Source organism: Syngnathus floridae, chromosome 15 (assembly GCF_059516105.1).
Source record: "Syngnathus floridae isolate MCC-2025c chromosome 15, RoL_Sflo_1.0, whole genome shotgun sequence".
Taxonomy (NCBI): domain Eukaryota; kingdom Metazoa; phylum Chordata; class Actinopteri; order Syngnathiformes; family Syngnathidae; genus Syngnathus; species Syngnathus floridae.
Genome location: NC_142427.1, coordinates 5,215,468 through 5,425,741, shown reverse-complemented (window position 1 = coordinate 5,425,741; position 210,274 = coordinate 5,215,468). Strand labels below are relative to the sequence as shown.

Sequence of the window (210,274 nt, the reverse complement as noted above, 5' to 3'; positions counted from 1 at the left end):
ATATATATATATACATATATATATACATATATATATACATATATATATATATATATATATATATATATATATATATATATATATATATATATATATATATAGTGATACCTCGCTACTTCTCGTTTCGTTTATCACGGCTTCACTACATCGCGGATTTTTTTTCCAAATTGAAAAAACATGTAAAAGTCCAAATAAAACTTCTAAATTGAGGAAACGTGTCTAATGTTTAGGACAGTGTAGTATTGCTCCAAATTTTCGTTTACATTCCTTTAGAAGTCCGTTTTTGCGTGTTAGCACGATCGCGAATTAGCATCTTTCCGCTAACTCTTTAGCCTGCCCAGGACTTCTTGTTGGTGACCGTACTTCGCAGATTTCACTTATTGCGGGTGGTTTTTGAACCAATTATCCTCGATAAACGAGGGATTACTGTGTAATGTATTCGTGTAAAAATTGCATAGCTTAGCCCCTTTGATATGGCACGATGGAACGCAGCAATTATTAAGGCTTTCATTTCACTCAGTAAATCCTACTGAAGTGGATTTCCTTTAGTACATAGTTTATGACTGAAAATGATCTTTGGTATGCTTTGTGTGTGCTGGCATAAGTTAAGAATGGCAGGCAAAAGGAGACGTCAGAACAGCCTGTGAACTGCATGGTGTCATTTCCTCAGCGCCTGGAAAGTAAACACGTACTTTTTGGGAGAGGATGTGACTCACTTTCTCTCTCTCTTACTCTCCTCCACTCTCTCTCTTGCTCCCTCTCTCTCTCTCTTTTTCATTGTGTCTGTCTGACTTTCCCTTGTTGACGACATGACCCCAAATAGCGCTTTCCTCCCTTTGGGACCACGGTGCACGTCCACTCCAGACACACTTGACTTTTCCCAAGCATGAAAATCTTGATTGGAGTCATTTGTAGTGAGGTGGGGGCTGTAGACTGTTATGTCATCGAGCGAACCTATTCATGAGTTCTTTCTATTTACAATGAGTGGCTGACAGTTTGGCCATGTAGAATATAGAAAATCAGTGACAATATGTTGCAGGTTATAAACTTGGATTGTCATTTCATTAAATATCCCTGCACAGGTTTAAAAAATAATCCTTGGACTTGTATATACAGGGTAAATCCATACATTTATTATATTATAGGTTGTTGCCTTCCTTTTTATTTGCTAGTTGTCCACACTGGGATTAGGGGTGAACTGGAGCCTATTCCGAGTTTCATTTTTTTTATCCTGAATCTTCCACCTGTGCCAGAATTACTTACCATGGCTGTCATGGTGTAGTTGCAAGGTCAAGCATCTCAGAGACAATGATTTATGACTGTCAAGCAAGGTTTGATATTAACGTGACATAAGGTGTTATTATTAGACACATATTGTTAGACGTGTGACATACAGGGTGCGGTATTATTATTATTTTCTATTTCCAGCAGAAGGAATGGAAGCTTGAAACGCGGCCTGTGGTGCGTTCAAAGCGTGCACGGGAGGTGGGAACGAAACGCAGTCGCTGACGAACCAACTAGAGAAGCACTTTGAGCCTGCTTCACTCCTGCACCGCCTGCCTGGCCTGCTGCCAACCTTTCTCCACGGAGGGCTGGCTCACTTCTTCTCCTCCTCCTCCTCCTCCTCCTCCTCCTCCTCCTCCTCCTCCTCCCTTTTCTTCCCTCCTTCTCCCGGAGCCGCATATGCACTCACGGGAAGCAACAGGCGAAGAAAGAAGAGCTGGGAGAACTTTTTGAGGTGGAACTTCCAACCATGCCAAACCGGTCGTTTTTGCGCATGCATCACCAAAACACACCCGAGGAGTGACATTATTCCTTCCTGAGGAAGGGGAAAAGCCAAAAGGAACATATTTCTTGTCGTCAATCGGCGAACAAAGCGGATCGCCCCCGGCTGGTGGTTTCATGCGTCCGGCTGCGTGAGGGGGGCACCGGAGGATGCCACGATGCCCTCGCTGATCTGCCGCGTGCTTCTCCTGTGGCTCAGCGTGCACAGACTGGCGCGGTGCACGGAACGCTTGTCCACGCGTGAGCGCTTCAAGGTGGTCATCGCACCATTCGTCTGCAAGCGGATCTGCCTGAAGGGTCAGTGCCAGGACCGCTGCGAGCAGGGCAACAACACCACGCTCATAGCGGAGAACGGCCAGGGGGCGGACACGCTCATCGGACAGGGCTTCAGGGTCGGTGAGTAGACAATCACCTCGGATTTGGGGGGGATTGTGTGGGATATAATTAGGATACTGGGATCAACGCCGAGTGGCACTCTGATGACTTCAATTTGGATTTGTTTGTGCATCTGTTCGTTGCATGTCATGGTGTGAAAAAGTTTGAAACCATCGTCGTTGTCGTCACAGGTGAGAGTAGCCACAAATTACACTCAAAGTACAAAGTAGCCATTTAAATACTTAAATCAACTAAAACTAAAGCAATAATGTATTAGAATTTCTCTGATAAGTACAGTTTATTCTAAAAGTTACTTAATTTATTGTAATTGAGTTCATGTTGGGCAAGAGACACTAATATGGCTTCTGAGGGCTTTTACCAATGATTAGACATTGTGATTTCTGAGGAATGTTGTAGAAGTGATCATTCATTTGGTCATTTGCAAAAATTTTGAGTGTTACATATTGACATTTCCCATTTTGTGGTAATTATTGTCAGAAATCATTACCATGACCCCATTTTCTGAATAGATGACCTTGATTAATTGTGAAATATATTTTAAGGCAATTTGAGAAAAAATATTTTAGGAGTATGTATGAAACTCACATTAATCAGTCTCCAAGAAGTAGCTCAGTAACAAGATTGGTGACCTCTGCCCTCATTTTAGTGTTAAAGCCCACTATATAAAAGGACCGATGAACAATAGTTCCAAGTTTTCATGAAAACATTAAGTACCTGTAGGGAAATATGCTGTTTGACTTTGCTATTTTGTTCTAAGACCCTGCATTAAGTATTGATGTCCTGGCAAGAGTAACTGCACAGTTTTAGCAAACGTATTAAAGACCTTGCTCATGATTTACATTAGCTAGTTTTAAAACTGGGCCCTGGCGGTCTGTGAACCATAGCTTGGGGGCAGGGAGGTCCGCAAAGTAATCAGCAATAAATTATGTCTTATCATATAAAATGATGGAGACCGGCGCACCAATAAAACAAACATAATAAACCAATTACTCCTCCCTATGGGGAGGACAGTCCAACAAACATTTTGCACTCTAACCAATAAAGGAAGTACTCAGTCGTGATTCTTGGGCTTTGAACTGCTTTTGAGTACTCATTCTGAGTTCTTCTATAGAACCAATGTCTAGCTAATGGTCTTGAGTAGCACCAAATGAGATCTAAATGTTTCCTGGATGCTAAACAAGTGTGTGAGTATCATCCAGCGTAATTCAGCACTACAAATTTGGAAAGTCAACATTATTAAAATTAGTTCAATGTACTTGTAAAAATATCTGCCGGTAAAAATATCAATTATAGTCATTAATAAAAAGTAAAATATCACCATTGAAAAGTAAATAATGTTATTAGTGTAATGCTAAAACCTACTGTGGTTCCTTTAATAGACAAATGTTCTTTTGTTTGAGAGATTTAATTAAACCAGGACAAAATGGCTCTCAAAAGCCGAAGGTGATTAACATAATAATTACACAACCCAGTTCATTACCTGAAATGAATAACATGTAATGTAAGAGGTGTATCAAAAACTATTTTACCCTACAATGGTTGCGATTAGCGGTGGTGTAGAAAAACACTCCATTCATACTGACAAGGGTTTTCTGATAGTTTTAGCGACATTGCAAGATTTCATTTTATTTGGACTGAAAATACTTCATCCATATCTTAAATCAGCTTAGATGTTAAACTCAGTATGCGTGTACCCTTCAAAAAGCCTCACAAATATCTTACACTCGTTTTCTGACTTTTAGACCCAATTGATAAAAGCTATTGGGTGGTGAAATGAGGTGGAGTTCCCGCCACTGCACCCTGCCTCCCTGGAAAATGTTCTCATATCACACTTAAATTACTGAGCGCCAAGCCTCATTACATGGCACATAAATGTGCTCTTAGATCTATACTTTCCCCCCCAGTCAGTGGAGCAGCGTCTGGTTGGCGTAAGTCTTTCTCCGCTCCATCACATCAAATGTGGCCAGACGTGGAGCCTGACTGTCTACTTTACTTGTTCAGCCCACAATTGACTTTAGTCATGACTGTACGCATAGAACATGATCCCCCTCCTCTCTAAAAAGGAAGTCCCTCTGATTGGTCATCTCAGAATGTTCTGTAGATCAGATAAAGGAAATTACCCCAAAAAAATAGTGGCTGGTGAAGTTGAGCCATAAATGATAATCACGGTCCAAGGTAGCAGCTGTTAACCATCATTCACGTTGCTCTTTTATTCCGACATGGTAATAAAATATAGTCTAATATCGTAGTAAAATAAATACAAGTTTGACATAGTGAGTGACAATTGAAATTACCCTGAGAATTTGTATCTATGTGCTATAAAAAAAAAAAAAATCTTGTCTCCATCTGTGGAAGTCATTAGTGAGTGAACTTTTCGTGTTTCCATGACTGTTGGAAATTAAACCTCTTTGAGTCCCTTTCAAAGAAGCAGTGTGGATTCAGTGTCATGTTACAGACACATGAAAGATAATTTTTCCCCCTTGAAGTCTCATTTCATTCAGAGTCAAAAGTTCATAATTGTTATTATTTTTTTGTTTTCTCCCCTTTGCCCTCACATAAATCATGTCGCGACCCTTCAGCGTGTTTTGTATTCATAACAAGCCGTAAAACTCGCAGTTGCTTTAGTAATAACATGCTACTTACACTCAAAATAGATCAGTCTGGTACTGTCAGATAAGCTTCAAAATCTTTATTTGGTTTTTATTGCTTCATATGTAGATTTATATTTACGCCATATAAAGTTATATGGATTTTTTTTGCTTTTTAATAGGAGCTTCAATGTTGTTGTTTTTTAACATTGACTGCTATTTCAAAAATAATACTGCAACCACGACCATGCAACTTTTGGAATTCTGGCCAGAAAACGCATCCATGGTTTAACCAGACCTCAACAAAATCGCTCCAACAAATGTCTGAAAAACAGCCAAATCCCAGTTGTAATGGGGTGTGCACACTTGCGCAACCACAATATCTTGTTTTTTTTAGTATTCTACACTTTATACTGTAGGTCACATGAATGGTGGAAAGAGTTCTAAATGATTTGCTTTGGTCACTTTTGTTTTTTAAATCACACTTTCAAACAGGGATGTATAGACTTTTTATATCAGCTGCAGTACATTCCAGTCATCTTCTAATCATGATTCTTGTCTCGATACTGACACTACTCATGATGCTGTTTTGTTTTTTTTTGAGACTTTCCCATGTATGCAGTACAGCACATGCACGCATGCAAAGAGCAAGGGTTCATCCCTCAGCCATTTTTACATTCAGCTCAACAATTCCTTTATTCTTTTTCCAGAGAACAATTTGATTTACTAGCCTGTTATGGCTTTTAACCTGCAGACAAGTCTTACAGGCAAGCATGTCACTGTGCAGCAGACTTGTACATCCCCTCTGCGGGTCCTCTCCTCCAATTTGTTGGTGTCACATTTTGGAGCTTCTGTGTCAAATAATTCAGGCATTACATTTTGAATTCCTGGAATAACTGGTGACTCAGACACATTTGTTCCGGAACGATGGAAGGTGCTCTGCAAAGCACCTGCGTCCTGGGATTGATCATCCCAAAAAAAAGAGTGGAAAAAGAATTCTTGGGCTGTTAGGGCAGCCTACGAAGCATTTGGCTTCATACGACACACGAGATGCGTGTTGTTCTGCGCGAGCCCTGGAATGTGTGCGAGAGTGGACGAGTGGAAATTTCTCTCCCCTGTGTTAAATCGGCCACAGCTATAACGGCAACAATATGAAGACTTTTCCATATTTGTGACATGAGCTCATCCTGACCAAACCACTTTGAGTTTGTTCATGTGGACAAATACCCACGCAGGCAGCGTTAGACAAAGATGACTTGGGCTGATTAATTTAGGGAATGGCCATTAGTTCAGCCTTTAGTCATGTACAGTAAGTTATAAAAAATCCTCCCCTAGTGGCCGTGATCACCGTTTGCCACCCCATAGCGCTGCCCTTGCATGTGACTGACTCAGCTTTGTGTACCCCAACGATTTTATTTTATGTTTGGCTGACCAAGTATGCAACTTTCATTGGCTTAAGCTTGTTGGCCTGTGACCACCCTACTTTGGTTCCTTTTTCTTCAGCTTGATGTTGCCCATCTATAGCATAGAACTTCTCTACCAAGAGCTTGTCCGAATGTTTTTATTAGCTCAGAGTCATCCAATCCATCATCCATTCTTCATTTTTTAATCTAATTGCATAGCCCTGCATTTTCATTATAGTGTGTGGATGTTGACCTGTTATATCACAGTCTGTGCCGCTCTTGCTGAAAGTGGACCTCATCAGTCATCACCATTAGTAGAAATGGCTATTCTGGGAGTTCCCATGTGGTTCTCTATTTTGAGTGAATGACAGTAGTAGCCTGCGGTTTGTTTTGCTTACCCCCCAACACAGGTCAGAGGTCCATGAGAGTTTGAAAATCAAGACAAGTTCAGTTGAATATTGTGGATTTTGCTGCCCGCCTATTTAGAGTGGGTCGGTTTATTTTACCTCCAAGCCACCCCGTGTGCTCCACTCTTTCGTTTGGTTTGGGAAAGGCACCCACGCACACTCATGGTGGAGTAAAAACATGTTTGGGTGGGAGGATCACACGCATTCATTCAGTACTTTCTTTTGATGCGGCCTGCATTTTCTGTCATGTGTGCCTGGAGGATCAGCAATGTGTCACAATATTCTTTTCCGTGATGTCATTTTCAGTCGACAGTAAGGTAGATAAGAAAGCCACGTTGAGACTAAAACAACTGACTTGAGTGTGTTGTCCATCTGACAATACACTCACTCAATTGAAATATTCACTGTTACACAAGGAGACCACCCCTGCAAGTCATTTTAAATCAAATTCCTCCTTGTCATCCCTTTTTGCAAAAAGAAACCGAGAAAAAGCCAGTCGCTTGCTTGGGCTATGAAGCATTGCAGTAAAATAATGTTTGGAAAACAAAAGCAGCAATTAGGGTTGTTTTTTGGGAACGTCACAAGGGCACAGTGTGCATGTTTGCACGAGCGAGTGTGCTCGGCGTTCAGACGCTGTTTACCGACCTGTAGCTCAAACAAACAGCCTTCTTCACCATCTTTAACACTCGCCTCCCATTTACCCGGCCGAGGGGGAGAATGGCAGCAGTTATTTAAAGCCGCTCGGAGGAATGCGAACGCCCGGGACTGCCGCCATCGCGCGGGACCCTGTAGCTGTAGCGATTAGCCAGGGTAAACAGAATAACATGACTTTTGCCAGAGCTGCCGCCGTGGTCTTATACTGGGCTACATTCACAAACCTTGACATTGACACTCTAACCATTACTGACTGTTATCTTACTGACGAGAGAATTATGAGCATTTCCAGTTTACAGAGAAGACAGAGAGTGGTCCACCCCCCAAGGCCGATACCGATTATTAGTAGTCAGTGTGACTGGTGACATTTGGAGCCAATATTACGTACAAAACAATGACATCAGCGGCCAGTGTTCTAGAACCTGGTCATAAGAGGTTCTGAGGACCGGTTCCATTGTCACCGTCGGGCCTCGAAAAAGTGTCATGGAAACGGGACCAGTAAGCGTGGGGTAGAACTGATGCAATGTAAAGGGGGCATTTGTGACTTACGAATCTGCTGCAATATTTGTCGTTTTGTGCAGAGGATAAAGAATATATGCATGCAAGTAAATTTTTATTGTTGCTTTGTTTTTTTTTACAGCACTGTTTGTGTTCAAATATTCATTCCTTCAAGCATTGCCACATTGATACTATTCATTAGCCTGTTCATCCCGATTTTACAAAGTAAATGCAAATTTCATTCTCTTTGTTTTGTTTTGATTATAGAAACCTTTACCAGTTTAGTTCGTTTTTATTCTGTGATGGTTGTTTGCAATATGTAATTTGTGTAAGTGTTATATATATACACCTGCGACAGCAAAGCCATTCCCAGATAAACCAGACTAAGTACAGAGAGCAACAGTAAGTGGCTGCAAACCAACTAAAGACTGTAGACGGATGATATGATGACAGCTTTGTCTCATGCAAAAGTGCTAGTTTAACAGCTTGGGACAGATGCTCGGAGCTTTGTGAGAGGGTAGATACCGAGCAGTGGCATTGCTCTCCAACAAAGAGTTAGCTTAGCCTAGCATTATGACTGCAAACACAGAAAAACAGTCGATCCCTCGTTGAGCACTTTTAAAGCTCATTAGTGCTATATCTGTTCTGTTTCATTCATCCAGGGGTTATGTGCCAAACTATTTCCTCCGGAGGGACAGCCTCAGTGCATAATTCACTTGTGTGTGTGTGGACAAAAATAGACAGCTGTTTTCTACTGTCACACTTTGACCATAACAGTTTAGACAACTGGTATTAGGGTCATATTTTTCCCGAGTTTGTCTGGAAGCACTAGTTCACCGTGCTGTCATAACATTCAAACACATTTTTGTGTTCTGGAATGCAAGTAAATTATGTGACATCTTTTAAAAAAGATGTGATGTGCAACTTTTTTGTTTTGGTAAAACAGTACATACATAGAATGAATGGATTATAATTGTATTTTAGCATGGAAATATATTTATATATGGCAGCACAGTGTATTAGTGGTTCGCACGTTTGCTTTGCAGTTAAGAGGTTCCAAGTTTGAATTTTCTCAGTACTATTAGTGACATATTTTTGGCGTGTGTGAATTGTGAAAGCTTAGATACATATTTGATTGACTGTCACGCACACAATGTTAAGATGCTATGCAGCAGTGATTTAGATTTTGAAATCAAATTGTGAAATGATTCTATCTTTTGATTTACTGTCATGCTTTACCGTAAATGCGGCTGTGTGTTTTAAGTCAGCATGTGCGCAGTGCGCCAGATAGTTGTGGGCCAAAAATATGAAAACGACACCAGTGGAAACACGCACAGACAAAATGTACGCATGTGTGTGCTGCCATGAGCAAAAGTGTGCAATGTAGTCCAGAAAGAGAAACAGTGTCTATATTTAATCTGTGGGTGGGTTGGTTGGTTCAGACAGACCCGTGAATCACAGAGAAAGTGACTCAATTGGCGCCATTATTATTTTACAGTCTGATTCCTTTGTTTGGGGGCGCGGCTAGTGGTTGTTTGTGGCCCAGTCGAGGGTGTCGAGGGGGCGCATCGTCTGTTTGCTGCTGTATGTGCAACTTTTGTGCGCATGTGTTTTTGTGGTGTGTAATTTGTTGTTTTTGTGTGGGAAGGGCGCGGCTGTGGCTGCATGGAACGACGCTGTAGGGGATGGTGTGTGCGTGTGTGTGTGGGGGGGAGTGCGTTATGATGATGCGTCATCCACAGACACCATCGGGTGGGTGGTCGCGTCATAGGGCACTCTAAGGGCAATCCTTGCTTTCTTTTTCCTATCCTTTCCTTCCTTACATTTTCATACACTTTCTACACTTTTTCTCTCGTTTTCCTCTTCTTACTTTACTTCTATCCTGTCTTTCTCACTTTCTTCCATTTACTCTTTCTTCTCCTCCCTCTTTTTGTTCTTCCTCACTCCCTGCCTGTCTTGCCGCCCTCTTTGCACCCTTCCTCTATCACTTTTCTTCTTTTCTTTCCCTCTTATCCCTTCCAAACTTCCTCCTCTCTCTTTCCTTCTCTTCTGATTTTTCTGCCTTTCCCACTTTCTTCCATATCTGTACTTTTTCATTTTTTACCCTCTTACCCGCTTCCTTCATTTTCCATACACCCTTTCTCCCATTTCTTTTTCCCATTCTTTGCTTCGGTCTTTCCTTCCGTCATCCATTCCTTTCTTCCAGCAGCCCACCCATCGCATATTTTTTTTTCATACCAAAAATCTTATGTTCATTTCCATGCATGTCCATGCTTTCTGTTTTATGTCTGGAATGCGAATGCGTTTTTTTTTAAATAGAAGCGACAGGTCATCACAAGCTCTAGATATCACGTTATTTTCTTCCCCAGGTATCTGCTTACTTTATTCCCTCACTCTACCACATGCTCAATACGTCATTTTTCCTATGGCACTTTATCTCTTCACCACACTGCTGTGAAGCGTTCAATGCTAGCGTTTTCCCTATATAAAGCACAAAAGCAAAACGTTTTCTGTCAGGCCAGTGAAAATCCTACATTTCCTCTCTGCCAAAGCATGACAACACTTTTAATGGCTTAACCAAAACCACATGCACAACAACGACACAGAAGTATGAAGGTGGAGATCTTGTAATCTCTTTCCATTGTCAAGGCTTTGTGGGGAATGAAATAATTGCTGTATGGTCCCACTTTCATGCCATCCAAACAACCCTCGTCTCGCCTCCCCCATCTCACACAATCGCACCGTCGTATAGCTCAAAGGAGTACTGTGTTCGATTTTTAATAACACCCCGTCTCAGGAATGTGTTGGATCCTTTGAGACAAAGGCGTGGTACATGCACGGAACGCCTTTCTCGCAGACTGAAAGAAGTTAACTGATGAGTTAATGAGCAAGGGAGGATCGTAATTTATGTGCCGATAAAGGGAAGCTCTTCTGTAGCTGTGAACAACATTAGCAGGCTAGGCTGTGTGTTATGTAGCTAACTGCCTCCATTTCATTGGCAGACAAACTTATTTTAAAAAAGTCACCAGAAAGCCTTAGCACACCATAATATAAAGTGGAGAACCACTTGATAAGATGTAAATCATAAAGGATAATAATAAACGTGTCAGTACTGCAGCCTCGAAGAACTCAAAGACAAAATCCAATTAGCACTGTAATACAGACAAGATGTGCAACTTGGAAATGTTTTTTTTTGCTTAATGAAGCTGCTGAGCTGTGTTTTAATGATTTACAGTATTAAAACCACAAGTGGTTGCTACTGTAGAAATTGACTGAAAAGAAAAAAAAGTCTTCACACCCCTGTCCAAATGGTTATTTTGTTATGAAATTCTGAGATTAAAAGACATCATTTCAAATGTTTTCCACCATTTAAGTGACCTTACAGTCCTCAATTCCCTCCACCTTGTTAAGTGCCTCAATTCACTGGTTGTGAAAATTGTCCAAATGTTAATAACGGGTTAATTGAAAACTCTAAAAAACATGAATTCAAAGCTCCCAATCACTTATAGACCCCCCCCCAACCCCAACCCCTGACTTCAGTAATACTACCCTGAACTGCTGGATAACCTCTCCTCTACCTCCCTTGGAGTTTCATTAACGTGACACTGATCCTGGCTGTGCTACCTCAGAAAAGTCCCCCTCTGTTCTGCTCTTTGTTTGCAGTCAGCTCCACTCTTCCTGAGTCCAGTCTCTGTGGCTTTGAGTGGGATCATGTGACATTGTGTAACACTTGAGAGAGAAAAAGAGGTTCTTTGGCTTGCGTCTGCATCTGTTATCGTAATTTTCCTCCCCCGCGTCTTTCCCAGTTCCCAACTCAGATGAAAAGTGTAGCCGCAAGGCCCGCAACCTGATTGCAGAGTGCTTATGTCAGAGGATGTCTGGTAAAGACGACGTCTGAGTGTGTGCTGCTCACCTACTTGCTGTCATGTCCGAGCTGCATGTCGCTGCCTGCTCGGCGGTTCTGCACTGTCACCTTGTGTTAGTGAGGGTGCAGTGGAATTTTCCTAAGAAAATGTTTGCCAGTTTTCATACCAGGTACATTGCAGTTTTTCGTGTCATTTTTTTAATGGTACTTTGTCTTCCAATGGCAATGTAATGAACCTTTGTGATTTATTATGAAACATCACAGCTAACCCTTCCCCTGAATAAACACCCATTACTTTATTCTGTTCAGTAAAGAAGTGAAAATTTATTTCACAACTCTCTAATAATTTTTCAACATTTTCTTCCCATGAAACCTTTCCACCATGCTGCTTCACATTTTTTTGATTGAGCCCCTTTCAGATTTGTTGCCTTTTGTCTTTCTGGTTCTGAGGATGTCCCTGCTGTGTTAAAAATGATGAAGGCCCATAATTACCCCGCAGTCCAGACTCACTGGCAGTGTGCCCCTAATTGTTTCCATGTGGATGCTTTCGCCTTTGTCTTCTTTGTTCTTTGAATGCAATTTGTAACCAGTGAAAAGAAAACACTCGTTAGTACACGTGTAGTGGTGAGTAGCTGCAAAACGGAAAATGCCAAAAGCTCTTCTCTGTTTCTCCCTTTTTCAGCAGATTAAATGTACAAAATGGAGACTCAAAAGTTGCATAGATTGCTGGCTAAGCCATGGACTTCTTTTTCTCATACATTCTCGATTGGGATAGGCTACCCCCATCAAGACTGTTAAACACATCAATGACATCACCTTCTGTTATCCTGCCAAGAGTCCGCTTCTGATTGGCTGTATAGACCCGAATGCGTGTACAATGTGCATGAAAAACGACATTGGACAACTTGTTTTTACAGTCCTATTACTAATATAGTTTTACATGGTTGATGTCTAAAATATTGTCTCCTCTCAATGTGTTCCCACAGTTGTGTGTCCCCTCACGTGCTTGAATGGTGGCGTGTGCAGCTCCAGGAAACACTGCCTGTGCCCGCCGGGCTTTACGGGCCGACTGTGCCAGTTTCCTCTGCGACTCACTCAGCGAGTTGAGGCAGCGCGGGGTAACAAACAACCCGTCTATCCCATGTCCTTAAAGCCCGACGGACAGAAAGTGGTGGAGCAAGCGAGCCTGGGACGAACCCAGTTGACGCAGTCGCACTCTGTTTTCTCCATACCGTTCGCACAGCCGGGCCACCACTCCTCTGAAGGTACCAGCAGAGGTGGTCAAGTTGGCCGCATTTGCTTAACAGGAACTGAGAAATAAATATTTCTTTTGTTTTCAGTGCAGATAAACGTGCGCGTTCACCACGCACCAGACACATCTGTGGTCATTCAGCCTGTGGACCAAGCAGATGGCAAAACTCCCCAGAAGACGGGGCCTCGCCCTCCGTCCACGCGACACAAGCCAAAAGGGCGTTGCTTCCAGGAGACCACGCCCAAGCAAGCCGTGAGTTGAGTCAATGACTCCAGAGACAGCGACGGCGTTCCTAATAGTTTGTCTCATTGCTTCAGTGCAACAGCACCCCGCTTCCTGTTCTGACCAACCAGGAGGACTGCTGTGGCAGCGTGGGAAACTCATGGGGACAAAACAAGTGTTATCAATGCCCCAAACTGCCAAGTAAGCTTTTGAAAAAATTACATTTGATAAACCCACCTTTAGCTTGGATGTGAGCCTTTCAGGCCACCGCTTTGAAGCGATTTATGACTCTGTAACTTCACCCATCCTCGCTGCCAAGTTATTGGTGGAGAAGTGGTTCAAGATAAACATATACGTACATAGTTGTTTAATTTTACATCTTCTTTTACACTTGGTGAGTGGGCACGCATTTCAGAAAGTTGCAGAAGTCCATTTTCTCTTTTCGAGTCGGCACTCGCTGGCAGCAAACGGCACCTGCACAGTCTAATGAGCTCCATATCCAAAAGTCTGTTTTTAACAATGTGTTTATTCCTTTGAGACTAGTTTGCCCTTCTCGTGCACTGTAGTTAAATAAGGTAGCCAAATCAAAACATGTGTCTTGGATGTGTCCAGTGAGCGCAAAAGAATTTTGTATAAATAAATAATGCAAGCAACCGATTTTTTGATAAAATTGTGCCAAATGTTTGGTTTAGGTACATTTCAAAATTAATATGATGGTTGTTTGTTGCTTAGCAGTTCCTACTATGTGTGCAAAAAGAAAAAGTCTGTATACAATCCATCTCCTTATCTTCATCTTGTGTGTTCCTGGGAACAAATTATTTATCCAGCCAAGAAATGTCAGGCATCCCCGGCAAGTTGCACCTTCCAACTTTGAAAAATGGATTTGATACCGCCACACATGAAATTTAGGGAGGAAAGAGCCGATTGAGTTTTAGGCATGACACAAGCAGACTGAGAGAGAAAAGGAGAATGTGGAAAAAAAGTCTCTCGTACATCCCCATGTTCCAATAGGCCTGCCCAGTGCAGGACTGTCATCACATCGCCCAAGGTTGAATTTCAAGAAAATGTTGGCTCCACATTCTTTCCACTCAACTATTATTCCAGCTCTCGGCACTGAGTCACACAATACGGCCTTTGACAAAACCCGATACTGTACGTCTGGTTAGAATTTAAACTACAGCCCTCTTTGTTCCATCCATATTCATGTTTCTTTTTATTTTTACACTCTGATACACAATGATCTTGCTTTTTAGTTGACATTGAAAATATTTCACTTCAGTCCACCCGTAGCGCTCTAAAACTGCTACTTATTTTTTTACTGCATCATATTCAGCTGGGTTAGAAACTCGCGGCGAATGAGACTAATACATTGTTAAACTTTGAAGCCACATTCAAATTGTGTTCATTGTATTGCGAGATTGGATTTACTGTGCAAAAGGGCTCATAAAAACTATCATTAGAGAAGCAAAAGACTAACAAAGCAGTTTGTTTAGCTGTAAAATGTGGCCAGAAATCTTTCACTGGCTTTGACAACTGCAATTTCTCAGACCTCATAACGACGCGGTGCCAAAAATACACTCTGGCGCTAAAATGAAGCTTTTTTTATGTTCTTTACCGTTTACACTCAAATTTGGAACATTTTATTGGGGGTACTTTGATTATTTTGGGAAATTGACTTAATTGCTGTCTCGGCGCAAAGCAATATGTTTTTATGCTCCCTTTTTATGTATAGACTCAACAAAGAGGTGTTAATGAGTCAGTAAAAGGTTTATTCTTGAAAGGTTCGATGTTTCTACACGTGTGCTTTGCTATGTCCTCAGATGCTTCTGTCAAGCAGACAATTGTCGAAGATTACGGATCCACCTGCCCGCAAGGCTATAAAAGATACAACAGCACACACTGTCAAGGTAACGCTGACTGGAAGTGACTGAATTTTATGCTTGTTTCATTGCAGACAGCTCCATGCCATGATGCAGAACCTGCCTTAAAATAAATATAAGGTCTTTGGGTTTTGACTCAGCATGAGGCTCAACATTACTTTTGTTGTGTTTACTGTTTTTATGGTGTGATTTTTCCTTTCGACTGTATATCTAAATACCATGTCCATATTTTTACTCCCACGCGGCGTGGCCTTGAAGATATCAACGAGTGCTCCATGCAGGGTATCTGTCAGAATGGAGATTGTTTGAACACTCTGGGGAGCTTCAAATGTTCATGCAAAGCCGGTTTTGTCCTAGAGAGGAACCAATGTGTTGGTGAGTTCATATCCCGCTAAAAACATTCAAACACCCGTCCTTCAGTCGTCGTGGAAGATAAAAATGTTGCGCTTTGCTCCTCCAGTCGAGTTGGCTCAGTGCTTCCTGATGGTGACGGACGGCAGGGGTTGCCAGCATGCCCTGCCCAGCCAACATACCAAAGACATGTGCTGCTGCTCGGTGGGCAAAGCCTGGGGGCGCAACTGTGAACGCTGTCCGCAGGTGGGCACAGGTGAGGACGCCAGCCTACTTATAAACATGCATTTTATTTCAATAGAATATAAAATTTTTCTTTTGACTTTTATTCACTCAGTGGCCTTCAGTAATATCTGCCCTGCCGGCAAAGGCTATGTTCTCCACAAAACTATAGAAACCGTGGCCTTCCCACCAATCCCCTACCCTCGCAAGCCTGAGAAGGAAGGTAAACAAAGTCTCCCCTTACCAACATGGGTACCTGCCAGTGCAATTTCAAAGTCTAATATTTTTTGTTGTTGTTCTCATCCAGAGACGACAACAACTGCTGTGCAGCAGGCTCCAACAGCCGCTCACAGTCCTCGTGTTCCCGGTAAACAGTTCTACTGCACACACTTTTCAAAACAAGTCGTTAAGCACAAAAGTGTTTTATTTGTTACATTTATTTTGATGTGTTTTACCGGCAGTCGTCAAACCCACCCCTCCGACAATCATCCGAATGACCCCAGGCAATGACCCCTTTGAAACCCAAACTAAAGTCTCACGTGAGTTTCCCCGCTTGTCCTAAAGCTAAACAGAAAAACATTAGGATGACGTTTAGGCCGCACAAAGGAGAAGCTTAACTCTACTAATACATTTATTTATGTTAACATATTAGTTGTTTACAAGGCTAGGTACTGTTGATATTCTCTGTTTTGTTTTAAAATTATGTTGGCTCAACTGTACTACAATGATAATGTGCCTTTTCGCTCTAAAACCGTTTCCCAAACTTCACAATATTAATAAAATACCTCAGTACCATGACACGCTTAACATACATGTTCACTTAAACAGCCACCATTTTTATTAACACAAAAACTGCCATGTTTGTTTGTTTTTGTTGGCAACTGGTCCCAAACCCAAGTTTGAGCAAGGCTGCTAATGGAATGTTGCTAATTCCCCTTTCAGTCTTTTCTGCTTTCTAAGCTTTATTTGTCCTACTTGTGCTTCTTTATGGACAATTTCAACACACTAGTTGGAATTCAGTCCATATCTACTTTCCAGTGATAAAACAATGAGAATTTTTTTACACTGGACGTGTATACACTCACCTGTCACTTTATTTGTGTCCACGCTGGCTCGCTTTAATGATTTGAGAAACTTTAGCCATAGTACTCTGGGTGAGAACGAAGACGAGCTTACAGATGACAGAAAACTCAGCATTTTTTGAGAATTTGACGTTAAGGAATGAGAAAGCACAGGTGGATCTCTGGTTTATTAATTATTCAGGGTCCTTCTCCATCATCATATCCCGCTCTGAATGAAATTAGTGAAGCTGACACATTATAGTCATAACAGTCCAATAAATAGCCTTTTGATCATGAATCAAATTGCCCTCCTAGAGTACGACAAAGTGCTCACTAATAAGGTGCCCCGTGAGTGTATATGCCTGAATCTCCAGTCGCAGATGCTGGCCCACTAGTATGTTGTGTGTTCCCTCCCTGAAGCAGAGACAGATGAATGTAGGCTAAGCAGGAACATTTGTGGCCACGGAGAATGTGAGAACAGCCCCGACGGCCACATCTGTCACTGTCATCCCGGCTACCGTCTCAGCCCGCAGAGGAACATCTGTGAGGGTAAGAGACGATGGCGGTTGAAGGAGGTGCGCACCTTGGACCTTTTTGGGATGCTCCCGTCGCAGGAAACATGCATGCATGTCCCTTTGCTTCTAGCAGAGTGTGGCCTGTTACTTTTTTTTCAAGCTGCATTTTCTCATGACTTAATGAATGGGTGCTGCTTTGAATATTTCATGAAGGGTACACACTGCATAATAGACTGAGACCCAGAACAAGAGCTGCCTGCATAAAATGTTTTACAGAAAAAAGAGATTTTGAGTCACACCACATTAAGTATTTATTTTACCTCTACTATCCAGCCGAATTTGATTTTATAAGTAAGCGTCTTTTTTTAGTTTTAAAAGAATATCAATATTTTTTTTCTTTAACTGTGGTTAAATAAGAGTCATGGGGAGATTGATGACTTGCTCGAGAGCACGTCCACAGTAATCAAAATGTAATTTGTTATTTGTTATTGTCCTCAAAACTACACTACTCCCATTCCAAAGCCTAACAGATTAGTTACTGCCACCTTGGTAGAGTTCTGAGAATGTTCTCATTCAGTTTTAATGAGAAGCCACACATTAAATTTCATGCCAATGTGCTGCATATCCAAAATCAGACAACGCCAAACCAAAATTAATCTGGATACTAAACCAGATTAAAATGTAATATGAGAAATCCATGACAGTGGTAAATCCTGCCTAATCTCATCAAATCATTTTGTGATTTTTTTTTATGGAGTGCTGTGGTTGTTAATTGCTGTTTGTTTGCAAAGGCAGAATTTTTTATACATGCTTTGTCCTTGCGTGGGTGCACTCATTGTCATAATATGCGGCCATTGCTCCTTCCTGTCCAGATGATAATGAATGTGAGTCGGAGCCTTGCGGTCAGGGCAGAGGCTTTTGCATCAACACAGACGGCAGCTACAAATGCCACTGTCGCCAAGGCTACAAACACATGGTGCACCACGGCAGGCTCAAGTGTGTCGGTAAGTCAGCCTGAGTTATGATGACCGCGTATATATTTTTTTGTCAGGTCATGAATTTGCTTTTGTGTGTTGGCAGATGTGAATGAGTGCTCCAAGCGGGACATCTGTGGATCTGGAGGCCAGTGTGTTAACTTACCCGGGTCTTATAAATGTGAATGTCACAGTGGCTTTAAGAGCAGGTCACACCGTCATCCTGTATGTGAAGGTAAAAAGAAAAAAAAGCAATCATTATCTGTGTGTCAATGTACTTTTTTATATAAAACAAAATTGGAATTTCTTCCAGACATAAATGAGTGTTTAAATCCTGACACTTGTCCGAATGAGCAATGTGACAACACGCCCGGCTCGTATGAGTGTGTCCCTTGTTTGCCGGGTCACGAGGCCCGCTCTGGCATCTGCTATGGTCAGTACAAAATGAGACAACTCAATTCTAGAAACAAAATACATTTTTATTTGGAGTGTTAATTAACAGCTGATTTTAATGTGTGTTTACCAGATATAAACGAGTGTCAGAAACCTGGAATCTGTCCAAACGGGAGATGTGAAAACCTTCCCGGAACTTACCGCTGCCTCTGCAATGAGGGCTTCCTCCCCTCTATTGACAGCAAGGGCTGCAGTGGTGAGTCTTTTGAGGGATGCGGACCACTTGCCGTTTCTCTAATGTTGCTTTCTTGAGTCCAAAACTTACTTTATTCTTTTATTTTACTTACTTTCATTTAAATTTCTATCTCACAAAATCTGGACATGCCATGTTTTACGTCGGTGGGCCTCTTTTGAGAGACGGTGGCATTGCAAGAATTTACATTGATGCAATGTGTATAATAGAAGAAAACTTGATGACACTCGTACCCTGCTCTTCTTATGGCACGCAGATATCGACGAGTGTGAGGATGTCAGGCTGTGTGCGTACGGCCGCTGCATCAACACTGAAGGATCCTTCCAGTGTCAATGCTACCCAGGCTACCAGCGTACGCAGGAAGGCAGCCACTGCGAAGGCATGAATTATTCACCTTTTTTTTTTTTTTTTTTTTACGTTGGCATGCTTTATATAGTGTACATAAAATTTCATCATTTACTTTGCTTAGCTCAGTTCCTCCAGACATGATTTACCTCACCCTGTCGTTGTCCCTCCAGATATCAATGAGTGTGAGAGGCCGTCAAACTGTCAAAGGGGACGCTGTATCAACAGTATGGGCTCGTACACCTGCGAGTGCCAGAAGGGTTACACGCTGGTGGGAGGGCGGCGATGCCAAGGTCAGTCTGCTCTAATGATTGCTTTATCGCTCATCATGAGATATTAAGGCAAGAGCTGGACACAGTCCCATCCTTAAATGTGATGCGTCATTGTTTTATGTAATTTCCCAAACCATGAGTCTGCCCTGTGTTTTCTTACTTTAATCTACCAAGACATTCTTTGGGCTGGTGTTTAGATTGGAATCATAGCGTCTCACCACGTGGTGTTTTCTTTTCAGACATTGACGAATGCGCAGCCGACTGGAGTCTTTGCCAGCCTTACGGCTCTTGCGAAAATAGGCCCGGCTCGTATGTGTGCGTCTGCCATCACGGCTACGTCCTCTCAGAGGACAAACACAGCTGCGAGGGTAAGCTTCCTCTCATTCCTCCTGCATTTCTTGATGACGAGCTTCCACCAGGCCGGAACATTTGATTCCTCCCAGTCCCAGACTCAGGATCAGCTCACGTCAGACCAATTATAGAGAACTGTACTCCCTTTTAAGGACTGAAAACTGAAATTCCCACAGTAATTGTGTGTGTGGATGTGAAGCTGAAATGACTAAAAAATAAATCAGTGGTTGTACTGGCTAATACAGCAAAAGTGCAATCATGACATCATTGTCATGCCATTGATTTTTTTTTTCCAGCATTATGCTAACCTTTCATAATGCCCACCCCCTCCCCATCTCGCTCTTGCAGCACCCCAGATGGTCGCAGATGAGAAGAAGGAGTGCTACCTGAACTTGGATGACACCGTGTTCTGCGACAGCGTCCTGGCCACAAACGTCACCAAGCAGGAGTGCTGCTGCTCCATTGGCGTGGGATGGGGAGACCACTGCGAGATCTACCCATGTCCTGTTTCTCACTCAGGTACAAGTAAAGCATTCATGTCTTTCCTTCAAAAGTCATTTAACAGATATGTCGTCTTATCCACCCAGCCGAATTCCACTTCCTGTGTCCTCACGGGCAGGGTCTCTATTATGACGAAGGAATCATGTATAGCCGGCCTGCCTACCAGGGTAAATATTATGTCATCACTGTTGCAGTTTTGTTATTTATCTGTATTGCTATCTGGCTAACGACATCAATTCTCTGATTAATTGTCACTTATGTGACTTGTACATCCTTCCTCTCAAAGATATCGACGAGTGTTTACTATTTTCCGATGAAATCTGCAAGAAGGGTCGCTGTCAGAACACGCAGCCAGGATATGAGTGCTACTGTCAGCAAGGCTTTTACTATGACGGCAACCTTCTCGAATGCATTGGTAAGTGACCAACGTATCATTCCTGCCAAGCGGTACAAGGTGTGAGTCAATCGGCTCTCCAAAGTTTAAATGCAAATCTATTGTGCTTAAATGGGAAAATATTCTTCCTCAGATGTGAATGAATGCCATGACGAGTCTCTATGCAGAAATGGCCATTGCGTCAACACCGAAGGCTCCTTCTACTGCAACTGTAAGCAACCGTGGACCCCGGACGCCAATAAAAAGAAATGTATCATCGCAGCCGTGGCTGGTGAGTAAGCGGAAATCGTCTCCCAAAGACCATCACCCATCAGCGTGATGATGTGTGTTTTTATTTGTGCAGATGTGAACGAGTGCGAGGACCCGGCCAACTGCAAGAACGGTCTCTGTGTGGACACTCCGGGGTCTTACTACTGCATCTGCTCCCCGCCTTGGACCCTGGCTATCGACCGCAACCGTTGCGTGACTCCTGAGGAACAGGCCGGCAAGTGCACACTCTCCTTAGCATCAATTGGTGTTTGCCAGTCGTCAACACTTTATGCAAGAGGTGGATCTAACAAATCTGCCTTTCTGAAGATAATGTTCAATTTTGACTGACTCAAATTGTACGTTATGCAATACAGTATTCCTGCTCTAAATTCTGCCAGTGGTGTTTATGCAGTTGAAAGAGCGAGCGGCTGTGGAGCAGACGGGATAACTGCTATTTAATGCAGGACTGTTTTGCCACATTGCTCAACTCAACTGTATTTGTGTCCGCCACTTTGCCAATGATAGCTTTCCCCGAACAGATGTTCATTCTGTAACCAGTGTCTGTGGTGCTCTTTCCAGATGTGAATGAGTGCCAGGATCCCTCGTATTGTAAGAACGGGAGGTGTGAGAACACGCCCGGCTCCTTTCACTGTTTTTGTGACCCTCCTCGCACATTCAGTGCGGCGCTCAAACAGTGTGTCTATGACGGTGGGTATAATCAGTACATTGGATAGTTTTTAGAAATTTCTTTTAAGAATTGGCACCACGGTGCTCCGAGTAATTTCTCCATATTTAGAAGAATTTTTGTTCTCAGTGTTATTTATTTCTGTTACATTACAATGCTTAAATATTGTTTTCTTTACACAGATCGCACTGCAGCCCACAAAGACGTGTGTTTCCTGCAGGTGGATGAGGGTTTGATCTGCAGCGATCCCAGGAGCGTCATGCTGGTGACCTACTCGGAGTGCTGCTGCCACTACGGCCGCGGCTGGGGTCCCGAGTGCAACACTTGCCCACCGAGGCATTCGGGTGAGTAAAAGTCAGCTTCATGCTCTCATATTGCTTACAGTTTTCCTCAAGGTCTTGTTTATACGCAGAGATGTTCAACCATTTGTGCGAGATGCACCTGGAGACCGAGTCAGACGGGGAGCAGGACATCCTGACAGTTTTTGCTAACTACAATCCAGGTTGAATCTTACCTCCAACATGTTTTACTTCAAATGTGTTACCTGTTTGCACCGGCGCTTTTATGTATGTTCCATGTTTTTAACGACATACCCATGTTGTCAGGTGACAGTTCAGAAGAGGATTCAGACGAATGCAGTTGTGCTAATGGCCAATGTGTGCGCTCCTATCTGGGCACCATGTGTGAATGTAATCCAGGATTTAGGTTGGACCACTCGCACACCCACTGTATAGGTTTGTACTTTTAGCACATTGATCTTTTTTTTTTTCCCTCTCTAATAATTTTAAATATGGGGTTGGATGAATTTGGGCTGTGGTACAACACTATTTATTAGCTTTTAGCATCCACCCTGTGATGTCAACTCAGGCTAAATTTGTGTTTCACTTTGTTCCATGCTGCGTTGGACTTAACATAAACGATTGCTGAAAAGTTTGATTCAATGTTTCTTTCTGCTTTTTGTTTTTTTACCCTCACCAGATATTGACGAGTGTGCAGAACCAGGCATTCGCGGTAGTCCGTGCGAGAACGCTCGCTGTGTGAACACTGTGGGCTCATACAAGTGCTACTGCCAACATGGCTTTGTGGCCACACGCAGGCCAAACAAATGCGTCCGTCGTAGAACTCAATAACCCCTTGACTTGTCCGTCTTATTTATCCAAACACAATACATATATGCAATACACACTCAAGCACTGTGCAAATGCTGTACATACACCTCAGCCATGTAATATCAATAATACATGTCAGCTCCTTTATTGCCCCTTTTAAAAACAAACAAAAACAAGTTTTGAGGAGAAATATTTTCGTAATTAATTATTGCAGTTATGATTTTGTTTTTTATTTTATTTTTTTTTACTTGATGTTTTCTACTCAATCCCATTTGATATTTGTACATTGTTTGAAGGCTAGTGCTGTCCCTTTTGAAATCCGCATTCATCAATATTTAATTCTAAATTGCCCTACTTTGTGTTATTCCAACACAGATTGTTGATTGTGTTATTGTACAGTTTGTGGATTGAGCGTTGTTGTAAAACTTGTGTTGATGTAAAATATGAGAGACCTGAAGTTTTTTGTATAATTTGACATGTGCACCTACGTAGACTTTAAGCTAGAAATAAAAACCATGCACTTAGCAATGAATGGTGGGAGTGTTTGCCAACTGTAGCTGATTTTGGAAAAACGAGAATGTTTTGCTGCATTGAACCATTTTGAAAACGTCTTAAGGATTTAATAATAAAAAATATTTCAACCGATTTGCGCATTTGACATGTTTCTTTGCTTGATGCTGCTCAGAATTTGCGCTCAGGAAGTTCACACCGCTATGGCGCCACCAGCCCCTCACTGTCCTGGTTTCATTCTGTCAGATCATTATGTAATTTAAATCTGGAACAGCAGGGTGACCTTCAGCAACTAGTTTAGGCACATAAGAAAGCGGTCATGACGGAAAGAAATTGGAGTCTGAGCAACAATTACAACAGAAATAGCTTAGCTGCTCTTGTGAGGTGACTCAAAAGGTGTTGAGAGGATATTAATACATTTTAGTGGGTCACACTGCCCGGAGAGTAAACCTCTGATTGCTCTGCACTGCTTCTGCTGAACCTAAGTAGGTGATCTGCGGGTTTGGTGGAAGTTGGGGCGGGGGGTAGACAGCAATGCCTTTCTGAAATGACCTGTCTCTTTCCATCAGTCCTACGCTTAACCACAAACTTCATGTTTAAAGCAAGTGCAAAGCCATTTCATTGTCTTGGCTACAGGGGAAAAATGGGGGCGGGCAAGTAGCCAATGTACTTTGAAATTACTATGCAAACAACCTCACCTATTTTAAAAAAAATTATGTTGAAAACTAAAACCGCCACAAACCATATACCCTCTTCCTACCCTAATCAACCGTTAGCATTTGTTGTTGAACCAATCCTCCGTTATTTGCTGATAAACTCACCTATTTGTGGTTTTGCGCTTTTTCTATAATGCTTTAGGATGCCACAAGATGGCGGCAAGGCCATGTCCACAAAGGAATAAGTCTCAAGGAAGTACAGATTAGAGAAATTGGCTTTGATTGTCAGGAAGAAGCTTGGGTTGTCAATGAAAGTTGCACATTATTGAAAGGGACTTCAAATTAAAGCCTGATGGTAATGAAACACAGTAAGCAAATGTTCAGGGTGAATTCTTTTCTGAGTGATAGCAATTTGCTTCTTACATTAGATACCCTTTTTCAAATTACAGTATGATTTAGTTTTTATTGCAGGTTGAATTTTTCTGTGCTCCTAGCAGTGAAGTCTCTCAAGTACCTCTCGTTATTCTTAAAGGGCAGTACAGAGCCCCTCCTTTACCTCTCCTTGACTGGAGTCATATGATTCAGCTTTAAGATTGGAAATATCATTCCCACATTTCACTAGGAAAAAATAAGAGCACAGATCATTTCCAAGCATGTGTGAGCACAGTCACGCCAACTTTGCCAAATGCATGCCAGCCATCCCCGGTTGCTGCACGCACCAAAGATGACCCCCACCCGTCCGGGTCCCATCTATAGAGATCAGACAGAGGGGGGTTTAGCTCAAACTGCTGCAATCTGCAGAAAGTACTGTGCTGGACACACTCTGGCAGCCAGTGGCAGACTTATATTCTGCACTCAGCTCTTTCCCTTTGTCACAGTGGATTGGGGATGAGCTCCCTGCATGGAGTGTGGGTCTGGGGCTAGGGGTGTAAACATGCTGGGTGTGTGCTAAAAATGTTGACACATATTTACAAAGACTCATTAATGTGATTGGAGGCACTTTTATACTCTAACACAGAACTAGACAATTTTCAGTTCATTGTATTGCTATATGTTATGAGCTAGGATAAATCACCCCCAACAAAACTTTTTCATGACCACAAATTGCTTGTAATGAATGGGAGGCTATTTTCCCAACTGCTCGGCCCTCCCAAGGAGACCCAACATCCCATAAAGTCCTCCCCACTACCACTTTGTTGGTTTAGCAAAACCCACATGCGCACATGTACCCACCCTCTCCAGTGCAGATGGAGCACACAGACCCAAAAATAGGTGCTCCGAGTTGCTCTCTCTACATGTTAGAAAGCCACTGATAATGGCGTCTTGGGATTTAAGAGTATTCCAGGACTGACTTTTGATGCATGGTTGGAGAGAAAGAAAAGCATGCACGCAGGAAAAGCATCCACATATACACATTCACTCTGTCACTGAGTGGGGAAATGAACCCAAAATGATTGGTGTCAGGTAAACTACTACACCATGACTGACTACAATTATGAACATTTCTAAATCATTCGCCTAATTAATCACGTTTATTGGCCAGTATGTAAAAGCACAAGGAATTTATTCACCAGTTGGAGCTACACTATTATGATAACAAGCAACTATAACAAAAATAATATTTTAGATATAACACGTAAGTAGAGAGACGCATCAAAGCAATACAAAAGAATATGGGATCAGCTTTTAGCACCAGGGACAGCACCAAATTGTGCTTTAATGTTTCCGTTCAATCGCAGTGCAGAAAGAACATCGAATGTGTGCACGCTGCTTCGCATGTGACCAGGAAGGGTCAGCAAGCACCCACCCACACTCGCCCCCCACGCACACGCCGAACGACCACCAACAGCAGCACCTCGGCCGCTTTTTCTTTCTTCCAGCCGCTGTACGGGAGCGCAGGCAGCGGGAGCGCAAGCGAGGTTCGACCCGGGAGCAGCGTCGGATGCTCGGCTACGAGCTGCTGCGGATATCCGCCTCGTACCTGCCTCTCATCAGTTATGCCCCCTGGGCGGACCGATTTCATGTGTTTCAGCTAGATTCCGAAAAGGCCAATTTTGGGGGTTGCCTTTATAACACGGCGAATTGATAGCAAGCGCGCAGCAGATTTTTTTTTCCGCGATGATGCAGATGTAACGGGGGGACATTATTGGCGTCTTTTGGGATTTTATTTTTAACCCATTGTTGTTGTTTTTTAACCATTAGCGCTCGAATTTGCAGAGTGGCACACGCCGATTGAACGCGAAACACGTTTTGATATCGGCTTTGAATTCCATCTTTACGCAATAGGGTACAATTAATACGCACAGCAAAGCAGAAGACAAAACAATAGGTAAGCATTTTCCCCTAATTTTTCATCTTTTACTGGCTTTCTGTCTAACCCACTAATAACAAAGCTAATGAGAGAGGAGTGTGATATCATTCAGGTGACTGCTGTTAGCCCACAGCCGCTATTAGCATCCCATGCCAACAGATAGCTTATCGTCGCCAATATGTGTTTATTTTGCACGATGACAAAAGTAATGTTTTGCACACTGGGGCTCATCTGTTGCTCAAATGCCATCTGCTTAGCCGAGGAGTTCGTCTGTGTGTAAGTAGGAGCCATCAATCAGGACGTCTGTCTCTTTTGCCTTTGTTTGAATCCATGTCAAAGCCTGCCACATAACATGCTGCGTTCACGTCCACACTTTCGAACTGTAGCAGGAGCCCGGTAAGCTACGTTTACCTACGAGTTAGCTTGTCTCATTATTTATATCTTCATTTTTTTGGTCTTTATTTTACCCAGTGTCGGGCTTTCTTAAGAGTATATTATGATAGGACAGATGCATGCTGCCTGCATGCATGGCATAAACACCAGGAACGCATCAGCTATAAGATGAATTGGCTACTGATTATTTTTAAGTGCAGTATTTTCTAAACTTTATCGAGTACGTTTTACTTTGGAAATAATCTCATGGCACACCGCCAATCAAAAATGTGACAAAAGTAAACACTGCATAATTCTATACATTCTACCAGCTAATATAAAAGCATTGATTGTGCATATTCCAACCAACTTAATTTGTGATATATCATATGCAATGTCAAAGCCGTTTTAAATCATCTTGGTTGCTCAATATGCATGTGTATTGATGACTTTTGATTGCCTTTCTTGCCCAAACCCTTGCGGTGTCCACACAAGAGAGTTGTCTTTATGATTGTGGTTTTCAATACATTTCCCCATACACACATGAGAACTTGTCTGCGCTTTTAGGCAAGCTAGTAAAATTAAAGACAGTCAATTATGTGGTGTGAATAGAAAACTTGTGTTTGTGTGGAGTTTTTTTTAAATTGCCTTGTCCCTTTTTCATCCTGAGTTGCTATCTACTCCTTTTGCATACAAAATACTGTCGCATATGGGAAATGTTTACACTTGTGTCTCCATTTCTCTGTATTGCTTATGAGTCATGTTACAGCCGCTGGCATGCTTGCTTTTATGGTTTGATTTCACACATTATTTTTACAATTTTACTACATTTCCCATCATGCCCATTTCCAGTAAGAATTGAAGAAGGCCACTAGAGGGCCACATGTCCAATTTTCCACTCATGACAGTAAATCAATGCTAACTGAAGGAATTCGTCTCAAGGCAGATTTAGTTATCTGATGGTAGACAACCACATGTACTGTGGTAAATAATTTACAGTGACCCGTTGGATATGTGGCCGAAATGGTGTGTACTGTACTACAAAATAATGTCGTAATAAAAAATTCATGGACATTTCTTGGGTCTGCCGATGGAAAATTTGGTTCCTCTCTAGGACCCTGCAGTTTTCTCCAGTGTATTGAGGTAGCGTCAATATTGTAGACGATGTAAGCAATACTTGAAGTGAGCGTTAAAAGTTGATATATTTAATTTGGTCACACAATTGGTTACTCATTATATCGCTGTTAACATTTGATGCACCCAGTAGAAAGGGAATTGTTTGTCCATTCGTGAGCGGTCCAGTTCTCTTTTCTGGAATATGTTTGAAGTGACATCAGTTTATGATCAGTGAGGATTTGAATTCTGGTTTGAAATGGTTTGACTTAATAGATCCTTATTTGGGTCTTGAGCTGAATAGGTTTTGGCATATGACCATTGCCCTCACAATGCCACTTTTGTCACATTCCCTTTTGTGCCGCATGATTGAATTGACGCAAAAGAGAAACGAATGATGTTTTCCCATTATTGTGTATACAAAGGTGGTTTGCTGAATCCAAGTGATATGTCCGTGTCTGCGTGCGGAGGGCACGGTGGCTTGACTGTTTGATGAATGTGATGCTACAGGTCCACAAAAGAGCCTGCTGTCCTATTCAGCAATGCATTTAGACCGGGATCAGCAGCCTGCGGAGGGGCCTCTGATGCTTACATGCCGCTGGCCGCTTCATGGCTACAAACAGGAAAGGGCCCAACAACTGTCCCAGCTCTCTGCTGACTCTTTCATTATATGAGGCCATTTGTTGGCACAGGCTTTTTACTTATAGCGCTACTTTTATTGTGTGTGCAGGGAGAGTAGAAATGCGTTGAAACTCTCCATGTAGTTCATTTCAATGAGATATGAAGTTTAGTGTTGCTTTCTGTTCCATTGTTGTATTGAGCAGAAACTGACAGTCAAAGTATTGATGGAGCTCATCCAACCATTGCTGATGTCATCTTGTTGTTCATCAGACCACAAACTAGTTGAGACTGAATCAATCGGACTTAGGCGTGTATTCCCTGTTTGCCTCATTTGCGTCACAATGAATCACAAACTAGTTTCACTCACTTGGCAGGTTCATCGATTAAGCAGTTTATTTCAAAAAGTAAACACAGTGTTATCATGCAAGACATACGCACGCCTGACAGTGGGAAAGTGCTTTGGAATTTCAAAACTTTTATCCTTGAAGTTGTACCATTCAAGTGGTTAAAAAAATGTGTGTGACAATCATAATGTGATTAAAAAGAACCTGATATTGGGTTATACAAACGTTGACTTTTGAAATGCAATTGGCTTGTTTCCCACACGCACTACACTGCCCTGGCATTGAATGGGATTTTATTTTGCGTTTGTGTCTACAGTACTGTACTCCAATGTTGGACTGTGGTTGTGTAGCTGGCTGATGTACACAGACCATGCAATGCCCCGCAGGCGACTGATTTGAGGCTCAATTTCTCATTGATTAACGTAGTCGCATTGACAAACAGTCCAGCTGGGTGAGGAGAATGGGCTCACAGAGGAGGAGGAGGAGCGGTAGGGGGTGGGGGTGACAAAGATGGGAGTCGGAGAGGATGGCTCTGCTCGGCGGCGTTCGCCTTGCACCGCTGCACAATAGGCTGACACGCGTCTGTCAGGTCAGAGGATGAGGTTTAGCCCTGAGGCCCCGCAGGGTGGCCCACTTCCCCTTTTGTTTAAGTACCCCATTCGCACTTAATGCACCGGATGAGTACAGCATGAAATAAGACATTAATATTTGTCTATTGCATATGATCACACTGATTTGTGTTGTTATTTTATTTATTTTGTTTATGTGTGTCGATTATGCCTCAAGGAGATTTGCTTTTGTGGAACCCTTTTTATTCAACATCTGTTCGTCACCATCCATTCCTTTATTGGGACAGAGCTGTATTGTTGTGGACTGTGCATCTGATACCTCCTGGAGGTTATTTTGGAAATATTGTCCTCAAGAGGTTCCTGCCTGGTTACCCATAACAACAGATGTAGTTGTTAATACTACTCTTGTTCTCGTGTGCACTGTTGGAGCCTTGTGTGTCCAAGTACTGAACCGGCCCACATTGTTCCAAATCCTACTCCACTTCTCCAGTGCAGTATATGGTTTCATGCTGAGTGGGTGGATTGACTGTGGATTTTTCCAGGCAGTGTGTGGTAGTAGTGATTGTGACGCTTGTGGTAAGCATAGTAGGTCGTCCCATTTGTGTGTGCGTGTGTGTGTGTGGGAGGATGAGCAATAGGTTGTATCATAGTAGGTCAGGGGGATTGTTTGTCTGATCCATTGAGGAGAGATTAACACGGACACTGAACAACCCTTCATACTTGTTCCCAGAACAGGAGTGCCCTGCCCCTCGGTCCGACTGCCTTCAACTCGTTGCCCTTTCAAGACCCCCACCTTCCCTTAACCACACCCACAGACACATTTTCATGGACTCTGAACATGTCTGAGATAATCACCTTTTGAAATCTGGGCAATTTCGCAGGGCTGTTGTGGCTCAAGTTTGTCAAACTTGAATTTATTGCTTTCTTGTTATTCATATTAATGATGCTTGTCCAATTGCGCTCTTTATTAATTATGTATTTGTGACCCAGGGTTTAATGGGAGTAATGAAATGGTGCATTTTCGGAACCTTAATGCATCCTACGTCGTAGAATGTGATGTGAAATGTTGAGGGGGGTAATGTGGAGGCCGTGTTCTGTCTTCTTCACTAATCCCTGCTTTTAGTTCCTATTCCCAGCCACTACTTAATCTCCAGCTAATAAGATTTTAGAGCTTTTCTTTGATTTTATATGTATGTATATAGCAGGTTATATATATATATATATATATGTATGTATGTATGTATGTATGTATGTATGTATGTATGTATGTATGTATGTATGTATGTATGTATGTATGTATGTATGTATGTATGTATGTATGTATGTATGTATGTATGTATGTGTATGTATGTATCTGTTATAGCGCTCTATATATTGTAGCTATATTGTGTGCAGCTAATTTTTATCGAGGGGGTGGAGTCTGTGGGCTTCTGTCGCTAGAACACAGGCACTATATAAAAATGAGCTGCTGTTTGTATGCCTCATGCTATTAGACAACAAATCAAAGGATGATGGATCATCTTCTTCCATCCTGCTTTGTTAGAGATAACTTATCTCTATATCTCTATTTTGTTTTCCGTCACGCAACAAACTGTTATTATTGAATTGACCTGTAATGGACATTAATCTGAGCAATGCTCTTAAATAGTGGGGTTTAATCCTTCACAGATTTCCAAATGGGTATTAATACACCAAGGGTGGCATTTGGGTGTGCATACTTCTTTTTTGTCTAATTCTATTAAGCGGCTGATGTCAAATTTATGCATTGAGTGAAAGTCCGTTGGCTTTTTCAACAAAGTTACACAAATATTGTGTAATTTTGATTTATCATAAAGACAACAAAGACACAGTGGCTTCTGACTCAAAAATCAAATGCCTAGTCTCATTGCATAAGCTCTGGCAGTAGGTTGTACCGGCAAAGCTCCAATGTGATGTGGAATATAAAGCTGTGCAGCTGTCATCTTTTATACAATAGCCCCCACTTCCCGAGTGTGCGCTGACTTAGTCTTGTCTGACTTTAGGTTGGATGAATTTTCCTCTCGCCTGGACGCCCGGACACCATGAGCACCATCTCGCCCACAGACTTTGACAGCTTGGAGATCCAACAGCAGTACAATGACATCAACAACCGCTGGGACCTGGCGGCAGAGACCGAATGGGACAACGAAAATAGTTCGGCGCGCCTCTTTGAGCGCTCGCGCATCAAAGCTCTTGCAGGTACCAATTTAATGAGTCTGAATTTAGTGTGTAAGACGAAAGTCGAACAGTCACTTTGGGACGGGGGTGGGTGGGGGGGGGGGGGATGTCAATAAGGACTTGCTGGGTGGCTTACACTTTCTTCAAACACTGACCTTATCTTTGTCGCCATCACAGTCTAGCGCTAGCATGCAATCCATCTTGAACTAATAGTCTTTGATTGGGTTGCAGATTACATGACGTTTATCATCCACATTTGCTTTGACTCAATTGTGATCCGGAGTGTACCCTTAGTTAAGGCTGATGGGATCACTTGGGTTGCAAAGTCTGGCTCTCAGTGGCTCCAGCTTTGAGACGCATGAAGATGCTATTTGAAATAAAATACAAAAAAATCACTTGGGCCGTTTATTTAAATGAGACCAGCATTTTAGTGAAGCGTTTCATAAGTGTCCCAACTAGTTTAGTTGCTTTTTCAGCTAAACGTGCACAGACACAAGTCATTGTACTGGGACTGACTGCTTTTGTATTTGAACATTAGAAATGTTTGGCATAAAGCTACAAAGAACGGGAATGACGCTGAAGGAAACTATCAAAGGCTACTAGTAATCGGAACAAATCCAATTAGGTACTAACACAATTCCGTGTGGTCCAAGAGATGCAATTTTGTCATTATAGGGCATGACAGAAATAGATACAAAAGAGGGCCATGTTAGAGAGAGACCTGCACTTCCAATACACTACATTGTAATAGATAGAGAGACCTGCACTTCCAATACACCACATAGTAATAGAGAAATAATGTTGAGTCTCAAAGGTATCACAATTAAAATACCTAGTTGCAGAAACTAACCTTTAAATTATTGTTCAGAACGCATATCATGCATATAGAATTCTGAGTTTTGAGGTTCCCCAAGCTTGATGTGTTCAACATGCAGTATTGAGGAAAACCCAGCAGAGGGGAGCAAGGAAGACCCAGAATTCATGTCAAATAAGACTTTTAATATGACTGTCGAAAAACAAGGACATTTCTTCCCTCAGAGCCCATCAAACACAACATCCATCTCATGACGTGACGCCAAGGCATTATATCATAGCTGGCGTGTTATTAGAGGAAGCTAGAGGGCTCTTCTACTCAGCTTTTTTGTCACCTGCCTGAATCATGACACCAAAACAGTGTGCAGTCTAACGTGAATACTTGTGATAGCATCTCGGTGGGACAAGTACAGGCTCGATGTACACATTCTTTGACATGCCGCGGTAAATATTCCCCCCGGGCCAAGGGTCCCGCCTGCCTTTTGCAACTTACAAGACTTGCATCCTGTGTACACTTGGCACGTTTTTGTCTCACATTCAGACCTGTGGATCCTTTCCTGTTGAATAGCTTTTATGTCTTAATGGATGAGACCGCTGTTTCATGGAGTAGCTCATTCATTCCTGCCTTCTATCTGCACCCATTGTGTGTCCGTCCATTCACCAGACCACTGCAATCGTGAATTATTAGTTTTCTCATGCCTCCTGCCAGTGCTTGAACATACAGCTTTCTCTTTTCTCTGTTCATTGCTTTTATCAGGAAGAAGCATGTTCTGGTTGAATCTCATTAGTCTCTTCCCCGCCGCCACCCCACCATAAACACGCCGTCACATAAGACCCGTGGCAGTTCATTTCCTAATGAGAGCAAACCAGATGCTCCTTGCTCATCAGGACATGGATAATAAAAAAAACAAACAGTCCCTTTTAACTTTGCCCCCTGACCAGACCAAAGGCTGCTAAATTCAAAAAGGCCATGACCCAAAGTCCTCGTGCTCTTTATAAACGTGTGTAATTCTTTGCACATGTAGGCGCATCGTTCCTTATTGTTTCTTCTAGTCATCATAGTCATACAGAGCTGACAGTTATAATTGTGCTTTGAGTCCCAAAGAGTAAATGACAGTGCTGTGAAAATGGAAGCAGACATACAATGAGCTATTTCTGTATTTGTCTTTATCTAGCAGAACATCAAATGATTTCATTACGCTTGATCTGTAATTGTTTTAGCAAGATAAAACTCGTCCACTTTAAACCTTGCTTAATAGGTTTCCTGAAAGGAAGGCATCATTTAATATTAGGACAGGAAAGAACTTGCCAAGGGGCGAGCCCTCAACAACTTCCTCCATGTCTCAAGTGTTTTTATCATGTATCACTGCATTGTCCTGAGGAACACACAAAAAAAGGAAGAATAAATGTTATCTTAGAAAAGAGGAAGGAGGGAAGTGCAGCTATACGCCAGATAACACACTTGAGCGTTTGTGCCTTCTTGGCAGACCCCACGTCTATGTTCCACGGAATTAAGGTGGCCATGACCCATCTCTATGTTCCACGGAATTAAGGTGGCCATGAGTAATCTGCCTCCGGTTACACGGTGCAAAGCGCTCGTAATGGTTTAGTCCGCCTCAGCACCTCCCCCTTCTAGTCTTGTACCCGCCATTCTTTGGAAGCTCCTCCCTTAGAAGCACACCTTATGCAAATGAGACGAGGAGGGCACAGCAGGCTTTGTTTACACAGCAATCCGACCACAGCCTGTTAGCCTTTCCTACAGTGCACTGCTCCAGCAAATGTGAAGAGGACTTTGTTGGGAGGAACGGTTGGTCAGGTCAGTGTTCCTTTTCTGGAACCACAAGAGATTGCAATCTTTTTTTTCACCTCCACATGAGTGTGAAATGATTCACAGGAGGAGGTAAAACAGAGACTATATTGTTCTAGAGATTTTTATTTTTTCTAAAGTCAAGACACCCCCCTTGCGTTTTCATTGGACAAGGTCGGATTCCAACTTTTTGCCTTAACTGATTCAACACATGAGGATTTAGAGGAAATTATAAACCAAGACCTTGTGGATATCCTAACGGTTGATCTTCTTTAGCCGTTGAAAGGATTTGATGCAGTCTTAAAGTGGCAAGGTTTTCCTTTTGCCGTGATATGCAGGAGAGCTCACATTTATAGTGTATCGAAGAGGAATTGTTTTGGAGGGAAAGCCATCGAAAAGGCCATGGAATGGGAGCACAGAGACAGAGAGCCCTGCTTGTCTCCTGCAGCATTTGTCAATCAGGTGCAATACTCAAATATCCTGGAAGGAAGATTTAAACAGCTGCAAGGTGAGAAAAGTCTTTACAACCTGCTAATTTGAGAACTGCTTTTTATTTTCATTTAATTTATTTTTCTAAATCATGGATTTGTGCCAATACACACACATTAAGCTTCTGCTCAGTGTCTAAAGCAGGGCGGGCGGCAGTGTGGCACCTGATTACTAGGCCACCTGTCCTGAGCTTATTACAATGCATGACTCTGTCTATGCCGTGAACACACATTGAAAAGCACTGACCAAAAAAGGTTTCAGTTTTCTATATATTAAGGAGCATTGTTTTACACTTTGAATGGATTTAGAACGGGCTGTACTTGGATGCGTAACTGTACATACCCACGCCACAGTCACACGTCTTATGAGTAACTCTTACTTGTATTTCCTGTTTGACTGCACTTAAGGCTCATTCTTGTGTCACTCCTTCAGCCGTGTGAATTCATGATATGGAATAGATTTGTAGATGTACATAGTTTAGTGTCTGAGCCGCCAGCTCTGTTATTTTGGACATGCAAGTTTCCTAATGTTTCAAGCCTTGGATTGAAATGTGTTTTTAGAAATCGTGTATTAGTCGTTGGTGGTTAAATGTGACTACAGTGGTCAAGTAGATGATGAAACCATTTGAGCAAAGTGTTAAACTAATATTATGTCTTGATAACGTGATGCTGTAAAAAGCAAATTTCCCAATTTCAAAATAATGTAACCCAAGTACACAACTCGACTAAGTCAAAAGCACACACAGCAAGCGCTGACCCCATGGCCCATAATAATTGAATGATAAACCAAGTAACTGATTAACTACAGTTAAAGTAGATAACTGTAACGAAAGCGTGAGCCACATAGTTAAATTTATGTCTTAAGAAAAAATATTTGTCTATGCGCACTCACACTTTTTCCCCCCAGTAAAGAAGTGAGATATCATGCTAATTTGAATTGAAACATTTTCTCATTCTTTTTCAGAAATTACCGTATGCGCATTATGTGGTCAGTACTTTGTAAAAGTACAAAATTAGACTTTTATTTGAACATTTAGTGAGGCTTGTCAGTGTAATCAGTGTCAAAATGTTGTTTTTGTTCTACTTCCATATACCCACTGAGTTAACTTTCCTTGGACTTTTGAACTCGTGCATAGTGAGGCCTAAATTCCTTCTCAGCATGGTTATGTTTTAAAAAACATGAAATGGCAGCTCATAACCCACACAAAATAAATAAAATTTCCCCCAACTCTGTGAACGGAATGAGACCACACAGCTTCCTTTTGGATTCACATTCTTCTAATAAATGTGCCTAAGCTCACATATTGTATTTTACAGTATTTGTTTGTCCACCATGCACCACTTTGTTTAACGTAAAGTTTTAAACCTCGTCGTTCACTGCTGAGTGTTGCAACTTCATATATGCTCTTACTCAAGTGGCCTGCAGCTGTATCTAAGAGTCACGTTACCTTTGTGAGAGAGTTCAGCAGCAGTAGAAACTGACACAAGCACACAAATACAAATTCCCTCCTTTTGTTTGTACAGTTAGACCAACATTGACAGTTTGCTCATGGAAGTATGTCACGGGAGAGTGTCCATTTTGGAGGCTGAGGGACAATTACTGTCTTGTTGACTGGTCGCTCGTGTTTTTTTGGTCCAAATGTTGTGGCTTTCGAGTTCCCTGTTTCTGCCTGCTCTCCCATGGGATTCGGCCTTGGCCGATCTCTTCCCCCACCCTCCCATGTATGCTTTATCAACTGCAGCTGCAGATGGCAATGAAGCATGACCTGAATGGTACATTGATGCCATGACTTGACAAAGGAAGGAAGGTGTATGCTTCTATAACCGATATCTCGGTGTTATTGGCCTGTGAGCCTCTTCGCAGTTCATAAACAGGAAACGTGTTGCATGTACTTCAAACGGTTGTAAGTGGGGGGGGAAAAGAAGAGTACATACAACACCTCATGTTGCAAGGTGGCAGTTTTACCACAAGCCTACTTTTAGTGGCGGGGTAGAGCGAAGGCTCTTCCGCTTTCATAGTGAGGCCAAGATGCAGCCTTGTGCTACTTTGCAGTTTGCACCCACATTTGCAGTTTCATTTACACACCAATGATTAGCTTGGTGTTAATTGTGTCTCCTGAGACATACGGTGTGGTGTAAATATTCACAAAATCCAGCCCTGGTTTTGTTGTTGTGACAGTTACAGTTAGGTGGATGACATCAAAATCTCGCTTGCCAGAAATCACAACTCGAAGTGTCATTTTTCATGCGGGCTATAAATTTGTGAGGGTTGAGGTTTAGGCTAGTGTTTATCCTTTGGTCATTAAAATAACACGTATCTGGTTTTCCTCAAATAACTAAGCTGAAATGTAAGACAAAAGTCATACTCCCACAGATTTCCTGGTTCCTCCACCATAATCATCTGAGAGAATGACCAAGCATTGAAGCAGATGAAAGCAGACATTTGTTTACCCATTCTTTCTGAGGACATGGTGACCACAAGCAATCATTATGCAAGTTCAGGGTGAGGCGGGATGTCAGAAGTTTATGGGGTCAAGGGTGTTTCATCCCAATACTGACAGAAATCACGATTAGTGAGGGAAAAAGACTTAACAAGGAGAAAAAAAACAAAATATTCATCAGAACTCTTTGATGAGCTAGTTGTGATAGCTAATTGCTTGTTTGACTATATCAGTCTGATAGACTGTCCTCTACTTTCACATCATGTGAAATGCTGCTTACCATGATGAGCTATTTTTAGACAGGGTCACTTTTTACCCTCGGTGACGACACGGACCTAAAGTTGCAGTGTCATGCATCGCAGTAGCGCAATACTCGATTCGGTGTCCGTGTATAAAGCTCCTTTTCAATTGTGAGAATTCAAAGAATGCTTCTTTTTCTCATTTTCCCCCTCACATATGCTGAAGTTTATCTTCTCTTGGGCAACCAGTCAGTAGTTTATCATTGAATGGGGAATACAGTCATGGACTGGCTGCTTGTGTTTGGCCACAACACAAAGGTTTGGCAGAATTTGAACAAGATAGATGCTGAGAAGTGAAGCAGTAAATCTTTGCTCACTGCCACATGTAAGTGTATGGTTGTGCGTGCTTTCAAATGCAATATTTCAGATTTGATGTATTCTGTGGAATATAGCAATGCATTTTTTGGTCCAGAAGAACCTGCACAAGGTTTGTACTCTTCTACCAAAGCAGCTAGTGATGAGCTGTTCAGTTGCCTTGTCATTAGGGAGGGCTACTGTGGCAGCACGTCGTCTGCAAGACTGCTGTCCACTGGTCCGCTGTCTGCACTTCAATGGCAGAGTTCTGTCACAACATGACCCAGCCTATTGAGGAATGTTACCTACTTCAATGTATTCTCATAATATTCCACTTCTTCACTTCCTTGAGCATTCAGGCAACTTTTTGTAAATACATAATTGTACGTACATAAGTAAGGAAAATTTTAAGACAAACCAAGAAAATAAAAGCAAATAAAAAAATAAAATAGCATTTTTAGAAATGTGCTGATAGGATTAAAAAATATATAGTTTGAGGAATTAAAGAGTCCATACTGTTTGACATAGACATCATTTTGCCTCGTGACTACCTCTGACGTTCTAGCAACGACAAACAGCTGCATTCCGTCTCTGTGTGTCACGTCAATAAAAATGACCAAAGTGTGATGTGGCCTTGCGTTTTCACATCGAACCACAAAATGTCAGCGGAGTGCCCAGTTAGTGATTCTTAATAGCAGGCTGAGTTTTCTAAATAGAGGTGTGTCATGTAACAATAAGGGTGTGCCATGGAACACAACAATACTGCCCTTTTGAATTACATTCATTTGCTTCTGCAAAGCTGTGGGAAATTCCATCCTCTTCTGCCTCGCCATTTATTTTACTGGAGTTGATGAGGCTTTTAAATGGTATAACAATCTTACCTCGTAATAGGCTATATCAAAGGAAATGCCACAAAATCTTTTACATTTGCTTTCTCCATTAAGCTGTTGTTTTCTTCTTAGCGGAGCCATTTACAGAACATTTGTAAAAATAATTCGTTGTTTCTTTCTTTTCCTGTAAGTGCTGAACAGGCCTTAAGAGTTCTAAGTGGTGACACTGAGTATTTGAAATGACTACAGACTGATTAATCAGTCATTCAGGGGATAACCGCGATGGCCATCTGCAGTCAGACGATAAAGTGTTAGCAAGATGTTGCATTAGAAATTAGCCACAACCTAGAATAGATTTGTGTGAAAACTTTCAATAAAGATGCTAAAGGAGTTTTTTTTAACTATTACCATTACTTCACTTTGAAAACGTGAAAGAGCTCAAAGAGGAAGCACTTTCATTCAACCTGCAATAGTTCAAGTGCTTCAATATTGCTCCACTTTAGCAAGCATGTGTGAAATTTTAAAATCACTTTTTTTTTTTTTTGCCCTCTAAATTGTCGCTGGAGCGGTTCATTACACAACTATCGTCTTATGTTTCCTCATGTTCAGTGAACTTTACCCTATTGGACTTTTTTTTTGAGAAACTTGCAGCGTGGCAAATTTCATGTGACTTTGCAATACTCAGTATGTTTACTTTGAATGGTCATGCATACAAATAAATGCAATATTTTTATTGTTTTAATGACACTGTGCCATACTAGAATAGCATTTTTAAAAGGAAGGGAGCGCTAATGTCCTAGAAATGAGGCCACCTTGTTAGCTGGTAGACAAGGATTAGACTCTTGATTAGAACCCTGCTCCATATGTCTACTTGAAACATTCAAAACATTCCTCCCTTCTTGTGATTCCTTTCCAGATGAGCGTGAAGCGGTACAGAAGAAGACCTTTACCAAATGGGTGAACTCTCACTTAGGCCGAGTGACTTGTCGCATCGGTGACCTGTACACGGACCTGCGTGACGGGCGCATGCTTATCCGCCTGCTGGAAGTACTCTCAGGAGAACAGCTGGTCAGTATCTCAAAAAAAAAAAAATCAATCTCTGTCCCCCCCTGGCACCAAAAGTGATAAGGAAGGACAGATCATGTGCTTCATTTAATCATTTTTATGTGTGACTTTATTTCTCTCCTGGCATTTACAACCTGGATCTTTTTTGCCTCTGTCGCTTAACAGCCAAAGCCCACTAAAGGACGCATGCGTATCCACTGCTTAGAAAATGTCGATAAAGCGCTGCAATTCCTCAAAGAACAAAAGGTCCATCTAGAAAACATGGGATCACATGATATTGTTGATGGGAATCACCGTCTTACCCTGGGGCTCATCTGGACCATAATTCTTCGCTTCCAGGTAAGGTCAACAATCCCCATTGCCAAAATGCCAAATTCTATCTCGTGCTACGTTGGCACCATTCTAAATTAACAATTGATGTGGTCACAGATTCAGGACATCAGTGTGGAGACTGAGGACAACAAAGAGAAGAAATCGGCAAAAGATGCCCTTCTCCTGTGGTGCCAAATGAAAACCGCCGGGTGAGAAATCAGATGGCGAGAACAGTCATCATCTGTCTCGAATGTTAAGCCATTTACACTACTATGCTGCTGGATGTGTCATGTTAATGATTTATCACGTCTGTCCTGGCCTCTGCAGCTATCCCAATGTCAACATCCACAACTTCACTACCAGCTGGCGGGATGGTCTAGCGTTCAATGCCATCGTACACAAACACAGGTCATTGACTTCTCCTTGTACTCATGCTACTTACTACATTGGTATGTGCAGTGAAACTACCCGTTGTGCGCCCTTTGCATTTTGGGGAGGGGGTATTATAACTTGTTGCAGTGCCATCACACTCCTCAGAGGGGTTTTTATTCAGGTCTTCTCAGTCTGTAGGATGGCAAAAGATAAAAATAAAAGTGGGCGTGAGATGACCTAGATCACAGAAATAATAACCTACTTATTTGATATGTAGAGCCATTCTCGGTAAGTCAATTTCACATCCAGTACGTAATAGAGTTGTTCGAATCGCTTGCTAAGATATCAGTACATTTGTGACAGGCTGAAAACTAAAACTCTGTAATGATACAGTGGTTAAATGTTATTGAAATTTGCTCGCAGTCACTGAAGCATACCTACAGTATATGAAAAAACACTGGCACTACAATTAACATAACTGTTCAAAATATAGAGGAGAGGAGGCAGCATATGATTGAATTGTATGAGTCGTCGCCTCCTTCAATTGGTTATTTTCAATTTCTTGGTTTATCATCAGAGACTAATCGTTTTTTTAATACATTGTAAATTTTATTTCAAGGTCTAATTCTCTGTAGCATAAAAGGTGATGACACATTTCAATCGTCTCTTCCACCCTGCAGTTTGTTGCTATTAAAATAATAATTGTTTCCTGGCCTCTCCAGACCCGACCTGATTGAGTTTGACACCCTGAAAAGGTCCAACGCTCACTACAATCTCCAAAATGCTTTCAATGTGGCCGAAAAGGAGCTGGGCCTTACTAAGCTACTGGACCCAGAAGGTGAGTGATTAAATCCACTACAAACACACAAAGCCTTATGTAATGTGCGTTTCTACTGAACCACTAATTCCGTGGCGGGATTGATGGATTACCAGGCTCAATTATAGTGGAGATGGCGCAACATCACGGCAGTGTCCTCTGACAATCTACTTCAAAATATGAACTCATAACTCTATCTCCCCCCAGATGTTAATGTTGATCAGCCAGATGAAAAGTCCATCATTACCTATGTGGCGACCTACTACCATTACTTCTCAAAGATGAAAGCGCTAGCAGTGGAGGGAAAACGTATTGGCAAGGTTAGCTGCCCTCTCAATTCATTTAACGTTCATACATTTAAATGACTGAAAAGATATATCCAGTCGTATCCATGTAGTTGCCATTTGCTCGGCCAGTTGTTTTAATCCTTCAAGCCTTCTTGCAGGTTCTTGACTATGCCATTGAGGCTGATCAGCTGATCGACAAGTATGAGACCTTGGCTTCAGAGCTGCTGGAGTGGATTGAGCAGACAATCGTGACACTGAATGATCGGCAGCTAGCTAACTCACTCAACGCTGTGCAGAATCAGCTCCAGGCTTTTAATTCTTACCGTACTGTGGAGAAACCACCCAAGTGAGTAACGGAGAATATCTGGTTCTTGGTCTTTAGTACGTTTTTAACACATTGTTTGTCACTACAGATTCACGGAGAAAGGTAACTTGGAGGTCCTGCTCTTTACCATCCAGAGCAAGATGAGAGCAAACAATCAGAAAGTTTACACGCCCAGGGAGGGAAAACTCATCTCTGACATCAATAAGGTATTGCATGCGTTCATTAGTCTTTGTAGTAGTAGTTAGTGTATTGTGTTTACAATTCTTGTATGCGTAGGCATGGGAGCGACTTGAAAAGGCGGAGCATGAACGTGAGTTGGCACTCAGAAATGAACTCATCCGCCAAGAAAAGCTGGAAATGCTTGCAGCACGTTTTGACCGCAAAGCTGCTATGCGGGAAACATGGCTAAGTGAGAATCAGCGGCTGGTGTCTCAGGTAATTCTTTGCAATTTTTCTAGAGCCGCATTAGAAACACATTAGACGGGAAATGGAATTTGATTCATTTTGTTTCATTTTCAGGACAATTTTGGAACTGACTTGGGAGCGGTGGAAGCTGCCACCCGTAAACACGAGGCAATCGAGACGGACATTGGTGCGTATTGGGAGCGCGTGGCTGCCGTTGAGGCTGTTGCCAAAGAGCTGGAGGTTGAAGGATACCATGATGTGCGACGCGTGCTCGCAAGAAGGGACAATGTGCTTCGTCTCTGGGAATACCTCAAGGAGCTCATCGCTGCACGCAGAGAACGGCTGAATGCTCATCGAGACCTACAGAGGTTGTTTGAAGAGATGCGTTACATCATGGACTGGATGGCCGACATGAAGGTACTGATGTGTTTCATACGCTAATTTACCGCGAGTAATTAGCAGTTACACGCTCCTCACTTTGGTAGTTTTGTACCATTGATTGTTTTGTGTGTGTGTAGAGTCGTTTGCAGTCCCAAGACAGTGGCAAACATTTACATGATGTTTTGGACCTACTTCAGAAGCATACTCTCGTCGAAGCTGATATTTCAGCTCAGGCTGAGAGAATCAAAGCAGTGCAGGGAGCTGCAAAACGCTTCACTTCTCATGACCAGGGTGAGGTTAAAATCATTAATTTCACATTCTGTACATTGAGACTATTTTACACTATATTTATAATTGTGTGTTCTTTCCCTTTTAATTACCAGCCTACACACCGTGTGAGCCAGGGCTAGTCAGTGAAAAAGTCGACCTGCTGGGCCAAGCCTATGAGGAACTCGGGCGGCTTGCCGGACAGCGCAGAGAACGCCTGGAGGACTCTCGTCGTCTTTGGCAATTTCTGTGGGACTTGGGAGAGGAAGCAGCCTGGATCAGAGAGCAAGAGCAGATCCTGACCAGCGGGGAGTGCGGCCGCGACCTTACTTCTGCCCTTCACCTGCTCAGTAAACACGAGGCTTTCAGGGATGAGATGGCAGCACGCTACGGCCCGCTGGGTAACAGCATTGCTGCAGGGGAAGCTTTGGTGAACGAGGGACACTTTGGAGCCCCAGAGGTCAGAGAGAATATTAAAGACATTCGTGCGCAGTGGACACATCTGGAAGAGGTGGGTGGCCATCAATGTTCTTTAAATGTACTTAACAAGTATGCCCCAGCAAAACTCAATTAGATTTCTTGTTCTTTTTCACAGACGACAAAACTGAGAGAACAGAAGCTTAAAGACTCAGTGGCCTTGCATCAGTTCCTAACAGATGCCAATGACATGGATGCTTGGCTCATGGAAACTCTAAGACAGGTGTCTAGTCAGGATGTGGGCCATGACGAGTTCTCCACCCAAACACTCGCTCGCAAGCAGAGGGAAGTCGAGGAGGAGATTAAGAGCCACGAACCCCTCATTGAATCCCTGCATGAGCAGAACCAAGCACTGCCGCAATCTTATGCTAAGTTCCCAGAGGTGTGCTTAGTTTGTTTTCCATGCATTCCAAATGATGTAATCTTTTCTGTAGTACTGAATTAACAATTTATTGTCGATTTAGGTGGAGGGCCGGCTCCCTGCTATTGAGGAGCGCTATAATGAGCTACAATCCCTGTCAGTGTCTCGGCGTCAGGCCCTGGAAGGTGCTTTAGCACTTTATCGTATGTTCAGTGAGGCGGGTGCCTGCCAACTTTGGGTGGAAGAAAAAGAGAAGTGGTTACATGGCATGGAGATCCCGACCAAACTCGAAGACTTGGAAGTGGTGCAGCAGAGGTCAGTGTCAAAAACAACAATGAGAACTATTACAGCATTTATTAGTCTCGCAAAGTAATTGAAATAAAACACAGCAATTATACAATCTGATGGATTTCCTTTGCATTATGCGCAAGGTACAGCTTGGAATGCAATGGCGGGCCGTGCAACTGGTACTTGAGTCTTAAAGATTATAACACTGCAATTTCAGAATCCATCAATACTATACAAAAACACAATATAAACAATACAGAGCTGTGCCGCAAACATCATCTGGAGCAGTTTAGAATCAATATTAATCTAATAACATGACAAAAACATGAAAAAAAAATCGATTAAATGCATCATAACTCACCGGAGCTGCTGATTATTAGATTGTTAGATGTGTTTCCTTGTTGAACTTGCTTTGCTCTGACCTGTCAATCAAAGAATGGAAAAATGCTGACACCGTTTTATGCTAGCTGGCCCTTTTTAATTAAACTTTGATTGGTTAAAAACACAATCCCACAGCGCCGATATAATTTTTAAAGGCCAGCTTTAGTGATCCTGAATGTACGAATTTAGTACAGTCAATGAATTGAGTTGTCTTGTGTCTTTAGGTTTGACACACTAGAACCAGAAATGAACAACATAGGGACCAGTGTCACCGATGTGAACCGGGTGGCTGAGCAGCTGCTGACTTCAGACAACTGCAACAAAGACCAAATCCATCAGACACGTGATCATCTGAACAATAGGTTAGAAATGACACACGATGCCCCTAATGACCCAGGCACAAAGCAACACAACATAAATAATTACCATCGCTATCATCCCTAGGTGGAAAGGATTCCAGAAACTGGCTGGTCAAAAGAAACAAGGCCTGGAGTCAGCCCTCAATATCCAAAATTACCACTTGGAATGTAATGAGATCCAAAGTTGGATGAAAGAAAAGACCAAAGTGATAGAATCTACTCAGAGCTTGGGAAATGATCTGACTGGAGTGATGGCGCTACAGCGCAAACTCACCGGCATGGAGAGAGACCTCGAAGCTATCCAGGTATGTAGTGACCTCACTCTTGGAATGTGGAACCATGAAGGAGTTAAAAAGTCTTGTTTGTGTCCTTTCAGGGGAAGTTAAATGACCTGAAAGAGGAGGCCAAAAAACTGGCTAAAGAGCATCCAGATCAAGCAGGGGAGATTCAAGATCGCCTGGCAGGGATACAGCAAGTGTGGGAGGAGTTGAACTCCACCATGAAACGGCGTGAAGAGTCTCTGGGTGAGGCCAGTAAGCTGCAGGGCTTCCTCAGGGATCTTGATGACTTCCAGTCGTGGCTATCCCGCACCCAGACAGCCGTGGCCTCGGAGGACATTCCCACCTCTCTGGTTGAGGCTGAGAGTTTGCTAGCCCAGCACGAGAATATCAAAAATGAGGTGGATAACTATAAGGATGACTATGAGAAGATGCGAGTGGTCGGTGAGGAGGTGACCCAAGGTCAAACGGATGCCCAGCACATGTTCTTGGCCCAAAGACTCCAGGCGTTGGATACCGGCTGGCATGAGCTGCGTCAAATGTGGGAGAACCGGCACAGTCTTTTGGCCCAAGCATTCGACTTCCAGACCTTCTTGAGGGATGCAAAGCAGGCGGAGGCCTTCCTCAATAGCCAGGTTAGAAAAAAACTGCAAAACCAAGGCTTCTTCCTATGACCACAATAGTTCTAAAAATATACAGTCTGAGCTAGCTTTGAGCAAATACTAGACTGCCGGTTGGTGTTCTGAGCGGAGAATCACAATGTTGCAGTCATGAATGAGTAACAAAAGACATGTTAAACGTAGATAATTAGCCAGTTGAACCCAGACAGGAAAAAAAGCATTCCTTTCTAAAATGATGTCTGTAATATGTCTCGGCGTCACTGTATTTTCTGTTAAAGTGCTTGTCAAGAAAGAGCAGAATTAGATTACAGTTCATACAGAACATTCCTTTCCTCTCTTTGTAGGAGTACGTATTATCCCACACAGAGATGCCGGCAAGTCTCCAAGGAGCGGACGAGGCCATTAAAAAATATGAAGATTTCCTCACCACCACAGAGGCCAGCGAGGAGAAGATAACGGGTGTTGTGGAGGCGGGAAGGCGCCTTATTAACGATGGCAACGCAAACTCTGATAAGATCCAAGAGAAAGTGGATTCTATTCAGGAAAGGTTGGCGCATATTTCAAACAGGTCATTTTTCGTTCGTGAAGACATCACCATTTAATGATCTCGCTGTCTTTGACCAGGCATCTCAAGAACAAGAACACCGCCAATGAATTGCTGGCAAAACTTAAGGATAATCGTGAACTGCAGCACTTCCTCCAAGATGGACAGGAGGTATGGATATAGCACATTTGTAGAAATAACCCAAATGAGAACATTGTTGCTTAATATCCTTTGTCTATTGTTTAGCTCACATTATGGATTAATGAGAAGATGCTGACGGCTCAGGACATGTCCTATGATGAGGCTCGAAATCTTCACAGCAAGTGGCAAAAACACCAGGCCTTCATGGCAGAGCTGGCCTCTAACAAAGACTGGCTGGACAAAATCGATAAGGTGTGAATGTAAAATTGCACCCAGAGATGAAATCAAGAATCATTTTCATGCTTGTCACTTTGTCTCATATCAGGAGGGCCAGGCTCTTGTGGCAGAGAAGCCAGAGTTGAAACCTGTTGTTCAGCAAACCCTGGAGGACCTTCAGCGTCAGTGGGAGGAGTTAGAGAGCACCACCCGCACCAAAGCCCAGTGCTTGTTTGATGCTAATCGGGCAGAGCTGTTTACACAAAGCTGCTGTGCTCTGGATGGCTGGGTGAAGAACCTTGACGGTCAACTCCATAGTGACGATTATGGCAAGGATTTGACCAGTGTCAACATCCTGCTCAAGAAGCATCAGGTAGACCACGCTACTGATGCCTTGGTAGTGACAAATAATACTGATTGTCTCACACTCTGTTTTGTGCCTGTGTAGATGCTGGAGCACCAGATGGAGGTCAGGGAGAAGGAGGTGCAGTCTCTGCAATCTCAAGCCTTGGCTTTGTCTCAGGAAGATGCTGGAATTTCTGAGGTGGACGGTCAACAAAGGCGCGTGACTGACAGTTTTTCCAGTCTTCGGGAGCCTCTTAGACTGAGGAGACAGCGGCTACTTGCCTCCAAAGAGGCACATCAGTTCAATAGAGACCTAGAAGATGAAATAGTGAGTTTAATTTTTATATATTGGATTAAAAAAAAAGTCTATTAACAGGATTTCAAAGTCACTTGGTGTTTCGACTGAAGATAGTTTGTGTAAAATCATTGGTGTTATTTCTAGCCTGTTAGCAGGAACGTTGCATCAGTAAACATATTTGTTCACGTTTGTTAATTTTTAAGAGTGCGAAAAATAAAAAATAAATATTCTTCATTCATAATTGACCAGAATGTCATTCCTATAGTTGTGGGTGAAAGAACGGATGCCCTTGGCAACTTCCACAGAGCATGGAAAAGATCTTCCTACAGTGCAGCTACTTATCAAGAAGAACCAGGTATTGTGACGTCAACCTTTAGCATCTGAAATAGGATGAATCATGTATTCATCTATAACTCAGGAAAGATTTTTTCTGACCGTGACCGATCCGAACAGCAGCTACACAAACCGATCTTGTCTTTTTTTTCTGATTCAGACACTGCAAAAGGAAATCCAAGGACATCAACCCCGCATTGATGACATCCATAAGCGAGGAAAGACTCAAAGCCAGGTTGACACAGAGCGACAGTCTGTTCTAGAGGAGCGCCTTGTTGAGCTGAAAGAGCTTTGGGACCAGCTGATTGGCGAGACCGACAAACGCCACGCTCGTCTGGTGGAGGCCAATCGAGCGCAGCAGTTCTACGCCGATGCGGCGGAGGCAGAGGCCTGGATGGGAGAGCAGGAATTGCACATGATGTCAGAAGAGAAGGCAAAGGTGAGACAAAACAAATCGGGCAGACTTCATTGAAAATGCATGTAACTGTTTGCCTCTCAGGATGAGCAGAGTGCTCTAGTGATGGTGAAAAAGCACCAGACTCTGGAACAAGCACTCGAAGACTATGCCCAGACCATTCACCAGTTAGCCAACAGCAGCCGGTTAATGGTTACCAGCGAACACCCAGAGAGGTTAGACAATGCATCGACTGTTGTCTCACACCTGTTTATGAGCAAAGTACACTCCAAACGACTGATTGGCATGCCTTGTGTTTCAATTTGACAGTGACAGAATCACATTACGACAAGCACAAGTTGACAAGTTGTACGCTGGGTTGAAAGACCTGGCGGAGGAGCGCCGCGGGAGGCTTCAGGAAAGACTTCGTCTGACCCAATTAAAGCGGGAGGTGGATGATTTGGAACAGTGGATCGCAGAAAGGGAGATGGTTGCTGGCTCGCATGAACTAGGACAGGACTATGAGCATGTCACTGTACGTTTTATTCCACCGCCGGCGTGTCCTGATGATGGTGCTATCCTATGGAAAATGTAACTGAAATTATTTTTACTTCCCACAGATGTTGAGGGACAAGTTCCGTGAGTTTGCCCGCGACACTAGCACAATTGGCCAAGAGCGCGTGGACGGCGTAAACGGACTGGCAGACGACCTCATTGAGTCCGGTCACCCGGAGAACGCCAGCGTGGCCGAGTGGAAGGACGGCCTAAACGAGGCCTGGGCCGACCTGCTGGAGTTGATTGACACACGCACGCAGATGTTAGCAGCCTCCTATGAGCTGCACCGCTTCCATCAGGATGCCATGGAAGTTCTTGGCCGCGTTAAGGAGAAGCGAGAGGCGCTGCCGTCTGACCTTGGCCGGGATCTGAACACTGTCCAGCATCTACACAGACAGCACAATACTTTTGAAAATGACATTCAGGCCCTCAGCGGACAGGTGACCTGACCTGCTGATAAAAGGCTTTGTGAGTGGAAGACTGACTTTCTCCATTTTGTCTTTTTACCCCAAGGTGAACCAGGTGCAAGATGATGCCGCGCGGCTGCAGAAGGCCTACGCCGGAGAGAAAGCTGATGACATTAACCAGAGTGAACATGCCGTAAGCTCCGCCTGGGAAGGTCTTCTTAAGGCCGGAGAATCCCGTAGGGTGCTCCTCCTTGACACCGTGGAAAAGTTTCGCTTCTTCAACATGGTGCGAGACCTCATGCTCTGGATGGATGGGGTCAACCTGCAGATCGATGCGCATGACAGCCCCAGGTTAGTACATAATGAGTTTCTTATTATAGCTGCTCGTACCTGACTTTGTATTCTCTTGTTGCAGGGATGTCTCTTCCGCAGGCCTGGTCATTGCAAATCATCAAGACATCAAGTCGGAGATTGAGACCCGAGCAGACAGCTTCACAGCTTGTTTTGACATGGGGAACACACTCATCAACAATAACCATTACGCCACAGATGAGGTCATTTTCTCATGCTGTGATTCACTCTTTACAATAAACATTATGACCATGTCGTTGCTCATCACATCTTCATTTTCAGATCCGGGAAAAGCTCGCTCAGTTACAAGAAAAGAGAGACAAAATCAACAAAAAGTGGCAGGACAAGATGGATTATTTACAAATTAGTATGTGACCTCATCTTATTTTTTTACTGCTGGCGATATTTGCTTCCATTGCACAAAGTGAAACTACATTTCTCTCCTTGGCTTGCCTTTTAGTGCTCGAGGTATTGCAGTTTGGACGTGACGCCTACGTCGCCGAGTCTTGGTTGGCCGGGCAAGAACCTCTCGTGCGGACAGCAGACCTCGGCTCCAACGTCGATGAGGTGGAAAGTCTAATAAAGCGCCACGAGGCCTTTGAGAAACTCGCCGCTTCCTGGGAGGAGCGTTTTGTCCAGTTGGAGAAACTTACCACAGTGAGTAGACTAAATTCAAATAATGTTGTGACGTAAGGTTTAACTCCTCAGTCTTGAGGGCTTCATTTTAGAAATGGTAACTGAGTGGGTGTTTTTCAGCTGGAGGAGCAGGATATTCAGAGGAGGCGAGAGGAAGAGGAGAGGGCGCGACGGCCCCCCACCCCAGCGCCGGTGGAGGAAGTGGTGCAATCTGAGGCAGAAAGTCAAGTGCATGACTCAGCTGCCAGGTAAAAAGCAAAGGTTGATTTGTATCAAACATAAAGCCGCGGGTACACAATGTCAACATTATGTTTGCTAATGAGCCTTATCACTCACTTTATCAAACACAGAACCAGTCTGGACCAGACCACACTGAATCAGTCGGTGTCTGTGAACGGAGTACACAGTGACAATGACACGTCACAGGTGAGAGCTTGCCTTTGGTAATTCACATTCAGTTTTGAAAAGAAATAATCGTTAAAAGCAATCAGAAATATACCCTCACATTGTGAATCAAATCATTTCTTGTCAGTAATGCCTGTTTCATTTGCATTCCAGAAAAGGCCTAGATTCTAAGTGTGTCATTCAAACATTGTATAACTGTACTGTCTGCTTTGTCTGACTTATCAGCAATGTCGCGACATTGTTATAAATGCATGGTGGCACGTACATCGTCATCATCATTATCTATGTTTAGATTCCACAATGACTGCTTGTCAAATGTCTACGAATGAGACTACTCGGGAAGACAGCATTGTTTTGTTAGTAAAGACACACTGGTATAATTTTTAACAATGTCCTGTTGCGTTTTTACCAGCAGTCGCTATCGCTATCATTGTCAGTGGGATCAAAATCAGAGGCTAAGCGCGTGTGTAAACCAAAGCAGCCGCAGCGTGTGAGTACCAAGACTTGGTTAGCTTTGTAGCCTCCACTCAGCTCCTGGTCAACCGCAGTGCCATCGCTCTGTCATAAGCATCGCTTTATCATTTTGTCATGGCCTCATGTTTGGCAACTGCACTCCAAGGCATGATTCACATTCATAGATCAAGTGTACATTTGCTCTTATGTATGTGCTCATACTGACCAGGAAACGAGTGAAGGTATATGTGGTGCGATGTATTTATTTGATATGTAGCTTGTTCTAGTCCCTTACCTGTATATTCCAGTTACCTTAGCTACCTCCCCCTTATCAGCATAGGGGTACTATCTATATTTTCGGGCTGTGTAATTTCTGAAGTATTTATGACAGGTGTGGCATGTAGGTTTCCAGGAAGTGTGGCTGTCGTGTAATTGTATGTCTCAAGTGCACATAAATGTACAGTTAAACACACATGCAGTGCTGCCATAATGTGTCATTATACGGACCTGCTGAACCGACTTAATGATGATATACGTGAAGCGACTGTCATTCAAGCTTTCCATGTCAGCCTGTGAAAAGCTGCTTTGCCCCCACCAACATTCCGCTTATCCACCCCCCACTTCCGCTCAATGTTCCGCTCTGAACCACAGGGCTCAGAATCGGAAAACGGACCAGGTCGAGACAGCGGCTTGGCGTCCTCGCGCCTCGACCCGTCAGCCACGTTACCGGGCCGAGGTGGAGCAGACGCTGACCCAGACACCATGGAGGGCATACTTTGTCGAAAACAAGAAATGGAGTCGCACAGTAAAAAGGCTGCTACCAGGTAACAACCATGTACACCAAAATAAACAATGCATTTTTTGGGTGTGTTCATTTACACACTTCCAATTACTTTTGTGTCATCTCACAGGTCATGGCAGAATGTATACTGCGTCTTAAGAAAAGGAAGTCTGGGTTTCTATAAAGATGGCAAGAGTGCTGCGAATGGGATTCCATACCACGGAGAGGTCCCCATCAGCCTTGGAGAGGCTGTTTGTGAGATCGCACATGACTATAAGAAGAGGAAACATGTATTCAAGCTCCGGTGAGTGGTTTACCTCACTTTTGACTTATTACTGTATTTCCTAATTGAATGGATGGATGGTGCAAAAACAATTGAGCTGCATTTAAAAAAAAAATCGTAAATGAACCACCCTTTAGTGTCAGAGTGAACTGACCTTGAGAACGGTGTGCGCTTTCAGGCTAGGAGATGGAAAAGAGTTCCTATTCCAAGCAAAGGATGAGGTGATATACAATAGAGTTTCTAAATATCTTGTATGTATTTGTGCTGTGAATTGGTTGATTACAAATGTCTTTTGTCCACCTCAAGAATGAAATGAGCGCCTGGATCCGCTCCATCATCAGTTCCATTCCATCGGGCTCAGGAGACTCGCCCGGAGGTCCACGGGTTCTCAGCCGCGCCATGACCATGCCCCCAATGTCCCCCATCTCGCCCGGCTCAGGCGATACCGGAGCCGTGGCCATGCGCAACAAAGATGGCAAAGATAAGGATCGGGAGAAAAGGTTCAGCTTCTTTGGCAAGAAAAAATAAGAACTTTTGTCCAAAAAAATTTCTGATGGAAGCAACCCACTAACTGAAGGAGGCAGACGTACAAGTCCCAAACTACACATGGTCTCAGTGCAGCCCAGAGGCGCACTGTATTTCGACAGCTACAGAAAATGTACTCTTTTCTTTCCTCTGGTTTTATCTGTCGCTTTGTTTTTGATTTACCAGTATTTCCCAACCAAGTGCATCATAATCACAGAAGCCCCATGTTCATAGAAACAGCACACGTTCATAATTAATACAACCAATGTTGTTTGAGGAGGTCCACTAATTCAGTTCTCTTGCATTGTGTGTGCTGTTTTCCTGCCATGTGACCCCCTCCCCCCCTGAAAGCTCTTCTCTTTTAGAGAGCAATTGTCTCAGACCCTTTTTTCTGCTTTATGAGCTTGATGTTATTAACCTGACCAATATTAATGCTGTTCTGATTATTATTTATCTTTTGTTATTGCTGGTTTGAAGAAAACTAATTGACTTGATTATCCATGTTGTGGAGAGAAACTAAAGTAAAACTAGTTGAGACTATTGGCTTTATCCTTGTATGTATTATAATAATTTCTTTTAGGAATGACAGTACGTGAGTTTTTTTTTAATAAAGCACATTTAATTTTAGCAGTCTGCAGTAAGTGAACACACATTAAATTGGGACATTTATATATTTAATAAGCAGTTTGATTTTTTTTGTATTGCTAAATTTGCCCTAATTGATTATCATTGGAGTGACATTTTCTGCTTGATTTTTTTTTTGTCTGTACAAAGCAGAGAAAATTAGTTTTTCTAGTGTGTGTGTGTGTACGTGTGTGTGCGTGCGTGTGCGCATGTGGATGTGAGTTGTGATGTGGAGTTTGCACGTCAATATTACTCATTAAATAACAGCCTGATGGATGCTACTTTTTGGTATTCAAATGCAGATGAGAATAGAACACAACTACAAAATATTACTGGGATTCTTTTCTGGCGATTTTTTTTGGTTACTTCTGTTTTTGTATACTGACATGACCAAGGAGTTGTTTTTTTTCATTCATCTCTCTGATATTCTGGGGCTGTTAGTAGATAATAAGCTGAAGCACATTTGGTGTGGCAGAAATGGACAGATGGCAGCACGTGTCCAGTCACAGTTGGCATGGCTGCTGTGGATTTGATGTAGGGAAGCAGAATATACACTTTGTGCTGCCAGAGTGCCGCCGTACTTGAAACGATACCCCGGACCCCTGTTCACAAACCTACCTATACCCTTCATTCAAACCCTTTCCAAAATAAGCTTTCACACTTGAGATAAGAATGTGATCTAATTCGGGTACGGACTATATATGTTGGCCGAATGTGATAAAAACATCAAGGTCCTGTTAAGTAGGGACACGTTTTAAATCCTCAAATGATATTTGTGCTTTGTGGCATGATTATACTGTAGGTTATCTTTGTGTATCACCATTAACCCATCTGTGTGGATTTATGCTGAGAACGTGATCGCTTCATTATCAGGGTGGAAGAACAATATAAGTAATTGGCATCTATAATCTCTAGAAATAAGATAGCTTAATGGAAAAAAGACATTAGACATTCCATTAGAATCTTCCAATTACTGTACATGTCCAACGGTATTCTGTGAGGTGGTAGAGCAGTTTTCTATTAATACATATTGATAATTATTGTCACTTTCATCCAGGTGTCAATTTGCCTTTTCTCACTGCCAAAATTCAAAGAGAGATAACAATACTGAACTGGAATGTTTGGGTTATGTTACACTTGATTTGATAATCGTAATCCGTTACATGCTGATCACAATGAGACTGACAGAGGGAGATGTAAGCCTACATAATGGTTGCACTGGTTTGAACTGTAATGCTTGGCCTTATTTTGTAGTTCCAAATGATTGTGGAACCAGTACAACCATTGCTCTAATCCGAGTACAGGGTGACCAAACGTCCACTTTGGTCGACAGTCTAAGGAAGCCAAGATACGAAGGTTAATAATGCATAAACAAGTGACCATTGGCACTGTTAGTTACATTGAGCACAATGATTCAAATGTCACAGTGGATGAGTCCTTAGGTCAAAGGTCTTAACATTTGAATGTATATGAATTGGGCCAAATTGGTCATCGAAGCAAAAAAAAAAAAAAAAAGCATAAGTGCTCTCTCTTCCACCCTCACATGAACACTGTACTGCATGCTTGAAGCGTGTGCAAACTCTTCAGAGGACAAGAACGAAAAGTTGGTAGGCTACGAGAGCACTCGGGAAAATAAAAGTTCTGAATGAAGAACAAGAGCACTGAAAAAGGGTTATTTTTTTGTTGAAAGAGGCAGGGTAATCGCAGACTGGTTGGAACTGTTTTTTTTTTTTCATCCAGTGGTTTGTCTTGCAGCATTGGATAAAACTTTCATTTTCTCTTTACTTTAGACAATGTTTTCTGTAGTTGTTAATAACACAACTATTATTAATTGCTATTATGATCATTATGGCTACTGTTGTTACTATTACTACTGCTGTTACTAATGCAACTTGTTGCAAAAAAGTGTAATTGCTGTCCATTTTCAGGTACGTGTCTGTAATAGCAGACTCTTCCACATGGTGTCAGTGTGCCGTGGAGCATTTTCATTACAATTCCAGAAATGTTTGTTGACTTCTGTATCTACAGCTACAACATTAGGAAGAATAAAATCTGGTTTAATCAAAGATGTGCTGTTTTTTGGGGAGTTAATTATGAACTCGGATATTCCTCATGAATTACTGGGGGAAAGAAACAGCAAAGTTTAACAATTTGTCCCGACGATTGCCTGTTTGTCCCAGACAACCTCTGCACGCTCGTGCCGCAGTGGGCGCACGACTTCCACCTCGCCTGCCACCACGAAATCGCCCGAACCCAGTTCTTGGTGGAGTAAGGAGCCAAGAACCTGCGACCTGAACCGAGGCTCAAAAGCAAGCGCCAAACCCATGTCAACGCTGACGTTTGAAAATTTCCACTCTCTCTCTCTCTCTCTCTCTCTCTCTCTCTCTCTCTCTCTCTCTCTCTCTCTCTCTCTCTCTCTCTCTCTCTCTCTATCTATCTATCTATCTTTATAGAGCACTTCTGGACATTCAAAAACGCTTTACAAAACATACATTATTCATGCCCGCCAAGCAGCGATACCTGTGTTGCACCATATATGCAGCATTACGACTGATTTAGAAATGATACGTTAAAAAGCAAAGCATTATGTGACGTATATTGCGTCTACTGCGACAATCTGCGTTTCTCATTTGAATCGTCATGTATCAAATGTTTTCATTCATCTTTCAATGTCAGTGATATATTAACGGGGAAAACAATTGCTCTTCCACTAGATGTAAGACACTCCAATTAAACTGTATCTGTCCACCTTGGCTCAATCACAAACCTCAACTTTTACGTGTGGTGTCCCCGCGATAAACGGGGGTCCACTTACTCAAATGACGTCACGTATGACAAAAGCCTCTGCAATGACTAAAGATGGCCACTAGACGGTACTAAGTGCCTCCCTGCCTGTTCCGCGTGCGGGGGCGGAAGTTTCCCAGCAGCCTCTTTGGCCGCACTGAAGCAAGATGGCAGCTGTTGTCGAGAATGTTGTCAAACTGTAAGTGTTTCACTTTCCCACACATTTCTCTCGCTTTTAGGCGACAAAAGTTGCGGCCAAAGTACGACGAGCATTTCATTATTAGACTGCCAGCCCCGTTGCTGGATAGCACGAACAAGATTGCAACTTGGACGCTTGAAGGTTACCAAACGCTGTCGAGCGTCGAGTGTTCAGTTGATCTCGTCCAGTTAGCAAGCACGCATTTGACGTTTTCAATGTGTCGACTCACTGTGATACAGCAAATATAATATGCTACGATATGTGTGCATTTGTGGCAGTGACCGAAATGGTTTTTATGGTTATTTTGAAGCCTGCAACGCTATTTTGACAGCTAGCTAACGTCGTTTGGTTCCACACACGCAAGGTGTCTGTCACGCTAATTGGCTAAAGTTAGCCAAAGTTGGCGATTGGGGGGAACTGATTGAGTAAAAGTTTAAAATTGCATTAAATACTCCTCATCATGTCATCCATTCAAAGTATTATCGCACGAGTTCGGTCTGAACTGCAGTTTTTAAGGACTCGATTTTCTGCGTCGTCACTCAGTTGTGCTCGAAGTTGATGTTTTACGGCAGGTGCGTTAGGGAGTTCTGATGCCATGGAAACACCAAGCTGTCTTTGAACTCGGTGTCACCTAAACTTTCCTCCAACCCGTTTAAAGTTTAAGTAATGTATTTAACGAGCACATATTGTAGTTGTATAAATGTCAACGGCAAAAATAGTGATCACTTTGCAATGGATTGATCCCCGTAAGTACGGTTCTAATTCACAAATTCAGTTTTTTTGTGGGACTATTTGCAGATTTTTTCGTGTGCTTTTTCTGGACTGCTCTTCTGAGTTGGGACTCTTTTGTCACTTGTTGAAATTGTTGCACAATAAATGTTACGTACTTGGCACTACTTAAATGTATGCCATTATGTATTGCAGTTGTGAATAAAACGTGTTATTTTAATCAATTATTGTTCAAAACCCCAAACGTTTCTTGAGCATGGCATAAATTTCATTCATATTTAATTTTCCCCCCACATATCATTATTGACATTTTAACAAAACTGTGCTTTTGCACACTTTTCACTTGAATGTAGCCTGGGGTCTCAGTGCGAACACCAAGGGGCGCTATGTAAGAGTACTCGCTGTACAGGATGAATAACATTCAGTTGGGTGGCAAAACGTTTGAATATTGAGGTAAAGTCCATTTAATTTCTTTCAAAAAGTGAAACATTTTATTTGTCTCAGGTCTGATGATTTATGGCAGCAATGATCAACATAATGCACCCCCTCTAACTACCAATATGTAATCTCATGGTAAAGGGAGACACTTGGCTGCTTCGACTTCTGAAGTTGAAATTCCACAGCAATAATGTTTTTGTTTTTTGTGTCAGCAGGTTGGGTGAACAATACTACAGAGATGCCATGGAGCAATGCCATAACTACAACGCTCGTCTGTGCGCGGAGAGGAGTGTGCGCATGCCCTTCCTCGACTCCCAGACCGGCGTGGCTCAGAGCAACTGCTACATTTGGATGGAGAAGAGGCACAGGGGGCCTGGTAGGAATCAGCGGTTTTCTGCCTCTCGCCACACGATATTAGAAAGGCCCTGTACTGATGATAGAAGAGTTGTAAGTGTAAAGAAGCATACAAGATGAGGTTTCATAGAAGTTGTGTTGTTCTTCAGGCAGGGCTCCGGGGCAGCTCTACACTTACCCTTCCAGGAGGTGGAGGAAGAAGAGAAGATCTCATCCCCCCGAGGACCCTCGGCTAGTTTTCCCCTCGGCCAAGTCAGGTATTTTGCAGTGGGATGCTCTTAAAGAATACTCAAATCGACTATATATATCAACCTATTGCGTTTGACTGCGCAGAGATCGATTTTGGACCGAAGAAAGACGCACTCTTGTCTGACGGTAGCAGCCTGGAGGCCTTGCTAAAGGGCGACTCTCTGGAGAAACGCACACCCGTCGATCCCCGAGCATCTGAGGAAGATTCCAACACCAGCGACTACTCCGTCGGCCTGAACCCTGCCACACGCATCAGAAAGGTTCTTCTCCACGCATACTTGTGATACTCCAAACAAAGGGTGTGCAAACTTTTGTGCTCAAGGGCTGTCGCTATATTTCAGTTCACCTTACGCGGTTGTGCGAATACATTCACACTGTGTTTAAAAAGTGGGTTAGTTTTAATGTGACTACAGACAGTTGGAGGGTTATTTTAAGGATTAAATTAGAAAATAACTGATCACAGTTCCTATAAATGGGTGTGTACATTTGTGCAACCACATTATCTCAGTTTGTTTTAAAAAAAGGTGTTTGGATTAAGGTTGAGATTATAGGTTGAAAATAGTCTAAAAACTTTGAAGAAAATTTACCATGGTCTCAGTTTGTTTTGACTTAATTATGAACAAAAATCATCATTAACATTATTCATTAGAAATAAAATAGTTAAATATAAAATATTTCCTTTTTTTTTTTTTTTTTTTTTAAATCATTTTGTTTTATGTACAAGTGAGTTCACCAATTATTTAGTGCGAAATGAATAAAAATAAAATCCTGTTCTGACACACCCTCACCCGCGTGTGCCTGCCCACCCCAGAAAATCCTGGAACCCGATGACTTCCTAGATGACCTGGATGATGAGGACTACGAGGAAGACACGCCCAAGAGAAGAGGCAAAGGCAAAGGGAAGGTAAAAGATTGCTTGGGACAAAACACACTCAAACCATTTGTATAAAGGAGATGTCAGTTTTGAGATTGTGCATATATGTGTGCACGCGTGTTCAGGGTCGCGGCGTGGGCAGCAGCAGCAAGAAGAAGCTGGACTCTGCGGCGTTGGAGGAACGTGACAAGCCATACGTGTGCGACAGTGAGTGACGCCGCCCGTCCGCGACTTTGTCTCCCCCTCCTCCATCTTGTCTCTGCTCCCTGTAATCCCGTCAGCTAGCCAAGCTACTGTAGGCTTCATCTACTTCTTCATGTGTCTTATGTTTCTACTGGAGGGCAGTCACATTCTTCTGAGTGTCTGTCTGTGCTTTCTTGTCTCCTCCCCTCTCTTTCAGACGCTATCAAACAAAAGCATATTTCCAAACCTTCTGAAAAAGGTACATCAGCTTCCTTCTTACGTCGATTGCATGTCATGTCCTGGTGTGCTACTTGTGCTTTGTCGTCCACACTCTTCAGTTTGACTCACGTTTTTTGTGGCTCGCGACCTAATTCAGAGGGCACTGCCAGTGATTTGTCATCTTCACACTATATGGACGTTGTGCTTTGTTTTGTGCTTCATGAACCTCGTAGATAGAAGCTTGTGATTTTTTTTCTCTGTACGTGCTTCATCCTTTGTCTTTTCACTCCCCGCTGTGCACCATTTGATCGTTTTAAGACCTGGGAAAAAAAGGATCTGGTATGTTTCATCCTCTTGTGTGGTTAAACTATTCTATATCTATTTATAAATTTAATATTCTTATTATTTTTAAGTTTTTATGTGTCTCTAGTTATTTTTTCACTTAATATTTTAAGCGAAGCAACCTTTTGATAATAGTTTTAGATAATTTTGAAATACCTTTTTAAGTGATGATAATGAAAATAAAATTTAACCATTTGCCCCTAAAAGTTTTTCATGAAATGTTTGTATTTCCTTTTTTTTTTCAGTAATTGATCACAAAGTAATTTTGGAAGATATTTCTAGTAAATACATATAGATATTTATAGTTTCTCTTTGTCTAGTGAAATACCGCCACCTAGTGGCATGTAATTGGTATTGCTGGAAAGTGGTTATGTTTGAGTGTACTTTACATTTACCCTAACCCTACATTTACGAGGCCTAATAACTAGTCACCTTTTTAATTGACATACTGCAATTTGCACAGTACTACCACCTAATGGCATTTAATTGGTATTGCTGGAAAGTGGTTGTGTTTGAGTGTACTATTTACATTACCATCTTCTTGATGAAGTAATTTGTGAATATGAAGATATTTAATTGCTTGTGGTTGCTCATATTGTACTCCATGTGTAAAAAATGAAAAAGGTTGTCGGTGAAACATTGTCAAGAGCACTTTCCAGCCTATGTGGTGGTCACGCATGTCGTTGTCATTTTCGGTGTTCCGGCGTCAGTCTGCGGCAAGCGCTACAAGAACCGCCCGGGCCTGAGCTACCACTACACGCACTCGCATTTGGCCGACGAGGAGGGCGAAGAGACGGAGGAGATGGAGGCCAGCGAGCCACCGCTGTCGGAGACTCCCAAAAGTAAGCGCTCTACGCTGGTTTGGCTTGCTTCAATGTTGTAGGTGGCGCTGTTGTACTTGAGCTTGTCTCATGTCTGGATCAGCCCCAAAGAGAGGTCCGGATGGGCTGGCCTTGCCCAACAAGTACTGCGACTTCTGCTTGGGAGACTCCAAAACCAACCACAAGACGGGCCAGTCCGAAGAGCTGGTGTCCTGCTCTGACTGCGGCCGCTCAGGTTGGGAATGGCACACTGGTCCCCTCCTCCACACACTCGCTCAAATGTGCTAAAAGAAGTGTGGTGGGTTCAGGCCACCCATCCTGCCTGCAGTTCACCCCCATCATGATGGCCGCCGTCAAGACGTATCGCTGGCAGTGCATCGAATGCAAGTGCTGTAACATGTGCGGCACCTCCGAGAATGACGTGAGTTCACCCGCCTTTAATGACGGATGGATGACGAAAGATTTAAAAATGCTTTTGATAGATTTGGTTTCTATTTTATCTTCAAGGACCAACTGCTCTTCTGCGACGACTGTGATCGAGGTTACCACATGTACTGTCTCAAGCCGCCCATGGCGGAACCCCCAGAGGGTACGTGTACAGGGTTCTTATGTGTTCACCACTTGCCACTGACCACAAGTCTGTGTGTGTATGCCATCAGGGAGCTGGAGTTGTCACCTGTGTGTGGACCTCCTGAAAGACAAAGCGTCCATCTACCAGAAGCAGGACGCCCCGCCTTCGTGATGGCCGCTCCTTCTGCACACACTTCTGCCGGCCTACTGCACTGATGTCGCGCGAGTGTGTCCAGAGGGAGGCTGTGATTGGTCCAAAGGGAAGTACGCGCTACCACGCTGGCCTCATGTCTTCACACGTGACTCTTACGCTCTCCCATTTTTCGTTCCGCGAGACCTTCAAGTGGAACTTCACTCAAATCTAGTAGCATGCCGTGCGAACCGTAGCTTTTTGACAATTTCTATATTTCTAAAGTTGATTTCAGTACACTCGGAGTACAATTTGAATTTGTTTAGATTTCAGCGCACACACAGGCTAAAAATAGATTACATGACAAGCTTACTCAAATGGCCCCAAAGACTTTGAGACTGCAGGGAGGGCGTCACATCTCAAGTGAAACATTGCTCAAGAGCAAATATGCTACTCTTGAATATTTTTTTTAATGAACCTCAACTGCTAAGGATATTTATTAGCAAATATGATGATATACGCTAAAGTAGGGCTGCACAATATATTGAAAAAATAATAACATGCAATAAATTGTACGCTTTTATCTGAATTTGACCACTCAGATGCAAACTTAAGAGTTAGGGCTAGTGTTAGGGTTACAATTATTCAGCTAAGAATACATTATTGAGATTGCTTCTTTTGCTGCTTGGAAAAAATCGTTCTTTCAATAGATGATAAAAATGTAATTTCCTTAGGTACAGTGCTGTTTTAGGCCACCGCAAGCTTTGTCCTCGTGAGCCTTTTTAAGTTCTTAATATGACATGCAAAGCCTTGCCTTTTTAAAAAATATATATATAAAATTTTCAATGTGAGTTAATAATTTCCCAATATTCTGCAACTCTACACCACAGTCCTTGTGGCGAGCAATTGCAAATGTTTTCAAAGGCAGCGACTATTGCTTTCATATCGTTAGTGGGGTCATGGCTCAGGTAGTAGAGCGGGTCATGTGTTCTTAAATTTTAGTTAAATCGGCTTGGGCAAACCCATTGGGTGATTTGGCATGGAATAACCCAGTAATGATCACTTTTAATTGATTTATTAATTTTCTGAATAGTGTTATGCTCATGTCTATTGCCTACCTCTGTCATTTCCAACATGTCTTTAGAGCCTTTTGTACACATTAAAAAAATCCTCCCACCAAAGTAAAGTGGTCTTCCTTGCTGTGTTGTTGCAGTTTATGCCCTTTTTTTTTTTTTGCTATTTTGCAGTGCCACTTGTATTTTTTTAGTCTTCATCTGTTGCTATATAGCAGTTGGATGAGACCGTTGGATGAGATGGTAAAATCACTGTATGCATCTTTTCTTTGGCTGACTGATGGAATATTCCTATTATACTTTTGTTACTGTAATTTACAAGTTTTGTTTTAAAGAAAGCCCTGTAAATGGTCATTTTTTTTATGAAAACAAAAAGCCTTACTATACATGGTCATTTTTTTTATGAAAAGAAAAAGCCTTTGGTATTTTTCTCTTTGTTAAAACAAGAAGCCTTACTATCATGTTTTAAATTTTATTTAAAAACTTACCATAAAAAATTAAAGCCTTACTACAATTGTAGTAGTAGTCTTAGTTTTGTGCTTGCAGTACTTGTAATTGTAGTACTTGTAGTAATAGTACTTTTAATACTATAGTTGTACTTGTAGGTGATGTAGTACTTGTAGTAATAGTATTACTTGTAGTAATAGTACTTTTAATACTATAGTAGTACTTGTAGGTGGTGTAGTACTTGTAGTAGTAGTTTGCGCCTTCAAATCAGATCCAAAGAAATATTGTCGCATTATTTTATTGCACTCATAACAGTCTAGATCAATGCCTAATAGAAAAATTACCCCATCACATTTGAATAAACTTAACATTGCCTAAACATTCAATATTTGCTTTCCTTTTTATTTCAGTCTCAAGAGTTCTGTTCACAAAAATTTTAAATCTAAAATATTTTCAGATCATTGAACATATCAATGAATTTAAAATATTCTACACACTGAAACATGCATTAGTCTTCCGTTTAATTTCTAAAAACACAACAAAACTACTTGGACCTTCATTGCTTCAAATTTAAGTCAATGATTTAACACTTAAAAAAAACTTTTGGCAAGGAATTAAGCAGAATAATGATACACCCATCTAAAAACCAAATCACTTCAGTGGAACATTTAAGACTCAGATTTAATGTCCTTTTGTACCAAAATAAGACGGGTTAAGAGGGTTAGGTTTAGGGTAACCTATTCCTATACCTATACTTATCAGATTGCTTATTTATATTATATTTTATTTTATGAATGAATAAGCAGCAGGATAAAGCAACAATACTTATGCATGAAGTACCGGTGAATGTTTGTGCTTAATAATTCAAATATTCCACCAAAGTGAATTCATTGGATTCGACTCATACCTCATTCCTCGTACCTCAGTGTGACTATTTAAACTAACTTAAACTCATCAGAGCTGGTGACAGGCATTAAATATATAATTGTCTATTCATAACACCTCTAATAGGCCAATCACATGACATTCATAATTAAATTGTACAAATACTTGCTGAAAATGTGCCTTTTCATCAAATAGCCTCATAGATTGCTGCTTCATTATGTAACTAACACACTCAAATATAGACGAGAATGAACAATAAATACTGCTTCCTTTTTTGGATGGATGAGGAACAACCACGGCGGTACTTTTAAACACTAACTAAGAAATCCAAGTAACGAAAAGTGCTGCTGTTAAAAGACTCAAGTGTGTTAGGAAAGCAAACCTTTCTTTTGGCTTGAGTAAAAAGGCTGAATGAGGTGGGGGTGCCGTGCCACTTAACTTCACATGTGCCCAAAGAGGATGGAGCAGAGCAGGAAGATGGCGTAAAGGAACAACAAGCCCACACCGAGGCGACGATCCAGCCGCCAGTGGTTTAGATGAACGCTCGTCACCTGCAGGCAAACACCATGCATGATAGGACTAGTTTTGCTTGCTTCATGATATTAAAGTGGGAGTGCAAGCTAAAACAAGTGTGTGGACGTACGGTGAGGAACACAGATGCCAGCAGCAGGATGACAGAATACACCAGTCCTTTGTTATTGATGGGCACCTGTGGGAGGACGAGACGACGAGCTTGAGTGGCCGACAAGACACAACAAAAGAAAAAGCACTAATGCGAGCCTACGAATGAGCCGTGGTCCACCACCAAAGTGCGGAGAGCCCACGGGAAGCCCAAACCCAGCAAGATGTCAAAGATGTTGCTGCCGATGGAGTTGGACACGGCCATGTCCCCCATGCCTGGAGTGTCGACAGAAAAGATGTCAAGAGTCCATGAAACAACAGGGGACGCCAAACACTAACATTAATTTGTATTGGATCAAATTGGAATGTGGATTGATTGCTTTATTACAAATATGAAAACATTTGACACAAATGTATACTTTTATTTGACCCACCTTGTCGTGCAACTATGAGGCTGGCCATGCAGTCGGGCACGCTGGTCCCTGCTGCTAGGAAGGTGATGCCCATGATGTAGTCCGGGATGTCTAAGGTGAAGCTCACAATGGTGACCTGTTTGACATATGAGAACAGCCACATCACATGATGTCGTTATTTATAGTGATGATGATGTGACAATTAGCCGCATCCTGGTCCTTACCATCCACACCATGAGGTAGGAGAAGACAGCGATCCACAGTGTGGAGGCCACAAAGGTGACCATAAACCAGCGATGCCAGCGTGGTACGATGCAGTTGGGCACCGTGCAGTAGAGCAGCAGGCCCAGTGGCCACGTGATGACCCACTTGACTCTGGCCGAGCAGCCGTCTGATACACACGTGCACACATATCATCCGATCCCACGGCCAGCCATCACGCTTCCTGTTCTGATCCCTAACCCTACCCCTCACCTGGGAAGCGCAAGGGGTGAAACACGCCGTCGTCATCTTCATCTGCCCCCAGCTTGTCTCCGGACTCTACGTGTCCTACGCCGCCACCGTTCTCCAAACTGCAGGAGCCCGCCCTCTTCAGGCTGTTGGCGGCGGAGGCCCCTCGGGACCCGAGACCGGCCCCGCTGCATCGCGGGCTCTTGGAGCCCCGGATGAGCCTCTGTCTCTGGCAAGAGGGACGAGAATATAGAGTGGTCAGCTCATCACGGGAACACTAATAATCATTTCTGTGCAGTGGAGAAAGAATGTATGACTGAGCCGTGGTAATGTGGGCATGTGTGTTTGTTACCTCGCTGATGAGCACACGACCAGCCATGGAGAGTCTGGTGCGAGGGGAAAAGTGTGGCGTGATCATGATGCGCAGGCCGGCGTCAGAAAAGGACAGCTTGTGAGGGCTAACTATGAGCAGCTCGTCCACCATGATGACTGGGGTGCTCTCCTGATTATGGACTTGGGCTAAAAGCACACAAAAGAAACTGACTTTGCCTTTATAGTTTATACAATGATATTGATAAACATTTTGCTATGAATACACAAGAAGTGCAGCCATGTTCAAAACCTTTATTTAGGGGGGCCATGGCGGTGTGACCTGCCGAGGTGTCATCTGCCATTTTCTCCTCCCTGCGATCCTCCGATGCCACGCAACATGGCCTGGTGTGCCGCAACTGTTGCGTCACAAATGTCAGAAGGCGAGTGTTGAACCTGCCAATGCACAAATACGACGCAAATGAGAACGTCATTGCATTGTGGGTGAATTAGAGAAGGGGGTGTGGCCTCTCACTTCATGATGATGATGTAGATCACATACATGGTCATGAGGAGCAAAGACTCCCACCTGCAAAGCAAACATCATTGGTATGATATTACCAGAATAACGACCAAGTATTTGTTTCACTCACGCCTAATGATTTTGAAATTGAGAATATGTATTGTGTGTATGTGAATATACGTGGCCTGTGATTGGTGGACTAATGTCAGCGCAGAAATGTTCCAGCTCTCCCGCAGCCTCATTGTGAACAAGTGCAAAAGACGCATTTTGCAGGTGGGCCCAATGTGGGTGATGTAATCAGACTGTGCCGGCAGATGCGCTTTGGTGCACCACCACAAAGTACAATCTGATTGAATCACACCCATTTTTAAGCATGTCTGGGGATTACAGAATTCTGCTAACCCAAACTCTCTGCAAAAAATAAAAAACATTTTCACCATGTGTGCGGCGCGTAAAAGATAAACACCACTAAAACAACCTCAACAGTAAACATGAGCTTTCTAACAGTGTCAAATTAAATAAAATTTATTCATAAATTTTGTGGCCCTTCTAAACAACCGTTTGAAACTTTTTCTCATTAAGTCCACTGCCTTTTGTAAAATACAATTGTGCTCCTATAAAATACAGCGAGACGACCTTCAGCAAGAACATTGGCATTCGGTGAAAAGTCAGCCTTGTATATCACCTGGGCTTCCATTAAGTTTAGGGATAAATCAGTGGCACTTCCATTAAAGCACGTCACACCTCTGCGAGACAGAATGGAAGAACGAAGCAAACTGTCAATATTTGCTGGTTGGTTGTCTTTGGGTGGGTTCCAATCACCAAGATTGATGTTTCACTCAGTGTGGGTCTGATTGACACGCTCGTCCTCACAAGTGACAGCTCATTAGCATGGGCAAGTGCATGTCCCTGAAGAGTATTTTTCAAAAAAATCAAAACAAAGGTCTACTCACCAGACGACCACAGCATCATAAATGACCTTGAAGACAGAGATAATTATAAACACAAGGAAGAAATTTAGGCGAGTGCCTGGCCCTAACGTTAAAGAACTCACCCCGATGAGCGCCAGCACGGACAGGATGTAGTAGGAGGAGTCTCTAAACAAAGACCACCATGTGAGCTTCACCGTCTGCGGAATGACACATGATGGTCACGGGTCGCCGCGACCTCACAAAAATTTTCACCACGACGTCGTTTGACCTGGCCCGCAAAGATGCCACTCAGGCCGATGATGACCAGGATGTTGAAGACGGCTGAGCCTACGATGGTGCCCACGCCGACGTCGCCTTTAGTGATGAAGACACCTGATGATGACAATCACATGCACCACTCAGCACTCAGCGTTGAGGAAGGAGTGAAGTGATTCTTATTTGAAATTTGGAAATTTGTCACCAATGAGCGATGTGAAGAGCTCCGGAGCAGAACTTCCTGCTGCCATGAACGTCGCCCCGGCAACATCCTCGCTCAGTTGTAAATTCTGAGCAGGGGGGGAGAATCAGAACATTTGAAAAGAACTAAATGATACACCAAGTAAAGTAGGCCATCTCACCTCCGATATTTTCTCAAGTGAAGGAACAAAATAGTCATCGCAGACGATGGCCAGAGCGTAGAACATGTAGATGGCCTGAAAGGATACACAAGCGCTTTTGATGAGAAGAATCAAAACACACAACCATCACATGATACTCACACAGAGAACATGCAACAAGACGGCTCCATTCTTTCTCTGCTCCTTGTTGAAGATGTCTTTTGGAAACTCGTGGATGGCTGCAACGCACAGGCAAACTCAATTTAAGAAGTGTTCATATGTAGCGTCATAGTGAATGCAACAACAACTGTTTGGCATTTAACAGCGGCGTGAGGACGTGACGTCACCCGTCTTAGAGCAAGGCTACATTGACAGATTAAAAAAAAAAAAAAAGGGCTGGGAGGGGGTGTTTATCATTTACTGTACCATTCAAAATCCTCCAAGATTTTCACACACATTCTCTACGGAGCCTATTTTGTCTTTGATATGCAGCGAAGCATCATACAGGAAGTGAAAGAAGCAGCTGTTTCCTGTGTGTCCTCAAATGCAAAAAAAAAATTTGGATAATGACAACTCTGCTTCCCCATCCAACCTGACAAAGAGTCTCCAGAGATACAGTGCTCCAGCACCAATTTACAACTCTGGTCTGAGCTAGCTGAATTTAAACTACCAGGGGCATGGAAGGGGGGGGGGGTGCAAAGGGAGAGAGGGGGGGGGGGTGAGGCAGGCTAAAAATAGCTGCAAACCCACAGAGACTTTGCAAGCACACAATAAGGAAAGCAATTGAGACATCTTTTGTGATGTAAGATATGAGAAGTGATCTGTGGCAGTGTGTGTGTGTGTGGGGGGGGGGGGGGCTCCCCCCTCCCTCTACAGGATGAGACATTTGGCCATGTAGAGTTAGAAAATGTAAATGTTTGCACAGTTGTGTTTAGACGTTGCCGCTTGTGCTGCCGGAGCCTATTTTTAATTGTTTGTACACAAGTGACAGAAGGTTGGTGTGTTTTCATAGAACTTGGGAAGAGGGGGATATATATACATATATTTTGCTTTAGTGACAGCTGATGCGCTAATACATGGAGGTTTGCAAACTGTCATGTATCACATATGAAGATCATCTGTGTTGTTCTTCTCACTCATTAAGTACACTGGAAGCCATTCAGGCTGCTTTGAGTCATGAGATGCACTCTCAGGTATTACTGTCACTCCAAACACAAACATGCAGCTCTCATGGACCCTTTTGAGGAGTTGCTCTGATGAAGGCAGTTGCCATGGCAATGTTCTCCCAGGGGGATTTTTTTTTCCTTTTTTTTTTGATGGGTGGCAGTAGGAAGCCAAAGGCAAGGGGGAGGGAAGTGGGTATGTGTCTTTCCCATGGTTAGAGTTTATGAAAAATGAAGAAGGGGGGGAGAGAAAGAAGTGACAGCAGCTCGGGATTGCAATGTCTAAAAATATTTATTTTTCCTTTAGAAACTCTCAGGAGAGGTCTGAGAGAGAACGGCGAGAGAATGACAGAAAACGGACACAAACTAATGATGTTGTGTTTGCGCTAAACCTAAGAGTGAGTGTTACCTTGAGTGGAGGCGTGATGCACGTCATGCCATGTTACTTTGACAACACGTGTATCCACACCACTCATGGCGAGAGCATCTTTGGGCTTGATGTCTTTTTACTGCGAAGCAACAGATGGCAACTCCAAGAGCAAACACTTGGGCTCCTTTCCAAAAGTATTACAACAGTGAGGCCATTTTCTGTATTCAGACCTTGAAAACGAATCCATTTTGTGTTGTCTGATTATGAAGGAACTCCTTAGCAGTTTGATCCCGTCTTTCTTAGACATTTTTTTTTTTTAAACACTTCCCAGGTGTCTTAAAACTTCCTCTCTGGGATGTGATGGCCGAAGCGTCCAGTCAATCTATCGACCAGTGCCACGCATCGTGCATTTTTCATTAGGAATAAAAAAAAAAGAATATTTTATCCCTGGTGTGTAATGTAAATTCAATTATGCATTTGGTCTTTGATTTCGCCTTCCTTTGAGGTGGCTTGAATACAACAAAGATGAGAAGGGAGACAGGCCAATCTCACCTTTAAACCACAACATGAAAACAAACAATACAGTTGATATTAAAAAAGGGTCTACACACTTTGTTCAAATGTGAGGTTTTTCTGATATAAAAATGAAACTGAGATTCCTTATTTTCCCCCCAAAAATGTCATGATCTTGTTTTAGTATGAAACAAAAACAATCTTTGATATGACTGCCACTTTAATAAACAACCGCAACTAGACTTGATGACAGACTCATTAGAAGCCGTTTGCTTCATTTCCAGAATTTGGATTCATTGCCACCCTCTACTTAGGGCCTATTTTAGTTCAGCGCACTCATCTGGGCTTCGGAACTTAGCATTTAGTTGCCTAGCAACGAACTCGGCGGCGGCGGCTCGTCGGCTGGCGTCAGATCACGCTGTCTGCCAACTTGTCAATTGGAGGACAGATGAAAAGATGAGACGGTAGCGCCTGGGGCAGGACATCAACACGCAATCCCCAAGATGATAGCCCACCGGCTACGGCCGCTGGCTTTTTAATCACGACCACATCGTGTATTATGTAATGGCTGCCGAGCCTCCCGCTGGTCAAGACGGTGGCTAGCTGGACCCACTCTGTCTTAAGGGAGATAAAAGAGCGATTGCAAGCCTGGAAAGATTCTTTGTGTCCTCATGGGATGCAATTAGGTATAATACGGAAAATATAATTGCTGACTGGTGCAAATCATCCCATCAAGCAACATTAAGAATGAACACATCGATTATCGGACTCCACAAAGAAACAAGCCGCACGAAATTGTAATAAGTTGAAAATCATCCATGCATGCGTCTTAATTATGTGCCCCCCAGGTTATGGCGTACACACACCAAAGGGGTATTTATAGCAAAAGCAGGATATTAGCATAATTTCATTTGCATACATTCATCGGAGTGAGCCGTAATAATGAAGCCGCAAAGCACACAATAGAAGACGTGAGTGGCAACTGGATATTACTCGGGCTGTCAGAGTGTGAATATGAGAAAATGAGGGAGTTGCGCTCTTATCTTGCCATTCATTGCGTGACCAGGAAACTTCATATGCGACCTTGACCGAGTGCTGCTAAACTCCAAAAGCAGGCAAATACCTCCCTTTACATTCCTTGAAAACTAAAAATTCAGGAGAATGACAGCAATCTATGTTTTCACATCATTTTCTCTCCTTTGTTATGGTTCTGATTTTTTTAAATAAGTACAGATCCCTATAAATGTGGTTCGCTAGTTGACCCTGGCTTGCCCTGAACTACTAATCAGAAGATGCAAAATTGCTAACATTAATGTAGGACAGCTCACTAGATTTCCATGGTGCCTAATATACTTTAAGTTGTATCAGCCATCGCTGTTGATTCTCATAATAATCTGATTGCGCACACACACACACACACACACACACACACACACACACACACACACACACACACACACACACACACACACACACACACACACACAAACACACACACACACACACACACACACATCAACTGGAAGCAGTTGCAATGATGAAGCTCTTTAAACTCTAATGGACAGAAATTGATGCCGAGTGTTAGAGTGACTGACCTGCTCGGTGTTCAGCCTCAGTCTGGTTGCCGGGCATCTGCATGAGGCGGCGTGTCCATCGCAACGTGTTGCCTTCCACGCCTAGACCAGACCCAGAAGTCTCGGCTGCAGAAACAACACAAAGTTATCGAGTGAGCTTTATCCCCCATTTTCTGGCAAGAGTAACAATTTTGTGGCACCATTTTATGCTAGTTTGCTCTAAAAACAATTGCTGATATTTATTCCGATGGGATGTTGAGCAGGAAGACCATGAGAGGCAGTAGTGAGCTCAGCAGCGGTCAGCTGTCCTCAATCATCATGTGAAGTGAGATCTTTATAGCATGTATTTTAACCCTCTGTTCCATTCCTCCACAGCTTATCTGTGGAGCGGCTGCCGTTATTGCGCCGTTACCGGGGCAACAGTCGAGGAACACACCTCCAGACAAACACAACAGATAATATTTTTCATTATCTCTCCCACAGGAATGAAATATACTCTGAGCTCTTTCCACAAATGGCCTGAGACGAGAGTGGGACAGTATTGTTTTTAAGACATGTGTTTTGTGGCAGTGGTCTTTGTACCTTGCACTTCAATGAGCACGTTTTGACAAGAGGTTCGGCGAGGAGGCTTTCATATTGCGGCTTCACGAGGAGCCCGGCTTGTGTGAAATTGGGTTTCTGCCACCATTTTCACACAAGAGCCTCGGCATCTCAACAACTTTATTTATAGGGCACTTTAAAACAAGCATCGCTGCTTGCAAAGTGTTGAACAATTAGTCAATAGCAAGGACAGGAAAAACCATAAGATTAAAAAGGATGCCGAGTGTTGTGTTTTTCTTACACCACTGCAAATGCAAAGTCATTAGAAAATCATTACATAATGGGGGAGGAGAGTTACAGGCTATTATTTTATGACATAATGACAGCTCCCATAATTGCTACTTGTGCCAAGAGTGGAGGTTAAGAATTAAACGTGAAAGAATGAACAACAAATTTAAAAAGTAAACAAATAGCTTTTTTGCAGGACAACTATCCCAAAACTTCAACAACAATAAAAAAAAAAAAAAACTATTAGAGTACACATCAACTCAATAACTCAACATACAGTATTTCAAACGTGAAATTCCAACACTGCTCCTCCAAGCAACTGTTGCCTGTCTCAGAAGCACAAAGACAACATCTGATGCTGTCAATCACATTGCGGACTGAATATCACCACTAAATATCTGCCATTGTCAAGCATAGGAAGCCTATTAAAGGTTATAGTTTTATGATTTAAGCCATGTATTACAATATGTATAGTCGCTTACTAGCTAATACATATCATTGAAGCTAGATTCATATTTACTTACAAAAGAGTCATGTTAATGTAATAACATACCCAAAATGTCCACACAATCATCGCAAAAAATCCTACATGACGTGCTGCAATTCATATTCAGTAAGGCCAAGCTGAATTATTAGCATTAGCAAATGCAGTTTGTCGTGTTTTCAAGATGGTTCGGGTTTCCCCTGTTGGCAGGTCACAGTGACACTTTTTTATTTTTTTTAATAACATTACTAATGTCACTACATTTTGCAGACTCGCAGCTGAAAGAGCACATCCATAAATGGTGCTCCATGAAGAGCTACTTGCGATGCTCAAAGTGTTACATTGTCCAGGTGTGGCAAAAGGAGCTTGGCTGTCAACCTTACAAACAATAGATCACATGATTTGTGCAGCGCTTTAAAGCAGAGCAGCCTTTGAGGGCCACAAGTAAAAATCCTCCGCAGGTCACACATGCTCATAATTCTGACGGGAAGTGTAAATACTCATGACATGACTATTTGTTCAGGCAAGATTGGGATGAAATCAAAATGACAGAAAATTAAAGTCTGCGTCACTGACAGGAAGACAAGAGTTATTATATTCTTACAGTTTTGCAAAGAATAGTTGTCACCTAAAATGTAGGATTGGATACCCGATGGATGTAATCTTCAATGATTGGATTTGGGCATGCCAAAAGGATCTTATGTAATCATCCAGCAGAATTTAAATTCCAAAAGCACTTTTCATGCACTAAAAATTAAACTGATTTTTTTTTTTAATGGCACATGAGCCGAATCGTTCACTCTCTATTGGATAATTAACTATGCTGTATTTTCATTCCATTTCAACTGGAAGACTGTGATGCATGCATCTGCCTTAACAAATATTGTTGCTCCATTTTCTCCCAATATGTTTTTTGCCCCATAGTTTCCATTTTTTGGTATGATGCAGTGCATTTCTGGCCCCACTATTAAAAACGTTCATTTATAATCATAATAATAATTTTAATCATGATAATGCATCAAGTTTCATCTTCTATACCGCATATTTTACCTCGAGTTTCCACATCGCTTGTATAAAGAATTTTACTGTCATTAAAAAAAAAAAAATCATAAACATATTGCCTGTTCAAATTCAAATACGGTTGTTGATGAGCATATTGAAATGAGTTTGCAAGCATTTCTTTCAACTCACCCGGTGCGCGGATGACCTGGGCGAGCCACAAGACGGAGAGCAGCCCGACTCCGCAGCAGCAGAACCGCTGGAAGGGCCGCCGGTGCCTCGCTGCTCTCATTCCTCTGCTGGCCGCATGCCCACAAACATCTGTTGCGCCCTTTTTAAAATACTTTCTCGGAACAAACCACGACCAAACAGCAACACCACTATTACTACTACTGCTACCACCACCACCACCACCACTACTGCACTTTTTACTGTACTGCCAACTACCTCCCGCAGAGAGCGTGGAAAAAAAATATTATAATAATCAGGAAACGCTCCCACTTTGGTTTTCCAGCCCTCTGCACTCAGCGAACTGGACTGACAAGCCGCTACGGTGCCACAAAGCTGCGACCAGCTCGGAGTGTGTCACGGCGTAGTGGCGCGGTTGCTTGCGTTCACGTGAGCAGACTGAAAGGTCGACAGCAGCCCCCACAGTGAGGGGCAGCAACAGGAGGCGACATGCTGGGAGAACCCCCTTTTGCCTCCGCCTCCTCCTTTTGCACCTCTCTTTAATGACCACGAGATGGCGATAAAACTCCCTGATAGGGAACGGGACGAGCCCGCAAATAGTGCACAATAGTCACAGTAAAATGCATCGATCACGCACAAAGCCCTCTTGTGGTAAAATAGCGAGATGCAACCTGAACAACAAGGCATTGACCCCATTATCAGTTCAGATATTGAAAACAGTATCATTGAGCCCAATCTTCCTGTTGAGAGAAAGTGAATTTGCTGTACGCGGAGAAGTGAAATATTATATACAAATCTAAACAGTGTGTCTGTGTCTGTATTTATTGTGGACTCAAACTGCTCTTGGGCCCCTGTGCTGTTGTGTGAGACACAGTTGGAGCTTCAAGTGAAGGCTCAGTGGTATGCTTCAACCCCAAATAAAGACATAGGCCGACACATTGTTGTCATCATAAGTCTTCCCAATGTCAGTGCAGAGAGGGGAGAACATTCTTCTTGGGCTGTTGTTTAAGAAAAGAGTTACATGAGGAAAGACTAAGGAAACGCAATGTTTTATATGGCGGTGTCTTGCTGTATTGTGAACATGACAGCAGCTTAAGTTACTTCTTATTGTGTCTTTAAAAATCAATGGATTTATTTTTAAACACAATACCCGTAATTGAGCATTGAGAAAAAAATAGGACATTCAACCTGATTGCAATGCATCATCAATTAAGCACCCATTTCCACTTTAATTCAGGTTTACAAATCCTACAGTTGTCTGATTGCTTCACTTACAACATTTTGTTGTGAAGCCTCAGCAACCCCCACGCATCATCATCAGAATCATCTCAAATCTGTTTTGCTCACACATCAGATCAGATGTTAAGATTTTCATCTGCAACCAAAACCTCAAGTCAGTGCAAGCATGGGACAAAGAAATGAGAAAAGTGAGCTGGCTAAACATACATGAAATTTTCAGGTAGGCACAAAGTCAGAGAACTCGTACTTTGACCGTCCTTGCTCGTTAAGGCGTACCTAATATTGTTTAAGACCTTGTGAAAGCTAGAATATGAGCTTTACAGATATGATTTGATCACTGCTGGCTTCCTACGATAATACAAAGTCACATTTCAAACCAAGCACGCCTTGCCCCTCTCTGCTTGTTCACATTTTGCTTCCGATCAGCTTCCCTCAAGTTTCAACTGCGACAATAAAATCCACATTTGCATGATTAATAAGTTACATTTTGACGCACACACATACACATACGGAGGGGAAGTTTGGATGTTGCTTGGCACATTCTCATGCTTCACCGACCTCTCACAATCTAAACAACAATACGAGACACAGTTCTTCTCACACCGATAGTTCAGTCCAGAGGCTTCAGCATGTCCACAAGATCTGTATAACAGGAGCTGTACAAAGCATCCTCACATACGGATAATCATTATTAGATTCATCATTAAATCTCTATATACTGTATCTTAATATGCTGGTACCAGGTATTCACAGTGACTCTAAAATAAAATTACAAGAGAAAACTTTGTACACCAAACAAGGGCATTGAGAGTCTAAGTAAATGTTGGAAACGTAATTGATAAAAGGATCTTGATTCTGAGCTGCCTGGGCGTTAGTTGGCACTGAGGAAAACCAGTCAGTCTCTTTTTTTTAAACACATCATGTTGGCGGTGGGCCCACATAAACAAAAAAAAAAAAAGTGAGGTAAGATAGAGCACAAGCAGAAAAAATCAAATCCAATATGTGCCTCTGTCCAGTGCTGATTTTACCCAAAAAGTGCAAAGAATCTAGAAAGAAAAAAAAAAAAAAAAAGAAGTTTGGAAGATTTCCTCTCACTGCTACCACTTAAAGGCCAGCCAGCAGTCACAAACCATTGTATTCTAGTTTGATATTTGTTTCATTGACACAAAATCTATCAAAGCTGCCGTTTGGTGCGCCGAGGCCAGTAGGAGGAGAACTTCTACAGTATGGCTGCTACAATATTAAGTGAGGTTCGAGGAAAACAAGTTGTGGAAGGAAGCTGTTCTTTCCTGCCATTGTGTGTCTTCAAGGGAGGCTGACCCCCTTTTTCAGGCTCATCTTATTTGTCCTCATATGTGCAGGTTTCCCTCTTTTTAATTACTCAAGGGATTATTAGCAGCATCCCTTTCTAAAACTTGAGTACAGTACTACTAAGAAGCAAGAGATTGGCATTCTAGAGGGGCCTTCAATTGGCCCCCTTTTCCTCAGATTTTTTAAACACACCTTCCACACTATAATGTAACACTACTCATCACATTTAACACACGCTACACGCACACACAGTGTACATGTGATTCTATAAGCTGTCTGTGTACACTTTTGGTCAATTTTCAGATAAACATGCTCTCAGTCGTAACTTCAAATGGAAGTGCTGATCAGCCCAGCTAGTCAAGTATTTGAAGCAAAGTACAGTAAGAGATGCGCACACGCACCCACACATAAAGAGATCTCTCGGGCATAGCAGAATAACAGCAGCCAGAAGTACACACTTGCAAGGGAATGTCATTACTTTTCAGAGTCCATTTGCATACACCTTCACCAGCAGGCAAGTCCAGTCGGAGGATGTGGACGTGCGTCAGGGGGACGGATCAGATCACACGCACATCGTTCTGCTGATTGTTGTTTGCCGCAGGAGCATTTAGAGGAGGCGGTGTGCGCTAACTGGGTTTGTTGACGTTGCACAGCAGCTCGGTGACTTTGATGAGGCGTGCTACCGTGCTCTGCGACTCCTCCTGCAGCCGCTGGTTGTTCTGCCGCAGGCTCTGCACTTCGGCCTGCAGCACCGCCTTGTCCTCCTTCTCCTGAAAGACACGGGCACACAAACAAAAACAAAAGGCCAACTCTCAGATCGCTGCGTGTGGCAGGAACAAAAAGGGGGAGGGAGGTGGAGGGAGGGTGGGGATGGGGGTTGTGGTCAAATGTGTGTCAGTGAATGACAGCTTGAAATATGAGGCATTGCAGATTACAAGCTATAAAATTACAATTCTCAAACAAATAATACCCAACCACCTAATAATAATACTAATAATAATAATAATAATAATAATAATAATAATAATAATAATAATAATAATAATATAATAATAATAATAATAATAATGCATCAGATCAATGGTTTCGAAAGTCACCCATAAAATGAGTCACAATTGAAAAGAGTCACAGTTGCTGTCCCAGTCAAGAGCTTTTATAAATAACTTTTCATATAAATTATAGGGAGGAATAAAAGTTTTGTACACACACATCGAGTAGACACAAATTCTGTACAGTATTGACAATTCTCAATGCAAGGCAACTTTGTGTTCAAAGTATTTTCGTCAAGCAGCGTTTTGCTGCAAGAAAAAAAGTCCACAATAAACTTTCTGGCGCAGCACATACAATTTTCCACACAATTTTCTACATGCACATAACATGGACTACGTTCAACCAAGTGTAAAAGCAAAACTACTGATTACAGCCTTCAGTGGTATTTAAATAACAACAGGAGTGGCAGCAGATTCACCCAAGCGTAGAACATTTGACAGTACTAGTGAAAAAAAAAACAGTGTTTGAATTTCATCTCTGCACTGAGTTGGCTGCCTCTATAGTAAAGGTAGTTGCATTGCTGGGAGGCCTTGAACATGTAAACAAGACACAAAATCACCTAGCACAACGTTTGTTCCCACCTGCTGAATCTCCTGTGCAATTCAGTGGAAATGCTAAAAGAGCCAAGATGAAAATCAAAGCACCTTTTGCAGGTCATCCTGCAGCTTCTTCAGCATGGCCTCCAGTTGTGACACTTTCTCCTCAAGGTAGCCTGGAGAGTCACTGCAGCACACAAGAGCAGTGACACAAGTCATACATTTGCTTATGTAACATGGGCTCATCGTTGGGTAAACATGGGTTCATCGTTGGGTACATGCTAGCTGCATGCTGTGAGTGCTTTAGGACTAACGCTTTGTCGCCCTCTTTTGGTAATAATACATAGTTACAAATCCCTTTTATGTAGACTGGTCAGTTATTTGTGGATTTTTGCTTTTTGAGGCAGGGCTTGCATGGTCCCCCTGGATCTTTATGGAGATAAGATATTAGGACAGCATTTGTTGCACAGCAACCGTGACCCACCTTTCCTTTGTGTTGAACTTGCCATCCGTGTCAGCTCCCGATTGGTCTCCAGCTTTACGATCTGTGACAAGAGAAAGATTAAATCATATCACACTTACTGAAACAGCATCCAGTGAGCTGTTTTCTCAGCAAAATTGATTTTTGTATTTTTTATTTTAGTAGGTCTTTACAGGTTGTATGTCTTCCATTTGCCATTCCCTTATTTTTTTTAACGACCATAACCACAAATCAGTGAAGACGGGTATGCCATTAGCTTCCCTCCTGATGATTATTTGACATTCACATCATTGCACGGTTAAATAGCTGCTCACCCTCGCGTGACAGCGCCTCCAGGATGCTGCGGCAGGCTGTGGCCAGGTCAGCGATGGACTGCCACTCTTCTTCGGTGGAATCCGTCGTCTCGGAGAGAACTGAGAGCAAGATTTTAAGATGAGTGCAGCCGCAGTGTGAAATACTTTTTAATATAATGCATCTGGGGCAGGAGAACACTGCGACAGCACTTTGCAGACACTCTCATTTTGGATTGAAAGTTTTTTGGGGAAAAAAGGTCGCCACGAGGTGGTGCTGTTGTGTTAAGGCTGATTGGATTTAGCTGAACTGCTTGATGCTTCTGCAGATGTTTTAGTCTAGACTGCATGTAGGGCAATTCTTTTTTTGCTCGTGTAAATGGGAAATGAGGACTTTGATAATCAAGTACAGACGTGAGAATGATTATTTAGGGTATCGCCATTATAGCTGGCCAAAAACAATCCTAATTGCCATAATTGATAAGGTACCTTGTGATCCGACAGAAGGCAAACTAATCCATTGGTTTTATTGATGGCCTCCTCACATATGATCATAAATCTGCGGAGTGGGTGTCCAGTCATGGCTGTTAAATGGTGAGGTTGATAGTCTCAGAGGAGGCACAGCAGATGGCATTAGGAGTGTCTTGTACTAAAACTCCACCCCTCCCACCACCCATCTGTCCCCCTTTTCATCACAGCCCTGGCAGGGGGTGGCAGCAGAGCAAGGGGTGATATTAGATTAGCGGAAAAAGGGGGCAGGATGGATGGATGGAAGGAAGGATGGGCGGAAGGACAAAGGGGATGCAGTGGGGAGCAGAGGGACGATCATGAAAAGAGCGGTTTAACACAGAAAGGATATGGGGGGAGGAAAAGGCATTTGAAGCACAAATCAAGCAGAGATGATTTTGAATTGTTTCATTGGAGCAGCTTTGTTCAACAATGTTTTTTTAAAATGTTTGCAGAAAATATATATTTTTTAAATACAGCTGTCTGATGAATTTGTGCATATGTGCCTAATGTTGTGCCCAATGAGTGTGTATGTGGCTTCCATTAATCAGCTTTGCAAGTCTTACTCTTAGTGATGGAGTTGTGAAGACTTAAGGCTCGTGAGTTCCTCTCAGCTCGGTCCACGCATGACAACCTCGAGGAGGACAGAGACGATTCGCTCGCTGAAGCTTTCTCATCACCAAAGTCGCCAATGAACTGGGAGGCAAAGAGAGATTTAAAAGGCGAGCACCGGTATTGAACAGAATCTAAATCATGCCCTTGCGTGTTGCTACATCACCTGCTCGTCCTCCAGGGCAAATTTGGGCTTGGCTGCCAGTATTAGATCGGGCGTGTTATCTATCAGCTCGCCGACATTTTCGTAGATGTGGCGGTTCTCTTTCAAGGCCACGTTGTCATAAATGTGTCTGTAAGAAAGATGAAGACGGCATGAGAGGGAGAAAAACAAAAACAAAGCAAATCTGCTGTTAAATCTTGGTGACATTTATATCCACTGCAGATGTCAAAGCTCAAGAGAATTCAAACCACTCAAACAAGTAATCCGCAGGATTGCATTCTGTGTGCTGTTCTTATCTAACACACCGCAAAGCACTTGTTTGTCTCACTAACTCACCCCTCGGATGTTTGGCTGTAGGATGAATGCCTCTCTAAAGAGAAGCTGCGTGTGAGCTGCGAGCACTCCTGCTCCTGAGTGGACGTTTGGTCCTGCAGGGAGGTGGCCCGTAACAAGGGCAGGCTTGGTGGCACTAGGAGTGAGTCCGGGTCATCTCTCTCACTTTGCCCTTGATGCTCTTCTGCCCCGTCGCCTTCCACCTGGACCTCGGCTGCGTCCGCCTCATTAACGCTATCCTCCTTAGGCTGCTTGTCCCCGTCTTCCTCTTTTATCTCCCGCTCATCAAGCACCCAGGCCTCACCGGAATGGTCCTCGCCAGGCTTACACTCAGCATCCTTGATGGCTTTCTGGTACAGCTCAGAGAAGCTCCTAAAGAACATTAAGAAATCGAATCAGAGTTTCTCCTACTTAATATATTACATTCCCTGTTCACTCAGCAGCTTCTCCCACCTGCGGGGTTTCCCGTTCTCGTCTGGCGGGATGACGGTGATGTGGATCTTGTGCGCCGTGCGGAGCAGCCTGCTCCTCTCTTCCGTGCTGAGGTGGACCAGGGAGTGGCCGCATAGGCGCACCACGCGAGCCCACAGCTGCAGCCCGCCGCTCTCGGCATAGCAGAACCGCTGCAGCTCTGTCACAAATCCCTCCTCGTTCATCAGAAAGCCAGGCTGGCCCACGCCGTCACGGAGCGGGGTGACCTCCAGGGCCTCACACCCCCGAGTAACCAACTGCAGATGAGGGGAGGATGAAGACTTAAATGCATGGCCAAAAGCGGTTTATAGACCGAAATGATGATTAAAAGTTAAGACTAATGGTCATTATGACACTGTAGAAATTGCCCAACGGTGTGAATGTGAGTGTGACTCTGCATATATGTGCCCTTGCCCAAAGTCAGCCGGGATGGGCTCAAGCTCATCTGTCACTCTGTGCAGGATTAGCAGCAACAAGAGGAATGGAAGGATGACGATGATTAAGATTTTTTTTTCATCGCTTCAATGCTACTTGAAAGACAGTAAAGGGAAAATATGGAAGCCGGTTGCAAGAAACTGGTGGCCTTGAGAAAAGACACTAAAGTTCCAATAAGTTTTGTGTGGGACATACAGTACAAACTCCACTCCACTAACTATAGTGAGGCACACAGGTGGAGCTAAGATATTTTTTCCTTGGAGGGGCCATGGTGGTGGTGGGAGGGGCAAGGATATCTCAGTGGGTTCACAAAAACAACAAAAAAAACCTCATTCTTCATAAAACGTTGATAAAGAGATGTATAGCCAAAAGTCAATGATCTGGTCTCCTATCTCTGCCACCAGTGAGTCATCAAAGGTCAATTTCAAAGATTCAATTGAGTCACCATTCCTTGTCCGATAAAGTGTTACAGAAGTAATGAATGACAAGGTAATGATCACCCACCTCCAGTCTCTGCACCACCTCTTTTAAATCCTCAGTCTGGCTCTCCATCACGCTAATGGACACGGACTCGCCGCGCTCATAGAAGATGTCCAAGCATGGCCCGCCATCTTTTGTTTGGACCATTGCTTTCCATCCGATGACGTCCCTGCAGGAGCAGTTAAACACCACCCTGCGCGTGCACCTCTCGATGAGCACCACCGACTCGGCCGAGATGCCCAGCAGACAGGGCAGCTTGTACTCTGCCGCCTCGCCCTCCTCCCCGCTGTCCACCATGACAGCCCACACCAGCGCCCCGGCACTGTGCAGCTCCGCCCCTTTGGCGCCCTTCAACTTGTCTTTGCGCTTGCCTCCCAGGGAGAGCAGCGGGAACTTAGTGGAGGAGTCGATAGGCGTTGTGGTCACATAGTTCTCAGCTAAGTCCTTCAGGTATTCTTGTCGTGTGCGGGTGGCCATGGAGCGGAACTTTTCAGACTTTTCTGCGGCGTTCTCAGCATTGACTGCCTTGGCCAGGAGGAAGTCTCGGAAGGCTGGCGAGCGAGGGAAGAGAGCGCCCTTGGGGAAGAGCGGCCCAAATAATGGCATGTCTTTAGAGCGTGTCACAGCCACCCTGAGAGGGAAAGAGAAAAAGACGATTGACAGATTAAGACAGGTAGCGTTTCGTATTTGTCTTGTTTGCCTTTGAGAAGTTTGAGAGCGCACCTCCTCAGGTTTACAAATGTGAAAGTGGGCTTGACATGGTTTTGCAACACAGACGCATTCAAGGCATCGCCGCAAACCTGTAATAGGTGTTGTCCGTGCAGGCCTCGTGAACTTGAACGATAATGAAGACGTGTTGGAAGTGGGAGCGGATGGATTTTGGCGTGAAGGGCAACGCGCCCGGCTCCTGGAACACAATGGTTACAATGTCGTTGCCGATGTGGCGCTTCCTCAGCAACTACAAAATGATGGAAAGTGGAATTGTTAGACAAACACACCACACATACATTGAGTCACCAATCACTTTGACTTTTTAAGGCAACTTCAAATCGAGAGCTAAAATTTACAATTGTCACCCCAACAGCTACAAATAGATCGCAATACATTTACAGTACTTGCAACTCCCCATAAATACACTTGCACAATCAAATATGATTTTATGCAGAAACTGAATTAAACATAAAAAATGATTATGAGACCAATGGTTGACGCTGTCAGTGAAGTATTAATTGACAGACAAAGATCATTTTTGTGCTTGTAGTTTGCATTGATGTATTTTTGGAGTAACTAGCAGTGTTGGCGTGTTAATTTTACCTGTTGAGTGTTGTTGGCTGTGTAGGGAAGCATGGTGGACACATGGAACATAATCTCATAGTCCTGGTAGCGTGTGTACAGCGAATGAGTCCCCGTCGAGTCAGCTGTAAAAGAAAACAGGAACATGTCATGCAACGAAGTCGCAACATTATGTCTTTTCAGCCACGTGCAATTGCGAACCCGCAGTGACAGCTATTTTGCAAAAAGGAGTCAAATGATGAGTTCAGTGATCTCAGGCTTACACGGCTATACGTCCTGAAACAAAACGTGAGTGTGGTGAGCGTTTTCACTCACTCTTGTTGTCCAGCTGAGCTCGGTATTTCTCCCAGCCCTTCAGTCGCACACGATCACCCAGCAGATCCAGAAACTCCTCAAATGCCGGACCGGAGCTCTCGTTGTTGTACATGTCCTCCTCGGAGCTCTGACCACCTCGGCAGTACATAATGCCGACCTTTCGCTGAAAATTTAGCTAGACAAAATAAAAAAGAGAGAAAGGTTCGTGATAAACATGGTTATTGTTTTTTTTTTTTGCAAAGAATGTCATCTTTTTGTTGAGTGTGAATCAAATAAGTTCAAGAAACCAAGAGCTCTGATTCCAAATAGTAGTGGGGGTCCTTAGCTGGCACTTACCCCCTGTTCATCCAGCTTGAGCAAGGTATCACGGACCTTGGGGGAGTTTGATGCCAAGCGAAGGCAGTGCAGGTTGAGTTCGGGCATGATGAACTCCAGCAGCCGCTTGGGAGACAAACCTCGAGGGGTCGTGTGACGGGCGGCTGAGGGAACAGACTCTTCCAAGATGGAGCCTCGCAGTGTCTTCATCTGAGGAAAGGATTCAATCCAGGACAAAAGTTCAATCAATGGGGTCTCTGCACATTGAGCACAAAAGAGTTTGATGTTGACCTCTGTGGTGCGAAAGATGATTCTGTAGTTGTACTGAGCTCCACTGGTGCCTTCCTTTTCCTCTCTGCGGAAACTGATGGCCACTGGCCCGAGACGATCATCCATTCCAAAGAAATTCTGATGTTCTGGAATAAGAATACACACATTCAGTGGTATGCACTTACTGGCCACAACATTGAAGTTTCTTACCTTTCATGTAGAAATATTTGCGATAATAATGTGCCCCCAGATCTGCGTGTTCGATGAAATAGTTGCTTTTGCCCTGCTGCTGGATGTGACTTTCCCTGGGCTCCTCCAGGACTGACGCCGCATCGTTGGGGGTTCGCGGGCTCAGCCATAGCCCCCGTCTGGCCTGGGATCGGCCCAGGCCCAGACCCAAGCCCACCTGCTCCTCTCCGCCCGTCTCATTCCGAAAGTGGGGGCAGCTGAGGAGCAGCTCGTTGTCGTTGCCGTCCCCTTCATCCAGCAGCAGCGACTGCTCGGGGTCATCCATGCCGCCGTTGCCCACGCCGCCCAGTGCAGGGGAGGAGGGCGTGCCCTGGGAGAGGGGCCGCATCTGGGAGGCAGCAGAGGCCCCTGAGGTGATATTCTTTTTGCGTCCAATGCTGTCTCTGTTGGTGGCTGCCTCTGTGAGGTCAAAGAGGATGCTCTGAACATCATAGTGGGCAAAGTTCCTCACCCAAGCACCACCCCCGATGATATCATAAGCACCTGGCTGAGGGATTTGAGGGGGCACAGGTTTGGACTTCTTACTGAGACCTTCAGGCTTGGGCGGCTTTGCGGGTTTTGGGGAGTCCCCCGTGACAGAAGACAACCCTCGGAAGAAGCCGTCAGGTTCCGGCGGGTTGCCTTGGAGTCCTAAAAGCAGGAAGGGGTCTTTAAAGCGGAGGGCATTTGGGCTAAGGGGCCCTTGGTTTGCAGTTCCTGCATCCTGGACTTGAGTCTGTCTCTCCAGTGAGGAGAGACTGCCATATTCCCTGTGTAGCAGCGCCCCAGAGTCTCCCTGAGCTCCCACGCCCACCTTCTCGCCAACTGCCCGAGTAGCTTTGCCTCCAGCCTTCCCTCCAGAGTCCAAGTCCCCTAAAGTCACATCGCTGTTGCTCCTCTGCATGATGTGGCCCCGGCCCACCGCACGAAGGGTCAGGCCCGCCCGACTTGGGGTCAGGTTGTCTCCATCTGACCCATCTCCCTCCCTCCTGGGTGGCCACTCCACTACGCCCGCCTCCCGTTTTGGATCAAAATTGACGGCCGCAACAGGTGGCCGCACGTTCTGGCGCCGGAACTTGCGTACAAAAAGGTCGTCGGATTGCATGTTGCCAGGGAAATGACCTCCAACCCAATGATGTGATCACCAATATGAACCAGATGTGAAGTGTGAACCTCTACTCAGCGAACATTACTGTAAGTCCCGCTTCAAATCACTTGAAATGGTCTCAACTGTACACGCAGAGTGTGAATGATGAAGCAATGCGAATGTAGTAGAGGTTCAACCGGGTGATCGGCAGGGAGTTTTGGGAGTGATCCGGGAGTTGCAAGCTGCCGCTTCCTGCGGACTGAGGTGGACCATCACTGTGGCCTGATTCTTCTTCCTCTTCGACAAGGCCCTGTCTGCACCCCCAACATGGTATTTTTCAGCACCTACAAAAAAACAAACATTTTCAATATATTTCATCATTTAAGTCTGGATGTGTTTGATTGTGTTGTTTTGCTCTTGCAGTTCAATTTTTAAAACTCTAGCAAAGTATCTCTAAATAGCTCCATGAGCCTCAGTACAACCAGCCCATGAAAGCACAGCCACAATAGACAGTCTTAGTAGTGGGTGGGGCGGGGGTGTCTTCCTGACTCACTGGCAACATACAATAGAAGGACACTGTCTTTCACATTTGCTCTCACAAAAACAGACTGCTACTTTTGTAATTATTTACAACTATGCATTTAAAGGAATAATAATTCAATTGTGATAAATAAGTTGTCTTTTGAAGTCCTAAGATAATGGGTAGATAAGATAATTTTTTTTGTCTCTCGTGTCTGACGTCAATTGCCTAAGGCTGAAATCTGTCGCTGCTGTTGGTAGCGTGAGGCTTCTTCCTGTCAAGCTTTTTCACATGCATCTCAGCTCTTGCTCTTGCATCCTGAAGAGCAGGTGCAGTGGCATGCGAAGAAGAGTTCAAAGAACACACGCCACAGTGGTCTACACTCTGCTCTCTTGTCTGCTTCCTGTCCTAGTTCAAATGAATACAGAGGAAGCTTTACATTTTGCAAAGAGGCGTTTACAAACAACAAAATACAGAAGTTGTGTAACGTGTCACAATGGGCGGTTTGAGCCGCACGGCAAGATATGCTAATGCACCCACTGCCAGAATTTTCATGCATGCTACTAATGAGAAAACTGAGCAGGAAGTGTTGCTGACTGCACATTGTGTGCCTGGTCCATGTGGTCTGTTGATTCACATCGTCTGACTCAGCATTCGGGCAGCCGCAGCTTTGTGTCGTGTGACTTTTGAGTGGTTAGTAACGTCGGCGTGGGACACTTGCGCCATGTGATTGTCTGGTGACCAGTTCAGGGTATATTTTGCTGAGATAGACTTAGCTATAGAAAGTCCAAAACACAGGTCGGATGGCTACTTACGCAAGTTGTGACAGAGCATGTGTGACACAGAATGACAATGGGCCAAATAGTAGATTTTGGCACAAGCAAAAGTAGTAGCGTCATAATCACCAAGTGAGGTCAGTGGTGCAAAATCTATTTGAGCTGACGAGCATGTCAAACATCAATTTGACTGCTCGTAACTGTCACATTCTTCATGTTGTTCCAACAACTAAAACTGGTGCAGCTACCCCCCTACACACACACAACATTGAAGCTGTCTTTGACACAGAACATATGCCAACGTTTTTAAGACCCCCCAACTCATCCCTTAAATCAGCGCTTGTTTCCATGACAACCTGTCCCATGCCAGGTCTAAATGTGGTATGCTGTCCAACAGGACTTGGTGATTATGCCACATCACCCTCACTGTTTGAAATGAGCCCTCTGTTTATTCAGATGACCAAAACAGATGAACCTTTCTCCTTTAGCAAAGAAAGAATAAAAATTCCAAATTTAAGCTGAATGCTTTAACACCTACAGTACATGACAGTAATAAATGCATATCCCACCTTATTTTTTTATTCAGATGAATTATCAAAGCAAGATGGCCACACTCTTACATTCATTTATCCAGGGTAGTGTTTTGGGGTTTTTTTTCTCAAAAGCACAACATCACCTTTTTAACCTTTATGGACAAGCATGTGACACATGAAGTTCAATGTCAAGAGGAACTGTACAGTGTACTTCTTTTCTATATTCATGTATGATCTTCTGAAAGAAGTTTTGCAATTTAAATTGTTTATTATAAAAGAACAATCGTACACTGAGAAAAATATCATTGAAGATGAATACTCAGCCTAATGTTTCCCTAGATATTACCCAGTGAGCAGTGCAGCATGAGTCAGTCTGGCTTTAACCAATATAAACGGATCAATGAATGATAGCAGGAACGGCTGAGTGGCAATAAAAAATAACTTAAGGACATTATGGGAATAAACAGTAAATGCATTTTGAAAGGCTCTCAATACTACAAGCTACAAGTGGTGCCTGCTTAGGCTGCTTCTGAGAACGATGTATGGAATGTGGCTATAACTACAATTACCACTGATGTTATTGTTTTTATGACGCAAACTAATAATTAGAGATTGCACTTTCCAGCCTGGGAAGAAATTCTTGCAGCTGATGTGCTCATTAGCGAACAGCACTATATACGTATAGTGATGATCGATTATAATAGCAGCGCACTCACGTTAGCTCGTCTCAGTCAGAGTGGTGGATGACCCCTCACACCATCAGAGCCACGAGTCTACAGCCAGATCAACATGAAGTCAACTCAATGCTTTTAAATAAACCAGAGGAGGAAGTGCACGAAAGAATGGTCAACTTCTTGATTCTGCCGCTTTAATCGGTTCACCTGCGCACTAAAGCGTGATCTAATACAAGAGGATAAAGATGACAACACCATCAGGATGCCTCAGTTGATGAAAAGTTATCTTTTTGCTCTCTGACAAACTCTTGAGAATATTTCATCCAAGATAGCAATGTCAATAACAGATGCACGTAGTGAAAAGAGACAGACCATGCATGCTGTTTTGGGGAAGTCATTGTCACTTGACATATTTTGCACACTGCAAACGTCCTGTGAAACAGGAAGAGATGACTGACATTTGAACCCAGAGAGGATGAGTGTCGTCATCATTTGTACTTAACGCTCGCACGACTTTAGCAGAGGGTCGTCGGGATGATTGTGCCGCGATCTAATCAGTTTCTCTGTGAATTCTTAGCATTCTTAACCACTTGACCAAAAGTTCAATGTCGGAGGTGTTCACGGTAGTAAAAAGCTGCCTCATCAGTTCGTGAGTCTAAAATAAGAGATTGATTGCTGGAAATGTAAAACCAACGCTCTTTATTGATCCAATGCAACACTCTTACATTAGATCCAGTTGCACCTCTGCATTGCCGCTCAACCTTTTCACACTGGCTGGCTCTGCTGGTGATGCTTTCAGATAAAGTAAAAGTGTATTAATGGGATGGTCTGATGGTCTAATTCAGTCCAAAGCTCCACCCCCACCACCCATCCCCTCCCTTCACAAGCCCCACCCTGTCCGAGTCACACTGCGGACAGTGAACTGGACTCCTTCCAAAAGCTGTTAAGTCGATTGCACTGCACTACTCTCGCATTTTTTCTGTTATGCCTTGGACAGGAAAGTATTTCAGCTGCTTTGGCCTGACAGTTTGCAAGGTTCAGTCTAAATAAGACACATGAACTCATCCAACCCACTGCACCTGAGAGTGAAAGATTTGAAAATATGACCAAATGATTTACTAAGCCAACCCCTAATCCTGGTGTCTCTTCTCATTTTTGATATGTTGGTGGAATCCAGAAACATGCAACACTGATAAAGGTGAAGACACTGGATTTTAGAAGCCTGTCATCTGCTATCCTCCAGAAACCAGGAAGTAACCTGCTGACTAAGAAACAAATGGATGAAGAAATATCAATATGATGCTTTTCATGACACTTTTGTTATCAAGGTCCTGCTGTCTATTTGATTTATAGTTAGTAAATTATTTATATCTCAAATAACTAAAACTATGGTGCCTAAGACTTGCAGGCAAGTACAGATTTTTACAAAATCTTGACATCTCATCAAATAAAAATGAAATGTAAACAATGTCTAATATATACGTCAATGTTATGGTGATACATGTGATTGGTTTCTAAGTTAGGGATTTGGAGAGGAACTAATTATTTTTTTAACTTGGGTCTTCAGCTGAAAGGTTTGGGAAACTGCATTACAGTAAATGCCTCATGCTTAAACTGACTAGAAGTTCATTTTTACATGAGACTTTCAGTAAGCTCTGGTGGAGTTTCAGTTCTGCCTGGCTAGAATTTGTTTGGGGTCGGGGTGACGTAAAGTGACAACTTCAATGAAAAAAAAACATGTCTCTCTGTCTGTCTGTGGATTTAAAAAAAGGATTTCAAAGCAAACGGAACTATAATCTAATGATATTTGCACAACAATGTGCATCGACATGATCGGCCAACCACTTGCATCAGCTAACATACAGTAGAAGGAAGCAAAGAAAAAGAAGCTCTTTCTATGGTACTGTGGATATTAATAACCAAGTTCCTCTTTAGAAAAAAAAAATCCAAGCTGAAAGCGGTGTTGAGTAAAAGCTATTGTTCCCATCGTGGCCTTCGCGCCGCATGCACTTCTATTGTTTGATATGTATTTGCCATGACATTAACATGGCGCTACCACTTCCTGTATGTTTCCAAATAAACTTTGTGGCAATTGTGTTATTTGGAATTTGGTGGGGAATGGCGTGATGTGATCAACTAGTGTAGCGACTAAATAGTGGCCATGGATGTTGTGCGCTGTCCTCATGGTGACAGAAAGGGCAGCTGTCCCTCTGTTGTGTGTGCCTGCGTGCGTGCGTGCGTGCGTGCGTGCGTGCGTGTGTGTGTGTGTGTGTGTGTGTGTGTGTTGGGGGCGTAGCTGATGAGCAAAAAAATGATGGAAAGAAACTCAGCCTTCATGACTACATCTATTATTCTGATTTTGAACGCTTCTGTTCTACTCATCATGCAGAGGAAAAGCACGACTAACACTTCGAGCGGAAAACACACCGAACGCCCGCCTTTGCTCCTTGTTTATACTCAAAAATGACAAGCCAGTTTTCATCTTCAAGTACTCACTCGTATGAGGAAATCAAGTTGTTTACTCTCTGTGAGTGTTGGGACTGACTGAATGTTTCATCATTAACTGATAAGTTGTTTTCACCTCCAAAAGGGGAAATTGGAGACTTCTTGTCCATTATGACAGCAGAGGGCTCAAATTGCTGTCATTATTTGAAGACACTGAATTCTTTGCCTCTGTGACTCTTTTGTTGACTTTCACAGGCAGTTCTTTTTTTCAGCCCTTGCCACAGAAATAGTGTAGCGCTGGACACAATATGCCCTCTAAAACTCAAATTACAACAAAATGAAGTCCATCGAGGAAATAGCACACTGCCATGACAAATTGAGTACCAAAACAGGATACTTAAGCAAATACTACTAAAGTGTCATCATTGCTTTTCTGTCCAAGACAAATCATTAACAATAAAACTGTAATATTCTGTCCTAATTTGCCCTTTATTAAAATAATTATCTAGGTGCAGAATGGATTTAGTGCAAACGCACACAATTAAGAGTCTTCCCAGAGGCTTAATCTTCGCTAACTGTGCACCTTCTGACCTAGATATAGCACTAGTTTGAATGCTAACAATGGTGCTGCGCAAAACGGCTTATTTTTCAATACACAGTTTAGGATTGGTTTGAAATGAATTGGAGTGCAAAGGAGATGCCCCTCCTTTGCTAACGGTGACACGTTTGTTTGGTGCAGCCAGACGGTGCAGCAGTGAAATGCATCTGCTCCAGCTGCTTTGTAAGTGACATCCTTTTGCACGGGAGAGAGGCAAGCGACTGCCTAATAGAGGCCCCCGCCCGTGCAATCTATTATTCTTACAAAAATGTATTTTTACATTGGTCTCTGGGCAGGATGTTTTGTGCCCTTTAGATTCAGCAGCTATTTGCAGGTGGTGATGTGCTCGCTTTCAATGGCTCTGAAAGGCCTTGAGTGCACTTCTCCTGTGTAATGGCAACTTGAACAATGAGAAGGACTGCCACCGCACGGCCTAATGCTCTAATGTGTGTACGCGGGACTATATCGAGAGGGACTTTGTGACGACAGACAATGGGCGGCTCTAGGAGACTTTTTCCAAAAATACTGAGGTTAAGAGGTATTTACATCAGCGTAAACACACTGCTTCCACGTGTTACATGTGCACATGTGATGCAAAACAAGAGGTGAATTAAAAAGGTTGCCTTTATGAAGGCCATAATGCTGCCACACACACACACACACACACACGCACACACGCACGCACGCACGCACGCACGCACACACACACACACACACACACACACACACACAGCTTCTGAATAAAACCGAATCTCCCCCTTGAGTTGCTCGTGCTTTCCCTTCTATTGCGTTTCTGTGCAACATTGCTGATTAATGACCGCAAACTATTTGTGCTGTTTTAGTAGTCACGGTGCTAATAGTACCAACCATTAGAGCAGAAGTTTATTTCCCCTGAGTGTGACTCACTTTTACTGCACATTGCTGCTGCCGCTGCTCATCACAGAGCACACCAATATTTGCAAAGAGCAAACAATAATGGATAGGGAAGATTGTTGGCAAAACTTCAAATAACACTCGACAGGGGCCTTAAGGGAATTTTGACACTCAAATGAAGTGCGCGGTTGGCCTCTAACAGTTTTGTAACTTCTTGAGAAGTGGCCATCTAGTGAGTAAAGTATGAAAATACGTCGTTAATTAACATGTTTATATTCAGGAAATAGCCAGGCACAGTTCAGTTATATTGAACTTTTTTAAACACAAAGCATTTGCATTTAATTTTAAGAAGCCTTTGTTTAAAAGCTTTCATTTAGGTACAATTTCTATTTCACGTTTATATGCAAAATGTTTACTGAATCATTATTTTGATTATCTGTTTTTAATTTGCCTAAACACTGTGTTGCTTTTCACACTTAAAAAGTTGACTGTTCGAAGTTTTGTCTGCCTGTTTGTGGTAGCTATAATTGGAAATCTCAATATGGGTCAAACAACTGCACTTCTCTCACGAGAATTTACCAACTTGCTGGGTAAAACAACCGCACGGTTAAGTCAGTTTTCCGGTAAAGTTGACTTTAGTTAGTCACTGTATGTTTTGTAAAAATTCCGATTTCTACTGGCCTGAATACAAAATCATACAAGAATACAGATTGCAATCAAAACCTACTAGACAAAAAAGGAAGTTGAAACCAATGATGCAAACCAAAAGAAAATGTAACTTGGAGTTAAAAAAGAAACTCATCGAATTCAAGTAACGCATACAACTGTTACAGTTCATCAACTCCACATCAGTGGGTTCTCAGCAACGTTATGTCAGTGCAAGCTTTGCATTACTCATGCTGATATCATTTACACCTTTAGTGAGTCCTTCTATCATCTCGGGGTAAAACAGCATTTTGTGGCTTAAAGCGTTCATGTCAACCACAATGAATAGCATGTAGCGCGGGGGGTGGGGGGGAGTGCGGCTCAATGTAAATTAAATGCCCCGTCCTTTGAGTGGCCTGGCTTATGTAAGTGACTGCTTCTGCTGCTGCTGCTGTTGTGTCTCTATTACTGCATGCTAGGTCCTCCATCCCTGCATCTTTCCTCCCTACAGCATCTATCCAAAAGCCCCGGGTCTTGCGCTCTCGCTCACACACATACACACTAGCCCCATCCGAAATTACAGAGTGCAGGAGGGTGGTGGTGATTGGGGCTGGGGGGGCTGACTGACTCCAGCATCCCTTATTCTCTGTGCCACCTTGAAAACAACACCCCAATTCATTTCACCGTCATTGTCTCTGCACGTCACGTGCAATGATATCACCACATCACCTTTCATGCGCACAAAAGCTTGCAAACCAAACGTGGCAACGTATTTTTTTTGTTCTTGTCTTTGGAAATTAGGATTAGCAGCCAAATCCTACTGCTTTTTTGTCCATGCATGTTCAGTTCATCTTGTCTGGCTGCCTCCCTCCATCCCCGCCTGCATCCACTCCTTGACTGTGTCATAGTGGGGGGCTTTTTTTAAGACAATTGGGGCCTCACAATAGAGAGACAGGGGAGATGGGGGTAGGTGGGGGAGGAGGAGGGCCAGTGATGAAATGCGACAAAGGTGGCTAACTGGGTTGAATCCCTCACTGCTGTGCAGTAATGACACACAAGGTGGCTTTCAGGGGGTGGGGGGCATCTTAGCTCACTCCAACGACAGTTAACACTACAAATGGAGGGACAAAAGATGTGATGACACGAGGTATTATTTCATCCCCCTCTTTGCCGGCTGAATTGTGTGCATGCCTCCACACACTCTACTTGTGTATGCACTTCCAAACGTTACGGTCAGAAAGAAGACAGGGCCGAAGCTGGACGTTGAGGAAAGAAAGGAAACCGTCTTACCTCCAACATTTCAGCTCCGCTCCACCCGGTCTCGTTTCATCCTCTTCCTCTCGGCCGACTCCCTCCCCTTCTCTCCCCATGGCAGCATTTTTCTGCTATCTATCTCCACGCTGGGGCTCGCTCACCTCCTTCACTTGGCTTAGTTCCTCCTGTCTCTTGCTCTCTTCCTCTGTCTGAAAATAAAAAAAGAGCAAACAATCATACACACTTCCCAATGTGTCTGTTTTCTGTTCGCTAAGTCAAGAGGCAGGTTGATGTCTGCTGTCTTCCTCCCACCCTCTCTCTCTCTCGCTTGTGCTCCATTCACATCACACTGAAGCCAACCCCCTCTTTCTCCTCCTCCTCTCTCTCTCTCTCTCACACACACACACACACGCATACACATGCACAAACACACTGCTTAGCCCCAGTCTCCTCCCCCCTCCTGGTCTCCTTGACAGAGCGAGGCAGCAGTGGTCAGCTGGAGCCCCCCAAAAAAATAAAAGAGCTCATAAACGGAAATTTGTGATTGGTGAGATATGAAAGGACTAAGTGATGTCACATTAATGTGACAACATGCACACGCACAGAGGTGACACGATGATGTAATGTTGTCACATCCTGCAGTCAGTAAAGCTTTTTTTTTTTTTTTTTTAAGTTGCGTATTTATGCAGCAATTCATTATGACACTTAACCAACATTTTACTTATATCTTCATTGCCTTCTCAAGAATTTGTTCGGAGTCCATGCTTGTTCATTTGCTGGCAGGATTACTCCAAACTTACACAAAACCTTGAAGACCGTGTTAAATTTAAGAGGGACTTTTTTTCCTTAACAAGAATCTTTAGCTTTTTTAGTCACTATCATATATTTTATATATCTTCCTAACAAAATGGTGGCATCAGGTGGGGATTTATGAAGGTGCTGATCTGTGCGCACAAGGGCCCATTTGCGTTTTCTCTGACATTTCTGGACAGACTAGATAAAGGCTCAAAATGGGGCAGAGTTGAGAATAGGGTGCATGTGTGTGTGAGAAAGAGACTGTTTGTTTGGAGCTCAGCTACCTCTGTGTACTCCTCAAACGTAGCGGCTGACATCATTGCAAACAATCAACCTGCTTATGGACAATTAGTGGACTGTACCCGGACCGGACAATGCGTTTTCTTGGCATCCATATTTGTAGCTGCATCTTCCTAAAAAAATAAAACAACATTAATAATCACACCTGTTAAGTTTGAAATAAACATTAAATATTATTCCATTGAGGAGGAGGGGGGGATACAGTGTCCCACACCCTCCTCTCCTTTAATTACTGTACGCAGTCCCACCGGTCAGACCATATGGTTGTTGTGGGCTAGCAGGTCAACAGCGCTGGTCAACTCTGAGCAGCGTGGGGGTTAAAGGAGTTTGGGGGCAGGGAGGGGAGTGTGTGGGAGGCCGTGTTGTCGGTGCAGTGAGTGTCATGAGCAGATAAGAACCATTTTAAAAAATAAAAACAGGCATGTGTTGATAGGAGCCAAAAAGTGCAAAACCATTCATGCCAAAGTATGGGTAAGAAATGCCAGGTTATGGTTACTAAAAAGTGAGCCCAAGATGAATAAATCATTGCAATTTTTATCACACTTAATGTGATCTGCACAACTCAACAGAATAATGTGATTGCACAAGTGTGTCTATGACTGCGATTGTGTTCAGAGTTAAACAATCACATTGAAACTTGGGCCCTTAGTTAAGGTGAAGGCAATTGTATGAACTGTTCCAAATCGCTGCGAGGAAAAATCGTTTTCCCTCAGCAACCTTAAATAATGGCAGGTGTGTGCTGAGTCCCATCCAACAAGAGTTTGAACATGATCGGTTGAGTCAGAGCAGTCACATCCTTATTATTGTGTGAGCGCCCCTGTGCAAACGTATTATCCCAGTTATTGATTTTTTTTCCCCTTCCAGTCTCAAAAACTATTTCAATTGAGTTATACAGCTTGTAGGTCACAATAATGGGGAAAAGGTCTGAAATGAATTACAACATCTTGGTCTAATCTTTTATCTCAAAACCCTGACAGACCCCGTCTTTGTATTTCAATTCAGTTCTTGTATTGGAGTTTATTAGATTGTGTAAATCTTAAAATAAGGCTTCAACTGAGTGTTTTTCCTGACAAGAGTTTTGGGCATGGTTTTACATAAAATGCCTAATACTAATCCTGGACGGACCCCAAGAGAAGCATAATATAATCCTGCAGCTGTCATAAATGAAAGACAGAATGCATTTACTAGATAAAATGAGTAGCGTTTGCTGAGGCCCAATATAAGCACTAAAGATGTTGCATGAGACGTCACGCGAGCCTCAGCCTTTCAAGGGCATTCTTGTTTAAGTGACATTTCGAGGAATAAATCTATCTAACAATAAACAACACGAGTAATTTGATTGCACACAAGCCATTTGGTGAACACGAATTCATCCGAGGCCGTATAAAAATTAGACGGAATTTGAAACTTAAATGATGAGTTACGTGACTTTTACCTGCTCGCTTTTGAATTTGATTCCAATGTTCCACTAAAATGTCACGGAAGACACATTTTGTATTGTTTGGACTTTGGCAAATACTTAAACACGGAATATTAAATGCAATACCGCTGGCTGGTGATAATTACGCAAATAGTGACGGGTAAGTCAACGCTATGATACTGCCCTCTGCTGGTCAATTGTCAGACTGCGATCACAAACGTGACAGATTCTATTTATTCTGGCACAAATATCACGCAAAATCACATTTTAAACCGTTCAAATGACGCTTGCTTTCATTTCTTCTTTCACACATAACCAATTGAAAACATCCGTCAAAAATAAGTGACTAAGTTTAAAATGGCAAAATACCTTATTTCTTAAAAAACATACTTTCCACTCGTTTCTATCAAACAACTGTGTTCCACGTGGATATACGGACAAACTCAACACCTTTTCCCACACGTACTAATATCTTATGACATATCTTCTCCTATTGTGCTGTTACTTTACGGCATGTAAAAAAAAAATTAGACAACGGCACACAAAATGTACATTAATCTTTAACAGTTCAAGATGGCTTGTATGATAGGTACAATCAATTCTGGTATGGAGTCACAAAACATGGAAGCAGTTTATCTTACTGTAAATTGAAAATGGATGATGACAATGGTTTAAGATGGATTTCACCAGCATTAGGGATGCATAAAAGATTGTTTTATCATTGTTGAAATATGATCTACCGACTATACACGCAATTTAAAATTCTGAAATCTTAATCCGAATTAAATCTAAAGTGTTAGTATAGTATTTCTGAGGAGTTTGATAACTCAGCTCATGAAATGAGTAACAGATTTCAACAGCCACCACAAGAGGGGCAATTGAGGGACATCAGGATTATCACTAAAATACATGAACATCAATTTTAAAACGTTTGCCAGGAGGATGCTTACTACACAACATAAGGTGTGGACACGACTTCGGCCCTGAACACATGGTGTAAAGTTCTAAAAGGTTCCAGGAGTTCTGGCACATGAACTCTGGAAACGGTAATGTGTGACACACAATAATACTACTGTACTTTCAACAAATGAACTTCAGGGAAAAGATGGATATTCAATTGATTAAAACATTTCCGTTGGGGGGGGGGTCCTACTATACTTAGAAGAAATCCGCTTCAGAGGGTTAGAACTTTTTGTTCAAATATGGCCCCACAAGAGATGTTGAGCATGTTTTAATTTGATGTACCCTATTCACCACCTTTCATAAATTGCACAGTTTTGTATGAAGTTGATCATGTACCCAGCAGGGGGAGTGTTGTAGGTTTTGCTGATGTCATTGTTCAAGAGTTCCAATATACAGTATTGAACAGATATTCACAATAAAAGCTTATGCAGTTTTTTTTTTTTTTTTAAAACTCCTGGGTTGGGAGGGGCGTCTGTATTGCAAAACCATTGTGATGCCAGCTTCATGCCTGCTGTCCAAATGATCCGAGGAGACTTCACCACTTGCCCCTCTTGCTCCAGTCCTTGGGCGTGAAATGAAGACATTTTGGATCTATGCGTGTGTGTCTCTTCTGCATGGCTCTTTCATGTCCATCTACAATGTCTTCTGACAGAGTCAGGATGTACTGGCCCTTCATTAGAAGAAACATAAATATGAAAAATTAGTCACTTTTTAGTCTGGAAGGGGGGACAAAGTCTTGCATCATGCGACAGATAGAATACTGAGTGAGATCAAGTATTCACAAAAGGCCCATGTTATCAAATATTGTTTGATTTGAAATATTTGTGGGATTACACCTTCACATTTTCAGAAAGCCAAAATTAAATCATAGTGATTGCTTCTTAAGTTGTAAGAAGAATAAAATCAGAAAATGTTTCCTGTGTGTTGTGAATCTAGTAACCTTTTACCTGGTACTTAGGGCAAATGGGATGCTCACTCACCTTATAATAGTTGATCAGGTTGAGGTACTGCAGTGTTGAAATGACATCTTCTTTCTTGACACTTGTGATCTCACTGATCTCACTGAGGGAAAATAAAAAAACACAAAAAAGAGGCAGTTGTGAAACTGTCCTTGACAATCAAAATGTTGACCAAATTCCAACGCTCATATACTTGATAGTGATCTGTGGCCTCTCGCCATTATCCGGTTTAAGGTCCATGAGAATCTCTAGAATGGTCTGCGACCAGTAGGAGCGATAAGACAACAGCCCGAGGTCCGAGAGGGGTTTCTCCGGCGTGCCCGTCTTTCCTTCAACCTTGGACAATTCGTAACCTGTAGGCCAGATGATGAGGTAAGGTTTTGGAGAACGTGCCAAACAAGCTCAAAGTACACTCACTAAACTCGATGAGAAGCTTCCCGTAACCTCGCCGCTGGTAAGGAGGCAACGTCAGGATACAAGCCACATTATAATCCTCAGTTGACTCCTTCTCCTGGGGAGGGAGGGGGACAGCTTATTAGAAGCGTATCCAGGTCGTTACAAGCTGACTGCACTTGTACAGTACCTTTGAGAAGTATCCCACTATGTGGAAGCCTTTGGAGTCATATTCTGTCATTACATAGAAGAGGAAAGGGTCCGTGTCATAGTACAGGGTTTTGTGGTCCAGGAAACACTTAGCAAGTAAACACAGGTTCTGGGAATAATTCTAAAAAAGAGACAGATGTATTTAATCAGAAATGTGAAAAACAGAAATAGAGTTGAAGGGCAAAACATTGAATGTGCAAACTAACTTTGTTTTTTCTGCCATCAATCTCAAAGAATGAGATAGTGCCTTTGCGGTAGATCTCATTACCCGGAGGATGTCTGAGGTTACATTTTGTCAAATGTCTCTGGAGACACTTGAGACTTTTGAGGTACTTGAGGCAGAATTCACAGAGGTAGAGAATGGGTAGCGACGTCAGTTCCTGCGGGTACGGGGAGAAGTACCACGGCTTCAGCCTGTGACGACCCAGTTCTATACACTCGATGTTTTTCATTCGGGTGACGATGTCGTCGTGGCTGCGGTCCGACACCAGACTGCCTGTCATGCGGGGTGCGGTCGGGATGCCATCAGAACTGTCCTGTGAATCCTAGGGACAAAAAAGATGATTTTTAGCATATCTGGTTTCAGGGATTTTGGTCCCAAAAATAAAAAGCTGACTCATCAAATGAAATACTGATGTTGGAATTTCTTTGAGCAACATGTAGAATCACAGTGGTTGTACATGTTCAGGGGACAGCATCATTTGGCAGCAACACACAAATTTCAAATACAGGAAATCAAACAGACCTCTGGTGGTGGTAGAAAGACACTGGCACTTTGAGGCTTGTTATACTGCAAAACCTTTATCATCTAGCAGAGAGAGAGACAAAAAAAAAAACGGGCTTTTGGAAACTAGAGGGGAATGTATTGATTTGTATTTTACACTTGCAACACTTTGGTTACTGGGTCGGATGGAAGTCAGTTTGTCAATCCAAAAGAATGTGTTATCAGGAGCAGGTCTGCATCCCGGATGAGGTGAGTGTGGATTGTTACTGGAAACTTCAGCGGACATGTTGGCATGAGGCTCGATTTAGGCAAGCTCCCAGGGTTTACCACCATACCATTTCACTTTGAAAATCTTGTTTTAGAGAATGATTACTATCAGAATGACCGTTAGTTCCATCATGAAAGTCAAAAACATAATTCAAGCAAAGACCAACATTTTTTTGGTAACAATGAGGTATACAAGAAGAACTCGTTTTTCAAAGTTTTACTTAGTATTTTCCCCTAATAACTTTTTGTGGAGGAATAGTTTTTAATTTTAGTCAAGTGTTCTAAACACTACAGCAATTTTGGGCTACTCTACCTGCCTGTATACGGATATACATGGTGAAAAAATATTCATATAGGCGCTAAGTGCGACCAAATTCTCAAGCATTTATAATTTGAATCATTTAAGTACAACTTTCAATCACTATTATCTTAAGTCATTACTAAAAGCAGCATTTTTTGTTTTCACAGGATTTGTGTAAAGCCATGTACAGAGAAACAGTTTAAACAAAAAAATAAAATCAAAATAAATAAACATCGGTCACCGTTTCACTAATACTTGCAAGGCATGCATAAAAAAAAATAATAAACAAGTGCATTTACGATAACACCTAGTTAAACTTAAAGACAACCAATGTGTGTGCAAAATGTCAGTGAACTATGAAAATGTAATCACAATCAAATTCCATACCTCGTCAGTGGGTCCACAATTAGCTTTCCGCTTCCTGCCGGGCTGAGAGGTGATGAGCCTTCGAGCGGTGCCATTCTTCAGAAATAACAAAGGTGTTATGCAAATTAAGATTGTATTAAAAAGACTTTCACAAAATGTGGACTGATCATTACTGTCGTGAGGGAGGAAATCTGGTCATGGTCTTCTCGGGTCTTGAAGGTGTTCGTCTCCCTCGCGGCGGGGTATACAGCTGCTGGAGACGCCTCGGTTGAAGTTGGCAGAGAGGGCACCGGGGGGGCTGGTGGAACCTGTGGTACCAGGGGGACCGGCTCCACTTTCCTCTTCTGCGATGAACAAGAGTTGTTACCACAGTCGGCTTCATTCGTGATCTACTGCGATGTGTGTTTAGGCAAACAGCCAGTGATTCAATGAGACCGTTGGCCCGTTTTAGGTGTACAACCTGCAGCTTACGTGAGCTGAGAATGAGTCGGACTCTAGGCCACAGCTTATTCAATCAGTAGTTTTGGTTATCTTTCGATTAAATGGAAATTGCACCTTATTTAAATCTGGTATTAAGAGCCGATAAAAACACGTCCCACCGGGTTAACATCAGGAATAAACAAGGGCTTTTGCTCTTTGGGTAATGGGTAAATTCAAGTTGTACCGGAGTGGGGAGAGTTTTGCCTCTGGAAGGAGCTGTGGCAGATTGTAGGTTGAGATCTAGACTCTTCCTCTGAATTGAACAGAAAGGAAGAGAAGCAGGTGGGGTTAACTGACATTTGTAAGGGCCGTGAGGTCATTACTCAGATGGACTGTGTACACAAAGTCCAACTGAGAGCTCTGTCTTCAAAAAAATAATTGGCTCTCCAAGGAGAAGGCCTCGTGAGATAGACATTTTATTCCTAAAATTGTAGTATTACAGGAACAGTCCATATTTCACGCCAAATAATTTAATTATACTTGAACATTAAATGCAATTTAACTGGACTGGTGAATTATTCGAGTGCCACAAGAGGGAGACTACGTAACACCAATGGTATGTGTGCCACTGTTTTGAGACTCACTGAACTTCATGACATTCCTTTAAAATCTGAATGGCCTAAATTTGAACATTGCTAAAAATATTGATGTGAAATATTTTCAGTTCTTTTTAGTGACAATTATTGTTCAATTCATGGAAAGATATCTACTCACCACTTCTCGTTCCGGTGAACTTGGGCGGGAGCCTGAAAGACCATTCTTGGTTGGAGTTTTTGCTTCCTTTTTTGGGAACTGGAGCTTTTTCATGTCCAGCCTATCTGATGTGACCCACTCATCCAGACGTTTGTTGACTTTCAACAAACATTTTATACAATTTAGCCATCTTAGTGGTTTTGGACAACAACAAAGATGTAGCAAACTATACTCACAGTCAATGTAGTGAACATAATAGAGTTTTCTTCCAGAGACTTCCTTCACACTTAAAATCTCAGCCAATGCTAGACAATAAAAAAGAAATTCAATTTAAAAAAAAAACATTCAATGAGTGAGTGTCATCTCGACAAATAAAGCGCAGTTTTTTAACAAATTAATCTAGTTAAAAAGGGTGTATTCTTTTTTTTTTGTTGGGGTGACATTCTGATAGACATTTTGTGGGGGGATACCACTGTTGTTATGCACATTGTTCTGTGTAAATTAATCCACTGACTGGATGGTACGAGTGTCAACAGGACAGTATTGCTAAAATTGATAGATATTAAAAATGTAAATATTATACTCTAGTTAAAAAAGTTAATACGAAATACCACCACAAACGTACAGACCAAACGACACATGATATCAACTTCTGTCAATTATAATATTCTAATCGTATGCAATTACCAATACTACCTTGCCAGGAGTCAGGTCTTCTTTTCTTTTTTTAAACAGAAAGGCTGTTAGAGTTAGCTAATTGAAACATAAGCTTGTTTATTATGTGCCGACTGTGTAGGGGTCATTACAGGTTTGTAACAACGGCCGGGGTGTCTTATAAACAACTGAGGTTAGCTAGTTAGCATTAGCTCGTTTAGCATTTAGAAAAACAAGCGAACAATGCTTACGCCACTCGTCTTCGTGTTCCTGGTTCTTACGGAGAACGGGAAGGCGGCAGCCCTCAACAATTTCAACCTGTCGGGGAAAATGGGTTTATTTACCTTTGGAAAGTGAGTGACGACTGAAAAATAACAGTACATCACTAGGATACCTACCGATGATCCGCTGTCAGCCATTTTCGTCATCTTTGCGAGCTGCAGCGGGGTGTTGTGGGAAAATGCCGGCCTACGTCAAGGTAACTAAACCAATCAGAAAATACTGCGACGGTATATGCGGTAAGCGGAAGTCGGTAAACGAAACAGGAAATGACATTCATGTGTCAAAAAGTGCCAAAATAAACTAATCAAATCAGTAATTTATTTTATGGGACACATCCACCAATGTTTAACTCCCGTGAGTAAAACAACTGACAATTTGCAAGCAATGGCAAAGGTTATAAATGATCTTTATTATAAGCATTAGAACAGATTTTAGGATACAGACCAACAATGTTTTTGAATGAAAATAATCTTACAAGAAATGATACACAAATAATATCAGACAAAAATCGGTCCACACAAATTTGTACATAATGATAACCGTAGACAAATAAATCACCTTTGACAAGGAGTTTGGTAACTTCAGTTCTAGCATGATAAAAAAATGTGTCAAGACTGACTTGAACATGCATTTATATGCTGCATCCCTTCAACTTGCCTCGTCCCTGAATACTGCTATGATACATGATGTGACTCAATTGGTGGATCGAACCAAGTACTTAGGACAATTTTAAAATTTAGTTTGTCGAGCCAGTTATTGTAGGAATTGTTTGGATTTTCAAAGATTGTAGAAATGCATTTTCTGTGGTTAGTAAACAAATGAGGCACCATAACCTTTTTAAAAAGTATATCCTGATAAATACATAATTTGAAATCGTAAAAGAAACATCCTTTTTTTCATTTTTGTTTGTCTTCAACCACAGAGGCAAACATTCCCACTCTGGTTAATGACTTCAAACCACGTGCTTTGTTCCTGTGTTAATTAACTTTTTTCTCTACCCAGCAGACATTGTTTTTTTTTTTTTAATATCTTGCAGAGTCAGCAACCATCTATGCTTTTTGATGTAATTTGAGGATGCTGAAAACACTGTATCTGTTGTGTTGGCAATAAATTGACTCCTTTCCTGCCACAATTTCCTGCACTTGAGAGGCAATTATGTTGACATGATCTGGCATAAAAGCAATACCTTCCCCGTGGCATTAACATAATTTAAAGTAGCATTGGCATTATATTTGAATTGTATCATTTCTGCTTTTACCATTGTAAAGCATCCATTAACATGCACATTAAAATGCCTTTTACTGAGCAGTCACCACAAAAATAAATGTACATTTTCCTTAATGAGATGTGTCATTTAGAGTAGTTATTGCACACAATGCCATTGGCAATAAATTAAAGCTCTTAAATAAAGTTTATGTTATAAAACATACAAGAGACGTTAGTTAGATGGGATGTTGGATTATCAAATGTTACAATGTTTTCTATTGCTATTACTAACACAACCAGGCCCCCGCTACTGTATATTTTACCAAAGTTCCAGAAAGGGAGTTACAATTCTTATCATACCTTCTAAATGAACCACCATGTACAAAACAATGCACTTCACTTGCTATAGTCATATTCAACAGTCAAAACCATCTTCTCCCTTCATAAGTTTCACCCGAAAATAACATGTAGTATTATTGTTTTACAACTATGATTTTATCATAATAATACTGTAATTGTATATCATTGCCTCCTTTCATTGATTGTGTCTCACATGGTTATCTTTTCACTCCTTCATTTCTCATTCACAGCAGCAACCCATCTTGGGTTTATCTTATTTCTTAGGTTATGGTTTCCCCAAGATGCATACACTTACTAGATGGGGGTCATAATTTTATCATGAAATTTCAGGTCCTTCAGTGTGCAGGAAACATTCTGTTGTACTCTCCAAACAGCACTCATTAAACTTTAAGCTATAAAAAATAAAATATAATACAAATAAATAAGATTTTAAAACATATACTGAAAAGTGCATTGTACTTGTATTTTTTTCACAGCATAACATATCCACTGTACAATCGTTGATTATATGCCTACATTATTTTATACATTATATTTAGGATTACTAAGTAGCATAGATTGAATAAGAAATATTTCATAGCAAGTCTACAGGAAAATAGTTGCATTGCCCTGAAACAAAGATGCATGTTTGTGTGTATGTATGTGTGTGCGTGCGTCCATGTGTGGCTGAGAGACAGACAAACAGACAGACAGACCAACATGTACAGTGATATAAGTTGTATGCGCAAACATCCAGCATTGAAGCAGACAAAGCTTGTATCATTCTAGTTCAGAGGCACACAATCAGCCCAGCCAGCATTTCAAGTAACGAGCATTGTTTTGGAAAATGCACATCAGTCAGACATCAGCAATTCTGAATGATGGAGACAAGAAAAGATAATTCCATCATGGAAGGAGGGGGAGGCCAAACAATCATACAAGTACTTGGACGGATTGCTTCAGACAGAAGAGTAACAGCGATTAGACAGGCGTCTTTTTTTTGTTGTTGTTATTTCTCCCCTCACCCACCCTTAGCTCAGCTACAGCACTTTTCTTAAGTGCAGCCAGTTAAGTTCTGATAGCCCTCTGTATCAGGATGGAAGCAGCAATCATGCCTGTTTTGTCCAAGGTTGTCTGCATGCTTCCTGGATGCCTCCCTGATACAAATAAAGAGGTCTTATCCTGGCAGCAAATGAGTAAGACTCACTGATGACATCTTTACAAATCCTTCATCCTCAGTCTTATTCATGGTGCGCGCCATAAGGCCTGTGAAAATGATCCATCATGGGGTAGGAAAGTCATTCTGTGGCAGTTGGTATGTTACATTTGCATCCCTAAAAAGGAGACACTGAACTCAGGGAAAGTGGGAGCTGACAAAAGGTCCTGGCACTTGAAGTTTCCACTTTCCCTGCTCACAACAGGAATGTATTTTTCTTGAAATATGGGTGTTTCAATTAAACACCAATCATTGGATTTCCTGTGAATCTAGGATTTCTATCTAGGCATTGAGAGACAAAAAGTAACTGATGCGCCACTCTCCTTGGAAACAAGTACACATTCCAGATTCTTAGTTGAATTAAACATGCTTTCTGTTTCTTTTGCCATGGTTCATATGTATAGTGAAGATGAGCAGTCAGTCCTGTGATGGCAATCATAGAAGGAATCCAAGTTGGAGGACAACGAATGAGGGGACGGCGTGAGGAAACATCCATGTACAACAAGCAGTTTTACAGGTAACTGATATCAACGAGTCGATCCCCTCAACGCTCAGACTTGACTTTGTACCGCAGGACAAAGTAAGTGGCCAGTCTGAGAACAACGAAGAAAACCCCCAACACCATGAAGTCTACATAGAGCTTTGCATCCTCCACATCCAGCAGCTGCAGGACCTCCTCTGGCTTTTGAAATTTACACACAAGACCCGGACATTCAAGCTCAGTGCGGTTCATCCCGTAGATGGAGAGTATCACTCCCTCAAAGCCATACCTGGAAGTGGCAAAACATCATAAGCACAGGTGGCTTTGACCTAATGAAAAAAATCAGAACATACCTGACATAAGATACGTAGGAGCTCCACTGCAGGTACTTGGGAATGGTGTCAAAATTTACAAAGAAGCCAGAAAACAGTAGCACAGGTATGGCTGTGACTGGACCGACAAATGTTGCTACCTATGGAGAAAAATGACATAGCATTTGCTGGGAGGAAAAGAATGTCCTTCTAAGTAAGTGGCCCTTACCTGCAGAGACGTGGATGCAGCGCCAATAAGCAGCCCCAGCGACTGGGCTACAAGGGCTGTGGATGTCGACAAGGCCACGAAGAGCAGGTAGCGACCAGCCTCAGCTGGCTGCTCAGTCATCCAGTACACAATACTGCAGTACATGATTGGACAAATCACCTACGGAGGAGAAAAATTATGCATTGTTATTCTTGTGGTCCCCGCCTACTATCAGCACAAAATGATACGATACTGTTACCACAATACAAATTGGAAGTTACTATGAAAACCATTTGTTTGTTTGTCTGACATCTTATTCCGGACAGTTCAAAGTAACCATTGAGTGCCAAATCTATGAAACATTACCTGGAATGGTACATCCGCCACTGTTTTTGCCAAATAGTAAGCCTTCAGGCTATACCAGTAGTTGAGGTGTTCCCTTATAAAAACAGGCATTTCCAGAGGAACTGTGGAAGCAAAACATCAATAAGTGACTTGGAATAAAGCAGCAAGTCAATTATTCCAGGCCATCTTACAGGTTAGAACGGTGGGCATGAGGGCAGCAAACATGAGAAAGAGCATCGAGAAGAAGAGGAAACCCGTGTTGTTGAAGACTTTACTGGCGTCGTTTCCAATTTTGAGATAAAGTAGACCGATCAGCACGCCGATACACAGATGGGACATCACTCTGAGGTGGGTCAGCACCTAAAAAAACATCACAAATGCACATGCATGTCAATATACTCTCGGTACTAAGTTTCTGGATTGTTTACTCTGTTTGTTCTTCAGCCAACAAAAAGCTCATTGAGTGAAAGTCTTACATTGACACATTATTGAACTCAAAACAAGTTTTACCGTGTCCCGGCATATTGTAATGAAGGTTCTTTTGAAGAGGATGCAGAACTGCGTGAAAGTACTGGTGGCAAAGCTACGTTTCTCAAGGGTCCCCGTGTCCTGTGAAGAGAAAAACGTACAAACATCAGGAAAATAAAATAATCGATTTCCCCACAAAAAAAACAGGTTCCACTCATGCAGTTATCAGATAATTAGAAAGAAAACAATACTTTTGTTTATAGTCAGCACTATTGGCTAATGTATTATATACTAACACTCATTAGTCATATGCATGGGAGACCAAAACAGGCATTTAAGAGCTCACGTTGCATATTTTATGTACATTTGTAGAATTAATTGGTTAATAAACACTCCTAAATCGCATCTGATTAAAATGCTCTCCTTATAATTGGAAGTAAATGTTGTGTACTCTTCTCATAGTTTCCATTGTGTGGTGTACATATCAGAATCCCTTACACTGTAGCACTGAGAGGGACAGGATGAGTCACTCTGGTCTCTTGAGTTCTTCTTGCCCTCCTCGGAGCACAGTCCACCCTGAACCGCTTCAAACAGCACCGGGTTCAAGTCTCCGTACTCTCCTGATGCCACCTCGATGACTGGCAGGGGAGAAGACGAGCACCTTATAGAAGGCTTCAAAGATGCCCACGCATCAAGTAGTAAACAAGGAGACTTTGAACTCACTAAAATCTGCAGGATTGTGATATGTTGGACAGTGGAGGCCCAGGTTCTTCAGATAAGGGATGAGGTAAGGGACTGTACCCTTGTAGATGCATTGACCTTGACTGAGAATGTACAACTAGAAGAAAAGATACAACAGCGCTTTCATACATTGGTAACTGAATTATACTCACAGGCATTAGTTCCAAAGTAGTAATTGAATCAAAAATAGAATATCATAACAGGACATCATTGAGCTGTATATGTTAAGAAATGAATAAAACAGATAAAACAAGACGCCCGGGGAATAACTCTCCTGCTCTCTCTGTCAGATACTGACTCAGGCTTATCTTTGCAGAAATGAAACAATGCAAGCATTCAGGTTACCTTATCAAACATCTCAAAGAGCTTTGCACTGGGCTGATGAATGGTACAGATGATTGTTCGCCCTCCCTGAGCCAGAGACTTCATGAGGGAAACCACCTGGAAGCATGACGCGCTGTCCAGTCCACTAGATGTGACACAAGAAAAAAGCACAGGCTTAAATCCGGAATTGTGCAGAGATGATGCAGACGAGAAGAGACATTATGTTGTACCTGGTAGGCTCATCAAAGAACATGACAGGAGGGTTGTTGACTAGCTCGAGGGCAATGGCCAGTCTTTTGCATTGACCACCCGAAAGAGAGTTGGTTCGCGTTTGAGCACAGTCCAGAAGGCCCAGAGCTGTCAGAATCTCATGGACCTGAAACACAAGCAACATGCTCATAGCCGTCCACCCAACTAACCGTCAACATATATACTCAGACTTACCAGTTCCTTTTTGACCTGCATGCTCTCATTGAGTTTCAGATTGGCAGAGACCTACAGGAAAGAGAAACCAGATCCATCCATCTTCTCTAGCGCTCATACACCGATCACAAGGTATCAAAATAAAAACTAGCAGAGGTCACCTCACCATCATGGCCTCCCTGGTCGTAAGGTGCGGCAGTAGCATATCATCCTGCATGATGTAGCAGGACATCTTCCGGAAGGTCCGCAAGTCCCTCGGGCGGCCATTCACCAGGATTTGGCCCTTCATGCCTGTCTCCCTGCATTCAAACACAAACTATGAGTAGTACCAGACAGTGCAAATGTAACACTTGACGTCTCACCTGTAACCTGCCAGGATATTCATGAGGGTGGACTTCCCGGCTCCGGAGGGTCCCATGATACCAATCAGCTCTCTGCTGTTAAACCTTCCAGACAGACACTTGAGGAGGGCTTTGTAACCTAATGGAGAGAAAAACAACCAATTCATATTTCTGCATCTCGTCTCAGTGCTGTTCAAATAAATGGTCATCAAAACACTTTCAATTACTCAAATGTGAATGGATACTTTTTACAATTAAAATTGCTTGTAACTGTCAACATGGAAATGTGTGTAATATGTTTTTAGATAGAAATTTGCATAATGTATGTTTTTACATAGTTACGACATGCCACAGGCAGTGAAGCAATTCCACACTGTAATTGAATTCAAGCTCTTTCGTTTCATGCTTACAAAGATGCAGGCCACTAACAAGCAAAAGCCAAAGGCTGCTTTTATTGCAGCATTTTTAATGGCTATGCGGAATAATGACACAAAGGACATTATGTAATAAATGACTTAAAAAAATGTCATAAACTCTGAAATGAAGCCATAATGGAAAGTTAGAAAGGTTCACTTGATCCCTGTTGTGAGGGAAAAACATTTCTCCGTTTCGATGTGCTGCATACTGACGATCCAGACTTCTGCTGAAGCTCGTGCATAATAATGCTTTTATCTGTGTGACACTGCAGGGACGGACATCTTTATCACCATGTCTCACTCAGCCATATGGCAGCAAGAGCGGCTCAATGTCCGCTACTGACACACATACGCATATAAGAAACATTCAAAGTCAAATATATTTGCACACGATTTGATTTAAACCTATTTATGTTTTGATAGTTTGTAATGGCGCAGAATTGCACTGCATCATATGTATAGTGCAGTGCTTTGAATATTTTATCCCTTTCTCAAATCAAGCAATTAGTTGATGATAATGGCAGCTCACATACATCACGTAAGCCTGATTTCAGTTTTCTTAGAGGAGCATGACTCTTTGGCTGACTCGTGAGATAACATTTATATTCCATGCCATTATTCCCAGCAGGGCAAAGGCACTGCTTTATCATTATCAGATATTTTCTTAGCAAATTGAAAGGGAGAATGAATTATGAATTAAGCAGCATTAATCAAGCGAGTTGCTATAGTCTAGCCCCAGAAAAATCCCGGAAGATGCTGTCTAAGATGCATGTAAATCAAAGATGTCCTCAAAAGGTCATTCTTTTCAAACTCAGAGTGATTCACTTACTGATCTACCACTTCCACAACTGAAGGCATGTTTCGCGTATTTCCTCCCCCACGGTCAAAGCATTGATGGTCATTATTGACATGTAAGCAAGTTGTTTCAACTTAAAAAAGAACAAATGACTTTCCTTGCCAAGCATGGCAGCCTGACAGCAGCACTTCAGCTCTTTTACTGCCCCACCAATAAAGGAGAGAACACAACATTAATCCACAGAGCGGGATGATCATCATCCATAGCGCTTTCTGTGTACGGCCCATTTGCCACAGTCATCTCTAGAATAACTCATAAGCGGTGTCACCGAGATAAAGACTCATGGCGTTTATGGCTTCTGACATCACGGGCCTTTTGTGCTTCTGTGCAGCAATTGGAGCCTAGCTCTGAAAGACTTTGCTTAATTAGGAATAACAGGCACTTCCTGTTCACACATCTTCCGTATGATGAGCCGAGGAGCCCGTAGGGGCAACGCAAGCAAGTGCACAAAGTGCAGAGCCGTTTTGATGAGCCAAGGAAAAACAGTATTGACTTCTGCTCAATATTTCCTGTCTGATCCTCTCTGCTTTCGCAAGACCACCCCATAATAAATACTCTACATGGGACAACACACTTACAATTACAGCCACTGCCTGAAATGAATAATGTCTGGCCCCTCTTAAGCATACATGAACGCACCCGCCTTGTTAAACCCACAGAGGACGTAACAAGTTCAGAGAGGGTAGATTAGTCGGTAAGTCACGCTGACCTAACGTTGGACATCCTTTCATCATTAATAAGGGCCAGTGTGTTTCAATGCTGTTCATATTTCATGAGCGGATCAATCATGTCTGACTCACTGACAACGCAGGAAAAAGAGATGCAAACAGTGTGACGATCTGTGAGCGTCAATTATTTACTATGGCTGAACTTTGCTGAGCACTGCAAAGGCATACGTGTGTATGTGTGTGCGTGTGCGTGTGTGTGTGTGTGTGTGTGCGTGCATGCGTGTGTGTGTATGTGTGCATGTGTAAGAGAGAGACTACACAACTAGGCAAGAAATAACGAAGAAAAGAAATCTTCCAATTGTGACAGTTCCTTAAAAGCCTCGCTGCGAATGTGTGCACCGAAGCTTCTGATCACCGTCCATCATTTTTAAAAGGGGTGCAGTACTGTACCTCTCCTCCTCCACCAGGGACCCTCACGGATGGTGTACGACAACTCATTAAATTCCAAGTCCACAGCAGAGCGACGTGGGAGGTGGGAGAATCGCTGGGCCTCAGTGATGTGATTCTCCACTTTCTTCAGGTGCGTGAGCAGGGGCGCCTCCGGGGGTGCCCCGCTGTGGAGTTTGGTCTCCTCCATGGGGATACTGACGGAAACCTGCTCCGTCTTTTCAGCCATGCTGAAAAAAAACCACAGATAAATGACACATTTGAGTTAATAAAGTCAAATTTCTACACTGACATCTCGCGAGACAAAGAATAGATTTTAAACTCTTGCTCAGCTCTGAATGGATAATAAAGATAATAATGTGGCTGTTGAGTGCAGTGATATGGATGGTTGAAGTATTATATTGCGCGGTCACAAAAAGTAGACCCTTGGGTGCTGATGTACCCTTGACAGTTGACTTACATAGCTTCAGAGTTATCTTTTTGCCCCTGGAAAAGATTGTAGTGGAGTCGACCGGTGCTGTCGAATGATAAGACACGTTAATTTGGATAGTACCTTGAGGGTTGAAAATATGTCTGCACTGCTCTATTTCTGGCAGTGCAATTGGAAGGGTGTTTCTAATTTCACTCTTTTGCTTCTTACATAAGATAAAAGTCCAGAAACATCACAGTATGCTGCTGTGTAATTATAGAATTAATAACAAAATAATATTTTAAAAAATGGGCCTGGTTTTATTCATAATAGCAGGTCTTGTTTTCTAGTTGTCTAGTATACTGGAATCCTTTGGCAGATCTGTTAAATGAACATTCGCAAAAACGAGTCACCTTGTCAAATGATGCGATTCCTGACAATTACCTTAACTCGCTGCTTGAAGGCATGATTGCGAAGGTTAAAAGCTGATGTCTGGTTTCAGTTTTGCTTATTTAAACGGCCATCTGTAAAATCTGGCAATACATATGCTGGAAAACATTTGAACTCAAAACATTCTGCCTTCAGATATCTTTGGAGCCTTTCCCAGCATAGCATATATTTAATTTTACCCATCCCTGTGTCATGGTAGTCCACCTTAATGTGTTGCTCAAGCAGAAAGGTGCGGTGTTTAAATCTCTTCCAGAATTGCACATCATCGGCCAAACCTGTGTGTTCATATGATCAGTATGTGCAAACATGCAGTGCAGTCTTGTGCAATAAAATATGCTCACATGAAGAACCTTGACCATGGCTCTTCTATTGATCACCATGCCATTAGTGAATTTCCATTACCAGGCTACATATAGGCCCTGTAAAACTGACTTTAATGGCCTCTTGCTCAGATGAAGGCCTGCCTGTTGTGTCATCCTGTGTGGCGCCCACAGCTGAGCCACATGCAAGTCTACTATGTATATGTAAGGATGAAATATGCTTATTATTCATTATCCATCCATCCATGCATCCATCTTTTTTGCTCTGTTTATCTGTGAGCTGGAGCCCATCCCAGCTGACTTAGGGCCAGAAGCAGAGTACACCCTGATTGGTTGCCAGCCAAATTTAGGGCAAACCATTCACACTCACATTCACAATTATTTGGGGTTTCAATTGTTTTAAGCATGGTTTTAGAATGTAGGGGAAAGCCAGAGTACCACCAAGAATGGGGAGAACTTAAAATTCAGATAGGCCTGTGCCTGGATTCGAACACCAGTTTAACTGTGGGGCGGATGTGCTAACCACTATTCCACCGTGCTGCCGCTTGTTATTTAATGATTAGCTGTTCTGCGTGGATAAATAAAAGCAGCTATAAACTGTAATCTGACAAGAATCAAAATGCCCTATAGCTGAAAATCCATTGTGGCATACTAATCATGAATGTTTTATGAATGTTTACATTACGGTCACATCAGTTAAAAGTAGACATTCCTTTACATTGCTGTATTATGCACTTACTTAGTGTTGTGTGTTGAAACGAGCAAGTAAGACGCCTGTTTTCGCTCCCTGGGTGGGATAGCAACAGTCCACAGGAGATCCCTTCAGAAAAAAAACAACACAATCCCAGCACATCAGAAGCGCCAACAAATACTCCCAGCCGGCGCGTTGATGGAGAGTCCAGGGCAAAAACAATCCAGTTGGTTTGCGGGTGCAAAAATAGCACGGCTGTTTCTCGTCAAAAGATCTCCCGGGGTGCGGCAGCCGCTCATGGTGTCATCATCATCCCGCATCCTCTGCACAGGCAACTCCCGAGATTAAAATCATGTCCGGCGTCAAACTACGACCGTACCCCACTGAGATAACCTTTATCTTTTATCTTATCCATCCACTGTGAGCCTGCATCCCAAATTTCGTTTGATGTTGCTGGAGGAGGATGAGAGGATGGTTGAAAAACCTCCACTTGGCTTCTCGGACGGAACTAAAGTGCTGCAACAGTAGCTCGACGTGCGGACGTCGGACGGTCAGTCGGTCGGTGATCTCGTATGAGTGGGGTGCGCACGCCGGTCTGGGAGGTTGCAGGGCGTTGCTGCTGGAGAAGGAAAAAGGAGAAGAATAAAACGCAAAAATAATTGCTCAGTTTTCTGCTTATTCCATCCAGCATGTGTGCATTCACTGCATGCACACTTACGCGTAGACTAACAATTACATCATTCAAGGTAAGATCCTGAATTAAAAAAAAAAAACAATTCACCACCACGACGATTTCATTCCCCTAATCAAAATGTAAATTACGTTTGAATATACAAGCAAAGGTGCGTAAACAGTGAGGGTAAACAGTGAAGAATATTTGCGTGCTCCACTGTCTCTTTAACGCCCGCACCTGCGCAGCTGCCCGGTGCTGATGCTGCAGTGGCCGGGTTATTTTCGGTAAATCAGCCGGGGTTACTCGCGTTCAAGTGGGCCCAACATGTCTTACATCACCCCAAGGGAGGCCATCAATTCCGTTTTGAGCCAATCACACCTGACACTTTTTCAGAGCCGTTTAACAGGAGCCCTTCATATCCATCTCATGTGAGCAATTTAATTTTACAAGTGTCAAACTCAAGGCCCAAGGGCCAGATCTGGTGGCCACATCATTTCATGTGGCCCGCTAAAGCAAATCATTTGTGCTCATTTCAAGTTTATTGCTAAAATCCATAGCAAAATTACATGCCATCTTCATTCGTCGTAACGCTGAGCTATTGTAAGCTTCTTTATTGTTACCAAACCTTTTTTTTTTTTTTTTTGATAAATGAATGAACAACCTATTTTGGTCTTCAAAGGAGTACTCCAGATTGCATGACATATTTGCCCTGTGGAAATAAGGATTGCCTTTGTTCACCTGCCTTTGTAATAATCCACTCATACAAAGGCAAGTGATTTATAATGAAAATGACATTCTGCTGTAAAGATAGAGAGCAAACACTTTTACAACTCAACAAAGAATGTATTTGTAAAGCTATGTGCTGACTGAATAACGTAAGGTATTAGCTGTCCAGGTGAGGGCCATATAAATACAATAGACGTGAGAGGGAAGGGAACAGTCATACAAGATGGCTTCAACAAGACTGGCACTCCTCTCCATGGGCCTGCTGCTATTTTCTGTTCAAGAGATGCTCCCTGTCAAAGGTAATTATTTTGCATTCATTGAAAATAAGCAGATAACAATTGGCTTTCTGATAAGTATTTTCATGTGTGAATCTCTATAATGCAATATTTATCTATTTAAAAATAACATTGTACATTAAAATAACATTGATTCACTTGTGTTGTGGAACTTGCTATGCAGGACAGGCCTCAGTTGCCATCAGACTGTCTGTGGAGAACGATCTGTCTAACTTGACCCCTGAGACCTATTTGACGTCCGTGGTGGAAGGAGGGGTGCTGCTGGGGGCTTTGAGGAGAATACAGGAGATGCAGCCTCACTTCAGGTAACAACTTGCATGTGTTGATCTCAGCTGGTTTTCTTTCAAAGTCTAGCTTATGCGTTGCATCCACTAGTTTCACCCTGAAGGAAGACCCAAACTACGGCCTGTTTCTGGAGAGTGTGAATGGCGTAGCTGGAAGTGAAAAGGAGCAAACTTACTGGGAGATTCTGTCAGAAAACTCAGGGGAATACACACGCTTGGATGTGGGTGAGTTTCCTCTCCAGAGTAAATCACATCTGAGGGAGACTTAATGAGCTGTAATGAGACATGGGGATTTTGGTTTGCATCCACTCATTGCTTTGGGACACCCTTTTGTGTAATGGTTCTGCTGTAATAAATTATGAACAGTATTAGGTCCAAATAAACAATCCAATTTCCATCAGACATTATTCCTTTATAATACAACAGGTAAAAGTTACATTTTAAAGGATGTCAAAGGTTTCACACCGCATCCATTCACATTGTTCCAAAGATGAACTAAGACTCAAAATATGAAGGAGTGGATTGCTTTATTGATATAAAATGGACACAACTGCCCGTCAAAATTCACACTCCTACCACAAAAGACAAAAAACAGATCATCTTTTTTGTTTTAATAAACCACTTTTCAAGGTAACTGGAAAACCAATGTGAAATTAACTGTGCAGTAAAAATGTGCCCCCCCCCCTCTAACCATGTTTCTTTCGTGTGTTTTCACAGGAATTGGCTGCTACACACCAGCAGAAAATGAACACATAGTGCTGAGGTTCAGGAGTTGGGCCATCATCTGAATCATTTGTGACAGTGTCAACTGATAACTTCTTTTTGATTTAATGCAGAAGGTGATGTAAGGTTTAGAAAAATACAATGGTTAACATTGGTAATGAAGTATCCAAATGCGCCTTACTAATCAGACCCTAAAATATTAATAAAATACAGCAAAAAAAAATAAACATTTTGCAAGACATTTTTTTGCATACCTTTCTACAGTGATGTGTTTAAAGAAACAAACTATCCAACAACATTGTCTGTGTTAAACGTGCCCTGTGAGCTACTCACAGTGGTGCTCCTCCCTTTTGCAATGAGATTAAGGGTTCAGATCCCCGAGGGACAGATGGACGACGCAGTGGAGCCACTAATCCACACAGTTCCATTCCTCTTGTGTGTTTAACTTACAATAAACTACGCACTAAAGTGTACATAAACACTAATGTAGACTGTAAATATCATCAAGTCTGATTCTTGGATCAATAATAAGCTTTTAGAAAAGCTGATACCATCTTTTGGAATGTGTTGAGGAATCCAAAGATTGGCCCGGTCCAATTAATATAGATATAGGCATAATAAAGATATCAAGATTAACTCAATTAATGTTACTTGCGTTAACTTAATAGCTCAGTTACACCAGATGAACAATCTGCTGTCCTTCTGTTCTGCAGGGGATGTCTCCTGTTACTTTATTTAGCCTACAGATACTGAAAACACAGAAAAGAGATGGGTCATACACACTGTGGGAATCTCCTTTAAAGAGAACCTACAGAGTGACTAATGCTAAAGGAAAAGCACAGAAGTAACAATCAGAGTATATTTGACTTGTAAAGTGACTCTTAGATAAATTGCACAATAACTAATCCTCATCACAACCACAGTATTGATGATAATGGTTGTAGCTGTAGACCCTGAAGCAACAATTACAGGGGAGAATTGATGAATTTTGTAGTATGTTAAGGCCCCAAAGCTACTTACGGCATGATAAAGCACAGTCACAGATGCAAGGGATACACTGAGAGAAGAAACGCTTCCAGCCGGTCTCCTTCTTCTTGCAGTTGTGTATCTGAGTGCAGCCGAGTTTGGGAGGACCCGAGTAGCTTTTATATTCACAGGTAGCGTTGCAGGTTCCATTGAGTTCCCTCTCACTGATTTCAATGGAGCCCTTTTTGCACATTCCTACAAATAAGATTGAGGGAGGACAATTATAAGAGGGAGAAACAGTCCTGCAGTGTTTTAATACCATAGTGTTTACATACTGAGGCAGAAAGGTTTCGGCGTCCATAGGCCATTAGATTGGCAAGTCCGGGTGTCGTTTCCCACTAGCATGAAGCCAGGAAGACAGGAGTACCTCAGTACAGATCCCACCCACCAGTCATCTCCATCCACCATTCCATTAAAATCCACATCTGGCTTCCCGCAGTTCACTATCATCAAATGTACAAGCATAAGACCAAGCTACATACTAATTAGGACTCAAGTGTCCTTTTATTCTCGCATTACCTCTGCACAGAGACTTGTAACCCAGCCAGCAGCAGCTTGAGTCGCCACAGGGATCTTGCTTGAGTTCATGGTGGCGCGCCTTGCAGCCCGGCAGACAAAGTGGGGCAGTCCCTGACCAGTAGAGGTCACCTAGGAAATCTGGTCGGCCAATCCATTCGGTGTCACCTACTGGAAACACTTTGGTTACTTTTTTTTTTTTTAAATAACATCTATGGCAGTGACAGGTGACTAGATAAAATTGTAGAAGATCTGTACGTGACTGTCTTTCTTCAACTCCTGCAAATATGCTGCATTAGTTAGCTAGCTGTGCAGGGCTAGATTTCACAAACATATCATAGATTTCAATCATATCATTGACTCAGAACATGGGTCATGGAGTCATTCCAGAATGAGGACATTCTTCATTCTCCCAAAGAAATTGAAATAATCCATGCAAAACAATACAGAAAATCACACTCGGGTGAATGATACTGCACGAAGACAAAATGTAACTTCAAGCAGACAAGAGTTCATCAAAAAGAGTTCCCGTCATGAACTCAGCTTTATCAGGAAAGTAAACAGAGCAGCAGAATTGATCTTACCACTAACTTCTACCTCTTCGATCCATTCAGACACCTGAGAAGTTGCACTCTGCAAGGATGTAAAAAACAGCAGCAGCAGCAGGGGATGAAACCTCATTGCTTTTCCGCTCCTTTGCAACAATTCTGGCAAACCCTGCAGATTTGGGAAGTCAGTCGAGTCATGATGTTCAGTAAGGAGTCAATCCATTACGGTCCTTACACATTAGCTGAGACAGGAGAGCTGAGTGAAGAGGATGGGAGTAACACACTTAAGCTTCTGTGTGTAGCCTAATCTTTTAAACATGCAATACCTCTAATGTTGTGTTTCGGGGGCAAGCAGCGGAATAATTAAAATCTTTTATTTCATTTTTTTTTTTGCATTTGAACGCACCAAACATAATGAAATTCTAAAAATAGCTTACCTGTATGAGGTCTAAAATGTTTCCCTCATCACTGACAGGTTCGGGTTAACGACGAGCTGCAATACAGCAAACGTGTCGCCAGGGGACGCAGTAAACCCTGCACAATACAACAAACGCACTCTACGCAATGTTTAACTACCAGTCAGGGGTCACCATTTACCAGAGTAATACTGATATTGAAGTGCTGCACTTGCCTGACTTCAGTCAGCCGGGGTGGGCTTCATTTCCTTGCAACCCTGAATGGAATAAGCAGTTAAAAAATACAAATGGATAATGAAGAACAAGCATTTCACAGTACCATTTTTAAAACTGCAATTTAATTTAAGTTTTGTGTATAGTAGATAAACACGATAATGTGGTAGGCATAACCTATCGCATCGTAGTGTGGATGCCATTTTCTTGATCCATCTTGTTCCAGAAAATTAACAAACACCAATGTGACGATGCTCTATGGGAGGTAGGACGCATTGGATGAATGAATTCAAGTTATAATTCCATATAAATACAGACAATCTAGTTGTCTACAATGTTGACAAACAAGACAGAAGCGGCGAATTGCCTAATATAGACTTGTCATTCTGATGGGAAACTGATTCAGAAGCGGCGAATTGCCTAATATAGACTTGTCATTTTGATGGGAAACGGATTCAACTCTACAATCACATCTTACCAGTTACATTCAGTTGAGCTAGAAACAGAATGTGTACAGAAGTGCCTTGAGTCATCATTCTTCCAAAATCATCACAATCTGTCTGCATGTCATGTTCTTGAGGTATACATATCCTGATACTGATGTAATTGGGTTAAGATTAGAACAGTGCTGCTGCTCAGTCACTTTTTGCACGTTTTACAATTTCAGCAGATCGTGAAATTCGTCTCAATATCAAGTGTGTTATGGGTTGAGCAAAATTAAGATTTCCAAAGGAAATTACAGGGTTCATGTGAAAATAAATGTGTATAGTATAGTCCAAAGAAGATTTATTGGCATTTCTTTTTCGTCCTGCACCAACAGTAGTTGCCCAAATCAAGGCAGAATAGTTTACATCATTCAGTGGATATGTTACCACATGTAACAGGGTATTAATACAGTTAGACTGAAGAAAACATTTAAAATCACCACACTGCTCATATGGAACATGGCATTTAGAGAACATTATCGCCAGTGTTAGACACAGTAGTCAAATATTTGAAAAATATATGTTCATCAAATAAACCAGTATACCTAATAATTGTATAAATTATTATTAAAAGTAACAAGCATTTTTTTTAATGTAACGTTACCAAAGTTGAAGCAAGGTTGGTTTAATGTCTTTTTGTGATATGTGTAATCTACTTTGCCTGATCCAAATTTGTGGTCAGACTATGCTAACATTGCAACTATTTGGCTACGCAATGGCACAAGGTTAGCTTCTGAGGAATTTCCTGAAGGTTCATTACTCAGTAATGTCTGTCTTTCATCTATCGACATGAACACTAATCACTCAGGCAAACTGTACTGAGTTCATTAGTCACCAAAAAAAATGTTCCAGAACACACAAAAGAAATGTACAAGTGCAACTGACATATAAATACTGATCAGCGCCAGATATTAAAGCTCTAAAATCCAAACAAGCCAAGCCTTTTTTCATGATTACATTTGACACTTGGATAAAGATGAAGCAGTTTGATAGCACTTTGAGGGGTATTTTCATAAATATGAAAACTGATACAAAAAATATTTTGGCTTAATTTTTATGCATATTTAGACAAAGCATTTCATAAATAGGCATTTCTTTAAAATTAGGGGTTTTTTTTGTTGTTTTTTTTAGCAGCAAATACGATTGTAACCAACTTGATAAAATTGCACATTGTACCATAGGCAACTATCATCTTATGATGAGACACAATTTTCACCAATCCATTACATTAAAGGCAATTTTAGTTCATGATTGAGGACTAAGTAATCAATGCTTATATAAAGAACAAATGGAGTGTTTTCTTTTTCTGGAAATGTGAGCCACTAAAATGGAAAAAATATATATGCCAGCTTGTTTGTTCAGTTCATCAACACTGTGCTAAAATGAATGATGATGCTACAAGAAGATCAGAAGTGATCATTGATTAGCTTCAGCACTGGATACTGTCATGGCTGGAAACAGCGGGATCCTCTCGATAGGCTGGCATGGAATGATACATTATTGGAGGTAGCAGGCCAATAGTACTGCAATCCATTAAATTTGAAAAGTCATCAACCACATTTGATGCGGTGAGGTGCTGAGCATTGTACATTCTATTTTTATTTCCCTTTCCTCGTTCATGCTACTGTGTTCTTTCTTAAATATTACCCTGGCTCCTTATGAGAAAAGAAAAACAACTCCTGGTTTTTCTTTAACCTCATAAAAAAAAAACTCATTGAGAATTCCTTGGAACCTGTGAGTCGTAGCCTAACGACTCACCATTTTCAACTTCCGGCTTGAAAGTGTTATCTGCGCAGTTGGTAGAATTTACGCAATTCTTCCCAAAAGAACAAAGAAAGGATGGTGTGAGGACCAATCCGGAAATAGGAGGCTCCCAAACCTTTGTAGAGTCCCGTTAGCCCCTCCTTTTTCAGTGTCTTTGAAAAGCAGTCAGTAAACCCTTTATAAAGCAGCCCCTAAAAGGATGAAGAAAAAAAAGGAATATATAATTTTGATTCAATGTGATTATTTGTACCCATTTTCCTGTTACTAATTTCAATTTTGTAAGTGTCAGATAAATACGACAACAAGAATTTGTAAATGCTGATGGCAGGTTGTGGAGAAATGTTGTTTTGAGTTGGATGGAGGATTTTAAGGGGCTTGGAGAGCTCACTGTGTTTTTTTTTTCGTTTTTTTTTAATTCTCCAAAATGGCACCCTAGCCACTTGAATAAATAAATAAATAGCCGAAGGAACATGCCTCCAGCTCAGCAGCAATTTAGAATCCCCCCTTTGAACTCCTACTCTCTGCCACTTTTTCTGTTTACATTATGAAGCTTAGGCAGCCAACATACAAACACAAGCTCCTCTTCTTTTACGAACGCACTCATTTTGCCCTGAGCGTATTCACAATTCACACACGGCCAACAACCTCACCTTGCCCTGCGGATCCACAGGTTGGTTGTAAAGCCTCGTGCTCACCACATCAAAAGGAGTCATGGCGAGCACCACCACCACGCTGCTGATCATGCCGGCACTCAGGGCCACCAACCAGCTGTTCTTTGGAAACACCTTAGAGGAAGAAGAAACAAAGTTCTGAACTATCTCTATAGAGATGATGATTTTCATTTTCCAGCATGATCTGGCACGTGCCCACAGTGCCAAAATCACCAGTAAATGGTGTACTGATCATGGCATTACTGTCCTCGATTGGCCTGCCAATTCTCCTGACCTGAACCCCATAGAGAATTTGTGGGGTATTGTGAAGAAGAAGCTGAAAGACACCAGACTTAACAATGGAAATGAGCTAAAGGCCGCTATTGAAGCATCCTGGGCATCCATAACACCTCAGCAATGCCACAGGCTGACTGCCTCCATGCCACACCGCAATGATGCAGTAATCCGTGCAAAAGAATTCCCAACCAAGTACTGAGTGCATTAATGGACATTTTCAAATGTTTGATTTTGTTTTGCTGTTATAAATCTTTTTTTTTTTTAACTTGGTCTGAGGAAATATTCTAATATTTTGATAGGATTTTTGAGTTTTCTTAAGCTGTAAGCCATAATCAGCAATATTAAAATAATAAAAGGCTTGCAATATTTCAGTTGACTTGTAATGAATCCAGAATGTATGACACTTGTTTTTTTAATTGCATTACAGAAAATAAAGAACTTTATCACAATATTCTAATTTTCTGAGACAGTCCTGTATGCTCACTCATCCCCATACACAGACATGGTTTCCCTGTCTTCTACTCTTTCTGTTTGGAAAATTGCAGCAGCATTAAAACTATTTGACACGCATTTGTGCTCTAAAACAAAAGAACGGTGCTTACTTAACAGAAACAAAGGGCGTGAGGAGGAAACAGATCTGACTAGTTAAACCAGCTCAGTGAGAGAGGAAAAGGAAACTGTTGTGATGACACTGGGCACTTATATATTGGGGGTCTTTTTTAAAGCAGCAGTTACATTTACGGCCTGGAAACTGGCGTTACTGTTATGTAAGCTCTGTGTTTCGAGCCGAGGGGGCCACGGAATGGTGTCATGTTTCTGTTCCAGAAGGTTGTGCCGCCTGTAGCTTTGTCCGTGTTACAATAACTGCTTCGACTGAACTCTTTGACGACAGTTAATGATTTTTGTTTGAGCGTACTTCCGCACGCAAACCTACAAACTTTGTAATGTTTGTACATTTGAAATGCCAAAACGGTCTAGGATTGCCTTATTATGTATAAACACGTGGGCCTGTACAAAGTGTTCACACTTAGCAAAAAGCAGTCATGTTCAAACCTGAAGATCAACCACCAGCTCTTTAGCAGAGGAGAAGGTGGACAGTTGAGATGCTGACCCCACGCTGACCCTCGGGATGGAAGCGCTTGCACCCCTCCACAGTCCTTGAATGCCGTGTTTCTTATAGATCGTCACCAGGGCATGGGACATTCCCTTTTGGAAGAAGAACAGAAACATCAGGACATCAATATTGTTATTCGTAACCGATTGCAATAATCCAGTGATTCTCAACCTTTATGGAGCCGGGGCACATATTTGGTTTGGTAGTGGGCTATGAGATTTTTGTAATCGGAAGATAGTTGTGTGAAGGCGATGGCCTTCACACATATGTTATTCTACACCATTCTCTATTATTGTGTGAAGGCGATGGCCTTCACACATATGTTATTCTACACCATTCTCTATTATTATTGTGTGAAGGCGATGGCCTTCACACATATGTTATTCTACACCATTCTCTATTATTGTGTGAAGGCGATGGCCTTCACACATATGTTATTCTACACCATTCTCTATTATTATTATTATTATTGTGTGAAGGCGATGGCCTTCACACATATGTTATTCTACACCATTCTCTATTATTATTATTATTATTGTGTGAAGGCGATGGCCTTCACACATATGTTATTCTACACCATTCTCTATTATTATTATTATTATTATTATTATTATTATATTTTATTCTCCACACTTTTTTGTCCCGCTTCTTCTTCCACATAATTCATCCGATTCACTCCGTTCCACTTTTGACGTATTCCAAATATTCACGAGATGAGCGCTTCCATTTTTCTCGTTCCGAAAATTTTCCGATTTCGCAAAATTCGCGAATTTACGACAAATTTTTCCCCATTCATTCTCAATGGCAGATTCGACATTTCACATTTACGTCATTCCCCTTTTAAATTCACCTCATTCAGCACATTCAAACCACATTCAGAATGATTCTCGACATTCCCAAAATTCCCAAATTCAAAAATTTCACGTTTTCACGTTAAAAATTTCGACAAAATTTCACAAAATTTCGTTTTTCACCTCTAATTTCTACATTCTTTGACCGATTCAACCCATTCCAACTTTCAACTGTTCATCTTTTGCCTACCTATTCCACACCTTCCCACTTACCAAAATTTCCCAAAATTTTATTTTGAAATTCACACCAAATTCTACAAAATTTAGTTTTTTCACTCTAAATTCTACATTTTTCAACCGATTCAACCCATTCCAACTTTATTCACTTTGGTCACTTCATCCTTACCATATTCACCCCTTCACCCCTACTTCCACTATGCTTACACAATTCAACCCTTGACCCCCACTTCCAGTGTGGCGGCCATCTTGGATTGACCCTGAAGTGCTCCCAATGAACCTAGAATGAACCGGAAGTGCCCCAATTCGAACCGGAAGTGACCTTAGGTAAACAGGAAGTGACCTCAGGTAAACCGGAAGTGACCCCAAATCAAACCGGAAGTGACCCAAATCAAACCGGAAGTGACCCCAAATGAACCGGAAGTGACCCCAGGTAAACCGGAAGTGACCCAAAATCAAACCGGAAGTGACCTTTTTAAACCGGAAGTGACCTTTTTAAACCGGAAGTGACCCCAAATAAACCGGAAGTGACCTCAGCTAGACCGGAAGTGCCTCTTATCAAACCGGAAGTGACCCAAATAGACCGGAAGTGACCCAAATCAAACCGGAAGTGACCCCAAATGAACCGGAAGTGACCTCAAGTAAACCGGAAGTGACCCCAAATCAAACCGGAAGTGACCTTTTTAAACCGGAAGTGACCTTTTTAAACCGGAAGTGACCCCAAATAAACCGGAAGTGACCTCAGCTAGACCGGAAGTGCCTCTTATCAAACCGGAAGTGACCCAAATAGACCGGAAGTGACCCAAATCAAACCGGAAGTGACCTTATTTCAACATTAACTGCCCTAAATAGCTACATTAGGTGCTAACTTTTGCATTTATTGTCCGATTGAACCCGTTTCAACATTTTAACCCCAAAAGTGAACCTCCTGAAGCCGTTTTTTATCGTTTTGTTCCAAATTTCAAAAAATTTTGGTGCAATTGTTTTTTCTTTTAATTCCCACTCATTCTCTATGGGGATTCAAGATTTTCTCTAACTTCTACATTATTTAACCGTTTCAACCCGTTCCAACTTTCAACTGTTCATCTTTTGGCTACCCATTCCACAACCTCCCACTTACCAAAAATTCCAAACTTTCAAATTTGAAATTCAACCAAATTCTCTAAAATTTAGTATTACACTTCTATTTTCCACATTTCTCAAGAAATTCAACTCATTTCAACATCATTCGGCATCATTCCCCAAGAAGTGATTCAAAGTATTCGCCTTCACACGCAATTTCTCCAGAAATTGCATTTTCTAGTTATTATATTTTATTCTCCACACTTTTTTGTCCCGCTTCTTCTTCCACATAATTCATCCGATTCACTCCGTTCCACTTTTCACATATTCCAAATATTCACGAGATGAGCGCTTCCATTTTTCTCGTTCCGAAAATTTTCCGATTTCGCAAAATTCGCGAATTTACGACAAATTTTTCCCCATTCATTCTCAATGGCAGATTCGACATTTCACATTTACGTGATTCCCCTTTTAAATTCACCTCATTCAGCACATTCAAACCACATTCGGAATGATTCTCGACATTCCCAAAATTCCCAAATTCAAAAATTTCACGTTTTCACGTTAAAAATTTCGACAAAATTTCACAAAATTCCGTTTTTCACCTCTAATTTCTACAATTTTTGACCGATTCAACCCATTCCAACTTTCAACTGTTCATCTTTTTCCTACCTATTCCACACCTTCCCACTTACAAAAATTTCCAAATTTTTTATTTTGAAATTCACACCAAATTCTACAAAATTTCGTTTTTCTACTCTAATTTCTACATTTTTCAACCGATTCAACCCATTCCAACTTTATTCACTTTGGTTACCTCATCCTTACCGTATTCACCCCCTTCACCCCCACTTCCACTATGCTTACACAATTCAACCCTTGACCCCCACTTCCAGTGTGAAGGCCATCTTGGATTGACCCTGAAGTGCTCCCAATGAACCTAGAATGAACCGGAAGTGACCCAAATCAAACCGGAAGTGACCCCAAATGAACCGGAAGTGACCTCAGGTAAACCGGAAGTGACCCCAAAACAAACCGGAAGTGACCTTTTTAAACCGGAAGTGACCTTTTTAAACCGGAAGTGACCCCAAATAAACCGGAAGTGACCTCAGCTAGACCGGAAGTGCCTCTTATCAAACCGGAAGTGACCCAAATAGACCGGAAGTGACCCAAATGAAACCGGAAGTGACCTTATTTCAACATTAACTGCCCTAAATAGCTACATTAGGCGCTAACTTTTGCATTTATTGTCCGATTGAACCCGTTTCAACATTTTGACCCCAAAAGTGAACCTCCTGAAGCCGTTTTTTTTCGTTTTGTTCCAAATTTCAAAAAATTTTGGCGCAATTGCTTTTTCTTTTAATTCCCACTCATTCTCTATGGGGATTCAAGATTTGCTCTAACTTCTACATTATTTAACCGTTTCAACCCGTTCCAACTTTCAACTGTTCATCTTTTGCCTACCTATTCCACAACCTCCCACTTACCAAAAATTCCAAACTTTCAAATTTGAAATTCAACCAAATTCTCCAAAATTTAGTATTACACTTCTATTTTCCACATTTCTCAAGAAATTCAACTCATTTCAACATCATTCGGCATCATTCCCCAAGAAGTGATTCAAAGTATTCGCCTTCACACGCAATTTCTCCAGAAATTGCATTTTCTAGTTATTATTATTATTCTTCTATTTTATTCCCGCCACTTTTTTGTCCCGCTTCTTCTTCCACATAATTCATCCGATTCACTCCGTTCCACTTTTGACGTATTCCAAATATTCACGAGATGAGCGCTTCCATTTTTCTCGTTCCGAAAATTTTCCGATTTCGCAAAATTCGCGAATTTACGACAAATTTTTCCCCATTCATTCTCAATGGCAGATTCGACATTTCACATTTACGTCATTCCCCTTTTAAATTCACCTCATTCAGCACATTCAAACCACATTCGGAATGATTCTCGACATTCCCAAAATTCCCAAATTCAAAAATTTCACGTTTTCTCGTTAAACATTCCGACAAAATTTCACGAAATTTCGTTTTTCACCTCTAATTTCTACATTTTTCGACCGATTCAACCCGTTCCAACTTTCAACTGTTCATCTTTTGCCTACCTATTCCACAACTTCCCACTTACAAAAAAATTCCAAATTTTCAAATTTGAAATTCAACCAAATTCTTCGTAATTTCGTTTTTCTACTCTAATTTCTACATTTTTCAACCGATTCAACCCATTCCAACTTTCAACTGTTCATCTTTTGCCTGCCTATTCCACAACTTCTCACCTATCAAAAATTCCAAAATTTCAAATTTGAAATTCAACCAAATTCTCCAAAATTTCGTTTTTCTACTCTAACTTCTACGTTTTTCAACCGATTCAACCCATTCCAACTTTCAACTGTTCATCTTTTGCCTACCTATTCCACACCTTCCCACTTACCAAAATTTCCAAATTTTCAATTTTGAAATTCAACCAAATTCTACAAAATTTGGTTTTTCTACTCTAATTTCTACATTTTTCAACCGATTCAACCCATTCCAACTTTATTCACTTTGGTCACCTCATCCTTACCATATTCACCCCCTTCACCCCCACTTCCACTATGCTTACAAAATTCAACCCTTGACCCCCACTTCCAGTGTGGCGGCCATCTTGGATTGACCCTGAAGTGCTCCCAATGAACCTAGAATGAACCGGAAGTGCCCCAAATCGAACCGGAAGTGACCTTAGGTAAACAGGAAGTGACCTCAGGTAAACCGGAAGTGACCCCAAATCAAACCGGAAGTGACCTTTTTAAACCGGAAGTGACCTTTTTAAACCGGAAGTGACCCCAAATAAACCGGAAGTGACCTCAGCTAGACCGGAAGTGCCTCTAATCAAACCGGAAGTGACCCAAAACAAACCGGAAGTGACCCCAAATGAACCGGAAGTGACCTCAAGTAAACCGGAAGTGACCCCAAATCAAACCGGAAGTGACCTTTTTAAACCGGAAGTGACCTTTTTAAACCGGAAGTGACCCCAAATAAACCGGAAGTGACCTCAGCTAGACCGGAAGTGCCTCTTATCAAACCGGAAGTGACCCAAATAGACCGGAAGTGACCCAAATCAAACCGGAAGTGACCTTATTTCAACATTAACTGCCCTAAATAGCTACATTAGGCGCTAACTTTTGCATTTATTGTCCGATTGAACCCGTTTCAACATTTTAACCCCAAAAGTGAACCTCCTGAAGCCGTTTTTTATCGTTTTGTTCCAAATTTCAAAAAATTTGGGCGCAATTGTTTTTTCTTTTAATTCCCACTCATTCTCTATGGGGATTCAAGATTTGCTCTAACTTCTACATTATTTAACCGTTTCAACCCGTTCCAACTTTCAACTGTTCATCTTTTGCCTACCTATTCCACAATCTCCCACTTACCAAAAATTCCAAACTTTCAAATTTGAAATTCAACCATATTCACCAAAATTCTGTCGTACATTTCTATTTTCCACATTTCTCAAGAAATTCAACTAATTTCAACATCATTCGGCATCATTCCCCAAGAAGTGATTCAAAGTATTCGCCTTCACACGCAATTTCTCCAGAAATTGCATTTTCTAGTTATTATTATTATTATTATATTTTATTCTCCACACTTTTTTGTCCCGCTTCTTCTTCCACATAATTCATCCGATTCACTCCGTTCCACTTTTGACGTATTCCAAATATTCACGAGATGAGCGCTTCCATTTTTCTCGTTCCGAAAATTTTCCGATTTCGCAAAATTCGCGAATTTACGACAAATTTTTCCCCATTCATTCTCAATGGCAGATTCGACATTTCACATTTACGTCATTCCCCTTTTAAATTCACCTCATTCAGCACATTCAAACCACATTCGGAATGATTCTCGACATTCCCAAAATTCCCAAATTCAAAAATTTCACGTTTTCACGTTAAAAATTTCGACAAAATTTCACAAAATTTGGTTTTTCACCTCTAATTTCTACATTCTTTGACCGATTCAACCCATTCCAACTTTCAACTGTTCATCTTTTGCCTACCTATTCCACACCTTCCCACTTACCAAAATTTCCCAAAATTTTATTTTGAAATTCACACCAAATTCTACAAAATTTAGTTTTTTCACTCTAAATTCTACATTTTTCAACCGATTCAACCCATTCCAACTTTATTCACTTTGGTCACTTCATCCTTACCATATTCACCCCTTCACCCCCACTTCCACTATGCTTACACAATTCAACCCTTGACCCCCACTTCCAGTGTGGCGGCCATCTTGGATTGACCCTGAAGTGCTCCCAATGAACCTAGAATGAACCGGAAGTGCCCCAATTCGAACCGGAAGTGACCTTAGGTAAACAGGAAGTGACCTCAGGTAAACCGGAAGTGACCCCAAATCAAACCGGAAGTGACCCAAATCAAACCGGAAGTGACCCCAAATGAACCGGAAGTGACCCCAGGTAAACCGGAAGTGACCCAAAATCAAACCGGAAGTGACCTTTTTAAACCGGAAGTGACCTTTTTAAACCGGAAGTGACCCCAAATAAACCGGAAGTGACCTCAGCTAGACCGGAAGTGCCTCTTATCAAACCGGAAGTGACCCAAATAGACCGGAAGTGACCCAAATCCAACCGGAAGTGACCCCAAATGAACCGGAAGTGACCTCAAGTAAACCGGAAGTGACCCCAAATCAAACCGGCAGTGACCTTTTTAAACCGGAAGTGACCTTTTTAAACCGGAAGTGACCCCAAATAAACCGGAAGTGACCTCAGCTAGACCGGAAGTGCCTCTTATCAAACCGGAAGTGACCCAAATAGACCGGAAGTGACCCAAATCAAACCGGAAGTGACCTTATTTCAACATTAACTGCCCTAAATAGCTACATTAGGCGCTAACTTTTGCATTTATTGTCCGATTGAACCCGTTTCAACATTTTAACCCCAAAAGTGAACCCCCTGAAGCCGTTTTTTATCGTTTTGTTCCAAATTTCAAAAAATGTTGGCGCAATTGTTTTTTCTTTTAATTCCCACTCATTCTCTATGGGGATTCAAGATTTGCTCTAACTTCTACATTATTTAACCGTTTCAACCCGTTCCAACTTTCAACTGTTCATCTTTTGCCTACCTATTCCAAAATCTCCCACTTACCAAAAATTCCAAACTTTCAAATTTGAAATTCAACCAAATTCACTAAAATTTTGTATTACACTTCTATTTTCCACATTTCTCAAGAAATTCAACTAATTTCAACATCATTCGGCATCATTCCCCAAGAAGTGATTCAAAGTATTCGCCTTCACACGCAATTTCTCCAGAAATTGCATTTTCTAGTTATTATTATTATTATATTTTATTCTCCACACTTTTTTGTCCCGCTTCTTCTTCCACATAATTCATCCGATTCACTCCGTTCCACTTTTGACGTATTCCAAATATTCACGAGATGAGCGCTTCCATTTTTCTCGTTCCGAAAATTTTCCGATTTCGCAAAATTCGCGAATTTACGACAAATTTTTCCCCATTCATTCTCAATGGCAGATTCGACATTTCACATTTATGTCATTCCCCTTTTAAATTCACCTCATTCAGCACATTCAAACCACATTCGGAATGATTCTCGACATTCCCAAAATTCCCAAATTAAAAAATTTCACGTTTTCACGTTAAAAATTCCGATAAAATTTCACGAAATTTCGTTTTTCACCTCTAATTTCTACATTTTTCGACCGATTCAACCCGTTCCAACTTCCAACTGTTCATCTTTTGCCTACCTATTCCACAACTTCCCACTTACAAAAAAATTCCAAATTTTCAAATTTGAAATTCAACCAAATTCTTCGTAATTTCGTTTTTCTACTCTAATTTCTACATTTTTCAACCGATTCAACCCATTCCAACTTTCAACTGTTCATCTTTTGCCTGCCTATTCCACAACTTCTCACCTACCAAAAATTCCAAAATTTCAAATTTGAAATTCAACCAAATTCTCCAAAATTTCGTTTTTCTACTCTAACTTCTACGTTTTTCAACCGATTCAACCCATTCCAACTTTCAACTGTTCATCTTTTGCCTACCTATTCCACACCTTCCCACTTACCAAAATTTCCAAATTTTCAATTTTGAAATTCAACCAAATTCTACAAAATTTGGTTTTTCTACTCTAATTTCTACATTTTTCAACCGATTCAACCCATTCCAACTTTATTCACTTTGGTCACCTCATCCTTACCATATTCACCCCCTTCACCCCCACTTCCACTATGCTTACAAAATTCAACCCTTGACCCCCACTTCCAGTGTGGCGGCCATCTTGGATTGACCCTGAAGTGCTCCCAATGAACCTAGAATGAACCGGAAGAGCCCCAAATCGAACCGGAAGTGACCTTAGGTAAACAGGAAGTGACCTCAGGTAAACCGGAAGTGACCCCAAATCAAACCGGAAGTGACCTTTTTAAACCGGAAGTGACCTTTTTAAACCGGAAGTGACCCCAAATAAACCGGAAGTGACCTCAGCTAGACCGGAAGTGCCTCTAATCAAACCGGAAGTGACCCAAATAGACCGGAAGTGACCCAAATCAAACCGGAAGTGACCTTATTTCAACATTAACTGCCCTAAATAGCTACATTAGGCGCTAACTTTTGCATTTATTGTCCGATTGAACCCGTTTCAACATTTTAACCCCAAAAGTGAACCTCCTGAAGCCGTTTTTAATCGTTGTGTTCCAAATTTCAAAAAAATGTTGGCGCAATTGTTTTTTTTTTTAATTCCCACTCATTCTCTATTGGGATTCAAGATTTGCTCTAACTTCTACATTATTTAACCGTTTCAACCCGTTCCAACTTTCAACTGTTCATCCTTTGCCTACCTATTCCACAACCTCCCACTTACCAAAAATTCCAAACTTTCAAATTTGAAATTCAACCAAATTCTCCAAAATTTTGTATTACACTTCTATTTTCCACATTTCTCAAGAAATTCAACTAATTTCAACATCATTCGGCATCATTCCCCAAGAAGTGATTCAAAGTCTTCGCCTTCACACGCAATTTCTCCAGAAATTGCATTTTCTAGTTATTATTATTCTTCTATTTTATTCCCGCCACTTTTTTGTCCCGCTTCTTCTTCCACATAATTCATCCGATTCACTCCGTTCCACTTTTGACGTATTCCAAATATTCACGAGATGAGCGCTTCCATTTTTCTCGTTCCGAAAATTTTCCGATTTCGCAAAATTCGCGAATTTACGACAAATTTTTCCCCATTCATTCTCAATGGCAGATTCGACATTTCACATTTACGTCATTCCCCTTTTAAATTCACCTCATTCAGCACATTCAAACCACATTCGGAATGATTCTCGACATTCCCAAAATTCCCAATTTCAAAAATTTCACGTTTTCACGTTAAAAATTCCGACAAAATTTCACGAAATTTCGTTTTTCACCTCTAATTTCTCCATTTTTCGACCGATTCAACCCGTTCCAACTTCCAACTGTTCATCTTTTGCCTACCTATTCCACAACTTCCCACTTACAAAAAAATTCCAAATTTTCAAATTTGAAATTCAACCAAATTCTTCGTAATTTCGTTTTTCTACTCTAATTTCTACATTTTTCAACCGATTCAACCCATTCCAACTTTCAACTGTTCATCTTTTGCCTGCCTATTCCACAACTTCTCACATACCAAATATTCAAAATTTTCAAATTTGAAATTCAACCAAATTCTCCAAAATTTCGTTTTTCTACTCTAACTTCTACATTTTTCAACCGATTCAACTCATTCCAACTTTCAACTGTTCATCTTTTGCCAACCTATTCCACAACTTCCCATTTGCCAGAAATTCCAAATTTGAAATTCAACCAAATTTTTCTAAATTTCGTTTTTCTACTCTAATTTCTACATTTTTCAACCGATTCTAACCATTCCAACTTTCAACTGTTCATCTTTTGCCTACCTATTCCACAACGTCCCACTTACCCAAAATTCCAAATTTGAAACTCAACCAAATTCTCCAAAATTTCATTTTTCTACTCTCATTTCTACATTGTTCAACCGATTCAACCCATTCCAACTTTCAACTGTTCATCTTTTGCCTACCTATTCCACAACTTCCCGTTTACCAAAAATTCCAAATTTGAAATTCAACCAAATTTTTCAAAATTTCGATTTTCTACTCTAATTTCTACATTTTTCAACCAATTCTACCCATTCCAACTTTCAACTGTTCATCTTTTGCCTACCTATTCCACAACTTCCCACTGATCAAAAATTCCAAATTTGAAATTCAACCAAATTCTCAAAATTTTCGTTTTTCTACTCTAATTTCTACATTTTTCAACTTATTCAACTCATTCCAACTTTCAACTGTTCATCTTTTGCCAACCTATTCCACAACTTCCCATTTGCCAAAAATTCCAAATTTGAAATTCAACCAAATTTTTCTAAATTTCGTTTTTCTACTCTAATTTCTACATTTTTCAACCGATTCTACCAATTCCAAGTTTCAACTGTTCATCTTTTTTCTACCTATTCCACAACTTTCCACTTACCAAAAATTCCAAACTTTCAAATTTGAAATTCAACCAAATTCTCCAAAATTTAGTCTTACACTTCTATTTTCCACATTTCTCAAGAAATTCAACTCTTTTCAACATCATTCGGCATCATTCCCCAAGAAGTGATTCAAAGTCTTCGCCTTCACACGCAATTTCTCCAGAAATTGCATTTTCTAGTTATTATTATTATTCTTCTATTTTATTCCCGCCACTTTTTTGTCCCGCTTCTTCTTCCACATAATTCATCCGATTCACTCCGTTCCACTTTTGACGTATTCCAAATATTCACGAGATGAGCGCTTCCATTTTTCTCGTTCCGAAAGTTTTCCGATTTCGCAAAATTCGCGAATTTACGACAAATTTTTCCCCATTCATTCTCAATGGCAGATTCGACATTTCACATTTACGTCATTCCCCTTTTAAATTCACCTCATTCAGCACATTCAAACCACATTCGGAATGATTCTCGACATTCCCAAAATTCCCAAATTCAAAAATTTCACGTTTTCACGTTAAAAATTTCGACAAAATTTCACAAAATTTGGTTTTTCACCTCTAATTTCTACATTCTTTGACCGATTCAACCCATTCCAACTTTCAACTGTTCATCTTTTGCCTATCTATTCCACACCTTCCCACTTACCAAAATTTCCCAAAATTTTATTTTGAAATTCACACCAAATTCTACAAAATTTCGTTTTTTCACTCTAAATTCTACATTTTTCAACCGATTCAACCCATTCCAACTTTATTCACTTTGGTCACTTCATCCTTACCATATTCACCCCTTCACCCCCACTTCCACTATGCTTACACAATTCAACCCTTGACCCCCACTTCCAGTGTGGCGGCCATCTTGGATTGACCCTGATGTGCTCCCAATGAACCTAGAATGAACCGGAAGTGCCCCAATTCGAACCGGAAGTGACCTTAGGTAAACAGGAAGTGACCTCAGGTAAACCGGAAGTGACCCCAAATCAAACCGGAAGTGACCCAAATCAAACCGGAAGTGACCCCAAATGAACCGGAAGTGACCCCAGGTAAACCGGAAGTGACCCTAAATCAAACCGGAAGTGACCTTTTTAAACCGGAAGTGACCTTTTTAAACCGGAAGTGACCCCAAATAAACCGGAAGTGACCTCAGCTAGACCGGAAGTGCCTCTTATCAAACCGGAAGTGACCCAAATAGACCGGAAGTGACCCAAATCAAACCGGAAGTGACCTTTTTAAACCTGAAGTGACCCCAAATCAAACCAGAAGTGACCTTTTTAAACCGGAAGTGACCCCAAATAAACCGGAAGTGACCTTAGCTAGACCGGAAGTGCCTCTAATCAAACCGGAAGTGACCCAAATAGACCGGAAGTGACCCAAATCAAACCGGAAGTGACCTTTTTAAACCGGAAGTGACCCCAAATCAAACCGGAAGTGACCTTTTTAAACCGGAAGTGACCTTTTTAAACCGGAAGTGACCTGAGCTCGACCGGAAGTGCCTTTAATCAAACCGGAAGTGACCCAAATAGACCGGAAGGGACCTTATTTCAACATTAACTGCCCTAAATAGCTACATTAGGCGCTAACTTTTGCATTTTTTGTCCGAATGAACCCGTTTCAACATTTTAACCCCAAAAGTGAACCTCCTGAAGCCGTTTTTTATCGTTTTGTTCCAAATTTCAAAAATTTTTGGCGCAATTGTTTTTTCTTTTAATTCCCACTCATTCTCTATGGGGATTCAAGAATTGGTCTAACTTCTACATTATTTAACCGTTTCAACCCGTTCCAACTTTCAACTGTTCATCTTTTGCCTACCTATTCCACAATCTCCCACTTACCAAAAATTCCAAACTTTCAAATTTGAAATTCAACCAAATTCACCAAAATTCTGTAGTACACTTCTATTTTCCACATTTCTCAAGAAATTCAACTAATTTCAACATCATTCGGCATCATTCCCCAAGAAGTGATTCAAAGTATTCGCCTTCACACGCAATTTCTCCAGAAATTGCATTTTCTAGTTATTGTGTGAAGGCGATGGCCTTCACACATATGTTATTCTACACCATTCTCTATTATTATTATTATTCTTCTTCTATTTTATTCCCGCCACTTTTTTGTCCCGCTTCTTCTTCCACATAATTCATCCGATTCACTCCGTTCCACTTTTGACGTATTCCAAATATTCACGAGATGAGCGCTTCCATTTTTCTCGTTCCGAAAATTTTCCGATTTCGCAAAATTCGCGAATTTACGACAAATTTTTCCCCATTCATTCTCAATGGCAGATTCGACATTTCACATTTACGTCATTCCCCTTTTAAATTCACCTCATTCAGCACATTCAAACCACATTCGGAATGATTCTCGACATTCCCAAAATTCCCAAATTCAAAAATTTCACGTTTTCACGTTAAAAATTTCGACAAAATTTCACGAAATTTCGTTTTTCACCTCTAATTTCTACATTCTTTGACCGATTCAACCCATTCCAACTTTCAACTGTTCATCTTTTGCCTACCTATTCCACACCTTCCCACTTACCACAATTTCCCAAAATTTTATTTTGAAATTCACACCAAATTCTACAAAATTTAGTTTTTTCACTCTAAATTCTACATTTTTCAACCGATTCAACCCATTCCAACTTTATTCACTTTGGTCACTTCATCCTTACCATATTCACCCCTTCACCCCCACTTCCACTATGCTTACACAATTCAACCCTTGACCCCCACTTCCAGTGTGGCGGCCATCTTGGATTGACCCTGAAGTGCTCCCAATGAACCTAGAATGAACCGGAAGTGCCCCAATTCGAACCGGAAGTGACCTTAGGTAAACAGGAAGTGACCTCAGGTAAACCGGAAGTGACCCCAAATCAAACCGGAAGTGACCTTTTTAAACCGGAAGTGACCTTTTTAAACCGGAAGTGACCCCAAATAAACCGGAAGTGACCTCAGCTAGACCGGAAGTGCCTCTAATCAAACCGGAAGTGACCCAAATAGACCGGAAGTGACCCAAATCAAACCGGAAGTGACCCCAAATGAACCGGAAGTGACCCCAAATCAAACCGGAAGTGACCTTTTTAAACCGGAAGTGACCTTTTTAAACCGGAAGTGACCCCAAATAAACCGGAAGTGACCTCAGCTAGACCGGAAGTGCCTCTTATCAAACCGGAAGTGACCCTAATAGACCGGAAGTGACCCAAATCAAACCGGAAGTGACCTTATTTCAACATTAACTGCCCTAAATAGCTACATTAGGCGCTAACTTTTGCATTTATTGTCCGATTGAACCCGTTTCAACATTTTAACCCCAAAAGTGAACCTCCTGAAGCCGTTTTTTATCGTTTTGTTCCAAATTTCAAAAAATTTTGGCGCAATTGTTTTTTCTTTTAATTCCCACTCATTCTCTATGGGGATTCAAGATTTGCTCTAACTTCTACATTATTTAACCGTTTCAACCCGTTCCAACTTTCAACTGTTCATCTTTTGCCTACCTATTCCACAATCTCCCACTTACCAAAAATTCCAAACTTTCAAATTTGAAATTCAACCAAATTCACCAAAATTTTGTATTACACTTCTATTTTCCACATTTCTCAAGAAATTCAACTAATTTCAACATCATTCGGCATCATTCCCCAAGAAGTGATTCAAAGTATTCGCCTTCACACGCAATTTCTCCAGAAATTGCATTTTCTAGTTATTATTATTATATTTTATTCTCCACACTTTTTTGTCCCGCTTCTTCTTCCACATAATTCATCCGATTCACTCCGTTCCACTTTTGATGTATTCCAAATATTCACGAGATGAGCGCTTCCATTTTTCTCGTTCCGAAAATTTTCCGATTTCGCAAAATTCGCGAATTTACGACAAATTTTTCCCCATTCATTCTTAATGGCAGATTCGACATTTCACATTTACGTCATTCCACTTTTAAATTCACCTGATTCAGCACATTCAAGCCACATTCGGAATGATTCTCAACATTCCCAAAATTGCCAAATTCAAAAATTTCACGTTTTCACGTTAAAATTTTCGACAAAATTTCACGAAATTTCGTTTTTCACCTCTAGTTTCTACATTTTTCAACCGATTCAACCCATTCCAATTTTCAACTGTTCATCTTTTGCCTGCCTATTCCACAACTTCTCACCTACCAAAAATTCCAAAATTTCAAATTTGAAATTCAACCAAATTCTCCAAAATTTCGTTTTTCTACTCTAACTTCTACGTTTTTCAACCGATTTAACCCATTCCAACTTTAAACTTTTCATCTTTTTTCTACCTATTCCACAACTTCCAACTTACAAAAAATTCCAAATTTTCAAATTTGAAATTCAACCAAATTCTCCAAAATTTCGTTTTTCTACTCTAATTTCTACATTTTTCAACCGATTCAACTCATTCCAACTTTCAACTGTTCATCTTATCCTACCTATTCCACAACCTCCCATTTACCAAAAATTCTAAATTTGAAATTCAACCAAATTTTTCAAAATTTCGTTTTTCTACTCTAATTTCTACATTTTTCAACCGATTCTACCCATACCAACTTTCAACTGTTCATCTTTTGCCTACCTATTCCACAACTTCCCACTTATCAAAAATTCCAAATTTGAAGTTCAACCAAATTCTCCAAAATTTCGTTTTTCTAATCTAATTTCTACATTGTTCAACCGATTCAACCCATTCCAACTTTCAACTCTTCATCTTTTGCCTACCTATTCCACAACTTCCCACTCACCAAAAATTCCAGATTTGAAATTCAACCAAATTCTCCAACATTTTGTTTTTCTACTCTAATTTCTACATTGTTCAACCAATTCAACCCATTCCAACTTTCAACTCTTCATCTTTTGCCTACCTATTCCACAACTTCCGACTTACCAAAAATTCCAAATTTGAAATTCAAACAAATTTTTCAAAATTTTGTTTTTCTAGTCTAATTTCTACATTTTTCAACCGATTCTACCCATTCCAACTTTCAACTCTTCATCTTTAGCCTAACTATTCCACAACTTCCCACTTACCAAAAATTCCAAATTTGAAATTCAACCAAATTCTCCAACATTTTTTTTCTACTCTAATTTCTACATTGTTCAACCGATTCAACCCATTCCAACTTTCAACTGTTCATCTTTTGCCTACCTATTCTACAACTTCCAACTTACCAAAAATTCCAAATTTGAAATTCAACCAAATTCTCCAAAATTTCGTTTTCTACTCTCATTTCTACATTTCTCTACCGATTCAACCCATTCCAACTTTCAAGTATTCATATTTTGCCTACCTATTCCACAACTTCCCTTTACAAAAAATTCCAAATTTTCAAATTTGAAATTCAACCAAATTCTCCAAAAATTTGTTTTTCTACTCTAATTTCTACATTTTTCAACCGATTCAACCCATTCCAACTTTCAACTCTTCATCTTTTTCCTACCTATTCCCCAAATTCCCACTTACCATAAATTCCACATTTTCAGATTCGAAATTCAACCAAATCCTCCAAAATTCCACCAAATTCTCCAAAATTCCGTTTTTCACCTCTGTTTTCTACATTTCTCAAGTAATTCAACTCATTTCAACATCATTCGGCATCATTCCCCAAGAAGTGAGTCAAAGTCTTCGCCTTCACACGCAATTTCTCCAGAAATTGCATTTTCTAGTTATTATTATTATTATATTTTATTCTCCACACTTTTTTGTCCCGCTTCTTCTTCCACATTCTTCATCCGATTCACTCCGTTCCACTTTTGACGTATTCCAAATATTCACGAGATGAGCGCTTCCATTTTTCTCGTTCCGAAAATTTTCCGATTTCGCAAAATTCGCGAATTTACGACAAATTTTTCCCCATTCATTCTCAATGGCAGATTCGACATTTCACATTTACGTCATTCCCCTTTTAAATTCACCTCATTCAGCACATTCAAACCACATTCGGAATGATTCTCGACATTCCCAAAATTCCCAAATTCAAAAATTTCACGTTTTCACGTTAAAAATTCCGACAAAATTTAACGAAATTTCGTTTTTCACCTCTAATTTCTACATTTTTCGACCGATTCAACCCATTCCAACTTCCAACTGTTCATCTTTTGCCTACCTATTCCACAACTTCCCACTTACAAAAAAATTCCAAATTTTCAAATTTGAAATTCAACCAAATTCTTCGTAATTTCCTTTTTCTACTCTAATTTCTACATTTTTCAACCGATTCAACCCATTCCAACTTTCAACTGTTCATCTTTTGCCTGCCTATTCCACAACTTCTCACATACCAAATATTCAAAATTTTCCAAATTTGAAATTCAACCAAATTCTCCAAAATTTCGTTTTTCTACTCTAACTTCTACATTTTTCAACCGATTCAACTCATTCCAACTTTCAACTGTTCATCTTTTGCCAACCTATTCCACAACTTCCCATTTGCCAAAAATTCCAAATTTGAAATTCAACCAAATTTTTCGTAATTTCGTTTTTCTACTCTAATTTCTACATTTTTCAACCGATTCTACTCATTCCAACTTTCAAGTGTTCATCTTTTGCCTACCTATTCCACAACGTCCCACTTACCAAAAATTCCAAATTTGAAATTCAACCAAATTCTCCAAAATTTCATTTTTCTACTCTAATTTCTACATTGTTCAACCGATTCAACCCATTCCAACTTTCAACTGTTCATCTTTTGCCTACCTATTCCACAACTTCCCGTTTACCAAAAATTCCAAATTTGAAATTCAACCAAATTTTTCTAAATTTCGTTTTTCTACTCTAATTTCTACATTTTTCAACCGATTCTAACCATTCCAACTTTCAACTGTTCATCTTTTGCCTACCTATTCCACAACGTCCCACTTACCAAAAATTCCAAATTTGAAATTCAACCAAATTTTCAAAAATTTCATTTTTCTACTCTCATTTCTACATTGTTCAACCGATTCAACCCATTCCAACTTTCAACTGTTCATCTTTTGCCTACCTATTCCACAACTTCCCGTTTACCAAAAATTCCAAATTTGAAATTCAACCAAATTTTTCAAAATTTCGTTTTTCTACTCTAATTTCTACATTTTTCAACCAATTCTACCCATTCCAACTTTCAACTGTTCATCTTTTGCCTACCTATTCCACGACTTCCCACTGATCAAAAATTCCAAATTTGAAATTCAACCAAATTCTCCAAATTTTCGTTTTTCTACTCTAATTTCTACATTTTTCAACTTATTCAATTCATTCCAACTTTCAACTGTTCATCTTTTGCCAACCTATTCCACAACTTCCCATTTGCCAATAATTCCAAATTTGAAATTCAACCAAATTTTTCTAAATTTCGTTTTTCTACTCTAATTTCTACATTTTTCAACCGATTCTACCCATTCCAACTTTCAACTGTTCATCTTTTTTCTACCTATTCCACAACTTTCCACTTACCAAAAATTCCAAACTTTCAAATTTTAAATTCAACCAAATTCTCCAAAATTTAGTATTACACTTCTATTTTCCACATTTCTCAAGAAATTCAACTCATTTCAACATCATTCGGCATCATTCCCCAAGAAGTGATTCAAAGTCTTCGCCTTCACACGCAATTTCTCCAGAAATTGCATTTTCTAGTTGTGTGAAGGCGATGGCCTTCACACATATGTTATTCTACACCATTCTCTATTATTATTATTATTATTATTATTATTGTGTGAAGGCGATGGCCTTCATTATTATTATATTTTATTCTCCACACTTTTTTGTCCCGCTTCTTCTTCCACATAATTCATCCGATTCACTCCGTTCCACTTTTGACGTATTCCAAATATTCACGAGATGAGCGCTTCCATTTTTCTCGTTCCGAAAATTTTCCGATTTCGCAAAATTCGCGAATTTACGACAAATTTTTCCCCATTCATTCTCAATGGCAGATTCGACATTTCACATTTACGTCATTCCCCTTTTAAATTCACCTCATTCAGCACATTCAAACCACATTCGGAATGATTCTCGACATTCCCAAAATTCCCAAATTCAAAAATTTCACGTTTTCACGTTAAAAATTTCGACAAAATTTCACAAAATTTGGTTTTTCACCTCTAATTTCTACATTCTTTGACCGATTCAACCCATTCCAACTTTCAACTGTTCATCTTTTGCCTACCTATTCCACACCTTCCCACTTACCAAAATTTCCCAAAATTTTATTTTGAAATTCACACCAAATTCTACAAAATTTAGTTTTTTCACTCTAAATTCTACATTTTTCAACCGATTCAACCCATTCCAACTTTATTCACTTTGGTCACTTCATCCTTACCATATTCACCCCTTCACCCCCACTTCCACTATGCTTACACAATTCAACCCTTGACCCCCACTTCCAGTGTGGCGGCCATCTTGGATTGACCCTGAAGTGCTCCCAATGAACCTAGAATGAACCGGAAGTGCCCCAATTCGAACCGGAAGTGACCTTAGGTAAACAGGAAGTGACCTCAGGTAAACCGGAAGTGACCCCAAATCAAACCGGAAGTGACCCAAATCAAACCGGAAGTGACCCCAAATGAACCGGAAGTGACCCCAGGTAAACCGGAAGTGACCCAAAATCAAACCGGAAGTGACCTTTTTAAACCGGAAGTGACCTTTTTAAACCGGAAGTGACCCCAAATAAACCGGAAGTGACCTCAGCTAGACCGGAAGTGCCTCTTATCAAACCGGAAGTGACCCAAATAGACCGGAAGTGACCCAAATCCAACCGGAAGTGACCCCAAATGAACCGGAAGTGACCTCAAGTAAACCGGAAGTGACCCCAAATCAAACCGGCAGTGACCTTTTTAAACCGGAAGTGACCTTTTTAAACCGGAAGTGACCCCAAATAAACCGGAAGTGACCTCAGCTAGACCGGAAGTGCCTCTTATCAAACCGGAAGTGACCCAAATAGACCGGAAGTGACCCAAATCAAACCGGAAGTGACCTTATTTCAACATTAACTGCCCTAAATAGCTACATTAGGCGCTAACTTTTGCATTTATTGTCCGATTGAACCCGTTTCAACATTTTAACCCCAAAAGTGAACCCCCTGAAGCCGTTTTTTATCGTTTTGTTCCAAATTTCAAAAAATGTTGGCGCAATTGTTTTTTCTTTTAATTCCCACTCATTCTCTATGGGGATTCAAGATTTGCTCTAACTTCTACATTATTTAACCGTTTCAACCCGTTCCAACTTTCAACTGTTCATCTTTTGCCTACCTATTCCAAAATCTCCCACTTACCAAAAATTCCAAACTTTCAAATTTGAAATTCAACCAAATTCACTAAAATTTTGTATTACACTTCTATTTTCCACATTTCTCAAGAAATTCAACTAATTTCAACATCATTCGGCATCATTCCCCAAGAAGTGATTCAAAGTATTCGCCTTCACACGCAATTTCTCCAGAAATTGCATTTTCTAGTTATTATTATTCTTCTATTTTATTCCCGCCACTTTTTTGTCCCGCTTCTTCTTCCACATAATTCATCCGATTCACTCCGTTCCACTTTTGACGTATTCCAAATATTCACGAGATGAGCGCTTCCATTTTTCTCGTTCCGAAAATTTTCCGATTTCGCAAAATTCGCGAATTTACGACAAATTTTTCCCCATTCATTCTCAATGGCAGATTCGACATTTCACATTTACGTCATTCCCCTTTTAAATTCACCTCATTCAGCACATTCAAACCACATTCGGAATGATTCTCGACATTCCCAAAATTCCCAAATTCAAAAATTTCACGTTTTCACGTTAAAAATTTCGACAAAATTTCACAAAATTTGGTTTTTCACCTCTAATTTCTACATTCTTTGACCGATTCAACCCATTCCAACTTTCAACTGTTCATCTTTTGCCTACCTATTCCACACCTTCCCACTTACCAAAATTTCCCAAAATTTTATTTTGAAATTCACACCAAATTCTACAAAATTTCGTTTTTTCACTCTAAATTCTACATTTTTCAACCGATTCAACCCATTCCAACTTTATTCACTTTGGTCACTTCATCCTTACCATATTCACCCCTTCACCCCCACTTCCACTATGCTTACACAATTCAACCCTTGACCCCCACTTCCAGTGTGGTGGCCATCTTGGATTGACCCTGAAGTGCTCCCAATGAACCTAGAATGAACCGGAAGTGCCCCAATTCGAACAGGAAGTGACCTTAGGTAAACAGGAAGTGACCTCAGGTAAACCGGAAGTGACCCCAAATCAAACCGGAAGTGACCCAAATCAAACCGGAAGTGACCCCAAATGAACCGGAAGTGACCCCAGGTAAACCGGAAGTGACCCTAAATCAAACCGGAAGTGACCTTTTTAAACCGGAAGTGACCTTTTTAAACCGGAAGTGACCCCAAATAAACCGGAAGTGACCACAGCTAGACCGGAAGTGCCTCTTATCAAACCGGAAGTGACCCAAATAGACCGGAAGTGACCCAAATCAAACCGGAAGTGACCCCAAATGAACCGGAAGTGACCTCAAGTAAACCGGAAGTGACCCCAAATCAAACCGGAAGTGACCTTTTTAAACCGGAAGTGACCTTTTTAAACCGGAAGTGACCCCAAATAAACCGGAAGTGACCTCAGCTAGACCGGAAGTGCCTCTTATCAAACCGGAAGTTACCCAAATAGACCGGAAGTGACCCAAATCAAACCGGAAGTGACCTTATTTCAACATTAACTGCCCTAAATAGCTACATTAGGCGCTAACTTTTGCATTTATTGTCCGATTGAACCCGTTTCAACATTTTAACCCCAAAAGTGAACCTCCTGAAGCCGTTTTTTATCGTTTTGTTCCAAATTTCAAAAAATTTTGGCGCAATTGTTTTTTCTTTTAATTCCCACTCATTCTCTATGGGGATTCAAGATTTGCTCTAACTTCTACATTATTTAACCGTTTCAACCCGTTCCAACTTTCAACTGTTCATCTTTTGCCTACCTATTCCACAATCTCCCACTTACCAAAAATTCCAAACTTTCAAATTTGAAATTCAACCAAATTCACCAAAATTCTGTATTACACTTCTATTTTCCACATTTCTCAAGAAATTCAACTAATTTCAACATCATTCGGCATCATTCCCCAAGAAGTGATTCAAAGTATTCGCCTTCACACGCAATTTCTCCAGAAATTGCATTTTCTAGTTACTATTAATGTGGTGCAGCACCCTGGGTGGGAATCGCTGGATTGATTAACAGTTTACGTGCTACCTGGTGTTTGTACTGGTGTCCCACAGCAATGGAGGCAGTTGACTGACTCTGCAAATGAGTCTTTACCTGTCAGTAAAACCACATATGAGAACACAGTAAACCCCTACGACAGCAAAAAACAAATTATTTGATGATAGAACCGTCTTTAAAAAATAATTGCCATTCTGTTTTGACAGTATTAGCCTTAAAAATAAATGCAGTTGATTTGGAAGCAATTATGTGCAGATAGATGCATAAGGTGAAGACTCTCCTTAACTGCTAATAACCCAAGTTAAACTTTGCTCCGCCTTACAATTACGTCAACATAGTACTTCTTAGACACCCATATCAAGTTTGAAATTTTGAACTAAAAATAACAAAAACTTGTTTGGTATTATACATATAATATTCATAGGTTTGTACACACATCAAGAGGGGCTACTGACCAAATACACAGGGCTGCCCATCACAGCTCCAGCCACCCCCGCTGTAGCTCCAGCTATGATGGTCTTAGGTGCACTGACTCTTCCATCTGTGTGGATGTAGCCAGAGGTCTCGATGATCGCGTACGAACCGAGCCGGACCCCGTTCATAAAAAACTGATACCATAGTCCGGGCACGAGGCCTTTCTGTAAGCCAGCCAGTCCGTCCACTTTTGCTATGGTATAGAAAGCGTGAAAGACATTACGGTAATAAACCTGATAGGTGCCCCGACTTTTGAGTTCCCCTTGCAGCTGCATGCGAGTCTTGACCACTTCTAACGGGTTGGTTATAAGACACGCTCCACACGCCGCCGTTCCACTAAGGAGAAAGTCCATTATTAGACACCGGCGTGGGGTTCCGACGAAGTTTTTTGCGTCTACTTTACTGAACCCGATTGCCCTTCATCCCGGCCAGGGGGCTCTCCTCCCCTTCCATAGTGAGGAAGCGTTATTTGCTTATACGCATGCGCGAGACAGACGCACCAATCGCCATCACCGAGAGAAAGATTGCTTCATGAACGACTGGTTAAATCGGAATTCTGAGAGACGAAAACGTTATCTTTTTGTCATAACCTGACATTTAAACAGTGGTGTGTAGACTTCTTACATCAACTGTACCAAAGTGTGACAAGTATAGGTAAAGCAAATGTCTGAGGGTTAATGGTGGTATGACATGGGTTGAGTTTCAGAACACCTTTACATTTAATCTGCTGAAGGTGATTTAAACTCAGCCGCTTGTGGAGGCTTGGCAATTTGTCAACTGTGCTTGTGCCAGAGTCACAGGATTTGAAAACACAATTTGTAATTTTACAGATTATTTCAAGGGCTACTTCACTTTCAAGGCGCTGCATATTTCCACGTGTAATGTCAATATCAATATTCAACTGTAATGTCAAATTTAGACCACTACAAATCACTTGCAAGAATGTTATCATAGAAAGATGCTTTCTCTGGAAGTGTTTGCTTGGAATGGTTATTAACACCCAGTTAGTTGATAACTTAGAAAAAGAAAACCCATATTCTACTAGTTACACTAATAGCTTCTGTCAAGTGGCCCCACGTATAATCCTGGCCACCAAAGGAAGCACCAAACTGGATTTCAGGCGCACACAAAAGCTCCACCCAAAGTGTCTTTCATTCACTACACTGTGTGAGGGGGCGAGGAGACAGTCTTCATAGTGGAGATGCTCAAGACCACCTATACATGTTAATGGAGGACCAAGCAGCAGCAAAAATAATATTGAATTGGTCATCGGTTGAGACTGCAGCAGAAAGTTAAGGTAGGTGCTACTCAATATTCATCAAAATGGACGTCAAATATTGAAGGGAATAAATGGACTGTCAGCATTGCTATTAAGATGTAATATATATTTAAAAATCTTGTATTACACATAAAACATATTTTCACATTATTATTATTATTATGATTGATTTAAACTGCAATTTAGATGCGCAAGTATTCTTGACGGCGGCCGTCAAGAATTTGAATGCAAAAATTCTCACTTTTGCATCATTAAGTCAATGAACTGAATTGCCATCAATTCCTCTCAGGAATAAATTTTTATATTTTTTTATTTTGGGGGTTAATGCCCAAAATACTTTCCTTTGGTTCCTGAGAGGAATTGAGGGTAATTAAAATAAATACACAGACATTGGTATTGAATGGACGATGGGATTAGATTTGTTTAAAAAGAATGTGGGTTAATTACCGCTGAGGCCAATCATCTGTAAATCGCAAGTATCAAAAGTCAGTGTTAATTGGATTATGTAGAAAGAGGGTGGCACTTGCACTATCAATTGAAACAAGTGTTCCAGGTCAAGAGGTTTACACCCAGGAAGTCTTAATTAAACAATCCACTTTTCTTGTCCCATTTAGTTTTTTCACCTTGTTAGTATTTGAACAGCAGGGTGCAGCACAGGACAAGACGCTGTTTCCTCTGATGTACAATTGAAAGAGAGCCAAAGCATGAGAACAATATGCCTTCACAGAGATAACATTCCTCATTAGTTAATGGGGGTTATCGTGGTTGGATTTTAAAGTGGAGGAAAATTGTACTGCTTGACCAAATGTTTAATCACAGTGACATGCGAGTTTACTGTAATTGGGTTGGCTTTCTTATCCTTTTTACATGTTGCAGGCAAAAGTTGAGCGAGCATGGACATCGGTGGATTGGAGACGGTGGTGGCCAACTCGGCCTACGTGTCAGCACGAGGAAGTGTGGATGGTGCGGCGGCGGCCAACCTGAGAGACAAAAAGTTGCGGGCCAGGCTGAAACTGCCACACATCAGAGAATGCGAACACATGAAAGCGTCCGTGGGCAAAACCTTCGACATCATGTGCGTCAAAGAACCCATCGGCAAGCGGCTTTTTCAGCAGTTTCTGGAGAGCGATGCCACCCACAAAACCGCGGCAGAGCTTTGGAAGGACATTGAAGACTACGTCATTTGTCAGGAGAAGGACAGAGTTCAGAAGGCCCAAAGAATGGTCAATAAATACTACGAGTCGACATCCAAGACTTTCTGCAGCTTCCTGGAGGAGAAGGCTGTCACCCGGGTGAAGGAAGACTTCAAAAACGTCCACGGTGACTTATTTAAAGAGAGCGAGAAACAGCTCCTCAAACACCTGGAGGCAAAGGCCATGGCGGGCTTCAAGCAAAGCATGTACTTCCTGCGTTACGTTCAGTTCAAGACGTTGGAAAGCCAGCCCGTTGACGAGGAGTGGTTCATGGACTTCAGGGTCCTTGGAAAGGGAGGATTCGGAGAAGTCTACGCTTGTCAGGCTAAGGCCACCGGTAAAATGTACGCGAATAAAAAGCTGGATAAAAAGAGGCTCAAGAAACGCAAAGGCTACGAGGTAAAGTGCCAAAGTTAACAGGAAATCCATTCTAAGTTGTGAGTTTAGCGGGTTAGTCTTTACTATTACAGCTGAGTGAAAAGAAGCTTGTGAAAAACCCTGCAAAGAAGCTCAGCGTAGTGCACTGAAGGATTATGGGAAACACTGCCCAAAAAAAAAAAACAATACTAATTTTCCTCATTCTTATCCATATTTAGGGTGCGATTGTGGAGAAGCGCATCCTAGCCAAAGTCCACAGTCGCTTCATTGTGTCGCTGGCTTACGCTTTCCAGACCAAGACTGACCTCTGCTTAGTTATGACCATCATGAATGGTGGGGATCTCAGGTGCTTTATGCACACACACACAGTTGGAACCCGTGTGCCCAAACTCTATACTTTACTTGGAGGCATAGGAGCAGCCCCCCAATACACTTACTCCAATGTCTGCTAATTAGTTCAAGTATAGATAAACCTTAAAGCTAAAATACACACTAGGCCGTCAGGTGCGTCACGCTTTAAGTCAGACAGTAAGAGTACTTAAGAGGCTCAAGAAGTCTTTAGAGCAATTTTCATTTTGTTAACTCCAAAGATGCATAAAGTTCTCCCTCCTTCTTCCTCAGGTTTCATATGTACAACGTGGATGAAAAAAATCCTGGCTTCAATGAGAAAAGAGCTTCTTTCTACACGGCACAGATCATCTGTGGCCTGGAGCACCTTCACCAGCACAGGATCGTCTACAGAGACCTGAAGCCAGAGAATGTGCTGCTCGATGATGCAGGTCAGATCTTAGGAGTAAAGAACAACATGGAGACTTTCAATAGACACATATATGGTCCTGATGTAATCAATGCATCTCATCACTCAGGACACGTCCGGCTATCAGATTTGGGCTTGGCTGTGGAACTTCCACCAGGAAAAGACAAAACATCTGGTTATGCAGGAACTCCCGGTAAGTGACAAAAAGTCTTTCTCAAAGTGCATTTCGGTGAGTAGTCACTAGATGATCTCATGAAATCTTTTCAAAGGTTTCATGGCTCCAGAGCTACTCCAGAAAAAGGAATATGACTACACAGTGGATTATTTCACTCTGGGGGTGACTCTGTTTGAGATGATCGCAGCTAAAGGACCTTTCAGAATACGAGGAGAGAAGGTCGAGAACACAGCCAAGAGGTCTCTCCCACTATGTGAATACATTTGCTAATTGCACCCTTTCTTCAGGTGGAGAATGACGAGGTGGCTCGCAGAATTCTGAACGATCCGGTTCCATACACTCCCAACTTTAGCAAAGAATGCAAAGCTATTTGTGAAGGCTTGTTGGAAAAGGATCCTGTGAAACGCCTCGGGTTCAAAAACAACGAGTGCGCTGAGCTCAAGAGCCAACCCTTCTTTAAGGAGATCAATTGGGGCCGTCTTGAGGCTGGTGAGGCCTTCAAAAACAATCAGTCAAGTATGCACCCAAACCAGAATTAATAAATACATTATTTTTTTCTCATTTTCACCAAGGTATGCTGCCTCCACCATTTGTCCCTGACCCCAGGATGGTCTACGCCAAAGATATCGACGACGTAGGTGCCTTTAGCACCATTAAAGGTGTGGTCATGGATAACAAGGATACAGAGTTCTTTGCCGACTTTGCCTCGGGCAACGTTCCGATCCCGTGGCAGGAGGAGATGATCGAGACGGGTGTGTTTGGAGAGATGAATATCTGGGGTGAGAATGGAAAACTCCCTAATGACCTCGACCCAAACTATGTGGAAGCCAAAGGCGGAGGATGTGTGATTCTTTAAAGTAGAATGAGTTTATTGATTTATTTTTGCTAAATAAGACTGTCAAAATAGTAAAAACTTCTGTCGGTGTGAAGTGGTGCAATTTTACACCACTGTTTGAGAGCTTCAACAAAAAAATGCTGACAAATGATTACTGTCTTAGTCGAGTTTTTTAAAATTCAACTCCTGTTGCAGCTCTCATGAAACTGTGCAGTGTACCCAATAAAATGTCCCGGAAGCATACAACTGTAGTATTAAATATAGTACATTAATCTTTAGCTATAGTGAAACTGTGTATATATATATATATATATATATTATTGTGGTATATATATATATATACCACAATAATACAACATTGTTAAAAAAGAAAAAACCTAATGAGCATGAACTTGTAATTTTATTGTTGCATGTGTGGCCTCTGTTAGCTTCATAAATATAATGCATATCAACTAAGGTACTGTAAATGTTCTTTGCATATGTCATAGCTAGAAGCACAATGAATAAAATTTTGCTGAGCATACATATGTGTCCCTCTCCACTGTTCAGGGAACGTGCAAGGCTAGAAGAGAACACAGGTCACATGGAAATCTGATCCAGCCCGCCATTAACATATTGCCTTTACTTTCAGTATGTGCAGTCTGATATCTTCTATTGTGAGCAATTCTGCACAAACGAGTGATATATTGCCTGACTTCAACCGACTGAATGCTGCAAAGGATGCATGCATTAGTGATCTTCAAATCACGTTTATGCACACCTGACGGAGGGACAAAAAGCAGCAGTCATGGTGATGAATCACCTCATCGAAACTCGTCGCATAGTCAAATAATGACTGTTCTAACGCATACACACTATTTAAATATAATTTGGCAACCCAACGTGAGCCTTTCGCATACTTGTCACACACAGCCGTCAGCCAAGTGACGGGGATGTGTTCAAAAAAAGGAACAGATACGTTTTTGAACGCCCAAAAAAAAACAAAAAAAAGTTTCAAGGCCACTTCTCCATTGAGCAGCGGGGTCAACGGGGACACGAGGGAACGCTTATTTCAGAAGATGAAGGGAAGGGCAAGAAAATAAAATATTAACAGAAATATGATTATGATTTAAAGCCTGAATGTCTGCTCAATATGGTAGATATACGGCGGAACTTTGAACTTTCCCGCAGATTACTTGACAACAGTAGAAAAATAGATAAGATAAGATAAGATAAAACTAAAACCATAAAAAGAAACAGACACATTTTAATGTTTATAATATCGCATGACACCCCAAACTATCCTCTAAAATATCTCTTCCTTTTGCGCAATTCCACATTCTGATTCATTATAAATAAAAATAAATTAATATTTTTGTGGTACTGGCCAATTTCTTTTAATGGACATCAGTATAGTACAGTACGTCCACGAACTATTTGGAAAAGGACAGACATCATTGTTGAATCCATAAGCTCCAGTAGAAAAAAAATTATTTACCTAGCCAACAATTTCAATGCATCTTTTGTGTTTTATATTTGTTAATGCTTAACTGGTGCTAAGATAGACACTTTGCCTGACACAGGTTTCAATGTATACTCTGCCCTCTATTCACCCCACTTAATTTATTAATATTTGCTCATGGAACTTGAAATAACCTCTTGAAAATCCCAAGCTACCAATTGTCCAAAGAGGGAGGGAGACAAGATCATGGTTATGATGAAAATCCAAATAAATTCACAGAGATTAAAATATTTCCAAAATCCTCACATTTCACTTGGGCTGACTTCATTTATCAATGAATAAGGCAGCGTTTTTTTGTTAAAAATTTTTGACTATAATACATTTGATTCAGTCATTCATATCACTGAAGTCATATAAAATGATCCTAAATATCTCGTCAATTAGGTTTAATAAAATGCTAATACAACATATAAAGTGCCTCTAAAGGCAGATCTAGACTGCAGAATCTAAAGACGGCCAAAGAATCCCAGTAAATTTCACAAGTAGTTACATAACATAAAGCAGTGTAATGTATTTGACAAAATTTCACCTCTGCAAGATCAAAAGGTGTGTGTGTGTGTGTGTGTGTGTGTGCGCGTGTTGGGGGGGAGTTCCTTGTATGCTTACATTTCTACAGTAACGTGCCACGCACGTGAAATGTAATCAATTTTGGGCGGGAATAGCAGACATATCATGTAACTACAGCCAACAAATCAATGTTCAAATTAGTCCCAGTATGTTTGAGTGCATGAGGAAAAAAAACCTGCGTGCACTTCAAAATGTACATTAGATACAGAAGTTGCCATTAGAGCTCCTTAGAAGGCAAAACCTCCTCTAGTTACCTAGAGAACATTACTTGCGGAGAACATTACTTGCAAAATGAGGGACATTGTTGAAATTACAGCACTTGTACTTGGTTTTCTAGGCTGGATCATGGTTTTTATATCATTAGAACACCAGTATTGGAAAGAATCCACCACAGATGGTAGTGTAATTACAACCTCAGCAATATATGAGAACTTGTGGATGTCTTGCGCGAGTGATTCTACTGGGGTTTATGACTGCCGAGAATTTCCATCCCTTTTTGCCCTACCTGGTAAGTAAAGTTTTTATATATTAAAAACAAAAATGTTGTTAAAAAATATACTGATGGCTTTTCACGCGCTCAGGCTTCAACATTACATTTGCATGTAAAGTAATGATGATTCAGCTGTAGGTTAAAGCTGAGTGTGCATTTTCTTTATACCTCATTAGAACTGCTTGATATTGCAAAAAAAGAAATGTAGTTAGTTTACGATATGATTTAGTATAATGTATTTGATGATGTAAATTGGTATCAAGACAATACTTGGAATATTTTAACTTTGCAAAAGAAAAGCAACTTCACTTTGATTGAGCTACAGTATAATGGTAATTTCAATTTTCTTCCAAATGACAAAACTAATCTGAATTGAAATTAAATTCTTTATTTTCACTGGACAGTGATTGTTATTTTTTTAATGTACAGTAAATGACAGATTTTTTTTTGACATTACTGAATTCTGTATTTAGTTTTTACTGCACATAACTTCAACAAATCATCTGTAATGAACTTTCGTCCAAAACATTTTTAAAAACTTCTATTTTAAATCGTATTATAAATATCTTAATTTTGTCCAATCTTATGATCTCATATGATTTAATATGAAGAAATTGGGATTCTTTTTTTTAATTCACGATGGGAAAACAATTCCGTTAATCAGTTTCTGTAAGTGGCACACAATCAGTTCTAAATAGCTAATATTACTGGTTCATAAGCAAAATGTATTGAAACTCTAAAAAAACCCTTTGGATTATTTAAATACACTTTTATTTTTGAAAAGACAATCAAGCAATTTCATATTTTAATTTTCACATTAAAACGTATATGTCAAGTCAGATCATCATCAAATTTCACATGTAAAATATGACATTATCTCCTCCAAACCATATATACACAAATTTCAAACCTTTAACATGTCTGCAGGATGCGAGTAAACATTTAAACCAGAAAAAATGCCTCCCCCCCCCTTTTTTTTTTTTTTAAGCAAATGGTTTTTATCAGTGGGTAGTTTTTTTTGTTTTTTTTTATCAGTGGGTGGGAACGTGTTGATGCGCCCACACCCCTCACGACCAATGACGTTCCACATCATCCCTGCGGGCATTGGAGCCCAACTGGGACTTGGATCCCATCAGTACTGACAGAGATTTATTGACAGTGTTCAAAGAGCTTGTCAGAAGGTGACAAATGGCTCTGAGTCTATAGATGTTAGACGCCGGGTGTCGAGGTTCAACCTCACTTCCCTTGAGTTGGGTAAACAAGTGCACTTTTGAAAAAGGTTCAACAGATCTAATAGAAATCATAAGAGGGCAGTTTGGGATTAATCATTAATAAGGAGGTTTCTGTGGCACACTGAGAACGCTGGGCCAGAGGAAAAACAACACGTTTATTCTTGAAGATAGTTTAGCCAGGCGAGATTGGTAAGAAGCTTTTCTGGAAAGCTCTAAGACAGGCTGGATCAAGCACGATAGAGTTATGAATCCCGTAGTGGAAGCGTTTGCTTTCTTCCTGGGTTTTCTGGGATGGCTGATGGCCGGGGTCGCCCTTCCCAATCGATACTGGAGAGTGTCAACGGTGGACGGTAACGTGATCACCACGTCCACCATCTATGAGAATCTCTGGATGTCCTGCGCCACTGACTCGATAGGAGTTCACAACTGCCGCGATTTTCCTTCGTTGCTCGCACTAAGCGGTATGTGTTCAAAACTTTTAATGTGTCGACTACTCCATTGGGTTAAGGGAAAAAATATATCTATTTGTAGAAAGTTGTACAGAGCCAGAGCAGCCATAAAAAAGGGCCAACACATTGAGAATTTGGTTCTTGTTTTCAGCTTTGATCAGATTTCTTGAGTTGTTTTTTAGCATTGACCATAGCGGCATCTGCGTGTCAGAATGATATCACTCTGCGGGTGATGCTCTTTAGTTAACAGCAGGTAATATAAGATGGGCAGTATAAAAAAATACAACAGTAAAGGACAATCAAGAGCAAGAATAACCTCAGTAAAAAAATAAAATAAAACATAAAATGGTTTCAACCTCTAGGTCATAACCTTCAGACTGGACATGGAAAACCATGTGGTCACAAGATAATATTATTTACATGAATGGCAATTGTATGGTTTCCTTAAGTGGGATACTAATGGATGGTTGGGGGAATAAAAGAATGCTTTTTTTTTCATTTTACTATGCTGATATTTTGTAGCATTTCATTTTTTTTTTTTAGTTTCATGTTTGGAATAAATGATCCTAGAGGGGATGCACATCATGTTTAGTACTTAGTTTTTCTTTATAAGTAGGCAAAACATTGTCATATATTAAAGATTCATTTTGTAAATAATTCGATGCACAGAAAAATGATGTCACTTTTATATCAAATGTGGAGGCTGCTATTCGATAACTAAGGAACAATATAGAGCAGTCCTGAAATTACTTATTTGTTGAAATTGGCACTTGGTGAAAGTATTATTGTGATTTGTTTTGCTGTGTGTGTGTTGTCTTACCAATAAACTCATCATTCGTGTTTGTGTGCAGGGTACATCCAAGCATCTCGAGCACTGATGATTGCTTCCATTGTGTTCGGGACGTTTGGGCTGGTGGGAACTCTGGTTGGAATGCAGTGCTCCAAAATTGGAGGCGAAAACTACATTCTGAAGGGGAGGATTGCCACAATTGGAGGGGTGTTCTTCTTACTACAGGGTAAGAACAAAAACATTTATGAACTTCAATGGTGCATAACAGAGCAGAAAGGCCAACATTTGAAACAAATCCTACACCTCCACTTCCTATATTCTGTCTTTAAAAAATAGAGTGATATTACAGAAATTGAGATTTGAAAAAAATGCATTGATCAAAACAAACCATGTTTTCCTATTACAGTGCCCCACCCCTCCACAAAATGAAGTGCAAATAGGTCAAGTGGCTTTGGCATAATCATGGGGGAAAAGCAACTCCTCAGATTCCACAACAAGCTCACGAAGTCAATGTTACATAGATTTTAATTCTTTCCATAGCACAAATGAACCTTTTCACTCTTACCTCCAACACCCGAAAAGCTAACATGTCAGGTACTCTAATCTATGTACAGGAGACAAGCTATCTTAAACCTGGTCAAGAGTTATCATGAGTTGTTTGCCTGTACAGTGTAAAGGCATAGACATCGCATGCAATCAGCTAATGTTGCCCCAACTTAGTTGTGCCATTAAAGGGACAGTGTATAGATAAAAAATTTCATTGCACATTCATTTTAAAACATTCACTATTACTTTCCACATTATGCAAAAAAATATCACATCAACATCTTTTTTTTTTTATACGTAAAATCGTAGGTCTGGTAATTTGTTGTTTTCCCTTTGTGTTAAAAAAAAATAAATACTTACAGCATGTTGTGGACTTTTCTAGGGATGTGCACCATGATCGCTATATCTTGGTATGCAGCCAACATCACACAGGAATTCTTTGACCAGTTCTACCCAGGGACAAAGTAAGAGTGCATACTTGATTGATTTTGAAGTTTAACAAGACACAAATCAAATAATTTTGTGCAATTTCACTGTGACACAGGTACGAGATCGGAGAAGGTTTGTACATCGGCTGGTCGTCGGCCATACTTGCCCTGTGCGGAGGTGGCTGTCTGATGTTTTCGTGCAGTTGTAAGGAGCCAGGTGAAAAAGTGTATGTATCAAAGCTAACGTTTTCCATGAGTAGAAGTTGACGTCGTGTTTAACCACATCTTTTGATTCTTAGGCCTTACCCATACCAGCCGTCCTCCAGGGGACGTGTGCTGTCCACTACATCTCGATCCGCCCCCAGCAACTATGGAAGAAATGCATATGTGTGACAAGTTACTTAGATGAAACAATTATTGAAATGCAGTCAAATTGTTTTTTTTTCTTTACTCATTTGAACTACTCGTAATGTTGATGCACAGTGATCCACCCACCACAATACATATGAGGACGGTAGTAGAGCAGTAAAGATAACAGTATCTTTAGAGCAATGAAGGCATGATCAGTGTGCATGGCTACTGTGTGTGTCAGGACCTACATGGGAAATAAAAATCACAAAGTGAAAGCAAGTCATGATTAAGAGTTTATTAGAACAACTAATTATTTTTATACGCAGTTGAAAAATGGGAGCTAATCAATTGTTGGGTAATTAAATACGCTGACTCAAAATTTAGATGTTAAGACTACTGTACTGTTAAAAATAAATACCGTGCCCCAAAAAAACATTGAAGTCACTGTGAATTTGATGTACATTTATGGAAATATTTATATTTGTGACATTTATGACTTATGGAAATAAACACTTTTGCTTCAGTAATTTTTGCTTTGTATACAAATAAAAAATTGCAGTAATGCTGACGAGAAAGTGATTTTTATTGTTGGCAGCAAATGAGTCTGTGTGGCTCACCTCAGCAGGTCTATTTGGTGATGACGCTCCCTGTGGGAAAATCGTGAAATCACAACTGGGATTGTTTGAAAAATAATAGTCAATACCGTATTACTTTTTACTGTTAAAGTGGAGAAGTGGAGCTGGACTATCTGATTTTCATTATTATATTATTTATATTACTTACCAACCACCAAGATCATTGTGGTTCAGTTCTGTTTAATAAACCAGTTTAATACTAAAATATAATTAGTCATTCCTTTTCCAAAATACTAATATATTTTTAAAATAATTAAGGATAGTATTATGTCTTATGTCAAATAAGGTATTTACATCAATTTCTATACTGTAGAAAAAAAATCATTTCTAAGGATGTAATGTGATGCTTGATTCCTTTCTGACTGACCAGATCATTTCGTCTTATTAAAACCATTAAGTGATATTACCTTGAAATTCCCCACTCTGGTTCAGTGCATTACCCACTTATGCATTTGTTTTTTTATTTTTATAACTGATGGTCACGATTTTTTTTAACCACTTCAGATATATTAGAGAAAATAGGAGACAAAAACATATTTAAAGAAGAGAACATTTATTCCAATTTTGAAATGTGTTTACCAAAATGAAATGAAACTCAAAAATTTACATTTCTGTAACATGGGCGTCACATCCAAGGTAGGGGAATCCCTTCTAATTCTTTCGGCTATCATTTCCCAAATCATCCAAGCTTTGTCCATCAAAACGTATTAAGTGCCAGCCTTCCTGCACAGTGAGATCCTGAGCTCCTCTAGTAGCATAGAAGTCTCGTGATGGAGTATTCCATTCCAACACGTTCAATTGCAAGCGTGCACAATGGTTTTCTTTAGCCACCTTTCACAAATATGACTTGTTTTAGTTGGACCATGAAGGTGGAGCTTTACGTAGTTAGTCTACGGCAATCTTACCTTAGCAACGGTGCTCATTAAACATTTTCCTATGCCAATTCCTGTCAAAGACATCAATAAACTCATGAGGAAGAAAATATGTTTGTTCTGAAATAGACTCTCAATATAAAAAGGTGCTGTTATGTTAAGCTGTACAATGGCTTGTCTTAGTCATGCGTACTGCCCTGCAACAGTAGCCTGCAAAAGTGTACACCCCTTGAGCTTTTGACATTTATTTTCACATTACAAACACAAATGTATTTTATCTGTATTTTATGTGATCGATCAACATAAATAGGCGTGCGATTATTAATCGGAAAAAAATGGTTCAAAAGTCTAGTTGAATGTGAATAATTATCCCAGTGGATACGTTCAACCTTGAAGCACAGAAATAGATTCCTCCTCCATTTCTGACGGTGTGGTTAATATTTATTCCAACTGTGAAACTTTGACTTACCTCGGAATTCAGGCATCACATACAAATCCTCCAAATGCATTGCCCGTCCCTTCCATGTGCTGTATGTGTAAAAGTAAAGGCCGTATCCGACGATGGTGAATCCTGGCGAAAAATTAACACTGCTTTCATTGTAACAGAAAGACAGAAAATACCGCGCTTAAAATTGCAAGGCTGAAATTGACATGCAACAATGATAGAACAGAAAAAAATGACATTATGAATGTTTAAATTCAATTCAACATGCACAATCCACACAGGAGGCCTACCAACATATTTGATGTTTTTTTGTTTTGTTTAAACCAGCTCCAAAATACCAGAATATTTTGAGTATTGGAACAAATAGCCCAGCAATAATGTATTTCTTCACACACAAAAAATGCAACCCAGTGGACAAATTAAAATGCTTCGTTGAAATATTAACATCAGTGGGACACACCAACTAACGTACATTTTACCTTCTCTAGATTTGTTCTCTTCTGGTACCTCGGCGACAACACATTCAAATAAGGGATTCTGGCAGAAACCATCATGCTCAAGTTCTAAATGAAACAAAAAGAAAAAAAAAGCATGGTTCACCTGAAACGTGCACATCTAGACATGTATCGATAGAGAAAAAATAGCAATGACAATTGTAAAACAGGATGCACACATTTGTGCAAGAGGGCTGTCAGAGATGAGCTACTAGAGTTGACAGGCCTGTTCTCCTATTTGGCAGCAAAGAACATGTAATGTATGTGGAAATAAAAGAGGCCAGGCAAGTACTAACTTATATGGTACTGCATTTCTTCTCATCTATTTGTGTATTTTCTTTGGAAATCTACCCTCTGTTCCTCACAGAAAAACTCATCTACTTGCTGTTTTGAAAAAATATATGGCTTTGACAATTTATTGCGGCATCAAGGAAGTATGTCAAAGAGACTTCTAATTAAAAAAAAAGTATGTCAAAGAGACTTCTAATTAAAAAAAATATATTTTTGGGTGGGTTTCAATAATTCAATATCAGTTATTTATGGCAGGGTTTGGTCCCGATTGGTAAACGATATTGACTTGCTCAAGTGTCACTTCCCAGTCAACAGATGGGAAATCTTGGATAATCATTACATAATGTATATTATATTAATGTATATTATATCTGATAATTGCTCACTAAGATCGAAAGTGGGGTAAAACTGTTGAAATTCATGCCACATGTTTTACAACCCGCATCAAAGCAAACCATTAGAAGGGGCAGAAAATTTTGGTCTAAGAGGGTAAAGTCTAAGGAGCCTTTGCCTTGACTAAACATCTCAACCATAGCAATACTTGAAAATAACGTCATTGTGATTTAATCAACTTGAGTTTACTGTTGTGAAATCATTACCTTTGCATGATATCTTGACTTGATCAGTCATCTTTTCATACAAAGCCAACTCCTGGGAAAAAAAAAAAACGTTGCGGCATTTATATGCACCTGCTTCGTTACTTTGTAGCCAATTCTTTGAAACTTCCACTGAGCTCTCAGCAAAAGTCAACATGCAACACTCACCAATATCATTCTTGATATGTCTTTGCAGTCTTCTTTAGTCGCAGCACGGATGTTGAAGTTCATGTTTGAGGCTGCGGTTCACGACTTTACACGTACGGCTTGGCCGGCTCAATTGAAATTAATTCGCTTCATTATGTTCCGATTTATAAAAACAGGAAGCAGCAGAACTGTATACGTGTATTTTGTCTCCCTTCAAAATAAAACGTAAAGTGGCTGCTTTTTTGGTCGAGTGTTTCTGGTGACGTTAAGAAAATAATAGTTTACATTCGACGTAATTTTACCGTTTTTTCCCCGTGTTGTTTAAATACAATCCAACAGGAAGACGTTCATGTGCATTACCTGCAAGGTCTTTTTTGATATTTATAATCAAAACTTGGATGGAATGAGCGTGCATGTTTTTTTCTTCAATAATAATATTCAGCAAAACATAGATAGGCACACAAGTATGTATTACACACTAGTTTTTAGGGTGTTCATATTTGTTTAGTACATTAATATACATCTATAATGACAATTTTGAAATGCCAGAGGTGAGCCCACAAAAAAATGCCACCATGTTATCCTTCTGTGTGTGTAGTGGAGAATCTTCTGGAACTCGTTTGTTTACTTTGTAGCATGACAACCATTGTATGCGCATGTAGCCAAAAACAAATACAAATATTTACACAACATTGCCTTCTCCCGAAACAAACTTTCTAATTTGTTGGGTTTCATTTGCCAGATGGTCCAAGCTTTGTCCATCAAAATGTACCAAGTGCCAGCCTTCCTTGACAGTGAGATCCTGAGCTCCTCTTGCAGTATAAAAATCGAGAGAGTGAGTGTTCCAATTCAACACGATCAAGTGCAACCGCGCACACTGCTTCTCTTTGGCCACCTGCACAAACATCACGAGGCTTAAAAGTGTTTCGCCTTTTCCGCAAAGTACAACACAGCCAACAAAGAAATAAGTTGGCTTTGTTGCCCTCATAAATTGCCAATGTTTGGATTTGTCAACATTCTAGCATTCTTACCTTAGCAATATTGCTCAGTAAACTTTTTCCAATGCCAAATCCTGATGAAGACATCAACAAACTCATGAGGCAGAAAATATTCCAGTCTGGAACTCAAAGCAACTCAAAAAAGGCACACTATAGTACAGAACAGCATAGTTTTGATCTAGAACAAGCATACATTGAAAGTAAATTATGGGGTAATGTATATGAGATAAACACAAATTAGAATAGACATATTTTTGATGTACTGAAAATGCCAAAACACATTTTACCTCTGAATTCCGGCATCACATATAAATCCTCCAAATACATGGACCGCCCCTTCCATGTGCAGTAGATGTAAAAGTAAAGGGCATAACCAACAATTGTGAATCCTAAACCAAAATAAAGAGATCATTAAAGACAGCTCCATGAAATAATCAACAGTGATATTGTGGTTGCACAAGTGTGCACACCCTCTTATGACTGGTGTGTGGAGGTGTTCAAGGCTCGAATTGACAGACATATTTTAGCAAGTGGTGAAAATGAAAGCTGAACAAACAGTAAAAGAGACAGGTAGGCCACAGGTTTGCAAATATTTTACCTTCTTTAGATTTATTCTCATCTGCTACCTCTGCAACAAGACACTCAAACAAGGGATTCTGGCTGAAACCGTCACGTTGGAGTTCTATGGTTAAAAAAAAAAATCAAAACAATTCACCGATGTACCAGGGACGAGGAAGATAATTGTAAAAATATAATTGAACATTTTGTAGAAAAGGATTTTGTGGAGAGTTTGCAGTGGCTTTGCAACACTATTGGAGGATTGCAATTTGTTCACTGAAATACATTACCATCGCATGACAGCTTCACCTGATCCGACATCTTGTCATGGACTGCCAAGTCCTGAAAGATAATTGAATTAAAATTTTGGTTCCACAAGTTACAGTGCCAAGCACGATAGGGTTTAATTCATTTTGTATGCATGTATGTCAAAATAGCTTACCATTATCAATCTTGATATGTCTTTGCAGTCTCCTTTGGTAGCGACACGTATCTTAACGTCCATATTTGCCAGTTGCGACACGTATTTAATCAATAAGTAACTTCCGTCCGACAAAAGCTCAACGTATATCCGTACGATAGCTTTTCGAAACAATACATTTGTGTGGGTAAACAGTAGCGTCCTCTGGCGCTTTTTGAATGTATTACACCCAAAAAGCCATTGCAGCAGACGGCTCGAGTGCAACAGTAACCTGAAAAGTATTTCAATTTTATTTTTTTTATACATATACATATATGTATATACACAAGGAGGAAATTACATTAAATTGCCCTTTCTTCCATTTTCCAAAAAGTCTAAATTATTTAGACTTTGTGCATCAAAACGTAGCCTGTGCCAATCATCCCTGACCGTTATGTCCTCAGCTCCTTTGGCAGCATAGAAGGATCGGGAACTAATGTTTTGGCCGAGCACGTTCAACTCCAACTGCACACATTGTTTTTCTCTCGCCACCTGCAAAATTAAAACATTATTCCATTAGAACAATATATATATATATTTTTTTTTATATAGACAAATGAAAATGGGTACCTTAGCAAGTGTGCTCAGCAATTTTTTTCCAATGCCAAGTCCTGGAGAAAAAAATGGAGAACTGAATTTTTAAATAATATTTAATACCTAAAAGCAGTGATTCCAAACGTCCCAGCTTCAGTATACATACTTTTTGTGACATTGGTGGTGTGCCCTGAGAGTTTGATAATTTTAATAATACAAAATCATTCAATGACTCATTGAAGGAAGAATTACAGCACTCAATATGTTTTACCTCTGAATTCTGGCATCACGTACAAATCCTCCAAATAAACTGTGCGTCCCTTCCATGTACTGTATGAGTAAAAGTAAAGTGCAAGACCAACGGTTCTAAATCCTAAGGGGACATAAACAGAAACATCACAAAATACGATAAGCTTCGACACGTCCTCAGCTATTTGCTGAATATTTTAACAAATTGCTGTTCTTGTGCTTGGGACAAATAAACAAATGTGTTATTTTGCCTTCAATATGTGGCTTCAGCATACCAAAGAACTATGTTGAAGTGGGATGAGGGCATTCAGTTTGACATACGTAGGGCTTGGTGTGATCCCCTGTGAATAGCAAAGGAAACATTTTACCTTCTTTAGATTTATTTTCCTCTGGTACTTCAGCCACAAGGGATTCAAACCAGGGATTCTGACTGAAAGCATCCCGCTCCAGTTCTACAGGGAAAAGTAGTGCTGCAGTTATAGCATTAATCATACACAAAATAAATCACTAAACACTTCACTAGGCACAGCCACACAATCAATTAAGATGAAATAAAAGAGCTTTACAGACTAAAGTCATTTTTTAAAGAGGACAAAAACTTATATACAAAGCACAGACCTTACTCGAAAACAATTAGGTGCTAAGTTTGGTTATTGTGCATATCAGCAAATCTGCAAGCCTGTTATTGCGGCTTGCCGTACTGTAATACCGAGGCAGGTCAAAACGGATCTTATCTTTGGTTAATGATTAAGCAGTTTATTAGCAGAATATGCACTTCTGAATAAAACATTGACACTACTTTTAATTTTATTGCGAGGTGTTCTTGAGAATAAATGATATTCATTTATGTGAAGACACAAAAAGTTAAATTCAATGAGGCGGCACTTGATTTCGCTAAATCTCTGCCAGTTTACATTTTCAAATGATCACTTCTTAGAGAATATTCCATTAGTGGGGAACTATTTTTCGAACCAGTGGCATAACTGGGGTTTAATGTTGACTTCAATAAGAAGCATGTTTTCTGTACTCCTTTAGACATTTGCAAAGTCTGGTGCTGCAAGATTCACACCTTGCATTCTTTGTAGCCATTTGAGCGAACGATTCCTTCATGCTGATTTGAATAATTGTTTATATGAAGTACTCTTGAGAGAATGCTCCCATGAGTCACATTTAAGCTTTCTAAATTGTCAAGCAAGGTGGATTAGAAAAGAGCATACCTTCGTAAGTCACCATCATATGGTTGAGCATGTTTTCATGAATTGCCAAATCCTGGAATAAGGAGCGCATAAAAGTTTCACCACACATTTTTTGTCTATGAAGCCATCAGACTTACCCTGAGCAGTCGCCATATGTCATTACAGTCTGCTTTTGTTGCAGGTCGAATAGCAAAGTTCATTTTTGCAGCAGTCAACTTGTTCTACTGGATCAACTGCACCGACGCGAATTATGCAGCATAAATCGCACAAGTGGTTACTGCCTACAGCAGTTGTGTGCAACCTTCAAATTAAGAGCTTCAGTGAATCTGTTATCTTTTAAAGATGCTCAAAGATGTTTCTCTTTTTTTTTTTTAACTCATCTGACCTTCACAATCACAAAGACATTTTTGGACAAAAATTCACTGCTCTGTAGAAATACAAATACAAAGTGAAATTTATTTTTGGGTAAAAAAAAAAGAGAGAGAGAGCATGAACTCAATTTGAATAGTTGAGGAAACACTGTGACAGATTGCCACTTGTTGGGCATTAACATATTTACAATTTACGATTAAACAACTGCTTCTGCACCATTCTGGAGTTTTCAGTATATAGTCCTTGAATGCGGGTCAAATCTCTTGTGAAAAATGTCAGTGTGGCGACTGCGTGCTGGCACCGGGAGACTCTGATCGGTCCGACTTCCCCGTCGGTTCTAGTGTGGTTGAGATGGGTGTTGGGATCACAGAGCTCTTACTGTCCATGGAAGAGGTGGACGAGGGAAGCGATACCACAATGTACTTCTGCATGGGTCGTGAACCAGCCAACGCAGGTCCACTTCCCGGTTCTAGTTTTACCAAGGGCTGCAAGGTTGAAGTAGCGCTGGGTACGGTGCTTGTAACCGTCGAAGCCGACTGGGAGGAGTTGATGGTGATTACCTGCTGGGGGGCAATCACAGATATGAATGAATGCATGTATGCGGTATCAGCTGAGTCGCTGCCTTCGCTGGTGATTGCTGCTGAACTGAAACGTACCTGCTGAGTTGAGGCGGACCCTGCGCTAGTTCCCATGACAATATACTTAGTGGCGGGTGGTGATGGCTGGGATGGGGTCCCTGGTCTTGGCGACATCAGGGCGAGGGAGCTTGGAACCTTAATGATGCTCGGAGTGCGAGACACCGTTGATCCACTGAGTCCACTTTGTGAGACTGAGAGGGTCGGACGAGGCTGGGAGACAAAAACAGTCGCTGCTTTGTATACCGACTCATCGAATTTCCAATCATATTGTGTGGAAATGTGTGTTGGAAGGACAATGAAAGTTACTTTAATCATTATGTGCCGCACAAGCATGGAACAAACACTCAAAACGTGGTATTGTTATCAAGCGTGAGCGTACCTGAGTAATTGTTAACGTGGTTCTGTTGACTTGCTGGGCTTGCATTGCAGCTTGGGTCCGAGCCTTCATTACATGGGAGCACAGCATGGGTGCGAGGTAACCATAGTCAATCCGATATTGTTCTACGCTGTCAGGTGGAGGTCGAATCTTGGCAATGACACTGGCACAGTGTTTCTTGGGATGCAGACAACATTTTCAATTAGATACAAACATGGGCAGTCATGAAAAGATTATCATTAGGATTATTCTTCTTAAATAAATTACCAGCAGGAGACTTTGAACATGGTCGGCTCCAATCTTATCAATGTTTGAGATCACTGGTCCTTCCATCACTGCTTTGATGCGAGCGCCCTCTACAGTAAGCCGAGGAAGGATCAACGTCTTTATCACCTGCGGGGATAAAAGTTGAAGGGCTGTGCTGATGTAACAACGTTGAGGGAACCACACTAGGTACCCAACCGGAAACTTACATCAGGACCCAGTTCGGCGAGTCCGGCGATGCAGCCGTACCGCGTCGTCCACTGGGTTTTGTCATCCAACCAACTCTAATAAGACAAATCGAGTCAAACAAAAATGTTAGAGTTTCAAAAGTGTTTCTTTGCACTTATGATTAAAAGGCACTTTTCAAGAAAGCGGAAGCGTGTGTGTGGGGGGTCACCTTAGTAAAGGTCTTGGTGATGCGAGACTGGATGTTGTTGGTAGTGGTGCTGAAGGTTTTGCAGCTCTGTGCCATAAGGCGAGCAGCAAAGTCCCGTAAAGCCCAGTGGTTGTCAACGTCTGGTCTCAAGCACAACTGCTTGCTCACGATACACGTCACCACGGCCGGGATGAGCTCGTGCAGCTACAGACCAGAAGAAAATGGACACGAAATGATATCAACTACTAACATTAGACATCCCAACCAATGATAAAACTTGGTTTCTTTTACTGACATATTTCTCCAGGTATAAAGTGGGGTTGTCCATCAGTGCTTTCACCATCCGCATGAGGTAAATCAGCAGAGCCAGGTTGTTTTGCACCACGTTAACACGAACCTATCAGAAAGCGAGCATTTATGAGTGAACAGTCTTGAAAATTCATGTGACAAGTTTTTTTTTTTTCTATAGAGATGCTCACCCCTTCTGAAATAAAGGTGCTGAATCTTGGTAGCATCTGATACAGCCCTGGATCAGTGGCAATGCTTTGCAAGGCTTCCTGAATGGCAACGAGAGCAAATAAATCAGGACAAGGGGAAAAAAAAAAATCACACCAAACTAAATTATTTTTCTGCATAAAATGTGCCGAATGGGTGTTCATCATGCATTCTATAAAAAAATTATTTTGGTCAAGATGAATGAATATACACACAGCTCTCTTGGCTTCACAGGATCCGACACATGCTTCAGTGATCTCCTTGTAGTAGAGCTGCTGTTCCACAGAAAGCTCATGTGTGCTGCGAGGTTTCAACCGTATGGGACCCTTCTCTTTTCCTGAAATACACAGAGTCAGGATCAATTAGAAAATGTTTGGTTGCAAGGACTTAACAGCTATTTATGAGAGAAGAATTAAATGAATGTTACATTTGAATATAAAAACTAGATAGTGACCTTTACCATCAGTAGCCGTTGCTCCCTGATTTTTGCCTGGAATGTTACCATCGTCCTCCTGACCAGGTTTGACAACTTTGAGGGGTTCTGTGGATTCAGCCTTTTGTTGTTCTTTTGGTGCTACAAAAAAGAGCATTCAGATTAAGTCATTATCTTTTCCCATCTTTTTTTTTTTTTTAAATTGCGTTAAGTTTTAAGACAGTCTAACCTGGTGGTGGATTTTCTGGAATAGAAGGTTGAATCCCCTCAATACTTAACCAGTGGGCTGGAAAGAAGCATAGCAACATGAGAAGACTGAGAAGCCATGCAAGTTGTAAAAAAAAGACATTCAGCTAAAATAGTACATGTACCTTTAAGAGACACATCCAGCGGAACTCTGGGGAGGGGTGTGTTAATAATATCACTAAGGTCCACTTCCTTCTCCTCATAGAAATGAAGCTCTCTTCCACCACCACTTGCGAAACGAAAAGGGATAAACTCTTGCGACTGGAATCCATACAGGGGCTATTTGTAGAAAACAATCAAACAAAACAAAAAACCACACTGTAGATCCAAACAAATGAATGCAATTGTTTCATTTAATAAGTACGTTCTCCCTTACCTCCACATTTTTAAGTTTGAGGGCATTATCAATGTCACTGGTGGTTAGCTTACGTCTCTTTCCGTGATGCATGAATTTAAGAGCATCCTTTAGAGTGCGAGAGGGGTAACAGACATTAGGTGAGCAAATCCATTGCAGCAAAAAGCTATATAATAGTGATAGAAACTTTCATTTTTTTCTCCCACAGATCTCTGTGGTGTACCTGTGTAATTTCTTTAATTCTGTAGCTGACTTCTTCACTTAGGGCTGTACAGCTGTCCTCCTGTAATTGTCCCACTCCCATGGACTCCGCCATCGCCTTCATGGACTCTGTTGGCAGGACTACAGAGCACTGCTTCTGACGCCTTTCCTCCGCCATCACTAACATAACACACAGGTAAATCAATACAATGCAACGATTCATGATTCAGGAAGCATGCAAAATGAAAAGTTAACAAAAATACTGAGAGGAGGTCGAACTCCAACGTCTCATTATGAGTTAAGGAACTTGATCGTAAGTGAGTGGGTGAGGTAAGAGAGCAAAATATAATCCGTGATGTCAGGGCAAAAGAAGGCGGGTAAATCGCTCTGACGAAAAAAAAAAACTTTCAATGAACTTCACGCACATCAACTCTGTAATTCAAACAGCACAACTAAAAATAATAAATAAAAATAAGATATCTCGTTTGTATATAGCGTTCATTGTGAAGCTGTAGTAGGCTTGAGTATGCAGTTGTGTGTTAGCCTTGAAGCTAACTGACTTAGCTTTAGTGGACGTTTTTCACTTTACCTGCAGAAAACGTTCTCCTTTCGGTGGGTAGGGGATAACTTACACTAATATGAACACTCAGTGTTGAAATATGCAACGAGACATGTTTCGCAAAGCTAAGCAATCGCTGATGTACTCCATTCTCAATACAAATAACTAAGCAAATCGCAGAAAGCAACAGGACCCTCCATTCTTGATGGAACGCTTGTGTTCCGTCGCCATTTTGAGTCAACTTCCGGTTGTGTTATCACGGGACGACGGCATAGAATGAACTGTGTCCAAGACGTGTTTTAATAATATGTGAAATTACTTGTATTCATGTATTTGATAAATATGTATTTATATTTGGGAGCTACAAATCTAGTCGAATACTTTTATGTGCACTAAAACGTAGCCAACGTTTGTCTCGGAACCTATACCACCATTTGAGTTTACGGGGAACTGTTTCGCTGATACAACAAAGACGCATGTTAGGCTCGAGGAAGGGCATATTTTGACGTAATCATGTTCAGATTCTTATCCCGCACATTGCATGCGGCTCAAAAATCATCAGTGAATATATCTGGGTCGCGCATTTCGTTAATAGAATGTGACACGGCTACACTATTAGTTTGGAGGTGAGTTGCTTTTTGCTACTGCATCTTTATTGAGGGCACTGTTTACCAATATAATTTCATAAATACTACAAGTTTGACGTATTGATCCTTCAATGCATATACATTACTACTTACTGATGAATGCAGCCTGTGACTTGTTACTTTTGACATCACAATGGTTTTCTTTTCTCATAGGGTGTCCAGTGTTTGTACGGCCAAATACCTAAACACAAGCTCGGTCAAATTATGTGACAATGCACACAATTCCAATAAAACAGATAAAGAGCCTGATCCCACAGAAACGGTGAGTGAACAACCAACACAAGATTCCACTGAAGTCAACAAACAGGATGAACAAAATCTTGGAGACAATATTAAGAAGGGTGCCGCTAAGGGAAACGAAGCTTCGCCTGTTGCAGCCAAGAGCGGAAAGGAGAATCTTCTTGAACTTCTCGGAGCTATGAAGGTGGATGTCACTAGCAAAAGAAGGCTTAAAAATGTGAAAGTTAAGCAAGGTGTCTCCCATCCTAAGTCCACCCCAGCCACTATGGAGAGCACCATTAGCATGTTTCAAAAAGCTTCAGATGAGGCTTCAGCCCAGACGTAAGTTTTTTTCCCATCATTTTCTAAACAGCTAATTATTTTGGCTGTCCTGTTCACGGCAGCAACAATGCAGTGTTTTTTAACATTTCTGTCTTTTCTTTTCTTTTCTTTTCTTTTAGTCAGACACTGAATCCAGAACTGCTTGCAGCCGCTTCAGCTGCTGCTTCCACATTTCCTAACCCCGTTCAGGCAGAGTCTGAACTGCTCAAGCAACTGAGACAGCATGAGTCCATCACCGAGGCTCACAAGAAGGGTGACGTGAACAACCTGGGGTACATTAGCGTCAATTATGTCATCAAATTAGAACCTGACACTCACCAACCACCACATTATTTTGCAGTTGTACACTTGTTTGATATTAACCCAAGGATCTTTGGATTTTTTAGAGTGCTTATAGCTGACATGAAAGTGGGAAAGAAATCCAGTCGACAGAATGCTTGGCCAGCCAATCAGATTCGGTTTGATGACGATGGGCGGGGCTACGCACACGATCGAGGAATCACTGCAGAGCTGGACAGCGTTCGTAAGAAGTAAGTTGTTTGATATGTGACCATTGTTGTTGTCAGGTAATGCTGAAATGTTAATGTTTATTTATTTTTAGGAAGAACCTGTTCACCGGTAGAAGACTCAACATCTTCTCATCCACTTCTGATGAAGACAGAGTAGATGCAACATTTGGTGATTACTTAAACGCACTCGTGGACAGGGAGAACATGCAAGCCGGGTTTGAGTTGAACATGCCTTACTCGATTTTACTCCCAATTTTCACACTAAGCTGCTTTTTAGCTCGACCAACCCTGTGGGATGCCGACTTTGTCAACCAGCTGGCTTCTTCTGTGAACCAAATGCCCCGAAATGCCTTTGAGGAGATGATTCAGTGGACCAAAGAAGGGAAACTGTGGCACTACCCAATTGACAATGAAGCAGGTGAGTTCATAACAGCTGTAACTATGTAGAGGAAACAATGAATGACCGTGGTCGTTCCTTTCATCAGGCCTCGAGGAGGAAGCCAGCGTTCCTTTCCATGAACATGTCTTCCTGGAGAAACACCTGGAGGAGGGCTTCCCCAGGCAGGGGCCAGTGCGACATTTCATGGAGCTTGTGGTGACCGGTTTGTCCAGAAACCCTTATCTGACCGTCCAAGAGAAGAAGGAGCACATTTCCTGGTTCAGAGACTACTTTAATCAAAAACAGGACGTCCTCAAAGAGGCGGAGGTTTACCTAAATTAGATTTGGACATTTTTATGTCATTTCAACATCTCTGAAACAATAAGAAATGACCCTTTTTAGAAAGGACAAGATTGTGTGCAGAAGATCAAATAATGTAAAGGAGCATATATGGAATACATTCAATCCACAAGCCTCATTTGTTTTTATTGGAAATTTCCCCATGCGAAAAGAGGTAGAATGCATATTAGTGAAAACAAACAATCTAAAAGTGTATCACAGACAGGAAGCCTGTCAAGTAATGTACTCTGAGCAACATTCAAATAAGTTGTTTTCAGCATCATTAAAATAACATCATTAATGGATGTTTGCTCATTATTTGTGGATGGGATGAATTGGTTGAACATCAGTGTTTAAGGGGCTGTTGAGAACCGTCTGTCAGTTTGATTGATGACGTTTTTCTTGGCAGTTAAATAGGTTTATGTTGGCATGGAGCATCCTCAGCTCGTTTACACTACATGTTTTTATAGAGCTTCAACTGTGTGTCCTTTACGAGGAAGTGCTTTTCAAGTTAAAAACATGCAGAATGCTGTTTCATAGTGGTCATTCTCTGCTTTACTTATTAAGCTTACTCAAGGAAGAGCTTGACATTTGAAAACACTCCTGTTTCCACATTTCGTTCACTTTTCCTTAAACATGTCCATAGGTGCCAGGGTGAAGTGTTGGCAACCTAATTGCGAGGGAAATAAGACTGTTTACACACTTGGGCCTACATGCAGACAATAATGTTTAGTATGAATCTAAAAAGTGCGCAAGAGCTACTGTGCGCTGGTTTATTTAATATGTACCACAAGGGGGCAGCACATATAGAGACAATCATTGATGATGATGATTGATGATAGAACTTTATTCATATCACAGTGGGGAGATTTACTTGTCACATCAGCGTACAAGAGTGCAAGAATACAAGTGCCAAATTCAAAAAAGGATAAATAACAGACAAGGACAAAGACAAGTGCCACAAGTAGCGGGAGAGACAAAACACAATTTTATCAGGCGCCACGCATTCACCTTTACACAGTCATGAATATGAATTGATCTCACGCCACCTGCAAGCCAAGCGAATGAACTGCTACAGGGATGGATAAAATATTCAGTACATCATATTTCTATTGCTAATATCATAAAGCCTATATGTCCATTCACAGCCCTTATAACACATTTTTAAAACTTTGTAATTTGGATATCAACCACTTTACTGTGATTCAAACAGTTATATTCATGCACTTTCCATTTTTGGGATTCATTTGAGTCTTTTTGCAATAATTATTGCATTCAATTTCATCAATATTACAATATGCTTTCCTGGCAGACACAACAAAGGTGAAAAATTTATGAATTGTTATCAATGTCTGTCTGGAGCTGTCTCATAAGAGGAAGATAGTCACATTGTAGAGGTGTATGTTGAGCCTGGAGTAGTTGTCCTCTGGCATCCAGTGATATTAAGACCTGGGAATTACAAAAATACAATCAGACATAATTTGCAGTGATGATAAAAATAACGCTATGACGAGAGTGCATTCCTTTCCTTACCTGTCGCAATGCATCCTGCTGGATGTACAAACTCAAAGTTGCAATGGCGGCTTCTCTCACTACATTGTGGGAATCGGTGCATGCGGCTCTCAGAAGTAGTCTGGACACGCTTTCTTGCAGCAGCTCGGAGATGGCGCCTTGAACATGTAGCAGGTTTCCCAGAGCTGCGCAGGCATGGTGACGAGTGTGGGCATTCGGGTCAGAGGTCAGTGACGCCAGTGCGGCTCCCGTCATCCTGGCTTCTTCCAGCCATGGTCTCATCTCATCATCACCTGGCTTGTCTATATTCTCCCTGCTTGAACCCCTGTGTGCTTCATTGTCTTTCATTATTAGCCGCCTTCCTGCGTTAGATGCAACTTTCACTGCAATATAACCTAACCATTTGCCAACTGACAAGCAAGCCACCTGCCGCACATGCACATTAGAGTCCTCGAGAAGGTCTATCATGCTTTTAAAAATGATAACGCTTAAATTGGGCAATTTGGGTGACCTGAATGGGTATAAATTTCCCAAAACTTTGCATGTGGCGGCCTTGATTGGGTCATAAGCATGAGTGAGCGCCTGCAGTAACACGGATGATTCAATGTGAAGCTGGAGGTGACCAGAGTGAGGGCAAAAACGGCCGAGGAGGTATAACAGGGAGAGGAGCTCTACAGCAGAGTCCCCGAGCTCATCTCGCTGAAGCAAATCAGAGAGCAAAGAACTTGCAGTTCTGGGCGGTGTCTGCTGGCCCGACGGACTGAGCGCCGGTGCAGAGAAAAATCCACGAGCAGCTTTACCAAGGTGGAAAACAAAGCGTTGACGGTCGCGCAGCAACAAGCGGCGCAGAAGTGACAGTGGCAGCTCCACTAATGAAACAGGAAGCGTTTGAATCACCTACCAAAATATAAAACAACACACATCAAAATAAGCAGATAAAAAAGAATACTAAAAATAACAGGGAGAAATATCCAAAATAATGAGATGTCTGATATGAGTATTTTGCAAATATCATCCTTCGTTGCGCCACTGAATTATGATTATTTCGTACCGAAACAAAATGAACGTTGACATAGATTATATCTCCTGTGACAAAATCCTAAATTCACATTACTATTATTTCTTGTTGTTGTGTTAACATCAGGATGCACTAACCTCCAGAAGCCCTTTAACCACACCGCAGCTGTCATACAAGTGCAATATTCTAGAACTGGTGCATGAATTCAAGTCCAAAGCAAATGGAAGGCACAGGAAGTGGCAGCTCAACTCGATGAAGCTCTCCCCACTCAAACCCTCCTCCAACGGACCTGAATGGCCCTCTGCAAATATACTATTGGGGGGGGGGTTAGTTTTAGTGTTGCTCTACGATGGTAAAAATGAAACATTTTGAAGACATCTGAAGGAATCATCAACACCAACCATTCAGAGCTCAGCAGCCAGCCAAGAGTGTATACAAATTTTGAGTTGTTCTCAGTAAACAGGGAAATATACCAATATGGATCCTTGGAGAAGACCAATAATGAGACAGACATAAGAAAATGCAGACCTGGAAAAAAAAACATGGAAAATGATGAGTATTTCCAGAGATAAGAGATTTACTTCATTAATTGTGTGTGTTTACCATTTGCTGAACACAAATCCATGTCTGGCTTGGTCTTTGCCAGCGCAGTGCCAATCCCTTCCCAAAGGTGATTTAGTATGAGTGCATCCCAACATAAAGAAGCATCATCATGCTGTGAGGGATATTCAAAATGATTTGGGATGGTGCTCAGTGGGGCCGAGTTCCATTTAGTCATTTGTGACTATTTGCCGAGATGGCATATGAGAACGTTCACACTCTAGAATTACTGACCTCATCCACCGTGTGGAAGAGCAAGGCGAGGAGGCCGTCACAGAGTCCTCGACCTGGCGGGAGTGGAACTTGGAGCTGTTGAAGTAGAACATTTTTCTGTTCAAAAAATCCTAAATTCATTGAAATTAAAACTTTCTCACATTGTTTACCTGACGTGAACCACTGACAAGTTCTTTCAGCAAGGAAAGCAGCCTTTTCACATCAGCTTGAACAGCAATGTCATGCTGGCTCAACACAGATAAAATATCTGCAGCCAGAGGCTTATGGAGGAAAGGCAATCATGTGATCAAATAATAAAGGATAACCATCTTTTTACTCATTGAGTACTCACGGCTAAGGGATTGAGTTCCTCTTGGTTAAGGATGGTCATAAAAGGCTTGATGAATCGTTCGGGTCTACATGCACAAATATTCAATGAGTTAATGTGCAGTGGTTATAAAAATCTTTTAAAGTAGGTGACCCATTTGAATAGGGGTGTGTAGACTTTCTATATCAACTGTAAACCACAGAAGGAAAATGGATGATCAAACCTATTTTCTGCTTTTAAGCTGTCATAGTTTTTGTCCCAGAAGATCAGCAGCACAACAATCATTTCTCCAAGTGTTGGCAGACTCCACGGTTGCTGTGCGGTAAAATTTTGGATCTTATGACATTTTTATCAGAATACAAACTCGTCATTTACAGAATATCTTTTTAACTTCCACCTCAGTGAGACGCGAGTTTTCCACAAAGTCGTGAACTATGTCAATGAGAAGACTTGGCAGTCCAAGTTCACTGCCTATGTGGTTCCTTATGGCAAGGTCAGAGGTCAGAATCAGGTTCTCTAGGACCTTGAGCGGAAGGTGAATGGACCGAATGTCTTTCAGCACACCATCATCTAGCTAAACAGAGAACCAAGACTAAAATTAATGTGATTACATGAAATTAATTTCATGTTCAGTTGAAAACTGCACCAAATTACCTGCTGCTTAAATGCTAAAATTGTGGATTTCACTTTAACAATAACAATGCGGTAGTTTAATGGGTCTTGCGTTTTTCCGCTTGGATCGGATTCCTCAACAAGCTTCAACCAAAAATCCTCACTGTCAGCTGCCTGAAAAAACAAGTTTCCACCCATAGGTGTTAGTTTCATGTCACTCAGGTCTTTTCTATAAGCAAAGATACAAACTGATATAAATTAATTGGCCTTACTATGGAACTTGACATATGTGCAGTGACTTCAGGTTTGTTCTTGAGTGTCCTTTGGTTTAGTCGTGGCCCGACTTCTATGGAGGGGAACTCACGTTCGTAGTCCTGACTGATTGGACCCCTGAAGAAACAGTAAGTACAGTACACAATCTAGTATACCAAAATCTTGTGTAACATACAACAGTTCACAAAGACCTTTTTTGCAGGGTGCCAGTATGAGTCCTTGGAAATGCACTTGAAGGGGCTTTAAAAGATGACTGAATTGAGGCTACAGAGGTGTCACCAGGGGACGCTACTGTCAACACAGAATTGGTCTCTTCACTTTGCAGTTCATCCATCATATTCTGTAAAAGAATACAAATAGTTTCATTGTTGTTTTTAAATGGTTAAAATAACGTACTTACTTGGGCACTGTCAGATGGTTTCTTTGCGTTACTTTTGCTCCTCTGCTCTTTGACCTTTCTCAATATTTTGCTCTCTCCAGAGTTTAGTGACGTCTTTTCTGCCATTTGTTTCAGTTTCAGTGCCAGCATATCTGGGTCAGGCGTGACTGTCAGTGGACTGAAAACACCTGTGTCTGGAATCACTGCCAACACATCACTATATTAAGTACCCGTATTAAGGACAATATACTGCGTTAAAACAGCACGTCACCTAGAACACCATCAGCAACAAAAGGATGATGGAGGAGCTCTGGCCATGACAGTCGCTTCTGAGGGTCTTTCGTCAACAAACCTTTCAGAAAACTCTGGAGGGTGAAAGTATATCAATACACAATATAAATTGATATGATAACTAAAGCTGCAGTTGTTTTGTACCATGCATGTGCTGCTCATAGTGTCTGGCCATTTGATGGGGTCTTTCACAATGAGCTGCACCAGATGGAAAATAGAATTGGTGTAGAATGGAGGAACCCCTGTGAGGAGTTCATAAAGGATGCAGCCCAGGGACCAGAGGTCAGCGGTGTGGTCATAAGGCTTCTCTGCAACTAACTCAGGGGACATATAAAGTGGTGTTCCCTTGATAGAAGTCAGCACCATGGTGGAGACACTCATTGCCCGAGCAAACCTAATAAAAACATTGCATCACATTTATTTTATGCAGATTACATATAGTCACATGTCATTGTGTTGATAAGCTTACGTACCCAAAGTCACATAATTTCACCACACCGTTTTTATCAAAGAGGATATTTTGTGGCTTCATGTCTCGATGCAGGATACGGCGGGAGTGCAAATAATACAACGCTGACACGAGCTGGCAGGCAATCTCACAAACCTTAAAAATATAAGAAATAAAAAAACATAAAATATGAAATTGTCGTACTACATTCATGTCGGATGATGCTCGTACCTGACTTTCTGGTAAACTGCCATCATCTTCAATAATCTGGAACAACTGACCCTCTGCATACTCGGTCACAACAACAACCTATTAGAACGGGTAAATTATCAGTTGAAGTAGTTGAAGCAGTCTTCTATACCAGTCGCGTGCAGGAGGAATGGCAATTAAATGCTGTTCCACTAGATGGCAGAAGGTTGACTGTGAATCCACCTGTTGCCATTCTTAGGGCAGAATAACAGTTTGGGGTTCACTCATCAGGTTCACATTTCACACTATGTAAATTTGTGAGTAACGTGAGACAAGATCATCCTTGTTTCAGCATTGATATACGATTTTTCAATAGTTAAATACAGTACGGCTCAAAGAATGGAAAACTTGCGCTGGTAGAGTAAGAACACACCTCTGTTTCAGTTTCAAAGCTGTCATAAAATTTCACAATGTTTGGATGCTGAAGGTTACTCATTATTTCAATTTCCTTCTTAAGACTTTGCAGTTCTTTGTTTGAGCGACCCATCTTTGGCATGAACTTGAGAGCCACGACCTGGACACGGATGGAAAAAAAAGTTCGTTATTTTTGTGGAAAAAATAGTTTGCAAATAAAAAATTTCGAAAGCAACTTACTTGACCCGTAAATTTCTTCATCCCTTTGTGAACGCGACCAAACGAGCCCTCTCCCACCAGTTCTAAAACGTGATACGAATTCATATTTTGCAGATGGGCTTGAGCAGATGTTGATCACATGTTAACGTGAATGAAATTATTCAGCATATTAAAAAATGGAATACAGTATACACGATTGGCTGAAATTGACGTCTTAGCGCGGCTGCAGTTTTGTATGTTTGACAGGATCATTACAACTTGGGGACGCTGAATTTGGAAAACAAAATCCTGGTGTAAAGGTCCAGCTGCCGAGTTACAAAAGCTCCAATATACAATTTAAAATAGAATTGTCTTTGATAATTAACATAGAAAATTCTTTGCGATTGTCATTTCTTGGTTTAATTTGAAATTAGGTTTAATTTGATATTTCTTTTACGTTTGAAGGTGAGAAATAAAATCAGGCTTTTTAATGGACAGCTGTTAAATTGGGTCCCTAGCCTAGCAACAGAACACGCGTTCCTAGCAACAGGCTCCAACTGTAAACATGTCTGACAGATGTTTTTCGTCTAAATTTTCTTGGATCAAAAATAAAATATTATAAAAATCAAATCATTATAAAAATTACCCGTCTTTTTATGCCCCCGTTGGTGATATATTTAAGCTTGTCTTTGAAAATATCTAGTCTGTCATTAGAACAATGCATTTGTATAACATAACTATAGGTCGTATTTCAAATGCAAGTCTTTTGAAAATCATGGGATACAAGTGTGGGTTAAATAGAGTTTGTTACGGTTACATGGTATGCTAGAATAGGGGTGTTCAACTGGTTTTGTCCAAGGGACCACCATTATAACCAAGAAGCAACTCGGGTATCACTGCTATGGTGGAATATTTTATTTTACACTAACTATACAGGTTATTTATTTACATTTGCATGTCTATTTTGAGAATCACAGCTACAATTGACATAACTTGTATGGTAAATGATTCACAAAATTAGCTGGAAAACAAATCTCCGCCTGTTACGCGGATGACCGGGGGTAAATCAAGTGTAAATTGACTTGAGGATTGGACCCACCACCTTCAAAGTTGAAATCTATTACCCTATAACCAAGCCACGCCCTTTGTAATTTTGCTTGGGGGGAGGTGGGGCCTGTTCTTCACTTGGTGAAAATCCAAGAAGACACATAAAAAGTAAATTGATGCTGCCGTGAATGACGAAGCCAGGCCCTACTTGGAGAAAAATATAAATATAAAATGCCTCGGTCAAGGACACTGACATGATCATCAGGTTTGAGGATTACCACTAAAGGGCGGCAGACCACTGTTAGACAATAGCTGTGTTAGTGGACTGTAGTACTTTTAATATCCACTAAATGTCGCAAATTTATCATGTCTGTAAAGGAATACTAACTCAGCACGGACATGCACATGCAGGGGAAACATCCATGCCATCCTTACTGCTTCTCATCATCAAATTAAGTTAGAACATTTTGGATAACACTTTTCATTGACTCAGTACGAGAGATTGAGCCAAGCCGATATAAAAAGTCATGTTTTGCACACATCCTTACAGTGCCATTTTGTTAAAAGTACCAAGCTTTTCCAATTAAAATTAAATAATTTATGACAACCTGGGATTTCTCTCAATTAACTTTCAGTTGTCTGATGAGAGGAAGATAGTCACAATCACAAGGTGCATGCTGTGACGCCCGAAGAAGTTCCTTTTCAGCATTTAGGGACAGCAGAACCTTGACATAAGACAGAAAGGACACATGTATGGACCAACATGCATACATCATGAATATGGTCTACAAAATTCAAGCGATAAGTAGGCAACAATTAACAGGATTGACTTGTGCTGTTCATTTCTTACCTCGAGCATTGAGTCCTGATGTGTGTACAAAATTAAAGTTGCAATGGCATTTTCTCTCACTGCCTTGTGGGAATCTGTGCAGGCGGCTCTCAGAAGTAATCTGGACACTCTCTCTTCAAGCAGCTCGGGTATGGCGCCTTGAACATGCAGCAGGTTTCCCAGAGCTGCACAAGCGTAGAGACGAGTGCGAGCATCAGGGTCAGAGGTCAGTGATGCAAGAGTGGCACCCGTCATTCTCGTTTTTTCAAGCCACATCCTCATATCGCGACGATCCAACACATTCTCTGCTATCCCAATGGCTGTCTCTCGGCTTGAACCCTTGTTTTCATCACTGTCTTCTTTTAACCAGTCCATATTGTTGCCGACATTTCCACTGGGCCTTTCTACTTTCAACTTTGCCTGCACTGCAATATGACCCAACCATTTGCCAACTGACAAGCAAGCCGCCTGCCTCACCTGCACATTAGAATCCTCGAGAAGGTCAATCATGCTTTTGAATATGTCCGGATGTAAATTGTGCATATTGGGGGACTTGAATGGATACAACATTCCCAAAGTCTTGCATGTGGCGGCCTTGATCGGTCCGTAAGAGTGATTGAGCGCCTGGAGCAGCACGGACGATTCAAGGTAAAGCTGAATGTGACTCGAATTGGAGCAAAAACAAGTGATGAGGTATAACACAGAAAGGAGTTCTACAGCAGAGTCCCCGAGCTCATCATGCTGCAGCAAATCAGAGAGTAAAGAGCTGGCGGTTCTGGTCGATGTCTGCTGACCCAACGGAGTGAGCGCCGGTGCAGAGAAAAAGCCGCGAGCAGCTTTACTGAGGCGGGAAACAGAGTGCTGACGGTCACATAGCAACAAGCGACGTAGAAGTGACAGTGGCAGATCCACTAATGAAACAGGAAGAGTTTCAATCACCTGGCAAAATAGAAAACAGATGTCAAAATCATCATCAAACAGAAAACTACAAATCGGATGTTCTTTGCCAATTAAAAAGACATGTCTGTGCCTCGTGATCCCTCTGTCATCTCTAAATGTTTGCTGTGCCAGGAGTCCAAAAATAAGAGTGTTTACCTGCAGAAGCCCTTTCGCAACACCGCAGCTATCATACAACTGCAATATCCTGGAACTGGTGTGTGAAGTCAGGTCCAAAGCAAATGGAAGGCAAAGGAAGTGGCAGCTCAACTCAATAAAGTTCTCGTGTTGAAGACCCTCTTCAAGTTTCACTGGACTGCCTTCAGCAAACCAAGGACGACTAGAAAAAAACAGACTCATTGCAATGATTTATATTCGAACTTGAAATGCAAAAATAAAATAATCAACACAAACCATTCAGGGCTCAGCAGCCAAACAAGAGTATAAATAAATGTTGACTTGCTCTTAGAATAGAGAGAAATATATGAATATGGATCATTGCAAAAGACCATCAAGGTGGCACACATGAGGAAGTAAAGTCCTGAAAAAATAAAACACAAACAGGTAAGTGCGCTGTGAATCTTTTTCAACTAATCATGTTTTCTACCATTTGTTGAACAAAAGTCCATTTCTGGCGTTGTCCAAACTAACGATGTTCCAGTCCTTTTCCAAAGACGATAAAATGTATGTGGATCCAAACATGAAAATCCACATCCATGCTGTTGGAGTGATTCAAAACAAGCATAGTTAAGAGCCACTGATGTTTGACAACCACTCCAAATGTCATCTACACGAGCACTTTTTGTTGGCTGACCTCAGAGAGTGTGTGCACAAGTAAATACAGAAGACCGTCACAGAGCCCCCTGTCCGACAGGAATGCAAATTGGAGCTTTTGAGGTGGCGAACATAGACAAACATGTAACAAACAAAATGTCAACTAATATACAGATTTCACATTACCTCCGAAAAACAGATCACTTACTTGATGTGATCCAGATACGTGCTCTTTCAGCAAGAAGCCGAGCATGTCCACATCAACATTGACAGCAACCCCGTGTCGAGCAAAGAGGGACAAAACGGAGGCCGATAGAGGCTATAGGAGAACAAAGTCAATAGTCAACTAGCCAGTTAAGTCACTTAAGTGGCCCAAAAAAAACTTTTTGTATTTGAGAAACAAATATGACCTAAATAATATTCTGTCATTCTCAGAGGCCTTATGACGTATTCATACAGAATCTGCATCTGATACTTACAACTAAAGGACTGAGGTTAGCTTGATGAAGAATTGTCACAAAGGGCTTGATCAAGTCTTCAGCTCTACAGGTAGACAATGAGTTTCAATGATCCGGGACTGCTACCTCGACATAAACAACACCATTGTGAAGAAAAATGAATGCTCAACCTATTTTCTTCCTTCAGCCAATCATTGTTCCTGTCCCAGTAGAGCAACAGCACCGCAATCATTTCTCCAAGTGTTTGGAGACTCCACGGCTGCTGCTCGGTAAAAGGTTCAACAAAAGGTTCCATGATAGTATTCGGACATTCTTATATTGGATGTTACTGACTGAATATTTCTAATGACCACCTCAATGAAGTGTGAGTTCGCAACACAATCATGAATCAAATCGAAGAGGAGACATGGCAGTCCAAGTTCACTGTTAATGTGGTTCCTCAGGGCAAGGTCGGAGGTCAGAATCAGGTTGTGCAGGACCTTCAGTGGGTAGCCAATGTGGCACGTGTTTTTTAGGACACCATCACGCAACTTAGCAGAGAAAACAAAATGAAATGAGTGTAATTGTATCAATTACGTCATTTAAAAACAGCACTTAATTACCTCTTGCTTCAACACTAAAATGGCGGATCTCAGTTTGGAAATAATGGTACTGTAGTTGAGCTCTTCTTGGTTTTGTTGGCTTGGATCTGACTCCTCAAGAAGCTTCTCCCAGAATTCCTCACTGTCAGCTGCCTGGAAGTATGAAAAATGCATTTTCAGTGATCTACCATGAAGTTATGAGCAGTGCTGGCGAATAATTTCATGTATTACTGTGGAACGTTTGCGTGTCCTTGTCTGTAGTCGTGGCCCAACCTCTACTGAGGGAAACTCTCGTTCATAGTCCCGACTGATGGGACCCCTGCAGAAATCATACACACACCAAAAATGACCAATGTAGAGCTGGAAAAAAAACAAAAAAACAATAGCTAATGCTAGCTCCACTAGTGTAGCAAATGCTAGCTCCGCCAGTGAGGTTTAGTTACTTGAGCCAAACCTGTCTGATTGACTTGATGTAGTCTCAATTTGGTTGGTTTGATCAAAACTTGGAGGTGCAAAGGTTGAATTATGTAAGGCGATATCAACAGGGGCGGATGAATCCAAAAGTTGCATTACTGCCGCTCCGCAATCTCCTTCAGATTCTACTCCATCCCTCTTTTCCTGTTAGACAGATCATCCTTTTTGTAAATTCACATTTCATCTTTTTCTGGAATGTGTTGCTTTAAAATATGTATCTGGTTCACATTAGCGCTACCAACCACTTTCTTCATGTTGCTTTTGTTTCTTTGCTCTCGAAGCTTTCGAAATATTCTCCTCTCTCCATTGTCTGTTGACGTCTTTTCTGCCATTTGTTTCAGTTTCCGCGCCAACATGTCTGGGTCAAGTGTGGCTGTTAGAGGACTAAAAATAGCTTCGTCTGGAATCACTGCCAACACACCGCTGTGTTAGTACCACACAAATGCCAGGCTAATTTGCAATTTTTTTATGTTGTCACCTTTAACACCATTAGCAACAAAAGGATGATGCAGTAGCTCTGGCCATGACAGTCGCATCTGTGGGTCTTTGATTAACAAACCTTTCATGAAACTCTGGAAGAAAAATACAATTATTTCAATTTGCATTTTGCGTTGACATAATTAATAACACTACAGCTGCGTTGTACTTTGCACGCGCTGCTCATATTGTCTGGCCACTGGATGGGGTCGCTCACGATGAGCTGTCCTAATTGGAAGATGGAATCGGCACGAAACGGTGGAATTCCTGTGTGGATTTCATAAAGAATGCAGCCTAGAGCCCAGAGGTCGGCTGTGTGGTCATAAGGCTTTTCCGCCACCAACTCGGGGGACATGTACAGTGGCGTTCCCATGATTGAAGTCACCACCATGGTGGAGATGCTCATTGCCCGAGCAAACCTAGTCAAGAAATCGTGACATCATTTTAATTGTAACGTCTCATAAGAAGAATGGAAGTCAAATCATATACGTACCCAAAGTCGCACAGTTTCACCACACCGTTTTTATCAAAGAGGATATTTTGTGGTTTCATGTCTCGATGGAGAATACGGCGGGAGTGCAAATAATACAGAGCTGACACTAGTTGGCAGGCAATCTCACAAACCTTGGGGAAAGCAAAATGATGAAAGGTAATTCCGTCATCTGGAATAGGGGCATGATTATGTGTGGCACTCTATTACCTGGCTTTCTGGTAAGCTCCCATCAGCTTCAATGATCTGGAATAACTGACCCTCAGCATACTCGGTCACAACAATGACCTGTGAAAAGCAGGAAGCAGCTTTTGTGTAGTAAACATGTTTAGGGTGTGTGAGAGAAACGTACCTCGGTTTCAGTTTCAAAGCTGTCAAAAAGCTTCACAATGTTAGGATGCTGAAGGTTACTCATAATATCGATTTCCTTCTTTAAACTCTGCAGCTCTTTATTGGAACGTCCCATCTTTGGAATGAACTTCAGAGCTACTACCTGACGGGTACGCAGACAAAGAGAGGACTAAACCAGGGTGAATCATTCCAGTTACCTATACTACAATAAATCAACTTACTTGGCCTGTAAATTTTTTCATTCCTTTGTGAACTCGGCCAAAGGAACCCTGCCCCACTTGTGCCAAAACATGGTAGGAATCCATCTTAGTTATGTTGCTAGACTGGGAAGTGAGACATAGACAAGTAAGTGGAGTCAAAGGGCCTACATCACAAAGGCGACTCTCTTTTCTGTTTGCCATTGATATGTCGCAATGCCATTCAGCATCAAAGCCACATATATTTTATTTTTAGAGAACATCACTAACAATGCAATGCTTGCCAAGATAGTTTTGGCCAATGAAACCTTTATAGCCATTATGTCATTCGACCTTGTTCCACTTGAGAAATGTACAATATTTGCACTTAGACAGAACAAGTTCCTCTGGAGGAGTTCTTCAACTGACCACTAGAGGTCAGACGACAGCTTTTGAAATAGTTCAAGAAATAACCCATGATGGCGTTTGAGCCAGTGCTTGTTGGTTTAGAATTGGTGAATTAAATATAAAGTTGGAAACATTCTTGAGGTAAATATGCCAAACAAACAACCGTCACAACATGAGGAATAGCTGCACTTGCATCAGAGCTGTGTCAATGACTTTGTCATTACAAAGATCTCTGTGTGTCAAAAAGGTATGAGTAGTAGCCAATAATAGCCAATTTATAAGTCCACTTTTTGACATTTCAGCGCGTTAGCACAATGACTGTTTATTGTGGCGCATATTTCCAATAGTTTTACATCTAGTTCTTGAAAAAAAAAGGTTAAATTCGTTATGGAAAGCCGTTTGAGGATTTCTTCATAAACTTTTTCTAATTCAAGTTCAACATCTTAAGCTCCACTCCTTGTCATACTCACGAGAATGGAGGACTAGAATGTTTATAGCACTGGACTGGATCCTCTAGTCTAGTGACTCAGCCCTGTCCACGACAATAGACTAGAAGAGCACGTTGCATCCAATGAGTGTCTCCTCCAGCGGACTGCCCCCTCCAAAAGTGAGATAGAGTTTCCATCATTTCACACAAGACGAAAATGCATAAAGTGCACTGAAGGCAGCAGTGGAGCGAGCACACAGGTGCAGGCCGGGAATGGGTCAGGATCAGGAGGAATTTACACTCTTGTAGAAAGACGCCTGCACATTGGATATGCTCTCCCTGAGCTTTTGGTCCTTGCATTCCAAGTTGAATGCAAACATCGTCATGTTTGTCAGAACAACGTGTCTGCTCCACGTCGTGGTATCGCTATCCAGACTGGTTCGCTGCATGGAAAGTGAACTTTGCTTCCCGTTCATCCTGGACACGCAACAGCAGTATAATGACAACGACGTGGATGCGCTCCACGGCAAATGTGTGCTAAGAATTCAAGCTTTCCACCAGGAATTAGTGGTGGATTTACGGCAAGATTCCAACTTCATTGGCCCATATGTGTCCAGCCAAGACGCACCGTGGCTCTCCGGTACGGACGTCACCATTGAGCTGAGTCACTGTTTTTACTCCGGCTATGTGAACGCTGACCGGTTTTCGTATGCAGCCTTAAGCCTGTGTAAGGGCGTGCAAGGTGCATTTGGCTACCAAGGCTGGGAGTATTTTATCAGCCCGGTGCGTAACGCCACCGCGAGCGCAAGCGGTGCGCACGTCATCCGGCGCAGAAACAGCGGCAACCTGAAGCCGAATTCCACTTCCAGGTGCGCAGTCAACAGTGACATAAGTCATCACGTCGCGCAGATGTTGGGGAAATACAAGACCGTTGAAGATAACAATGCGACTGAAACCATGCTAAGGGGCACGGGGAGAAGCAAACGCTTTGCGTCGGTTCCCAGGTACGTGGAGACGCTGGTGGTGGCGGACCAGACCATGGCTGAGTTCCACGGAAACGACCTCAAACATTACCTCTTGACACTCATGTCAGTGGCGGCCAGGCTCTACAAGCATCCGAGTATCCTCAACTCCATCAACATAGTCGTCGTGAAGATTTTGGTTATATCCGATGTGGACAAAGGACCCAAAGTGTCCGGGAACGCAGCTCTGACGCTCCGGAATTTTTGCACTTGGCAAAAAAAGATGAATAAGAACAGCGACAAGCATGCAGAATATTGGGACACAGCGATCCTCTTCACAAGACAGGTAAAATTGATTACATGGAGGTGGGCTACATTTCAATAAATTGCACTTATATGTCAAGACAAAAAAAATCTCGTTTGCAATAGCTCGTATCTTGAAAATTTCCTCAGTCAAGGCACTTGCACCTCAAGGCACCACTGTAATGGTACCTTCTGCCATCTAGTGGAGGCACGTTTAATTGTTCTACCTGTTACTATACATGGTTGGCATTGCTGATCAAAGATACATTACCTACTGTAAATAAGTAATTTGTCCAAGTCCATAAAGCAATGCACACAATACATGGCTGGATTTGTTTGGTGTTAATGAAGTGAAAGCCTTGACCTCAATTCCACCAATCTTTGAGCCCACATGGCCTCATAATGTAACTTTGAATCTGGTTTGGAGGCCAGAATTAGGAATACATGACACATGATCTACAAATGCACCTGTAACTTCACCAAGGCAGAGCATGAGCACCCTCTGGGGTGCCCCTGTTGGTAGTTTCTCATAGCCGTTCCCATTTCTCCTGCTCCAGCTGTGACCCCCCCTCCCCCCCAACTTGCCTGCTCCTAATTAAACAGGGACCTAACGGGAAAGACAGGAGGAGGAGGTATAATCTAGGTTGTTCACATTTGTTACGTCACATGGAGTTTATGCCCCACCTGCTCAATCCTAGTCAGAAACCTCCACTTCCTCCCAGCTGTAAGTCAGACCACATCATGTAAGCAGATCCGTATTCATTCACTTCATACTTCCTGTCTGCTTAAAGAGTTGAATTACTGGCTGTGTGCATTTTCCACCACAATACTTTAGGTACCATCGGTCTCACTTCCGGCAAATAGCAAAAAGCCAGGTGGCTTTTGAGGCATGGAAACACTGACATGTTTCTTCTCAAATATAACTTGCAAATTGTATTTACGTTGCGGCAATACACCAAAAAGGCAAAATGAGATGACAGATGTGGGAAGTAGGTCATTGCGGAGAATCAACCCTTAGCCCCCTTTTTGATTCTTGCCTCTATTTTCTTTTCTCACTAATGACCAAACCATCTCATGAACACATCTGGAGTTAATTTGCACCGCCGAATAATTTCGGTTTAGTTCTTTATTTGCAAAAAATTTGTTCTAGCATAAAATGTCATGAAGGTGTACATAAGCTATGTATGCAACAGCTGCCCCGAGCCTTTTTTTTTTTCTCCTTAGAGAGTGTATGCAAAGCAAGAAGGAGTAGGCAGCCGGGCGGTACTGTGTGGTTAACGTTGTCGACTTGTCCTGTGATTAGGAGGCTCAGTCAAGTGCTCCGAATGGATCCTCGCTAAGATTAGACTTTGGAATAGTGTGGTGACAGAAAAAGGCCATTTGGAAACTGCTCTTGCAAGAAAATGCAATGATTGGAGACCAGTGCCATGACGTCACATGGGACCATGTGCTCCTAACGCTAGTCAGTCTCATTTAACAGCAGAGGGAGAGAGAAAGTTTGCTCTTCTGACAGGACAAGAAACAAATATTGAGGGAAACAGACGGGGTTTAAACAAACCGTCTTGAGTAGAAAAACATCTTTGGGATTGCAAACAAACAATCTGTTGTAAATATCTTCCACACTTTTGGGCCAGTTCGCTTGTTGCCAGGGAGTTTTCCATCAATCATATGGACGATTGACAAAAGTCTCGAGACACATTTCTTAATCAATAACAACGAAGGATTCTTTCACAGAGTTTTGTGTGGAATAATTTAACTTTTGGATTGAAGTAGAACAGAGATTGCGAGCCAGGCCCCCTCTCGGGTCCAACATTAGTCACCCCTGACCTCAGACATCTGGATGAATGGACAAAAATTTCCAGAGACACATTCTGAAATCTTGTAGAAAGCCTTCCCAGAAAAGTGCAAACTGCTGTAACTGCAAAGGGGCCCGACTTTCTCAATACTTTTTGCTCCTATTTTCACATTTTCCAAGGAGTCCCAATAACTACGCTAAGTGCATAAAATGGCGGAAAAATAATTTGAATCATATTTTATATTTGTTATTTGAATGTTTGATTGTCCAGGACTTGTGTGGGGCTTCCACATGCGACACCCTTGGAATGGCCGATGTTGGCACCATGTGCGACCCAAAGAGGAGCTGCTCCGTGATCGAAGATGATGGTTTGCCTTCGGCCTTCACCACAGCTCACGAGCTCGGTGAGCCATACCAGCTTAATGAATCACACATTAGCCGGCGTGCCACCAGGGAATTGGGGCTTGCTGAAAAAAAACCATCATCACCAATGAAAAATGTATCATTTGACAATCAGGGCGGGACTGGCCATTTAGAATACAGGACAGATGCCCAGTGGGCATAAGTCAAAATGCTAGAGACAATTTTTGGTGCCAGTCCAAGCACACATACACTGGCAAAATAAACAAAGTCAAAGACAACATGTGTCATCGGGTTCCCTCTCTGCAGGACACGTCTTCAACATGCCGCATGACAACGTGAAGGCCTGTGAGGACGTGTTTGGCAAGCTGCAGGACAACCACATGATGTCTCCCACGCTCATTCAGATCAATCGCACCAGCCCGTGGTCACCCTGCAGCGCTGCCATCATCACCGAGTTTCTGGACAGTGGACACGGTGAGTTTCTATGCGCGCTGCTCTCCAAACACTTTGGATTGATGTGAAACCAACAGTGGAAATGATCACAAGCTGTTTTAATGGCCCTTCAGGCAGTGAAATATTTGAATGATGATCACATTCATAAAACACATGTTCCTTACGAATGACTATTCTGTTCACAGTAGCATTGCCAGTGAAGGACATTTGCTGTTTTTTTTTCTCCTCATCTGTACAATCATTTCAGTTAAATACACGGCTTAGTGTTTGCATTCATGCATTCTTTCGAAGAGCAAAAATGGACCCAGACTGTTCTCCAACATCCCAGACCACAGAGCTCGGCCTCGGAGTGATGCTAAAGCTTTATTTTAAAAACTGCTCCACATCTGTCCCAAATTAGTGGCTTTGTTTGGAGGAGCGTCACCACAGTGGTTTGGAGAGCGCAGCTTTAACCAGCCTGTGTTTCCCATACAGGTTGAGTAGACACTTTTGATTCATGCTCTGACAACTGGAGAGCAAGAACCAGTCAGGATTGCATTGGGTTTCTTCAGAATGACCCTTTTCTCCACATTTTTGACACTAAGTCTAATAATGTTGTAACACGGCTTCTTGGTGCCATCGCTCATAAATCTTCACTGACAGAGCAGCCTGGAGATTGAAGACACGCCACGGCATGTTTGAGACAGTTTACACATGCCGTGCTGCGGCCATGATTATTTTCAGGACAACCTCAGACATTGATTTGGGCAATGCGCTTTGGAAGATGATGAAAACATTTTTTCAAATGATTTAAATTTGCAGTGTAATAGGAGGAAGCAATTTAACATTCGCTGCTCCATTTGTGGCCTTTTCAAAAGGACAATTTCCCTGCTAACATCCTAAGCTATACAATTTGATGCATTTTGGTAAATTCCTTCCGCAGGCAGGAGTGATTAAAAACTTTCTACAGGAATCTCTTTTCAATTGATAATAACCTTTAATTTTTTCCAAACACCTGCTGGTCCAACTCTTCCTATTATTATCTAGTTCCTGGAAAGGTGCCTGAGTGTCCTTTCTTGAAACTGCAGCTCAGCTTAATTTGACTTGTATCACTAAATGGAACATTTAAAGCTATTAAAAACCAATTGGAAAGTTTGGGAAGTATACTTACACTGTAATTAATTTAATTTCAGCGTGAGGGGAGAAATTTCCGACAAGAGCTTACAGATGAAGGGTCGGGGTGGGGTTCTGTGTGGTATTTCTCATAGTACATTGCTGCAAGCCACCCACCACCAATTCATGATTGGTCTCGAGTAACTTCTCACGGAATTGTGTCCATTTGGTGGAATAAAACGTTTGTTGTTCAAGTCAAGAACTGATGATGAGAATTTTTTCCAGGGGAGTGTTTGTTGGACCAGCCCCATAAACCATTAGGCCTGCCCAACGTGCTTCCTGGAGCATCGTACCTCCTGGAGCGTCAGTGCGAGCTTGCCTTTGGTGAAGGTTCCAAGCCCTGTCCCTTCATGCAGCCGCCGTGCGTCCGCCTGTGGTGCACAGGCAAGTCCAATGGCCAGTTGGTGTGCATGACTCGCCACTTCCCCTGGGCGGATGGCACCCACTGCGGAGAGGGCAAAGTTTGTGACCGAGGCATCTGCTCTCCCATAGAAGAGCAAACTTTAAAGGTAAGGGTTAAGAAACTTCAGGGACAAGAGGACTGACTCAGACAAACAAATTCCAATGTGTGTATTTTCTAGGTGGATGGTCGATGGGGCAAGTGGGGTACGTTTGGTTCCTGCTCACGCACGTGCGGAGGTGGCGTTCAACTGGCCAAAAGGGAGTGCAACAACCCCCTTCCCTCAAATGGGGGCAAGTACTGCCAAGGGGTTCGGGTCAAGTACCGCTCCTGCAGCCTGAACCACTGCCCTGCTACAGGTTTCAATTGCTCAAAAACTACATCAAGTTTCCTCCTTAAGAGGGTTCCAGTTCCTCATCTTGTTTGCGCCATCTCTCGTCTCTGTGCAGGCAAGACTTACCGCGAAGAGCAGTGTGAATCCAGAGGCCGCAGTTTCAGCAGCAACCATATTGCCCCTTCTGTGGTGTGGGTGCCCAAGTATTCTGGAGTGAGTGTCGAAGACAGGTGTAAACTCATCTGCAGGGCCAATGGAACTGGCTACTTCTACGCTATGGCACAGAAGGTAAGAAGCTATATATTCATTACAAGGAAGGAAGGAAGGAAGGTCACACAAATACCACAATAAATGTGTCTCCCTTCAAACATTCTTCTTCGGGGGGCAAGAGGCTCCGCAAAGCAAAACAAAACAAAGATTTACAAACTGGAGGTAGTTAAATGGGAAAGGAATCCTGGAAAAAAAGTCTGAAAATAATAAATCAAAATCTTATAATAACAAATAAAGTCAATTATTTGGCCTGGCATCTGGGGCAAGCATATTTCAAGGGAGGCCCCGTCCATCACCGCCGCTAGTATGATTCCAACTTGTTTCATAAATCCAACCAAAAAAAAAACACAATTTATTCTTTTAGACATTTAGACAAGATTTTGAATTTTCATGAATCCATCCTATCCAATCAGATCAACAGGCATCTAAGCTTGACGAGCAGCCAGTGTCTCTTGCTGGGACCAGATGGGAGGGAAGTGAAGTGAAAACCATAAGAATCTTAAACCAGGACATGCCACACTTTGCTCCAACACAGTAGTCGTAACCGCATTATCGAATCTCTACACTTACTACATGCCAAACCTACAAGTTAACAGCTGTGTTATTTCCTTTTCCTTGCACTATTACATTTCAAATGGTTTCCTTTTTTTGCTTTATTGAATGTTGAATGTCTTTTTAGGGCCTGCTTCCTTTTAGTCTGTTCATCTCTTTACTGAAAAGATTTTCACGATTACATTACATTACATTACATTATCTAATGGCAGGCTGTCATCCCTTTCAACTTTGGCTTTTAAGATTTACATTTCCACGTTTTCAAATAGGATTGTCAAAACTCATGAGTGTATATTTCTTTTCATCACTCCACACGCCTTGTAACGTTACCGCATCAAGATAAGTATAAGGATGTGAACAATGTGGCCGAAAATGATTTCATTTGTGAGCAATGTGAATTCATGTGAGCCTCTGAGGGAAAACAGCAATGCATGGGACGATGGAGAGGAATGGAGGGGGGTTTATCTCCCTGAGATAATATGGGTGTGGAGTGAGTGTGAGCAGCCGTGAGAGAAAGTTCACACTACATCATACTGAGTTAAGAGGACATGAACACTCAGGGGACATGTAGCACTCAATCATAGAGCAGCTGCATGCGTGTTCGAAACATCTGAACCGAATATCATTTTACGCCACATCCTGTTCCACGACTTTGTGGAAATACACTCATCTCAGCTTTTAGAAATGATTGCCATATAATAATAACACCTAAAAATATAATCACGCCATGTAGAAAGTGAAATAGCGCATTTTGGGTGCTGCGTTTAATGAGCGGTCTCCTCTGACTTGCACACCACAGGTTGTGGATGGAACCCCGTGTTCCCCGGACTCTACGGGAGTGTGCGTTCAAGGAAAATGCATTAAGGCTGGGTGTGATGGAAAAATTGGATCAACCAAGAAGTTTAACAAATGTGGAATCTGCGGCGGTGACAACAAGAACTGCAAGAAGGTCTCAGGACTCTTCACCAAGCCTATGTGAGTACAGTAATCCCTCAGTTGGACAAATTTGCCGATTGGGTGGGTGGGCCTATGGGGGTCTATAGACCATATGGCCAGCTATTTACCTGTTCAGAATGATCCTTTTTGCTCTTTGCATACTGTAGAAACCCATAAAAAAGATTGTTGAGGAATCTCCAAGATAACTCTGTCTGTGTGGTGTTATGCAGGCATGGCTACAACTTTGTGGTGATGTTGCCAGTGGGCGCAACCAACATCGACATCCGTCAACGCGGTTACCAAGGAATGTTGGGTGACGACAACTACTTGGCGGTGAAGAACAGCGAGGGTCATTATCTTCTGAATGGCGACTACGTGGTGTCAGCCGGCGAGAGGGACATCATTGTTAAGGGCACTCTGCTGCGCTACAGCGGCACCACTGGGCTCTCAGAGACCCTCCAGTCTGTAAATACCCTGAGGGAGACACTCACTGTGGAAGTCTTGTGCGCGGGCAATTTAACGCCCCCTCGCATACGCTACTCCTTCTACATAGCCCGGCAGAGCAACAAAGAGGACAAGACTCAGAAGAAGGAGGAGCGAGTGAAATCCCACAACAGCGTTCTGGCTGATGACAGCGTGAAGGAGACTCTAAAGAAAGCTTACAGCAAAGAGGAGCCCCTCCTGGTGAAATGGACAGCGGCTAACTGGGACGAGTGCTCGGTTAGCTGCGGCAATGGTTTCCAAAGGCGGATGGTGCAATGTTTGAGGACGGACGGCAAGCCGGGAATGAACTGTGATCCTTCCAAAAGACCCTCGGCCACCAGAGCTTGCGGAGACCCGTGTCCAGGGTGGTACGCCGGCCAGTGGTCCTCGTGTTCCGTAACTTGCGGGAAAGGCTTTAAGAGACGACCACTGCACTGCAAAGCCCAAATGGGACACTTGCTTCCCAGGGACCACTGCAGTGGCTTACGCAAACCTCAGGAGCTGGACTTCTGTAAACTCAAGCCTTGCTAGAGACTTGAAAAGCTTGAGTATGACTGAACTTGATTCAACAGCTCTTTTCCACACACTCTCTCCTGCATCACGAGACACTTGCACAGAAGAGCCCAAATAGATGGTATTATGCATTTTCCCCACCATTTAAAGCAAACCACCTGAATCCTCTTCTGACAGCACAATAACATTGTACAACGTTACTATGAAGCTAACTATAAAAGGTTCTATTATTGTAGAGTTCAATTATTTAAGAGTTGACATATGTTAGTAAGCAATTTATCTCACGTATGAGTCTGAAACGCATTTAGTGTCACATTTAAAAAAAAAAAAAAGGTATTTTTAAGACAATTGTGTAGCCTGCCAGGTGCATGAAAACAATGACAACAAAAAACATTTTCATTATCCAAATTAATCCTTTAGTATAACAAATCCCAAATCACAATCGGATGTCTTTCTTCCTTTTCTAATCGGTAAGGGAGCTGTATTAATTAAATGACGCCACTTTTTCCACCCTGTCATCTTCCAGAGAAAGCCACAAACAATACTAAATACCTGTGCTGTAGAAATAATTTTTTTCCCCAATTTCGTCACCGTCAGTCACTGCCAAAGATACCGCACCACTTTCTGTGCACTCACAGTTAAATCTTGTCAATCGATTATATTCTTGTTATATTTGCGAAAAGGGCCCACTATGTCTTATACAACATCCTGCCACAGGATGGATACTTTTATAGTCAGGCTTTGATTTTCTATTTTTTATTATTAATTTAGCAACTTTTGCACTTTGTACAGCAAAAGAAACAGATGACTTATATGGGCTGTACTGTATACTATGTATACATTTATTCAGCTCTGTGCAAAATTTCATGTAAATACTTTAAAATCCTTTTCCCTTTTTTTACACACAACTGAAATGTCTGAATATATTTATTCCAAATAAAGCCTTGAATGAAAAGTTTAAAAGTTTTCCATGTTTATTTACATGACTAATTACGCTGGTTCTGTAAACCAGTTAAAGATGAATGAGAAATTCTAAAAGTGTCATTTCTCACAGATGCTCTTATTCAGCCTCTCAGGACGCTTTTTTCCCCCCTTAAATAACATTTTTGAGAGAAGTGTAGATACATCACTATAAAGGCTCAATAGTCTGACCTACATAAGAGCAGATGAAGGAGAACCTGGAGGGCAGCCAATGGACATATTTGTTTGTTCCCCCAATGGTCTCTTGCCCGACCGAGTTCACGCTCAGATCTTGCTGCAGGTTTGATGACATTAATTGTATAGGACAACTTATACCAAAAAATAAATAAATCAAATACTCCCAGCAAAGTTTTGAATTTGGAACTGTGTAAACCTCTAATTACAATGAGAACCAATAGTCGAGTTTACAATACACTCACTAGAAATTTCCCAAGGTACACTTGTACGTTGTAACGACATCTAATTCTAAGTCTGCCATGACATTCGGTTGACCAAAAAATTTCAAAAATAATTCTTCCACGTAGGTAGAAAATTACGAAACAGAGAAACTGGCACATGGAAGACTGGTATTGATTTAATTCACTTCAATGTGGTCCCTATAGCTTTCTTCCTGAGCAGACTGATCCTTGTAAACATCAAACTCATATGAACCAGGTGAAGATGAACACTTCTAAGAGCTTCTAATTAGACTGAGTGAATAAAACCATGACATAACAGATGTGGCGTCTGCCTGTGTGTTGTCTGTCTGTGTGATCAGCAGCAGATGTGCCTTTGCAGATAGCGTTGATCGGAATGCTCGTCTTACCGCAGTCACCATCTCAATGAGTTGCTTTGTGGCGTGACGGTAAATGGGTTCATGGAAACGTCCACTCAGGAGTATCACCACTAATGTGTTGACGTCAGCATTATTTTCACAAACAATAGAAGTGACACATTCACAGCTGACCTCCATGTAGTGCCAACTATTCAAATGATTCAATCACCATTGGCGGAGTTGGGGCAGAAAAAATTCCTAGCTTTGTCATGTCAGTCACAGTTTAACCTCACAGTTGATCTTAACCAAGTTGCCCTGGCATTTTTTACCATAGCATTTGGGAGAAGCAATGAATGATATTGCACTATCCAGAATAAGCTAACATTACCGTGTGTGTTTATCTTTTGTCATCTCTTAATCTTTATCCTAAAAAACTACAATGAAGCAGCACTCTACAAAAATTAAACAACAAAAAAACACCTGCCTCGTCATGCTTAATGTAAAAGTTAATATTTCATATCTATTCACAGTTCAGCTAGTGTCACAAAACTTCAGTCAATGTTAAACTGTCCTTAATATGAACTTAATAAGGTTAAAGATGTATAGCAGCTCAAATCACCCATCAAAGGCAACAATCTAAGACAGCGGTTACTGTATTTTTCGGAGATAAAAAGAACAACAATTCCAGATGTTTGCGTTTGAGAAAAATACTGACTGGATGTCATCCAAATCATTTTTACAGAAAACCAATAATAAGACACAATGAAAGTTTCCTAATCAAAAACAGCAAGTCAACGGCACATGAAACCATTTCATGTGTCAGCTGATATTTTGATCTGCTTAAGTGCATGTTACACCGTTTATTCATAGCTCACATTAAAGCACATCATACAGCAGAAGAAAAATTCAATCTGACAAGCAAATGTTGTGATTTTAAGGAGGGTTTTGACAAATGACGTACAAGTAGAACTACAGCACTAAAAAGAAGGACATGATGCTCTGTAGATGTTTGAACTCAAAGCTGTCCTCACAGGTGGGGCCATGACCACCTATAAAGTTCTTTTTTTATTTTATTTAAGCATCGTAGTGTGCATGTGCTAAGTTTGAAGTCTGTTTGAACACTTCCCTTTTATCATTCACAACACAAGCCTAAAAAAATAGACGGAAGTAATTTGCCACAAACCGTTTTGCTGTGATTATAATAATAATCAAAAGACAAGACCTCGAGATGACTTCTTTCTCATAATCTCACTCATTAATGTTTTGGGTGGGCCGGTGTCTGCAGATGATTTTTTTAATCCCGCTTCGGCTTTTCCAAAATGAGCCTGAAAATAATCCGGAGCTAATTTTCTTTTATGATATTTAGTCAGATTTTGTACAAAAAAAGTAGTCCAAATAACAGGAGGAGGTTATGTCATTTGTCATTTTCTACTTAGTTACTTAGTTTGTTGGTACCCAGGAAAGAATATGCCGTAACCATTTATTTCAGTCTGCTCATATTGAGGCTGAGATGGAACTTTGGTAGAATCACATTGCTTTGAGCTGCTACTTTAATACCTACAGTATTATAATCCAAGAATTTATGAGGCCCATTCCGACCTTGAGTGCCATTCAAATTCAATAATGTATTTTTTGAAAATAATGTGACCTAACTTCTTAACTGCTTTGAATTCTGGGGGAAAACATACAGTCAGCATTTTATGCAACGTGATGTTCATTCTGCTTGAAAAATAGCTCAGTTCAAACGTAATCTAAAACATCACTTGCCGCCGCCAGCTAAATTCTCATGAAAATTTATTTTCAAGAAGCACATCTGAGGAGGCAGACGTGCAAAACGTGATTGTGGAAGTAATACGGAGCAAACGTTTTTGCACTGTCGTAAGATGCTGTCTGACAGATGCTGCTAATTTCCACAGGCGTTTCGAGGGCAAATACATCTTTTTCCTCCAACGTGACGTCAAAGTTCCTGGCAGAGTCAAATAATCTGCTCAATTTCAAAACGCCACCTATGCCTTTAAAAATTGGCCCAGCAAAGTCTTGCTGCTTGAGATTAGAACGCGTTTGGATTTTGGCCACCTGGCGCTGTTTCTCAACAGAGTGAGTTCATGTCTTATAGGTCAAGCACCTTAAAAGGGAGCAGTGGGACGATGAAGTCATTTGCTGATGCTTTTGACTGAAACGTTTTGACTGTACAGTCACACTACAGCCATTCAATTGTACTTGATTAATTGATGGCCCGAGACAACGTGGTGCTACAAACACAACTTTGCAGTGCCTACGCGGGCAGACATCCAATAATAAATTGTGATTTATGAACAAGAGCGAAGGATGGTATGATCCCACTCATCTAGACCTGCTGGAAAATGCATCTAATGTGGTCTTGCTCTTTGAAAGGTCACACACACTTCACGATGTGCTACGTTCTGTTTGCTAATTTCAACGGGTGCATCACGCTCAAATGATAAACAAAGCACTGATGTTACGTTCATCAAATGCAGTGCCGTGCATTTACTATCTCGACCTTCAGGTGACTTGATTTACCTCTTGACCACTATGAGGCTGCAATTATACAAACCTATACGACACAAAAAATACAATCGACAATTATGCAAACCTATACGACACAAAAAATACAATCAAACAGCACGCACGCAGCTGGAGACAACAATATTGAGCTAACAGAAGGAACTTGAAACAAAGCTAACGAAAACACATTATACGCATACGAATGCTGATTAATAAATGTATTTACAGATTGCTAAAGACAGTTTTGGGTTGTTGAACCATGCAGGTTCTAACCAACCAATCAGATGACGGAAAAATGCTGATGTTATTGTTGGCCCAGTGAGGCTGATTCCAAAAGCCCTGGACAGATTAGATAGAAATGGCAGCACAGCGAGGAGGCCGGAATCTGATTGGACAAAAGAAACAAAAAATCTAATATCCACATACACATACTGAAAGGAGTGCAGCCAAGAAAAACTTTGATACAATGAGTAGAATAAACTGTTGGGATTAAATGAATACTACATGTAGCCAATATTTGAGGGTATGTTGGAAATGTAGGTCAGAAGGTGGAATGTGAAGAAAAGACTTTTAGCTATAGTAGCAGCTTGCACTCTTCTGGGAAGACTCTGTGTTACTGATAGAGGTACGTGATAGCTCATGACCCCTGATTGAGTTCAATGGGTCACTCATGGTTACATGCAAGTCCTTCCACACTAAATCCAGCCATGCCTTTATGGACCAACAACAAAAAGGAGTTTCAAAAGTTATTCCCACCAACCTGGAAGCATACAATTGATAAATCGATAATATTAACAGAGGAACAACAAGGTCTTTTCAAGAAGTGTGTCTGGATATTTTTGTCGCTACGTTGTTTGGCCAACATGGCCTCTAACACAAACATGGCATGAGAAGATGTTTTCATCAGGTCACCCTGCCGAGAAGCAAGGGAGAAGAGCGAAATGGAGCAAAGCAAAAGCAAAGTGGATGCAAAAAGCTCTCAAAACAATGTGAAACAAAAGTGGAGCCTAATGCTTCCTGTTGGCGTCCAAATGTCAGCATGGGGGGGAACTGGAATTCACATCACAAAAGGAGCAGCGGTCATTAATCGTGCTTGTGGATAAATTTGAAAATATCTCTCTCAAGTTTTGCCAAAGTGTACGGCCGGTGTCTTCCTGTTTCTAATTTCTTGCTTCGATTCAGCGTATATGGAGTCATAGTATTGTCACAAAGCATCACAACTATACTTTCATGTCTACCGCTTCCAATAAAGATGAAAACATTCCATTGAAAAAACGATCACTTGATGCAATTATTCTAATTGGATATTAGAGATTTTCTTTTCCATTGCCAAAGTGGAATTACTTGTTGAGGAAAGCAAAGCAGACAGTGAGCTTGATAAATGATTCTCAGGTGTCTGTGGGTGCTTTAAGGCTGTATCTCTCTTGGTACATGTCGTCCCTGGGGTCTGCCTCCGATTGTGAAACTCCAAAACTGTCACGAGTAATGATTGAGACGACCCCGATGAATAATGTCTGTTTTTCTAAATGGGACCGACAACAGCGTCATGGCTCACAGCCAAAGGTGCTCGGGGCAAACCGCAAAGAAGCAACAAAGGCCCATTTCTGTGAAAAGGAATTTCCAACAAGACATGTATTTGTCATGTATTTAAGAGTAGAGTAAGTTCCTGGAGAGAAGCGATAAGATTTTCTATTTCCTCTTAGCATTCTAAAAATGCGGGATCCCTTTCAGAAAAGAATGAAAATAAGAGAAGCGGACATGCTGATGGTGGTCCTGACCAAGACTAACAATAAATTATCATAAATGACAGGATTGGAATGAAGTAAATTTCTGTGCTATCCAAACCATGCATATGAAACAAAAAGTTGAATGACAACAGGGAGCATTTTGGTTTATAGATGTGTGACAGTTGGAAAACAGAAACTGTAGAAAAGTTATATCGCTGGTGTCACAGTTTGAATCCCCCCGCCTCACACACACACACACACGCACACGCACACGCACACGCACACGCACGCACGCACGCACACACACACACACACACACACACACACACACACACACACACACACACACACACACACACACACACACACACACACACACACACACACACACACACACACACACACACACACACACACACACACAAATCTATACTATTCATCTTAGCAGTGTGTTCAAGTGTGGTTCCACTTTGAAGAGGAAAGAAATCTGCACATCCTGACAGTAAATGCTCTCAAGATGCTCACATAACAACAATGGAGCGATTCACCATTCAGCACTTTCAGAACTTACCAACTGATTTTTGTTCATTTGTCAGACTCTCCTGCAGGCTGATGAGGATGCCGTGCCGTCGACGGAGGTTACGAGAGCGCAGCCGGCTGCCGCTAGGCCTTTTGCAAAAAGCGCTTGGGCTGCCAAATGTAAAGAATGAGAGTGTAACTCATCCGTCTGCTTTACAGATGGCCGCGCTTCAACCTGAGCTGACCTCCTTTGAATTCACAAATGTAACCTAAATGAGTGCATACATCAAGAAAATGAGCCGCGCTGACTTTGACAAGAACGAGAAAGTCAGTCGCTCACCGAATTAAGAGCCAATCAAAACTGAGGATTTTATTTTTTTGGCCATGCATTCAGAATACAAAAATATTTAATGATATATAAAAAAAAACAAGAAACCAGATGTTGCCAGTTGGCAGAAGAACATCTTTGCCATACGACGTATCATCATATTCATTGTTGCAATTTATTTTGTTTTGAACTTTTAAGTTGCTCTTTACGGTCCTCGAAAAGACGTGTTTAATACGCTAACATCTGCTCATTAGCACCAATGAGGCATTGGTGTTAATGTTTCGGCTATGTGGTCATAAAGCCAAGTCTAGCGCTGATAATTGCACAAAAATAAACATCAATGAAGTTTATCGAATGCACGGAAACATGTTTCATTTCAGTAGAAACATTTTTTTTCAAGAATTTCCCCCCACTCCCATTCTTATAGCTCTTATGCTGCAAGTATTTCCACTCCCCTGAGGCAACATTGTTTACTGATGAAAAACTGCTGCTTCTTCAACATAGCAAGAAAAGTCCTCGCCCACAAATCACCTCTGGTGACTCACAGGAGGGGGGAAGGGGCGGGGAGGGGGTTCTTTGCATTGGTGCCTGGAACATCCGTCAAAAGATGTTAGCTGTAGACATCCTAAATGATACGGGACAGCACTTTGTTTGTGTTGTCGTTGACGTCACAGCTCAAGGCGTTTTGCGCCAACCTGCTTATTTTGACCTTCACTCCGGGACGCCTAATTACTATGATGGACTTCAATTTGATCCAGAGTCACAATATGACACTTTCGCTCCGCTTTGAACCAAAATAGATGACATCTTTGTTTTGTTTTCAGTCCCAGTACAGGCAGCTATTAACAAGAGACAGCCTTTGTGCGCAAGGATGTAGCACATTATGACTGACAGAAACAAGAGCGTCACATTGTTTTGGTTTGAGGCTAAGGTGGTTGAAGACCCCCCCAACCTCCTTTTTTTTTTTTTTGGAACCCGCACCAATTTGAGCTGAAGTCTGCTTTACGTCCCCACATGAATATGTCTACTTTATAAACATGCTCTCTCTTTTTGGTGACCCCGCTTGCTCAAACCACACTCAAAGAAGGTCTGATTTCTATCAATATTGATCAACCCAGGACGGCTGTGACCAATCAATCTCTGGACACATTTCTCTTTCAAAACATTTCAGACAGAAAGCACACAACCTTTTCACCCCTTTAAAAGAGCACCTCTGGAAGCATTCCACTTCTGATTCAGTTTTCAAACTGCGTATTAACATGGTGAAAACTGCTGAAATGATTTATTTGTAAAATAGACCAAGGAGGAAATAATATATTTCACCCCACCATTTGTTGTTGTTTTTTGTTAACACTGTCCAAAATGTGCGCGTCATGCACAAATCACAAGAATAAAAACTATTTCCAAGTGGCCTCAAGAGGGTGTTAGTTTGTACTCGCTCACTTTGCAGTTCTTTGCTTCTGCACGTAAAGTGTTTGGTTGTCATCAGTGAAAAAATAAAAAGTAGATTGTAGAAAAAAAAACACGCACCAAGAAGAACCAAACATTTTTAGGCATGTCTGAAAAGTTCCAGGACTGTCATATTGCTTTCTAGTGGTGAATATTCAGTGAGATTGCAAAGATAATCTTTGTCAGCTTATATTTTAGCTGATATTGCATACACGTGTGTTCTCGTGAAAAGGGAAGAAAAGAAAAGAACAGCCGAAAATCTGTCTGTGTTCGTCTGGCAACGAAGCGATGAGTAACAACATGCTTCAAGACGAGCTGTTTAGTCTCACAGGAGAAGGTATTCTCCAAAGGGGCCAAATTATGAAATGATTACAAAACTAAATCACTGAATTGCCTTATCAGCGCTGTCAAAAATAATAATTTATTTTTCTTGGCAGGGAATGAGACTCTGAAGCCAAATGCCGATTGCAAAACTGTTCATAAGATTATTTATTGCCGTTAACAGATTGTGAGACGTCGGGACTGTCATTAGAAATTCCTTATGGTTTGGAGCTGCTTTTCCCCCCGAATATTTTGTCTCGATAAATTCCTCTGGGGGGGAAGGGGTCTGATGGTAAAAAACAAACAATGGTGGAGGTCTTTCAATATGTGCTGCTTTGTTTCAAAGTATTAAGTATGATTGATGTTGGTGTTGTAACTTGGGGGAGTGGGAATGGTCCCTGGAGTCAAGGTCTTGACACAGTGAGCTTTTTTTTTTTTTTTTTTTTGTGGATTGGGGGGGGGGGGGAGTTGTTGAACTAAACGCCTTGGAAGACTTTGAATTCTGACAACAACATTCCAGCTACAAGGTCTGGCTTGCCATAAACGACCAGCCTGCGCCAAAGTGGCCAATGGTTTCAGGGCATTAGCACAAAAAAAAATGCAGATGATACACATTTATCATCATGTGGTAGGTTTAATAAAGACAGTTGGCAGTGTTTGCAATGTTACACAATAATTAATTATCTCAACAAAACTTTTGTATTTGGTGAACTCATTCCTCATTCATGTTTTCTAATGATTGCTTTTGAAACCAGTCGGCCACGACAGTGATGTATGACGTCAGTTGCATTTCTACACCTTTTCTTACTTGTTTAAATAGAATTGTCGTTTTCGTGTTTAGGCACATGACATCTTTTTGACTGTTTCACCCCCCTGCTAAAACAAGAGCACGTGTAAGTTTTGTGTGAGCATGCGAATCAAATTTAAAGGCTCAATAATAATAGTAAAATGTTTTATTATTGTGGTTGTTATCTGCACTGGTGTGGAACTGTCAAGCAGCTGTTCCTAATATTTTTGTTCTCACTATAGCAGCACGCTAACTGAGCTAACCAAAGAATTTACACATCTCACATTATACTGCAGTACTGTTCTAATACATCACTGCAAATTGAAACCACAAAAATAATAACAATATCATATTCAGATACTTGTGTTTTAAGTCGATGTGTGTGTTTAGGGCTTTTAAAAATTTGAACTTTAGGGAAACAATTGACATTCCATTGTGATCCATTCATTAAGTGCAATTGCACAACATTGACGATACTTTTTGTTTTTCTGTCAACGCCAGATTGTCATTCCATTGTTCCACGCATTTCCCTGTGTGTATTTGCAGATGTGCTTGACTGTACAACTCTTATCAGATTTCTTTGACTTCACAAGTCACAATTCAAAACAGATGGCTTCTTTGAAAATCAAAATAAAGAAAGTACCGCACAGGACTTTTAATGCATCTCTGCTGAGCCAGTGGAACTATTGTCATTGTACTTTTAACATGACCAAATATCCACACGCTTATCAAGTGCACACATGTCTTGGGGGGGGCAAGGATGGGGGTTCATATCTTTTGTGTCCTTCACTCAACGCCCATTGACCCACAGGCTACGCCTGGCTGGCTGCCAGAGGCGTCACTCAGAGTTCATACAAAACGGATGCGGATGTCTTCATTAAAGCTGTCACAGCAGCTCAGAGGCCTTTCAGCGCACAGCCGTCTTCGCATCATCCCAGTGCAGGTGTGGTTTGGGACTGAGCCAATGTGCCAGATTACCAGATCACATAAGTGCTGGAGTTCATGTCAACAGAGGACACAGAGTGCTTCATTCTAAGCCTTCAATTTCCATACGAGTCAAAAAAGCCCAAAAAAAACCTGGATAAATCCTTTTCGTGACATAAAATGGCCTATATCATGTTTTTTCTTTTTCTATACCGCCCAGCACTAACTCAGACCGATGAATTCCTAGAGAACTTTGCAGCAAACGGGCCCTTTTATTGCTTCTCCGGGTTGCACATGAGACTACAGAGAACATGTTACATTCCTCATTCAGTGCCACGGCGCCGTGTTGTGTTCGAGGCAAAACACGGTCACAGACTTCAGCTTGGTAACAACATGGCGGGAAGGCTGTTTGGATGCTGCAGACTAAATCAACAATATGATATTTTATCATTTAAAACATATTCTTCAAGTTAAACAGCATACAATACATAGTGGTGTATTGACTTTTGCAAAAATGGATCAAATAGATTTAAATAAAAATAAATGTTGGTGTTCATTTAAGGAAGCATCAGGTAATGCACAATGACTGAATTGTCACCAATGTTAGCACTTTTTAATCTTTTACACTTGTGTTGCAATTGCGTAAAAAAAGAGAAAGAAATAGCGCGAGAGAGAGAGAGAGAGAGAGAGAGGAAGAAAAAGCCAATCAAAGATTAAAATGTCATTACGCTTCCTTTCAATGATGACAGGAGCGTTTAGGATGAAAGAGAGCAAACTGAAGTGGTTAAAGTGGGTGAAATAAAAATCAAATTTCTCTTGGTTAAACACAAAGCGTTCCTGGTTATTTTTACAAAAAAAAAAGTGGGTCATTTGGGAAGTGACTCATTGTGAGATGAGTCCTACAACAAAAAATCCAATGAAACCCACAACAGCAGTGAAACAGGAATTATTTTTCTTTTTCTTTGAGTGTTTTGGCTGATGTCTGCACATCTACATCACATAATTATCATCTTGGATGGGATCCCCTTTTTTTTTGTCTGATTTTGTTTTGTGTTTTTCAGTAGTGATTGATCGTTTGGAAAGGTAGCGCAAGCAAAAGCACCAAATGTATTTAGACACCTGAGCAGGATGTTTGGATGTGTGGGGCTTTACTTTTACATGCACTGAAACAAATGAGTCATAAACAGATTGATTGGGTCTTCCAATGTTAGTCTTCAGTCCGTTGAGATTAAATGGAGTCATAGCGGGGTGGATAAGAGCGATGATGTTTTTGTACTCAATATTCTTCCTCATTGGCTAACTGTCTATTTTGGCGTCAAGCCTGGAAGCCATCATCAATGGTTCAATGTCAACTATTTGTCAGAAAAAAAAACCCTAATCAAACTTAATCATTTCCATACAGCACGTAGTATTTCCGTCACAGCACCAAAATGCGAAAACGAGTAATATCAGTTGTAAATGATGTGCCATTGTTTTCCAGATCAAATATTTACTGTTGGTTCCTCCAAGGAACAGGTGGCTGATGTTTGTTTCATAAGGTCAGAGCTCATAACAAACTAAACATTTATCAGTTCAGACTACGCTAAGGACAACTGCTGCACTCAGTCCACTCGGCAGACGAGACTTGTTTGTTCGAAAAAGGAAAATAAGTTTGAAGGCCATGTGACTAGTGTTACTGTTAGAATAAATCAACATTTTACTATGAGTGTGCTAATGAAATGATGAAACGTTGTACAGTTGCGTGTGTGCTAGTCTGAGCTCGAAACAACAGCTTGGGTCCAGAAGGCCCTAGTGACACTCACGGTGCCAACTCACCAATAACACACACCAATAACACACACGCACACACACAAACACAAACACACACATGCACACAAACACACACGCACGCACAAACACACACGCACACACACACACTCGCTCAGCTGTGAGGACTGGCCTGACATCACCCCACCAATCTCCCTGTGACTCATTCAAAGAAAATCCTAATTTCCCTTCTTGTTCTCCAAGGCTCAAATGGTCTATTACGTATATCTTGCTGTTGCCCTCAGTCAAGTGTGGCGCAACACCAGTGTTCAAATCGGACAGCAGTCGAACATAAACATTCAAACCCTCCATCTTGGAAAATGACAAAATAGAAAATCCATCATGCATCTGCCCTAATTAACGAACCAAGAAGTAATCAATGCAGTGTGTAACATGCGCGCAACAACTACAAGCGTGAAAGTCATTAGCTCACAACACGCAAAACATTTCCACATGTAAAGACGCATTCCCACTAAATGGTACAAAATGTACATCTGGCTGTGAAGTTTCATGGTAGGGGCAGTAAACCGTAATAGCAAACGTAAAAAACCCACTCAGAACTCAGCACCACCTGTCACCTCCCACTTCATTCTCCCAAATAAACAAATGAACGATTATGCACCACAACGGCGTCAGATGGAAAGTGCCGACACACGACAGTAACAATCAATTGACCAAAACCAGAAAACTAAAAAAAAAAAAAAAAAATAGAATTTATCTTGTGTTTTCTTTAGTTGAGATGGAACATAGTGTGGTTGCAGGTGCAGCGCTGTTACTTGTCCTATCATTTGTTTTTTACCTTTGCACAAACCTCCAATTAAGTCTAATAAAGTTATAACTTCCACCTGTGATCTGCGTGCACACTTTCTTTATTCCATGTGATGGTTTCAATGACAGTTATACACTCTTAAGTATTTGGGAAGTTTCACTCTCCACCTCGTATTTCTCTCCAGGTGTGTAGCCACAGACTTGCCTTGAGGCGATCATTTAAAAGTTTCTTAAGTGTGCACACACGTGGTTCATAATGTCTTACTATTGCACGCAAAAACTCGTGCAGGGTCGGCAAGCCCCACATGAAGAAACGACCTTCCTGCTTCTAGTACTAAAATAAACAAAATCAACCCTGAACGCTTATTTATATTAATTGACAAGGATGAAAACAAAGGCCATTTTTGCTATAATTGGGTTTATAAAATTTAGGTTTGTTGTCACTTTTTTTGTTGTTGTTTTAAATCATTCAAGTTTGTATTTGACGAAAATATCTTTTCAATTTTAATTTAAATTTTGTTGGTTTTCAATAACCTTGGAATGTATTAATCAAATGAATGAATGAATGTTTCATTTTATTATTTCAATTTTTGCAGCAGAATTTAATTTGCTTAATTTAATTTTACTAAATGTAAGTAAGTACTAATGTGTTGGCTCCTGTTATTGTTTGCGATTTGACATTCCAATATTTTTGAGTCGAGACAGCTCAAGTAAATGAAGTTTTTCAAGAGACGCTAACAAAATATGAGGGGCTGATTTTGTTGTTTTGCCCAGTAGTAAATTCTTTGACCTCTTTTTGCTGGCATTTAATCTGTGCACCCGCTGATTTAGATTATGCAACACTGCAAGAAGAGAACCTTAAATGTAAGACACATGGAATTGGCAAAACTACAGAGGTATCTTGTCTTCATCTGCCATGTAAAAATATTGCAGTGCACATGTTAATACTTTTTGTAAGTTATCAGCATTACACAAAAGTTGGAAGCGTTAGCTTTTGTTTCATCTCGATGTTGGCCAAACCAATTTTAATGCTGTGGTCTAAAACGTTTCTTAAGTGTTTCATGGTGAAAATAAGAACAATACGAAATTGGTCTGAATCTTTGAGCAATGCTTTTTGCACAATATTTATCAAATTAGACATTAAATCTTCATTATCAACACGGCTGTTACGCTCTGGGAGGAGAGTGATGATCGCGTGAGGTATCAACGCTTGCTGTACAATTCCAAAGGCATGTGCAAAACGGAATCTGTGTATGCCTTTACTTGTGCATTTATATTCTAACGCTATGAGTTGTATAGCATTACATAAGGTGTCGCTTGCTGTACAATTCCAAAGGCATGTGCAAAACGGAATCTGTGTATGCCTTTACTTGTGCATTTATATTCTAACGCTATGAGTTGTATAGCATTACATAAGGTGTCACTCAATGTGTCAACTTGCTGTTCACATGCAATTAAAGTTTCTAGATTTTGCCCCAAGACACTGTGGAACCACCTCTGAAAGATCCAAAGATGCAAAACACTTTTTTTCCATACTGTGTAGAGAAGACATATTGTGCATCCTCATCCAGAATGCAAATGAATGGCACAACTGGCAAATTTTGAGGAAATCTTTAGGGAAAAATAAAAAAATATATACAATTTTATCTTCATTTACTATTCTGTGTTGCTCAATCTAAGCAGCAGGAACAAAAAAAAAAAAAGGGACGCGCATGATTGCAAACTGGCTCCACTCGCAGATGATGACAGCAATAAATAGCAGTAATCAACTTTTCAGTAGGTAACATCATAAAGTGACAAGTGAACTATTTTTTTTATTTGTTATGGAGTAAAACCAAGCATTGTACTCAACGACCTCAGCGTCTGTTCACAATGTTTTGGCCCAAACAGAGCTGTACGTGCAGACGGACAGATATTCACCTTCTAAATAATCCCACTAGATGACATAAACAACTTCCTGCGCAGGGAGACCAGCAGCAGCTGCAATCAGTGTAGTTAAACTAGTTAGTTTACTTAAGTTGGAGTGGGAGGTAATTCTGTCAGTAAAGCAAGACCAAAAAGCAAACAGGAAGGAACATCCCCCATTCAGATACTGGACATTGCCAATCTACAACAGGGTTTGCACTTAACAAGAAAAATAGTTCTGAGATTGGCCCATAGCAATGAGCAAACAATGCCAATGCTCTTAACACTGCAACGGGAATGTGCCAGGAATTCCCCACTCAGGGCTCCTCACTAGCTCTTGCTGCTAATTGGAAGGCCCCGAGAGATGGCCAATGTTGGACTGTACTCCAAGATTCTCTATAATTCTGAGTCACATAATTACTCCCACATCAGCTCCTTGTCAGTTTGATGTAAATGGAAAGTGTGTCAATATATTGCAGTTGGCTTTCATTCCAACCAAAAGTCACATAAGCTCTGGCGTCTTGAAGCAACGCTTTAGTACAGCCGACAATTTATGCTTCAACCTATGTGCTGAAAATAAATACTTTTTCATTGTGTACATACCAGAGCTGTCAAATTCAGGTCCAGTGAATAGAAACCTTGCCACAGTTTGGCTTTAGCTACGGGTGCATGAGCTTGTTTACCTGTCGTGTGGGATTTCTCAACGTGAGTATTTAGCGTTTACCGATGAGGTGGAACCTCGTCTGTTTTTGGCTTTATCTGCCGAGGTCTCATCTTAAACTGGATTTTGGGTGAAAATGGATAGACTTAAGCCAAAAGCTGAATATATCCAAAGGTGAATTGAGTGAGCCAAGCAAATATGGAAACAATATGCAGCACGTGTTCTGTGTCAGTCCATACAAACGTCTCACTTTCATATCATTTTGCTGAAAATAAATCACTTGATCCTTCTATTTGACAACAATATGCAGCACAACATTGATGCCAGTTTTCCCTCCGAACGCAACCGCGGCCATGCGTGTCATTTCTTGGTCAGCAACTATGTGTAAAATGTGTTGTCAATCTCTTTTGGGAGAGAGTCAGTCAAGTTGGCAGGGGGAGGCTGCACACAACATGCACACGGCAATGTGCGGGCCAGTCTATGACATAGTGTTGATGCGCTGGCTAGCAACAGAACTCAAACTAAATGTTGTTTTCGAGTATGGTTTAGACAGCTCCACGTGTCATTTTGCAACCAGGATTTATATTTTTCTGCGCAGAGGTTAAAATGAGGAATATTCATAAAGTGGACATCACCTAGAATCTTTGGAATGGTCTCCATGTATTTGTACATCTGCCTTAATTTGAGATGTTATATCATCTGGCATGAATTAGAAGCCCTACCATTGTAAATGTAACATTTTCTGACTTAAAATAGATTTGTTTAATAGAAAGGTAAACCTCACATCAGACGCTAGCCTTGTAAAGTCTCCACGTGTAGGAGAGGAGCTTATTCATTTCCATTTCTTCTCAGCTCAAAGTATAGAGTTCTGAAGAAATGACTTGAAAACTGGAATGACGGGATCAATAAACCAGCAAGCCTGTTTCCATTAACTCAGAACCCTGGTGATGAAGAGCGCTTTATTTTGCTATTTATGAAGAAATAAATGACACAATAGTAATCTTTGGACTCAACAGAGCTCCATGTAAGGACATTTTATCTTGTGGGGAAGCAGATTGAAAGCACCTGGTTGTAAGTGCACCAGACAGACATTCTCCAGGCAGTTGTTGGATAATATTTCCACAGCCGCTTGTTCAATGGCGGAGCAAGAGGGGGGGGGGCTGTGGGGGCACTGCACCCCCTGAAATATGCTTGGACCCCCCCCAGGTACCAGGCCAGATAATCAACAGTGGATATTGTCACATTTGCTTGTCACACACCTTTCACAAGTGTGTGCATACAGGAGTTATGAATCATGGAAATATACATTTGCCTGCTTTGCATGCACATGTCCTCCACACAAGTCCAAAAAGTGTCCCAGAGTAGCACAGGCAGGAAGTCTGCTCCTAAATTCGAAAGCACGACGAGTCCCAGCATTAAGTGTTCCGTCTTTGCAGTGACAGAGGACTCGTAAAACAACATCCAGCAGCGCGCGTTACTAAAGTTCTTTTCAAAAAGCAGCACTTTCCGGCAGTGCACGCCCATTCACGTGCCAGATGACACTGGGAGCACAAGCGCAATATTTTGATTCATTTTTACAACAACTTGAAGCAGTACAGGATTTATCTTCTGTTTGGAATGACTGAGGGAAGTTTGTCATAAAACTCGGGCTTTTTAAACATATCACACACAGGTTCCACCAAAAGGATTTTTATAGCACCAGAGGCCTGTCAGGAAACTGGCACTGTACTGTAATAATATCATGATTTACTCTATCAGGGGTACATTACAAAATTTGTTTGCACGGGACAGCTGCTCTTTAAGCATGGATGGGCCTCGTAGTTGAAAGAAAAAAGAAAAGTATAAAGAATGAGAACGAAAGCCTTCCTTACATGGAAGAACGTGAGCTGAACACCCAGATTGCATCATCACTGGCATTACAACACATAAAACCTGAAGGCTGCCATTTTATATTATACTGCCGTTCTTTTATTTAGCCGTGGTGTAAATCTTGACGATTTATGAAAGGCTTTTTAATCGAGCGTATAAAAAAAAGATTATCAAACTAATTAAAAACAGTTGTGTTCGAAATTCGTCACACTTTTGAATTGGCCTACAGGGAAAATTATTTACAATATTAAAGTGAGCAGGCAGGGATGGATAATTCCTTGTGTGTTGGGTCACTTACTCACCACATTCGCCAAAAAGTTTGCCGCATCGTTCTTTAAACTATTGGACAAAATGTTTCTGTAGACTTCTGAGACGAAATCTCTGCAGCCATCATTTGTTACTTTCATGAAGATTAATGAGGTCATCTCAGAAGACGGCATGTGAGGGAATTTGGTAAAGCTTCAGCTTTGTCTCATCAATCCACAAAACGTTGTCCCAGAATTTTTCAGGCTCGTGTCCGGGCGAGCTCTTCCAGTTCCTATCAGTAACGAGTGCTTTGCATTTTCTTTCGTCACTACACAAATCGTTCTTCTGGTCAGTCCAAACGATTCTATTGGTTATTGCTGGAATTGAGTTTCCATCTTCTCTTCACCTCGTAAAACCCAAATCAGAAATGTCACATTCCATATTGTTTTGCCTGTTGTTCCCCGTTTCATGGCACTGGTGTCTTGCCAGTTAATCTCTTGACTCATGTTGTGTAGCTCAGCCATGTTTTTCAGACCCCGAAGCGTCGACCTCAGTGTTCTTGGAGGCTGACTCGCAGCCCAGCTGTAATGGAGTCACATCACAGCGGCACATTTCCAAAGCTTGGCAGTAAAAAGAGCCATCAAAGCACAAAACACACACACACACACACACACACACACACACGCACACACAAACACGAGTTCCAGCAAGAGCTCCAGCATCTCTGATAAACCCCAACTGGCTTTTTGCCTTCCAGCTTTCACCCCTGGAAAGCAAAACCAAATGTTCTGAGGGGACAGAACATTTTGGACGAAAGACATCTTTGTGGGATGATTCAACTGCGTCTCATTTTTCTAACCTGGCAGCAATAATCCGCCTTGCTGCACGTCAAAATCAGTAAGTAACACATCCATCAAGATCGAGGTACCAGCAACCTTACTAGATCAATTTCTGCTGAACTAAATGACTGCTACACTTTGCATTGGAACG

At 41.4% G+C, this 210,274-nt stretch overlaps 20 protein-coding genes and 1 long non-coding RNA gene across 57 annotated transcripts; 8 read left to right on the top strand and 13 right to left on the bottom strand.

Moving 5' to 3' along the window:
• The first annotated feature begins 1,659 nt into the window (after window positions 1–1,659).
• On the top strand, window positions 1,660–23,270 carry ltbp3 (latent transforming growth factor beta binding protein 3). 3 transcript variants are annotated; one of them, XM_088397853.1, is made up of 28 exons: window positions 1,660–2,181; window positions 12,583–12,861; window positions 12,937–13,100; window positions 13,166–13,271; window positions 14,891–14,977; window positions 15,209–15,325; window positions 15,411–15,557; window positions 15,639–15,746; window positions 15,831–15,890; window positions 15,985–16,062; window positions 17,008–17,133; window positions 17,972–18,103; window positions 18,180–18,308; window positions 18,387–18,506; window positions 18,600–18,722; window positions 18,976–19,098; window positions 19,238–19,357; window positions 19,576–19,704; window positions 20,036–20,206; window positions 20,275–20,355; window positions 20,475–20,603; window positions 20,716–20,853; window positions 20,926–21,066; window positions 21,411–21,539; window positions 21,699–21,860; window positions 21,929–22,018; window positions 22,122–22,250; window positions 22,495–23,270. In XM_088397853.1, the coding sequence occupies exons 1-28, from the start codon at window positions 1,944–1,946 to the stop codon at window positions 22,644–22,646; spliced, it is 3,708 nt and encodes a 1,235-aa protein (XP_088253979.1). In that variant the 5' UTR covers window positions 1,660–1,943; the 3' UTR covers window positions 22,647–23,270. The 3 variants fall into 3 exon arrangements, with proteins under 3 accessions (XP_088253979.1, XP_088253978.1, XP_088253980.1); XM_088397852.1 differs by having other exon boundaries at window positions 17,005–17,133; XM_088397854.1 differs by lacking the exon at window positions 17,008–17,133.
• Window positions 23,271–25,669: 2,399 nt separating this feature from the next.
• sptbn2 (spectrin, beta, non-erythrocytic 2) lies at window positions 25,670–54,641 on the top strand. Of its 5 annotated transcripts, none has more exons than XM_088398234.1 (40): window positions 25,670–26,120; window positions 31,143–31,338; window positions 39,206–39,357; window positions 39,520–39,693; window positions 39,784–39,875; window positions 39,994–40,074; window positions 40,761–40,876; window positions 41,063–41,175; window positions 41,301–41,488; window positions 41,556–41,673; window positions 41,744–41,902; window positions 41,987–42,289; window positions 42,391–42,544; window positions 42,637–43,031; window positions 43,116–43,379; window positions 43,462–43,673; window positions 44,252–44,389; window positions 44,472–44,691; window positions 44,763–45,299; window positions 45,629–45,831; window positions 45,909–45,999; window positions 46,075–46,221; window positions 46,295–46,558; window positions 46,634–46,858; window positions 47,094–47,183; window positions 47,322–47,600; window positions 47,661–47,791; window positions 47,886–48,090; window positions 48,176–48,550; window positions 48,624–48,868; window positions 48,933–49,071; window positions 49,151–49,235; window positions 49,329–49,525; window positions 49,625–49,752; window positions 49,855–49,930; window positions 50,325–50,399; window positions 51,014–51,186; window positions 51,274–51,447; window positions 51,605–51,647; window positions 51,733–54,641. In XM_088398234.1, exons 2-40 carry the CDS (start codon window positions 31,182–31,184, stop codon window positions 51,952–51,954), a joined length of 7,140 nt encoding a protein of 2,379 aa, XP_088254360.1. In that variant the 5' UTR covers window positions 25,670–26,120; window positions 31,143–31,181; the 3' UTR covers window positions 51,955–54,641. The 5 variants fall into 5 exon arrangements, with proteins under 5 accessions (XP_088254360.1, XP_088254358.1, XP_088254359.1 ...); XM_088398232.1 differs by having other exon boundaries at window positions 50,322–50,399; XM_088398233.1 differs by lacking the exon at window positions 25,670–26,120 and adding an exon at window positions 26,249–26,378 and having other exon boundaries at window positions 50,322–50,399.
• Window positions 54,642–55,400: 759 nt separating this feature from the next.
• Window positions 55,401–61,653, top strand: dpf2 (double PHD fingers 2). Of its 4 annotated transcripts, none has more exons than XM_088398931.1 (12): window positions 55,401–55,558; window positions 56,941–57,101; window positions 57,229–57,336; window positions 57,413–57,588; window positions 58,140–58,232; window positions 58,328–58,409; window positions 58,603–58,644; window positions 59,657–59,788; window positions 59,871–60,002; window positions 60,076–60,188; window positions 60,275–60,356; window positions 60,427–61,653. In XM_088398931.1, the coding sequence occupies exons 1-12, from the start codon at window positions 55,527–55,529 to the stop codon at window positions 60,507–60,509; spliced, it is 1,236 nt and encodes a 411-aa protein (XP_088255057.1). In that variant the 5' UTR covers window positions 55,401–55,526; the 3' UTR covers window positions 60,510–61,653. The 4 variants fall into 4 exon arrangements, with proteins under 4 accessions (XP_088255057.1, XP_088255059.1, XP_088255056.1 ...); XM_088398930.1 differs by having other exon boundaries at window positions 55,460–55,558; window positions 56,938–57,101; XM_088398933.1 differs by lacking the exon at window positions 58,603–58,644 and having other exon boundaries at window positions 55,402–55,558.
• Window positions 61,654–62,269: 616 nt separating this feature from the next.
• On the bottom strand, window positions 62,270–73,316 carry LOC148386024 (sodium/potassium/calcium exchanger 3). The gene is made up of 17 exons (XM_088398929.1): window positions 72,840–73,316; window positions 70,358–70,462; window positions 66,879–66,955; window positions 66,738–66,812; window positions 66,581–66,665; window positions 66,389–66,492; window positions 66,243–66,317; window positions 66,142–66,167; window positions 65,201–65,254; window positions 64,979–65,121; window positions 64,709–64,875; window positions 64,381–64,585; window positions 64,131–64,297; window positions 63,928–64,042; window positions 63,657–63,769; window positions 63,516–63,581; window positions 62,270–63,423 (listed from the first exon to the last, which is right to left on the bottom strand). Exons 1-17 carry the CDS (start codon window positions 72,937–72,939, stop codon window positions 63,313–63,315), a joined length of 1,788 nt encoding a protein of 595 aa, XP_088255055.1. The 5' UTR covers window positions 72,940–73,316; the 3' UTR covers window positions 62,270–63,312.
• Window positions 73,317–74,028: 712 nt separating this feature from the next.
• Window positions 74,029–93,072, bottom strand: sipa1 (signal-induced proliferation-associated 1). Of its 8 annotated transcripts, none has more exons than XM_088398699.1 (17): window positions 93,004–93,072; window positions 92,607–92,779; window positions 83,148–84,596; window positions 82,959–83,083; window positions 82,689–82,877; window positions 82,353–82,527; window positions 82,059–82,162; window positions 81,545–81,702; window positions 80,769–81,375; window positions 79,812–80,086; window positions 79,362–79,730; window positions 79,029–79,155; window positions 78,817–78,946; window positions 77,768–77,866; window positions 77,457–77,517; window positions 77,081–77,159; window positions 74,029–76,156 (listed from the first exon to the last, which is right to left on the bottom strand). In XM_088398699.1, exons 3-17 carry the CDS (start codon window positions 84,268–84,270, stop codon window positions 76,013–76,015), a joined length of 3,765 nt encoding a protein of 1,254 aa, XP_088254825.1. In that variant the 5' UTR covers window positions 84,271–84,596; window positions 92,607–92,779; window positions 93,004–93,072; the 3' UTR covers window positions 74,029–76,012. The 8 variants fall into 8 exon arrangements, 6 of the variants coding, with proteins under 6 accessions (XP_088254825.1, XP_088254824.1, XP_088254823.1 ...); XM_088398698.1 differs by having other exon boundaries at window positions 92,883–93,026; XR_015863063.1 differs by lacking the exon at window positions 93,004–93,072 and adding an exon at window positions 78,233–78,327 and having other exon boundaries at window positions 76,010–76,156; window positions 77,018–77,159; window positions 92,607–92,982.
• A 2,553-nt stretch (window positions 93,073–95,625) lies between these two features.
• Window positions 95,626–101,596, bottom strand: LOC148386022 (histone acetyltransferase KAT5-like). Of its 2 annotated transcripts, XM_088399530.1 has the most exons (14): window positions 101,494–101,595; window positions 101,347–101,413; window positions 100,678–100,746; window positions 100,463–100,599; window positions 99,933–100,001; window positions 99,442–99,612; window positions 99,290–99,364; window positions 98,356–98,418; window positions 97,817–98,155; window positions 97,591–97,731; window positions 97,425–97,518; window positions 97,201–97,360; window positions 97,029–97,110; window positions 95,626–96,718 (listed from the first exon to the last, which is right to left on the bottom strand). In XM_088399530.1, the coding sequence occupies exons 1-14, from the start codon at window positions 101,521–101,523 to the stop codon at window positions 96,584–96,586; spliced, it is 1,632 nt and encodes a 543-aa protein (XP_088255656.1). In that variant the 5' UTR covers window positions 101,524–101,595; the 3' UTR covers window positions 95,626–96,583. The 2 variants fall into 2 exon arrangements, with proteins under 2 accessions (XP_088255656.1, XP_088255657.1); XM_088399531.1 differs by lacking the exon at window positions 98,356–98,418 and having other exon boundaries at window positions 101,494–101,596.
• A 170-nt stretch (window positions 101,597–101,766) lies between these two features.
• abcg4a (ATP binding cassette subfamily G member 4a) lies at window positions 101,767–112,947 on the bottom strand. Of its 3 annotated transcripts, none has more exons than XM_088399525.1 (16): window positions 112,086–112,947; window positions 110,628–110,684; window positions 110,171–110,397; window positions 107,802–107,919; window positions 107,606–107,738; window positions 107,461–107,511; window positions 107,247–107,392; window positions 107,038–107,161; window positions 106,675–106,789; window positions 106,450–106,589; window positions 105,994–106,092; window positions 105,675–105,843; window positions 105,505–105,605; window positions 105,160–105,318; window positions 104,973–105,091; window positions 101,767–104,908 (listed from the first exon to the last, which is right to left on the bottom strand). In XM_088399525.1, the coding sequence occupies exons 3-16, from the start codon at window positions 110,394–110,396 to the stop codon at window positions 104,683–104,685; spliced, it is 1,926 nt and encodes a 641-aa protein (XP_088255651.1). In that variant the 5' UTR covers window position 110,397; window positions 110,628–110,684; window positions 112,086–112,947; the 3' UTR covers window positions 101,767–104,682. The 3 variants fall into 3 exon arrangements, with proteins under 3 accessions (XP_088255651.1, XP_088255648.1, XP_088255649.1); XM_088399522.1 differs by lacking the exon at window positions 112,086–112,947 and adding an exon at window positions 111,021–111,110; XM_088399523.1 differs by lacking the exon at window positions 110,628–110,684.
• Window positions 112,304–114,966, top strand: LOC148386020 (cobalamin binding intrinsic factor-like). 3 transcript variants are annotated; one of them, XM_088399553.1, is made up of 5 exons: window positions 112,304–112,783; window positions 113,606–113,735; window positions 113,896–114,037; window positions 114,108–114,241; window positions 114,734–114,966. In XM_088399553.1, the coding sequence occupies exons 2-5, from the start codon at window positions 113,660–113,662 to the stop codon at window positions 114,802–114,804; spliced, it is 423 nt and encodes a 140-aa protein (XP_088255679.1). In that variant the 5' UTR covers window positions 112,304–112,783; window positions 113,606–113,659; the 3' UTR covers window positions 114,805–114,966. The 3 variants fall into 3 exon arrangements, with proteins under 3 accessions (XP_088255679.1, XP_088255678.1, XP_088255676.1); XM_088399552.1 differs by having other exon boundaries at window positions 112,305–112,783; window positions 113,591–113,735; XM_088399550.1 differs by having other exon boundaries at window positions 112,307–112,783; window positions 113,598–113,735.
• Window positions 114,527–117,402, bottom strand: LOC148386019 (C4b-binding protein). 4 transcript variants are annotated; one of them, XM_088399542.1, is made up of 6 exons: window positions 117,267–117,402; window positions 116,866–116,998; window positions 116,285–116,452; window positions 116,041–116,208; window positions 115,760–115,960; window positions 114,527–115,488 (listed from the first exon to the last, which is right to left on the bottom strand). In XM_088399542.1, exons 2-6 carry the CDS (start codon window positions 116,960–116,962, stop codon window positions 115,475–115,477), a joined length of 648 nt encoding a protein of 215 aa, XP_088255668.1. In that variant the 5' UTR covers window positions 116,963–116,998; window positions 117,267–117,402; the 3' UTR covers window positions 114,527–115,474. The 4 variants fall into 4 exon arrangements, with proteins under 4 accessions (XP_088255668.1, XP_088255669.1, XP_088255670.1 ...); XM_088399543.1 differs by lacking the exon at window positions 117,267–117,402 and adding an exon at window positions 117,065–117,130; XM_088399544.1 differs by lacking the exon at window positions 117,267–117,402 and having other exon boundaries at window positions 116,285–116,449; window positions 116,866–117,237.
• Window positions 116,952–144,589, bottom strand: slc25a35 (solute carrier family 25 member 35). 3 transcript variants are annotated; one of them, XR_015863254.1, is made up of 8 exons: window positions 144,080–144,589; window positions 143,655–143,720; window positions 121,708–121,860; window positions 120,358–120,492; window positions 119,702–119,898; window positions 117,461–117,502; window positions 117,267–117,363; window positions 116,952–116,998 (listed from the first exon to the last, which is right to left on the bottom strand). XR_015863254.1 is itself a non-coding variant. In XM_088399535.1 (6 exons), the coding sequence occupies exons 1-5, from the start codon at window positions 144,449–144,451 to the stop codon at window positions 119,728–119,730; spliced, it is 897 nt and encodes a 298-aa protein (XP_088255661.1). In that variant the 5' UTR covers window positions 144,452–144,589; the 3' UTR covers window positions 117,364–117,502; window positions 119,702–119,727. The 3 variants fall into 3 exon arrangements, 2 of the variants coding, with proteins under 2 accessions (XP_088255661.1, XP_088255660.1); XM_088399535.1 differs by lacking the exons at window positions 116,952–116,998; window positions 117,267–117,363 and having other exon boundaries at window positions 117,364–117,502; XM_088399534.1 differs by lacking the exons at window positions 116,952–116,998; window positions 117,267–117,363; window positions 117,461–117,502 and having other exon boundaries at window positions 118,223–119,898; window positions 144,080–144,586.
• A 405-nt stretch (window positions 144,590–144,994) lies between these two features.
• grk1b (G protein-coupled receptor kinase 1 b) lies at window positions 144,995–148,977 on the top strand. Its single transcript, XM_088399529.1, has 8 exons — window positions 144,995–145,395; window positions 146,254–146,969; window positions 147,167–147,294; window positions 147,570–147,727; window positions 147,815–147,898; window positions 147,975–148,099; window positions 148,168–148,369; window positions 148,453–148,977. Exons 2-8 carry the CDS (start codon window positions 146,271–146,273, stop codon window positions 148,734–148,736), a joined length of 1,680 nt encoding a protein of 559 aa, XP_088255655.1. The 5' UTR covers window positions 144,995–145,395; window positions 146,254–146,270; the 3' UTR covers window positions 148,737–148,977.
• Window positions 148,978–151,014: 2,037 nt separating this feature from the next.
• LOC148386016 (claudin-15-like) lies at window positions 151,015–155,630 on the top strand. Of its 2 annotated transcripts, none has more exons than XM_088399539.1 (5): window positions 151,015–151,291; window positions 153,806–153,970; window positions 154,673–154,754; window positions 154,835–154,945; window positions 155,018–155,630. In XM_088399539.1, exons 1-5 carry the CDS (start codon window positions 151,075–151,077, stop codon window positions 155,109–155,111), a joined length of 669 nt encoding a protein of 222 aa, XP_088255665.1. In that variant the 5' UTR covers window positions 151,015–151,074; the 3' UTR covers window positions 155,112–155,630. The 2 variants fall into 2 exon arrangements, with proteins under 2 accessions (XP_088255665.1, XP_088255664.1); XM_088399538.1 differs by lacking the exon at window positions 151,015–151,291 and adding an exon at window positions 152,444–152,966 and having other exon boundaries at window positions 155,018–155,620.
• LOC148386015 (uncharacterized) lies at window positions 152,022–155,672 on the bottom strand. The gene is made up of 3 exons (XR_015863255.1): window positions 155,214–155,672; window positions 154,651–155,086; window positions 152,022–153,963 (listed from the first exon to the last, which is right to left on the bottom strand). It is a non-coding gene; the product is annotated as an uncharacterized LOC148386015 (long non-coding RNA).
• A 568-nt stretch (window positions 155,673–156,240) lies between these two features.
• Window positions 156,241–158,817, bottom strand: LOC148386014 (thialysine N-epsilon-acetyltransferase-like). Of its 3 annotated transcripts, none has more exons than XM_088399547.1 (6): window positions 158,571–158,817; window positions 158,406–158,457; window positions 157,494–157,584; window positions 157,046–157,167; window positions 156,610–156,650; window positions 156,241–156,535 (listed from the first exon to the last, which is right to left on the bottom strand). In XM_088399547.1, the coding sequence occupies exons 1-6, from the start codon at window positions 158,631–158,633 to the stop codon at window positions 156,356–156,358; spliced, it is 549 nt and encodes a 182-aa protein (XP_088255673.1). In that variant the 5' UTR covers window positions 158,634–158,817; the 3' UTR covers window positions 156,241–156,355. The 3 variants fall into 3 exon arrangements, with proteins under 3 accessions (XP_088255673.1, XP_088255674.1, XP_088255675.1); XM_088399548.1 differs by having other exon boundaries at window positions 157,046–157,164; window positions 158,571–158,816; XM_088399549.1 differs by having other exon boundaries at window positions 157,046–157,147; window positions 157,501–157,584; window positions 158,571–158,772.
• Window positions 158,818–159,002: 185 nt separating this feature from the next.
• LOC148386013 (thialysine N-epsilon-acetyltransferase-like) lies at window positions 159,003–160,714 on the bottom strand. 2 transcript variants are annotated; one of them, XM_088399536.1, is made up of 6 exons: window positions 160,548–160,714; window positions 160,396–160,447; window positions 160,146–160,235; window positions 159,835–159,936; window positions 159,581–159,621; window positions 159,003–159,444 (listed from the first exon to the last, which is right to left on the bottom strand). In XM_088399536.1, exons 1-6 carry the CDS (start codon window positions 160,608–160,610, stop codon window positions 159,232–159,234), a joined length of 561 nt encoding a protein of 186 aa, XP_088255662.1. In that variant the 5' UTR covers window positions 160,611–160,714; the 3' UTR covers window positions 159,003–159,231. The 2 variants fall into 2 exon arrangements, with proteins under 2 accessions (XP_088255662.1, XP_088255663.1); XM_088399537.1 differs by having other exon boundaries at window positions 160,146–160,229; window positions 160,548–160,713.
• Window positions 160,715–160,853: 139 nt separating this feature from the next.
• Window positions 160,854–162,797, bottom strand: LOC148386012 (thialysine N-epsilon-acetyltransferase-like). Of its 2 annotated transcripts, XM_088399545.1 has the most exons (7): window positions 162,682–162,797; window positions 162,566–162,617; window positions 161,717–161,800; window positions 161,371–161,472; window positions 161,266–161,289; window positions 161,136–161,176; window positions 160,854–161,057 (listed from the first exon to the last, which is right to left on the bottom strand). In XM_088399545.1, exons 1-7 carry the CDS (start codon window positions 162,742–162,744, stop codon window positions 160,863–160,865), a joined length of 561 nt encoding a protein of 186 aa, XP_088255671.1. In that variant the 5' UTR covers window positions 162,745–162,797; the 3' UTR covers window positions 160,854–160,862. The 2 variants fall into 2 exon arrangements, with proteins under 2 accessions (XP_088255671.1, XP_088255672.1); XM_088399546.1 differs by lacking the exon at window positions 161,266–161,289.
• Window positions 162,798–162,980: 183 nt separating this feature from the next.
• taf6 (TAF6 RNA polymerase II, TATA box binding protein (TBP)-associated factor) lies at window positions 162,981–167,104 on the bottom strand. Of its 3 annotated transcripts, none has more exons than XM_088399526.1 (15): window positions 166,890–167,104; window positions 166,323–166,480; window positions 166,121–166,207; window positions 165,870–166,023; window positions 165,728–165,784; window positions 165,520–165,639; window positions 165,281–165,402; window positions 165,050–165,127; window positions 164,866–164,967; window positions 164,592–164,774; window positions 164,404–164,478; window positions 164,198–164,323; window positions 163,934–164,107; window positions 163,573–163,764; window positions 162,981–163,476 (listed from the first exon to the last, which is right to left on the bottom strand). In XM_088399526.1, the coding sequence occupies exons 2-15, from the start codon at window positions 166,476–166,478 to the stop codon at window positions 163,192–163,194; spliced, it is 1,911 nt and encodes a 636-aa protein (XP_088255652.1). In that variant the 5' UTR covers window positions 166,479–166,480; window positions 166,890–167,104; the 3' UTR covers window positions 162,981–163,191. The 3 variants fall into 3 exon arrangements, with proteins under 3 accessions (XP_088255652.1, XP_088255653.1, XP_088255654.1); XM_088399527.1 differs by having other exon boundaries at window positions 162,981–163,479; window positions 165,526–165,639; XM_088399528.1 differs by having other exon boundaries at window positions 162,981–163,479; window positions 166,890–167,099.
• A 201-nt stretch (window positions 167,105–167,305) lies between these two features.
• Window positions 167,306–169,599, top strand: mrps31 (mitochondrial ribosomal protein S31). The gene is made up of 7 exons (XM_088399532.1): window positions 167,306–167,485; window positions 167,660–168,067; window positions 168,187–168,339; window positions 168,454–168,597; window positions 168,669–168,745; window positions 168,854–168,994; window positions 169,062–169,599. Exons 1-7 carry the CDS (start codon window positions 167,373–167,375, stop codon window positions 169,295–169,297), a joined length of 1,272 nt encoding a protein of 423 aa, XP_088255658.1. The 5' UTR covers window positions 167,306–167,372; the 3' UTR covers window positions 169,298–169,599.
• Window positions 169,600–170,122: 523 nt separating this feature from the next.
• Window positions 170,123–177,547, bottom strand: stk36 (serine/threonine kinase 36 (fused homolog, Drosophila)). 2 transcript variants are annotated; one of them, XM_088398592.1, is made up of 21 exons: window positions 177,425–177,547; window positions 175,812–175,873; window positions 175,591–175,731; window positions 175,200–175,277; window positions 174,994–175,124; window positions 174,665–174,914; window positions 174,501–174,594; window positions 174,251–174,432; window positions 174,042–174,190; window positions 173,850–173,967; window positions 173,620–173,751; window positions 173,363–173,539; window positions 173,189–173,280; window positions 172,990–173,053; window positions 172,808–172,918; window positions 172,659–172,733; window positions 172,428–172,539; window positions 172,226–172,352; window positions 171,962–172,136; window positions 170,828–171,703; window positions 170,123–170,743 (listed from the first exon to the last, which is right to left on the bottom strand). In XM_088398592.1, exons 2-21 carry the CDS (start codon window positions 175,830–175,832, stop codon window positions 170,627–170,629), a joined length of 3,222 nt encoding a protein of 1,073 aa, XP_088254718.1. In that variant the 5' UTR covers window positions 175,833–175,873; window positions 177,425–177,547; the 3' UTR covers window positions 170,123–170,626. The 2 variants fall into 2 exon arrangements, with proteins under 2 accessions (XP_088254718.1, XP_088254717.1); XM_088398591.1 differs by lacking the exon at window positions 177,425–177,547 and having other exon boundaries at window positions 175,812–176,515.
• Window positions 176,663–209,864, bottom strand: LOC148386007 (serine/threonine-protein kinase 36-like). Of its 3 annotated transcripts, XM_088398593.1 has the most exons (22): window positions 209,341–209,863; window positions 182,408–182,509; window positions 182,188–182,355; window positions 182,046–182,123; window positions 181,839–181,969; window positions 181,515–181,764; window positions 181,347–181,440; window positions 181,111–181,277; window positions 180,849–181,012; window positions 180,626–180,713; window positions 180,416–180,547; window positions 180,167–180,343; window positions 179,984–180,075; window positions 179,835–179,898; window positions 179,564–179,674; window positions 179,396–179,470; window positions 179,189–179,300; window positions 178,996–179,122; window positions 178,741–178,921; window positions 178,123–178,584; window positions 177,667–177,830; window positions 176,663–177,541 (listed from the first exon to the last, which is right to left on the bottom strand). In XM_088398593.1, the coding sequence occupies exons 1-21, from the start codon at window positions 209,476–209,478 to the stop codon at window positions 177,756–177,758; spliced, it is 2,988 nt and encodes a 995-aa protein (XP_088254719.1). In that variant the 5' UTR covers window positions 209,479–209,863; the 3' UTR covers window positions 176,663–177,541; window positions 177,667–177,755. The 3 variants fall into 3 exon arrangements, with proteins under 3 accessions (XP_088254719.1, XP_088254720.1, XP_088254722.1); XM_088398594.1 differs by lacking the exon at window positions 178,123–178,584 and having other exon boundaries at window positions 209,341–209,864; XM_088398596.1 differs by lacking the exons at window positions 176,663–177,541; window positions 177,667–177,830; window positions 178,123–178,584; window positions 178,741–178,921; window positions 178,996–179,122 and having other exon boundaries at window positions 179,396–179,444; window positions 209,341–209,864.
• LOC148386008 (A disintegrin and metalloproteinase with thrombospondin motifs 15-like) lies at window positions 183,214–192,160 on the top strand. Its single transcript, XM_088398597.1, has 8 exons — window positions 183,214–184,505; window positions 186,529–186,661; window positions 186,927–187,094; window positions 188,451–188,734; window positions 188,807–188,984; window positions 189,075–189,247; window positions 190,581–190,756; window positions 190,948–192,160. Exons 1-8 carry the CDS (start codon window positions 183,528–183,530, stop codon window positions 191,729–191,731), a joined length of 2,874 nt encoding a protein of 957 aa, XP_088254723.1. The 5' UTR covers window positions 183,214–183,527; the 3' UTR covers window positions 191,732–192,160.
• Window positions 209,865–210,274: the final 410 nt, after the last annotated feature.

Coding starts and splice junctions, on each gene's coding strand:
- ltbp3 (XM_088397852.1), top strand. CDS start 1,944: ATGCCCTCGCTGATCTGCCGCGTGCTTCTCCTGTGGCTCAGCGTGCAC. Junction 14,978..15,208: donor CAACAGCACACACTGTCAAG/GTAACGCTGACT, acceptor GTGGCCTTGAAG/ATATCAACGAGTGCTCCATG. Junction 16,063..17,004: donor AACCCAAACTAAAGTCTCAC/GTGAGTTTCCCC, acceptor CCCTCCCTGAAG/CAGAGACAGATGAATGTAGG.
- sptbn2 (XM_088398232.1), top strand. CDS start 31,182: ATGAGCACCATCTCGCCCACAGACTTTGACAGCTTGGAGATCCAACAG. Junction 40,877..41,062: donor TAAGCTACTGGACCCAGAAG/GTGAGTGATTAA, acceptor ATCTCCCCCCAG/ATGTTAATGTTGATCAGCCA. Junction 46,222..46,294: donor GGCTGGACAAAATCGATAAG/GTGTGAATGTAA, acceptor GTCTCATATCAG/GAGGGCCAGGCTCTTGTGGC.
- dpf2 (XM_088398930.1), top strand. CDS start 55,527: ATGGCAGCTGTTGTCGAGAATGTTGTCAAACT. Junction 57,337..57,412: donor TTTCCCCTCGGCCAAGTCAG/GTATTTTGCAGT, acceptor TTGACTGCGCAG/AGATCGATTTTGGACCGAAG. Junction 60,357..60,426: donor CATGGCGGAACCCCCAGAGG/GTACGTGTACAG, acceptor GTATGCCATCAG/GGAGCTGGAGTTGTCACCTG.
- LOC148386024 (XM_088398929.1), bottom strand. CDS start 72,939: ATGAGAGCAGCGAGGCACCGGCGGCCCTTCCAGCGGTTCTGCTGCTGC. Junction 64,043..64,130: donor CCTACCTCATGGTGTGGATG/GTAAGGACCAGG, acceptor TATGTCAAACAG/GTCACCATTGTGAGCTTCAC. Junction 63,582..63,656: donor TGGTGGACCACGGCTCATTC/GTAGGCTCGCAT, acceptor GTCCTCCCACAG/GTGCCCATCAATAACAAAGG.
- sipa1 (XM_088398699.1), bottom strand. CDS start 84,270: ATGCAATCCGACGACCTTTTTGTACGCAAGTTCCGGCGCCAGAACGTG. Junction 83,084..83,147: donor CAAATATTTCTACATGAAAG/GTAAGAAACTTC, acceptor TTCTTATTCCAG/AACATCAGAATTTCTTTGGA. Junction 81,376..81,544: donor ACGGACAACACCTATTACAG/GTTTGCGGCGAT, acceptor TTTCCCTCTCAG/GGTGGCTGTGACACGCTCTA.
- LOC148386022 (XM_088399530.1), bottom strand. CDS start 101,523: ATGACGAAAATGGCTGACAGCGGATCATCG. Junction 97,732..97,816: donor TTGATGGCAGAAAAAACAAA/GTTAGTTTGCAC, acceptor TCTCTTTTTTAG/AATTATTCCCAGAACCTGTG. Junction 97,519..97,590: donor TAGTGGGATACTTCTCAAAG/GTACTGTACAAG, acceptor CTCCCTCCCCAG/GAGAAGGAGTCAACTGAGGA.
- abcg4a (XM_088399522.1), bottom strand. CDS start 111,043: ATGCCTTCAAGCAGCGAGTTAAG. Junction 107,920..110,170: donor TCCCTGGTGGAGGAGGAGAG/GTACAGTACTGC, acceptor TCTCTCCATTAG/GTTACAAAGCCCTCCTCAAG. Junction 105,092..105,159: donor CTGCATCCACGTCTCTGCAG/GTAAGGGCCACT, acceptor TTTTCTCCATAG/GTAGCAACATTTGTCGGTCC.
- LOC148386020 (XM_088399553.1), top strand. CDS start 113,660: ATGGCTTCAACAAGACTGGCACTCCTCTCCATGGGCCTGCTGCTATTT. Junction 114,038..114,107: donor GAGATGCAGCCTCACTTCAG/GTAACAACTTGC, acceptor TGCATCCACTAG/TTTCACCCTGAAGGAAGACC. Junction 114,242..114,733: donor ATACACACGCTTGGATGTGG/GTGAGTTTCCTC, acceptor GTGTTTTCACAG/GAATTGGCTGCTACACACCA.
- LOC148386019 (XM_088399542.1), bottom strand. CDS start 116,962: ATGAGGTTTCATCCCCTGCTGCTGCTGCTGTTTTTTACATCCTTGCAG. Junction 116,453..116,865: donor CGAAGAGGTAGAAGTTAGTG/GTAAGATCAATT, acceptor AAGTGTTTCCAG/TAGGTGACACCGAATGGATT. Junction 116,209..116,284: donor TTACAAGTCTCTGTGCAGAG/GTAATGCGAGAA, acceptor ATTTGATGATAG/TGAACTGCGGGAAGCCAGAT.
- slc25a35 (XM_088399535.1), bottom strand. CDS start 144,451: ATGGACTTTCTCCTTAGTGGAACGGCGGCGTGTGGAGCGTGTCTTATA. Junction 143,721..144,079: donor TGGGCAGCCCTGTGTATTTG/GTCAGTAGCCCC, acceptor TTTTACTGACAG/GTAAAGACTCATTTGCAGAG. Junction 119,899..120,357: donor CTGTGGATCCGCAGGGCAAG/GTGAGGTTGTTG, acceptor TCATCCTTTTAG/GGGCTGCTTTATAAAGGGTT.
- grk1b (XM_088399529.1), top strand. CDS start 146,271: ATGGACATCGGTGGATTGGAGACGGTGGTGGCCAACTCGGCCTACGTG. Junction 146,970..147,166: donor AGAAACGCAAAGGCTACGAG/GTAAAGTGCCAA, acceptor ATCCATATTTAG/GGTGCGATTGTGGAGAAGCG. Junction 148,100..148,167: donor TCAGAATACGAGGAGAGAAG/GTCGAGAACACA, acceptor CCCTTTCTTCAG/GTGGAGAATGACGAGGTGGC.
- LOC148386016 (XM_088399539.1), top strand. CDS start 151,075: ATGAGGGACATTGTTGAAATTACAGCACTTGTACTTGGTTTTCTAGGC. Junction 151,292..153,805: donor ATCCCTTTTTGCCCTACCTG/GTAAGTAAAGTT, acceptor GTTTGTGTGCAG/GGTACATCCAAGCATCTCGA. Junction 154,946..155,017: donor AAGGAGCCAGGTGAAAAAGT/GTATGTATCAAA, acceptor TTTGATTCTTAG/GCCTTACCCATACCAGCCGT.
- LOC148386014 (XM_088399547.1), bottom strand. CDS start 158,633: ATGAACTTCAACATCCGTGCTGCGACTAAAGAAGACTGCAAAGACATA. Junction 157,168..157,493: donor AAATCTAGAGAAGGTAAAAT/GTACGTTAGTTG, acceptor TTACAATGAAAG/CAGTGTTAATTTTTCGCCAG. Junction 156,651..157,045: donor TGTGATGCCTGAATTCCGAG/GTAAGTCAAAGT, acceptor TGTCTTTGACAG/GAATTGGCATAGGAAAATGT.
- LOC148386013 (XM_088399536.1), bottom strand. CDS start 160,610: ATGGACGTTAAGATACGTGTCGCTACCAAAGGAGACTGCAAAGACATA. Junction 160,448..160,547: donor ACATATCAAGATTGATAATG/GTAAGCTATTTT, acceptor ATTATCTTTCAG/GACTTGGCAGTCCATGACAA. Junction 160,236..160,395: donor GGTGAAGCTGTCATGCGATG/GTAATGTATTTC, acceptor TTTTTTTTTTAA/CCATAGAACTCCAACGTGAC.
- LOC148386012 (XM_088399545.1), bottom strand. CDS start 162,744: ATGAACTTTGCTATTCGACCTGCAACAAAAGCAGACTGTAATGACATA. Junction 161,801..162,565: donor TATGATGGTGACTTACGAAG/GTATGCTCTTTT, acceptor TTTTCCCTGTAG/AACTGGAGCGGGATGCTTTC. Junction 161,290..161,370: donor CGTGATGCCAGAATTCAGAG/GTAAAACATATT, acceptor TCAAACTCTCAG/GGCACACCACCAATGTCACA.
- taf6 (XM_088399528.1), bottom strand. CDS start 166,478: ATGGCGGAGGAAAGGCGTCAGAAGCAGTGCTCTGTAGTCCTGCCAACA. Junction 164,479..164,591: donor TCACCAAGACCTTTACTAAG/GTGACCCCCCAC, acceptor TTGTCTTATTAG/AGTTGGTTGGATGACAAAAC. Junction 164,108..164,197: donor ATGTTCAAAGTCTCCTGCTG/GTAATTTATTTA, acceptor CTGCATCCCAAG/AAACACTGTGCCAGTGTCAT.
- mrps31 (XM_088399532.1), top strand. CDS start 167,373: ATGTTCAGATTCTTATCCCGCACATTGCATGCGGCTCAAAAATCATCA. Junction 168,746..168,853: donor CAGAGTAGATGCAACATTTG/GTGATTACTTAA, acceptor GCTGCTTTTTAG/CTCGACCAACCCTGTGGGAT. Junction 168,995..169,061: donor CCCAATTGACAATGAAGCAG/GTGAGTTCATAA, acceptor TCCTTTCATCAG/GCCTCGAGGAGGAAGCCAGC.
- stk36 (XM_088398591.1), bottom strand. CDS start 175,895: ATGAATTCGTATCACGTTTTAGAACTGGTGGGAGAGGGCTCGTTTGGT. Junction 175,732..175,811: donor TGAAGAAATTTACGGGTCAA/GTAAGTTGCTTT, acceptor ATCCGTGTCCAG/GTCGTGGCTCTCAAGTTCAT. Junction 172,540..172,658: donor TCTTCCACACGGTGGATGAG/GTCAGTAATTCT, acceptor TATCCCTCACAG/CATGATGATGCTTCTTTATG.
- LOC148386008 (XM_088398597.1), top strand. CDS start 183,528: ATGCTCTCCCTGAGCTTTTGGTCCTTGCATTCCAAGTTGAATGCAAAC. Junction 188,735..188,806: donor TAGAAGAGCAAACTTTAAAG/GTAAGGGTTAAG, acceptor TGTATTTTCTAG/GTGGATGGTCGATGGGGCAA. Junction 189,248..190,580: donor TCTACGCTATGGCACAGAAG/GTAAGAAGCTAT, acceptor TGCACACCACAG/GTTGTGGATGGAACCCCGTG.
- LOC148386007 (XM_088398593.1), bottom strand. CDS start 209,478: ATGCCGTCTTCTGAGATGACCTCATTAATCTTCATGAAAGTAACAAAT. Junction 182,510..209,340: donor CAAACTTTTTGGCGAATGTG/GTGAGTAAGTGA, acceptor CTCACTTCCCAG/TCTAGCAACATAACTAAGAT. Junction 180,344..180,415: donor TTTTAGTGTTGAAGCAAGAG/GTAATTAAGTGC, acceptor TTCTCTGCTAAG/TTGCGTGATGGTGTCCTAAA.